At 56.7% G+C, this 232,490-nt stretch overlaps 24 protein-coding genes across 40 annotated transcripts; 14 read left to right on the top strand and 10 right to left on the bottom strand.

The window, feature by feature from the left end:
• Window positions 1–26,909: 26,909 nt before the first annotated feature.
• On the top strand, window positions 26,910–37,649 carry MAP1A (microtubule associated protein 1A). The gene is made up of 3 exons (XM_082290945.1): window positions 26,910–35,584; window positions 36,241–36,473; window positions 37,385–37,649. The coding sequence occupies exons 1-3, from the start codon at window positions 26,935–26,937 to the stop codon at window positions 37,538–37,540; spliced, it is 9,039 nt and encodes a 3,012-aa protein (XP_082147071.1). The 5' UTR covers window positions 26,910–26,934; the 3' UTR covers window positions 37,541–37,649.
• A 5,102-nt stretch (window positions 37,650–42,751) lies between these two features.
• On the bottom strand, window positions 42,752–87,563 carry PPIP5K1 (diphosphoinositol pentakisphosphate kinase 1). Of its 5 annotated transcripts, none has more exons than XM_082290368.1 (31): window positions 87,536–87,563; window positions 82,469–82,636; window positions 82,025–82,199; window positions 81,326–81,521; window positions 81,143–81,233; window positions 80,064–80,149; window positions 79,676–79,830; window positions 78,584–78,685; window positions 78,135–78,296; window positions 76,971–77,092; window positions 76,425–76,526; window positions 75,613–75,699; window positions 75,104–75,179; window positions 74,516–74,625; window positions 73,491–73,576; window positions 72,970–73,098; window positions 70,939–71,060; window positions 70,008–70,190; window positions 69,002–69,143; window positions 68,133–68,356; window positions 67,130–67,257; window positions 66,531–66,645; window positions 65,042–65,149; window positions 63,707–63,823; window positions 63,264–63,428; window positions 62,058–62,148; window positions 56,915–57,037; window positions 53,106–53,168; window positions 45,635–45,772; window positions 45,107–45,220; window positions 42,752–44,491 (listed from the first exon to the last, which is right to left on the bottom strand). In XM_082290368.1, the coding sequence occupies exons 3-31, from the start codon at window positions 82,169–82,171 to the stop codon at window positions 43,797–43,799; spliced, it is 4,179 nt and encodes a 1,392-aa protein (XP_082146494.1). In that variant the 5' UTR covers window positions 82,172–82,199; window positions 82,469–82,636; window positions 87,536–87,563; the 3' UTR covers window positions 42,752–43,796. The 5 variants fall into 5 exon arrangements, with proteins under 5 accessions (XP_082146494.1, XP_082146495.1, XP_082146496.1 ...); XM_082290369.1 differs by lacking the exon at window positions 87,536–87,563 and adding an exon at window positions 86,005–86,139; XM_082290370.1 differs by lacking the exon at window positions 87,536–87,563 and adding an exon at window positions 86,005–86,139 and having other exon boundaries at window positions 72,970–73,095.
• A 711-nt stretch (window positions 87,564–88,274) lies between these two features.
• On the top strand, window positions 88,275–97,354 carry CKMT1A (creatine kinase, mitochondrial 1A). Its single transcript, XM_082290417.1, has 9 exons — window positions 88,275–88,497; window positions 93,652–93,850; window positions 94,172–94,267; window positions 94,359–94,580; window positions 95,071–95,156; window positions 96,078–96,201; window positions 96,349–96,483; window positions 96,815–96,940; window positions 97,142–97,354. The coding sequence occupies exons 1-9, from the start codon at window positions 88,349–88,351 to the stop codon at window positions 97,256–97,258; spliced, it is 1,254 nt and encodes a 417-aa protein (XP_082146543.1). The 5' UTR covers window positions 88,275–88,348; the 3' UTR covers window positions 97,259–97,354.
• Window positions 97,355–102,346: 4,992 nt separating this feature from the next.
• On the top strand, window positions 102,347–110,203 carry PDIA3 (protein disulfide isomerase family A member 3). The gene is made up of 13 exons (XM_082290526.1): window positions 102,347–102,590; window positions 102,672–102,750; window positions 103,447–103,564; window positions 103,961–104,068; window positions 104,942–105,071; window positions 105,542–105,658; window positions 106,092–106,217; window positions 106,641–106,823; window positions 107,383–107,491; window positions 108,291–108,419; window positions 108,842–108,921; window positions 109,441–109,498; window positions 109,802–110,203. Exons 1-13 carry the CDS (start codon window positions 102,421–102,423, stop codon window positions 109,919–109,921), a joined length of 1,527 nt encoding a protein of 508 aa, XP_082146652.1. The 5' UTR covers window positions 102,347–102,420; the 3' UTR covers window positions 109,922–110,203.
• Window positions 110,204–113,746: 3,543 nt separating this feature from the next.
• Window positions 113,747–115,987, top strand: LOC309578213 (peptidyl-prolyl cis-trans isomerase FKBP8-like). The gene is made up of 8 exons (XM_082290636.1): window positions 113,747–114,085; window positions 114,221–114,387; window positions 114,478–114,562; window positions 114,597–114,911; window positions 114,982–115,154; window positions 115,232–115,309; window positions 115,444–115,547; window positions 115,637–115,987. The coding sequence occupies exons 1-8, from the start codon at window positions 113,851–113,853 to the stop codon at window positions 115,671–115,673; spliced, it is 1,194 nt and encodes a 397-aa protein (XP_082146762.1). The 5' UTR covers window positions 113,747–113,850; the 3' UTR covers window positions 115,674–115,987.
• A 129-nt stretch (window positions 115,988–116,116) lies between these two features.
• Window positions 116,117–116,853, top strand: SERF2 (small EDRK-rich factor 2). The gene is made up of 3 exons (XM_082290816.1): window positions 116,117–116,171; window positions 116,433–116,541; window positions 116,643–116,853. Exons 1-3 carry the CDS (start codon window positions 116,165–116,167, stop codon window positions 116,704–116,706), a joined length of 180 nt encoding a protein of 59 aa, XP_082146942.1. The 5' UTR covers window positions 116,117–116,164; the 3' UTR covers window positions 116,707–116,853.
• Window positions 116,854–120,971: 4,118 nt separating this feature from the next.
• Window positions 120,972–124,926, bottom strand: SERINC4 (serine incorporator 4; the record flags this gene model as incomplete). The annotated part of the gene is made up of 11 exons (XM_082290635.1): window positions 120,972–121,188; window positions 121,482–121,795; window positions 122,001–122,073; window positions 122,318–122,444; window positions 122,516–122,611; window positions 122,885–123,096; window positions 123,159–123,252; window positions 123,347–123,426; window positions 123,529–123,707; window positions 124,139–124,270; window positions 124,783–124,926. 11 exons carry the CDS (start codon window positions 124,924–124,926, stop codon window positions 120,972–120,974), a joined length of 1,668 nt encoding a protein of 555 aa, XP_082146761.1.
• Window positions 124,927–125,225: 299 nt separating this feature from the next.
• Window positions 125,226–126,738, top strand: HYPK (huntingtin interacting protein K). Its single transcript, XM_082290745.1, has 4 exons — window positions 125,226–125,828; window positions 126,038–126,093; window positions 126,331–126,382; window positions 126,580–126,738. The coding sequence occupies exons 1-4, from the start codon at window positions 125,643–125,645 to the stop codon at window positions 126,673–126,675; spliced, it is 390 nt and encodes a 129-aa protein (XP_082146871.1). The 5' UTR covers window positions 125,226–125,642; the 3' UTR covers window positions 126,676–126,738.
• A 362-nt stretch (window positions 126,739–127,100) lies between these two features.
• Window positions 127,101–131,347, bottom strand: MFAP1 (microfibril associated protein 1). The gene is made up of 9 exons (XM_082290565.1): window positions 131,216–131,347; window positions 130,881–131,100; window positions 130,142–130,274; window positions 129,655–129,842; window positions 129,118–129,226; window positions 128,887–129,047; window positions 128,482–128,641; window positions 127,920–128,009; window positions 127,101–127,798 (listed from the first exon to the last, which is right to left on the bottom strand). Exons 1-9 carry the CDS (start codon window positions 131,292–131,294, stop codon window positions 127,616–127,618), a joined length of 1,323 nt encoding a protein of 440 aa, XP_082146691.1. The 5' UTR covers window positions 131,295–131,347; the 3' UTR covers window positions 127,101–127,615.
• A 5,811-nt stretch (window positions 131,348–137,158) lies between these two features.
• FURIN (furin, paired basic amino acid cleaving enzyme) lies at window positions 137,159–151,238 on the top strand. Its single transcript, XM_082290937.1, has 16 exons — window positions 137,159–137,316; window positions 139,197–139,581; window positions 143,164–143,262; window positions 143,871–143,966; window positions 144,492–144,620; window positions 144,868–144,944; window positions 145,287–145,375; window positions 145,660–145,832; window positions 146,592–146,804; window positions 146,895–146,995; window positions 147,125–147,228; window positions 147,425–147,542; window positions 148,442–148,621; window positions 148,724–148,848; window positions 149,249–149,365; window positions 149,442–151,238. The coding sequence occupies exons 2-16, from the start codon at window positions 139,402–139,404 to the stop codon at window positions 150,008–150,010; spliced, it is 2,370 nt and encodes a 789-aa protein (XP_082147063.1). The 5' UTR covers window positions 137,159–137,316; window positions 139,197–139,401; the 3' UTR covers window positions 150,011–151,238.
• A 1,678-nt stretch (window positions 151,239–152,916) lies between these two features.
• FES (FES proto-oncogene, tyrosine kinase) lies at window positions 152,917–158,768 on the top strand. 3 transcript variants are annotated; one of them, XM_082290524.1, is made up of 19 exons: window positions 152,917–152,996; window positions 153,718–153,965; window positions 154,061–154,234; window positions 154,303–154,399; window positions 154,759–154,942; window positions 155,082–155,219; window positions 155,330–155,449; window positions 155,526–155,648; window positions 155,716–155,902; window positions 155,987–156,064; window positions 156,278–156,487; window positions 156,584–156,706; window positions 156,911–156,964; window positions 157,116–157,234; window positions 157,436–157,530; window positions 157,623–157,746; window positions 157,852–158,009; window positions 158,215–158,337; window positions 158,481–158,768. In XM_082290524.1, exons 2-19 carry the CDS (start codon window positions 153,744–153,746, stop codon window positions 158,621–158,623), a joined length of 2,472 nt encoding a protein of 823 aa, XP_082146650.1. In that variant the 5' UTR covers window positions 152,917–152,996; window positions 153,718–153,743; the 3' UTR covers window positions 158,624–158,768. The 3 variants fall into 3 exon arrangements, 2 of the variants coding, with proteins under 2 accessions (XP_082146650.1, XP_082146649.1); XR_014226813.1 differs by lacking the exon at window positions 158,481–158,768 and having other exon boundaries at window positions 157,884–158,009; window positions 158,215–158,318; XM_082290523.1 differs by having other exon boundaries at window positions 156,278–156,706.
• A 718-nt stretch (window positions 158,769–159,486) lies between these two features.
• MAN2A2 (mannosidase alpha class 2A member 2) lies at window positions 159,487–167,944 on the top strand. Of its 2 annotated transcripts, none has more exons than XM_082290517.1 (22): window positions 159,487–160,026; window positions 160,205–160,459; window positions 160,566–160,710; window positions 160,804–160,975; window positions 161,573–161,700; window positions 161,829–162,002; window positions 162,302–162,488; window positions 162,572–162,749; window positions 162,892–163,094; window positions 163,349–163,531; window positions 163,727–163,841; window positions 164,013–164,080; window positions 164,248–164,413; window positions 164,662–164,898; window positions 164,995–165,117; window positions 165,209–165,323; window positions 165,414–165,547; window positions 165,655–165,796; window positions 165,984–166,117; window positions 166,762–166,956; window positions 167,047–167,157; window positions 167,316–167,944. In XM_082290517.1, the coding sequence occupies exons 1-22, from the start codon at window positions 159,895–159,897 to the stop codon at window positions 167,466–167,468; spliced, it is 3,450 nt and encodes a 1,149-aa protein (XP_082146643.1). In that variant the 5' UTR covers window positions 159,487–159,894; the 3' UTR covers window positions 167,469–167,944. The 2 variants fall into 2 exon arrangements, with proteins under 2 accessions (XP_082146643.1, XP_082146642.1); XM_082290516.1 differs by having other exon boundaries at window positions 159,495–159,536; window positions 159,861–160,026; window positions 166,762–167,157.
• Window positions 167,945–168,877: 933 nt separating this feature from the next.
• Window positions 168,878–170,268, top strand: LOC309578211 (protein shisa-like-1; the record flags this gene model as incomplete). Its single annotated transcript, XM_082290634.1, has 3 exons — window positions 168,878–168,944; window positions 169,632–169,845; window positions 170,049–170,268. The coding sequence occupies 3 exons, from the start codon at window positions 168,878–168,880 to the stop codon at window positions 170,266–170,268; spliced, it is 501 nt and encodes a 166-aa protein (XP_082146760.1).
• Window positions 170,269–170,720: 452 nt separating this feature from the next.
• On the top strand, window positions 170,721–177,061 carry UNC45A (unc-45 myosin chaperone A). The gene is made up of 20 exons (XM_082290942.1): window positions 170,721–170,759; window positions 170,919–171,077; window positions 171,710–171,746; window positions 171,856–172,031; window positions 172,120–172,212; window positions 172,436–172,603; window positions 172,780–172,948; window positions 173,187–173,357; window positions 173,461–173,632; window positions 173,817–174,117; window positions 174,267–174,361; window positions 174,446–174,587; window positions 174,754–174,894; window positions 175,058–175,185; window positions 175,368–175,434; window positions 175,624–175,737; window positions 175,832–175,947; window positions 176,039–176,156; window positions 176,241–176,396; window positions 176,598–177,061. Exons 1-20 carry the CDS (start codon window positions 170,748–170,750, stop codon window positions 176,856–176,858), a joined length of 2,796 nt encoding a protein of 931 aa, XP_082147068.1. The 5' UTR covers window positions 170,721–170,747; the 3' UTR covers window positions 176,859–177,061.
• A 165-nt stretch (window positions 177,062–177,226) lies between these two features.
• On the top strand, window positions 177,227–182,122 carry RCCD1 (RCC1 domain containing 1). Of its 3 annotated transcripts, none has more exons than XM_082290725.1 (7): window positions 177,227–177,386; window positions 177,739–178,087; window positions 180,125–180,246; window positions 180,419–180,523; window positions 180,672–180,824; window positions 180,977–181,003; window positions 181,211–182,122. In XM_082290725.1, exons 1-7 carry the CDS (start codon window positions 177,230–177,232, stop codon window positions 181,351–181,353), a joined length of 1,056 nt encoding a protein of 351 aa, XP_082146851.1. In that variant the 5' UTR covers window positions 177,227–177,229; the 3' UTR covers window positions 181,354–182,122. The 3 variants fall into 3 exon arrangements, with proteins under 3 accessions (XP_082146851.1, XP_082146850.1, XP_082146852.1); XM_082290724.1 differs by having other exon boundaries at window positions 180,974–181,003; XM_082290726.1 differs by lacking the exon at window positions 180,977–181,003.
• Window positions 182,123–183,345: 1,223 nt separating this feature from the next.
• PRC1 (protein regulator of cytokinesis 1) lies at window positions 183,346–189,416 on the bottom strand. Of its 5 annotated transcripts, none has more exons than XM_082290686.1 (14): window positions 189,399–189,416; window positions 188,531–188,663; window positions 188,087–188,209; window positions 187,502–187,735; window positions 187,255–187,425; window positions 186,896–187,045; window positions 186,519–186,666; window positions 186,297–186,433; window positions 185,956–186,051; window positions 185,693–185,839; window positions 185,227–185,337; window positions 184,936–185,046; window positions 184,158–184,343; window positions 183,346–183,563 (listed from the first exon to the last, which is right to left on the bottom strand). In XM_082290686.1, the coding sequence occupies exons 2-14, from the start codon at window positions 188,618–188,620 to the stop codon at window positions 183,489–183,491; spliced, it is 1,779 nt and encodes a 592-aa protein (XP_082146812.1). In that variant the 5' UTR covers window positions 188,621–188,663; window positions 189,399–189,416; the 3' UTR covers window positions 183,346–183,488. The 5 variants fall into 5 exon arrangements, with proteins under 5 accessions (XP_082146812.1, XP_082146809.1, XP_082146813.1 ...); XM_082290683.1 differs by lacking the exon at window positions 189,399–189,416 and adding an exon at window positions 188,936–188,988; XM_082290687.1 differs by lacking the exon at window positions 189,399–189,416 and adding an exon at window positions 188,936–188,988 and having other exon boundaries at window positions 184,235–184,343.
• VPS33B (VPS33B late endosome and lysosome associated) lies at window positions 189,378–196,900 on the bottom strand. 2 transcript variants are annotated; one of them, XM_082290681.1, is made up of 23 exons: window positions 196,696–196,900; window positions 196,452–196,532; window positions 196,307–196,368; window positions 196,102–196,151; window positions 195,819–195,886; window positions 195,553–195,598; window positions 195,146–195,240; window positions 194,704–194,808; window positions 194,284–194,380; window positions 194,077–194,154; window positions 193,710–193,783; window positions 192,711–192,797; window positions 192,537–192,627; window positions 192,278–192,352; window positions 191,904–191,968; window positions 191,782–191,836; window positions 191,654–191,700; window positions 191,138–191,270; window positions 190,799–190,872; window positions 190,174–190,275; window positions 189,923–189,998; window positions 189,734–189,850; window positions 189,378–189,508 (listed from the first exon to the last, which is right to left on the bottom strand). In XM_082290681.1, the coding sequence occupies exons 1-23, from the start codon at window positions 196,789–196,791 to the stop codon at window positions 189,429–189,431; spliced, it is 1,854 nt and encodes a 617-aa protein (XP_082146807.1). In that variant the 5' UTR covers window positions 196,792–196,900; the 3' UTR covers window positions 189,378–189,428. The 2 variants fall into 2 exon arrangements, with proteins under 2 accessions (XP_082146807.1, XP_082146808.1); XM_082290682.1 differs by having other exon boundaries at window positions 196,307–196,365.
• A 94-nt stretch (window positions 196,901–196,994) lies between these two features.
• On the bottom strand, window positions 196,995–198,495 carry HDDC3 (HD domain containing 3; the record flags this gene model as incomplete). The annotated part of the gene is made up of 4 exons (XM_082290633.1): window positions 198,330–198,495; window positions 197,731–197,786; window positions 197,394–197,634; window positions 196,995–197,125 (listed from the first exon to the last, which is right to left on the bottom strand). Exons 1-4 carry the CDS (start codon window positions 198,460–198,462, stop codon window positions 196,995–196,997), a joined length of 561 nt encoding a protein of 186 aa, XP_082146759.1. The 5' UTR covers window positions 198,463–198,495.
• Window positions 198,496–198,636: 141 nt separating this feature from the next.
• On the bottom strand, window positions 198,637–199,428 carry NGRN (neugrin, neurite outgrowth associated; the record flags this gene model as incomplete). Its single annotated transcript, XM_082290632.1, has 3 exons — window positions 199,160–199,428; window positions 198,983–199,093; window positions 198,637–198,913 (listed from the first exon to the last, which is right to left on the bottom strand). The coding sequence occupies exons 1-3, from the start codon at window positions 199,282–199,284 to the stop codon at window positions 198,637–198,639; spliced, it is 513 nt and encodes a 170-aa protein (XP_082146758.1). The 5' UTR covers window positions 199,285–199,428.
• Window positions 199,429–199,622: 194 nt separating this feature from the next.
• On the bottom strand, window positions 199,623–207,895 carry TTLL13 (tubulin tyrosine ligase like 13; the record flags this gene model as incomplete). The annotated part of the gene is made up of 14 exons (XM_082290631.1): window positions 199,623–199,892; window positions 200,450–200,792; window positions 201,084–201,290; window positions 201,611–201,746; window positions 202,210–202,398; window positions 202,993–203,177; window positions 203,609–203,834; window positions 203,944–204,029; window positions 204,579–204,722; window positions 204,936–205,092; window positions 205,457–205,587; window positions 206,082–206,389; window positions 207,270–207,310; window positions 207,750–207,895. The coding sequence occupies 14 exons, from the start codon at window positions 207,893–207,895 to the stop codon at window positions 199,636–199,638; spliced, it is 2,556 nt and encodes an 851-aa protein (XP_082146757.1). The 3' UTR covers window positions 199,623–199,635.
• GDPGP1 (GDP-D-glucose phosphorylase 1) lies at window positions 206,281–209,243 on the bottom strand. The gene has a single exon (XM_082290614.1). The coding sequence runs from the start codon at window positions 209,169–209,171 to the stop codon at window positions 208,095–208,097; it is 1,077 nt and encodes a 358-aa protein (XP_082146740.1). The 5' UTR covers window positions 209,172–209,243; the 3' UTR covers window positions 206,281–208,094.
• On the top strand, window positions 209,208–212,339 carry CIB1 (calcium and integrin binding 1). Of its 2 annotated transcripts, none has more exons than XM_082290616.1 (7): window positions 209,208–209,374; window positions 209,561–209,595; window positions 210,139–210,241; window positions 210,631–210,784; window positions 211,034–211,102; window positions 211,226–211,314; window positions 211,587–212,339. In XM_082290616.1, the coding sequence occupies exons 1-6, from the start codon at window positions 209,324–209,326 to the stop codon at window positions 211,273–211,275; spliced, it is 462 nt and encodes a 153-aa protein (XP_082146742.1). In that variant the 5' UTR covers window positions 209,208–209,323; the 3' UTR covers window positions 211,276–211,314; window positions 211,587–212,339. The 2 variants fall into 2 exon arrangements, with proteins under 2 accessions (XP_082146742.1, XP_082146741.1); XM_082290615.1 differs by having other exon boundaries at window positions 209,215–209,374; window positions 211,034–211,152.
• Window positions 212,340–213,791: 1,452 nt separating this feature from the next.
• On the bottom strand, window positions 213,792–221,395 carry SEMA4B (semaphorin 4B). Of its 2 annotated transcripts, none has more exons than XM_082291084.1 (15): window positions 221,331–221,395; window positions 220,973–221,117; window positions 218,318–218,478; window positions 218,010–218,072; window positions 217,791–217,889; window positions 217,575–217,686; window positions 217,206–217,322; window positions 216,948–217,105; window positions 216,573–216,754; window positions 216,336–216,486; window positions 215,990–216,200; window positions 215,794–215,909; window positions 215,489–215,652; window positions 215,321–215,415; window positions 213,792–215,177 (listed from the first exon to the last, which is right to left on the bottom strand). In XM_082291084.1, the coding sequence occupies exons 2-15, from the start codon at window positions 221,058–221,060 to the stop codon at window positions 214,402–214,404; spliced, it is 2,493 nt and encodes an 830-aa protein (XP_082147210.1). In that variant the 5' UTR covers window positions 221,061–221,117; window positions 221,331–221,395; the 3' UTR covers window positions 213,792–214,401. The 2 variants fall into 2 exon arrangements, with proteins under 2 accessions (XP_082147210.1, XP_082147209.1); XM_082291083.1 differs by having other exon boundaries at window positions 221,311–221,392.
• Window positions 221,396–227,911: 6,516 nt separating this feature from the next.
• On the top strand, window positions 227,912–231,992 carry IDH2 (isocitrate dehydrogenase (NADP(+)) 2). Its single transcript, XM_082290432.1, has 11 exons — window positions 227,912–228,044; window positions 228,913–229,004; window positions 229,393–229,558; window positions 229,966–230,126; window positions 230,211–230,354; window positions 230,465–230,601; window positions 230,709–230,860; window positions 230,935–231,047; window positions 231,138–231,235; window positions 231,355–231,447; window positions 231,799–231,992. Exons 1-11 carry the CDS (start codon window positions 227,954–227,956, stop codon window positions 231,884–231,886), a joined length of 1,335 nt encoding a protein of 444 aa, XP_082146558.1. The 5' UTR covers window positions 227,912–227,953; the 3' UTR covers window positions 231,887–231,992.
• The last annotated feature ends 498 nt before the right edge of the window (window positions 231,993–232,490 follow it).

Here is a 232,490-nt window from a genome sequence, read left to right as displayed (position 1 = left end):
CACAATGCTGCTCTCCAGCCTCTCATTCCCCAGTCTGTCCATACATCCAGGGTCGCCCCATTCCAGGTTTAGAATCCAACACCTGTCCTCAAACTTCATACGGTTGGTGATTTCCCAACTCTCTGAATTGTCAAGGCCTCTCTGTAAGACTTGTCTGCCTTCTGCCTTTGAGGGAGGCAACAGCTGCTCTTAATGTAGTATAACTGGCAAACTTATTTGGTATCCCTTTGAGTCATATGTCCAAGTCATTTATGAAGAGAACTGGGCCTAAACAGAGGCACATGTGTTCATTAAGGGAAAGTAGTCAGCCCAGCCAAGAATTCCTTCTGTCATGGTGGTAAATAGTGGAGAATGCGTTATCTGCCATAGGTGTTGTGTGTGGGGCTCCTCTGCTGCAGGGGTGGTGGTGGGACACTGCTGGAAAGCCAAGCCAGTACAGGTCACTGCTGTGATCCACCTGCTTTTTCTCCTGTCATCGCTTAGGTCTGGTGTGTGTGGGAGCTGCTAGCAAAGCTGTCAGTAACATGCTAGTGGGGGAACTCCTGATGCAGGCATGCTTATTTGAGAGTAAGTCTTCACAAACCAGACTGTTCTGATATAATTATTCAACTAGAAATAAACCAATATAGTTATTTTCTACTCAGAATTAGTCCTTATACAAAACAGAGCAAAAAATAATGTTTGGTGAGGTTTTTCCTGTGTTTTTTTGCATTTGGTTTCCACAGATAATTAACTTGGCAATTTTGCGAGTTTCTTAGCTCAAAACTCCTAGAGTTGAAATCACCCCAGTTGTGAATTCACTGGTTGCATTTCTAAAGTTAGAACTTGCCTTACTAAATTGTTACTCTTGCTTCTAAAACCAGATGCTGTGATTAAATGTTGCTGGCAGTTAATGGAATTCAAAATCATGAAGTGTATATGGAGGCAAAGAATAACTGGGTTTATCCTGGAATAATCTTTCTTATCCTTCAAGGACAGAGGAGGGAGTGCATTGAGCTGAACCAGTCCTGCTGTACTGTTTGTCATATAGAATATTCAAGGGGTCAAGATCTGTTTGAATGGACCTTGAAGGAAGATTTACCCTTGAATTTGATAGAAAAGGAAAATAATGATAAGATCATTGGGGAATGGTTGAACCTTTCTTCAGGACACAATGTAAACCAAGAATATTTTGTTTTGTTTTCTTTAGTACTTTGTGTCCTTGTAGGTGTGAATGATTTTTTTTCTTTGTTACCTTTTAAAAAAGAAATACTAAGTCTGGGCTGTCCTTAAGGTAGTAGCTTGGGAATAACTCAGTGATTTTGATTTCTCAGGCCTTTGTTAAATGGCTTTGATGGAATACATTTTTGAATTGATTTTAAACAGTGGGGTTTGCTCCAGTGATGCTGGTCCTTATCTGTGGAACTTTTTAGGATGGTTGAGTTAGATGAGACTTAAATTTCTGATGCTTTAAAAAAAAAAGGAAAAAGATTTCTGAACAACACAATAGGACAAGGACATATATTTCTTTCAGATGACCTGATCTCAGTGTTTTATTCATTTTTGTACACTGAGGCCTATTCTGGATTTTGTCTGCCTTCACTTTGACAGTAGCTATTGCAGAAATTTGCAATGATTATTTACAATGTTATGTGCCTTCAGGTAAGTGAATGGTTTGGGTTTGACCTAATCCTACTTTGCCTCTGAAATTTTTGTGAGTACTAATGATTCTGTAGAAAAAACCTGCAGTAAACAGACTTCTATAAAGAAAATTCTCCCGGGATCACTGTTCTAAAGATGGCATTTGCTTGCATTCTTATTCCTATTTCATGGGGATGAATAATTCAAAGTGATTATTGATTTCTCTTCCTCCTCTCACCCCACCCCCACCCCTTTTTTGTTTTCCCTCTCTTGTTTCATCTGAGCAAGATCTTTGCAGGAAAGCATGTGCTGCAGTGCTGGTTTTATCATACAGGAGAGCATAAACCCAGGAGGGAATAGTGCCTGAAATGGATGTCCTGTTTGATCCATGTCTAAAGAACATTTGCATATTTCTCTTACTTTTTCTTTTTTGTGACTAAGCAGATCTTATAAGCAGAAAGTGTCTAGAAACCATGACATCCCAAACATGCACACAATTTACTAGAACTAGTTTGCAGGGACTAATGTTTTATCTCTTTAAATTTAAAATATGCCTGAAAGAGCAATTTCTGTTCTGTAATCATAGCGTATGGTTATTTCTGTGGTATCTTTGCATGTAGTAGTAACTAGATCATGTCACTGTTAGTTTTTCCTATAATTTTTAGTTTGTCTTCAAACCTGGATCCATTGTGAGAGAAGCCTCCAAACAATGCCTGTTAAATCTGCCTGAACCTGACAGGTAATGGGTTCTGCAGCCTCACAAAATGTGGCAGAGCTGTTTTGCATTGCTTACATAAAAGTGTCTGCACGTCAACATCTCGGTTTCCAATTCTATATGTTACACAAAAAACCGAAGCACCTCTGATGGTTTCATTAACCCCTGGTATGGGTTAATAAAAATGTACCTCTTTTTAAGCAAGTCATCTCCAGTCAATGTCACAGCCATATAAACATGGCAGTATATCCAGAGTGTTGTCAACCTTCCCAACTGTATGTTGTCTTGGCAATTTTACTTGTGCCACTGCCAGTTCTAAATTCTATTCTATCCTCTCTCCAACCTTCCTTTTGGTTTCTCTGCCAGGCTTAGCTCCTGCCTGCCATTTGCAACATCCTCATTTTTGCCACTGATGCCTGTTGTCTCTGTCTTAGGATCCTGCTGTGATTTTTGTCAGAGCTGTCCTACCAGCTCCCTGTCTGTAGAGCATCATGGCATTTGCTACCTGAATAACAGGCAGGGTACCTGCTGAATTGGTGCCTATGGACTGATGCTGTTCTCCATAAGGGTGTTAGCAGCCTTTGTGCCCCCTGTCCAGGCCTTGAAAACAGTTAAAAGAGCAGGTTCCCAGGAATCCATTTTTGGGGCAGCTGGTACCTTTTACAACAGGTTACTGTCTGGTTCAGAGAAAGAATGTGATCTGAGGCAGTTTGGAAGGAAAAAATCCCCTCTGCATGAAGAGGGATCTTGCACCAGGATTTGGCTCATGTAGCTTCTCTCACATTGCCTTGGTTGCATTTCTTCCTTACTTTCAGTGGCGGACCTGGCTTGTCCCTTCTCCTTTGCTCTCTTGTCTGATAGGAAATGTGGGAAGTTTTGCTGTGTCTATGGGTGCCTTCATGTGCTGGTGCTGGCCCAGCTGGCTGCTGAGAAGTACAGCCAACTCCAACACTGGCAGAAGGCATGGTAGATGTATCCTGCTTCTTGGAAATGCTTTTGGAGAAGTCTATCCTTGAACTCAGAGTAATTAGGAAAACACTAGGGTTTTGTCCCACTGTCACTAAGAAATCACTGGGATTTGATCCTGGTCCCCCTCCCTCTCTGCCATCCTTCTGGGTGCTAAGGAGCCGTGCTGCACTCATACAGGAGCACACTGCTGTTCTCACTGTGCTCCGGTATTTGCCTCAGTCCCTCTTTTCACATTCCTTCTGGCCTTTTAGTACTGCTTGTGTTTGCTCCAGTTTTACAGCCTTGATTTATAAACCTCTTTATCCTTTCCACCGAGAGTTCTAGACAGGTCATCTTCCATTGTTTTCCCTAAAGGTTTGCAGTTGCTGAGTTAAATTAGGATCACCATTTTTAAAACCTTCTTTTCTGGGGCAAGAAGGACCGGAATGTTGCTACTGAAAACTCAGAGGGTTCATGAATTTGTTTAAAGTAGGAATTGGAAAAGAGGCTGGTAGCAGGTGCTGACAGTCTCTCTGGGCCTGTACTAGGGATGCTATTACCACAAAAGTAAAACCTTACTTGGAGAAGAAAATGATATAAAACTAAACGGAATGGACGACTTGGACTCTCCACCTTTAAACTTGTAAAAATTCCACATTAGGGCCGCTAATTCTCAATAACTCAGATAATAATTACTCCTTAGGCCCAGAAGCATCAGAAAGGTGAAAACATCATTCTCAAATTAAGGAAGAGAAGCCTAAATATGTAACTGTATTGTTATAGATAATAATAATAATAATATATAACTGTGCCTGCAAAACTACATGAAAGAATTAAATACTTTAGGGCTCAAAGGTTCCTTTAAATAGAACTATACCAACAACCAAAGAGTTGTCCCTGCATTTCAGAAATGGTTATTTAAAAATAAGAAAACTTGAAAAAAGTGAGAAATACCTCTTTGGTCAGAATTTAAGCAGCCATACAGATTAAAGAGATATAAATACCTGTAAATAAGAAAGGAGATAGGAAGACTCATTAAACAGTTGCAGAGAAAGATGCAGTATTCAGCAAAAATGAGTATCTTTTAAATACATCCTAGTAAAGCCCATAGAAAAGAGTAAAAATTGCTGTACCTAGACAGAAATGAAGATAGTTAAGAGGATTTTAGAAGTGATTTGCCAAAGACTTGAAAAAGTCATCAGTTCATTTGTTTGAAAGCAGATAGCCTGCCAAAGTCAGTAACTGGATAGTCAAAGCAAAGAAATCTTCCAAGAGGACAAATGCAAACAAATCCTTGTGCTTCTTGGCAGTTTTTTTCTGTCCACTGTGCTGTGGGGAGAGTTTAATGCCTCTGCTCTTGCACATGCTGTGATAGCCTTGTGCAGTGAGAGCTTGGAAGCTGGGATGCAGAGCTAATGGAGAGGTCAGAGTTCTGTGCACTCAGAACTCTGCTTTTCACACAGAGGTGTGGGGAAATAAATATATTTTACTCAAATTAATAGCTGGGCTGTGTCTGGGTCAGGCCATGGTTATTCTTTGTCCCAAGGCTTTCAGAAAATAGTATATTCTTCATTAGAATCTCTTTTCTTATAAAGCCTTTGGCCTAGAGTTTTTAAGACAATCAGATGTTTTTGAGCTTAAGATGGTAGGCAGTTTGGAGTGTTTGTTCAGAGAAGCATGACCTTTAGACTCATTGTAAGTCTTATGCTTTAGCTGTAGTTTTTGAGATGTCATACTTCATAAAAACACACAGCCTTCACTTATATAAAACTGTTTTAAACACCATAGTAGAGAAAAAAATGGAGATGTGACCCTGGATCCACCCTAACATTTGAAAATAACAGGAAAACATTTTAAGAACTGACTTCTTATATTTATGCTGGCCTAGGGGAAGACCGTGTCTATAGCTTTTTACTATTTACGATCCAGAACATTCCTGTCAGTGTGATACTGGCTCAGGTGTGTAGTGATGAAATAAGTGTTCACATTTTTAACAGTTTAATTCCATGTTTAATTCCATATCTGAGTCAGAAAGGAATTACGCCTAACATCCCAGGAGGCTCTGTGGCCTTTTCAAAGCCCTGTGGACAGGGAATAGCCCAAAGACAGGATCTTTGTTTCAAATCATAGTTGTCAGTTTGACAAAATGGAAAAAAGTGGTTTGAGGTTTTTTTGGCGTAAGTAGGGAAAAGTTCCCTGTCTCTTTTCTAATTCAATACCTGAAATAAATCTATCCTTGCATCAGAGAATAATAGTGTTTTTAAACTTTCATGTGTGAGTGGTCCTTGGAATTGAACCTCAATGAGCCTCATCTCAGTACTGGTCTTGGTGCCTGGTCTGTGAGGTCCCATAACTGTCAGATGAATCTCCTGAAGGACTGAAGAAATGGAAGTATTCTTGATCGTAGCTCTGGGTCTTCCTGGTAGAAGCTCAGTGCCTTTTTTTAGGAACTGGAAGTGCCTTGAAGATCAGTGAGTGCTTTCCTTACTAGTTCCCTTTTGCTTTTGTCAACTATTTTTAGGCTTTGCTAAATGTTATTTTCTTTAAAAGCTAAAAAGAAAAGATTATCTGCAACTGTTACCTGATCACATGAAGGCAGGAGGGCTGCCTCAAAGAAGATGCATGCAAGAGGCTTCTTAGGCCACTTAAATAACAGGTGCATGGCAAAGGCAGCAGCTGCTTTAAGAACCTCTTCAGTTTTGAGAAGTGTCTTGCTGGTCAAGCAGTATACATATTCCAAGAACTGTGCTTTGTGAAAACCGCCATACCTCATAAATGACTTTTGCTTTGTAAAAAACCACTTGCAAAGTATAAAAATATGCATTCCAGTTTGCTGGGGTGTGAACACATAACTAAGAGCAGAAAGTGAGAGGGAAACTAGAGACAGTAGATGCACCAACCTTCAGACATTAATTTCATAGAGACAGCTATTTCTGATGTAAATTCTCAATAGCAGTTGGAAGATGCTGAATTTTTGTGACTTATAAAGAAGTATTCTGAGGCGAAAGAAAAGAGCATGATGTTGTTGAAACAATATTGTTTCCTTATAAAATAAGATCATGAATGGAAGATAACAAATTAGTCTGTTTATATATTAAAAAGGTTTTAATGCACTTAAGGACATCTGGCTCGTTCATGCTTTAAAATATACTTGCATGACTGTTAATAGGAAGGGATTTTGAAACAATTACTAATCAGGATATGTCCTGATTAGACAGAAAAATCTAATTTTGCTGCTTGAAATAGAATATATCAATATAAAAAAAATCAATACAGAAGGAGATCTTGCTGCTCTGAATATCCTGCTAGGGGCTAAATTTGATCACTGTTGTAGTGGGTGTAGAAAAGGAAAAGGCTTGCAGAGTTGTGTGTCCCTGTGTAAAATGGCCTGGGGTGTATGCCCTTCCTGTGTCTGCAGTCAGAGCTGCCGTTCTGGAGTGCTCTGAAAAATCGACTAATGGCAGTGCAATTTCCAGTGTGGGTCAGTTCTAGACTCAGATTATGTAACCCCTCCCTTCCCTCCTGCACCATTGGCACTGCTCTCTGAAGTGCCAGACATGTTTCAGTGTTGTGGGTTTATTAGGAAAGACCTGAAGAACTGCCCAAGGGATGAAATTGTCCCTGGGCTACCCAGCTGGGCAGTTCTTACAGTGGATGATGTTAACTTAAATATTAAGAAGCCTAGTTTATGTGAAGCAGTAATAGCAAATACATCCTCCTGCTTTGTCGTCAGCACTGCTGCAGAACAGCGCCTTTAAGGTGGTATCCTTTGCTCACCTTGTGCATCTTTAAGCTGTAAAAGTGGACTGCACGTTTGGTTTGCATCCCCTACCTGCTTACTTGGCTCTTTACTTCTAACTCCTTATGTTGACTATGCAAAACTCTCCAGCTTGTGTTTTATTGGTAATAGTGGGATGATAAGTACAATGGGTAGTGATAATGACCCCCTCTGTTTCAAAGAATATCCACTGTGGTGCACAGGGGACTCATAGCATGGAGCTATTTTTTCCATACTTTGTCCTTTGAGAATGTTTTAACCTTTGGTCTTTTAAAATAGGATGTTAAGATGCGGCTATGTTACCTGTCCAAAACATACAGAAATCTAAGATGTTTGATCTAGTGCATTGATTTTTTTTCTCAGATTCGCAGATATTTGCCAATGATTGACATCATCTGAAAGCTACAGAAGAGAAGGTTCTGGTTTAGGGTTTTTTTAACTTTTAAAACTTAAAATTCTGTGATATTTTTATTTCTGAGCATTCCATTGTGTCAGACAGTCCTAAAATCACTGAGAGGGAGACCTGCTGTGGGGCAGGCAGGACATCTCCAGCTTTCACAGTTAATTCTGGAATCTAGAGGTAAGCCAGCATCATGTGTAAGGCAAACAGGGCAGTGAGAGTGGTTTCAGTTCTTGCTGTGGGGGGAAAAAAAATCACTGCTTCCAACTAGCACACCATGGAGTAATCTCTGTATTCCAGTGCTGGACTGGGATGCTTGAGCCCAGCAGAGCAGAAACAAGGAGGCACAATTCTTTGCAAGTGCCTTGGAGCAGATGCTGATCATGAGACAAGTTGCAAGGTTCTCAGAAAACAGTGTTAACATTTATCCGAAAAATGCTGGAAATAGGTCTCCAGAGGTCGAATACCTGCCATTCTTGCCTCACTCATTCGCGTCCACTGTCTGTCCAGTGCGGTCCGAGCTCACCGCTGACCCGTCTCTGTGCGTGAGCTGGTGTGTGGTGCCAGGCACATCTGTCCCCGACTGGGTAGCTGGAGCTGCGTGGAGTGGTTCGTGTCGCTTGTCTTTAACTGGAGGAGCTGCTCTGCAGCTGGAGTCCGACGTGAGGTTTCAGTTTGAGACGCTTAAGCCGAAGGCGCCCACGGTGGGATGGAGAGCACTCCTCCGGGAGCCCGTGAGGAGTGGCCTGAGAGTGCTGGGGAAAGTGTTCAGCCAGCACCGGTACCCGTGCTGGCTGAGGTTTGACCTGTGTCAGGCATTTCGGAGCGCGGGCCGCGGTTTACCCGTGTCGGGTATTTCGCAGCGCGGGACAGGATCTCGGTGCTCGCCGTTGCCCGGAGATCGAGAGCCAGAGCCGCACCGGGCTGGCCGCGGAGCACCGGAGCAGGCAAAGCCGCCCGTGGGGATGCTCGGGGCCGCCGCCGCGGGCGCTGCGCGGTCCGCAGAGGGTTAAAGCGCCCTGCGCACGGGGGTGGGGGCGCGGCGGCTCCTCCCCGCCGCCGTGACACGGCAGCCGCTCGCCGCAGCCCGGGCCGTGCCGGCGCATCCTCCGCGCTCCGGGCAGCCGGTCGGCGTCGCTCCCCGGCCAGGATGGTAGGTGCATCTTCCTTCCCCACCGGCCTGGGGCGAGCAGCGAAGGGTGCCAGGGCGGTCGGGAGTGAGGAGCCCCGGTATCGTGGAGGTTGCGGGATGGAGGCGGCGGCGCTTTGTTCGCGCTCGGATGCTGCTCATTGCTTTGGAAGACGTTGCTCGGCCGGGGAGGACGGGCCCTTCTGGGGAGGTAACGGGGGATATCGGTGACGGCAAGCGGACCTGTCCGGGCTCTGCGCTCCTGTGCGCGGGCCCGGTGAGTTGCTGGGGCTGCGCAGCCCTGGCAGGGGCGCAGGTGAGGAAACGCACCTGCTCGCAGCGGTCATAGCGGGTGCGGGTTTGTTTCCTTGGAATTTGGGGGGGTTGAGGGGGATTAGTAACAAGAGGGGAAGGTGGCTGCGGATGGAGCTTGGGGTTTTTATGATCTGCGGACCTCGCCCCTCCTCAGCTGTTTGTATTCGAGTATAGGAACAAAACCCAAATTCCCCAGCTGCTCAGCTGTTTGCTGCACTTGTGTCCTTAGCTCAAACACAGAGAAGGATGTATGAAGATGGGTCTAGAGAAGAATCTGGAGAAAGTATTCCGCCTGACAGGAGCTTAAGGAGTCCTGCAGCATTATGTTTTATCCCAGTATGGTCTTCCCTGAAGATGGTGTGCTGCTGGAGAAGGGAGGAGGTGGTACGAGGCATCTCACAGATGCTGCCTTTGGGCAAGGCTTGGCGAAAGACAGTATTAGTGTCTGTATCATCGTTCAGCTCCGTGCCGATGGTGGAATGAGGCTAATGCCAGGCAGGAGGGGGGAGGGTTGTTAAGGTGGACTGTCATGCTATTGATTTGATGGAAGAGAGATAGAGGGCCAGTCTTCTTTTGCAATTTCTCTCTCCTTTGGTGCTGCACACTCGCATAGGAGTAGTCTTGAAGTAGCTGAAGTCTGACTTCAAGCTTCACAACACTACATTCTTCCACTACAGGAAACCAAAAAGCATCCAAATGCATCCAGCGAGTGGGGGAGTAAAAAGGGAAGGTTCCTGTAAAATGTGCATGATGCAGCCTTTCTGTGGCAGCAGAGAGAGGAGACGTGGCCAAGCTTGGAGCTGATTTTCATCCATGTAGGCTATAATCAGGCACTTTGTGCTTAAGAAATGAGAATAACAAAATGCTTTCTTTTTCCTAGCAGTAGTCCTTTGTCATCCCTGACCTTGCTGTATTGCCCATGTAACATGGAGGGATAAGGGGCCAGCTGTCTCTTTATCATTAGCTCTCCTGCATTGCCAGTGGTACTGTGTGATGATGACACCTTTGCAGTCACAGACACATGGGGTTCTATTTTAATAGGGTATCTCTGGTATTTGTTAGTGTCACCACCAGCAAGCTTCTTGTTAAAAGTGTTAAATTATCTGTATGCTGGAGCTGAAATGTGTTGAAGTATTTCAAAATACGGCCTTTTATCTCCAGGGTTCAGAGCTAGAGGAGCAAGAGCATGGTTTAGCACTTTGCACAGACCTGGGTATGTGACCATGAATATCTGTCAGACACTGTTGTTTTGGCTAAGAGGGAAAAAGAGAAGAAGCAAAACCCCATTGACCAGGGAGGGAGCAATGAAAAGAAGTCATTAGTGATGACTAATGATGACCAACAAAAGCTTTCTTAATATTAGAAGAGAGGGGCTGAGAGTGATCAGACTGGGACTGTCAGTGATGTAGGGAGGGGAAAAAGGAGGGAGCTGTAATCAATGTGTCATTGATCACACAGTGAGCTTGGAGGGGAGGAGCATGGCTGCTGCACACTCACACACGCAGAAACACACGCACACACACACTGCGGCAAATTCTGCAGCTGGTGCCTGCTGGCTTGTGACTGCAGAAAAAACAAGCTCCGGTTTAAACTCTCTGATCTCAGAGACGAGGCTGTTTCTATTCCAAGTCACTCTGGTTCTGCTGTGAAAAGCCCTGCAGGCTGGGCACTGTTCCAGAATGACAGGGATTCCTCTTTCTTCTGATGGGGTAGAGGCCCTTTTGCTGTGTAAGGTCAGTACCCTCTCTGTCTCCTTGATGGCTCCATACTGGTTGGCTGCATCCAGCCCCCGTGTCTGTCCTTACAATTTCTCCAGCAAGTAGTTATTGAATTGGGACACATTTTTTCCTCCCCTCCTTTCCTTTCCTGTGATCTGGCAAGGACAGGCTGTTAGATCTTCTGCCTTACTCCCATTCTGCAGACAGATAGATGTGTAGCTTTGCAGTAGTTTCTTTCCTGACAAAACAATCCACCTCCTGTCATGTCTTTTTGCCATTTTTCCTCTTGTCTATTGTGCTGGCATACCTTAGTCACATCCTCAGCAGGTGTGGTGGTAAATGGATGATACACTGGATCGCAGGAGCATGGTGAGCAATTGCCAGCACTTTGGTGAAAGCAGGGAAGCCACGTGTGTGAACAAGAGGTGCAATATGTCTCAGTCAAAGGGGCATGGCTGGACACCAGGGTAAGGGCAGAAGAGTGGTTCCTCAGCATGAGTTTCTATGGGATGTGGCTTGTGCTCTTTGTACATGTTCAGACGCAGACCTTCCTAGGTAACGCCTGGGATGCATCTTGCAAAGAAAGGAGAAACTCCGAAGCAGATAAAGATGCAGTAATACATCCTTGTGATAGGTGTCCGAGTATAGAGATCTTAGTGGGTGCTGCTTCTAGCACAGCCCAGGGTGCTTGCTACAGGCATTATCACAGACTTTCCACTGCTCCTTGATGGGCAGAAGAGAGAGACCTCCAGGTCCTTTAGAGGAGATGCAATGGGAGCCCAAAGCAGTTGAGATAGTCTGGTTAGCACACAGAGACCTGACAGTAGTAGCTACTTTAAAACGCAGAGAGTATCTTCCAGCCTTTGTAGTGTTAGTTGGGCAAAAGTACCTGGGGAAGAAAGGGAGGTGATAGAAGCTCTCCATCAACCCAGCAACTGTGTATGGGGGGAAAGAGAGCAAGCTATGTGTAAATGAATGCCTAAAAATTATTCTGGGGAGAATGTACTGAGATGGAAAAACAGGATTTATTTTTCTTTCCCCCCAAAAAGTAATGAACTTTCTGGACTCCAACACCAGCCTAGTAGCTGTTGACAGGAAAGATTGGAGACAGTATTGAGCTAGTTTGGTTCTAACTTCTTAGTTTGTATTATTTTTTTCTCCATCCCCTTAGAGGTGCTTGGGTGCACAGTATGAATTCCTGTTACAAATAAACCTTCTGTGTTTGCAGTAAATACTTTCCTTCTACTAAAGCATTGAAATTAACAAGCTTCTACCAGTTTTGTGAAAGGTGGTTGGGCAGGCAAGTGATCAGTCAGTGCCCTCATGGGAACAGTGCACATCTGTTTGTCCTGCACTCCCTGCTCGCACACCAGCTGTCAGCACGTGGCTGTCTCTGAGCATGCTGCCACTTGTACAGTTGGTAGTTTTGGCTCACAAGTGGAGCTGAGAGTATGGCAGTGGACAGCAGGGAATGTGGAGGAAGCTGGCATTACAGTGGTGGAACAGAGCAGAGTGGACACACAAAAAGCAGTCTTCATTAGTTCATGCCTTGCTGTGCCTAATCTCTATGGCTTGTTTTTACCTTGCTTCACATTAAGAAATGGAGATAAATTTCTACATGTGGTGGCTTTAGATCAGTGTCCTCTCACAGCTTCCTCTCCAGGATCTCAAAAGTTAGCACTAATGGCACAATTAGTTATGTATCCAGCTTTTCAGGAAATTTCTGTCCTTCTGATGCTTTATTCACAGATGAACATGAGCACTAATCTCCTTGGCCAGCAGATTCTTAGCTCTCCTGAGATGGGCCTTGAAGTCTTGCTGGATCGAGCTCTCAAATGTATAGAATAGTACTGGGTTGGCTTTTTTTTTTTTTTTTTTTTTTTTTTTTTTTTTTTTTTTTTTTAATGGGGAGTACAATTTTGATTCATTTCTGCCTTTCTGAAAAGCAGCATTATCCCAGTGTCAGTGTTTGGAAAGAAATTAGTGAGCCCTTTCTTTGCTTTTGAAAGTAAAGGCTTGAGTATTTCCTCCAAGAAGTTGAAGGCTGAGAATCGCCAACCGAAGGAGGCTTGCAAGTCACAGAGGGGCAGGACTCAATATGCATGTCTGTTATCAATACATGTGTGTCTCTTTGCACGTGGTACTGTCATTCATGCACCTTCTTGTGAAGCACTGAAGTCTTTGGCAATTTGCTAGAACCTACCTCAGGGCTGTAAAAGTTTGGTGCTGTGTTCCACAACATGCTGTAGCTACAAACAGACTGTGTTTAAAAAGCATGGCAGCATAACTGGCTTCCTCTATTGACTTTCACGTTGAGAAATTCAGTTAATTGCTTTTGCACTTTGCTAACCTTTTGTTTCACTGAGATCTCATCTGTCCATTCTCTATTAAGCTCTAGTGTCAAATTTTTAAGTATTTTAGGAAAAAAAAATAGCGGGAAGAAGCCATTAAAAAACCTCCCTTTTGAAAGTTATCTGAGGAATATGGGTCTGTCATCAGGCACTCCAGATGCTCTTAGAAGAGAAATGGGAAGGAGCCAGTGATTTACCTTCTGGGTGACTAGATATATGTTCTGAAAGGCTTGCTAAAACTGGATAAGGGTAAGTTAAGTTGTAGTTCTTAGACAGAAATGCAGACACTACCCAAGCCATGTAAGAAGTCAACGGCCTCAATCAAAAATAACTCCTTTGCACAACAGTAAAGCATTGCACAGGGTGGCTTTCTGTGCCTTTGACCCATGTGGCATCTTTCTGAAGGACCAGCTTGCAGGCTGATAGATATGAGCATAATGTGTGTTTTGGCTCAGTTCTTGGTTGCTAGATTTGCATGGGAGTTTTATTTGTTATGGCTTTTCCTTCTTGCTGTTGGTCCATATTCAAAGGCAAAGACCATTGTTAAGGAAGAGGGAGGCGTGGGAGCATGAAAGTGTCCTGTGCCTGCGTGGCTCCAAGGGAACTGAACAAGTGAGAGGCCCTGAGAGAAGTGTTTGTGGTGACGGAGGCCTCTCCTGCTCCTTTTTGTTCTCCCTGGTCAGTAAGTTCAGACCCTGATTCCACCGTGTAATCTGCAGTCTGAAAGGGACCTGACTAGATGGGGTGGCATTGGGAAGCAGGGGCTCCTGTGATGAAATAAGACTTGAGTGAGCTCGTTTCAAGCAGACTGATGGGAGGCAGTGGCTGAGTGGACATGTCACCAGTACCACGAGAGGAAGATGTCCCGGACTATTCTGCTAGAAACCTCCTTGGCTGCTTCCAAACCCCTCTCTCTTCAGTGCTAAAGGGACAGGCCCTGTGTTTGCTGGAAGAAGGGACAGGAGGCCTTGAAGTTTTCACTTTGAAATAACTTTTTGTATCACATTCATTATTGCTGTATTCCACACTGTAAACCAAATCCCAGGAACCTGGACCTGGGTTCTATCAAGGATCAACTAGATCCAAGAGTGCAAAGTCAAGATGCAACAAAGAAAGTTGTTGGCAGAGGAGAGCTGCTTTTTCCCAAGGGCTGGCAGAATACAGTCCTGTGCTTCACCAACCACCTCAGCCACTTGGAGTTCACAGCTGGTTTAATATCTGTATCTTCATGAAGGCTGACATTCAGCAGGTCATCCTCAAAACAAGCAAGGGAGAGAAGAAAAGCTGCTTGGAATGAGACTGTTAACAGTATGGAATAGGAACAAGGTTTGAAGAGTCCAAACAGTTGCTATCAATCAGAGGCAGGACCCTCTTGCCAGAAATTTGGCATCTCAATAGGCAAACAGGAGGAAATCTCAGAGTTAATTCCCTGTGTGTGCAGCCATCCCCTCTTTTATACAATTAAGTTCTCCCTGCCTCAGGCAGTTTATTTGTCATATTGATCAGTTGAGAAAGGAAACAAAAAAAAAAGAGAGAGACAGAGAAATGGAACAGATCATTAGCTGTACCTCCAAGTCTGTCAGAGTCAGCATTACCCAGATGCTCCTAAACTAGGAGAAACATGCAGTTTTCTTCAGTCTATGCTATGTTCTGGTTGTAAGAGCATGTGTTCTGGGATGCATATTCTTATTAAAATTAAGAGATAATAAGATGTCCAACTTTGGCTTACAGGAGTCTTCATCTCTGGAGCCTGAAACAGGGTATCTGCCTCAGTGCCAATGGGAGTGGTTTTGTGGAACCTCTGTTTCAGGGACTGGCAGCAACTCCCAGCTGAAGTCCAACTGACACAGAAAGGGGAAACATTAATTTGGTTTCCAAAGGGACCTGCTGTAATAAGTCTGCCAGGGGTTGGTGGAGTGAGGACACCAGATAAGAGAGTGTCTTAAGGTGTGTTTAGGTTTTCTTTCGTGGATTTAGCTGGAGACATTTAAGAAGTCACAGCTTCAGCTCCTCACAGCTGGAGGCCATGTCTCTGTGCAGGGCTGCATTCCTGATTCATGCGCATGCCGCACACTGTTCCTCAGCAGAATGATGCAAGGCCAGCATGAGTCAGCAAAGCTGCTGCAGGGAACAGAACATTTTTTTGTGGCCAATCTAGCACCTGGTCAGCTTGGTAGAAGTGGTCACCTTATCCATTATCTCAGTGGTGGTATAACTTCCAGTTGAGGGGCAGTAACTTCTGGAAATACATAAAACTGTTTCCAAAGTGAATATCTGCATCTTCAATTAGTGGTTCTAAAATGGCTGAGCTATCAAATTGCTCCTTAGCATAAAAGTGAGACAGTATGTGCAATTAGGGAGCAATGAGATGGTTGCTATGGTTGACATGATATAGAAATAGAGGTTGCCTGGGAGAGGAGCTGTAGATGGCATGAAAATATCACAGGGAGGAGGGAAGATGGCAAGAACAGGCAAGTGGTTAGCAGGAATATCTCTTGGGATGTGGCAGGTGCCCACAGCCTCCCACACCTTAAGGAATATTTCATCTCCTTCTCTTGCCCTGCTGCTGGTTTGCCTTTGTAGTAAATCCCCAGGAGGCAGTCAGTCATTTTGCAGAGCCTGCTCTTACCTTAAAGCATGATCAGTTCTCCTGGCATGCAGTAACAGTATGGTACGGTGAGTTATGAAATATGTCCAGCATTATACATAAAAGCTCTGCTCTGGCTCCCCTGGTGCTCTTGCATATGCTGTGTGCTTCTCTGCTCAGTCCTCTGTGTGCCACACTGCCAAGCTCCCTGCCAGGGCTGGGTGTAATCTGTCACCCTTTTCCTCAGGTACAGAGCCACACAGCAGGAGACTGTTAGCGCATGTGTGGTCGTATTCTGGAGAGGCTGCTCTTCTACCTTCTTCAATATAACTGGAATATGAGCAATAATGGTCAATATACCATGTGTACCCCAAATTCCCCTCAGTCTGCAACTGGGCTATTAGCTAAAACCAAAGCCAGTATCTGGAGATTTGCCCTTGTTAACAGGCAGAAGTTGGTGTGGGTGTGCTTTCAGTCTGTATAGAATGCTTTGCTTCATAAAGACGTTTGAATTATCTTCCCTCTCTCGGCACACTGCTTTGTGCTTTCCTGTGCTTTGTTTATTCAGTTCCTCCAGATAAGGCACATCTCCTGTTGCACATCCACAGGACTTTATTTCAGTAGTGCTGTGTTTTTAACTGTGTGACTCTGTATCTCAATATGAAAAATCATCAAACACTATTTTGAAATTTTCATAAAAAATAAAAACTGAAAACTCGTAATATTTTCCTGCTCAAACACCATTGACTTCCCCTTTTTTTTCTAGGTGCAGTTTAAAATCCCTCATTTTATGCCTTGGTGCATCTGTGACCTGTTGGGTGATGGTTTCCACTGCTCCACAGGCAGCACACAGCTCTGCCCTGGCCCTCCCTGACAGGGGCTCAGCACTTTGCTGCAGTTTCTTGCCTCTCGATTTTCAGATGATTTTCATATTTCCATTACAAGTGTGTTTCCCTTTACTGGAACACAATGAGTTTCTCTGAGAAAATCACTAAAGATCCCCTTAAAGGGGATAGATTTTTTCATTTAGCCATTGACAAATAAATATTTGTCTACTTCTTCAGAGTGTTTGAAGACCTAAATATAGAAAATGTATGAAATAAATCTTTACAGTAGACTTTTTCAGACCATGAGAGGCAGAACACTTGCTGCTGGACCACAAAGCATTGTCTGAAGCCAGTTCCTCATCATTCTCAGCTACTGAATCACACTAGCAAGCTAAAACTACAGCACTTTCCCAATAATCTTATGAAAATAAGTAGTTACTGCAGACATCACATGTTGTGTGAGGAGGGAAGGAGACTGTGGGACAGCCCTTTTCCTGTGATCCCCATTGATCTGGCTAAGCCCTTTGCTCTGCTCATCTCTGGAAAAGCAACGAAGAGCTGGATGTGCCCAGAATTTCTGGGACCCGCTGCATTTCCTTGGGCTCTGGAAGGCAGTGGTTAGGCACCAGTGTGCATGGCAGCCACCCACCTAGGACTCAGAATCTCTCTTCACCTTTTCTGGGGGATTTATGCCTGTACTCCTCACCTGGTGTCTCTCTACTTACCTTGCCTGAGAGTCTCCTCTCATCTGGCACGACGCTGCCATTAGATGGTAAGGAGGAACAGAGTGGGGCTTGTCCTGTCATTGTGATAAACACATCCAGGTGCATCCCTGGGGTGCGAGAAATCGTGTTTGAGTTCCTGAGCTGGAATCACCACATGAGGACCTGAGTGGTGAATCCACAGTTGTTGGCTGTGTACTGGCTGCCAAAGCAATCTCTGTGTTTATTTGTTAACTCCTGAGCCTACCTGACTAGCTGGCAGAGCTTCCAGGTGTCCATCAGCCAGAGCTGGTCCCATCTGCCAGCTGTACACTGTTCAGGTTGCCTGCTGGAGAAAGGAGCTGTGCGCTCTTCATGTGCTGGGAGTGTGACATTGCTTCCAACAAGGGCACATTCACTCCTTTCCCTCATGGCTGGACAACATGGGGTGGCCCTGGTCTGGCAGAGCAGTGGGTCCATAGTGTGGTTGGACACGGGACTGTGTATCTGCACAGACAGGATGAGAGGCAGGACCCTGCTCAGAGTTCAGTGCAGAACCTTTTCTCCTTTTCCTCTGGTCTTTACAATCTCCCTCCCAAGGAGCTGTGGCTTGCTGTACTTGGTACGGTCCTGGAGTGTTTGTGAATGACTGTGTTGTTTCATTCTCTGAATGGACACCATTTGGGCCTGGATCCTTTTTCTCCCATTGGCACTGAAGAAGCTGCAGTTGGAGACTTCACAGCCTCAGAATGAGAGAGTCAGTTACTATCTCAGTGTTGTTATGTAATTTCAGAGTGAAGGAAATGGCAGTCTTTCAGATTGCACTAGCTCATGTTAGTTATGCAAATATATGCACTCTAAGAACCCTATGCATGGTTTGACTGTCCTCAGAGGTAGACTTTGTTCAATAAATATCAGGAAGACCATGTGACCCCAGGCCCAGCTCTTTGCTGAAGTCTAGAAAAAGGTACTGAGCCATAGTGATATCTAGGATCTTCTTGTTAGAGTCTTTTTAACAGTGTCCCCTTGAAGAGAGATGTTCATAATGTCAGGTAAGACAGCCAGAAGTGAGGAAGAGTGGGTTTTTAATCAGCATGGCTTGTGTGCCTTGATAACATTTTCAGACTCTGAAACTTCTGTATTTTTTATCAATGTACTATTGGTGTTCACTTTACAGGTAGAACCTGGCCTGGTAAGCCTAAATAATTTTAGGGACCAAGGAGGGGAAGGGTGTGGGAAGGCCTAAGGGAGGTAATGAGGGATAAAGAATGCACTCTGGGTGGGAAAGGGCTGATTTCTATGTGGTCAGACAAGCAGTCTCCATCCTCTGGATGGCAAAGTCATGGGAGCTCTGCAGCCCAGATTTGCACCTGCCATCAGACAGGTACACAGACTGGTGAGTGAGATCCCTGCCCTGAGTTTTCTCTTTTACTGGCTAAACAGTCCCACCTGACTTCTCCTCTCATCAAGATGTGCCAGTCCTTTAGTCATCTTTTGGCCCTTACCTTCATTCTGATTTGTTGTACCAGTCAGAGTATCATGACTGATTTCAGCACAGTCACTTGAAAGATGACCCAGTGCTCTGGCCTAAGGCATCATTTCACAAAGGTGAGAAACTGGGTCCCGCTGCCCTGACACTTGGTCTCTGATTTCAGCATGCCAAGCTGTAACTGTGGTTCTTCCAGTCCTGATTAACAGAATAAGACCTCTGAGATTTGATGGTCTAAAAGGTTAAAGAAAATAACAAGCAGCATCTTGTGTAGCTATCCTATTTATTCTGCAGCTACAGGAGCTTTAGGTGCTTCCATTTAAAGTAGCAGAACACAGGGATCTGTGCTGTCAGCATGACCTCCTTTTCTGCCTCTACAGCCATCTGTCTGTTTGTAGGATCATCTCTCTCTCTGAGGCATCCTGTTTGTCACAGTTACCCCAGTGCACTGTCCTTTCTTTCAGCCTAGCCTGACCTCCACAGAAGAGCCCTCTCTACCTGATTGCTGAGCACTGAGCCCACAGCATCTGCTCCTCCGTTCTCTCTCCCTCTGTCTCTTTGCAGGTGCAGCCCTGAATGATTAGTTCATACCCACTCCAGAATCGGTGTGGCTTTACTCTTCACTTGCTATCCTCTACCATAACCAAAGTAATTCTACACTCAAGGGGCCACACAATCACAGAATATGTTAATTGGAAGGGACCTGTAGGGATCACCAAGTCCAACTCCCTGCTCCTCACAGGTCTAGCTAAAATTAAACCATATGACTAAAAGTACCATCCAAATACTCCTTGAACTCTGACAGGCTTGGTGCAATTCCCTAGGGAGCCTGTTCCTAAGGCTGCCCACCCTCTTGGTGAAGAACCCTTTCTAGTGTCCAATCTGAATTCTGATTCTGTCCAATCTGATGCAGTTTCATTCTATTTCCTCATATCCTAGTGCTGGTCACCAGAGAAAGGAGATCAGCAACTTCTCCTCCACTGCCCTTCTTGAAAATGCTGTGAACAGCAAAGAGGGTACCCTCAGCCCTTCTAGTATGTGAGCTATACATACTCTTAAAAAAAAAAAATCTGACTTTTCCTCCCATCCCACTAGTTCAGGAGTGCAGCTGCACATCCTGAAATGCCACTTCAATATTAGTAATGGAAATCTATCCTCTAGCCCAGAGTACCTGTTGCTCACCACCTCTGGGATGTTTTGTGTAGTGCCTCCATGGTCAGGAGGAGGCACCCATGGGTGGCTGCTCTGTAGGAAGGAGCTGTATATGTCTTCTGCGGGCCTTTGGGGTGAGGGTGCTGATACTTCTATACAATGGTAAGTAATGTGATCTGTGTGCAGAAGACGAATGCCATGTCTCTTTTCTGAAACCTTACTGTGGTTGTGAATGAGGTGTGTTTGTGTATTAAATCTTTCCATATGTTTAAATGTTTCAATATGTTATGCAGCAGGCACTTTGTGTGGGTAAAAGGCAAGTAATGCCATGAGTCAAAACTACTTAAAAGACAGAAAACAAGTTAGCAAACAAATATATGGTTTGTGCAGCATCCAGAGGTAAAGTACAAGGGCTTCATGATTTCCTACTAAATACGAAGTTGATCAGTACAGTAACGATGAAGAAACATGGAGGTGGCTAAATTTATAGATGACTCAGTTACTGAGATCTAGAAAAGTCTGTGAGGAACTTCAGCAACAAAATTGCACAGTCATGATGTCCATTAAATTCATTGTCACAAAAAGCAAAATCAAGCACACTAGAGAAATTAAACCTTCTAGACTCCCTGTAAGACCTTAATAGTTGGCAGGGTCAAATTTGGATGTCACTATGTACCCTAACTGAAAATCTTTATTTGGTGCAAGCTAATCTTAGGTTATATTATGATGCATAAAAAGATAGGGTGGAGAATAATACAGAAAAGACAATAATCTTCTGTACTTCAGTGAACCTTCTGTACTCCTCCTTGTATACTTCTTGCTCATCCCAGTGGCCATAGGGAGAGGTGACAGCAGTTCCAAGGGACTAAAGAAACTCTCCTCTGAAGGAACAAGTGGTAAAGACATGGGGCTTTCTGCCTTGGTGGGGACATGACGGATGGGAATGTTCCCTGGAAGTGCACATGCACAGGGATGATTGCAGAAATCAGAATGTTCCTGAACACACAGAGTGAGGATTCATACAAAATGAGAACTGCAGTGCTACTGAAGATAGGAGATTTATTTAATGTAGCAGCTTCTGAGAATAGTTGGAGAGGGCTGCACAGAGACAGGGATCTGTGTTCAGAATGCACCTGGAGATGAGCTGTGTCCAGGTATTTGTTCCAGGTAAGTTGAAGACGGCAGTTTTCAGGAGCCTGAGAAGGATATTCCTTATACTGGTCAATGGAACGGAGGGATTTTCTCATTTGCAATGCTATTTCCAGGAATGCATTTCAATGTGATAGAGCTCTAGTAAGGAGAAATGCCTGGAAGTGACCTGAACAGCATGCTTCCAGTCACCGTGTCTGCAATGTCAGTCACCCTGCTACGCGTTTCTGGTGCACATGGTTTTTGTTAGTGAGAGGAATGATGTGCCAGGCTGTGTGTTTAAATCTTCTGTCTGTGCAGCTGCTACTGCAGGCTATACAGAGAAAGTGGCCAGCAAAGGACTTCTCAGCCTCACGAGCACTTGGATTCACAGAGGCTTTGGGCAGGTGTGTTCCCTTAGCTGGGCACGGGGTGCTACTGCACTGGGCTGGGAAGGTCGCTGCCCCAGCTTGGGGTGAATAGGGGCTGGGGCATGGGCCGTGTTAGGGCACTGTGTTGCTGCCTCACTCACAGTTCGCAGTTCAGTCTGGAGTTCATGTGCTATTCTGCTTTATCTCTGAATTTCATTAAAAAACTGCTTGGGGTGTTGGTGTGCATGGGTGTGTGCAGTGAGTCCATGTTTCTGGAAATGGCCTAGCTGTACAGCTCTGCTCCTGTATCCTCCTGAGAATCAACTGCTGCAACTGAAGAGAGGGAATCTGCCCCACAGCACATCAGGAGCAAAGTTATGGAGGGCTGCAGTGCTTCACGTGGTCACAGAATTGGCAAACTGTAGGCTGGAAGGGACCTCTTGAAATTGTGTAGTCTAATCACACTTGTTCAAGAATGGTAAGCAAAAGCAGGTTTCCCAGGCCTGTATCCAGTTGTGTTTTTGAATATCTCTAAGGATGGATGCTCCACAACCTCTTTGTACAACCTATTCCAGTATTTGACCACCCTCACACTAAAAACAGTGTTTTCTTGTGTTCAGATGAAATTGCCTGCATCTTAATTTGTGCCTCACATCCTGTCACTGAGCACCTACTGACAGTGTCTGTCTGACTTCCTCTTCTTCATTCCCTCCCATCAGGTATTATACATATTGAAAATATCCTTCCCCCACACTCAGCCTCACCTTGTATGAAAACAATTTAGTCCCTTAATCATCCTCACAGCCCTTCACAAGACTCAGTCCTTCCCCATTCATCCCTCCCATCTGCCAGCACCTGCTGGCCCTGCAGCTTGAGCCTTCTCTTTCTTCCCCATGTGCAGGGGACATTCCCTGCGGGGTGAGGGGCTGCCAGCAGAATGCTAACAGCCAGGCTTTGTTCACAGCCTCAGCGGGGACAGCTCAGCTGCCTGGGCTCGGACTGCGGGATGGCAGCGAGAAGCAGTGTTTTCATGCCTGTTAGTGCTGCAGACGGGCCCCTTCCCTCTGCAGCTGGCACTGTCAGCAGTGCTGCCCGGCTGGCAACCCGCGGGCTGGCATTGCCCCTGCAGCGCCTGGGCACTTGGTGCCTGGAGAGATGCCCACAGACCGCCCTGTGCCCCAGGGCCCTCCCTGTCGCGTGGCATAAGGACGAGGCTGCTGGTGTTGGTGCTGTGCACCAGGCGGTGTTCCCCAAGTGATATGGGTAACCACTGCTAAAATGATGTCTGGGGTGTGCAGGCACCAAGGTGGCAGAGGCTGAAGCCTGGGGAATGGTGTGAGTGTCACTTTGTCCCAGTAGCAATGTTGAAAAACAGGAACAGATCACTTCTGTTCTGGATGCCCCAAGCAACAAGACTGGAGGTCCTGGTGTGGGGGAGCTGTGTGAATGCTGCACAATGGATCGGTGAGGAACAGGGTGCTCCTTGTGAGCACTTCTGGGATCACAGTTACCATTTCCTCGAGGATGAGTGGGGTTTTGTTTCTTCTGGCTGCACAGAATGCCCCAGAGCACCTCCTGGGCCCTCCTCACCTGTGCCTCCTCTCACCCTCCCATGCTGCTCCCCATGGCTCACTTGCAGCATCCCTTCGGTGCACATGGACTTGCTTCCCAGGGTCTCCAGCCATATACCTGTTCCATATCAAGGGGCAGAAATGCCGCTGAACTCAGTGCATTTTGCACAGTGATGGTTTGGTTTTAGTCTGGAGGGACCCTTTTTTAGCCAAACTGAAAGAAGACAAGTTCAGGAAGCAGCTAGAGATGCCAAGTACAAATAGTTCTGCTGAGAGCTTAGAGCCACTCTCACTTTGGGCTGAAAGCTACCTTCTGGGCTTATCTGTCTGGTTAATTGCTAACAGCTGAGTAAAACATTCCAGTAAAGTGGGTTTGATTTAAAGCCTTCCTTCCTTCCTTCCTTCCTTCCTTCCTTCCTTCCTTCCTTCCTTCCTTCCTTCCTTCCTTCCTTCCTTCCGAGCTATTTTAGAAGGACTGAAATCTGCCTAGAAAGAGCAGTGGGAGGTTGTGGAGGGTGGAAAGAACAACATTGTCAGAGAGCAACAGTTGTCTGAAAGATGTGAAATTAAAATAGGTGTTCATTTTCAGTGAAGATATATGGACCTCCAATCTATATGAGGGATTAAAACCTATGATAGTCTTAAACCCTATAAATTATATATTCCAATAATTAAGTTCTAAGTGCCTGGCTTGTTGAGTGGATGTAATGTCCAGAGGCAGGTATTTTCAAAGACTGTAATCAAAAAAGGTTCTGTGCTGTCTGCAGTGACCAGGGAAGTGCTGCAGGAAGGTGCCATACGTTGTCTTGCATCCCAGAGCCATCTGATGTGGGCATACAGCAGTGGCTCTGCTCCTGGCTGTCAGCATGGCAGACACTCACTACTCTTCTTTCTAATAAATTAATAGGGCCCTGGAATTATGGTAGCATTTTGCCAAATACCTGTACAATGCCCATGCCAAGGTGAGCACACAAACTGCTTTTTTCCTCTCCCAGCATCTTGCTTGCTCTTTGGCTTCTCCTTTTTTTCCCTAAATATATAGAGAGAGCAGAGTCCTGTCTTGGTTCCTATTTGTGCCTCTGACAGAAGAATGAGAATTCTTGTTGTCTAGGTATTTCCCGTAGCAGCGTCTTAGGAGTGCACATTTGGATTAAAGAAAAATGCTTTGTTAAAGAAAAAAACTGCTATGAATGAGTGGAGACTTGTTACCAGTGCTGCACCACTCCAGTGAAAGCTGAGTTGGCACCCAGTGACTGGCTCACAGAGCCTGAGGTGCCTGGGGTGTGGACAATGCCAGAGACACCTCTCTGTGGTAGCTGCGATGAGGCAAGGCACTTCTGTCTGGAAGGGGATAATTTGTCTGCACCAGTGTTTACAAACACAGCCATCTGGCACAGCTCAAAGCGCCTGGCTCTGTGGACTTCAGAATATGCTGGAGATGAGCATGCTGATCCAGAAGAAGGATTTCCTTCCTTGTTGTTGAAAAGAATTTGCTTTGTTCTATGAGACTTGGGTCTTGAATGCAAATTGAAGCCTTGCAATCAAACCCATGCTGAAGTGGAATTCTTGAGGCTAAAACATCAGTAGCTGGATGCTGTCTCATCAGCTGCTCTCATCCTGTCTAATCCCTTTTCTTTCCCCAGGCCAAAGAACTCTCCATCACCGGAGTGACACCTTGGATACGGTGATCCTGGTGAATCCTAATGTGGACAGCATTGTGTCTGAGGTAAGGACCAGATGTGCCATCAAGTTCTCTCCACATCAGCTCTCCTGCCCTTGCTTGACATGGAGGTCATGATGATCACAATTTGCACCTTTTGGAGAGTGCAAACCTGCTGCCAGTCTGCTGCAAGGTGTGGTGAAAAGGCCAGGTGTTCTGGTCTTGCCAGAACCAGGATATACGCAGTAACTCTGATGTGACATGGAGCTGTGTTGGGCAGACAGTAGCAGTGTCTTCCCTCTTCAATAAGCAACTTTCTTGTATGTAGAAAACCTAGGCTGGCTATTTGTGAATAACATGTGAGTTATCACCTGTCCATGGGATTGGGATCCTGGGTGCTGGTGTGGAGTACAGGTAACTTGTAACTGCAGCCCTCTGTCTCATGGGAACAGGTCCGCTCACTTGTGTGTGATTCATCAGCTCACAAACTACTGATCCTCTGTGGTCAGAGCTCAGATCAGGAGGGAGACTTGATCCTGCAGACCGGGACCTTCACTTACCAGAAGTTTGCTGAGATACTTTCAGACCCGGAGGTGAGTGTGAGCTGTAATCCAGTAACATCCCCTCCTGTTCAGAGTGCACGGTAGAGCAAAGCAGCCTGTGCCCTCCTTCAGGTGGCAGATTTGCAGACAGATGGGTTTGAAATCCAGCAAAAGTCTGCATTCCATAAATAATTCATGTTAATGTCTTGGGAATCTTGCTTTAACTCTCTGTCTTAAGTTTTCCAAGACCGAGGCATGGGTGATTCCTTTAAGTGTTCAGCTTGAAATAACCTTCCAGTCTAGCTCTGCAGGGGGCAAACACTCAAAATTTTTTAAAGCAGGTCTTAACATAACTGTGGGCAGCTTTCAAAAACAGCTAAGAGAGGCCATCATCACCCTAGAAAATGTGAGTATTTCTCTTCATGTCACAGTCAGTCCACCAAGCAAGTTCACAAGGTTCAGAATGTTCATTAGATGATGAGAGACTGAATAAATGCTGATTAAGTAACTACATGATGATGACATAACTACAAATGTTGCTATTTAATTGCAGAATTGTTGCATCATTCAGTTTGGAAGGGCACATGAGAGGTCTGTAATCCAGCGTCATGCACAGAGCAGAGTAAGCACTGTGCTTACAATTTAGACAAGTTTGTTCAGGGATTTGTCCAGCAAGGCCTGGAAAACCTTATAGGGTATCTCTGAACCTCTGCTCCAATGCTGATCATCTCAGGTAGATATATGATAGCTTTTCTGACAGACTTTACATTGTTGGCACTTGTTGCCAGTACAGATATGCTACTCTGGTTTTTGAGAAGCTCTGTTTCCACTGATTGTGTTGTTTAGAATGTCTCCATCTGATTGAATATATAGTTGCTGCAGGAATGGCTGGATGATACTTCAACAATTGATATTATTGCTGTAATTACATCAGCAAATATGCTTGCCTTCATTTATTTAAAGCTGATTGTTCTGATTTATCTCTGGTATCCATTTAAATGGACAGAAACTAATCAGTTAAGGGCTGTCTAAGCAAAAGAATACAGTGTAAAGATGTATGCAAATCTCATTTTGGATACTTAGGAAGTTGAGGTGTAATACTTCTTTGGTCAATATATGTTCAGCATAGCTGTAAGGCACCTTGGAAATTATATTGACCTTATTCTACTTACTAATCACATAGCATGTCCCCAACCCTGTATGTGTAGCAAAGATGGAGTCATGACTTTCAAAATAGGTCCCAGGAAAGAAAATTATTCTAAATAAAAAAGAAAATCCAATGTCACTAGAACTGCACAAAGTACTCTGTGGTGGTTGACTAGCCAGCGAGCGAGGCTAAGTTCAGACAATGATGCTTAGCATTGAAAAGGTTTTCTCAGGGTTAGAATTCACAAATCACAAAAAAACCCCCCCCAACCTGCTACTTTTGAGCCCAAGCCAGGGACTGATATCCCAGATTTAACAAGAAGAAGTAAGGAAAGAAAACAACAGTGGTCCTTTTTTATTTTCTTTCCTGAGATCTTGTCACAATACACACCCAGCAGTCAGAAGCCGTAGCAACCCCTCAACATTAAGAATTTCAAAACAGAGCATGGCTCTATGCATTGATTTTCCATGGGCTTTCAAACTATTTCATCTACCCCCTATGTTTCCTGTTGGTAAAGTGCTCATGTTGTCTTCAGTATGTCTGCATTAACTACCTTGCTTTTTTTTTTTTCCCCAAGTGCTGTATAGGTCTCAGAGCTGTATTTGACCTTTATTTGTCTGTGCTTATCTCATTAGGTCACCCAGATTCTCAGCAACACTGATTCAGATACCAAGGCCTCTCTTACCGTGTCGTGCCTGGGAGAAGGAGCCTGGAGCAACCTTGGGCATCCGAGATTTCAGGACATTATTAATCTGAAACTGAATCCTGATCCAGTTCTGCCAGAAATGGATGGGGTGTCTGAATTTGCAGAATATGTCTCTGAGACAGTTGACGTGCCGTCTCCATTTGATCTCCTGGAGCCACCCACCTCAGGGGGTTTTCTGAAGCTTTCTAAGCCCTGCTGCTACATATTCCCTGGGGGACGAGGTGATTCTGCTCTCTTTGCTGTCAATGGGTTTAACATCCTTGTGGATGGTGGCTCTGAGAGGAAATCCTGCTTCTGGAAGCTGGTAAGGCACCTGGATAGGATTGACTCAATCCTGCTCACCCACATTGGTGCAGACAACCTGCCCGGCATCAATGGGCTGCTGCAGAGGAAAGTTGCTGAGCAAGAGGAGGAACAATCCCAGGGCTCTACCAACTACAGTGACTGGATGAAGAACCTAATTTCTCCTGAGCTAGGGGTGGTTTTTTTTAATGTTCCTGAGAAGCTGAAGATGCCTGAAGCCTCCATGAAAGTAAAGAGGAGCATTGAAGAAGCGTGTATGACACTGCAGTATCTCAACAGACTGGGCATTAAATCAGAGCCTCTCTACAGGGTGGTGAGCAGCACCATCGAGCCCATCACGCTCTTCCACAAAATGGGAGTGGGTAAGCTGGACATGTATATACTAAACCCTGTCAAAGACAGTAAAGAAATGCAGTTTCTAATGCAGAAGTGGGCTGGTAATAGTAAAGCAAAGACTGGCATCATTCTTGCAAGTGGGAAAGAAGGTGAAATTTCTGTCCCCTATCTCACATCCATCACAGCCCTAGTGGTATGGCTTCCAGCCAGCCCAACAGAGAAAATTGTAAGGGTTTTGTTTCCTGGAAATGCTCCTCAAAATAAGATACTGGAAGGTCTTGAGAAACTCAAGCACCTGGATTTTCTGAGGTATCCAGTGGCTACTCAGAAAGATATCACTTCTGGAATACCTCCACCTGTGCTGAAGCAGACCAAAATTAAACAAAGAACTGACAGTAAAGAGAGTCTTAAATCTTCCCCCAAGCCATCTGTGACAAAGCAAGTCAAGAAAGAAGAAGCAGTTGAGGAGGGGATTAAGGAAGTAAAACCAGAAGTTGTAAAGGATGCTAAAATTGAGAAAAAGGTTAAAGAACACACAGAGAAAGTTCCTGAGAAACCTGTCAAACCTGAAAAGATAAAGACAGAAACAAGTGATGCTCTCAAAGCTGAGAAAAGAAAATTGGCAAAAGACAAGGTTGGAAAAAAGCATCTCAAAGAGAAAGTGTCCAAATTAGAGGAGAAGAAAGACAAAGAAAAGAAAGAGATTAAGAAGGAGAAAAAGGACTTAAAAAAAGATGACGGAAAGAAAGAAGAGAAAAAAGATTCAAAGAAAGATGATAAAAAGAAAGAAAACAAACCAGAGCTCAAAAAAATTTCTAAACCAGACTTGAAACCATTTACCCCAGAAGTAAGAAAAACATTGTACAAGGCAAAACTTCCAGGCAGACTCAAAACTGAGAAGATCAAATTAAAACCTGAAAAAGAATCTGAAAAGGTACCTGCTGACCTGAAGACATTACCAATGGAGAAGGCACCTGTAGAAGTGGATACAGGAGAGACATCCATAGTGGAACAGAGGTTAGTCCTGTCTTCACCAGAAGATCTTACAAAGGACTTTGAGGAACTGAAGCATGAGGAGAAAGGGGCCTTGCAGTTGACTCAAGAACTGTCTGATATGGAGGCTACTGATAAGATTATGAGAGCACCTGAAGCAGAGATAAAAGACACTGTTGATATGACTGGTCAGAGTTGCCTTGAAGTGGATCTGATTTTAAAAAGAAAGACTCCTGAGCAGAGAGTAACTACTACTGATATGGAAAAAGAACCATCAGCAGAGGAAATGGCAGTCCATCAGCTGGAGCTGAGGGAAGGTCATGCTGAAAAAATAGAGGATGAAAGAAAAACAATCGATGAAAACCATGACATAAGATACTGGGAGGGAGAAGCTGAGCAGGGCAAGGACATTCAGGTATTTCCTGACAAAGAACACCTGCCATCACATACAGACCTCTTGGCAAAGGGTGCTCAGCCACCAGCATTCAGAGAGGAAGAAAAGGAGGAAGAGGAGAAAATCTCTTTGGACAGAAAACAGAGAGAAGCAGAAACTTGTGGAAAGTATATTGAGGGGACTGAGGCACAGGAAGAGGATGAGAAGGAAAAGAGAGAAGATGTGATAGAAAAGGCAGAACTGGAAGAAAAGGAAGAACAGCACATGAAAGCAGAGGAGAAAGTGGAGAAGAATAGAGACTTCTATGGGCTGAATCAGGATGATAGGGAGGACAAACTGTTTACCATTACAGAGAAGGAAAGAGAATTTAGTTTCATGGATGAGAAAACCAAGTTACCTGGAAAGGACACAACAAAGGAGGAGTCATATCTGAGCAGCCTGCCAGTCCCACCAGGAGCAACAGCAGAACATGTTTCCTATATCCAAGATGAAACTATCCCTGGCTATTCAGAAACGGAGCAGACCATTTCTGATGAAGAAATACATGATGAACAGGAAGAAAGGATCCCACACTTGAAGTATGATGTCAGTGCCTATAACATTTCTGTTCCTGACCATCCTGGCTCTTTTGAAGCAGTACATGGAATACAGGCCATGCCTCCTGCTGACCTTTCAGCCAAGGGCTATGCTGGCCAGGAGTCTGAAATCCTGGCGTATCCTACAAACATTGTGGCAGCACCTCTAGCTGAGGAGGAACACATATCTTCTGCTACCTCCATTACTGAATGTGACAAGCTTTCATCTTTTGCAACATCAGTAGCAGAGGATCAATCTGTTGCATCCATAACAGCACCACAAACAGAAGAGACTGGGAAAAGCTCTTTACTTCTGGACACAGGAAACAGTATGCCCTCCTCTCGGACTGAAGCAACACAAGGTCTTGACTACGTTCCCTCTGCTGGCACAATTTCTCCCACGTCATCCTTGGAGGAAGACAAATGCTTTAAATCTCCACCCCCTGAAGATTTCCATGCATTAACAGAAGGAGAGAGGAAACTGGAAACTCAAAAAAAGGATCCTCATGAGGAGGCTGAAGATGAAGAAGATGAAGAAGATGGGACTCCAAATATTGAGATGCCTGAGAAACTCAGAGGGCATTACCCCCATGCCCCCATGTTTGCTCCTCAAGGATGCCCTGATAATGTGATAATCAGTGTTCCCACACAAGTGGTGCCTTTATCTACTGAAGAAGCACCATTTTCCCAGGCTGACTCTGCAGAGGCTGAAGAACGATGCATGAGTCCTGATGACAGCACAGTCAAAATGGCCTCTCCCACTCCATCTGGCCCCACCAGTGCAGGGCACACACCCTTCCACCAGTCTCCAGTGGAGGAAAAGCTGGAAACGGTAGATTCAGATCTGTTTGAAAAACAAACAGATGCTGCTGCCAAGAAACTGGAAGGCCAAACTTGTGTTGTGGTGAAGGGAGCCAAGGGTGAACCTCTCAGAGAAGACGAAGCATCTGTGGCTAAATCCAGACACAAAGGAGAAGTGCCTGGACCTGTGCAGCACGAACTGGTTTTGAGCAGTGATGTTCCAGTGTCTCCTGAGGAGGAGGTACAGGAAGAACCAGTGAGGAGGGAGGAGCTGCCCTGGCTTTCTTACCACAAGCAAGACACGGTCGTGATTGGGGAGGACGAGGAGCATCCCGAGATGCCCCGTGCCAGCACAAAACCAGAAAAAGAGCCAGGAACTAAAACCATGACAGAAAGTTTAACAGGATTTTCAAAACACTTGTCCTTTGAGCCATTTGCAACCACAGGAACTTCTCTAGGAAATGTGGATGTTCCACAGTTCACAAGCCAAAGCGAATCTAAAAATGACAGATCTTGGCAATTTTCACCAGATGGCATCAAATCACCTTCTTTTACAGAAGAAAGTATTGGTAAAGAAAAATCCTCAGATATTTCTAAAGGAGTTACTGCTGAAGAAGGGAAACTGCTGTATTTCACAGGAGACACCTCAGAAGAAGAGAAATCTTCTCATGTTTCAGTTGAAGACATTTCCCCAGAAGAGATCAAATCCATTTCTCTCACTGAGAGTTCCAGCAGGAAAATCTCTTCAGATGTTTTTATCAAAGGAATTTCCCCAGAAGACATCAAAGCTCTTAGTTTCACAGAAGAGATATCTGCAAAAGAAAAAACTATGTCCAAATGCACTGACAAATTCCCTTCAGAATCCATAGGTTTCACAGACCAGAGCCCAGCTACATATGAAAAATCACTGGAAATTTCTGCCAAAGAACTGAAAGAAGCATCAAAATCTTTTCCTTGCCCAGAAAGTAGTTCAGTTAAAGACATGTCACCCAGAGATTCTTCAACTGAAGAAATGTCTCCAGATGACAGCAGTTTATTTTCTGCATCAGAAAAGGGCCTGTTGAGGGGAAGAACTGTAGGCTTGGACTCTCAAGAAGTATCCCCAGATGCAAAGGGCTTCCATTTTACAGAGTCTAGCCCAAGTGAAGATAAAATATCTTCACACATTTCTACTGAAGATATAAAATCCTGCGGGTTCAAGGAAACTCAAGAAAAAAAATCTCCAGAAATGGATAAGTTTTGCATGAAAGATTTAAGTTCTGAGAAGAAAGTGTGGTTTCCAGAAGAGGTAGAAGAGGTCCCTGTTCAGGGAAGGAGGCAGATATATGACAAAGAGAGGGAGAGTACATTCTTGGATGAGGTACCAGAATTTGAAACAAAATCCCTTCCTAAAATGGGAAAGGAGGAGAACCTGTCTCCTGCAGTGCCTGGAAGCCACACCTGGAGAGGAGCAGAAAAGGAAGCATGGGGTTCTGCATTTGGGTATCTTCAGGAAGGGAGAGACAGTGGGAGAGGAGGGCAATTACCCAATGAGGAAGAAAAGGAGCTTCACCATGCTGAAGACAAACCCATGCTACTGCAAGCAGAAACTGAATGTTTAAAGATGGAGTCATTTGATTACAAAGAAGACACACAGAAGAGTGCCAAACCTACGTCAGAAACAAAGAAAGTGGATGTGGTTCCTGCTGACATCACTGTCCCAGAAAGAACACAAAGGGAAGATTCTCCTCTATCTCCTCAGTATGTCTCTGGTGAGGAAAATCAGGACAAAGCTTTAACTGGAAACAAAAAAGGGCAAGAATTGTTGTTGACCTCTAAACAAGATTGCTCCTGCTTAGATGATGAGAAAGCTGTCCTAGATAGCTATGCAAAGTCACTAGACGAAGTTCTGACGACATCTCCCCTGCCTGCAGCAGGAAAGGAGATTGAGGCACCACCAGGAGCAGAGAGACCTTGCAAGTTAGATCAGTGCAAGCCACCTTTGTGGGAGGATGTCCCATCAAAGACAGCTGAGAAGAAATCGGACGTCAGTGATTTGTATCAGGAGATAGATTACAAATACAAGTCAGATAGCAGGCAAGAGGATGACTGCAAATCCACTGAGGGTCTGTATGACTCAATGGGAATAAATGAGCAGACAGCAGCAGCATCTACTCTGTTGCAATCTACAAGACCAGCAGAATATATTGCAGAGTCCACAGAAGAGAGTGCTGAGGTGTCAGGTGCACACTCCCCTCCAGGACAAGGCCCATGTCAAAAAAGCAGTGATGCTGTGGACTGTGCTGGAGCTGTGGGTGCTACCATCCAAGAGGTGTATCCTCCAGAGACCTATTCCAGGAGCTCCCCTAAGCCTTATTCCTATGAGGAAGGGATCTGCACACAGAGAGATGATGACAGTTCCACAAGACAAGAGCCAGAAGAAAGAGAACCAACTCCATACCCTGATGAAAGAAGTTTCAAGTATGCTGACATCTATGAGAAGATAATTGTGTCTGGAGTGGGGCCCTCCCCCTTCACAGCCATGAGTGCACACAGCCCAGGTCACACTGACAAGGTGCCAGTGACAGCACTGAACTCTCAAAAAGGTCAAAATTTTCATGTGTCTGCAAAGGAAGAAGAGTCCTGCCTTTATACCTCTGCTGAGAAGGAGTTGTCATCTCCAGCATCCCCTAAAGATAAAGCAGATTCAGTCTTTGACTATAGAGACATCCATGAAAGATATTTGCCCTTGTCTGAAACAGGGAAGCCTAAGACATCAGAAGGACAGGAAAAACTGAATGTGTCTTCTGCTTTGCCAGGAGAACTGGACTCTGCACTGCACCCGTCATCTGCAAGTGCAGCATTTGCCTCTCCCACAGTCACAACTGACACCTTTTATCAAGGGAAATCATCCACCTATATGGATGCTGGTTGTCCAGATGAGAACATAATTTTGTCTAGCCAGGAGCAGGTATCTTTGTCCCTGAAATCTGAAATCCCAAATCCCAAAGATACATACTATGAGAAAGCAGGTCGAGGGGAAGAAAGTGCAAGTGACTCAGAGCTAGAAAAAGGTGCTAAGGAGAAGTCTGAAAAGGAGTCTAAACTGCACAGCCCTGCTGAAGCTGCAGGCACCATCTATGCACACATCTCAGCCATCAGCAAGTTCCCTGTCTCAGACCCCTTCCTGCAGAGCAAGTGTCAGGAGTCCCTTTCACCCAGCTCTACTGCTTCTTCTCCCTCTGGTCCAGGCTGGCAAGAGGAATATGGAAGTAGGACAACTGCATCAGCTGCTGTTGTGGAGACATATGTTGCTGGTTACAGTGACGTGCCAGACATGGACAGAGATGAGCAAGCTTCAGGAATGTGCCATGTAAGACAAGATTCTTCACAAAAGAGAGAGGTTGATGAAAAATCCACAAAGGAATCCCATTTCTGGGTAGCAGATTATCCAAGTGCAGCAGTGTCCTCTGAGTGCCAAGAGCAAGCCCTATACCTGAAATCTGCTTCCAGCAAACAAACAGAGGAATATGAACAGGGCCCAAGGGTAGAGAGCAGAGGGATGGATAGCTCTTCTGAATTTGAAAGCCCTCTGCTAGGAAAGAGTGAAACAGCCAGCATATTCAGACATAAGCAAACCTCAGCAAGCCATTTAGGGGATATTTCTCTTTCTTTAGAGTCTCCTTGTGCTTTGCTCTCAGACCAGGGAAACAAAGATGAGTACTTGGAGGTTTCTGAGAAAATCAGCAGCCTTGAGTCATCTTTTCCTAAATTCTCACCGCTGAGTCCATATGAAGAAGACAAGGTGTTCTCCAAAGGTGTGGAGAAAGAGTCTGTGCCCCAGCAACAGCTGAAAGATGACTCTTCCAGCCTGTCAGAGGAACCTTCCTCTGAAGCCACCACTCCTGTGATACTGACTACAGCAGAAAGTTTCTATTCCCATATGCTTTCCACACACACAGGTGCAGGAGTGGAAGCAGGTACCAGGAGTGCTTGGGATGTGTCTCCACAGGTTCCAGATAACGCTGTGAAAATACATACAGCTGAAACCAAAGACTTCATCTTTGCTGAAGAACGTGGTTCTCCATTTCCCTGTGGCACAGGTGACCACACCTTGCCACGCAGAAAAGAGTGCCAGGGCTCAGAGCCCACACTATTCTCTGCAGAGCAAGAGCAGCAGCCCTGTGGTAGCAGCCCAGAGCAGAAGGCACCATTTGCAGAAGAGCTGTTGCCACTGACATCTCTCCCTGATGTGTTGACATCATTTTCTCATCGTCAGCATGAAGATGAAACCACAGCCAATGGTCCAACAGAGGTGAGCACCAGTCTGCAAGCTTTCCAAAGCACATACCATGCAGCAGAGGCAAAAGATGAAAAAACATGTCCTGATTCTGACAGCAGTTTTTCTCCATGCGCAGGCAAAGAGGAAACAGAGAGGCAAAGCCGCCCTTCCTCTCTGATGTCCCCTGAAAACAGTTTCCAGCCCTTTTTCCCAGATGTGCAGAGGGGTGAAAAAACAGAGGACTGTGGAGATGCTTCCCATGACATGGAGACCCGTTTAGGAGGCAGTTCTGATTGTGGACAGAAATTTTCCTCATGTGAATACAAGCAGAGAAAGGGAGAACTCTCTCCCTCATTCATCAACCCGAGCCCCCATGAGCTCTCTGAAGACAGTGACCTGTCACAGGAGGAGGGTCACCCTTCAGTGCAGGGGAGACCACCCCACACTGGGAGCAGTCCCATGCAAAGTGCCACACTGGACGAAACCCCTCCAACATCAGTGAGTGATTCTGGAACCTCCCAGTCAGACTCAGATGTCCCACCTGAGACTGAAGAATGTCCATCTATCACAGCAGATGCCAACATGGACTCGGATGAAGATGCTGATTTCCTCCCAGTGGACAAAGCTGTGGGGAATGCTCATCATGCCAGTTCTAGGTCCAGCCATGATCCTCAGCCTGTTCCAATGGTAGATCCCCATCCCCACCCTCCTCACCCTGATGTCTGCATGGTAGACCCTGATATGTTGGTAAATGAGCAAAGCATGAACAGAACTGATAAAATTTCCAAGAAAGACATAAAAGAAAAGAACAAAGGTGTGAGGAAGCCTTTGAGCAAACCCAAATCTTCCTCACCTGCCCGGAAATTAGATGCAAAAGGGAAACGATCACCCACTCCTGTGAAACAGTCATCAGACAAATCTCCAAAATCTGTCACTGCCAAAAAAGAAAGAGATGGAGGAGAAAAGCCCAAGCCACGCAGTGTGCTGATGCCAGAGGATGAGTTATCCCGGAGTAGTCACAGCAACCCTGGCAAGAGCCTTGTTAATGGCATCAAAACAAATCCCGGTAAGAAATCCTTCCTGAAACATGCGTTGTCTCTATAGGTCCACCACAGAGAAAAGCACTGGGTTAAACACAGCAGAACAGAGAACAGGACTTCCCAGTCAGGCATAAAGGGTTATAAGCAGTGATAAGGTTGAGATGTATAAAAGGTTGATAGGAAAGAGCAATAGAGTCCTAGGAGTAACAGTGATTCACAGGGGTGGCAGGAAGCCGGGATGGACCTTCCAGAAAGACTACTGTTAATACCCTAGGATAGCATACAAAGGCCATCAGAATGGGGGGGGGGGGGGGGGGGGGGGAGAGTGGGGTGGTATTTTTAAGCAAATGTAGGTTATTAACAAAAATTAGGACTAAATATTAATTGGGATGACAGCTCTGCAAAAGGTAATAACGGAGATTTTTGATTCCCTTCCCCAGAAAAAGCTTCTGAGCCTAAAGCCTTCCAATCCTTCCCCAAAGAATAGCAGAACTCCCTTTCCCTCCCAAAACCTGTGACAGCACTGGCCCAGAAATGCACCCAGCAGCGGAGCTTGGATAAGTCTCAACTTCATTGCTGCAATGGAAAAGTCTTTCTGGAATCCAAGTCCTTCTGTGTTAATCTGAATGTTTGTCCCTTGCCAGAAGGGTTTTAATAACCTCTCGTTTCCTTTTTTCCAAAGCTTCCAATAGTCCTAAGAGCAGTTTGTCTGTGCCTTTGGGTCCACCCGTCTACGTGGACTTGGCCTACATCCCCAACCACTGCAGTGGGAAGAACACAGATCCAGAGTTCTTCAAGCGGGTTCGAGCATCTTATTATGTTGTGAGTGGGAATGATGCAGCCAACGGAGAGCCAAGCCGTGCAGTGCTGGATGCACTTCTGGAAGGGAAGTCTCAGTGGGGAGAGAACCTGCAGGTAGGTCATGGAAGTGCAAAGGGGTGTGTCATGCTCTTGATGTCACAAAGTGCTCAGAAGAATGTGGGTATCACAAACATACCTGTGGGAGTACACTGAGAGGAAGCAAATGGTACTGGGCATATCCTGTTTTGCAGTCTCAGCAGAGTAATTGCTTGTACTGATGAGGAGGAGGACACCTGCAAAACGGTATGGATGGAAGCAGATACGTCCTCTTTTCCACATCCTCCTGAGGGGAGGAAGCATTGAGAAATCATAGACTCCTCCTTAGCCACTGCAGGATGAGCCTATCCTCAAGCAAAATCAAGCTGAATTTTCATCAGCATCCCACACCCAGTGGCATCTGTTGCTAGCCTGGCTTGCTGAAGATTTTTCTGACAGCAACTTACTAACAGAGCTTTTAAACAACAGTGTTCTATAACACAGTTCTTGCTTGGCTGGGCTTGCAGGACACCCCAGGTGGGCACTCCTGAATGCATGTACACAAAGGTGTATATGTTCTTCCAGAAGAAGCAGCCTCATATTTCCAGGTCTCTGAGTTGCACACTGGGTCAATGGGCACAGTGTCCATTAACAGTGACACTGCCAGCATTGTTCCTTTTCACACTGAAGGATCTTTCTGAGGCTGTTTCTGGAGCTCCAAAGCATGATGTTCTCCCCTGCACTGCAGCCATTCTCATCATTATGGTGTCAGTGCTGCCAGTTTGCAGCCAGTGCAGAGCCCCATTGAGCTGGTACTGTATAAAATAAAGCTCTGCCTCAGAACCTGACATCTGAAAGACATTAAATAGAACAAGCAGTACCAAGGGCACAGTGTTCCAAAATGAACAAGAAATTTTAGCCTCAGCTCCTATGGGCATTGTTTGTCACTGCAGTTGTTCTCAATCATCCCTGCTGCTTTCTTTTCCCAGGTGACATTGATCCCAACACACGATACTGAGGTAACACGAGAATGGTATCAACAGACCCATGAGAAACAGCAGGAGCTAAACATCATGGTACTGGCAAGCAGCAGCACTGTTGTGATGCAGGACGAATCTTTTCCAGCCTGTAAGATTGAATTCTAAATCTCCCACACTTTGTGTTCATCCATTGACTCTTCAATCACCGATGCAACATGAGAGACACCATCTAATCACAGTCCAGTTCTTCTCTGGTTTAGTCCTCTACATGGTTCCCATTTGTCAGGCAATCGGGTATCCATCTTGCTCAGCACTGGATGCCATGAGGAAGAAGTGCAGGGCTCTGTAATTTTCTGGACTGAGCTAAGAGTTTGTGCAAGAGCAGTTGCAGGCCAGGGGCACTTTCACCTTCCCTGCTTTATTCTGCTGCCTGTACAGTTTCTGTAGACTATCTTGGCTGCCTTGCTGCTGTGAGAGCTTGTTCTACTCTCTTCCTGGCTGCCTTGCCATTTAACCTGTAGCACCATGAACCTCACCTTTCTGGTGAGGGCTGAAGTGCTGCTGCTGCATGCAGAGAGTGCATGGGAGGCAGGGGGCAGAGGCGAAATCTAACTTGCAAAGAAGTTGCACCAGGGAGATGAGGGAAGACAAAACCCTCTGTAATGTGACAGTGAAGGTCATTCTTCCATCTCCCCTCCTGCGCATACAGGAGATGTTCTGAGCAAGGGGACCTGTGCTCCAACTAGGCACGACCACCACATGCCAGCCTGGCAGATTTCTGTCCCAAGTGGTTTGCCTGTGGCATCCTGCAGCACCCGTTTGTTGTGCTCAGGGAGCTGGGATGAAGGACATGGCAGTGGGAGGGGAGGGTTCAGCACATTCCTAACCTGCTAACTTGAGCTTCGCACACACAGCAGCCAACTGACTCCTGCACACCAACTGTGTGGCAGGAGGAAGCACAGAGAGGCTGTGGCCTGAACAGTTACACAAAAAGAGCATCCAAACGCACAACTACAGCCCCCTCAACAGCAGAAGGGCTAAACAAACCTTGGCCACTGTTGGCCCAAAATGTACAAGAAACCTCCCTGTCCCTAAACCAAAGGCTCTGGAGGACTGTGGTGAGGCAGCTGAGGAGCACACAGGCCATGCTGGGGGAGGCTGGTGCCCGGCTAGTGTTGCTGCGGTGTGCCAGGTCTGCACGCAGCAGCCATCTCCTTGCTGCCTGTGTGCTGAGGTCCAAGCCTTACAGTTGTGTTCAAGCTTTCTGTTGTCCCCCCAAGTGTCCAGGATGTGGGGAATAGAGCTTGTGGTGTGAGGAAAGAGAAAGCCCTTCCCAAAATACTCGGGAAAAAGTAGTCTAGCAAGTGTAGTCATTCTCAGTTCCTCCACACTGTGGCAGGGATGTGTTGACAGTGCAGGTGAGGTGCTGCTCATCCACGTGGTGCCACCTTGCAGCTTGTTCCCTGGCCTACGCATCGCTGTGGGCATCTGTCCTTGCTCTCTGGACGTCCTGGCAGAAACACAGTTGTGTGCCATGAGTGCATTGTGGCTACTGAACAGCCACCCAGAACCTCCTTGGCACACAGATCTGTTTCAGCGTGGGAGACCCATTCTCCCAGCAGGAGTGTGGGTGTTCAGGTGCACTAAGCCTGCAGCATCCATGAGCCTTTGCCACGCCCAAGAGAATTGGCAGAGGGTCTTACCACAAAGACAGATTTTTGTAAGACAAAGAGAGGCAGCAGGCTGTGCTCTGGGGAAGAAGGAATGAGATGGAAAGCTGTGCTGCAATGGTTGACAGCACGAAGTATTTCCATCTGCTGTGACACCCACTGTGCTTGGCCATGAGCGGAGGGCTGACTCCACCATGAGCATCCTCGGACCCTGTGTTGCACTTGCCTGGGACACTTCAGTCTCAGTGCTGGTTTTCTGGCAGGTGACATGAAGAAAATGCTGCTTAGAAACCTGCTCCTAGCACTAAAATGGAGTTTCTAGGGAAATGGTTTATTTTGCATTTTAATTTATATATTTATTTTTTTTAATGTTAAGCTGCTTTTTGTGTTAATACTTTAATTTATATATGTAACATGATACCATGTGCTTTTAGTGTCAGTTCAGAGGTTTCTCAGTAAAAATATTAACATGCTGCAATTTAAACAATATGAAAAGACCACAGAGAACTTGCGGGCAGCAAAAACGTCTCTGAAGGCTGAGTCTAAAACCCAGCAGCTGTAGGACAAGGCCTGAGGCCAGCAGCCTCCCCAAGGCACAACCAGCCCTTTAGATATGGCCCTTGTTAGGAGCATGTGAGCTTACTCAGGGCTTTAGCAAATCTCTGCCCTGTGCTGTGTTCATTTTAACCATGGAATCACACTGTGTCTGCCAGCATAAAAAATGTCATTCTCTGTACCCCGATGGGGTCAGCATTCATGAATGTTGGTTCTGGCAATTGCAGGCACTAAAACAGCTGCCCCTACCCCTCCCCGGAATGCTGGGGGGCTTTGCCTCCAGTGCTTTGGGGAGACCCTGGCTCACCCACCATGGTGGCAGCTGCAGGATGCCAGACACCAGAGGCACAAGCGTGGCCCTCTCTGGTTCCCGGGATCCCTCTGCGTAGCTAGATGTAAAAGCTAATGCACTAACTTTAGATAGACCCACACATGAATGTTTTCTCAATTTTAAACTTGAAGCAATTCTGACTAAGCAGCAGTAATAGTGAGGCTTTGTGAGGTGCCTGCATCCTCCAGGCAGGAGTGTGGCCACTGGCGGATTCCAGGAGGAACGCTGCCCTCTGCGCTCTGCTCCTGCCCTCTGCAGCTCTGCTGCTTGGCTACCTTTATCCTACACCAATTTGCTTCCCTGTCCTCAAGGCTCCACATTTTTTTTCAGTCTTTTGTCACAGTCTGTTCTGCCTTGAGCTTCTCTCACTCCCTATCTCCCTCTCCCCTCCACCCCCTTCCATCTTAAAAAAACTACGGGGAAAAAGACTTATGAAAAAGCTGATTATTGTAGAGTCTGACCCTGCTCAGGCCACAGGAGCCAGCAGGACCCACCCGGAGCCAGAGGTAATACAACACTATAGAGAGAAACAGTTAAACTCTGCTTTTGCTTGTTTCTGCATGTGGGCAACAACGCGTAATCTTCCTGTATGTAATAGGTAAAAAATACTATTTTAAACCTATAATTAAAAAAGTGAACGTCTTAACTGTATTGAAATGGCATCTTGTGCTCCTAGCTTCTTCTATGCTAAATGTTTTAAGAACAGAGCCCTTATTCTTTTCTTCAGCATCACATTTCTATTTGAATTTAGTTCCTTGAGTTCTGTCCTTTTGCCCATTTCCACGTGAAACACTCTGTAACTAACTGCTGTCAAGAGAGGAGCCCAACACATTAATAATAAAGCCACATTAACTGCGAACGAGAACATCTCCAGTGGTTTCAAACTGTTCTTTCAGTGAGCCCACACTGTAGCCAGGAGCACATGGACATGGCTGCCATGCCACCCTCCCATGCCTCCAAAGCCCCACCTTCACCAGCAGCTGCTAAACTTTCCCTCAGGAAAGGGACGTGCACGTAAGGCCACAGAGCCTGCCTGGGACAGCCAACCCCCACCCCTGGCCCCAGCAGGGTGACTAGTGGGTCCCTCCTGGGGAACAGCTGGGGCTCTTGCACAGCTGGCTAAGGGCTGTAGGGGGGAAACCAGCTCCTGATAACCCAGTGAAGAGCCTGGCGTGGCCTGTCTGTCATGCAACAGCATCACTACTCACAGTCCCCAAATCATGTATTCCATTGCAGCCCTCTGCCTCTCCCTGCACTTCTTGGGAATGGCAACTCTGCCCAGCGCTGCTGGCACTCTGAGCTGGAAGGGTCTCTGGCCCTGTGGCAGGCAGCACACCTGCTGGCTTGGGACCTGGGCCCAAGCACAGCAGGGATTCCATGCCACCTGACCCCATTGCAGCAGTTGGGCTTTTGCACCTCTGCAGAACTCCAACATGACCTCCAACAAGGGAACTCTCTTTCAGCTCTTTCAGCTACTCATCAGAAAACTGGGACAGCTGCTGCTCTGCCTGTGCTGGAACAGAGTCAGGAGAGGCTGATGCCCAGTTAGTTCTGTTCCTGCCTGCCTGTCGTCAGAAGGAAACAGCAGCACAGGTGGATGCCAGGGAAAAGAAAGCAGGTTCTGTGCTACAGTCCTCAGGAGAGAGGCCATCGTTGCCACAGAGCACACCCCAGCTTGTGCAGTGCCCGCTGGAGAGCTCAGGGCAGCTGCCAAGCCTGGTGCTGATGGGAGGAACCACAAACTGTTACCATAAACCAGGAACTATTTCCACACACAGCTACTTTTCAGGTAAATGAGCATTGTCTCTGGCCATACTCCAGCTAACCAAGGTCCCACGACTGCAAGGCATTTCCCAAAGGTGTGCAGAGAAAGCATCAGGCTCTGTGGGGGTCAGCACCTGAGAGCCACTCCCCCACCCCACAGGGCCCTGCTCCATGCCCCTTGGCAATGTGTCTTGGTAATGACACCCTGCAGCAGGTGCTCTTGGGTCCATCATGGCAACCCTGCCCAGGCACTGTCCCCTGACAGAAACACACAGGTCTGGGCAGGAGATGTGGCTGGTGCTCAGCAGGGACTTGGCTACCGGAGCAGTGCTGGTGGCAGCAGGTGCCACAGGCCAGTGCCCACGCGAGGGTTCAGGGCAAGGGCCGTGAGCAGTGCCCGAGGGGAAATCTCATGCTGCTCAGTCACCTGTGGTCCTTCAGTGCTGGGGCCAGGGCTGGCTGCAACCCCACGGCCAAGGTCTCTGTTTGTGCAGATCTGTAATGCAGGGAGAGCAGGGCGCAGGGCAGGTACAGCCTGACTGGAGGGGGGCTGGGGTGCCCCCCACCCAGTGCTGCACTCTGGGCAGCTGCATGACTGCTCCATTTCCAGTGCAAGCAAATGTGACCTTTCTTACATGCTCAAACTGGCAGCTCTGGATAATTGGGCATGAGGAGAAGGACATGACACCCAGGATGTGCTTGACGTGACGGGAAGGTGTGGACCAAGTGAAAGGAGCTGAACACACCATCCCAGGGTCTTCATTCTACCACAAACCACCCTCTCACCTGGGAAGCCAGAAGCTCTTCCCCAGTATGACCATTTCTCCCATGTAGGAAAAAAGAGGGTTTTTCCTGGCCTTGAGCCTGTACACTTACTCCAGGTCTGACTCCAGCCACAGTTGCTCTTGCAGGACAACAAAGTGTGAGCAGGGCTTACTGTTCCAGGCACGTGCAAGCTCTGGCACATACACACTGCTGCCAAGTCAGCATCAGAGACAGAGAGACACTGGACCCACAGCATAGATTTACTGTGAACACACATCATCACAACACAGCATAGAGATCTTTGGGCACAGCTTCACAGAAACACAGATCCTAGCTACAGACGGACACGCAGACTTGTCCATAAATACAAGAGGAGTAGGAAGCACAGCCCTGGCCGGCACTCAGGATGCGGCAGGGACACCCGTATCAATCTTGCCCTCAGGCTTGTGCTCACAAGGCATTTACATAAATATGCATTAAATACTTTTCATTTTATATATAATAAAGATTTCTCCTTATTGGTTTCTAATAGTCCTGAATTGTTAAAATAGCAGTTTCTTTTACTCCCTGTCACCAAGACTTCAGAGCTGTACCCTGCCTGACCCTTGGGGACGAGAAAAAAAAAAAACTGTGTGTTCTCCCTGCACACCTCTCTCAGGCTGGATCCCCAGGCTCCTGCCTGCCCCAGCCCAGCAGGGAAACATCCAAGGCCATGCCAAAGGGATGTTTCCTTGCAAGTGGCAGTCAAACCTGATGCCCTCACTACCCTTCTTTTCCACACTCATTCAGAATACTTTCTGCTTCTGCTAGTCTTCCTGCCATGGACTCTCTGGACCTGATTTTGGTGGCCAGCAGTGGGAATTGAGAGAGGAACAAGGAAGGAACAGAGAGGAGGTTGGTGGTTGTGATGGATCTGATTAATTTGGGCCCAGAATGCCTTTCTCTGAAGGCTGTGGGACAAAAAGTCACAAGGGAGCATCCGTCCCCTTTGAACTTACCACCCTAAAAGCCTTGGCTGTACCACTCCTCTAATGCTGCTGTCCCAGTGAGCACAAAGCCCTTGAGACACCAGTGCAGCACCATGTCCCCGCTCCATGGAGGTGCCATGCCAGTACCAAGACTGCATTGTTGTTCATTTAACGAGGCAAACATTCTTGCTGAATGGCAAAGAGCTGGCTTGTGGAGGAACAAAGCAGTCTCTTCCACGCCACAGAGTCCTGTGGCCCTGGGACGTGGCTTCTTCTTTGCTACAGACTGCCAGCTGTGTGAGGTGCCATGCAGGAAGTTGGGCTGCGTTCAGGCTAGAAGTGCTTGCAGTGTGCTGTCCAGTGAGCCACTAATTTTGCTGATCCTTCTGACACAGAAGCTGCAGTTCCTCCATATTTTTCTCAGGAGGCAGTGGCTGCACCTGGCACATGTGACCAGAGAGAAGCTGGTCTGACAGAGCACTGTCCCCCAGCAGCTCCTTGCCTGTATGCTCTGGGTCCAACACCTCTCCCAGCAGCTCCTCTTCACAGGACACCAGGATCTCTTCGGACAGCCCAGACTGATCCACGCCACTCATTACCCTGATACACCCCTCACCTGGCTTTGATCTCTCCCCAACCAACCTCAGGTCAAACCCTTCACCACACTTTGGGTTTCCTGCGTTACTTGGCTCTAACATTTCCCCAGATGATTGTTCTTCATCCAGCTCCCCCATGCTCTCCTCTTCGGGGTTAGCATCCTCCCCTGCCAGCTCCTTCTTGCACAGCTCCAGGATCCTGCCTGGCTCTGGGCCCTTATTCCAGATCAGGGTCTCTGGGGCACTTGGCTCTCCTACTGACAGCCCAGACATGCCCCCCTCCACGTCAAGCCCTCTGCTTGGAGGCTGACTCTCTTCCGGCTCAGGGGACCGGCTAGTGAGTTGCTCTTCACTTTTTGGGGGGCTGATGGAAAGTTTCTCAGTGAAGCTGAAACGAGCACAGTTGTCCACAGAAGTTGGGGAGGACGGGCCTGCACTGGAGACGGTACTGGAGGGGCCACTGCTGTCTGCAAAGAAGAGGAAAAATCTTAAAGCAGGTAGCTGGTATTTCCCCACCTGAACTGTCACAGTCTACAGTGCAGTTCTACAACCGAGAGGTGAGAGCTGTCTACATGCCATATGACCTGTCAGGGGCTTGCAGCTGGTCTTGGGCATTTTTGGCAGTTCAGCTGATGAAAACCCAAGCACACAGAGCACAATTCCATCCTGTAATCCAGTGCTATGTTGGCATACAGCCAAGAGCGGATTCTGTTGTCACAGTGCAAAATGTGGAGTATGATGTTTGGCTTCAACATGAAAACCAATTTCTTTCATTCCCTTACTATTATGTAACAATCCAAGCTTCAGTTTGCTCCTCCTGGTTCCTGACACACACAGTCCCTGAGTGTTGAGTGAGAGTCAACACTAGAGAAAGAAATACTGATTGTCTACTAACGCTTATTCTTGCCTTATATTGCACAATGAGCAAAACTAGAGGACAGATCTAGATTGTATCTAATCCAATAAAGGAGGAGAATTAAACAACTGTTTTCAGCCAGACTGGTTTCCTGACCTTGCTGACTTCACAAACTTCCCTCCCTCCCCACCACATTCGCCCCCGACTGAGAAGGGAGCACACTCACACCAAGGGGGCTTATCTGAACGCTGGCGCAACGGCAGGGCGGATGATGACAGGATTCGCTGGGACATAAAGGGGTCTCCTGGTATCTGGCTGCCAATCATTGAATCAAACAAAGCTTCAAGAAAAAAAATACACAGATCAGTAATATTCCAACAGACATAAAGGAATAGCTCGTAGCCCAGCAGTCATGAGCAGGCGCTCTGGGAAGAGCTGAAGACCAGTGCCAATTCAGAGCCATGCCTGCCCATCAGCTCCTGGCAACCTGAGGCTAAGATTTCTGAAGCTGGAGTTTGTATCCACATCACTGTACTGATCAGCTACAGTCAGACCTGACTGATTACTTGTCAAGTGAGTGGCCTAGGATGGCTCTGAGCAGGGTCCCATGGCTCAGGGTCCTGGGCTAGAACACTCTGGGACAGGCTTCAGGGACTGTACTTATCTCCAGTCCTGTCAGGCTGATCTGTCCCGAGAATGTAAAAGACCAGGAGTGCTCCTTGCCTCGTCAGAGACAAGCCCACCTGACCGGTACCTGCGGTGGACTGGACGTGTGATTCGCTGCAACTCCTGCACACAGCTGTCAGGAACTCGTTGACCTGCCGCAAAGAGAGGGAGTTGTGCAGGGTCTCCAGGGGATAAATGGTGGGAACCATGGAACAGCCTTCAAAACCTGGAAAGAGACCCAATCAGAAAATGAATAGAGGAAACAGCAGGATAAATCCATGCAGGAGCACTCATGGCTGAAGGAGCTGGGCACTCTGGGAATCAAACAACAGGCACACTCAGGCCTCAGGTCATCTCTTCTAGCCCAAGAAAATCACCACGAAGCAATCCCATGCAAAAACAGATCTGAAAGCAAGCACCTGGGTACACATGGAGGGGAGAGGAGGAAAAGTATCTGGCAGCTGTCGTTTTTGCTGCTGAGCCTGGGACACTTAAAATACATAGCCATGACGGAGAGCTTGGCACAGTGCCCCCACTTACGGAAGCCAAACAGAATCGAAGTGGTGCCAACAGAATTTCCTTCAAAGAGGTCCCACCGCTGGTGACACCCTGCCTGGCACAGCCCCCTCTCCCCACAGCAGGGAGTACACACTGCAGCAGCCACAAGGAGCCACAGAACCTCCCTGTCACAGCAGCCCCCCTGTGCACCCCTGACAGGCTGTGCCCAAAGGAAGGGCTGGGTAATGATTTGAATTATTTGTCCCCTTAACTAGACTTCACTGCCAGCAAACCCAGAATGAGCAGAAATAGGCATCTCAGCACGTAACAGACGCTCAGAGCTAAGCTGCATCACAACCATTCAGAATAAATCCTTTGCTGCTCAAGCCAACAGAGTGTCATAGCAAAGTATCTTTCTCTTCATCCCAGCTTCCTGGAAATGCTTTGTGGAACCAAGCCAACCTGAACTGTCTGAGGAGCAAGGAAGAAACAGATGAGTCCCTGGGTGTATGGAAGGAGGCTGCCTCCTGCTCTGCACCTCTCAAGTTTAAAGGCCTCTCAACTCCTCAAGGTTCAGCTTCCCATTCTGTGACCCCCCAGTCTCCTCCAAAGACCTCAAAAAGACTCCGGAAAGGAACTGGGTTTGTTTCTACAGAGAAGGAAAAATACTCTGAAATGCAAAAAGTAAGAGAGCTCTTGATGCAATCTGTGGTGGGATGCCTGCCCAGCACACTGACAGGATAATACTGACCCCTGCAGCTTGGCAGCACCTCAGGGAAAGCCCTAGAGCACCTGTTTGTGAAGTGCAGACAGTTGTTCCAGTCACCTCCAGGACAGGCTCTGCTCCAATACCCCCACCTAACCCAGTTCTGCAAGAGGCAAGGAGCATGGGCCAGCAAAGGTGTTCACTACAGTAAGTAACAGCTGCTGGGGATAAAGAATCCTCCAGAGAGTTCACAAGGTTACCTGTGCCACAAAGGGCCTACAAACATAATTCAAGACAGGAAGGATAACAAATCCTTGGCTAGGATGAAGAAATGTAAGACACAGGAAAAAGAACACATTCTTCTGTCCGTTGCTGAGAAGTCCTGAGAGTGGAAGTGCTGAGTAAGGAAGAATGTACGTTCTTTATTTTCTCAGAGGCCTCCTGGGAGACAGAGCTAAAGGAAAAGGGTGAGGGCAAAGCTTAAAACAGTCATGGGAGATGGTTGTGGAGCAGCCCAGTATGAGGCTAATGTAATTTCACAACAGAATCTGGTTTGAGAGGGGCCAAAGTTGGCTCAGGTATTGGAGTCTCCAAAGAAAAAAATAAGTTTAAATATAAGATAGGGCAAAGCAATGTTGTTACAAGATACACTGGGGGCACCAATGGGGATCTGAGTGCTTGGGCTCCCCTCTAGTAAGATGAGGAAATCAAAGGTCCAGCATTAAAAGAAACATTAGACACTGACACACAGTCACACTGTTGTGAAATTATATACCTGTATCCCCACAGTGCCAGGTGCCTGCTCATTCAACTCTGCTCAGCACTGTGGCTCTGCACCACTCTCAAGCAAGCAGAGTAAAATGGCCAAAGTTTCCTCTTTCAAGGTGTAGGAGTACTGTGTTCAACGTATCCCTCTCATTTGTGCATGGGACCCCACTTCCCTGCATACCTCCCTAGACCTGCTGAGCTGCTGGGGAGAGGCCAACAGAGGCTTCATTCCACCACAGCACAGCCAAGGCAGCAGCTACCACTACAGATCACAATCCCTACGTGTCTCCAGTGAAGGCTCCAACCACTGCTGCACCACACACAGTTAACATAGAACCAACACCTTTGGGAAGGGGCAAGAAAAATAAAATGTGAGAGCAAGCCACAGGAACCATCCCAGACTGACAGTAACCCTGTGCTGACTGTGCAGCTACTGCTGATGCTCCCCCAAACTCTTTCCTGGGGCCTGAAGGGCAGGAGTCTGTGATGCAGACAATGGCACAAGAAACTGGACAGAATTCCATCCATTTTGTACCAACATCCAACAGTAGCCCACAGAGGAAGGTCTGTGTGCCAGCTCTTCTGGAGTGAAGAAGCACATGTCCAGTCTCAGCACAAACAAAAGCACTCACCAGGCTCCTCTCTGAGATGCATGATCAGTCCACCCCTATTTTTTTGGACAAACTCCAACATGCCACATGTATATTGTATATGAAGAGTTACAAGTCTGGACAGCACATGTGACTGTCTAGTCATGTGCCCCAAACATCAGGGACCCACAGCCCAGAATTGCTCTGGACATCGTGTGTCTCCTCCATATTCTCGTCTCCCCTTGAACTCAGTTAAGCTCCCAGCATCCCCAGGTACTGTGGTACAGAGCTTGGAAAAAAGACCACTTCTGTCCAAAGTGTCTCAGCTCACTCCATTAGAAACCTTCTCACTCCTGGAACTACACAGAACTGTGGATCCCCACCACTCCCCTCAGGCCACTCAGACCACTATTACAAACATCCTTCCCAGATTTCTAATTTTTTTCTACCTTTTCCACATTGTCCCAAGTGGTGATGGTCAGATCAGAGCCCACTATTTTATATGTAAGAGTTTGGGGCTGTTTCCCTTTGTCATTTAAATTTATTTACACTGGACATCACCTACTACTTTCCTGCTCACCATCACAGGGCCGCTCGCACTCTGTTTCTCCACAGCTGACCTTTGGCTTCAGTACCAGTGTGAATCATTACCAACATGAACTTACTTCACACTATTCTTTTTCCCAGCTATGACCACACAGGTTCCCAGACATTCCTTCAGGGCTGCACTGTTGATCTTTCCAACTAAGGATGCCAACTGCATACTTTTGACTCATTGATGCTATCTTCTAATTCATGTTTCCTTTGTGTGGATAGAAGTACAGTGGAAAGCCAAGAGAAGACAGAAGAATGCACTTTTCACAAGGAAGAAACCTGGGCTGTCAACTACATCTGCTCTGAGAAGAGCCTCAGCAGGAATCCCAAACACGTCAGTGAACTGTGGGCTTGCTGACGGACTGGGAAAACAGCATGAACTCGATGGCGGGGATTTGATTTCCAGCCAGGAGGGCTGCTGCACTGGTAAGGAGTTAGGTAAGGAGTACCTAACTCCTGTGTTTGGCTGTGTTAGGGCAGGATACACCTCCCAGCAGCCTGCTGCTGTCCAAAGCACTGAGCTCATTTTCTCTCCCCACCTGAGCTCATGCACAAGGCCAAGACCTGCAGCAGGGAAAGCTCAGCCCTGGCTCTGGAGCAGTCTGCTGTGATCCAGCATCTCTTCCCTTGAAGCAATTCTGCTCCTCTTTAGCATTTGTTGCAAGGAGACCAAGGAATTGTCCTAATTACATGTGAAAAGCAACTGCTGTCTCCAAATTGCCTGCTTGACAGAAAGGGCCGTGTCAAGGAAAAACAGACCATGTAAGAAAAATTCTCATCTTCCAGGCTCTGAAAATGCTCGGTCCTGCTGCTTCACTACACAGAAGGCTGTACTATCTGTGCCCCTTCCACCTGTGGGTCAGAATGGAAAAGGGGGTCCATGCATCACACCACACAGCTCAGCAAGCCACATGCTCGAGCAGCTTCTATGGTGCAGGTAAACCTCAGCAGCCAGCCCCAGCTCGCTGCCTCATTCAGGGAGCAGCAATCTTTCCGCCTGTGTGCGAAGCACCAAGGCTTCCATGCACCAGACCTCCTGTCCGTGGCAGAGGCTGAAAAACACCAGAGAAACAGCAGCAAGCCTTGATTTACAACATCTGGATTCAATGCTGAACTCGCCTACCTCTACCCACCAGAGACAGGACACGCTGAGAGGCCCTATCAGGCAGGACAGATGCCATGCAGTGCAGCCACACACAAGCTCAGCTCTACCCTGTCTTAACTCAGTCTCTCTAGATACAACACACCCACAAGCACTCACTTCCTCAAAATTTCCACAGCAAGTTCACTCAGCTTGTGACCAGCTGCAGCACCTCCTTAACCTCTTCTTCCCATACTCTCACTACTCACTTTGGTTCCTCCACTACTAAGGGGACACCCTGTGGCAGCTCACCAAGACCTGCACAGGGCATCCTGCCAGCAGGACACCCCATTGATAGGAGCTCAGGCCCTACCCTGAAGGGATCTTAAGGGCTTACCCTGGCTAAAGGAAAGAGGCAACAAACAATTGCCAAAGATGGAAAGAGCAGTTACAGCCACATGGGGAGCACAGGCTCCGTGTGGCCTAAGGCTCCAAAACTGCTGGTACAACAGCCCCCACAGCTTGCTGCAGCAGCAGCCCAGAGACCTTGGGGATTCGGTGACGGAAATACTTTCCTTTTTTTAGAAGCAAAGCATACTTTGCACTCTCAAGCAGACAGTGGTCCCTGCTCAGCTACAAGAGCACGGGACAGAGGCAGCTGCGGCGTGCAGTACCGTAAAGACACTCCAAGTCATCCTGCCCTGAGATCAGCCAGCTCCTGAAGAGGCGCAGGTGGTAGGAGCAGTGATGCAGGTGATGGGCTAGGGTGGCATCCAAGGAGATGGTCCGGCTCGTGGCACAGTCAGAGGAAAAACGGCGTAGCAACTGGGCAACGTGCTGGTGCTCCAACACATCTGGAGGAAAGCGGCCATAGAGAGTGAGAGGAGAGGGGCAGGTACAGCTGGGGACAGAGAAACTGTGGAGATGTGGGGATGGAGCTGCCAGCACCAGGGCCGCTGGGTGAGAAGGACCCACACCACACACTAAGCCAAATCCCTCCCACAGCGAGCAGGTCAGGAATGCCCTTAAGGGTTACGTCCCCCCAGTGACACCAGGGCAGACCAGACTCCCACCCAGCCCAGGCGCTGCCCAGCTCCAGCATAGGGCAGTACCTGAGCAGTGAGCGTTCATCTTTGCAAGTGAAAGTCTGACAAGTGAATAAATTTTAGGACACATTCCAAGTCCAATGCAGTTCGGGTTTGGCTAGATAAGAAAGATCAGGCTCAGGGCCAGACTCGCCCTCCCACAGCAGAGACAAGAAATCCAGACTGCCAACAGTGTGTTCTAGTCCTGCATCCAAGCACAGCCAGGCACATCAGCACGTAAAGAGAGCAAATGGCCCAGCATCAAACGAGCAGAGGCTGTGCAAGGGACCTGAGGGACAGCAGGGTCTGACTGAGAGCCGAGTGATGAGAGTGCAGAAGAACAGAGCGAGCACAGAAGCACTGACTTTCCCTCTCTTTGAGAACAGCCCCATGCAATCTTCTGTGATATCCTTGCATGGCAGACAAGACACCAGCATACAGGCATATATTCTCCCTATACACAGCCTCAGGACTCATGTCACCCAAGACTTGCGTGACCAGGGCATCTGGCCTGATGCTGTGCTTGACCACTACCCTGGTTCACCCATTCCATTTCACCACACAGAGGCAGCTCTCCAGAAACAAAATGCACTCAGAGCTGGGAACAGTTTTTGCATTCAATTTTTTGTAAGTGGTTCATGGGGTAAACATCCCTCCTGCTCAAAGCAGTGCCAATCCTAGACCAAATATCCCTGACTTTTGAGCTCTCACCTGCTGGACCCCTGTCTTTATTTTCTTGATTAAGAAGCACTTTGCCATTAGAAATATTAATCGGACTTTTGGGAGAAACATGATGCCCAGTTTCACCCTGTCATATTTGGAGCAGGGGCAACTGCTTTACAGCATGTCTTAGGAAAGGCTGGAACTTGGTACAACCTTTGCAGGCAAGATAGAACAACACACCCTGCTGACATACACCATGTGAGCTCAGATGGTGTCCAGACATACAGACAAACCAAGCAGCTGGCCACTCTGAGAAAAGCAAAACCAAGCAAACACAGAGAATAGGTTCCCTCTAGTTATTTGAAACAGTAAAGCCACAGTGAGCTGCCCTTTTCCATTTCATCCGTCCTAAAACTTTGATTTTCAGAACAGTCTTCTGAATTCCATTCATCTTCCAGATTACACACCAAGCAGGACGTCTTCATATTCGCAAGTTGCCTTGATCACGTAAGGCAGAAATATTTGGTAGTGTTCAGTGATCTCCTTTGGTTCCAACTTGTCTCAGCAGCAGGAGCCATGCAAGAGGAGGGGTGCTGTGAAACCTTTTTAAAAGTATCTGTGCAAGAGTTGGAGAGTAAAAACACTGGTTCAAGGCACCTGCTACAACAGAGCTAGTGGCCTATAACCTCACAGACTCACGCTTTGGTTGTCAGGTTAGTAGCAACATGGAGCAGAGATAGTGAATTAGCAGAAGCTCTGTCAGGTATCTGTCACCAAGCCTTTCCAGAGCTACAGGCAGGATGAGGTGAAGCAGGTGATGCCACCCACCCCAGGTAGCACAATGCCCATCCCCTCGCCCCCAAGCCAGCACTGTCCACCAACAGCAGACAAGTGAGAGGTCTGGAGAGACACAACTCACAGGGTAACATCTGCAGAAAAGGTGAGCCTACCTGTGCCAACGTCACCACGCCTGGAGGAACCAGAGGACCAGCCTAACAGACAGGTTTGACAACAGGAGGCCGTAAGGCTACCAGTACCCCTGACATGAAACACCATGTGCACTTCCTTCTTTCCTACCGTACACTAGGCCCTCCTAGGTGACACACAGCTGTCCTAGGGCTATTCTTGTTTTCATTCTGCAAATCTGCAGTGTAGAAACTGAGGATCTAAGCTGCTGATGCTTTATGATATGGAATGGGTATCAGCCCCCAATCCAGTGGTATTCTCACCCTGATCCCCACCCTCCCAAAACGGAGCATGACAGAAGGCCTTAATGCCACAGTGGAGTTAAAGGCTGCTTTAGCAGCGCACTCACAGAGCCATGGCTTTTACCTTTTCACCTGGGACAAAAACACCTCAGGGGAAAGCAGAGGCACCACTGAGCAGTAACAGGGTATGAGTGAGCACATTAGTCAAAAGGAGACAATGGAGGAAGGTGAAGCATGTTTGGACACCAGATACACAAACACAAAAAAACCACAAGAAGGCTGAGAGGAGAACATGTGCAAAGGAAACTGAACGTGAGCATAGGGTTAGAAGTGTGAAGGAACATCAAATCAAGAAAGCAAACATACCATTAGTCGGATGCTTTGCAAACGACACAGAAAATCGTTTTACGGCTGGCATAGACAAGAGCTCTGAGGAAATAAAAACAGATCATCTCAGTTAACAGCCTGCTTCAAAGGATCCCCCGACCTTCATACACTTGGTTACCCTTTCAGGTTCACCTTCCTGACCCCCACAACGGCTGCTCCCACGGGCACTGCTGTAGCACCCCACACTCTGCCTGTGGGTCTGACTGAACCATTCTGCATCTCCCCAGCCCTTGCACCGCCCTGCCATGGTCTCCCCGACACTACACACTCAGCCACACTCTCCATCACTCTCAGTCAGCAGCTCACACCTTCCCACCACACCAGGCTCAGACCAGTGCAGAATGCAGCCAGGCCATGCTCGCAGCCACCAGAGCACACGGCCCAGCAAGTAGCAGCACCACAGGAAGATTGTTCTCAGGATTCACCTCTGCCCAAGGAAAACAAACACTGTTCTGCAGAGGGACTACAGAGTTCCAGCACAGGTACAGCTCAAAACAACCTCTTAATGCAAGCTCTACAGAGCTATTTATGAATTTTGAGGTAAATCACCTGAGTAGGGAAGAAGCAAAAGACCCATGAAGACATGCCTCTACAGTTCTTTGCACAAAACATTTCAGTACAGGGCAAGGATACGCCTGTCAGAGTGGTCCTCAGGCTTCTCCTGGCCATGCCCCAGGCCAGGCCAAGCTCTCCCATACAAATCACACATCCGAAAGACAGTGCAAGGACAGACACTGTGCATCTCATGGGGTGCAAACAGATAGGCTTTAAAGGACATAGATTAAGCTCCATATGCACACACACACACCAAAAAAAAAAGCTGGAAAATTTTTTTTCCCACACACTGGAAATTCCTCAGCTATCATGAAAAACAATGGCCTGGATCAGACCATCTATATGTGGGATTTTATGTGAGATTCCAGCCAATCATACCTTTTGCTGCTATTTGGGACCTTTCAGGAAATAGTAGAAAACTCTTTTATTTCTCTTTCATGTTTCATGCATCCATTCTCCCTAGCCCAGAGTCTGTACACCTATCCCTCTCATCAGTGCACCAATGCATGCTCCACACCCCCAATGTGCTCCTATAGCTACATGCAGTGGCTTGGCCAAATAATGTATCTAAACCATCTCTCATTGAAATTTCCTCCACTAGTGTACCAGCCCTAGAAATTGTTTTTCTTTCTTTAAACTCAACAAGCAGCACGACAATCTTCCCTACATCCCTTAGAAGTGTCTAAGCCCTGGAGCTGCAGACAGTTGGTGACCATCTCCATCCCACCCACACCTCCCCCTGCCCTGAGGGCACATCAGCTGAAATGGAACTGACCCAGTGTACTGGATCCCTGGCTTCAGGTAAGCCAACTTGAAATCACAACCATCCATGGACTTTCCCTCAGCTTGAGGTTGAGAAAACTTTCTGCTGAAGTGTTCCTTAGCCCTCCTCCAGCTCCAAGCAAAAAGACTTCAGAAATAAGGGCCCTTGAAACTTCCCTGGAACAAGGCAAGTTAACATTGCTGAAGTGCTATATGCCACACACTGCACCTTGAAGCATCACAGCCATGAAAAACTGTTGAAGAGTACATGCAAAAATATGCTGCTTTTCAACAGCAGTTATTAGTTTAAAGAGTGTGAAAAAGGTTGTTCTCCAAGAGTCTGCTGTAGCTGCAGTGCCACTGACTGCAACCACTGTAGTGATGTTTGGTTTAAATTCCATTGCTCAGCATTTCAATAGTACTCATTTAAGCAGAAACATGGGCTCATTCCACATTCCAAACTACCTTCCCCAGAAGCTAAATGTCCTTCTGCCTGCTTGTTTTCCCAAGCCCCTGACTCCTTCCCCCCAAATGCCCTCATTGCAGCACGGTGCTGACAGCACAGGGTGCCAGGGCATGCCGAGGAACATGAAAACAGAGGTATAACATCAAGATTTATAATTCTGAGCTGTGTTGGACACATGCTAGTCAACCAAGTCTGCATTTTAGGCACTCGAGGGTACAACTGCATCTCAGCACACAGAGACCTTGTCACTGAATTTAGGCTTATGCAGCAGGAGTCCATGAGCTCAAATGCCTGTAGCCAGCTGCAGGCATGTCCTGCTACACAGCCTACAGAGACAGGCAGCCCAGCACCAGGACCGAGCAGGTCTTTTCCATGCCCAGCTGGGCACAGAGCAGTCTCTGATGCTTTTCCCTGAGAATCAGTGCTGTCTTGTGCTCCCACTCCTTGCAGAGTCAGGAAAGAACAGCAGTCAGGGCCCTTGCTGGCCTTTTCAGCGGCTCCACTGTGACTCACACCCTGGTCTTGTGCCAAACATCATGAGCTTATTCTGCAACCTGTGAGTAGCCAGTACTTGCTGCCTGGGGCAGCTCAGACTGGTACAGCGGGGTTGAGAACACTCCCACCTCACCCTCCCTGTCACTGTCATTCACAGCCCACTGTGTGCTAGGGAGTGCCCTGAGGTGAGAACCAGCTCAGTTTTCTCTTACACAAGAAAAGCAGCACAGGCAGCCAGTGTACATAATGGCACTTACAGGGTTCCAACAGGGCTGAGAACTGGTACAACGTCTTTCCATCCTGATTTGCTAGGCCATTTTCCTTACTTCAAAATTGGACAAAAATCCAAATGAACCAACCTCCTGTCTTCCCCAGATTACTGCCTTAATCCTCTTCCCACCTAGAAATCCAGCAGTGTTAGTGTTCCTTGTGATCCCAATAAGAAAGGCACTCAGATTCTGTATTGATTAAAATACCAAAAAGATAAGACATCCAAGACAGACAATCTGACATCTATCCACTCAAATGCTGGGAAACCTTAGGTGGATTTCCAACCTCGTCAGAGTATGCTGTGCAGACCCTGTCTATGGAGCTCCTCAAATCAGTGCCCCAACAAATGGCATGTGAATCAGTACCTAAGCAGTCTGAGCGAGTGTCTTTCCTGCTGGGACCACAATGGACACTTGCATTTATGCATTACACCCTCCAGCTGTTCCAGGACGGCTCAGTCTGTCCCTGTGCCCCAACTTCTTTGCAAATAACAACCCTCTGCTGCTCCCTGCACATGGCACCAAGTGCTGCTGGCAGGTCAGGGTGCAGCTGCAGCACCTGCACCCATGGGCATAGAGCAACGTTTGTAACCATGGCCCCAGTGCCTTCACCAGATTGTCTTGCTGACCCTCCTGGCAGTTTTTGCACAGAAACCAGACTTTTCAGTCCTTCTGCAGTACTTCATCCAAGCAACTCACTTATCTCAAGCCTTTCAGGCACATTGCCCTTGCTTCCTGAGAGCTACCTCAGACTCTGCTGCGTGCTCAGCCTTGCTCTAGTGCCCATTTTATCCACACCCAAGCATATCATTCTGCCTTTGGGATGGCTCCACCTTCCATAGGGTACTGTCCCAAAAAGAGCTTCATTTAGCATCAGCAAGATCACCAAGGTAAGCAAGATGATGTGATCTGCTGTGTTTCCATACCAGGACAAACCTATTTAATATCTGGACCAAAAAAATGCTCCTTCACAACAGCAAGTAGTATTAAAACATCAGACTAAAATCAGACCACAGCAATACCACACATCAGCCTAAAACTCCTCTCACAATGCCAGCTCCAACACACTGTCCTAGCAAGGATCACGATTTCTTGGGATTTGGCAAAATTTATCATTGTAGACGCGGTGAATACACACATTCAACTGTCACCGTTTTCAGCAGTGCCAGTCTGTGCTGCAGGCGCATCTTGAGACACCAATGTCCACAAAGTACCACCCTGCTGCCAGGGAACACACATACCGTCTTTGTACGTCAGGCTGCTGGCAAACTTTTTGCCATGGCTGCGTGCGTAGTCCTGGAGGTTGGGGGCACTGGAGGAGCCTCCCAGCACAGTGGTGCTAAACAGCCCGGTGCACTGTGACCCTGGAAAGGCAGGGAAGGTGTTAGTAACACATACCCACTGCATGCAACTACAGAAAAGCAGGGTTAGTCAAAGGATGAAGAATGAACTGGCCACTTCACAAGCAATCTCAGGAAAAAACACGATGCCTGGAAGCACAGGGAGGCCATGTTCTCCATTCTAAATTCCAGTGCCAAATGCAGAGCAGATAGCCCAAACCTGAGCACCAGGAAAGTTCCTAAAACTCCATCCATGGGTTTACTTCCATTGACTTTCCTGCCCTGACCTGGGAGAAACACCTTCACCCCCTTCAGGCAGCAAAGCTACACGCTCATGTCAGAACAGTCAGGATGCCAAACCACCCATGTTCATGTCACAGAGCTTCATTGCTCTGCTCTTCTGCCCCTTCTCTTTGGAAAGCTCCTTTTTGTGTAGGACACTGAGGAGAGTAAAGAACTGTCTGATCTATGGATCAGACAGTGTGGATTCATCTCCTGTCAAACAAGCAGGAAAAGTACTGTGACCAGAGGGCTTGTGTTCACAAGCTTGTACTTCACAGACATGCTTTACTCAGTCATGTCTCACTGCTCCAGCATAGGAGCAACTGGTCCATGAAAGAGCCTTGCAAAGCACCAGATGTGCACACAGCATGGAACTTTGCCTACCCACTGTCCAGGAACATGGCATGCAAAGTGGAAGGCAACCTCATTCCTGGGGCTTTGGCTTTGCTTCTCCAAGGCACAATGCTCTGAAGACTGACTTGACTTTGTGCGATATTTAGGGAACACCAGGCATTTGAAAGAAGATTCTTTCCACTGACTGAGGAAAGCAATTGTGAGTCAAGACAAAACCTTATTATGGGCCAGACACAGCCACTGATTGGCTGTAAATTCTCTGCTAAACTGTCTTGCTGCTGCATTCTGTGCCGAGAATACAGACTGCTCGACCCAACATTACTCCCACATACAAAAGGCTTCCAGAAACGAGCAGGTTGATCTGGCTCCACCTTGTCTGCCAAAAAGCCTGCAACACTGTATAATAGTATTTATCTGGAACAGTGCAACTGTTACTGCTGTGAAAGAGAAACTGCCTACATTGGAAGCAGCTCTTGATTCTACAATACTGCATCATAGCATGATTTAGGTTGGAAGGAGCCTGAAGCTTCTTTCCCAACACCCCAGCAGGACCAACTCGAATCAGCTTGCTAGGGTTTGTCAAGTTGTCAATACCTCCAAGAAAGGAAATTTCACAACCTCTCTGGGCCCCTGCTCTAACATCTGGCACATTCACGGTGGGTGAAAAATTTGTTCCTCCCAGCTAATTGGAATTTCTTATGCTGCAACTTGTGTTTGTTGGTTCTCAACCAACCAGCACAGGGCTTTGAGGACAATCTGTCTCCGTCCCCTCTGCAACCTCCCATTTAGATGGGGAAAGAGCATTAAGGTCTCCAGTCCCCACAAGTTCTAATCTGAACAAGCACGGCTCTCAGTTTCTCCTCCAACATCATGTGCTCCAGGCTTCCCATCTATTTCCAATGCCCCCCAGTAGGCTCACAATCCTGATACACACACCCTCCATGCCCCAGCGAGCCCAGGGCAGGACAGCAGAGCTCAGGCACTCACAAGAGGTGAAGAGACGGAAAGAGCCAAACCGCTCAGCGGGACAGCTGTACTGCAGCTGATGCAGCCTAGCACATTGTCAGCCTTCCCTGGTGTGAGGACACATTGCTGCCTCACATCCACTTGTTGCTCTTTGGGACACCAGCTCTGTGTCTGCAAAGATCCTTAAGCCAGAGCTTCTTTGGAGAAAACACAGAGATCCTGAGCATTGAACTGTTCATGTGTAAGCTCAGGCTGAGCTGAGGACATCTGCTCCTGGGGTGACCAAAAGGGTTCTTGCAGCACCGAACTGCCGCTGCTCCCCCACTGCGACACTGCTGGTGGCTTTCCGCAGCACAGACTAGCACATACGTGCCCTTGGACATAAAAGAAGTCTTGCCTGCAGGGTCACTGATACACAAGCCTTAGAAAATTTCCTCCCAATGCCTTAAATTGATGCTAAGTACGGACTCAGCATGAATTGGAATCTGTCAGAATACAAATGAAATTTTGTCATGCATCAGACAGGATGATGCTCCTACTTGCACTTCCATGGTTTAAAAACAAACAACAAAAACCACCCAACAGATTCATTTACTGGCAGATAAAAATGGAACATCAGAGTTTTAGGACTGTATATTTTGAGCAACCTTGTGCCGTTAATCATTAAGCTAAGGATACCCCAGTGTTTCTGCTGTCCTGCTGCAGACAGAGGCATTTTGCTAGTGCCCTTAAGCCAGAAGAGAATTTACAAAGACGACTCCATGGACAACAGCAATCATTAACAGTGAACTCCAGGAGACTGCTGTACCCAAACTAACCCCACACACACACACACACACACACATATCCTAAAGAACACAATGGCCATTTGGATTTAAATGTAGCAACACGTGCTAGAAATTCACTGTATGTGCTGGATATTTTCTGTGCATTTAATTTTCATATGTTCATTCAATGTGTCAGATGTTTAAAAATAGTCATTCTTGGTTTCTGTCTGGGAATCTCAGCACAAGGCTTCATGCCACGGGCAGTGCACCACCTCTACTGCTCGAATAGCCAGCAGTGATTTTACTCCATTTTGAAGGGTTCTTGTAAGCAAAGAAAGGTACTGAAACTTCTCTCGGCTTTTCAAGCTAGAAGCACACACACTATGGCAAACAATTCACAGCAATGCACTTGATGCTGCCCAGAAAAATGTGTCACACTCCAAAGCACAGACAAAGCAAGCTGCAGCCACCTATTTTCAAAATTACAGTGGAGGCACTGTTCTGGAATGTATGGCAGCAGGGCAGGGCTACTGCAGGAGCTCTCTCCTGCTCCCTGCTCCTGCATGCCTACACATATGAGGTTACACCTGGACAGACCTTCCATTTTCCAAAGATAATGACAACCAGGCACTGACTGACAAGGTCAGGCAACAGGGGGTATGCTCAGCTTCAGAAAACTCAGAAACAGCAAGTAGTGCCCGAATGAACCCCATCATAACACAGCTGCTGAGACAAGCATTAAAGCCAAAGTTCAAGCTTCCATGAGTTCTGTATTATCTCTTAGAGAGAGAACACGTTTCAACTCCTAAACGGGCAAGATTTTAGATTTCGATAAAACAATCAGGAAAGGAATCAGGAAGATTCCTTGAAGAGCTTGACTTGTACAGGTAAAGAGGCATTGTTCTTCATAGCAGGCCACAGGTGAAAAAAAACTCACAGAAACACAGATACCCTAATCACCAACTGTTGTGCAAGCTGGTGTGGTACAAGAGGTCTCTCCTGCTCAATCCTTCCATGCCTGCAAGACTCTACAGAGGAGAACGATGGCTCGGCTGGTGGTCTATGTCACAGATCAGATCTATCAGTTCCTACTCAAGGTTTTGTCTCTGCAGAGCTTCACAGCCGGGACAGTAATCAGCACAGGCTTCCCAGCAAGGCACATGAAGCAAGAGTCTGAAATTAAACCTGTCAGGATCATATTTCAGATTTTGTTGTCGAGGAAAAGTAGTACTGAACAAAGGTGCAGAAAAGCAGTGGTCTTCTCTATTGCCAAAACAGGCATTCCTCAAAAACTTGGAAAAGGCTGTAGTCCAAGGGCTGTAATATCTGCTTTCCAGGGCACAGGCCTTCTGGTAGTTGCACATCCAAACAGTAAAACCAGTCTGCAGTACCATTTGATGTATTCAGTAATTCTCCAAGCAGAAGCACCTCCTTGACTATGTGCCATTTCAGAAATTCCCATATTCATCCATATGGACTCACAAAATACCCACAAGTTTCTTCAAGTCTAAGCACAGCAGTTTGTCACAGCTCACTGAATCTTGCAGTGGCACTAGGAAAGGCAGAGATAAGTAAAATAACACATTCAAAAATTACCATGGCCAAGGCTACTGTCCCTTTATGAAAATAATATACATCAGACATTCCTATTTAGATTTTTCCAGCTGGCTGGAAGCATAGCTGGCAGACTCCAAGGATACTTTCAAACCACTCAGAAGAAAATTCCCTTTCCTTTGTAAGAATTAGGTTCCAAAGAAGCCGCTCATTCAAAAGTGGCAAACAAATGATCAGGCCTTTCAGAAGTCTCTTGGCTGCAGGTTGTCCATATAGAGCAGAGTGATGAGTCAGAACTGCTGCAAGTCTGCAGCCATGCCACAATGCTAAGATGGTTTAAAAGAAAAAGAAAGCGGGCATGACTTGGGCATTATCACCTCCTCTCTGCAAGACACAGGTTGCACAGCCATCTCTTAACCTCGTGATAGCAAAGACAGCTTTTCCAGTTTCAAAATAGATCTTGCTTTAGCAAAAATATTTCAGGAAGAATTTCAACTCTTCAGACATAGTTTAGGTTAGGATAATGTGGAATGGAACAATCAAGGACAGAGAATATCAAGTGCCCTGAATATTGTCTTCCACTGGCTACCATAAGAAGAATGGCTGACCAGAGACTTCAGCTCAATTAGAGAGCTATCAAACACTCCGTATGTAACACATTCGTTCCATACAACAGATCTTTATGAAGCAAAGGTAGAAACAGAGTAGTCTCACATGAAGAACAGCTTTGCATATAAATTGTTGTTTTGCAGAACAGAAAGCACACTAGTTCTCACCTAAAATCTTCTCTTCCTACTAAGTTCAGAAATGGTGTAACAAGTGAGAGCAACAGAGAAGCAGAAGGCCAGCCTGCAGGTAGGCAGTTTGCCCTGTTGCTCCTGTACTGGAAAGAATGAAAAGTGCATCTTCTGTTGCTAGCAGCTGAAGGAGAAGTTCGTTCACAAGAGGTACCGACTGAGACAGTCTCTACAGTGGTCTCAACAGTAACACTGAGAGAAGACACAAAACACATAGAGACATACAAGGAACCCAAGCCAGATCTGCATGTGGAGACACAGACAGATGCCCATGGAAATAGAGAGGTACAAGTGAGTAGGCTGGTTACAGGTCAGGTACAGTACCTAATCCACTTTGCTTCATCTCAGAAGACTGCCTGGAATAAGTGCTGAAGAGGCGATAACCTCCTGATTTAGAAGAAGATTCAGACAGCACCTGCAAAGACAGACTGTAATTAATCAGCAGCATGCTCCAAGACACCCACTGCTCTCAAAAGCCTTTATACATCAATTGAAGGTAAAGAAAGGTACATCTCTTCCTTAAAATCACCGTTTCCAAGATGCACAAAGGTAGTCATATGCTAAGACTGTGACAGTGAATGCTCAATTTTAATTTCAGTATTTTCACGGATTGTGGAACAGTGGAAATTTGAAAAGTGTGACAGGACTCATGTAGTGAGCATCTTGTCTCCCAAGACTCTTGCTGAGATCACTGGGACACAGACTTCCTTCTTTAGAAGCAGGAAATCATATCCCCTTTAACTTAGTATGTGCCTATCACAAGGAGCCTCCGAGTGCTGCATGCAAAGGTGACCTTGTGAGTAACACACAGCAATGGAAGACAGCTAACAAATACCTCAAACCTTAACTCTGCTGTTTTCTGGTTCAAAAAACTGATGGCAAAAATGCCTGTGAAATCCCTCTGAAAGGAGGGACAATTCCAGAGTACTTTAAAGGTAACAGTCACCTGCTGACTGTGACACTGGCCTTGTGACACAGAACAGCCTGGAAGGAAAGAGGTTAGAACAGTAAAATCAATTTTGTTACTTCACCAGATCAGTGAATGGGACAGTTCTAAACCCTGCCAGTTTAAACATCCTGGATGAATCCATCAGTTAGCAGGGACCCCCAATCAGCATGAGATCTTAGATGGGATGGAGGAATGAGAAACATGGAGCTGCCTTTATGAAAGGGAAAGGCTGGAGCCTAACAGAAGGCAAAGATGACACCATAGCTAGGTGGTGAGGTTGCATGTAATCTCATAGATGGCAACACCAGTACCTCTACAGAGCACGTAATCCAAATAATGCTTGTGTTCCTCAAGCATTTCATTACTTGCTCTTCCTCATCAGTTCCTCTGGCCTGTGTTCCTGTCCTTCCTCAATGAGGAAGAGTTTCGGAGGTCTGCCTTCCACAACATCCTCTTTACCTTCTGCAGATCCTTCCCCAGAAATCAACTCAGACTCTGGCACATTAAAAGAAATGCCAGGAAACCAAAAGCAAGCAAAAGGCCTTTGCAAGAACAAGGAAGGGCACCAATAGCATGGTTACCTCCATGGATCCCGTCTTCCGGTTCCTGATCAGTGGTGACCTTCGCTGGATGCTGACCGGCTCAGAGGGCTGTGGGGACTTCTGCCGAGCACAGTCTGGCTCATCGCTGCCCTTCTCGTTCGAGAGGTCCTCTAGGCTGCCTTGGTCTGCCTTCTTGTCCTCATTCTGCCGTAAAGAAACACTTCACTCATGTCTACAGGCATGTGGCCTTTGCCCATGCTGCCCCACATCAGCTCCAGGCTCAGATCTCCTGCTCTGCCAAGCTCAGGAGGCACCCACAGTCGCAGCAGCCACCCTGATGAACTCAGATGGGACAAGGACACAACCTGCCAGCTCCCTGTGGGCACCACCAGCGAGGAAGCTTCTGCAGCAGGGCCAGACAGCGCAGGACAGTGCCCAAGTGTCCCCTGGGGCTGGCAGCTCCTGTCCCGGTGTCTGCTTACCTCTGCTGAGGCCGGCCGAAAGCCAAACCCCGTGGGTATGTTCCTGTCCTCCTCGCAGCCTTTGACACCAGGGCTGAAATGCAGCTCCACATGGAAGCGCTCCTCTGAGGAGGGGTCCTGTGAACACATGTCACAGGCAATAGGTACAGAACCAAACACCAGCATAGGCCAAGGTCCCACCCCACCAGCATAGGCCAAGGCACGCATCCCAGGCACATTCTTCGAAGGGAAAGCAGGAGCAACAAGCATGAACAGAATGGCTCCAGGTTTGTCCCATCCAAAAGGACAGCCCTGATCAGCACACAGCTGAGGCATTCTGACTGTTGTTATTTTGGGACAACAGCCACAGAAGAGTATAACAGAATCAGGTTCTATGTGTATATATATATACACACACACCCCTAAACCCCAGCCCCTTCTCACCCACTCTTGCTGCAAACCCAGCATATGCCAGGACAGGGGAAGACTGGGTCCCTCCTGGACCTTCAGTCAGGCTGTTCCAAGATTTAAGTAACTGTCTCTAGTAGTAATTTTTCATTAAGCTTTTTTTAAGGAAGCCAGAGCTTTTACAGTATCTGGCACTAATGATATACATCCATATAAACCATCTTGACTGACTGACACATCCACACCACTCATGAGAGTTCTAGTCAGATGTTTTTTGACAAACATCACTCCTGCCATCAGAAGCTCACACCAACTCTGTGAATACAAGGCTCTAACTCTGTAAGGTGTGGGGTAAGGGGCTGCTCCCCTCACCACTACAACCTCCTGCAGCACAGACCCAAGTCACAAGGTCTGATGATGAGGACATGCAGTTTGGTGCCAAGCCGACTTACAGTCATCACCCTCAGCTCCCACATTCCAGCTGTTAACCCTAACCCTAACCCTTTACTTCCTGAAGATACCAGTATACACTTCTATAACTATATCAGCACACTTTCAGAATAAAAAATAGTTTATGGATGTGGAATTTCTGGATATTTTCTAGATATATTTCAAAAATACAGCCAAATATCACTCAGCTTTATTTATTTTTTTCCTACTGTTCACTTGCAATTAATACTTAAAAACAGCAAGTAATTTTGCACTAGGAAATGCTTTAAAATAGTCAGTATTAATTACGTAAGTTTGGTATTACTGCTCAGGTAACAAGCATTAACTGGGTCACTGCCTCCCACATAAACCAAAAATTAGCATTTGTGTTAATGATCTGAATGTCTTTGTTCACAAGCAGTGAGAGCTCAGGTTACAGACTTCCAACTGAATTCATCCCTGAGGACTGTGCCTTGCAACAGGGCAGGAAGCATGGTATCCTACTGCTCTATCCCTCACCTTGTTGTTGTCCTCGTAGAGCATGATAACAATCTGGGTCATGTAGTTCAGCTCTGAGATAGCACTCAAATAGTCCATGGCTCTCTTCCACTGCTGGTCTTTGTTTTCCTGATATATACACATAAACAGTCGCATGGGATAAGCAACAGCAGACACTTTGCAGCATTCAGTGAAATGGGACTGAGAGAGTTCCTCTCTCCACAAGGTAACATTGTCAGGACAAAAACACCTTGATTAACTTGCATGAAGAAATGACCTAGCAATGTGGTGGGGTGCCTGCAGTGAGGAGTAGCTGCACAGAGGGATGCTACAGCTGCCCACCCACCCATGTGCAGATCTGAGCTGCAAGCTGCTGTGCCATGCTGACTGGAGACAAGCAGAGCCCACAGCAGGTTCCCAAACACAGCCATTCTCAAACTACAGAATGGAGCACAAGGGATGAACCTGTGCTAAATAAGGGACCAGGTGAAATGCTTTTACCTGATGCTGAATGAAAAATCTGGAGACACGCTGAACCCTTGGGCTCTGCACAGCAGGGCAGCCCACCCTTCACTGCCCTCCCAGCACTGCCAGGAAATGGTCACACCTGAAGTGCCACTCATGATGCCGTGGAGTGTATCACCACAATGAGGGACATGAACAGAGCCCTCCATTACAAAGAACCCAGATGGAGCCCAATATCCCTGTGCTGGTAAACACGGCATCCTTGGGCACTTAAGTCAGGGAAAAAGGGAGCATCTTATTCAGTGAGTGATTTAGAGGTAGTTTTCTGATCACTGTCTGTAGATAGGCTAAGCTGCCACAGACACCAGAAGTCATGCCTGGTAAGCAAGCCCAAACTCTCAAGGCATTTTAGACCATGCTTAAAAACGGGAAGATAAATCAGAGAGCCTCTTGAGAAGAGTAAAGCAGAGCTTTTCTCAGGGTCTGCATGCCAATTCATTCAGGAAGCAGGTGAAGAGAGAACAAGTGAAGGGTGAGTTGGATTAATTAATCCCCTAAAAATGTGTCATCTGCCTCTCTGGTAGAGAGCATGTCCTGTGCATTTGCAACCTCAAACCACTTCCTCTGTAAGAGAACTGATTTTATTAACTTAGAATTAATGTAAGGACTATAAGTACAGGACCAAGCTCTTTAAATAAAGGGCTGGAGGAAGCAGGAAGTAAGAAATTCACTCATCCCCATTGCCTCATACTGCTATTCTCCTAGAAAGGTATGTGGTCTGCTCACCTGAAACTAGCAGGGCAGATCTTGGGGAAAACATGTCTCTGTGCAAGCAAGGAAGAACAATCCTCCCTCATGCCAGAAAGGCAGGAAGCTGCAGCATGCAAACACAGCAGAGATGGAGCTGGCCAGAGACCACTGATGCACAGCATTAGTGGGAGAGCTGGCTCAAGGGGCAACCTACAAACATACACTGTCCACCTTGGAAAAGACTCCTGGAAAAACATAGGGAGGCTTACTCCGTGAGCATTGCTGGGACACTTACATCCAGTAACCCCCCATAGCGGAAGATACTGAGCAGGGAGTGCACATGGCTCTCACTGGTGAAGTACAGCCGCGTTCGAACATGGCGACCCGGTGACAGAACTCCTCTTGAGTACCTAAACCAAAATCAGCCCACAGTTACTTGTGTGCCAATGAATTGCCATCTATCACACATTAGCATCTCCGTACACTTACTGGAATGACATAACCCCACACTGGGAAATGCCAAAGGCAGCAGGACAGAACAAACAGTGAGAGCACTCGGCACAGGAACAACAAATTTCGTGGAATCCTAATAGAGACACATAGTAGATGGCTCATAACTCTACACTGGCCCTGTGCAGGGAAAGGGATGAGGCACCACCACTCACTATGACAGGTACAAGTCTTTGTGGCCCTGTGCTTCTGGTCAGCAATCTCAATGTGCCTTCTCCATTTGCTTTCTAGTTCTACGAGCACCAACACACCTTCCTCCTGGAGGGTCCTTCAGTGTATGCTCAGTACCTCCTTTCACAACAGTACACTTTTCTGGCATGGGAACCACCCACTGCTCCATAGCTGCCCTCCCCACTGCCAGCAGCATGCAGCACAAAGCCTTACAACGGATGTAGTTTGTTGACAGACTCATCTTCATGAGTTCTCTGTAGGTCCAGCTGGATCTTTTTAATGAGAGGAAGACAAAAGCCAATAGCAATCTCCAGTTTCTCCTCCTTATTAATCCCATATTCCTGCAGGAACAAAACAACAGATACCCTGAGCCCTGGCTCTTTGCCACATCCTCACATGAAACGCCACTTGACTTCAACAGCCCAGTCTGCAGCACCACTGGTTAAGCAAGGACAGGAAGGGAAATGTCACTGAACACTTTCCACTTTTTTTTCCCACGTATTGCAGAGGGTAACAGAGGACTGAGACTTTTCCAAGAACCTCAGTTATGTCTGGACGTGACTGTCAGTATCCTTCCAACAGCTGAGAGGTGCAAGTACCACGAATGAATCTCCGATCTCATGACATGCAAACTTATACCCTGACCTAGCACGACCATTAAAGCAACAACTGCTATTGGCAAAGACAAAAACTGCAGTGCTATGCTGAAAACAGCCAGACTGCATCTCACCAGCAACACTGAAAAAGTTTAGACCACTTCTGCTCTACAGGGGCAGCTGACCTTGCTGGTAGAAGCTCATCCCATATAAATGAAACTTTGCCAGAAGCAACTCAACACTGCAAACTGAACAAGTGCTAGTTTGACAACAATAACAAACTTGTCAGAACTTTAACACAGAAATCCCCCTTCACTTCCACAACCCTCCATGTAGACGAGGATAGAATGTTGCTGTAGCTGATGCACTACAATGAACATGGAAAAGCTGCTGCATCAGCTGCTTATTACGCTGACCCTGCCAGAATCCTCAACAAGGAGCCCGGCCCTGCCACATTTTAAGTCATAAATGGTTTTGGCCTTATACAAACACTAAGACAGATCTGAGAAACACCTACTGTGATATGCTGCCTTGGGAGTTAATGTGCGAGAGAATCGAGACAAAACACAAAGGCAAAGGGTCAGAAATTGGTGCTGCAGGCACTGTCATACAGGCTATACCTGGGGTATGATCACATCTGCCAGGGCTTTGGAGAGCTTGAAGAGTTCAGTTGTGCCTTCCAGTTTCAGTGCACAGTTGTGCTGTACATCGTATTTGATGCAGTCATATATGTCAGGGATCTTGCTGATGTCGTAGCGCCCATTCTTCATGCGGAAATCTCGCTCCAGCTTACTCCAGCGTTGCAGCATCAGTTCCAGAGTCTCACTGTGGTACAGCTGCAGGTCTAAACAGCAGAGAACACCAAACCACATTCACATTCTAGAACCACAGAAACACAGAACCCTGGTTATTGCTGCAGAGATTTCAAGTGACAGCTACGACTGACTTCTCCCAGCACGAAAGGGCTCCAATTCTTGCGTCACCCACAGGAATCCTAGTCTGGAAAAGCCAGTGGACCTGTTGCAGGAGTTTTAACCTGCAGCAACAGGCTACTTCTGAAATGCTTGAGAAAAGTGAAACCATTTGCCTGCTTGCTTAGGTCTGCCATAAATCCCATGGCGGGTTCCCAAGATGCCTTTGTAAAACCTCTGCACTGTTATTAGGAAAGTTGAGATGAGCAAATTGTGACTGAAAAACTTGCTGTTTACAGTCTCCAGAAAAGGCCTCAAAAACTACAGGCATACCCCTCCAGGCTATACTGCTGCTGTTTACATTTACTCTAAACCAAGATGCACGTATAATTTCCTTTATATTACAGCTCTCTTTAACAGTAGTTGAAAGTAGAGCCTTCCACATCAATAGCACATACAAAATTACACTTTACAATTTCTTTGCTGCAGACAAACATAAGCCCTAGTGGTGTTTGGGAGCTCTGGAGATGTAATATTAAATTAATCTCTTCCAGACCCTTTTCAGCTCTGTTGCTCACCTGCAGATTTTGGATCTTCCAGACGTTTTCGTATCTGGGAGGTGAGATTCTCAATCAGGGTGAACACCTGGTTACAGACCTCAACTGGGTTCTGGATAAAGGTCATGGAGTTGAGCAGAGAAGCACTGCCTGTAGGTGCTAGCTGAAAGAAGATCCCAGCAGAGATTAGTTAGTCTTCACAAACTGGGAACGCCTTTTGCAGCTGTACTTCTTTCTGACTCGGGACAAAAGCTGTGCTCCCAGCTGAGCACAATAAGCTGGCCTATTCCGAGGAGTAGTCAGGCATCTCTTAAAAACTTCCTCAGGATCAAACTCAGAGGGAGCAAACAACTGCTCCTATCAGATAGGACCTCCCTCCACCTACAATATCCATTCCTGTCTCATTTTGCTTCTGTGTTTGAGTAGAAGGGCTTCATTTTAAGAAGTTCTTTGAGATGATAAATATGTTCCTTAAAGGATTTCAATCCAGTAATCACATTTCAGAGCCTGGGAAAAGCCCTATTTTAGGGACTTGCTGCAGAAGCAGCAGTAGTGCTTTCACTGGTTGCTGTGCTGGATGCAGCCCATGCTCTCTACTCTGCAGCTATCAGACCCTGACAGGACACACAAGGATTTGTAACCAAAAGGTCTGTTCACATGCACACAGAGCACAGATCTAGAATCCAGTGAGGCAGACTCCCTGCCCACAGCAGCTGGGATTGATCTGAGCAGCATGCAGGAGCTCTTTTAGCGTATTCACAAGAACAAAATGCACTGGGAATTCTGAAGGGAGAGGAAGGCACCATGTCTTGAAGAGGACAGCAGAGCAACACTGAGGACTGCCACTCGAAGAAGGGCAAGGGCTATTAACCTGCACACTTCCATACATATCCTGTCATTTTGGACAGAACTGATCTCAAAGTAACCAAACAACTGTTCACATACCACACACTTCACATCAAACCACTGTAGCAATGCTATTCTCCATCCAGATACAGGGAGCAATGAAGCTCCACTGGTGTTTTACCTTTTCATAATCCTCTTCACAGAACTCAGCATCCTTCTGCATGATTTCATGCAGTCGCGCCTTCACTCTGTGCTGACAGCTGCTAAGGGAATCACTGTCACTGTCCAGCAGACCATTCATGTTGGCACTTTTCACCATCTGCACCAGGATGGGGGTCAGCTCTCCTTCCAGGGCCAGCAGACCCTAAAGCCACACCACAGAAGGCAAGATTTCAAGTCTGTGCAAGCCAAGCAACAAAAATTCTGGTAGTTTCATGGCCAGAACTCAGCCAATTTAAGTGAAATCTCAACTGTCCTTGAAGGGCAGTTTTACAGCAACATCCCCTCCAGTCAGAGATGACTCCAGCATGCTCCTAGAGCTATTCAAGCAAAGCACAGCTCTGCCTGCAGCAGCCCCAGATTTGTCCAGGCAACTGTTGAGCAGGCAACTCAGTTTGCTTGAAAATGTTGATACCGAGAAGACTCCAAGACCAGCTAAGGCCACCACAGGATTCCCCTTGGCTTTAGCTGCAAATGAACCTGTCTTCTCCCCAGTCCCCACTCCACACTGCACCAAATGCACCACATTTCACTCCCCTTTTAAATCCAGCAGGCAAGGAATAACCCCTCTAGCTGGGCAGCCATCCCAGAAACATTCATTCTATAGGCAATTAATACTTAGCACATTTGGTGTGCTCTAACATCAAGCACCTTCTCCAGTCAGAGTCCTGTCCTGGACAGGACACTAAAGGTGACAGATGTGTGCAGATACACCAGATGTTCAGTACTTCACCATACACCTGCTATTAGCACAGTGTACCCCAGTTCATCCAACAGAGAGGGGGAAGATCCTAGGAAAACTCCTTCCTCATCACCAGAGGTTTTCCTTTAGAACTGGCATATTTTAAGACTAATGCAGCAGAACAAACGGATGCCCAAAAGAGAAAAAGGACCTTTGCAAAAGCTGCTGCTGTCATCTGAACTCTCCCCTCATCCGAGGCGTAGATCTTGAGATCATGGCGATAAGTGCTGTGCAGCCTGAGCAAGCCACAGCCAGGGAAACCAGCATAATCACCTGGAACAGAGGACAACTCAACATTCATATTCTCACACCTGAAAAATTATCAGCTCAATATACGGGTTTAGACAAACAAACTTTATTGTAGTAACAAAGTTATGTAGAGAATTAATCACTTGCATAGGCAGCATTTATGCTGCTCCAAAATAGATAGTTCTAGCTATATGCAGGGACTAGAAATGCAATAAAGGCTTTGCCTAACTTGGGAAAGTTCATTTTGAGGAAAAAAGTGAGCATTCACCAGTCAAGTCTGACACTGCCCAAATTCTGCAGCAAACTCCACTGAACAGCCTGTACTAGTTCTGCTAGTCTGAATATCCTTGTGCAGAATGAAGACACACAAAAATATCACTTCATTCTGCTTGTTTTCTGCATGAGAGCAGCTCCTGCAGCCCTCAGAAGTGCAGGGAGGGCTGTTCAGGGCACAAATTGCCAGTTTCTCATGGCTGAGTCAATCACAGGAGTCAGATCAGTAATGGAGGAAAGTAACTCATGCAGCTCTCGAGTCTGACTGCCAAAAACAGTGCAGTGGTCACTATTTGCTGCTACATGGAATCCCAGGGCAATTCTGCACAGCACCCAGTCACACTGCATGACAAGACAGGAACAGTACTCCCAGCTCTGAGCTCACAACTCAGAGAAACACCCTGACAGACAAGGACAGGCACCAGCCAGAAGTCAGATGTATGTCTTGGGAAAGCTGACAGGCACCAAATGCTGCCCTACCCAGGAACACAGCACTTCCCTGCAAAACAAGATCTCTCCCTCTCCATGAATGACCATATAGAGCAGAAGACTACAAAGCTGTTGTTCAGAATGACTCCCATCGAAGCACGGCAGTCAGTTCCCTGTAGGAGGTTATCAGGTTGGTTAAGTATGACTTCTCTTTGTGAATCCATGCTGACTACTCACAGTCACCTGCCTATCCTTCATGCACCAGGAATGCTCTCCAGGATTAGCTGCTCCATCACTGTCTCAGGGACTGTTCTGAGGCTGACCTGGCTGCAGTTCCCTGGGCCCTCCTTCTTGTCAGTTTTGAATCCAGGAGCGACACTTCCTCTCCTCCAGTCCTCAGGCACCTCCCCCAATCCCCAGAGCCTTTCAAAGAGAATCTCCAGTGGCCTTGCAGGGACACCTGCCTGCTCCCCTGGCACTGTGGATGCAGCCCATCAGGGCCCTTGGGTTCACGTATGTCCAGCTTGCTTAAGTGTCCCCTGACCTGATCCTCTTCCACCAAAGGTGAAGGAAATCTTCTCCAATCCAATTTAAATTTGCTTAGTTAATTTGAAATGTAATTAATTAAACTGAATTAATTAAACATACAAGTCAAAGACAAGCATATCCAATACTGGGCTCACTGGATCAATCCAGTGTATTACTCCTGACTCAAAGGCAATCTCAGCCTTTCTTTTTTCCCCCTTTCGGCTGATTTGTGTGCATATGAGATGCTTTTCAGCATCACAGAATTATGGTGGAGAAAAAAAGAGAAGTTACCTTCCTATTCTCCTGTCTTAGGACAGAATTATCTGTGTTCCAAGACACATCTCCTCTGTTCTCTACATTTGACCTAAATTCCTTGTTAAACATCCATAAATTTTGTATTTGCTGCATCAGAATGTATCTTATTAGAACCACCTGTCTTTTTTGAATCCTGGCACATTATGGTAGAAAGCTGTTGTGCTCCAAGACACACTGAAGTTTAACAACTGCAGCAGACCTCTCTGGTCAGCTTAGGGATTTTTGGGTGCAAAACCCACCTGAATTATTTATCCCTACCATACCAACTCAAAAGAACAAAAACTAATCCCAGAGGCCATATACAGTCACAGATGCCTGAGCAAGTCTCAGCTGGGCTGGGCAGCCTGGCAGCCATGGGGCAGGACTGGAGGTACCTGGACAAACTCACCTTGGCCTCCAGGATACATGCAGCGAAAGGCTCGCCCCAGCTCCTCAGCCTGGACTCTTCCTGCCGGGGTCAGCTCTCCACCCCACTTAAGCACCAGGAGAAGGGAGGGGGAGGACTCTCGACGAGCTTCTAGGAGACAAACAGGTATTCACTACATCAGATCTCATATCTGAGCTTGCAGAGGGAGAGGAGGGGTGGAAGAAGAGATTGGCATCAGCACCTTGCAGAGTGTTCTCAATACAAGCCTGACCCAAAATCCTCAGGAAGCAAACCAGCAAGGAGGAAATTCAGAGCCACTAGTTTTTGAAGGTATAGGCTGACATTCACAAAATTGGAAGTGCAAGCCCTGTAGGGCCAACCAGGGTGTGCTGGCATCACTCCAACCCTTCTATGATGTGAGCAAAGATAAGATATGGGTCATCAATTCTGCTTGCACATCCAGAGGCCTATACAGGTAGGGTAGCTGCACTCACACCTGAACTCTGGGCTTAAAGATCAGGGTAGAAATCAGGTTTCTTTACCTTCATCTTCACTTGCAGCTTTTGGATGTCCATGAGGCAGATAGGTCAACTGAACCTTACGGTTAATGCCAGAAAAATGTCCATACCTGTAACAAGGGAGGGAAAAAAAAAACCCTGAAACAAACCAACTCCACCCAGCCTTTGCCCAGAGGCCCCCAGGCAGTACACAGCAAAAGTAGAGCACAGGCAAAAGACTTTCTGCCACAACCCCCATAGCCACAAAACATTATTTTTGTCATCTCCCTGTGACCCAGCATACACCCCCACAAAAAACCAAACAGAGCCCTCAAACAAAATTCAAAGATCCATTCCCTTGCTCTTACACCAAGAGCACTCTGTGCTGTCATTCCTCACTAGGGCTTTAAACTCTATCTACATCTTTAACAAGTGAATGAATGAGATCACAGAAAAAACACTCTGACAGATGCTTTGAGGATAACCATGTTTCCAATGAGCAGAAAGAGCAGAGGAGGGAATCACAGCAAAAAGTCCTCCTCTGTGCTCCAGAGACACGACCTGAACATGGCTGCTGGCTGTGTGTGCCACAGTGAGCTGCAGTCCTGAGAGGAACCCTGGTTTTGTTTCAAAGATGTCAATACCACCATATTTTCATTTTGACTATACAGAACCTGAGAGGACACAAACATCTCTTCATGTTTGCCGAGCTCCTTTTTGCTAAACTTTTGGCACCAGGACAACCTTATTTAAAACAAGTTTTGTTCCAAATACATCAAAATGCTTCATATCAACGTGGTCCCTCCAGGACCCCAGTTCCTCTCCTGCAGCAAAGAACGCTCAGCGTTGTCGCAAGTTGTTTAGCCAAACACCAGACACACTTGGGACAAGGCTTTGATGTCAAGGAGAAAAGGTTAGGAGCATGGTGCTTTTCATGTACAGTTACTAACAGAGGACAGAGGAGACCCCAATCTCCAGGCACCAGCTGGCCAGGACACCAGCAGCACAGCTTGTTTCTGCAGCACATGCTCTGAGGCAAACCCACAGTGCCCCAAGATAGGAATGCTTACATCTCCAAGACACTCTTCAGCTGTTCCAGTTTGGATTTCCTCTCCTCGATTTCACAATCACTGTGGGTTCCCAGCTCCACCACAAGCTGCCGTGCAATGTCCAGCACTTCCTGTTGGAAAGAAGAGAGCAATTCTGCCTCAGACTCACCAGTGTACTCCTGCAAGGCCTCCTGGACAGCTTCACCCAGCATCAGGTCCATGCAGACACTCCTCAGAAGCATGCCATTTCGTAAGACACAGCTCAGGCAGGACAAACTTTCACACCGCAGTTTGCTTCATCCCCATGCTGTGCTACAGCCCTGTTGAGAATCAAGCAGGTACCTCCAATTTCCCCACTCCCTAGCATGGACCCATCTGTCACCAGAGGCAACCACAGCTGGTGGGCAAGCTGCATCAGGTCATCTCCATCCTAGAGTGTGCGCATCAGCCAGCAGATGTTTCTGTTCTGCTCTCCTGCTGTCACCCAGCTGAGTGTGCACAAAGACTGTTGCTTTTTTGGAGGTTTTCACCCTCCCAAAGAATTGCCTTGCAGCAAGATCTGTATTACCTGCATTTCCCACACAGTAATCCCAGAATGTACTTACTCACCTGTAGCTGCTCTGGTTTCTTCAGCTTCAACTTCCCTGTCTTGTAACCATCATATTTCTCAAATAATTCAAAGAACCTGAACAGACAACAAAGAATGCTGATCCATTTTCTGCTGTTTCAGTAATACAAGGAGGGTCATGAGCATTCAGACTCTGTTCTTCAGGGAGAACCAGCAGGCTGCTGGATCCTCCCTGTGCTTCAGAGATTCTGAAAAAACAAGTGTCTTTCTGTATACAACCAGGAAGCAGATACTAGCTTCCCAATTAGTGGGGCACTTCCCTTTTCAGCACCTAGCACACCTTCACTCTCCCTTCCAGAATTCACACAGAAGGTGTCAGGATCCTTGCAGGGAAAGGGGGATCTCTCAACCGGTCAGAAAGCATTTGCTTGGATGGGCCAGGAAAAAGTACTGCCTCCTATGCACTCAGCCCTCTGCTCCTGCTCCTGGTTTAGAGAAAAGGCCCTTGTCCCTTCCCAGCAGCACAGCACCTTCTTCCCTTGGCTCTTACCGGGGATGTTTCACTTCCATCTTCATCTTCTGCTTTGGGGTGCGATCTCCATGACGGATGACTGCAATAACACAGCGAAGCTCCATCCTGGGGAAACACAAGATAAGGATGACAAATGTGCCCCTACACTCCAGAACTGCCACCAGGAAGAAGCTTCCCCTTGGTCCTTCAGTTCCATTCTTCTGACAGCTGCTTTCCTCAGCAGGGGTAGAATTTCTCCCAGACTAAACCAGGCACGAGTGCCACAGCTGCAGAGAGAGTCAAAGCTCTGCAGACACTACCAAGTTGTCTGGTTTCATACCAGTGTACAAAGTATGCTGAAGATCACAAAGAAACTTTTGCCTTTGGTCTTTTAACCTTATGTGGTAGAAAACTACCAAGGCCAAAGGTATCAAATGCGGGGCTGCCAAGCATATGGGTAATATGAATATTTCAGCTAAGTGTTTCCACCCATTTCACTGGTAACTCAACAAGCACTTTCTCCATGCAACAGCCAGCTACAGCATCTGTCCTGATCTGTTTCCTGTCCTGACGAAGAATTTGGATCCTCTGCAAGCCATGTGAGCAGTTTCTGAAATTTCTTCAGTTACTGGTCATCTGCATTCATCAAACCTACAACTAATCTCCAACCTGTCAGGACTTCCATGTGCATAGCTAAGCATTTCCACAAACATTTAAGGGTTGCAAGCAGGACAGCAGCCGGAGGATGTCATGCTGCTTGTGGTATCAAGCCCTTGGAGACAGGGTTGCTCACACTTTGTCCCTCATGTAGCCATCACTGGCATCCTTTAGAGAAGACAGCAGGTACTCACATGGTGCCTGAAGTTGTGGGGACAATGGGGATGTCTTCTGCCTCTGTTGGGATGGACCAGGGGATATGAAACTGGGGAGCCAATTCCCGCATTATTATATTTCTGAAAGAAATCAAAATATAACACTCACAAGAAAATCCATTCCCTTGGTTCTCCACCTCCTCCGTAGCAGTCCTGCTGAAAGATGTGAGGAGAGCCACAGAATTTCCCCTCACTTTTATTGCAGAGACACCTATCACACTGTGGGCTAGTAAGGGCACCCCAAAGGGGTACCAGTTTCCCTCACATCACCAACACCACAACTGGGCTTAGCATGAAATGAAAAGTCCTGGAAGATACATTTAGCTGTAGACAAAGACAGCTAATGCCAATGCAGGCAGGAGCTCCAGGGGTTGAAAATAATCCATACCTCCAAGAGCTAAGCTGAAAAAATTACTCCCATGAACCACCTGCAGACTTCTCTGACATACTGACCGGGACTCCACATTTCATTTTACTTTGCCGTGAGTTATCTTACCACCTTATCAAAACTCGGATTGTTCATACCCAAGGATTTTGGCACAGTCATCATAATACTTCATGGAGTTCTTCACAAAGCTGAAGCCATTCACATCACAAACAAAAGAGTGGCCGTTGGCCCGCAGAAGGTCGAACCCGCACACAGTTTGCTGCAGGAGGAAGCAGAGGATATGGGACTTGGACACACAGTAAGGAGGCATGGGGGACAGCAGCCACCCTGCCAGCAGGGCATACACAGAGCCAGCCAACGCTGCTCAGCTCAGCCCCACTGATGCTACAGCCATCCTCCACTCCATGCCCACCTCACAAGCCTTGAACAAGTGTGAACACATGCCATTAGTCAGACCTTTACACTTTCACTGCTGTACCAAAGATCATACCCACAAGCCCCCAGATGAAGCCATCAGGGCCAAACCCCAACTTCCTAGAGCTCCAAAGGCCTAAAACAGAGCAGCTCCTGGATATCCTGCTCTTCCTTTCAAATCCAATCATTTTAAACCAGACTGACAAGCACGGACAAGAAGCGCTGCAGGCAAAGACACCCATTACTAAATGGAAAAAGCTACAAGGTAGAAAAGAGATCAAATCTGCATCAGCCCAACTGCATGGGGTGCCAGTTGCAGCAGGGCAGGAACAAGGAGCCCAGTGCTTCTTGCACTGACACTGCTGAGCATGCCATGAAACTATACCTAGACTCATACTCGCTCTACCCATCTGTAAAATAAAACATCAATTTGCACCAGAGCCATATTAAAACCAACCAACCAACCAAACCAAAACCAACCAAACAGAAAGCCCAAACAAACAAAAAAACCAAACACAAGTACCAAAATGCAAAAAGAAAAACAAGAAAATAAGACCAAATCTTCCACATAAACAAACACAGGAAACAGTCAAAACAGGATAAGCACAGATCAGATGGAGAGCAGCAGGCTCAGGACCCAGTATTAAATGCTCAGATGTATGTGGGACACCAGGCACCTGCCAGCACAGAGGGCAGTTGCTGCAGGCCCTCCTGCCTTCCCAGTCACCTCTGCCCAGCAAACTGCCACAGCCAGAAGGACCAACAACTGGCATCAGGCATGGAGGATTGCCACGCCTGAGACATGCCAGGATGACAAGTTTTAACACCAACCCTGACATGGATCAGACATTTGTGGAGTCCTGCTTGCACAGGAAGAAAATACAGACCTTAAAGGCTACACAGACTTTACGGGCAACAAGTTTCTCCATGGCAGTCAGCATGACTGGGTAACGAATTTCTTTCCCTTCACTGTCCCGTTCCACTTTCCCATCCAAAGCAGGGGATTTTCGAGCCTCTGCATGGGCATAGTCCGGCCCAACAGTGTACACCTGGAAATACAGTGAGTTACACCTGACATAGCCACCAAGACTAACTGCAGCTTCCAGAAGGTACTTCTGCTGCAGACACAGAAAAGGAGATGACATGGTCTCACGCATTCCTCCTGCTGTGATCTACAGAGCATCCACTCCCTGCTTTGGGGCTGAAACTGCACAGTCAGCACCACAAAGCTTAAACACACATTCCAGGCCCTAAGTAGGACTAAGCAGAACTGCTGAAACTTCAGCTCCTCCCCCAGGCCTGGCAAAGGAAGGCACCGCTCCAGGCTTTTCCTTACCTTTACGTCAGTACCATCCGTAGGCATGAATTCCTCATAAATGTAGGAGCCTGTCTTCCTCACACTGCTCTCTGGGGAGTACACACTGCTCCGGCTGCCAATCTGAGAGCACAGAATAAACACCTCAGGGAAGAGCATGGGGATCCTTTTCTTAGATGGAAGCAGAAAAGCAGAAGTTTCATCCCATATGTAGAGAATTTAGCAGACTTAATTGACTGGCATCTTAGGCCCCCCAGCTGTTACAGCACACGTATTTATGGAGGACAAAAGAGACTGTAAAATGCAGGCAGCAGGTATGTAATTTTCCAGGCTTTGAAGAGGAGAAAAGTTGTTATAGACCATTAATTTGTCTCAAATCACTTCAAGGATATGGAACAAAAAAAGTGAACGGAGACCTACAAAGTTAGGAGCCTAACTAATATGCAAATGAAAATTAACTATGACAGGTGATAATCCAACCAATTTAACTTCCTTCTAGGACCATGACTGATCTTATCAACATCGAGGATGACGTTGTTTTCATTTCTAGTAAGGCTTTGGATACATGCCTGTATCTTACCTAAAGGAACAATCATTTTAGGATTATTAATGGCAGATGTGTAACTGATTGGAAAAAAGGTGCATCACAGCTATAACTGTTCACTGGCAAAGTGGGGGAAGTGAGTAACGGCAGATTTCCTGTGGAATCTAGGAATAAATACTGCCTTTATCACATGTGCAGGCTACACTAAGATGGGAAGAGCAAGAATGATGTTAAAGGACAGGAACATAGGTTTTTTGAAAAATTCATCTTGATAAACCCAGGAGATGATCTGGAAAAAGCAGCATGCAATTCAGAAAGGGACACAGTGCTCCATAACTACAGGATACAGGTAACCAAGAGGATGGGGAAGGTGAAGCCAGCACTACCACTGAAATAAGTCCTCCTGTGGTTCCCAGGTAGATGGGGTTGAACTAAAAGTTCTGAGAAGGTCTAAACTTCCCCAAGACAAAACCTTCCCTTCCCCTTCACCTGCTGCAACACTCCTTCCTGAAGCCACATGGGTCTCAGATCTGTTGGTTCCAACACCAGCTCTGGAGACCCCTCCTCACCTTACGGAAGAGCCGCTGGCTGCCCCCACCTGCTGACGTCGGGTAGTAAATATACACATTGTGGTCTTCAGCACTGACTGGCTTCTCTACAAATGGCTTTGGGAAAACAGCTCCGTTTACCTCCACATGGTCCTCTCCTTCCACCAAGTTGCACTCTGAAGACAGAGCACAGCAGCAGCACATCAGGAAAGGTGAGGCAGTCCTAGTGCAGCCACAGCCCCTTCCAGGCCCATCAGATGGTTTTGCTCTTGGGACCTTTGCCCACAAAAAAACCCAACAGACTTATGAGTCAGGCCTCTTCGAGGTGCCTGCCAGTATCTGTTCTCTGCAGACTATCTTAAATAGCAGAGCCTGAGGAAATGGATTTCAGCAGAGTTTGGACACCGACCTTCTGGTCTGTCAGGATCTCGATTGAGCACAGCATAGCGGGGCAGGTCTATTCCTTCTTCTTGAAGGATCCGATACACTTCACGCCTGTAGAGGACAGAAGCAGTGTGAGAAGAGTCTAGAAGGTCCTCAGTACACGTCAAGGGAAAGACTTCACTCCCACTGATGAAGAACAGAGTCAAATGAACACAAAAAAGCATCAAGACAGACTGCAGGTACTTCTCAGCATATGCTCTCTGGACAAGTCCTACAGGCTATGGGATTTGCCTCAGTCCTGCTCCGGACACAAAAGCCCCAGAGTAAATCTCTACCTGGCCTAAACATGGACACTCAATTACTAGCACGTGCCCAAAGCACAGCAGCACACCCAGTACACACCACCTGCCCAGATCTGCCCTCTTGGAGAGCACCCTGTCATGCCAAGCTATCCAGTGCTCAGGCCAGGCAGAAGCAGCAGAGCCTTTTTTCATTTCGTGTCAAGGGACAAACCCCAGTTCTTTCACTACTTATACCTTGGGATGCCTGCCAGCACCCACATAACACTACTCACCACCCCAAAGACAGGGCAGGAGGTTTAGGATCTGTTAGGAGCCCTACTCACACACAGCCAAAGCAGCCTGGGCGTAAGAGCTGAAGTACGTGGCTGTTGGTGGCCTCTACCAACAGATGACTGAGAAACCTCACATGTCTGACCAACACACGTTCCACAGATTCTGACCCAGCCTTGCTCCCAGTTTCTGACCCAGAGCCCCAGCTCACCACTTGGCTCTCCTGCTTAGAGACTAGTCTTTTTGCTTTAGTCATGGCGGCCTTGTTCTGTGAGAGCTCTTCCACTACCTACATCCCAGCCACTCCTTACAAGACATTTACACCAGAAAACAAAACATGGTTTTACATAATCTCAATGGTTTTACCCTCAAAGCCATTCCCCTCCATGCTTTGGGGAAACCCCAAAAAGCCACTGCTAAGGTCCCCTTCCTCCTCATCTCACTTGTTTGTGACCAGAAAAATGAAGTTTGCACAGCATGCTGAGAAGAATCAGGAAGAGGGAAGGGTCTTTAGTGGCTCACAGACACCCACCTGTCCTGGATGTAATACTGCATATCAAGGTCGTTGATCAGAAATGGCTTGCACAGCTTGGCATAAGCAACTGCCTTATCCAGGGGGAATCCTGAAATACAGGGTGAGGACAGAGGGGAAGGCTGAAAGGAAACTCCCTTGCCCACAGCTTAAGCAGGCTAAGGCCTGCTACAGGTGCGTTACCTTTGGAGTGGAAGGATATCAGGCAGTCACAAGAGGGCCAGTTCTCCACCGGTTCATTCAGAATAACATCTTCCCCCATGATCACCACTGTGATGTACTCGAACTTGCACAGACGTTCCAGAATCTGTGTCATGGGCTTTGACTTGGACTTTTTGGTCATGGCACAGATTCCCACCACGATCTGCCGTTCTGGTGGCTGACAGAGGGGAAGACAAGAGATCACTTTAGTAGCATTTAATATAACACTGAATAGGGGCCAAAAGCAGCCAGGAGCTGGAGATCATTTTTTCTGCATACTGTTCCTGGAGGTTACAGAAAAAAATTAATGTTTTTTTTCTGCAGAGACACCTTTGCCCTTTTCACAGGTGCCAGAGTTTTCCTCAAAAATCTCCCTGATGAAACAGAAAGGTTTACAGGAGTGTCAGGTTAAGTTTCTAGAACAAAGAAATCGACTAGTTTTCCCAAATCAGGTCTGCAAGCAAAAACGCTGGATTTCCTGAAGCAGTGAGTACAGCAGCATGACGTAATGTGTCCTATCATAAATGCCACTGCTGTGTCCCACAGCTGTGCCACATAGCCAGGTGCTGTGTCCCCTGCAGTCCCAACTACCTGCAGCCTCAGCAGTAACCATGCAAAACCTGGCTGAGACACAGGGATTCTGCACAGGTGCTCCAGCCCAGAATGCTGGGACCTCCTTACCGACTCCTCCTCTTCATCATCTTCAAAGAAATCGGTCTCGTCTGTCTTCATGTTTGATCCCAGAAATTCTGTCTCATCATCTCTGGAACCGACAACAAACCTGGGAGTGGAGTTCTCTCCCTCACTGGAGGTCGTCGGGGACGACATTGCAGCTTCGGTGGCCAACCATCCCGCTCTGGAATTACAGTGTGCAAAAGGGGTCAGATGCAGGGCGATCCCCAGGGCCAGCTGCGTGATGGAAGCAAGTGATGGTGGGGAGCGCAGGGACTGATCTGGCATGAGGGATGGTGCTGCCCAGCACAAAAGGAGGAAATAGGAAGACACTCTCAGGGTGGGAGGGGATCTGGAATTCTGGAACATTTTAGAAAAGCAGCTCCATTTTCCAATTAACCCCCCTGCACTGGGACAGTGTCATCACCAGCACCGAAATAGTGTAACCCTTACAGTGATGCATGTCCAGCTGCTGCCTAAATCATGGACAGGCACAGGGGACACTCTTGCAGACTCATATGCCCAACAACATCAACAGGGACTCCAGAAGTCAGGATAAAGCTCAGGTCAGTGACAGTGACTTTCCAATTGCCAATTTTCATCCTTTCAGCTCAAGAAGACCTACAGTAACAGAGAGAACAGTTTGAGGGGTGCAGGAGTTTGCAGGGAGGAGGGAAAACAAGTGAAAACTCTGGCAGGAAAAGAGAACACAGGGAGCATCAGCAACAGTTTGGGTTGCAGCTCAGAGTGTCTGGGTTTGCAAGCTGGCATAGAAACACAGAAGGGATCCATCAAGATTGAGTCCAGCTCCTGGCCCTGTACAGACATCCCAAGAATCCCACCATGTGCCTGAGAGCATTGTCCATAGGCTTTTTGAACTTAGATAGGCTTAGTGCTGTGACCACTTCCCTGGGGAGCCTGTTCCAGTGCTCAAACCATCCTCTGGGGAAAAATCCCTTTTCCTGATACCCAACTTAAACCTCCCCCAACTCAGCACCAGCTGTTTCCTCAGGTCCTGCCACCAGTCACAAAGAGCAGAGATCGGAGCTGCTCCTTGGCTGCCTCTCGGGAGGATGTTGAAGATTGCAATGAGGTCTCCCCTCAGTCTCCTCCAGGCTGAGTGCCCTCAGTCACTCCTCATAAGGCCCCTCCAGACCCTTTCCCATCCTCGTGGCCCTCCTTTGGAAGCTCTCTAATGCTTAATGTGTTTTTTATATTGCAGTAACCAAAACTGCCCCAGAACTCAAGGTGAGGCTGCACCAGTGCAGAGTAGAGTGGAACAATCACTTCCTTTGACCAGCTGCTGAATATATGCTGCAAGCTAAAAGTTCCAGGAAAGGAGCATGTCCTCCACTGTCACCTACAAGAGCAGCACTGCCTGCCCCAGAAGGGACAGAGTCTGAACACACCATTCAACTGACCTGTACATGCCAAGGACACAGCTGGTCACTGTTGACCTAAGCCGCACCCACACAAGTGTCAAGCAGGTGTCTTTCACTGTGCTTTTCCTAATTATAAAGTGGCCAAAAGCATTCCTCCTGTGTAAGTGAGGGCAACGTTGAGGAGAGGACATTGTGAATACCTCATGTTATAAAATACTTTCTAAAACTGGACATGACACACTCTCTGCTGTTGCTTCTCACATTCTCACATGATTTCCAGCATTCCCTAGATTAAGCATTACTGAATTTCCTCGTCTTTAGTGATGCCTTCCCTTACAGCCAGGACGCAGCACGAGACTGCACTGCCACATACAGCTGTCAGTTCCCAGTCCTCCAGCAGCAATAGGAGGCACACCCCAAAGTCAGCAGCCTGCTGCCAGCACGGCATCAGGGCACTCAAGAACCCCCTCACTGGGAACAACAACAGAAGATTGCCTCAATTCATCTGAGCAGGGTGGGAAATGCAAAAGACACAGAGCAATCCAGCTGCTTGTGAAATCCACTTGGAAATAAGAGTAGAATAATGCAGGCCTCCAGGCAGAAAGGCAGCGCGGTCCCAGAAAGGGCAGGAAATGTAACAGGTAAGTGTTCAGAGAAAGTGCTGGAGCCGAAGTGCATCAGACAAGGACCCGCAGCCACAGTACCTGGCACTGGTTGTACACAAGCCCATCAGCTGTCACGCTGGATCTACTGGGGGAGCGGACACCGACCCAACAGAAACCACACAGGGGACACAGCAAGCCTGGACTTCTTACATACCACACCAAGGATGATCTCCTCCACCTTACTCCCATGCACCAAGCCCAGTGCTGCTGCTCCCACAAAATCCTCAAAGCACAGCACACAACTGGCACTGAAATGTCTCGATCAGCAACAGTCAGAGCCGTAACTCACCATCAGTGCTCGCTGCTAGTGGGAGGAACAGCGTTGGCAGACCAGGCTATAGAGGCATTCACTGTGCACTCCACACAGCCCTGCTACCTCCAGAGGAGGACAAGAGTAGGATTCCCAACATACTCAGGAACCATTTTCATGCCTGTGTCCTCTGCCTCAGCACACCAGTGCAGAATGAGCCCTTAGCAGGTACACTATCAGCTTGATGGCTGATGATTTAATGAAGTGAAGCAAACCATGCAAAAGGAGGAGGAGGGTTACTTTCTCCAATCCCTTACTCTCCCCTCCCTCCTGTAAAAAAAAGATCAAGCAGCAGGAAAACCTTTGCCCTAAGAACTCAGAAAGCACCAACTTCTCTACATTCCTGCTCCTATCCCAGAGAAAAATTCTCTTCCCTGCTCTATAGCTCTGTCTCAAGGCCATGATACCATACTCAAATCAGGTAAAAACTCAGAGCCTCACTGAAGCTGACAGCCGCTGATAGATCAGGCATAAATTCAGTGTTGAGTTTATGCTGCTGACTGTGTCATCCAAGGGAGACAAGAGCATTAATGCAGCTCTGGCACATGCACACAAAAGGTAAAGATGATTCTGGTTCTGATGTCAGGAAGGAAAGCCTCATGATTTCAGGTGTGGGGAGAGCATTAACCAGAACCTTCTTCTAGTTTTTCATAAAAGCAGATTCCTTACCGTAGACTTACACCAAGCAACTACAACCTCTTAATGAAACAAAACTTTCAGCTACAGGCATAACTAAGGCATCAAAAACTCAGACTGTTGCTCTTAAATGGACACAGGCAAGTGGAGCTCTATTCTGGTATCTAAGGACAGTGACAGGAGGTTTACCCACCACACCTGAGCCAGCTCTAGTGCTGAACTGTCACAGGGCTCATATGCCAGGAGGGTGGCAATTGCCATTATGGAACCCTTACAGGTTCCTGCACGGAACACAGCTCGAACCTCTTCACACCAACCACAGCATGACGATGGCTCTGTCCCTGTTGACATGAGCTAACTGCTCATGGAAGCCACAGATTTTGCTCAGTTCCCAGTTGCTGAGAGTGCTATGGGCCTCACCTCTCACTAATCACAGCAAGAAAATTCAGTGTTGAGTTCATGCTGCTGACTGTGTCATCCAAGGGAGACAGCATTAATGCAGCTCCAGCACATGCACACAAAAGGTAAAGATGATTCTGGCTTTGAGTCAGAATATTCAGGCTTGGTAGTCCTGTCACAGACACAGGAGGAAGCACATGCCAGCCGCTGCAGCTAAAGACTTTCCTGCTGCACTTCCAAGAAGGGCAGCTGTGATCTGCTGCACAGTCATACCAAAGGTTACCATAATAACCCAATCAGCAATCCAAACCTGCTGACACACAACCCTAAATGGAGCCATAGACCTTGCCTCCGATGTCCTTGGACTGATTCAGCTCCCTAGATTGCCCTGTATTAGTGATAAGAAATGAGACAGTAAATTGTTTTCCAGTTCCCCAGCAGGTCATTCAGGTGCTGTTCGGATAAGGGTGCTCACAAAGTAAAGAGATTCTTTGTGCCCTGCTTCTGAGGTACCAGACATTTAAGAGAGAAGGTATGATTAGGTCTTGTATTAAGTTTGTGCTCAGTGGGCATTAACCAACCAAAGAGTGGGTTTACCTGTCAGGGTTTTGTTTCATTTTGGTTTTTAAACAAAAGGTGCAGATGCAGGTGCAGTCTCTGTAGTGCCAGGCTGACGGACAGGAACGTGGCTCATCATATTGCCGGTGGCAGGAATTTGGGTTACCCCGGCAGCCAGAAAGTCTGCAAGGATGATCCAGCTTAGAGACTCACAGCCTAGCCAAGCCAGGTCAGGTACATGTAGGATCATGACTTCTAAGAATACATGTAGCTGGCATTTTAAAACACTAATGCTGGCAATGTTTTGTAGAACTACCTGAAACTACTGACATCCCTACAACCAACCAACCAACCAGTCCAAAAAACCCAACTCTGAAAGGTTAGGCCCTGAGCAGCAAAGCAACTTTGCATGATCAGTGATAGACAGAGAGTTACTGTCACAAGGGCTTTTGCATTAAGGTTAATTCCATACTTAAAAATGGTGAAAGCTGTACTCTTATCATGGGCACTCAATTGCTTCAGAACAGGAAGAACACCTATTCTAGGGTTAATAATTAAAACTATTTTAACACGGTGTATCAGAGAAATCCCTCTGTTCCGGTAACACAGGCGTACAAGGTGTTCACAGCCAAGAAGCTGAAGTCAAGTTCAGTCTATTCACGCAGCACTTTCAGTGAGGCCGGATACAACAGCTGCAAACAGGGCGAGCGGAGCAGAGGGGAACACTGAGTATTGTGGGGCACTGCACAGCTCCTGCTCACCTCCTCCTAAAGATCTGCTGCAGAATCTTGGTTTATCCCGCACACTGAGCAGTGCTGTACCGCGCAGAGCGGCGAGACCCGTCCGTGTCTTACATTGTTCATAACTAAATATTTAATGCGTTTCCTGAGTCTGTAAGGCGTGAAACTCCTCAGCAGCGGAATTCCCCCGACACGGTCTCTGTCACTGAGGGTTTATTGCAGGGGGGGCCGCTGCCGCTCTACCCCGCGCACACCGTGGGGGCTTCACAAACGCCAGCCCACCAGGCTCGGGGGAGAGAGCGGCCCCGGAGAGCGGGGCAGGGGCCGGGGCGGGGACCGGGACCGGGCCCGGGCCGGGAGAGCGGCGCGACCGCAAGCAGCCACGGATACGGCGAGCCGCCGCTGCTCCGAGAGCGGGCAGGCACCAGCACCACGCCGGCACGTACAGGCCGAGCGCGGCGGCCCCGAGCGGCCTGGAGGAGCCGCGCCCGCCGCTGCGCCCGCGTCGGGCGGAGCTCCCTCGCCGTGGGGGGCCGGACCCCGGGCCCGGCAGGCACAGGCGAGTGGCGGCGGCGGGCCGCGGGGGCGGCAGGGGATCGGGCCGCGCCTCCCCGTGGCTCCGCCGCTGCCGCCCACCCGGCGCTCCCCGACAGCCGCCCACAGACAGGGCCCAGCAGCGGCGCGACCCACCGCCGTACCCCTCCCCGCCTTTCGCTTCGCTTCGCTTCCCGCCCCGGCCCCGGCCCTGTCCCCGGCCCCTAGGCCGCCCCTGCCCCCGCCGGCGGCAGCAGGGGGCGCCACGCCAGGCGCCGCCATTTCCCTCCGCTCACCTGCGGCCTCCGAGCGCACCCTGCGCTGCGGGCGCTGCCGCCAGCCAATCACCGCCTGCTGACGGCCGCAGGCAGCCAATCGGCGCGGAGCAGGCGGGCCGGCCGGGACGCGAGCGGGCACAGCGTGGCGGCCCCTGGCGGCGGCGGCGGGACCTGCTGCAAGGCCAGGCGCGCCGCGCGCACGTGGGCGCGAGCCCCGCGCCGGGTCCGTGCTGCAACGGCGAGCGCGCGGCTGCACCGGGCGGGACACGCGGCCGTAGCGGCCCTACCGGGCTGGGCGCGCGGTTCTACCGGGCGGCCGCTTCCCGTGTGCCGGAGCAGCCCAGCGGTGCGCCAGCAGCTCCCGTCCCGCGGGGGTCTGCGGGTGTGGCGAGCACGGAGCACTGCAGGAGGGCTGGTGACCGCCGAGAACCGGCCCCCGACCCCGCGACCCATCACGGGTCGTATTCCGTCGAGGAGCCGCGGTCGCCGCTCCCGGCTTCAGGTGGACGAACTTTGACTCGGCCGCTCCCCCTCGCCCCGAGGCGCGGCGAGGGGCTCCGAGGCGTGGGTCCCGGTGCGGAGCCGGCCCGTCTCGGCACAGCCGCCCCTCCGGCGCTGTCCGGCGAGCGGTGCTGAAAGCGGCGGCGGCCTCGGTGGGGCGGGGCGTGGCGGGGCGGGGCAGCCAAGCAGGTGGCGGTGCCGCCAGGCCCCCCCCGTGCCCCGCCGGCTCCCCGCCCCCCGCGCGCCCCGCCGCCGTTCCCGTTCCCATTCCCGTTCCCATTCCCCTCACGTCCGCTGCCCGCCCCGGCGCGCTTGCTCCGCCGCTCCGCCATGGCCAGCACCTTCGCCCGCGCTCTCTCCGCTCGCCGCTCCGCCGGCCTCCTGGCCATGGTGGGCGCCGGCTCTCTCGCCGCCGGCTTCCTACTCGCCCGGGACTCGGTCAGCGCGGGCGACCGTCAGCGTCGGCGATACCCGCCCAGGTAATGTGCGTGGGCGGCGGGGGCGCACGGGCGGGGGGCGGCGGGCGGGGAACGATCCATGCGGCACCGGCACCGGGGGAGGGCGCGGGGGCCGCCCCCGGCTCGAGCCTGGCGGCGGGTCCCGGAGCGGTTATGGGGGCGGCGCGATGGACGCTGCTCGTCCATGGCGGGAAGGACCGGGAGGCCCGTGAACCAAGCCCCGTCGGCCCCGGGGCCCCGGGCGACGAGGGGGACGGGGCGGCCGCAGGGTCTCAGCCGTGTTGGCCTCGGGCTGCTGGTCACCGGCTTCGTGGGCCCCGCCGTCCCCGCGCACAAGGACACCGGCACAGCTGCGCCCCGGGCGCGGTCCCGCGGGGACCAGAGAGCGCGGGTCCCGGCATTCCGGGGTTTGTCGGGGTTGCCGCGGGCCCCCTTCACGGGACCCGCGCTGACAGGGACTGTGAGGGCTGCGGGGGCCGCCCCGGGCACATTCCCGTGTCCGGGGGTTGGCTCTGGGTGCTGCGGTCCAGGCAGGGCGCCCCAGAGCTGCCAGCTGCCCCGGGTGGTCCCAGAGTACCAGGACAAGCCGCTGTAGCCGGGGGCATGCGAGAGCGGGAGGAGACAAATGCTTAGCAGTTGGACTGGGGTCCCGGGGGACTTCCCGGGATGACCAGGAAGGGCAGAGATGGGGTTTGTTTGGGAGACGGGCCAGCCTGGGAGGCAGCAGTGCTGGGACCCCCTGTGCCAGTGGGGACATACCCCAGGCTCGGCCCAACAGAAGCCAGGGAGACTTTGCCAATGTCCTGGTAGGAACAGGATGGAGCAAAGGGTCCATTTTGTCCTGCTGGCAGAACACCCAGGATCTCTGACTGTGGGAGCTGGTGTCAGAGCAGCCCCTGGCCCGACCTCATCTGGCTGTACCAGCCTTCCCACGCGCCTGCCTTTGGGACAGGGACTCCTCTATTGAAAAGAAAAGCTTTGCTGGCAGGTCCTGGCTCTTCCCTCTCTGGGCCAGTTTTTAAAGGGAGAACTGGAGGGATCCATGGGTGCTGAGCAAGCAGCCCCATGGGTAGATTTTGGACAACAATGAGGTGTGCAATCAGGACTTCTGGGAGGTAGGCACAGAGTTGAGCTGGGCCAAGTGGACGCATACATGGCCACAGTCTGGCTTAGGAGTGCTTTTGAGGTAATGCTGGCTCTGAAAGAGCCCTGGCCCTATTTGCACACCCGGTGCCTGATCCCTTAAGCCAGATAAGTGTCACAGCTGCAGCACAATGCTAAGGTTCAAGATCTAGACCAGAAGCTCACACGTCACTCCCCTCCAAACTGCTCTTTGTTGTCCCTGGGAGCCCAGCCGGGCTGGGAGGGCCAGGTGCCTCACATTCCCATAGTTCTGCTCACCATCGCTTGCCATGGCAAGTGGGGCTGGAGGAGATGGAGGCTGGTCCTGCCCAGTGTTTGTGCTGCCAGCCCTGAGGAGCATAGAGGGGCACGGCACCAGACAGGACTGGACACAGTAACTGCCTGTGTCTCACAAGGCCTAGGCAGAGTAGGAATGGGGCCAGGGCCAGAAGGGGAGAGGGACATGGTGGCCACCAGCCAGTCCTTATGCTGGCAACAGCTGCTTGGCTTAGCACAGCCTAGAGGCGGCCAGGAAAATGAGGACTGAGTTTTCCTGCCCATCCCAATGCCAGCAGAGACTGTGCACAGGGGAGGAGCAGGGTGGGAAGGAGGCAGCACGTTGCTGCTCCGAACACCGGCAGCTGCTGCCATCTCTGCACCAAATGCCGACAGTCAGAGCAGTGTGTTGTGGTGCTGCATTGCAGGCTGGGAGCCCTGTGCATGTGGAGGGCTGGCAAGGAGCTGGCATTGGCGCTCTGGCAAGCTGCGTTGGACTACAGAAAGCTGGGGACAGAAACTGATTTCATAGAATGACAAAGGCCGGATGGTATTGATTATTTACCTCCCAAGAGGTGGGATGTTTTCCAGCTTTCTGAACAACTGCAGAGATACAGACATCAGATCAGGAGGGGATGAAATCAAGGTGGGGCTGTGGTAAAATGAGCCTCCTGGGGGGTTCTGTTCAGATGGGAATGTTTTTGTGACAGTGCTGACACTTGAAAAGAGCCTAAACAGAGCCCTAGGGGTGAGCTGCAATCCCTCACTCTGCAGCCGACTTGCTTGAGGATTCTGCCCCTCTAGTCTTTAAGTTAAAAAATGAGAGACATTGACAGCAGCCCTGAGGGTTCTGAGCAACACTACGCAGCCTCCTGTCAGAAGTACTGTAGTATAAATGGCCATGCTGGGAGGACACAGGCATTCCCACCTCAAGGAGAAATGGGCCCCGTGTGCCTTCTGCCAGGTGGGTTCTACAACAGGCATGGCACCGCATTTGGGCCACCACATTGGGGCTCCCTGCCAAAGCATCTCCAGACAAAGCCCAAGTCCCCTCCCCCCTGCATAAGCAAGCCTCATGCTTGGCTGCCTGCAGCAACCTGCCAGCTCCCAGTTCCATGCTGCCACACAGGGTCTGCTGCTCACCCCACACACCCCCATGCCTCTCCAGAGGCATGTGCAGCTGGGACTGCCTGGGCACCGCAAGCCAGTGGTGCCAGGAAGGGCACTGGAGGCTACCAGATTAGAGGTGAAGAGCTGTGGGGAGGTGCAGGTGGCTGTCACTTCCAGAGAAGCTGCCTAGTCAATAGACGGCGGGCTAATAATCCCTCCTGGGTGCTGAGCAGGTCTGCTCTGGGGTGAGGCACCTGCTTGCACAAGGGCAGAGAGGGCAGCTGCTGCAGGCAGCTGCACCCCGAGGTCATGGGCAGGACAGCAGGCTGAGGTGAGCACAGGACAGTGTAGGCGGCAGTGCTGAGTTGCACTCCTGGCAGACATCCATTCTGCCAGCCTCTGCAGCCAGGCAGGAGCCCACAATACCACAGAACTGTGGAATCATGGAATCATTGAGGCTGGAAAAGACCTTTAAGATATCAGTCAGTGCTGTGGCACAAAACAAAAATTTTGTTTGTGGGAACAAAATATATGGTGCTGAAAGGGTCATAATTTTAAAACCAGCCTTGGGGACCAAAACCAAGGGGTCAAAGTAGCCCAAGTGCAGTATCATCTTGACATTATGACAGAAGACCCCTGGACACCCTGAGCACATGGCAGGAGTGTGGTGCCATTGCCAGAGCCCTCCAGTCCCAGCCTGGACACAGCCTCCCTCACTGGCTCTGTGGCATCTCGGTGAGCACAGCGCCAGGTGCTCAGGACCTTCACCCTGGCATTACCCTGGTGGTCCTGGCAGCATCCAGCTGAGTTCAGGTGCTCTAGAAACGCTGAAGAGATTTGCCCTGATTTGCTGGCTGTGGTCTGGGGCTGTTCAGGGAAGGGTGCATTCCAGCCAGTGTGGTCAGGACTGCAGCAGGCACAGCACCTGCAGGCAGAGCCTGGAGTCTCAGGTTTTGGATGCTGAACACCTCAGGATGCTGAACACCTCAGGGAAGGTGTAGACAGCTGTGGCAGACAGCATGCTTCAACCCATAGCAGTCTCCTGCCTGCTGGGAATAAGCTGGCTTTCCTTAGGAACCTCTACTGCTCCAGGGCATCCTCTGTCATGTAGAAAGCACAGCAAGTGGTCCTGGCATGCCCAGCAGCATGACCCATGGTGGAGCAATGGAGCAACCTATCCAAGTGTCCCATTCTGATCAGCAAATGCTTTTTACAAGTGTGTCACCCTGGGGAGAGAGTGGCCAGCAGATGACAGGGGCAGAAGCAGTGAGGGAGGTCAGGACAGGCTGCGTCCCATGCATGCCACATCAGCCTCTTAGCTGGATCATCTTATCAGGGCACAGGTCTGTGTGTGGGTTGGGAGAAGCCCTCAGCCCTGGGACAAGTGCTTGTCTGGAGCAAATGCCTCCTTGTGCTGGTCCGGGCAGGAGCTGCTCTTGCTTCCCCACATGATGCAATGGCAGCCCTACCTCCCTTTGTTTCTGCACAGTACAGGAAGCCATGAGCAGTAGCCAAGCTGTGGGCGAAGGGCCACATTCCTTGGCCTGCAGACACAGGGGAGGAGGCAGTGGCAGCCACAGGGCTCTGCATTGCAGCACAGGATTGGTGCTGGCAGCCATACCAATGCCCAGCATGAGCACTCAGCCCAAGAGCAGGAACTGAGCACAGGCAGGCGCCAGGACTTGCTGCTAGTGCTGATGTCCAACTGTTGCTCCCAACAGCCAGACCTGCGCTAGTCCAGGCACCTTTTCTCCCACATGGATCCCCCCCAAGCTATGTCACCCCCAAAACAGGCCTTTCTCAGAAGGGGAGACAGGTGTCCCCAGGGATGCAGGACCCCCTCCAGCCACCAGCCAGGTCTCCTGGGCTGACAAGGGCCAGTCCTGTCCCACTAAGGTGAGTGGAGGCATCCTCGAGAGAGATTTGGCCAAGGCAAGCGCTGGCAGGGTCCTGCCCTGCCAATCTCCTGGTAAGCACAGAACAAGTACAAAGCCTGTCTAAAGTGGGAATGAGGTCAAGGGACAGCCTCCCACTAAGCTGATTAGAGGAAAGCATCCCCCTAATACAATAAACTGCACTGGGACTGTGTGGTTCCCACTGGCTGCAGATCAGGGTCAGCCAATCTCCTGCCCCACAGCATTCGGGGGGGCAGAGGCACGGGGGTCCAGGGGTCAAGCAAGCCCGACTACATGCCCTGCCTCCCCTACCCAGTGCATCAGCAGACAGGGAGCAGCCCCCTTCCGTTTGAGCTGGCATCAGGGCAGCCCCAGGGAGGATAAGGGGAGTGGGACCCCCCCTCTGCAGCCCAGCTGCCTTGGCAGCTCAGTGTGGCAATGGGCTCACATGGCCCCACTGCTCGCCTGGCAGGTTCTCCCACACTGGGGCCCTGCTGTGTGTCTGATAAGGAGCCACTCCCTAAGGACTGGCCCAGATTTGCTTGTGGACTCTTGTCTTGGTTCAGTGCCAGCCCTTGGCTTGGGCTGCTCCCTGCCCTTGCCCTACAACACCTGTAACTGCCTCCCTGCTCCCAGCTGTTGTGGATAAGCAGAGAATTTGACCCCTCCCTGAGTTCCCCTGCCCATACCTGCACCAAGAGTCTCTGTGGAGCACAGGCACAAGTGCTAGGGTCCCCTGGCCCCAAAGGACTCATTGATGTCCCTCCCACAGTGCTGAGTACCCCGACCTGCGGAAGCACAACAACTGCATGGCCAGCAACCTGACGCCAGGCATCTACGCCAGGCTCTGTGACAAGGCAACCCCAAATGGCTGGACCTTGGACCAGTGCATTCAGACTGGCGTTGACAACCCTGGCCACCCCTTCATCAAGACTGTGGGCATTGTAGCTGGTGATGAAGAGACCTATGAGGTGAGTGGCAGCCAGAGCCTTGTCTGCAGCAGCCAGAGGAGTCCCAGTACCCATGGTACAACCAGCAGCCTGGGGCATTACTGCCCACCTCCTCTTGCCCTGAGCAGCTGGAGAGGCCCCTGGGAAGTCTCCATGTGCTCCTGCAGGACACAGGGCTCCTTTGGAGAAGCTGTTCCTGGAGTCCTGCAGCCTCCTGCTCCACTTGCCCTGTGGATTGCTGTTGCACTGCAGGACACACTGTCCCCAACACTGGCAGTGTGGCCCTGCCGGGTTTGTGGCACAGGCTTCATGAAGCACTGGGTCTGCTGTACTTGCTTTCAGGTGTTTGCCGACCTGTTTGACCCTGTGATTCAGGAGCGGCACAATGGATACAACCCCCGCACCATGAAGCACTCCACAGACCTGGATGCCACAAAGGTGCAGAAGCTGGGCAGTGGGGCCTTTGGGGTAGGGCCCTGCCAGCACCAGAGCCACCCCATAAACCCCCTGTGGATCCTGTCTGTTCCAGATAAAGTTTGGCCAGTTTGATGAGCGCTATGTGCTCTCGTCCCGGGTCCGGACTGGGCGCAGCATCCGTGGCCTGAGCCTGCCGCCAGCCTGCACCCGCGCCGAGCGACGAGAGGTGGAGAAAGTGACTGTGGAAGCATTGAGCGGGCTCACCGGGGACCTGGCGGGCCGGTACTACCGTCTCAGTGAGATGACTGAGAAGGAGCAACAGCAGCTCATTGATGTGAGTCAGTGCAGCTCCTGGCCAGCCCTCCCCCCCGGGTGCATGCAGAGCAGGACCCCTTCCTGGCACTGCCTCTCTGGGAGGTTCTATCGTCCTTTTGCTGTCTTGTGCAACCAGGACCCCTGGCCTAGCAAGGCAGCCCAACAGCACGGTGCTGCTCAGTCCTCATGAGGCAGGAGCTCTCTGAAGTCAGCCCCAGCAGCTCATGGCCACCCCTGACTCTTGCCCCCATGTCCCTGCCCATGCCCAGAGGAAGGTGGGCTTGTGGCACTCAGCTCGTGCCCCACCAGCCCCTGGCACAGGGTGGGCTGTGCACCAGCAACCTTCTGCCTCCCAGGCCAGGAAGGCAAGGGCTCCTGCCTGGGAGAGCTGTGGTGAATCTCCTGCATGGCAGGTGGGACCAGTGAGACAGGGAGTACTGGAACCAGTGAGGGTGCCCTGGCTCCAGCCATGCAGCCTGGGTGAGCCCACGAACTCTATCTCCCTCCAGGACCACTTCCTCTTTGACAAGCCGGTGTCCCCGCTCCTGACAGCAGCAGGAATGGCTCGGGACTGGCCTGACGCCCGAGGGATCTGGTGAGGATCTGCCCTGGCACCAGGCAGCAGGGCAGAGATGGGGGATGATGCTACTGCTCCATCCATCTCACCCTTGCCACCCACATTTTCCATGTTTGCCACACCACAGACCCTGGCACGTGGCACCAGTGTCCCTGGGCTGTGCTCACCATGGGTTCTGTGGCCTCATCTGGGAGTTCCTTGTGCACCACTGTCAGCAATCTACTGTTCCCTACACAAACCACAGCATGGTACTGGGAAGGGGGACTGTGGAGCCAGTCCCAGCTGTCAATCCTGCCTGCTCTCCCCATCCTGCAGCACCTTGCACTCTAAGGCTGCCAAAAACCTGCAATTGCCTTCTGCTCCCTGGGCAATCCCCAGCACTCCTGGCTTCTGCACACTCTGTGTGACACCAAACCTACCCTGCCACGGTCACATCTTACTGCTCCTCCCCAGCATCTTTGCAAAGCCATGCAACATCCCACACTCCCCCAGAGCAACAGCCGGCACATGTCTGCCCATGCCACCCTCGCTGACACTGTGCCTTTATATGGAAAACACCTCCAGAGTACACACGGTCCCCAGCTCCAGCTGCACCTAATCCAGCCCTCCAGCACACACCCCATGCCTCACAGCCCCCTCCCACTGCCTGCATGGTGCAGGAGCCATGCTGCTGTCCCCAGTCCAGGCTGGGTCACCACCACGCTGGCGCCCGCCTGTGCCCAAGGCACTGGAGACAGCTCCCATTGCCAGCAGTGATGCATGTGGATGGGCACTGGCCCATCTCCAAGAGCATCTCCTGCCTGCCCACCCTGGTGCAGTCAGCACACTGGAACCAAGGGCAGCACTGGCACCATGGTGGCAGGGGCACAAGGGGCACAGTTGAGAGGGCACGGGGTCTCTGCGAGCTGCCAGCACAGCCAAACACTGCCCTGTCCCTAGGCACAACCACCAGAAGACCTTCTTGATCTGGATCAATGAGGAGGACCACACACGTGTCATCTCCATGGAGAAGGGGGGCAACATGAAGCGTGTTTTTGAGCGGTTCTGCCGGGGCCTAAAGGAGGTGAGTGTCCAACAGCTTCTGCTGTGCCAGCCCCATGAACAGGCAGAGAGGGGCAGGCAGGGCTCCTGTGGTGCTGGCCCTCTGCACACAGCCAGGGCTGGGTGCTCCATGGCCAGGGCCGAATGACTGCTTGTGCCTCTAATTCAGGTGGAGCGGCTAATCCAGGAGCGAGGCTGGGAGTTCATGTGGAATGAGCGGCTGGGTTACATCCTGACCTGCCCCTCTAACCTGGGCACAGGGCTGCGAGCAGGTGTCCACATCAAGCTGCCACTGCTCAGCAAGGTATTACCATGGCTAGTTTTGGGGGGAGCCAGGCAAGGACTGTGGGGAGCTCAGCCATGAAGGTGCAGGACAGCATGGGACCCAGCCCTGGACCACGCTCCGGTTCCCCCAGGAGGCATAAGGTCCAGCCCTGCCTGCATTCCTGGCTGGAGAGGCCTGGGTCCCAAGCATCAGCCTGTCTCTGCTTAGGGCAGGACTCTGGGTGGGGTTGGTGACCCACTGACAGGATCCTGTGAGCAGCAGGGTGCTGCCCCAGGGAGCATCCAGCTGCAGAGCCCTGACTCCCTTGTTGCTGGTCCTGCTGAGCACTGACACTTTCTCTGGGCACCAGGACAGCCGCTTCCCTAAGATCCTAGAGAACCTCCGACTACAGAAGCGTGGGACGGGTGGTGTGGACACTGCAGCCAAAGGTAGCATCTTTGACATCTCCAACCTGGACCGTCTGGGGAAGTCAGAGGTGGGTGCCAGACAGAGCTGGGGAGGGAGGTTCTGGAATGTGTCTGCATGACAGGCCCATGCAGACACATGGGCCTGGGGCCAGCATGTGGGTGCTGGGAGTGGCAGTGCCTACCCTGCATGCAGCAGGACTGGCCAAATGCCTTACTGGGGTGGTTCCCAGGACAGTCCCTCAATCACCACATCTGTGCTCCTGGTGCAGGTGGAATTGGTGCAGCTGGTGATAGATGGTGTGAACTACCTGATCGACTGTGAGCGGCGGCTGGAGAAGGGGCAGGATATCCGCATCCCCTCGCCGCTGCCACAGTTCCGGCACTGAGTGGGACTGTGGCAGCGCCAGCGCTGTGGGACCCAGGTCCCCCTGTAGCTTGTGCAATCTCTGTGCCCAGCATGTTGCTGCATCCTGTTACCCACAATGCGTCAGGTCAGACCCCATAAACATGCGCTGCTGTAGCCATGGCTCAGGCTTCTTCTTACCCCAGAACTCACCACCCCACTGACCTCCCAGCGCCCTGTCCCCCTGCAGAGGCACCACTCGGATTTGCCCCCAATCACAAGGCTTCACAACCACCACACATGGGCTCTGCACCCCCTGCCCCATCCCAATCACCCTGGCCACCTCCCCGTGCAGCTGGTACCAGGAGCGGTGCAGCAGGGCCAGGAAGTGCTGCATGGCTTCAGGTCCCACACTGAGCAGTAGACCCTGGAAGGTCTCTGGCATCTGAAGGTGCTCCTGTGGGAAATGTGTCTGAGCACCCAGGCAGTGGGAGAGCAGGAGCCAGTGGGCCCCATGCTCCTCAGGATCCTGGATGGGTTGTAGCCAGCCTATCCAGGATGGGCAGTGCCTGCACCAAGATCTCAAAGGCAGGAGCATCCTCGCTGTCCTGGAGCAGGTCCCAGAGCACAGGCTGCAGGAGAGAGCAAGATTGCACTGCCTGTGCAATCCACACCTTCCCTCAGAGCTCCTGGCTCAGTGTCCCACAGTGAGTCTGTGGCACCCTTGCTACAAGGATAAAGATGCAGGGACAAAGGGGAGTCTTCACCCTGAGCCAGAGGTCTGACCCCCAGCCTGGGGCTGGCTGCTCCCAACCACTGGTGGCTGAGCAGAGCACATGCACCGTCCAGCTCCCACCATGGCTGCCAGTGCACAAGAACTGTGGCCTGCACCCTGGCCCAAGCCTGCAGCCAGTGGGAGGGCTCCCTGGGTCTGTCACCCCAACTGCTGTCCTGCACCCAGGGAGACCCTTGCTTGCTGCCCCAGCACTGCCCCACTCAATGGGGGGAGCTCAGCAGCTCCCTCTTGGCCAAGGCCCTGTGCTCCCATCCTAGGTACCAGCCCACAGCTCACCAGATGCCTGTGGATGAGCAGCAAGTCCCACAAGGAGGTGTTATCCAGGAGGCTGGAGAGGAGGATGGCCTCGCTCAGCTGCTCCCCGGCCACCTGTTCAGCCTCCTCTTGTTTAGACAGGACCAGGCTGCGGTCAAGCAGGCACAGGAGGTACCTTGGGTTGGGGGGGATCAGCCTAGAGCCCTCCCCCTGGCACCGTGAGAACTGCGGAGACAGCCCCAGCAGGTAGGCAGCCAGGGCTGGCCAGAGCTCCAGTGTCCAGCCTGAGGGACAACGCAGGATGCTGCAGCAGGCAGCATCTCCCAGGCAGGGCACCCTGGGAATGTGCCCTGGTCACGGGCTGAGGGTATCCCAGCAGCTGGAGGAGGGAGGCATTGGTGCACACCAGCTCCTGGAAGCAGCTGGGACACACAGTCCTGCACGGCTGCCAGAAATCAGCGTTCCCCCACACCCACAGGCTCCAGCCCTCAGAGGAGCAGGGCTCTGCTCCCAAGCTCTAAGGCACTGGGCGTCTGCGCCCGGGACTGGAGACCGCCACACAGCTGAGAGTGCCACACCCGGAGGTTGGTGAGCAGAATCTCACGGCTTCCACTGCCCCGGAGTTGGATGCCCCAGAGCACGCGGCTTCCTAGGAAGCAGCTCCAGGCGCCCTCCAGCATGTACCCAGTGGGGAGGTGCTCGGCCCCTAGCAGACCCCGAGCCGAGTGGGCAAAGAGCCGCTCCAGTATGGCTTGCTGGGGCCCGGCGTTCTCCCTCAGGAAGGTGTTGCTGCAGACCGTGGCACTGAACTGGGCAGGGTCGCGCTCCCGGCAGACCCACGCCGAGCGCCCGTCACCCGCAGATAGGTACCAGGCTGCGTTGACGCAGGCGGCCCCTGGGTCCCCCGGGCGCTGGCCGAAGCCCCGGACGCTGCTGAAGAGGTTGCAGGAGAGGTAGACGATGAAGCTGGAGATGGCCGGCAGCCCGGGGACGCTATCGTTGCACACAGCCTCCAGTGCAGGCGGCAGGAGCGAGGTCTGGCCCCAGGGCACAGCCGCTGCTTCCCGGGGAACGGGGCTGGAGGCAGCCGGGGAAAGGCGGCAGGGCAGGGAACACCCCGGCCGCGAAACCCGGGCGTCCCAGCTGCGATTGTGGCGAAGCTCCTGAAAGACAGCACCTGGCCAACAGCCAGCGATCAGGATCAGCGATCCGGTGCGGCCCAGAGGAGCCGGTGTCTGCGGACCGGGGCCCGCTGCCCATGGCCGGGGCATCCGGCATGGGTCATTGCCTGTCCCGTCCTGACAGGGAACCCAGCAGGGCTCACGTCCGATCCCAATCCGCCCCCGGGAGCGGCCGCTTCCTCCGCGCTGCCGGAGCCGCCCCGCCGCAGCAGCTCCGCGCTCACCAGGCTCCCGGTGAACGACGTGGTCGTGCGGCGGTCCGACTCACCAGAGCAGCAGCCGTGGCAGCGTCCCTGCGGGAAGAGCGCGGCCGTCAGGCGGCACTGGACACCGGGAGCGAGCGCGGGGCCCGTCGCTAGCGGGGCGTGGGGCCCCCAGTGCCAGCGCCGCCGTCCGCAGCAGGGCCTCCCGCAGCCCCGGGACGCCGCCCCGAGGGGACCCGCATGGTCCGGGTCCGGGACTCGTGTCCCGCATCCCAGCCTGCCCAGCTCGAAGCTCCCCGGTGCGACCGGGGCGCCGGGTGAGACCGCCCGTGGGAGAAGCCGAGGAATGGGACCGGTAGCCGCACCGGGCCCGCTGTTCGTTCGCCGGCCCCTAACTGGGTGAAGGGCCGGGAAAGCTGTTCCGCTGCCCCCCGTGCGGCCCTCGAAGTCAAGGCAGCCCTCCTTGCCGGCGGGCACCCCGCAGGATCCAGCTCCTTAGGCGGCCTATGCCTGGGGGCCGCATCGTTGGGCCCGGGCCTATGTCACAGCCGGAACGTCGCTGCTCAGTAGCGGTCAGGCTTGGGACGCGGGGACGGGCGCGAGGTGTCGGAGTGCAGCAGCGGTCTGTCCCGAGTCAGTTCCTGCGGGAAGAGCCCAGCTTATCGGGAGTGCAGAGCAGTCCCCCCGGGAGCGGGTGTCTGCCCTGGGAGTCGTTCCCTGGGCCCGCGCAGTAGAGGGGAACGGCTCTAGAGTAGGCAAGGGATGAGGGAGCAGAACCGGCCCTCGAGCACGCATCTATCCACGGTATCTGCACTCCCGGAGGGCCGTTCTCACTCGCCGGGGTTGGGTCCTGCAGCACCAGCAGAAGCAGCATCCCCAGGTTGGGAAGGGAAGAAGCTATTTCTGCGTCCTGCGGGCAGCAGGAGCGAGTGACGGGGAGACAGACGAGGTCCCGCAGGTCCCGGAGCCCGGCTCCAGCCCTCACCACTCCCGCATTCGCTACGGCTCCCAGCCTTTCTCCGACACTGGTAGCCCCAGAGACCCCTGTCCCACAGACCGCCGAGACGTACTTTTGACACACCTGATACTTCCCCCCGGCATGGGACCCTGCCCGGTCCCTGCCTGCTCACGCCGCTCGACGCAGCCACGCGACGGAGCTGACTCCCGCTGGCCAGCCCCACCACCGCAAACGGTGCCGCGCTTGTGCATTATTGATTACGGGAACCCGGCAGGGGCGGAAGCAGCCGGGCGGCAGGGCACTGCCCAGGGCTGTGGACACTGCCCGGCCCGGGGGCCCTGCCTGCCCCACGCCGGCCGGGAAGGAACGGCCCGGCCCGGCCCGGCCCGGCCCCGGCAGCGCTGGCGGGGCGGTGGGCAGCGCCCCCTGCCGGCCCCGGGGCGCGCAGCATCGGGGCGAGTGGCGAGGGGACCCCGGGCCGGCGGGGCCTGTTTGACGGGAGTCGGCGGCCGCACGGCGCTTCCCGGGAGGCGGTCCCGGTCCAGGGCTCTTTGCCGCAATGGCGACGATGAAGTCAGAGATGTCGCACGAGTTCTTCCCGCAGCCCTGGGGCCGACCGCCTGGTCGGCTGGCGCAGCTCAATATTGGTGACAAAAATACCAGAAACAGCCCAGCCGGCTCCCCCCGTGCCGGAGGTGAGCACCTGATGACGGCTGGCCCCAATCATCAGCTCTGGGGATACGGGGAGCAGTTGCTAAAACTCAGTGGTGAGCGGAAGGGACCTGATGACAAGGCCAGGGTAGGAGCACGTGGGTTCTAATGCGAAACGGGGTGATGGTGGAAAAGGTGGATGGATGATGGAAAAGATGGTGAGGTGGAAACGGGGGTACCGAAAACGTTTCCCCGCTTGATGCATTATCCCCCAAGCTCCACCTGAGCTGCCCGGCCCCCTGCTAAAGGAGGTGGCGCTGGGAGGGTGAGAATCGGGGTTTTGCGCGGGGACAGCCCCAGGCCCTGGCGGTGCCAGGGCAAGGTGGCACGAGTTGGGAGCAGGCTGTGCCTGGTCAAAGCTGGGGGCGAGCCGAGCACCCCGGCAGGGATGGCACAGCCGAGGGTCCTTCAGACCGCAGACCCCAGCAGAAGCGCAAATGCCGACGGATGGGGTTACAGGGAAAAGACCCGCTCCCGGGCTTGGCTCGGGGCCAGGGGAACACCGGACTGCCTCAGAGCCGGAGCGTGAGGGGCAGTGAGCGAAAATGCGGGGTTGCGGTGAGTCCAGCAGGCGAGCCTGCAGCGAGCCGAGCGCTGTCGTGCGGAATGTGCTGGGCACGTGTCACCGCTGGGCCGGCACGGCGCGATACAGACACGGTGGCCACGGCGGGGTTAATGCAAACGCATCAGGTCAGCGAAGCCCCCGGAGACCGACAGCGGACTCGGCAGCGCGCGGCCCCGCGGAGCCCCCGCGACACTCGGTCCCGGCCGGGGCAAGGGCAGACGCTGTGTTCGGCGGGACACAGCAGGCCGGGGCCGTGGGAGGGGACTGCACCGTGCATCGAGGACGGGCCCCGCCCCCGCCGAGGCCCGAGCAGCGTCGAGAACCGGGGCGATGAGGCGGAGGGGCGGGCCCGGCTGCGGAGACCCCGCCCCCGCCGCCGGCAGCCCATTGGCCGGCGCCCGCGTAACGCAGCGCCCAATCAGGAGCTGCCACACGGCAGATCCGGATGCGGGGGCGGGACTTCCGGCTGCGGCCCCGGCGCTTCTTCAGCCGCCGCTCCCGGACCTGCCGGACCCGGACCCGCCGCTCCCGCCGTCATGATCGCGCCCCGGGCCCTGCTGCGGGCCCTGCCTGCCTCACTGCTGCCGTTCCTGCTGCTCGCCCTCGGCGCTCGCGCCTCCGACGTGGTGGAGCTCAGCGATGCCGATTTCGAGAGTGGCCTGGCGGAGCGCCCGGGGCTGGTGCTCGTGGAGTTCTTCGCGCCCTGGTGAGGGGCTGCTGGGGGCGGGGGGCCGGGGGCGGGCCGAGACGGGTACTCGGCCGGTCTGACTCCCTTCCGTGCCCCTAGGTGCGGGCACTGCAAGCGGTTGGCGCCGGAATACGAGTCGGCCGCGACCCGGCTGAAGGGAATCGTGCCTCTCGTGAAGGTGAGCACAGGCTCCTGCGTTGGGGCCGACCCGGAGGCGGCCAGCGACCGCACTTCTGCTCCGCAGATCCGACGGGCGTCGTTTCTTTGATGCCTTGGAGCCCTAAAATAATCTGGAAGCCGATCCTTGCAGGGCTGCAGCCGCGCAGCTGGTGTGCAGAGGGTGTGTGAGCGCTCGCCCCAGCCGGGGAAATAGGCTTGCTCTGAGCTGTGTGATGAGGCTGTGAGTGAGCACCGTGCTTCACATACCCATTGAGGCTTGCTGACCAGAGGAAGCTACAATCTTTCTGCCACAAAACTTGTAGGGTTTTCTCAAATCAGAATCTCTCTCTTTCTTTATGGGAAGTGGCATGGAGTCTTGGCACCATGCCGTCCTGGTCAGGTCAGCCTGTTTTCTTCAGGTGTTATATGAACTTCAGGATTGATGAGGTGCTGAGAAATTCCTTGTCATTGATTGCAAGAAGCTATCCTTTCTAGTATTTTTTTGATGTGTAGTCTGGTGAAACTTGAAACTATTTAGTCTTTCCAGTATTTTCTCAAATATTTTTCTGGGCCTCTCACTATACCTGTGCTACCTCTTTCCCAGTCTGCACTGTACAGCAGCAGGCAGTGTGTGACAGATCCCTCTAGTCCCTTGGGTGGGTTGGGTGTGTTAGGGCTGATCTCAGGCTGAGTAGCAAGATTTCTTTTCCTTTAGGTTGACTGTACAGCAAACTCCAACACCTGTAACAAGTATGGAGTCAGTGGATATCCCACATTAAAGATTTTTCGAGATGGAGAAGAGGCAGGGACCTATGATGGGCCCAGAACAGCAGGTAAGAGCTGCTTGGCAGCATCTGGCTTGCTGAGCTGCTGCAGGAGGCAGGCCCACATGTAACAGCCTAGTGTCCCGGGATGCAGAGAAGGTTCCCACCTACCCATACATCCCCCAACCCCTTACTGTTTCCAGAACTCTGTGCTGGCAAAGCCTGGGATGTTTATTTTCCCTTAAAGCTCTCCTTTAAAGGTGAAGGTTTCCACGTTAGCTCCTAGCTCCCAGGATGCTAGAAAGTTCCTCTGTGAAGCTGATGGGAGCAATCCTTCAGTTCACATATGTGTTGTATGGGAGATGTGTATGGATTCTGCAGAGACAATTTTTGGTTTAGGAAGCTTGAAAAATGTGTTGTGGAACTTGGTATTGATCCCTTTAATTATTTTGCTAATCTTTCAAGATGGGATTGTCAGCCATCTCAAGAAACAGGCGGGACCTGCTTCGGTGGCTCTCAGTTCTGTGGCTGAGTTTGAGAAGTTCATTGGCGATAAAGATGCTTCTGTCGTGGGTGAGTAGAGGTAGTGCATCGTGAAATGAGTGGGCGCTGGGCTCCGGGAGCTTGTGTGGAAAGATCAGAGGCAGTACCACAGGCTGTAGCAAAAGAAATTCCAGATGGACATGAACAAAAGCACTGCTGGTAATGAGAACAATAAAGCCCTAGAACATGTATCCAGAGGGATTTTAAAACATCCAACCTGAAAGATTTTCACAACTTAGTTGGACAAAGCTTTCAGCAACCTAGTCTGACTGGGGCTGGTTGTACTTCAAGTGGGAGATTGGACTTCAGGACCTCTGGGTATTCCTTCCAAACTTTTTTATTTTTTTCCTGGCCATCTGGCTTTGTTGGCTCCCCTGGTACCATAGTATATATTTTCCAAAAGTTGTTGCTTTCTTTGCTGGCTGACAACAGGTAGCTTTGGGTGTTGGAAGGTGCATTTGTTGGTCTGGTGTCATCAGAGGACTGTTGGCATCTGGTGATGTGTCTGTGGTTACATGTGGCTACAGCAGATGGTGCAGCTCAGGTGCCATCTTGTAGGTATAACCACATGAGTATTAATCAGCATTCCTAAACTTACTGTTATTAAGTGCCAGTGGCTGTTGTTACACAGTCACCAGTGGATGTCTGGGTGTTCAGGGGACAGTTGTCCTTGGCTAAATGCCCAAGTTGGGCTTCTCCTGAGTACCATCCTGCTGCTGGAAAGGAGGGGGTGCAAGGAGGTTCCAAAACATGGGAGAGAAGCTGTCGAAGGTAAAGGCCTCAACATGCATTGAAGGACTGGATTCAGGACTGATCCCAGTGCATTGTAGAGAAAAATGCTGAGAGCTGCAGAGGGTCCGCAGCTGGGTTGGTTTGAGGTCACAGTCTCCCCTTCTGCTGCAGGCTTCTTTGGTGATGCATCTGGGGATGCTTACTCGGAGTTCATGAAAGCAGCCAACAGCCTCAGGGATAACTACCGCTTTGCTCACACCACCGAGGAGCAGCTGGTGCAGAAGTACAGGGAAGATGGAGAGTAAGTTACTTAATACAAAGATTCCTTGTTATTGAGGCATTTGGAACAAATTCATGGATGCCAGTTGTTAACTGGTTTCACTTTCTAAACATAGCTTAAGGTCTGGTTTCTTCCCCAGCTGACAGTGGTGTTTCTTTTGAATTGAGATAGAAAGGTGTAAATGGGTAGAGGCTCTGAAGCATTCGTGTCTGCCTCTGGGTGGAAAGTATCTCAACAGAGACCTTTTACTTCCATATTCCTTGTTATGGTGGGAGTTTTGTTTCTCATTGTGGCCTGTGTCTGAATCATGGAGAAGGCTCTGACAGGTACACCTAATGCACTAGTGGCACCAAGAAGCTAGACAGTGTTGTCTGAGCTATGAACGATGAGCGGGGATTGTCACTGGAGATTGGGTTCTTGCCTCATCTGGCTGCTGTCCTTGGAGTCCCAGGGACATTTTGGACTAATTCACAATACCTGCTTCCCTGCAGAGGTATTGTCTTATTCCGTCCTCCACGGCTGACCAACAAGTTTGAGGAGAGCTCTATCAAGTATCCAGAAGACAAAATCACCAGTGGAAAGATTAAGAAATTCATCCAAGAGAACATGTGAGTGATTCTTCACCCGCAAATGTGACAGACTGGCTCCAGTTGGCTTTGTCCCTGTCAGAGCTTGTTTTCCCAGCTGGCATTGCTGCCACTCCCTGCTGCGTGTCTTGGCACTGCTTCACTTTGGGGACACCTTCTTGAAATCCTGGCCTGGCTGTTGGCATGCACTCTCCAGATTCTAACCACGATTCTGTTTAAAAACGGAACCTGTGAGAACTGTGCTAACTTTGGCCTTACTTGGGTCAGCTCTAGCCACTGATGTGGCTGGAGAGGGAGATTTGACTCAGAATAACCTGGTACAGGAATGAGCAAAGTGTTTCTTCTTGAGGCCTGATCAATCACGGCATTTAACACTCCCGGGTGGGAAGCAAGTGTGCTGTGTCAAGCTTGTTCTGGGGTCATGGACTCTGCTAATAACCTCTCTCGTTGACAGCTTTGGTATCTGCCCACACATGACTGAAGACAACAAAGACTTGATCCAGGGCAAGGACCTGCTGGTGGCATACTACGACGTTGACTATGAGAAGAATGCAAAGGGATCCAACTACTGGCGCAACAGGTGGGAGTGGTGGGGAGTAAATCAGCCTCGGACTGTTCCTGCCTTGCTGCAGTTCCATAGCTTGGGTGACAGTCCTCTGAAACCCTGCATGATTGCTCTTGCATCCCTGGTCCTTAGGGACTTAGACCTTACCCACAAACTGCCTCAGTGCTGTGGTGTACAATTCTGCCCTTCATGCCTGAGGCCCTGGGGTCACGCAGGTGGAGGACGGAAACACACAACACTTGCCTCAGTCACCACAGACACAAGCTTACTGGTCTGCTTCTCAGCACCATTTCTACAGGACTTGGCTCTGAAGAGCACTTTGTGCCGCTGAATTCATAGCCCGATGTGCACGTCATCCTGAAGGGTGTTACATCATGTGGAAGAAAATGTTCCAAGAAATAATGCTTTGTGGTTTTGTTTGTTATTTTTTCCCCTCAGAGTTATGATGATTGCAAAGAAGTTCTTGGATGCTGGCCACAAGCTGTCTTATGCTGTTGCTAGTCGGAAAACCTTTGGCCATGAGCTTTCTGAGTTTGGTCTGGACAGCAGCGTGGGCGAGGCCCCTGTCGTTGCCATCAGAACTGCCAAAGGAGATAAATATGTCATGCAAGAAGAGTTCTCGTGAGTTCTTGAACTTGGTGGTAGTGGGTGTCACTTGATGGACTTTGGTCTAGAGGTCTCTGACCAGATGATTTAACAAAGCTTTCCTCCAAGCTTTGTTAGCTTGGAGGAAACAGGAAAGCTCAATGTTCCAGCTGGAAGATGTCAGTGCTGGGTCAAAATGGCTCCTGCTCATGTGTTTTCCTGCTCTCTAGAAAGCTTGCAGCCCCTCCTGTTATACAAAGGGAGAGAATTTAATTCAAGATACTGAAATGTCTGGTTAGGAATTAGGGTGCAATAAAGGGCAGAAGGAATAGTTGTACCTTTCATTTTGAAAAAAAACCTGAAGGATACTGGAAGGCCTAAAACCTTGAATGGGATGTGCACCCAGCCTCCTGTCAGAGCCCTTAAGGACATCCTTGCACTTGTTCTGGGGTCTGCTAAGCCAGCCCCAGACTGGTGCTGTCAGAGATACAGGTGGCATCTGTTGTGTGGGTGGAAGGAGCTTAAATAAGCCTTGAAAGTTTCCCCCTCTCATGCTGTGTGTGTGATGATGGCTGTAACATCACTTTTCTTTTAGCCGTGACGGAAAGGCTCTGGAGAGATTCCTGCAAGATTACTTTGATGGAAACTTAAAAAAGTACCTGAAATCAGAGCCTGTCCCTGAAAGCAACGATGGCCCCGTAAAGGTGAGTGGTGCTTATGGCTGCAGAGACACTGCTCAGCAGCAGCTTCCTGTGCCTATGTGAAGTGCTGGTAGTGTGGCACAGTGGCAACTCAAGAGGCCTCTGTGGTGATAGAGGAATTACTCACTCCCTTGTTCCACTGCAGCTTTCTGAGGCAAGGGAGACATGCAGCTTGGGTTCTGTTTTTTTCTCTCAGCATAGTAGCTGCTGCTTGGCCACAACAGTTACATGTTTCATGAGTGCAGCAGCATCCAGATTTCCGGGGATTACACAAAGGCCTGCCCTCTTGGCTTGTGCTCCCTCATGGCATGGTCTTCCTATTGGTTGTGACTGCACTATTTTACTGGTTGTGACTCCATATTCATCTCATCATTGGGATCTGGTATAATTCCTGCCTTTCATCCTCCCAGGCAATTCTGCCCTGAGTAAGAGCATTCCCTGGCCTGGCTTTTTGATGAGTGCCTTATACAGGAGTGTGAGTCACAGGATTCACAGATGTTTTTGGAGGGATGGGGATGGTCTCATCCAGTCCTGCTAGGCTGATTGCTTGCTGGGATTAAAAAGACATGGCTTTTATCTTCCTGCAAGGAGACCATATGCAGACCTCACTCAGAGGTAGTGCTGGTAACTTATGGCAGGTTTTTACCTGCATGGTGAAGATGAGGAGTGCTATGTTTGGTTGTTGTGCTGCTCGCTGTGCAGGTGTGGGAGAACCAGGCTTGAGTGGAGTGTGTGGAGCATGTCATATCACAGCCTCATCTCTGACTTGGAAGGAACTAACTGGTTGGATCAAACCTTACAGGTGGTGGTGGCTGAGAACTTTGATGAAATTGTTAATGCACAAGACAAAGATGTCCTGATAGAGTTCTATGCACCATGGTGCGGCCACTGCAAGAATCTGGAGCCCAAATACAAAGAACTGGGGGAGAAGGTAAGTCTGAGACTCTTGCAAATGTGAACTAGAATTTTGCAGCAGTAAATGATCCTGCAGGTTGTTTTTAGCCTCTGTGAAAATGGGGCATAACTGTGCCTTCCTGAGGACTGCAAGTTTTGGTCTCTCTGGGGGGGGGGGCAAATATCTCACAGCAGGATCTGTGGTAGCAACCACACTGGTATATTTGGTGTGTGTTCTTGGCTAGGGCACAGGATTATTCCCTGATTCAGTGACTGGCCTCAACCGCCCAAGTTTCTTTTTGGGTCTTTTCCCTCTGCATGATGATAGTCTCCCATAGTGAGGGTTGGTGAAATGGCATTCCCTGTGCACTGTCCTCTGACACCACTGTCCCAGATTGTGCTGACTGCTGGGTTCCTGGATTTTGGAATTGGTTACTGATGGGTTCTTTCTACCCACAGCTCAGCAAAGATCCCAATATCATCATTGCCAAAATGGACGCTACAGCCAATGATGTGCCTTCTCCCTATGAAGTCCGAGGGTAGGTCTGACTGCTGTGTCACCACATGTCAGTGCGTGAGTCCATCTCTGTCTGACCTCGGCCACAGCACTGAAGAGCTGAAAGAGCCTCACGGGGAAGGGTGTGGGGGTTGCCAGGCAGTAGCTAGGTGACTGCTGGGCAATGGCTTGATGTGGAAAAATCAAGAGTGAAAACAAAATAGACTGATCTGCCTGGCTTCTCCAGGATTCTGGTGTCCTGGCTCTGCCTGGAGGTCTGTCCTGCTGCTTTGGAATCTTCTGTGATTCTGTTCCTGGCAATGTGAAAACAAATCCAGGCTTGCTGTTCCAAAAGCAGTTCAGCTAGCAAACTTGACCCTGTGAGCTCAGCCAGATCTGCGGGTGTGGCCCAGCTCTTGGAGGCCATACCTGGTGCCTCAGAGCCACTGAAGCACTGCCATGTTAAACCAGGGCAGTGTGGGATGTGAGTCCCTTCAGCTGGGGCTGGTCTTACAGAAATCAGAGCATGTCAGGAGCTCATGTGTTTCTTTCCTCTCTCCAGTTTCCCCACCATCTATTTTGCTCCAGCTGGCAAGAAGCAGAGTCCAAAGAAATATGAGGTGAGTGTTTTGCTGTTCTTGATGCTTTGTAAAGAAGTGAAGAGCATTCAGGTGTTCAAATCATACTCAGGCCTCTTTAGAGTTGGGGGTGGCACCGTGTCCTGTTACCCTGGGAACACACCTGATGGTACCTGATGGTGATGAATGCTCCTGCTGGGAGTGTTGTACTTTGTGCTGTAGGTCCTGGGGAGAAGTCTGCTTGCAGTCACCTGGGTCTCCTGCCTTGGCACCTGAATCCCCCTGAGGAGAGGGGAAGCCCGTGGCAGGTAGAGGTCTTACCTGACTGTTGTTTGCTTTCTGCAGGGGGGCAGAGAAGTGAGTGACTTCATCAGCTACCTGAAGCGGGAGGCAACCAACACTCCCGTGCTGCAGGAGGAAGAGAAATCCAAGAAATCCAAGAAGAAGGTGAAGGAGGATTTGTAAAGTACCTACTTGCCACCTTGTCAGGATGAGCTCTGTGAATTGGGGAAGCACTGGTCAGACTGGGGCCAGTTCTGGGCTGTGGAGAGCCAGTGGCCGTGTGGGCCGAGGGGCCCCAGCTGCTGTATCTAGTAATGTTTAATTTCCTGCCGTCTCTTAGCTGCACTGTTGTGGGGCTCCCCAGGCTGGTTTGTTTTGTGGTTTGGGAGGGGGTGGGGGTACAGTTATTTTCTAATTTTTTTTGTACATTTGGAGAAGTGAAACAATAAAATGACCCCCTTAAGAGCAAGTGTCCCTGTCTTGGGGCAACCCATCAGACCTAACAGTGGGATCCTGCTCTTTGTAGGCAGCAGCTTCCTGCTGCAAGTTGTTCCCTGCAGTGAGCCCTCCTAGCCATTGAGTACAGCCTTTAGTCCATTCTCCTCTTTGCTCAGCTGCCAGAGCCCCTCCAGAATGTAGCAGCAGCAGCTGTCCCAATGTGTTGGGCTTTGGGTGCTGCATTTGCACATGTTTTGGACTGGGGGACTCCACTCACAAGTGCCTTTGCTGTCTGTGTGCTGCCCTAGCAAGCTCAGAGGTACTGTGACTGTTAGATCAGAGCAGTGCAGGCACATGGAGCAGGCTGGCAAGGGCTTCCCTCAGCAGCAGCAATAAATCAGCTTTGAAGCTGGTGCAGGAGTAGTCAGGTGTAGAGGGAGGAGTGTTAGTACCTACAGCCTCTATCCGAACACAAGTAGGGCCAGGGCCAAGGGTGTTTGTCACAGACCGGTGCTTGGCTGTGGTGAGGGAAGATAAGACCAGTTAATTATTCCTTCTCGTGCTAAGAAACAGGCTGGTAGCTGTGAGTCTCTCTTAAGCAGGGGGAGGAGTAGACCGTGTGGTATGGCCTGTGACTGACCCTCTGAGGGTGTTCTGCTGCCCTTTGGAAAGGGCAGGAAAGAGATGGGCTGACCAGGTAGGGGCTGTTGCCCTGGCTCTGGGTTCCTGGACTGCATGCAAGTTGAAGTGAAGCTCAGCATACTCAAAGTATTGTTGCATGGCAGCAGTTACCATGGCAAGAGCCAGAGCTTGCTTTCTCTGTGGATTCCTCCCCCACAACTCAAGGCCTGGGTATCTTATGTTTTGCTGCTGGAATACTCCAGGTACAGTAGCTCATACAAGGTTTATGGTGTACTTCTTTGATTACAGTAGCTGTGCAGTACAACAGTTTCTTTCTCAGCTACATTAGTATCGCAAACCACATCTACCTTCTTGTGCTCTGCTGCTGTGGCAGGTGCTCTGTCCTCTAATGCATGCAGGTGTCGAGGCACCTTTGGAGGAGCATGTGATGTCCAGTGGCTTCTGCACAGACTGGCAGGAGCCCTGCACCTGGCTGTGGGCTCCAGGCACTGCTGCAAGGAAAAGGAATACAACAGGCTCCACTGACAGCTGACAGTTGCCCATGGAACACCAAACTGGAGTTCTGCTTCCTTCATGGGCAGGGCGGTGCCCTCCATCAAGCCAAGGAGAGCCAGGGAAGTGGTTCTGATCCTGGCTTTGCTCCCTGGTTTGTGACTGTTCACCTGGTGGCAGCTGGGGCACTGAACACAGGTAAAACTCTTCAGCATGTTTGCCCCAGAGCATCACTGCTGGTGCTCAGAGCAGCCTGGGTGAAGTTAGCACAGGCCTGGGGAAGCTTTCTGGCAGGAGAGACAGAGGATGAGGAAGGGCTGTGCTGGTGGCTACCCAGATGTCCCTCACTGAGCTTCAACTGAGGAGGAACAGGCATTTGAGGAAGGATCTGTAGATTGTTGCCTGGAATACTTGGCAAACAGGATGGCTACAGACCTTGCTTTCAGTGAGACCTGCATGGAGAGCTGGTCCTGTGTAAAGAGCAAAGCCACCACCCAAAGTAACACATTCCCCCAAGCTGGCTCAGGCTTTAGCAAAAGATCTCCAAGTGCTTGGTTCTGCCTCTCCCCCTGCAGGGAGCAGGGAATGAGCTGGCCCCAGGTGCTTCAGGGCAGCTGGAGCAGCCGGCACTGCTTCAGACACAGGTCCAGATGAGCAAAAAAAAACTGCAGCAGTGATTTGCCTAGGAGGTCCTGCTTCTTTCAAACTGCAACATCAGGCTTTTGATGTGAGACAGCTTTCGGTGGAGATATTCACAGTGATTCTTCTGCTGCTAGCTGGGATAAGTCTGGAGGTGGAAAAAAAATGTATGGATCATGTCCTGGAAGAAACCTGGAGCTGCCCTGCATCCAGCCTCACCTTGAGGTAGTGGTACTAGTGCACAATTGTAGCTTCAAGTGCCTGAAACCCAAAACCCGGGTGGGCAGGACCAGAGCACGGCTCTATGATGCCATCATGCCCAGGTCTGCTGCTTGCCTTGTGTTCCTCTGTTCCTTGCATGAGCCTCTTCATCTTGGCTCCCAGTTGCACCACTCTCCAGTTCCTGCTGCTGCTGAGAGCATGCACGTCGTGGTACTCAGTGCAGTACTGCCTGCCCCAGCTGGGAAACCCTGGGCCTGCAAGACCCATGTGGCAGAACAGGGCCCGTGTTCCTGCCAAGACCCGAGGCCTGAGGGGCAGTGAGCAGGCAGGGCTGTGCCATGGCTGTGCCCAGACCTAGTGCAGCTGTGGGCGATGAGGGAGGAGCTCATCTCAGCCCCTCAGGGTTGTGGGGCTGGGCCAAATTACACTAAGCAACAGGGAGCCTTGTGGCAATGGATGCCAAGCTCTCTTACTGTAAGTAATACGGGATTTCTGCTGAGAAGAAGCTGCTCGCCTGGAACCTGGCATGTGGCAAGGACCAGATCATCATGTGGATAAAAGCTCTTTGGAGCCACTCTCCTCCACCGTGGCAAGGTTCTCCAAAGGGCCTTTTGGGGAGCCTCTGGGGCTGGGATACAGGGCACAGGGGCTGCCTTGCTCGGCCACACAACTGTGCTAGAGATGGACTGAGGCTTTGAGACGGTGGGCTTCATCCAAGTTTCCACTGTCCATGTGTTTGCCCTGGCCTCCTGGCCAAAGCCTCTCTGCTTGCCATGAGTCCTGTTTTGGGACACCTGTCTCCTCACAGGGCACCCTAGGGACTGTTCTGGACTCTGCTGCATGAGCTGGCAGGGCCATATGCCCCGTGCTGTGCCTCCAACTGGCTGCTGGCCGGAGCACGGACGACACTGGCCCGCAGGAACCAAGACATTCCTCCGATTTCCCCGGTCCCCCAATGCATTCACCCCCACCCTGGCTTTCCCTGCTGTCCCTTCGATTCCCCAACCCCTGGTTGCCCAGGGGACCCTGATCCCCTCGGTTCCCCCTGGCTCCCTGACACCGTGGCCGCCCTGGGCCCTGCGGTTCCCTCATTCACTCCCCAGGTGCCTTGGAAGGCGATCATGGGCCTCGGTGCCCCCTGCAACAATAGCGGCCGCCGGTGAGTCCCGCCGGTGAGTCCCGCCGGCGCCCGATTCCCCCCCGCCAGGCCCGGTCCCCCTGCCGCCGCCTGCAGCCCTGCACCGCCCGCGCCGCCGAGAGCCACAGTGCAGAAGGCTGAGCCGGAGACCCGGCCCGCAACTTCGGCACCGGAGACGCTCACACAGCTCTGCCTGCAGCCACGGCATTGCCCGGAACGCGCGACGGCGGCGGGCGGTGGGGCAGCAGCGGGCCGGCCGGGCGGCGGGAGCCCCGCGGCGGGGCTCGCCTTGAGCCAGCTATTTTTGCCGCCGGCCCGGACTAATCCCCTGAGCCGCTTCCCGGCATTAGGTAACGGCGCGGCGGCATGCGCTCCGCGGCGTCCCCGGCCCGGGCGACCCCCGGCAGTTGCGGCGCGGCGGGACCGCTGGCGACACGCTCGGTGCGGGCTGGGGGCCGTGGGCACCCGCCGACGAGCCCCGGGTGGGCCCGGACCGAGGCTAGCAGGTAGCGGCGGGCGGCGAGGAGGGCCGGGGGCGGACATGCCGGGCCCGTCGCCCGGCGGGTCCCCGGAGAGGGAGACAGGGGCCGGCGGGCGGCCGCGGGGACCCGGCCGAGACCGGAGGGTGCGGTTTCGGCTGCCTCACACCGCCATCGCGGTGCCGTCGGTGCGCGAGGAGGAGCGGCTCTTCTACCGGCGGCTGGAGGCACTGGCGGTGCCGGGGCCCGGCGGCTTCGGGCCGCTCTTCGCTTCCGACGGCTGGAGCGACTTGACGGGTGAGCGCCGGCGGGCGGCCTCAGGGAGAGCCGGGCCGGGGATCCAGGCTAGGATGGCCGGTACCGGGGAGAGTCGGGCAAGGGGTGCCGGCTTCGGGGCTCCCAGCTGGGCTCTCAGCACCTCCTCCCCCGCAGAGGACAGGCTGCTGCGGAAGCGCGTGGTGCGGGCCGGGCCGGGCGGGCCGCGGCCATTGCCGGGCCAGGAGGTGTCGGTGAAGGTGCTGGGCGCTCTGGAGGACGGCGGGCTGGTGGAGCGGGACCCGCGGCTCATCTTCGTGCCGGGTCACGGGGACGTCGTGCAGGTGAGCCCGAACCGGTGCGCGGTTCAGTGCCGTGCGGGCTCAGCGTCGCCCGGGGCTGCGACCCGCCAACCCCGCCCTGCCCATCCACAGGCACTGGAGCTGGGCGTTCCCACCATGCAGCCCGGGGAGGTTTCCTTCTTCCTCGCCGCTTTCCCCTACGCCTACGGCCGCCCGGGCAGGTAGGGCGGGCGAGCAGAGGGACCGGGCAGGCGGGTACTGGAGCAGGCACGGCGCGGGAGGGCAGACGGACCGGGGCGGGCAGGGCACACGGGCAGGGGTCGGGGGCAGCCGGCGCTGTACCAGCAGGGAGCCCGACGTGCCGCCCGAGGCGCCGCTGCTGTTCGAGGTTACGCTGCTAGAGGTGCGGGACGGCCCCGACCCGCAGCCGCTGCCGCCCGCTGTCCGCCTGCGCCTGGGCTCGCAGCGCCGGGAGCGGGGCAACTTCCACTTCGCGCGGAGTGACTTCGCCGCGGCGCTGCGTTCGTACCGGCTGTCACTACGCGCCCTGGACGGCCCCATCACCGGTGAGACCGGACGGGAAGGAGGGCCCGGGGCTGCGGGGCTGGGGTGCTGAGGTCGCCACTCGCCCTGCAGCTCCGCCCGGGCCCGAGGAGGAAGAGGAGCTGCGGGAGCAGCGCGTGAAGTGCCTCAACAACTGCGCGGCCGCCGAGCTGAAGCTGGGGCGGGCGGAGGAGGCGCTGGTGGCCTGCGAGGCGGCCCTGCGGATCAGCCCCGACAACGGTCGGGCGTTACTCCGGCGCGGGCAGGTGGGACTCGCATCGCCCCACACCGCCCCGCTCCCCTCGGCCCGGCCGTTCGCTACCCTCCGCTCCTCTCTCCGCAGCTGCTGGCAGAGCAGGGCCGGGACGCAGAGGCGGCGCTCGTCCTGAGGAGAGCCCTGGAGCTGGACCCGGCCAACAAGGTGTGGGAGGCGGGGGTCCCACAGGACATGGTGCCAGGAGTGATGGGGAGGGAGAGGATCCCGCAGGAGTCGGTACTGGGTTCGTCGGGTGTCCCACCGGAGCCCTGCCCGCCGCAGCTGCTCCTCGCCTGCAGGTGATCCACACCGAGCTTTCACGGCTGGCGAAGCGCCAGAGCCGCCCATCCAGCACCGCCCCGCAGAATCCCCACCGCGACCCGATGCCGCCACCGAGCCCCGAGTGCGTAGCCGAATCAGGCTGTGCAGGGACGGATGCCCGTCCCGCACCCTCTTGGCGCGGACGGCGCCCATAGCCGTCGCCTCCCGTAGATCCCCCGCACCGCCCGCGGCGGAAGGAGCGGTCTGAGCGGCCCCGCAGCGCCCCAGAGCCTGACCGAGGAGATGGAAGAGCTCTCATACCGTCCTCCTCGCATCGCCCCACACTCCCTGAGGCGGAGAAGAACGCTGCGGGGGGAAGGGCTGAGGAAGGGGCGGGACAGCGCCCCGCCCCCGTCCCGCACCTTCCGCATGGCTCTCCCCGCTCCGCAGCGCTGCCCGCACGGCGCGTGACGTCACGATGGGGGTGGTCCCCCACGGCACGCATCCTGACGCGCGGGGGCGGCTGCGGCGCTTGCGCTCAATCTTCCGGCTTTTTCGCCCCCGCCGGCAGAAGAGCGGCCGTAGCCCGCGGCCAATCAGGCGGGGTCTTGCCGGAGAGACGCGCCAATGGGAGTGCAGCGGGGGGTGGGTCGGCGCGATGATTGGCTGTGGCTCCCCTTAAAGCATGGCGTGGGGCGGAGCGTGGGGGGGGTCAGTGCGGGACGTGGCGGTGGAGTGGAGGTGGGAGGGAGCGGCGCCATGACCCGTGAGTTGGGGTGGGGGGGGGAAAGGAAGGAAAGAAAGAAAGGGCGTTTGTGCTGGGGCTGACGAGTGTGGTGGGCCGGGGTGGGGGAGGCTGTTCTGGGACTCAGGAGTGCGGTGGGGCCGGGGTCAGGGGCCATGCCCCGATCCGCCGGTGAGCCGCGACCCGCCCTGCGGGCAGTGGTCGGGCCGGGGTGTGGGGGGCGGGTTGCGCCGCGGCCCGTAAGCGGGGCCGGGCTGCGCTGAGACGGGCGCGCCGTGGCAGGCGGGAACCAGCGCGAACTGGCGCGGCAGAAGAACCTGAAGAAGCAGAGCGACTCGGGCAAGGGCAAGCGGCGGGACGACGGGCTCTCGGCTGCCGCCCGCAAGCAGAGGTGAGCGCCGGGCCGGCCCCGCCGGCTTCCCCCGCCCCGCTCCCCGCTCCCGCCCCGCGGCGGTGCCGGCCCCGCCGCCAGCCCCGCCGCGCTCCCTGCAGGGACTCGGAGATCATGCAGCAGAAGCAGAAGAAGGCCGATGAGAAGAAGGAGGGCAACAAGTAGCGGGCGGCCTCGCCGGGCCGCCGCCCCAGGGCCGGTCCCGCCGGCAGGATGCCCCGCGCCGCCCCAGGCCGGGTCCCGCCGGGACCCCCGGCATCGCCCCGCGCCCTGCGGCGCCGTCCCCTATTAAAGTAGCTGTGGAGCCCTGCACGCTGCGTCTGCTCGTCCGTGCGCCGGGCGGGGGGTGGGCGAGCATGGGTGCTGCCGACGGAGCAATCGCGTCCGCGGAGAGAAGGACCGAGCGCGGCCGTCGCAGAGTCAAGCGGCGGCATCTTGATGGTGAGGAACAAAGGTGGGGTCGGGCCTGGGCGGTCCTTGGGGCAGCAGCCGGGGATCAGCGTGGGGGCTGAGGGCCGAACGCCCCGGGGCGGGTGGGAGAGCCGGCAGCCTCCAGGAACGAAGCTGGAGAGTATGGCGCTGGAGCGGGCCGGGGCGCAGCGAGGGCTCAGGGCCGGTCGGAGGGCGGCGGTGGAGAGATGGCGGCCGGGCCTGCGCACCGGGGGAGAACCGCGCTGCGGCACGGCCGGGGCGGGCCCAGCTGTAGCTGCCCGTGCGCCGCGCTGTGTCCGGCAGCAGCGCGGAGCCGTCGGCGTGGTGGTGCTGAGGTCCAGCCCAGTGCGGAGACCGGTGCCGATAGTCCTCTTCATCTCCCTGCAGGGCCAGAATCGTGGCGTCAGCCTGATCCGGCAGCACGGGGACAGGTCTTGGGGTCGGGTCCCGCGGCAGCCTGCATTCCTCACCGAGCCAGTTGCAGCACCGCTTCCACCATGCTGGTGCTGTCCTTGGCGCTGGTCTTGCAGAACAGGCAGCCGTGGGCCTGGGGGTGGCAGTGGGGCCCTGGTTACCCTGGGGGCCCTGAGAAGCTGCTGCTCACTATGGCCAGTTGCTGCCTGTGGCCTGTGTGGACCCCCTCTGCCTGGCCAGGCTGCAGGTCCGTCTTGTTCCCCACCAACATCAATGGCTGTGACTGCTTGGTGTCCTGCAGGATGGAAGGGTGGCATGGGGCTCTTTGGGGCTGGCAGCCTACAGCCACATTGGCTGGCTCCCATCATGCCTCTGCTGAGCCTGGGAGCCAAATGCAGTTCCAGGCCTGATACAAACACTAGGAAGAGGGAAAACGTTGGGGGAAGCACTCCCACTTTCCTGGGGGGTCCCCATTGCCTGGCAGTAGCCCAGCTCCTGCCTGTCTCATTCCTATTCCCCAGGACAGGTTGGGGCACAGCACATCCTACCCTCCTGAAGCCTCAAGGCTCCTGCCCCTCTCTTGGGGGCTGTTGTCTTGGACCCTTCCCACCTTGATGTCCTCAGTCCACTGGCGGATGCTGAGGAAGCTGCTCGGGGAGCTGATTTTGTAGAGGAGCAGCACGCCATGGGCTTTGTGGAATTAGGATTGGGTGATACTCCGGTACCTAAGGCTGGGGGTGTCACTGCTGCTGGTGCAGTGACTGGCTGCTGTGGGGCTGCTGCTGGAACCCTGGCACAGCCCCAGGCCTCCTGGCCCTGTGCTCTCACCTCTCCTGCCCAGCTGTGTCCCAGATCTGTAATGTGGCTTGTTCCCCATCCACCGGCAGCTGCTTGATCTAGAAGTCCACCCTTGCTAGGAGGAACACTCAGGCCCTTCTCTTGTGCATCTGCCCTGGCTGTGGGGTCAGGGGTGCTGGGGACTCATGCCAAGGGTGCTGGGGATGTCCCCTCACCATGCATTTATGCAGAGGTACAGTAGGAAGCTGGACTTCCCTGTGTCCCCATCCCCAGCCAGCACCAGCTGGTACATGGTGCAGGTCCCTCCCCTCACGCCCCTGTTGTGACAAGGGAGGTGGGTGCCAACACAGGGGTGTGCTCAGCTCCTCCATCCTGGCCCTTCACACCACATGGGGCAGTCTGGTTACCTCTAGGGTAAAGGCAGGAGGCTTCCTCTTGCCAAAGCACTGCAGGGTCCCTCTGCCTCACCCCTCTGAGGGCCAGGGGCCTGCTGGGTGACAGGAGTCATGGTGAGGGGCCCAAGCCTAGGAGCTGCAGGTGAGCAGACCTGTGCCCCTCTTTGGGCCAGGGGAAGGCCCCTCGCCTCAATGTCCCGATGGGAGCTGGGGGAAGGCATGTCCACTGAGCTGTGGCTGTTCATGCTGCTGCGTGTGGACGCTGTGTCCATGCTGGAGGTGGAACTCTGCGGCTGCCCAAGGCCAGTTCTGCTGCAAGCCAGCTCCCTGTCTGCTTGGGAGGCTGCAGTAGTGATGTGGGGAGCTGTTCCCCCAGGTCCTGTGTGAAAGGCAGTGCTCAGGGAGGGGGCCACATGCTGTCCCTCTGCTGGTGGGGTGAGTGATGGCAGCTGAGCGAGCCTGCCTGCACCTCATGGGGGCCATCCATGGCAGCACAAAGCACCCTGCCTGCCCCTGCTCCCATGGTGGGTGCTGGTCCCTGTCTTCCATCCTCTCCTGCATGGATGACAGCTCCAGTATCCCAGGGCTGCAGGGCTTGCTGCCGGCAGGCCGGGGGGTGGGGTGAGCTGAGCTGCGGGGCTGAGCCGTGGCTGCTGCTCTCCCAGAGGCTCCTGCTCACCATCCTGGTGTGAGGGAGCAGCTGGGCTTGGCCCAGGGACCCCTGGGCAGGTGCACATTCCTGGTTGTCCCAGTGGCTGCTCCCCTGCTGCTGCGTGGCCGTGCTGCACCCCCCTGATGTACCTTGTGAATGTCTCATTCTCTGCCATCTGCAGGTCTCCAGTAGGAAGCTGGCATCCTTCTAGCAGGGCCTCGCGGGTCCTGCCTGAGGCTGGCACAGGGACTGTGTGAGGCTGGGACATCTGGGGAGCCCCAAGGACACATGGTGTTGCAGCAGTTGCCAGTGAAGGGCCCGGAGACACATGCCAGTGGCTGTGGGCAGGCTGCCCAGTGGCCTGTGCTTGCAGCAGGCATGAGCAAAGCATTGTTTCCCCAGAGGACATCCCGCAGTGCGTGCAGCACAGGGGTCTGGCAGAACCCCCGCGCCGGGCTCTGCGGGGACCTGCAGCAGTGCTGCTGACTCGGGATGTTTCACAGGGCTGGGCCAACCCCACCATTCCCTCCCCACAGTGCCACCTCTTGTGCTGCTGGACCTGCTCAAAATTCCCTCCCCTGCCGTTCCAGCCCTGTGGGAGATGCACTCGGCCCAGTCTTCTGGGTGGGGTGAGGCAGGTCCCCACTGGGGCACAGCCCAGGACACTGGGGAGCCCTCAGGTGATGGGGGCTGCAGGGAACCCCCACTCCAGTGTTACCTGGCTGATGCCTCCAAGATGGTGCCACAGCTGCCCTTCCCCCCAAGCCCCCCATGTGTCCCTGCATCTCCTGGGCAGGAGAGGTGTGAGGGGCAGCCCCAGGGCACTGGGCACTGCAGTCCCTCATCTCTGCTGCTGCCATCAGAACCCCCACAGTTGCCTTGCTGCCACACTGGGACCAGTTGGGCCCTAATGGCACTCACCCTGCAGTGCCGCCCTTACCTCACCTCCTGCCGCCCTGTATCCCCAGGCTGTGCCAGCCTAGTGGGTGCCCTGGTGATGTGTGTCAGTCCTTGTCCTGCACCTGCTGCCACCACCAAAGTGTGGGCCCCCTTGGACACAGCCCGTGCTGCAGCCCCGTGGTGCTGTGGGCCCCAGGGAGCTACCCTGCCATGTTTGCTCTGTGGGTGGGGGCCCAGGGCTGCTATGATCCTACAGCCACACTGGCACTGTCCCCTCCCTGGGGGCAGCAGCCATAGGCTGCACAGCCTCCTGCACCCCAGGGCCCTGTTCCCTGCTCTGCATCCCCTGCTTGTCCTCCCTCTTCAGCAGAGCCACCCTGAAGGTGTCCTCAGCTGTAGCTGTTGTGTGGCCAGTGCTTGGGCACTGCAGGCACCCCCTTCCCTCTTCCCCATTGCAGCGGCGTGCATGGGGCAATAGCACAGGCTCAGTTCAGAATTTTATATAAAAATGTATTGAAGCAGGTATTTACAGTGAATGCACCACGGCATGGCAGCCGGGACAGAGCCCTGCTCCCCCAGTGCACCCCATGGAACCAGGGCAACCAGGCTGTGGGCTAAGCACCTGCCACCAGCTTGCTCTGGCTCTTTGGGTGGCCCTGGCTCAGCACAGGGCCAGTATCCCTGGCAGCATCCACCTCCCAGGGTTCCCCTCAGGCTCTCAGATGCTGCTTTCTCCTGGGATGGGGTCTCAGGGGAGGCCAGGAGGACCAAACAGGGCCAGGGCACAGGCACAGGGCACGGCAGGGACCAGCCCCAGGCAGAGTTTGTCCTGGCAGGGACTATGTGGAGACGTTGATGCGCTGTGGAGCACGTCGGCGCCGCACGATGCGCGACCCTGTACTGCCGCACCGGTGCTGTGGGGAGCCATGGAGGCAGAAGGGGCTCAGCAGCAGCCACAGGTAGAGCAGGATACAAACCCAGCACGAGGACACCTTCACCCAGAAGGTTGACCAGCTGCCATGCGTGAAGGTGGTCTCCAGCACCACATTCTCGTAGCTGGTGGGAGAGGGCAGACACTGGATGCACCAGGGATGCCAACACAGGGGGTTCCAGTGCCAGCTGCAGCCACCAGGCCACCCTGTGTCCCAATGGCCATGTGTCCCTGGGCATGTCATTTTGCCATGGGCCCTCCAGCCCTTTTTGCTGCACTGCACTGGAGCGGTGCAGGTCTGCGGGCACAGAGCCCTGAGCATCCCCAGCAGGCGCTATCTCGGTCATACCATCACCTGGCCTGGCACAGGGGTTTGGAGTGAGAGCAGGGAGGGCTGGGCAGCAGCACAGGGCCCTACCTGAACCAGTTGGTGAGTGTCATCATAACGTAGAGCGAGGCAAGGAAGAAGACAAAGTGGAAAGCTGAGTAGCTGTAAACCACCCGGTCCTGCTCATCCTGGATGATGAACTGTCCCCTGGCACTCTCCTCCACTTGCTCACATGTATGGTTGGTGTCTGGGAGAGTGTGGGGGCATGACAGCTCCTGCATCCCTCCCTTGCCAGCACTCCCAGGCTGGGACACAGGCTCTGCCCACTCTCCCACACGGACACTGCAGTCACCTTTCAGCTCCTCCTCCATATTCTCAGGGCAGCAGAAGCAACAGGAAGGTTTCTGCAGGGAGAGCAGAGTGGTGACAGCCCTGTGGCCACTGTGGCTGGGCTGAGCCCTGCCTAACACCAGGGCAGGTGGTGTGGGCAGCTCTCTGTGCTTGGCTAAACAGACCTGCTCCTCTCTGGGGCTGGGACAGGGCCTTTAGGTGGTGGGTCTGGAGTGCCCATAGCAGGATAACATGGAGCACAACTGCATCCATACTCACTTTAAACTCAAAGCTGTAGACTTTGACCATCCAGAGGGGCCCAAAGACCTCAGCAAGGTAGGAGGCTTCATTGCTGTGCCCAGGAGAGAGGCAGAAATCATAACACAGGCACCCATCACCCTGTGCCAGGCTCCCAGCTTGCCCCATGGATTCCCCACAGCCACAGGAGGTCTGCTGTGCTGCCCCTGGCCGCCCACCAATGCCCCACTTGCTCCTGTCCTGCCACCCCTTGGGACTCCCTGGCTCTGCTGGCCATGGGGATGGGGTTCCCACGTGGTGCTGGTTGGGCTGGCTGTGCCCAGGCAGGCTACACGCACCATGCAAAGAGCACGCAGGCATACATGATAGCAGCACCCAGCACGGCAACGGTGGTGTCCTCTGTCTGCAGCTCATCCTGCTGGACCGCCGGGAAGCACACGGTGAGGTTCTGCCCCTTGTAGAGCACTGCGGGGAGGCGGAGGTGAGAAGGGCATGCATCATGGTGGGGACTGCTGGTGGTGGACAGGGACACCCACCTCTCTCTGGGGGACGGCTGGACAGTGCAGAGAAGGTGAGGTACATCACATAGCAGCTGATGATCGAGGACTGCAGCAGCCCTGACCGCGGCTGCTCTGCAAGAGTGGGGACAGAGGTGTTACTGGAGTTCCTGGAGTGCCATGAGCTGGCAGGTGGGCTCTGACTGGGCCCTGGGCCCTCCTGACACTCCCCTGGCCAATGCCTTGCACCAAGGTAAAGGAGGGGCCAGCAGGAACCCTGGGGAGCTGGGTTCTCCTCCAGAGCCCAAGTGCTGGCCCTGAGCTGGGGCCCACAGTCATCTGCAGCCCAGGACATAGCTGGCCATGCAGCATGGCAGCCTCTGCCATGCTGTGCTGTCTGATACTCACTGAGCCGCACGCATGGTGTAATGGAGATGAAGGACATGATGCCACAGAGGCTGCCATTGATGGCAAGCAGCGCTTTGTTGAGGTGGCAGGCAGCTGGGTGGGTGTAGAACTTGTAGAGGAAGGAGAAGGCGGCAGAGGCAAGGGTGTAGAAGGTGGCTGTGGCCAGCAGCACAGCCAGATACCAGCGCTTGTCCTGGGCAGCGCCTGTCAGCCTGCGGAAGAGTGGGTGAGCGGTGGCAGTGGGCAAGTACCCACCCAGCACCCCAGCACTCACCAGTTCTTGTTCCAGGTGTGTGCAAAGGCTGTGATCAGCACCAGCTGGATGAGGATGAAGGTGAAGCCCCCACAGACACCTATGTAGTGCCAGGCTGGGGGAAGAGGGCAGAGGTGGAGATGGCACAGGGCAGATGGGGGCCAAAAGGGGCGCCCAAGGTGCCAGCTCAGGCAGGGTGGGGGACACACCTTGGATGAAATTGTCCTCAGGGATGAAGAAACTGGCAGCCCAGAGGCCCACCAGCACCAGCAGCTTCAGGAGCCAGAACCTGCAGGGCAGTTAGCGTCAGTAGGACAGAACCCCTGACAGCCCCACCCCAGGGCAGTCCCATCCCAGGACACCCTGTCCCAGCCCCGTGGCCCATCCCTACCCATTGTGGAGCTGCGCACGGCAGTCAGAGCTGGAGCGCACGTTGAGCAGCAGGGCAGCCTGTGCCAGGTGGAAGCAGGCAGTGCCAAAACAGACCCGGTACACAGCCGAGGAGCCCACCAGCCACTCGCAGTCTGTGCCCCCGGGCAGGTGTTGGCACAGCACCACCGAGAAGGGCACCTGCAGGCACGGTGGTTAATGGGACAGGGCTGCTGGTGTGTCCACCCAGCACCCCCCAGTGCCCACGGCATCCAGCACATCCAAATATTCCATATTCCCACCATTCCCAATACCTTCCCCAGTACCCTGGGACCCCCAGCACGCCAGGCAAATGCTGCAACTTTGGTCCCCCTGGCACCCCGTCCCCCTTGGCACCTCCAGCACCCTTGGCACTCCCAGCAGCCCTGTTACTATCCCAGCATGCCAATATCCCCAGAATCCCAGTGCTCCTGACGCCCCTGGCAATTCTGGCATACCCAGTGCTCCCCTGCATACCCCTGGGTGCCTCGAGGTGCCTGGCACCCCAGTATCCCCAGAACTCATGGTACCCTTGAGATCCCCAGCACCCCTGGGACCCCCAGTACCCTGGGTGTCCCAGCTCCCTCTGTCACCTTTTCCGTGATAGCCTGGGCCACAGTGCGGGACAGCATGAGGCAGCACACAGCAGAGGCCAGGACATGCAGGAGCGTGTAGAGGATACGTGTGCTCGTGGACACACGGAGCCCGTGACAACCACAGCAGAGCTGGGAAGGGGCAGGGTCAGTGAGGATCCCAAGGGGCCAGCACACTCTCCCCACCCAGCCTCGCTCCCAGCCATGCTCCCAGTCCCGCCAGACCCCAAGTCCCACCTGGAAGAGCAGCGGGTGCAGGAGGTGCCCGCGTGCCCGTGTGCCCGCCATGGCCCAGCTCGGCTCTGCTCAGCGCCTGCGGCATTGATGGGATTAGGGGATTGTCAGCTCGGCCCGCCCTGCCATCTGCTCACTGCTCGCTCCAGGCAGCCACCCCTGGGGTGCTCCATGGGCACTGCCCGGTGACTCCTGGCCATGGGCAACCCTGCCCAGACCCCGGCCCCTCATTGGGCACGGCGAGGCCATGGCAGGTGGCCTGGATATGAGCTTGCATGAGGGGCATGTGGGGTCTGCACACGATGTCTTCCTGATCCCATAGCAGTGCCATATAGCTGTATGGAGGATATAGGTTTTACTGAAGGGCTGGAGCAGCCCCGGACACAGAAGCCCCCAAGGGACACAGGTACCTCACTGGGTAGTGGGACGGCATGAAGCACATCCAGCGAGTAGCAGGATGCCCCAGGGTCGGCAGGAGCTGGGGACGAGCAAGGATATACAGGGGGCACTGTGCTGGGGCTGGCGTCACCTTTCTTCAGCTGCTCTACAGCCATTCGGGCTTTGTGCTGGCAGAGGCCTGACACGGCGGATGCCGGGGTCGCGGCTGCAGCGGCGGTGACACAGATCCCCCGTGTCCCCGGTACCACACACAGCGTGGGGCACAGCCCGGCCCGAGGGACGCGCTGTCCCCATCGCGTGGGTGGGTGACATCTGACACGCGTGCGCGAAGGGAGCGGCGGGGGCGGACCCGCCTGTGCCCGGGGCAGCCGAGGCCGCGCGGCGGCACGGCCTCCGACGGCCCAGCACCAGGGCTCGGGGGAGCACAGGCACAGCCCAGCTGCCTCTCGCCCCCGGCTGCGCCCGGGGACCCGGCCAGGGCCCCGCTGTGGCCTGGCTCGTCCGACCACCCGTGTGGCAGCGGTGGGAGCCATATCGGAGTCGCTGGCACGGCAACCCCCGTTTTCCAGCAGCGGGCACTCGCGGGCAGCGGCGGGGCTGCGCCCGCCCGGTCTGGCTCCGCGCCTCGGCACCGCCGGGTTCCCGCCGCTGTCGAGCTGCCCGAAAGCCCGGGAGTGCCGCCCCTGCTAGCTCCAACGTGCCCGGAGCCCCGAGAGCGCTGAATGTGACGGCTCGGCGGGGCCAGGCCCGGGGGCGGGCCCGGGCTGCGGGGCGGACCCGGCCCGGCCCCCGCTCGCTTGTGGCGGCGCGCGCCGCTCGCTGGCTCGGCCGGCGGCGCACGTGACCGGAAGCGGGCCGCGGCGGCGGCGGGATGGCGGCGGAGGGCGATGTGGAGCTGGAGCTGGAGACGGAGCCGAACGGCTCCGGCGGCGGCAGCGATGGGGCGGGCGGCCGCGCGGCCGAGAAGCCGCGGAAGCACGATAGCGGCGCGGCGGACCTGGAGCGCGTCACGGACTACGCGGAGGAGAAGGAGATCCAGAGCTCCAACCTGGAGACGGTGCGGCGGCGGGACGGGACCGGGCCAGGGTGGGAGGCCGGGCGCTGCCTGCAGCGGGGCCGAGCCGGACGCTGCCTGCAGCGGGGCCGAGCCGGGCGCTGATCGCCGCGCCTGCACGCCCGTCCCGGTGCCGGTGCCCGTGCCGCGGCGTGGCGTGGCGCTGACCCGCCCGGTGCCGCGCAGCGGGGTGACCGCGCTCGTTCTGGCAGGCTATGTCGGTGATCGGAGACCGGAGGTCCCGGGAGCAGAAAGCGAAGCAGGAGAGGTAACTGTCCGCGCTCGCTCCGGGGCGGTGCCTATCTTGCAACTTGTCACCACTCGGGACGCGACCCGGGCGTCTGCTCAGCGGTCTGACATCCCGGCCCTTCCCCGGCCCCCTCCCAGCACACATTCCACACTGCTGCGAGGGGTCGCTCCTGCCCACCGCACGGCCGAGGGAGCACCGGGACAGTGGCCAGCGGGGAATGTTGGTCACCGGAGGTTTGTCCGTCTCTTGTTGTAGGGAGAAAGAACTGGCAAAAGTGACCATCAAGAAGGAGGACCTAGAGCTGATTGTGAGTAGGGGCGGGAGCCCAGGCAGGCTGTGACGTGTCCCAAATCTTGGGTGCGTAACTGCACCCATGGAGGAGGCCAGTGCATGCCTGCCCTGAGGCCGGTCAGGTGTCCCCACGGGTGGGTGTCCCCCACTGCACCCCGCCCGGCCCGTGGGGCCCTGCGGCTGCTGTACGGGGCTGGGGCTGTTTTTCTGCAGATGACGGAGATGGAAATATCACGGGCCGCAGCAGAGCGCAGCCTGCGCGAGCACATGGGCAACGTGGTGGAGGCTCTTATCACCCTCACCAACTGAACTGGGTGGCCACGGGCTGCCAGGCGTGGGCCTCTTGCCATACCAATAAAGGCACTGGTGGGACTGGGCTGTCTTTGTGGTCTACACAGGGCTGAGCACATGCCCCTGGCCCTGGGTGCATGGTACCCACAAGTGGAACCCAGCCATGTGGTATTGTGTTGGCAGTGCCAGCTGGGCACCCCTGTGACTGGAGCAGGACAGTGACCTGCCTGAGCACTGAGACATACCGCTCTGTCCTCTTTTGATCTCTGCCCCCGGGGCAGCACAGGCTGGACAGGCCCAGGCACAGGCCTGAGGCAGTGATGATGGCTGCTCATGCGTGCCCTGCCCACGCTGGTGCCTCCTGTCCTGCCCCAGCTCACCATGGCTCACAAGGAAGACACAGAACAGATGGCCACATCTGTGAGAAGAATGGGCCCAGAGTGTGTAAGAAAATCAAATCTTTAATCAAACCCTCCCACCCCACACAGGTAGAAAAGCTAAGCCCTGCAGGAACAGGGTGAGGAGATGGGGTCACCACTGACCAGCCCAAAACAGGGCCCAGACTGACACCAGGGACAGTACAAGCAAGGGATTGTAGACCAGATGGGTGCAAAAGTCCTGTAATTCCTCCAGAAGTGGATGTGCTGGAGCCAGGGGTGCTGCTGCAATGTGCTGGGCACTGCCAAGGTTCCAGGGTGGCCATTGCTGGGACATAGTGTGGCCACCAGCCTGGCCAGCACCACAGGCCATCATTCTCCACAGTGCATGGGCAAGGAGCCCATCGGGTCTGCTCAGCACGAGGAGTGGGACACTGCTTCAGGGTAGGCATGGTACAGGCAGGAGAAGGGCTTGCCACCACAGGAGTCCTGGAACATGTCCCTTCTGGCCCTGCCCAGGCTTTGGCAGAGCAGTGCCCTCCTGCCAGCATCAGCCACACCAGACCCTCCTGCCCATGCCCTTAGGTCGTTTTTCGTTTCTTGGCTGAGGGTCTCTCAAAGACATCTCGCACACCCGCTGCCTTCTGCTTAAAGAACTTGGTGTTCTGCGCGCTCTCCTGGCCCCAGGCTGAGTCAAAGGAGGTGGTGTCCTGGTCCACCAAGTGCGTGTACTTTGTCCGCCCTGAGCGCCCAAAGTTCTTGACCTGGGGAGCAGAAGAACTTGTGAGCAGCTGTTCAGGAGGGATGCAGGACCTGCTGCTCCCCCCCGCCCAGAACTCCCACCCCTTGGCACATGAGCTGGGCACCTTCTGCCAGCACACCCACCTGCATGACTTTGGGCAGGATGGTCTTGTTGAAGTGGTCCTCAAGGGTTGGAGCACTGAAGTCCCTCTTGTACACCTCCTCATCCTCATCCTGCAGGAGAAGGACACACCTGCTCAATCTAAAAGGTTCCAGCAAGTCTTGGCAGCAGTGGGGGAAAGCTTCCTGAAGGTCATATTGCTGCTCTGCCAGAGCTGCCACAGTACTTGCAGCCCTATTAACTCCTGCTGGAGTGGAGGACGTGAGCATTGTTCCCTAGGCTGCTTCTCCAGTGGCCCATGCAGACCTGACTTGGTTCTGGCTGGGTCTGTCAGCCCAAACAGCAGCACAGGGACAGCTCTGCAGCTTCAGCTCCATTTCAACTGGGAAGCCCCAATGTGACATGCTCTGGTGAGGTCACTCTGGGTCAGCTTCTGAAGCTGCCTCTGAAGGTTGACTCTTGTCCCAGGGGCACCCCCAGCCCCAGGGCACTGTGGGAGAGGGGAGGCTCCCCACAGAGGAAGGGTGCCCCTGTGGTCTCACACCTGCAGCCAGTGCAGCCATGCATGGCCCTCAGCACACTCACCATGAAGAAGGCACCGCGGTGGTAGTACTTCTGCAGGAATTTGTATTTGCCCTTCACAGCCTTGTTGGTGATGACTTTGCCATTGGCCCGGAGCTCAGCCCGGCGCTCCTCCTCTGTCAGGTTCCGCATACGCTCGATCTCTGCCTTCTCCTTCTCCATGCTGGGTGGGAGAGAAGCCCCTGAGACCCTGTGTTCCCACAGCACCTCCTGGGAGAGAGGCTGTCACCAGCCAGCGCCTGAGAGTTTACACATTTACTGCTGGGGAGCAAAGGCACCCCAAGGGCGAGCAGGAGGGGCTCTGGGTATTCGGTCCAGCTAGGACTCTGCTGCCGAAGGGCAGCCTGAGGAAAAGGTGCTTCACCTGCCTGTGGGCTCTCAGCCTCACGTCTACCAGACAATACTCACGCTTCTCGTTCTTCGCGGTCTCGTTTGATACGCTTCAGCTCACGGACTTTCCAGGCCTCGTACTCCTCCTCATCATTCTCATCATCTGTATCAAGTGCATCCAGTGCTGCCAGTGAGCGCTTGTTCTCCTCCAGCTCCTTCTTCGCTTCCTCTTCTACAATCTGCAGTGAGGTCCAAGCTAAGCTTGCTGCAGTGACTGCCCCCCCCAGCCTCCAGCCCACCCCTACATACCTTAAGTGTGTACTTGCGCCTCTCCTCTGCCATCCTCTTTGCCTCCTGCTCCAGCTCCTTCTGCTTCAGAGCTTCTGCTTCTCTCTCTTGAACTGTGATCCGGTCCTTCCTGAGAGCAGGGCCACAAGAGCCTTCAGCCTTTCCATGAGCCAGTGCAGCCACTCAGCCTCTCACTGGCTCCCACACTGCAGCTGCTTTCAGCCATTGCCCTCTCCAAGGACAGGTCAAGTCCCAGGGCTCTCCCCTTTCTGGGGGCTAGCACATCCCTTTGTCACCATATGGCCCTTGCCCAAGGGCTCCAGTCACACTCCACAGCCTGATCACACAGCAACCCAATGCAACTGATACAGGGCTGTGGGTGCAGGGATTGCCCCTTGCTCCCTAGCTGTGCCCTGCCAGGCTGTCATCATCCTGCCCCACCCCAAGGAGGTGAATGGCTTCCTCACAGTGAGAAGAGACCATGGCAGCAGGGTCTGCTTGGCCCCCAGCTTCTGACTCCCGCATCCCAGGGCCAGCCCGCGCAGTTCCATCACCTACTTGCGGATAAAGACCGGTTTGAGACGTGGCTCCATTTCATCTTCGCTGTCCGTGTACTCCTCATACTCAGACTCTGACTCAGACTCTTCTCCAGACCGACCCTCATCTTCCAATTCCATCACTTCCATCTCTTCAGTTTTCCTCTCCTGTGCTCGCTGACGCATCATCCCACGCCGACGCTCAATCTCCTAATGGGGACAAGCACAGAGCAGTCGGAGGCCAGCCTTGCCACCATTTCTCTCTCCTGTCAAACACATGTGATGTCTGAAGTGTTAGCTTTTTGAAGATACACCTGCCTCTCTGGATGTGGGGTGGCCTCCCCCAGTGTCCTGTCCCATGCCAGAGGACGGTGACCCACCAGTTAAGTCATGGCCAGGTGTGACACTTGTCCAGATACATCAGACAGCCCACATATCCATGCAAAGGACAGTTCCAGCGTGTGCACTTCCAGCTTTCCTAGGCCCATTATCTGGCTCTGCAAACGCACCTCATCATCAATCTCTTCCTCTTCCTCTTCACTGGTGTCCTCCCGTTCCAGGCGCCAAGCTTCTCCCCCCTCCACTTCTGAATCGCTTTCTCCAACCACTTCAGGTTCCACGATTTTGCGGTGTCTTGCCAGCCTGTGAGAGACCCCAGCTAACCCATGGCACTTGGAATGTAAGGAGGCTACAGGAAGGTGACTGTTCACAAATTGTTTCTAGCAAGGCCATGGTAAGCACTGGGACTGACAAACAGAGCTAGAACTGCTATGTTCTCTCCCAGGAGGGTGCAGTGGCTGGGCACTGGCAGCTCTTCCCTGTCCATGCTCCAAGTAAGAATGGAGTTCTCAGTGAGAAGACTCCTTGTTACTGGAAACAAAACCACCAGCAGCTCCACAGGAGGCAAACAGCACTCAGTGGTCCCTGCCCAGAGTACATTTCGTGAGACACCATCCCTCCTTCACTACCCTGAGCCTCAGCAGGCTGCACTAATTTCAATTTTGGAGCGTGTTTTTGTTACCATCCATCCAAATGCACCCGGACATGGGCTGCACTGGCTGGCTCCTGGTTGGAAAGCAGCCCAAGGCACACTGCAGTGTGGACATGAGAAGACATAGACTCTCCCGCACTGCCTGGACAATGTTCCCAGCTCCCGCCCTGTGCAGTTTCTCCCTGCAGCACAGCAGAGCAGAGTCCCAGCCCCAGACAGGCGAAGGGGGCTCAGCTCTTGCCTGACCCAGCACTCACCGCTCCTCCACGTCCTCGGCGATGCGGTTCTGGAGGCGCCGGAGCCGGGGGTCGTTGGCCAGTTCCTCCTCCTGCTCCTCGGGCTCGACCTCTTGTTCCTTCGCCTTCTTGATGAACTGGAACTCCTCGTCCTCCTCCTCCGAGGACTCCATGGGTGCGTAGTCAGGCCGCTTGCCCGACACGTACCGCTTCACCTTCACCTTCTCCATGGACAGCTCGCCTGCGGGCGCCGTGCCGTCACCGGGGGTCTCGGCCCCGCGCCCCCGCCGCCCCGGGCCCAGCCCCGGCCCTGCGCCCCTCCGGCCACCCCGCTGAGCCCCGGCCCCCCAGCTCACCCTTCTCGTTGCGGACGGGCACGGCGCCCGCCGTGGACTGGATCGGCGGCTGCTTCATGAGGGCGCTGGGGACCGACATGGTGGCGGCGGGCGGAGGCCGGGGCGAGTCGAGTTGAGCGGTGCCGCTGACAACGGCGCCTCGAGCGCTCACCCGGAACCGGAACCTCTGTCGCTTCCGCCGCGGCCGGGACCGTGCCGGGGGCCGGAAGTGACGTTCGGCCCGGGGTCACTCCGAGGGGACCGGGACTCTGGCTCTGCCTCTGTGCCTGCGTTTCGGCCCGGCCCGGGGTGCGCCGGACGCTGGGGCTGGGTGGCAGGGAGAGTCCCCGGTCGTTTCGGCATCCGCCTTGGGCCGGCAGAGGTTCCGTTCCGTCCCGCACGGTGCGGATTTTCCGCCATCCACGGGGAGTCAGGGCGAGGCACCGGCCGAGCGGCCGTCGGACGGCGGGGGCACCGGGCAGCGCCGCGACGGGGCTCTACTGCTCGCCTGGCGCCTCGGGCCGTGTCTGAGCGGCGCTGGGACTCTGCGGGCCCGGCCGTCCCCGCTGCCGCCCACCCGCTCGGGCAGGAGTGTTCCGTGCGGGGCTGGATCTGAGCCGGCCACTGCTGCAACACCGAGGGCTCAGGGTCAACTCGCTGAGCCGTGGGAAACGTCCGGCGTCTGGCAAATTCCTGTGCCGAATTTCCTCGGCAAAGCCTGGGAAAACCGCTGCTCGCTTGGTGCACAGTAGGGCTGGTGTGTCTGTGCTGTGCCCGGGGCAGAGCGGGGGTTAGGTGGCCGTGGCTGCTGCCGAAGCCGTGCAGTTCCTCCCTGCAGCGCGGCACAACGGGCCGTCCCACTTGCTCCCGACAGCCGGAGCCAGCCCTGGCCCCAGTCTTCCTGCTCTGCTCGCTGCCAGCCAGCCCCACCAAGCCCCGGTGCTGGTGCGTGGCTCCCCGCCTCCCGGGCAGCAAGGACAAATAGCTCCCGCTCAGCCACGTGTCCCCCATAGCCCTCGGCCTGGCCAGCGCCAGGAGGCGTAGCTGCTGCCGGTGAGGCAGGACCCTCCGCCGTGCTGCAGAGCGGGGCTGGGGGAGCTCCTGGGAACCCCGGTGGCACGGGTGTGGTGACATGTCTGTGGGGAAAGGCTGCGGCCACCGCTGCTTCGTAGGGGGGTTTCCGTAAGCAGCCCGGTGCTGCCTGTGTCAGCATGTCTGGGCTTCCGCGAAGTGCAAGGCTTCACAGTGTCAGAGTGGCTGGTGTGGGATGTCCCTGTGTGCGCATCCTGCCGCAGAAGAGAATCGTTTCTCTTAAGTTGGGTAAAACTGCATCACAAGCCACTATGGCCACATCTGCCGCCTTCTACCTGCTGCCTTCTGCCGGCTTCTACGAAGAAAGGAAGAGGTTTTAAGGAAGAGGTTTTATCTCCCATGAAATCTGCTTGCTGGCAGGGAAATTTAGGAAGCGAAGGGGCAGAGCTATGCTTTAACAGTGCACAGGCAATACTGGAGTGGGTGCTCTGGTGCTTGTGTGGCAGAGGCCATGTAGGGTGAGGCCAGCACTGACAGCCAGGAAAGCCCAATGCACATGTGCTTTTCCAGTTGGTGGGTCAGCACTGGAGCACAATCCCTAAGGGAGTACAGGGAAGTGTTTTAGTGTCCTTGGTCTGGGCTGGGAGATGTCCATCTGGCAGCATCTCCTGCAGCCAGTCTAGGGGAGAGCAGACACAATTCTTGGTAGCAGTACCACCCTGGTCTGGTCCCAGAAGTGGCTGCAGAGGTTCCAAGGCCACCACGGATGTTGGCTCTCTCCTGGGGGACTCTCCTTTGCCTATAGAAATGCCAGGGCTGGGCAGATCCAGTTGGGTGACCACGTTCCAGCCAGGCTGCAGGCAGGGGAGGCTGCCCCAGGTGTGGTGGCAGGTGGGCCCAGCCCCTTGCAGCACCAGCTGGCTGTGCCTGGCATCCCAACTCAGTCCCTGCTCTAGTTCTGGGGAAGGGTCTCCCTGCAGCGCCCTCCATACAGACCTATTTCTGCCTGCGGCAGAAATGGGGGCTCTGTCCAGGGCTCTCCTGCTTCAGTGTGTCCCTTCATGGGACAGGGTTTGCAGGGCTCCCTTGATGCCCTGAAGCTGGTGTTTGCCTGAGCAACTGAGGCATCCGTGCCTTTATAATCCTACAGCACCTACAGCCTCTGCCAGGAATGAGCAAGAGTGGATCTGTGAGCTTGTTGGTGTGCTTCTGGCCTTTGAGTCCAGATGACAACCAGAGCACTCACTCTGTGTTTATGTTGTTAATGTTGAGGGTTGTCACAGTGTGTTCCCACCTGGTGAGTCCTGTGCCATGTGGCAAGGAGTAAGCTTTAACAGGACTTGGAGAAACAGTTGGCCAAGTAGGTAAGAGGAAGCTTGGGGATTGCACACAAAGGAGATACTGTCCCATTCAGGTGAAGCAAAACTAAAGACCTGGACAAACAGGGAAATGCCTTCATTTCTGTGGCTGCAGGTGCTGGAGGCCATGGCAGGAAGACGCCCTTCACTGTGATGTCTCTTTGCCCCATGTTCCCTTTCCCCAGTGCAGTGGCTGCTGACATCTTGGCTCTGCAGCACTTGGCAGTTGGCAGCTAGGCTGTGGTGGGAGGGGAGGCACTTCGTGGGGCTGAGTCCCCCTTCCTGGGGGCCATGGAAGGCTGGCAGCCACTCCATGAGTAAGCCTGGAGCATGGGCGAGTCTGCCCCTCAGTGCTGTGCCAGCCGCACCTGCTCGTCTTTGGGCTGGGTTTGTGTGTCCGTGCCTGCAAGCACCCCCTCCCCAGCCCACCGAAGCCCATGGGCACACGGCATTCATACTGCTGGGCTGCAGGTGGGCTCCCAGCCTGGTGTCCCCTGCACGTGTGTGCTTGTGTTCCTGTGCGTGTCACTTGTGTGGAACCCCCCAAGTGCCACAGGCACCTTATGGATTTGGGCTGGGCAAGGATATGCCTGCACCTGCACAGCAGGTGATGACAGGGTGCTGTCACAGGACAGGTGATGGAAGGGCACATCCTGCAGCCCAGAGCAGGGGCAGAGCCAGATTAGGCTGTGGATCTATACCTTGGCAGCATTAGGACTGCTGCTGACAAAGCCTAAGGCAGATAGTTACAGAACCCACCTTGAGCAGCTGCTGTTTGTATCTGCAGCTGCAAGCCAAGGTCGGGGTGTTTGGGCTGGGCTCACATCCCTGCATGTGGCTACAGTGAGATGTTGTGTCTGGGAGCCAGAGATTAATAGAGGCGCTGGAGCCAGCAGGACCCTGTGGAGCACAGATCCTGCCTGGGCCATGGCAGTCCCATCTCCCTGGGCACCAAAGGGCCTGCTGGTAGTATCCAATGTGGAGGGGAGGAGGTGGACTGGAGAGACTGCAGGGAAAGGGACTGCAGCCTCAGCTGCGGGAGAGTGTGAGGATGTGTGCAGGGAGAGGGCTGGACAACACAGCAGAGGGGCTGTGGGCTCACCTCTGCCAGCATGGGGGCAGGCTGCTCTGTGCTGGGTAAACCTTCAGGTATTGATTTGGTCTGTCCAGATATTTCTGCCTGCTGTTGCTGCCTGTTACTTGTTTTTCTCTGCTGGTTTCTCTGGGTGGGCTCTCTGCCCTTCCTCTGCTGTTGCCCACTCACTGGCTGCTTTCACCTGCAATCCTGCAGGTCCCCCAGGCTGGGGTGCCTGCAGGCAGGGGTGCAGCTCCGTGCTGCTCTGCCTCCCAGGGAGCTTGGGCAGATAGGCAGTTGTATCACTGTTGGGCTTGTGCAATCTCTGCAACCTGAAAGCTAAAAATGGACATGATTTTTCCATGAAGTGGGTTTCTATTGATCGTGTGTGCAGCCAAGCCACACCACAGAGTGTGCTCGGTGAAGGGCAGTGTGGGGGGCTCTCTCCCAGCCCCGGTGAGCAGTTTGGCCCCTGTGGCTGTAGTGAGAGCCCCAGGGGATCCTGGTAGAGCAGACCTTGCAGGATGGGACAGTATGGCTGGCTGGCAGTAGTGCTGCCAGTTTGCTGGGCACTGCCACAAGGAGCAGCTGCTCCTGCTGTCTCGTGGGGTGTGCTGGTGCCTCTGAGCCATGGTTCCCAAGTCTGAGAGGAGGGTCCATGATCCTGGCAGATGAGCTGCAGTAGCTGCTTCACCCCCTTGCTGCATTGTGGCTGGGGGTAGAGAGGGGTGCCTGGCAGCCCTGTGAGGTGAGTGGGGCACAGCAGCTGCTCAGATCCATGCTGGTGCCCTCACTCTGCCTCTTTCTGCAGCTGGGCCCCAGGGGGCTGCTAGGACAGCAGGTCTCTTCCCCGTCCGTGGCGTTGTGCCACCTGCAGCCCGGTGCTTCCCGACGCAGGCGTTTTCTTTGGCCGAGCTGTGGGGTCAGCGCGGGTCCCAGGCCAGTGGTTTACGTAAGAGCGCGGTATTTCCTGCCTGCCTGCCCCGCAGCACCGCGATAAGCCCGTGGTGACAAGGGCCCTTTGTCAGCTCCTCTCCTCAGCACCGCAGCTCCTCACCTGCCTAGGCACGGCTGCCAGCGCCCAAAGGAGGCATCCAGAGATAAGGTGCATGGGTGGGGCAGGCAGCCCACCTCCCATCCTCCCTCCCACCACCCGTCTGGACTCTAGCTCCGGACCTGCCCCTGTCCGTGTATCGTCCATATAACGCCACGGGGCACAGCCGGTTCCCTGTGCCCCCAAGGGCCGGCCTGGGCTTGCCAGCTGCAGGGACGACTCCTGAGCATGCTGCAGTGACACTGGGGTGAGTGCTGCCTGTCTGGTAGGTGCCTTCTCCCCCCTGGCAGGACTGTGGCCCTGAAGGTGGGCCTGGGGCACCACAGCCCCAGGGTGCCAGGGGCGGCCCAGTCTGAATACCTGTGGCCAGGGTGCTGCCCTGCAGAACTAACCCAATTTAGCACAGCAACCTGCCCTGTGCTAGATTTTCTGGGCTGTTCTCAGCATCTCGGTTACCACGGTGACTGTTTCCTGTGTGATTGCTAATGCTTCACGATCTCGATCATGGTATCCGAGGGACTTCCTTTTCTCTGTAAGGAGCACTAGGACCTGCTCCTGCCCGGGGCTGCCAGACCCGTCACAGGTGTGGAGAATTCAGGTCAGTTTGGGTTCAGGTCACTTTGGGTTCTGCTGCATTTGTGTTGCTAATGACACGGTCCCGTGCCCACAGCGGGTTGTTCTTTACAAATGACTGAAGCTGTGTTTCACTTCTCACCTTTTCTCCTTGGTGGAAATCTCTCTCCTGAAACGGGGCTGAGAGATTTTCCTTCTGTTGCTCCTTTCCAGACAGTTTCTCTGTCAGGCTGCTGCACACCGACCTGGGGTTGCAGCCCCACGAGATGGACCTCATGGGAAGTGCCATTCCCGCAGCCTGGCTGGGGAGCTCTCGGCTCCGGGGTCTGCCAGGGCTGGAACAGGCTAATCTGGCGGGGCTCGTGTCCTGCCAGCTGCATGTCGCAGCATAACGCACCACTTGCTGCACCAGGTGGGAGACGGGGCGTCTTCTGCGTGCCCTTCACTGCAGGCACCCTTATACCCCTGGTCAGTGCCGCGGACCCATGGTGGGGGCTCACGGCTCTCACAGGACAGATCCGGGTTTCCCGCCTGGGCTGGCACAGGTAGCCCCCGGGTGGCAAGGACAGCCCCATGCTCGGCTGCAGGAGAGGCCGCGCAGAGCCCCGGGCCGTGCCCGGTACTGGCGAGAGGGAACGGCCCCGATTCTGGCGGAGCCCCGGGAAGGCGGCGCGGAGGGGTTGCCGGGGGTCCGTGCGGGACCCGGCGCCGCAGCACGGGACGGGAGGGGCGGGCGGCGGTGACGGCATCCGGCGGCGCCCGGCAGAGCGGCGGCCGGGCCGGGCCGGGCCGGGCCGGGCCGTGCCGAGGGAGCCGCGCGGGGCCGGTGGCTCGGCCGTCGGGGCGGGGCCGGGCGGCGCTGACAGCTGCGCGGCGTAAACAAGCGGCCCCGCCGGCCGCCCCGGCCGCCCCTGCCTGGGCCGGGCCCGGCTCCGGGGCGGGCGCTCCGGGCGCCCCGCGGCGTGACGCGGCGCCGCCGACAGACGGGCCCGGCTGCCGACGGGACGGAGCGGAGCGGGCAGGCCGCGCGGTAAGGGTGCGGGACCGGCATCGGCCTGGGATGGCTCGACCTGCTGGCGACCGCGGTTTGACAGCTGGGGCGGCCCTGCCGGACGGGACCCGGGCGGCGGCGGGGCTGGGGCCGGGGCGACCGGCGGGGCCGCGGCCGCTGGGCAACCCCAGGCTTAGGGCGCTGCCGGCGGGGATGTGCGGGCCCGGCGGTCCACGGGAGCGAGTGGGGGGCCGGGCGGCCGCTCTCGGGGCTGCGGCGGGGGCAGCCGGAGCCGCCGCTGCGGGAGGCCGAGAGGGAGCCAGGCCGCGTCCCGCCCCAGCCCGGCCGCCGCCGTCCGGAGCTCCGCCGCTGGAGCCGCCCCGCGGGTGCAGGCCCGGGCCCGCCGCTCAGCCCGGGACCACTGGGTTGCTGCTGTGCGGGGCTGGGTCCTTGGGCAGCGGGCACCGGCCGGGCCGCGGTGCGGAGCCGGGAGCGCGGCTCCGGGCTGGGTGCGGCGGCCGGGCTGTCCCAGCACGCGGTGGTTCGCTGGCGGCGGGTCTGGCGGGGAGGCGCCGCGGGATCTGGGCTCTCCCTCGGCGGCCGGACTGTCCCCACGTGCGGCGGTCACCGCCGGAGCGGGACGGCTGCTGGCTCCGGGACTAGCGAGGTGTGGGAACTGCCCGGCCCGGGGGCCAGGTATTGGCATGGACACTGGTAGACCATGGCAGATAGTGTTCCATTGTGCCGTGCTCTGGGCCTCAGCAGTCTGGCACCCGGGGCTCCGGTACAGCCTCCGGCGGGTACGCACGGCTCTGGGCTCTTGGACGGGGCGGTCCGGCCCGCGGCTGGCCGAGGTGTGGTCGCTGATGGGGAAACCCCGTTGTGCCAGAGTCGCTGCACTGTCTGTGCCGGAGCCTACGGCGAGGTCTCTGGCGGCTCCTAGGAGCTCTCGCCTCTGGCAGCACCGCAGGCTGCCAGCTCGCTGTGGTCGCTTCTGGACGGAGGGGGATGTGGCTCCTCTGGGCACTGCCGGCTCTCACCTTTCCAGCTGTCTCTGAAGCATGACCAGATATTCCAGGGTCCCTCTGGAGCTCCCGGTGTGGAGCTCAACCTGGCACCATCATGTCGTGGGCTCCCTTACACTGGGTGGGTCGCTCCCTGTTCTTTCCCTACAAGCTTCCTGCGTTTGGCCTCCCACAAGGTGTGAGCTGTTCCCGGGCATCCCTGGGTTCATGCTGGAGGTGACAGTGTGCCCCTTTTCCTGGTCCTGGTTTCCACCCGGTTGCGGGGATGAGTCACACCGGTGTCACCATGTTGTGCTCCAGAGGAAGGGCAGAGCTGAGCTGCTGCTGGTGACAAGCAGCACAGCATTTGCCACGGCTGCCAAGCACTGCCTGGTCAATGGCTGTAGAGATGTGAGTCTGGGGCTGTGCTAGCTGGAGATCAGGAGCTCTCCTTGACTTTCTTTCTTCCAGTCTCTCATTTTGCTGGGATTCCTCGCACAGCACCTGGGGGCATGTCCTTTGGTCTCCCCTTGGGACTGGAGAGGCAGGCCTCCCATGCCAGTTTCTCCCAGCTCTGTACCCAGATAGTTCCATCCCAGTTGGAGCAGGGGTAGTGGCAGCAAGAGGAACAGTGTCCCTTGCCGTGCCCTCCCTTCCTGGTTGGTTCCCTATGTTTATAAGCAAACATTGGGCAACAGGCAAGGTAAACAGCATCTCCATGCAGGAGCAGACATGTGGGCACACTGCCAAGCCAGGCAGCTCCTTGGCTGTCAGTGTGCCATTGTGGCCAGCAGATGCTGTGTGCCAGGGCCCCCTTGCCCAATGCCTGACCCATGTCTCAGCATGGTGCAGCCTGCCCTCCCTAGGTCTGTGGAAAGGTGCCCTGGGCCTGACCACTGTCCTGTCTCTCTGCAGATTGTGCTTCTGTCCTGGACGGTCTGTTCCTGTGCTTTTGTGGGCTTGGCCCCATGTGGGCTTGGGCTGAGCTGGGACCAGCAGGGCAGAGAGGCCGGTGTGCCTCAGGGTGCTGACGCTGGGAGGCTGCTGGACCTGCTGCTCCCGGGACCCTCCTGCTCCTGGGACCCTCCTGTTCCCCAGCTCGAGGAACCCCGATACTCTGATGGATCTGAGGCCCTGCTCGCTGCTGTTGCTCTGGACTTTGGTGGTTGCCCTCACTCTCCTGGCCCAGGAGGTGCTGGCCCAGCATATTTACACCAACACCTGGGCTGTGCTCGTCCCTGCAGGACCCCAGGAGGCTGACAGGCTGGCCAGGAAGCATGGATTCCTCAACCTGGGCCCGGTAAGTCTCCTGCTTCCCTCTTCTCATGGAACTAGTGTTCTCTGCCACGGTCTGGGCAGGTGCTGAGTTTAGTCCCGGAGCTGCTGTAGGGGCTGCTCTTTATGGCAGCAGGGCCACTGTGTTTGTGCCCGTTTGCTGTGGCCTTCCAGCATCTGCTGCCTTAACTCGATGGTGGCAATTAACTGTATGGACTTCCAGGGCCTCCCCTTGTCACTGGGACTTTCTGGTGACATAGCATGGCACAACATGGCACAGCACACTGCCTGTTGGATGGGGAAGGAGGAAAAGCCCATCCTAGTGTGAAGGAACTGGACTGGGAGTGCTGTGTGATGATGGATGGGAAAGTTTGCAGTTTCCACTGTTGCTTCCCACAGCAAGCTGCCCAGTGCAGCGTGGCCTCAGCTCAGCGGGACGGCAGAGGAGCCTCTGAGCTATCTCCAGAGGGGATCTGACAGCAGCTGTATCCTTACCCCTAAAGTGTCCTTGACAGAGGGTGTGTCAGCAGGTTCCCACCACACTCAGCTTTCCCTGCCGTCAGCCAGGGACTAGGCAGTGCGCCTGGCTGTACTGGGAGTGAGCTGTCTCTCTGGGAAGGAAGTGCAGGGTAAAATCCCAGAGGAAATTGCACAGCTGGTGGCTGTGGTGTCAGGACCTCGCTGTGAGCAGCTGCTGGGAGCGGTGGCAGTGGGAAGGTGGCTGCTGCAGAAGCCAGCAGGACCTTGTCCTGCCACCCAAAAGGAGCCCTGCATCTGAACTGGGTACTCAGGGCTCTCTGGGTCAGGGAGCCCCAAGTCCTCTGGGACTTGTGCCAGAGGAGGGAACTGTGGGGGTTGTGGCTAGGCCCCACTGAGGGTGTCTGTGCTGTGGTGGGCCATGGCATGGCCTTACACAGGTGCTGTCAGCATGAAAGTGGCTCAGAACAGATCTCGGGGGAAAGAACTTGTCAGGCCAGGGCAGCTGCCATGCATAGGGGACTAAGAGAGTGGCATGTCCCACCAGACTGGATCTCTGATGAAACCCCTCTGAGTGGGGATGGGGCTGAGGTGCCATCAGCCTGCTCCTGGCAGTGCTTCCCATCATGCTGTGGTGCCAGGTCAGGCCTGGCTGCCAGGGCCAAGGGGCACTGGTTCTGTGGCGTCGTCTCCACAGTGCAGGGCCATGTGCTTCAGCTGAGAGCCCAGGCCTGTCATGAGTTCCATCCCTGTGGAGCCACAGAGGCTCTGTGCCAGCTCTGCCCTTGTCTTCTCCCCACGCTGTGGTTCTGTGGCTGGAGGCTGGCACCTCTTCTCGGCTCTCTGTCACCTCGCAGCAGTGAGCCTGCCCTTGCAAGCAGAGCCCCACGTGCTGCAGCAGCCCAGGCTGTGGAAGGAGTTTCTGGTCTGGGCATGTTTTCTCCTGTTCTGGAGCCTGTCCCAGTGTCTGTGCTGCGGGACAGGGTTTGGCTGGTCAGGGCTTTGCAGAGTGGTCATGGCGGTCCAGTGGGAAGAGTGTGGCTGGAAAGAGCCTGGCTTTCCCTCCCAGGTTTCTGGACTGCTGCTCCTGGGGGTATGTGCCAGTGGGACAGGATGTGCAGCCAGGCTGGGAGTGGGGGGACTGGGTGCATCTGGCAGTGCCCCAGTGAGAGGGCCCCTGGGTCCTTATCTGAGAGGATCCTGGTCTCAGCCTGGGGTCTGGGCACTGTCCCCAAAGCTGTGCTGTCCTGGCATACTCCTGGATCCCCTGCTGCCTGTGGGGTGGGAGCCAGTGGCACCTGGGGCAGGAGGTCCATGACTGGTGCCAGTGGCCTTGAGGAGGGCTTGAGGGAGGACACAGGGGACAGTGGGTGGTTGTGGGTCAGAGGTGGGGGCTGGGTGTGGCAGTGAGGGGAGTGTGTGGGGGTTTGCACTGCTGGGATTATGTAGAGAAGGAGGTACAGGCATTGTCCCCTGCTGCTGGGGTTGGGATCACTGGGGAAGGGCACTGCAGGTGCCATCCCTGGGCTGTGCTGGCAGGACAGTGCCATCCTGGCAGAGCGTGCTCCTGCCTCCCACACTGCTGGGCTGCAGGTCCAGCATGTTGCTCCACTCCTGGAGCAGTGGTCAGGCATACAGGCAGCCTTCTAGCCATGGGACTGGCCAGGATAGTTGCGAGCTGCAGCCAGGGGTTGGGCAGCAGCACTGAACTGGCACCTGGGACACGTGGTGCTGGGGGTTGCTTTGCCCTTGCTGAGGACAGGGACAGTGGGGATTAGGGTGGAAGTGTGTGGGCTGGCCAGCTCCTGGCTGCCACCACAGTGTCAGTGCAGACCTAATCCATTTGGATGACCAGTCAGAGCTGCGATCTGTGTGCAGGAACAATCTGGGCTCTGTCTATATCCCTGGAGTGGGTGAGGGATGCTGGGGGAGGGCAACCATCCTGCAGCTGCATTCCCCCACCAGCCCTGTGCAGAGGCTTTGTACCTTGACGCCTCCTCAAGGGCTCTGAACTGACAGGCATCCTGGGCTGTCCTGGGAGAACATAGTGTGCCAGAGGAACAGGTCTGGGGTTTCTGGTGAAGTGCCTACCTGGGAGAGCCAGCTGCTGCCCCGGGCCTGAGGCTGCTGCTCAGCTGGGTGCACCTTGCTCAGCCCAGTCTGTCCAGATGGGCAGCACATCTGCAGAGCTCTAATAAGCTGGGGAGCTTTGTTAGCCCCAAACAGACTGTTTTGGGGCAGCCTGAGATGGAGGAGGATGAGATCCTCATATTCTTACAGCCCTTGCGGGCCAGCCCCACCAGCTCTGGCACAGCCTGGGCAGCTGGATCTTGCCTGTGGCTGCTGCCTGGGCTCTGTGACTCCCAGGGGGCTGGGTGGGTGCTTGGCCCCTTCTCCCCAGTTAGGGCAAGCTGCTGGGCTGGGAGGCCCAGAGCAGCCAGGGTGGGGCCATTGTGTCCGTCAGCCCCAGGATGTGCGGGAGGGGATACGGAAATGACAGCACTGGAGAGGGTTTGGGGTTTAAAAATAACCATCTGGGTGGCGGCATGGTGTCCTGGCCCCACCAGCTGTGCTGGGCTCCCATCCTGCCCCAGCTGGGCTGTGCTGGAGTCCCAGGCCAGGCTGTCCCCACATGGGAGCGGAGCTGGGGTGAGCACAGCACGGCTGGTTGGTGGTGGAAGTTGGACCCTGCTGGGGTTGGATGCCTGCATGCCCCCTGCTCTGCCCCACTCAAACTGGCTGTGCCCCTGATAGAGGCTGGCACTGGGTGGGTGTTCCAGTGGGGCACTTGGGGAGAAGACAGCAGCCTGTCTTCTCTGTCCAGAGGTGCAGAGGCTGATGCAGACCCTGCTCTGGCTGGGACCACCTGGGGTGTGGCGCCTGGAGCCTCTGGGACCTTCCTCCAGGAGGAGCTGGTTGGCATCGGGAGGGAAGTTGTCACCAGGTGCCACAGCCTCTCACAGGAAGTCCTGCCCAGTGTACTGAACATCAGCCTCACCAGCCACTCTGGAGTGGGGGGCCCAGCCTGTGCGTGGCAGCCCTGGAGCTCAGGATTGCAGATGTGGGATGTAGAGAATCGGGGCAACCAGGGTCTCATGTCTGTCCCATGAGCAGCATTTCTCTGTTGCAGATCTTTGGCGACTATTACCACTTCCGGCACCGTGGTGTGGTGAAGCGTTCCCTCTCGCCCCACCAGCCCTGGCACAGCCGCTTGGCCAGGGAACCGCAGGTATGAGTGAGGAGGGCCTGGCTTTGGTCCCGGGCACTTTGCAAGGGCTCATGAGCCAGTGCTGGGCACAAGACAGGGCTGAGCTGCCTTAACCATTCCTTGGTAGAAGCAGGTGGGAGCCCACTGCGTGTCTGCCAAGGGCGGGGGGTTGGTGGAGCCAGCGTTGTTGGCCTGTGGGTTGTTGCAGTCCCAGGGCCCAGGAGACCTCTGTGTCCTTGTACGCAGGACAAGGCGTGCAGGGCAATAAACAGATCCCAGAGCAGTGGTGTGGGGGGGCTGCTATTTTCCCCATCCTTGGGCTTCAGCCCAGGCCCTGGAAGGCATGTGGTGCGGTGTGGCAGCTCTCGGCAGCCTGTGTCTCAGTGGAGCTTGGCACTCTGACCGTCCTGCTCCACTGAAGCACAGCTTTTGCAGGGCACAGCCAGGCAGGGGGCCTGGAGGGTCGGGCTGAGGGTGGCGGTAGCTCTGACAGGTCCAATACTCTGCTAGGCCAGAGCTGACTGTGAGCTTCCCAGGGAGAGCCCCTCCAGGCAGGCTGAGGACTGGGGTCATGGGGAGCTGTTGGCATAAGGGGTCAGTGGGGGACCCCATGCCTTCTCTGCCCTCAGGTGCAGTGGCTGGAGCAACAGGTGGCAAAGCGTAGGACCAAGCGAGACGTCTTCATGGAGCCCACAGACCCTAAGTTCCCACAGCAATGGTACCTGGTGAGTGTCGGGTGAGGAAGGGCATGTGCTCATGATTGCGGGTGCGAGTTTGGGGACGCAGACATGGCAACCTAGGAACTGCTGTTATGCAGTGGCTGCTATGCTGTCAGGAGGGAGAAGGAGAGGAGGGGGAAGGCCTGGGGTAGCCACCTGGTGCTATGTGATGGGAACACCCCAGGGAGGAGGCTCTGCTTGCAGAGCTGTGGCTCCTGGCTGGAGTGCTGGGAGGGCTGGGGGGAGCCCAGGGTTGGACTAAGGGGTACAGCCCTTTGCCTGGCCCAGGAATGAGTCTATGCCTCTTTCTGCTTCCTGGAGCTTGGGCAAAGGGTGCCATGTCTGTGGGACTCAAGCACAGTCTGGGGCTCAGTCTCGCTTTCAGAGCAGCCCTTCTCAGCTAGTTGTGCCTAACCCTGTGCCCGGGTTCCTTGTCGCAACCCACAGAAGAGCGGGATGGGTTTTGGGCACACACCCATCACAGTGCCCATGGCTGGGTGCATCTCCTAGTGCCAAGGCTTCTCTTGACAGTACAACACAAACCAGCGGGATCTGAATGTGCGTCAGGCCTGGGAACAGGGATACACGGGCAAGGGCATCGTGGTGTCCATCCTGGATGATGGCATTGAGAAGAACCACCCTGACCTGGAGGCCAACTATGTGAGTTTGGGTGATGGTGCAGGGCAGAGTGCCGTGGGAGCTGGTCTGGGCAGCTATGTCCATGCAGGGCAACTCAGAGCTGCAAGGTACAGGGCTGATGCCCACCATGGTGGGACATGGAGGTGGGATTGGAGCCTGCTCACCCTGCTCAGATCAGCCTCAGGCTGTGGAGCACAGGCATGAAGTAAGAGCAGTGGGGCTTGGTGGCTAAGGTAGACAGTCTCCAAGTGCCCAATGTGTCTTCCAGGACCCAGGGGCAAGTTTTGATGTCAATGACCAGGACCCAGACCCGCAGCCCCGCTACACGCAGATGAATGACAACAGGTGAGGCAGGAGGGAGGGTTGAAGATACAGAGCCTAAGTATGGCAGGGACTTAGTGCATGGCCTGCTGGAAGCTGTGAGGCTGGCAGCATACTTCTGCCCCATGGGGAACCCTTCACCTCCTTTTTTTGACACGAGCAGCATCCTTTTTCTGCCCAGAGCCAGTGTGGGCTGTTCAGTGCCCTGGCTCTGGAGCAGGAGGGCAGATGGAGGAGCCTTCATTGGCTACCTGGTTTGAGGGGACAGGAGGGAGCCCAGGTCGGGGTTGCTGGGGCTGTAGCCACTACCCACCCCTGTGCTCCTCGCACCCTATATGAGCATGCTTCATCCTATTTCGGTTGCAGACATGGCACACGCTGTGCTGGGGAAGTGGCTGCTGTGGCAAACAACGGGATCTGTGGTGTTGGTGTGGCGTACAATGCCAGGATCGGAGGTGGGTGCTGCCCTGCCCTGTGCCGGGTCCTGTGGGCGTTGGGTGGCCGCAGGAGCAGCTGAGCTGTGGAGCGTGGGCGTGAAGTAAGGGCAGTGGGGCTCGGTGGCTAAGGTAGACAGTCTCCAAGTGCCCAATTTGCCCACTTCCCCTCAGCACTGTTGACTGGAGCAGCCTTGTGACAGCCTGTGACACAGGTGGCAGCAGGGGTTGGAGGGTTCTCACCAGAGGCACCGTGGCCACTCTGCCCCAGCTGGTTGCCAGTGACATTTGCTCTCTGGCCCTAGGTGTGCGCATGCTGGATGGGGAGGTGACCGATGCTGTGGAGGCCCATTCCCTGGGCCTCAACCCCAACCACATCCACATCTACAGTGCCAGCTGGGGCCCTGAGGACGATGGCAAGACTGTGGATGGCCCGGCCCGGCTGGCAGAGGAGGCTTTCTTCCGTGGGGTCAGTCAGGTGAGAAGGCGGGTTTGCTGGGAGAGCGCTGGCCTGACTCCTGCCGTTTCCCCAGGTCTCCCTTCCTCTGCCTGCCCTGGTTGTTACCCTGGCCCTCCCAGGATGAGCCATATGCCGGCCCATCTCTGGGATCAGGCTCTGTTAGTTTTTCTTGTTCTTCCTGTGCGATGGCTCTGAATCAGGACTCCTCCCATGTGTTATCTCACTGCCGTGAGGGCTCCTGCGTGGGATGGTGTCTCCTTCCTCTCCCAAGCCGTCTCCTGGCTCTTGTCTGGTTTTGTGCCAGCTGCTCACCCTCGCTTCCTCCACCCATCCTTCCCCACTGTCCCTTTGTGCTGGCAGTGTCACCTGCCTGGGGAGCTGTGTCAGCATTCCCTACAGAGAGATGCGTGTGGTGCCACGCTGGCTCTGTTGTGTCCTCTGTGAGGTTAGCTGCCACATTTGGGTGCCGAGGCATGGCCAGGACTGTGTTGTGGGCTCCTGCAGCTCTGCCAGGCACTGCAATCCCATGCAGACAGAGTCAGGCCAGGTGACTTCTGAGCAGAAAAAGACTTTGGCTCTTGGAAGCCTCACATTGTCTGGGCCTCCTGCTGCCTGGTGTGTCACCCACTGGGGTGTCATGTTGTTCCCTGTGTCCCAGCTGCATCTGCTCTGTCTGTCCAGCTCAGGCTGGCACCATCTGCTTGTCCCCAGCTCCAGCCTGGGGCTTCCTGTGTGTGGCAGTGTTGGTGCTTGCCCTCATCTTGCTTCTGTTGCTAGGGCCGAGGCGGGCTGGGCTCCATCTTCGTCTGGGCATCTGGGAATGGGGGCCGCGAGCATGACAGCTGCAACTGTGACGGTTACACCAACAGCATCTACACGCTGTCCATCAGCAGCACCACACAGTACGGCAATGTGCCCTGGTACAGCGAGGCCTGCTCCTCCACCCTCGCCACCACGTACAGCAGTGGCAACCAGAATGAGAAGCAGATTGTGAGTGGGGGCTGCTGCTGTCTACAGGCCAGGGGCTCAGGGGGTGGGATGTGCCTGCAGCATTTCCTGCCCTGGCACTCCTCCTCACAGGTGACGACTGACCTCAGACAGAAGTGCACCGAGTTGCACACCGGGACGTCAGCCTCGGCACCCCTGGCCGCTGGTATCATCGCCCTCGCCCTGGAAGCCAAGTAAGGGCAGGACAGAGGGGGCTGGACAGGGGTGGCTGCACCAGCCCCATGCAGCAGTGGCACTTGGACATGGACCTGCCTGGGGCCAGCAGGAACTAGCACTGACCTGAGCCCCATGTCTCCCTGTAGCAAGAACCTGACCTGGCGGGACATGCAGCACCTGGTGGTGCAGACCTCCAAGCCAGCTCACCTGAATGCCAATGACTGGGTCACCAATGGTGTCGGCCGCAAAGGTACTGGGGTGCTGGGGTGGGACCAGGGTCTCCCAGTCCTACTCATACCACTAGCCTTGGGGTGCTGAGGCAGAGTGCCCTGGCAGCCCTGTGGGGTGAAGGAGGCAGAAGGGCTCAGTGAGCATGCCGCGTGGCCAGGCAAACATCCCCCACCGGGTACCCCCAGGAGCAGCGCTGACCCCCTCTTTGTCCACAGTCAGCCACTCGTATGGCTACGGCCTGCTGGATGCTGGGGCCATGGTGAGCCTGGCCAAGAACTGGACCACGGTGGGACCTCAGAGGAAGTGTGTCATTGACATCCTTGCAGAGCCCAGGTATGGGCTGGTGAGCCCAGGAGAGGATCACTCGGCATCTGTTCTGCACAGGAGCTTGAGAGCCTCTGGGCCCAGAGCAGGGAGTGGGGAGAATCTCGGAGACTGAACTGCTGCTGAGACCCTTGGAGCATCCTCTTGCGAGAGCCTGGGGAGAGCTGGGAAAGGCACCTCCAGCCATCCAGCACTGATGTCACTGATGAGCCTCCCTGCTGTGGGGCTGGGCCAGTGGATGTGGGCAGACTGGGGCACTGCGGTTGGGGTGCAGCCAGCACGAGGCATCCCTGGACAGAGGGGCTTTTCAGGGGGCAGACAGAAGCTCCTTTGACTCCTGCTTGGCCGCTGCTGCCACAGTGCAGCATGTGCAGTCTTGTCTGTGGCCAGGGCACTCCCTAGGGGCTCCTGGGTGGGGGGGATCATGTTCCTGTGCATGAAGGGAGCTAGGGCTGAGCCCCTGGGGAACCAGCCCTGTGTGGGGCAGGCACATCCTGTGCTGGCAGCAGGGCCAGCATCGTGGTGGGGAGTGGCCACGCACCAGCAGCGGGATGGGGATGACTCTGCCCGTCCCATCCCTGGCTGAGCCATGCAGGGTGTAGCTGGCCTGCAGTGTGTGAATAAAGGGCCTATTCAGGGCTAGCATGGAGTGGCGGCTGGAGAGGCAGCACTGGGCAGCCCAGTTCCCCCCGCCATGCCCAAGAGCTGAGGCACCCCTTCTGTTTCCTGTACCCATCTGGGAATGGCATGGAGGTGGTGCCACTCTGACCCCCTGTGGGTTTGATTCCTGCTCTAGCTGCCCTGGTGCCCAGTCCCCAGGACAGCCGCAGAGCCCCACAGCAAGGAATGGGGACTGTGGCATGTCCCCCTGGTCTGGGACTGGCCTCACTCATGCCTGTCCTCGGCAGGGACATTGGGAAACGTCTCGAGGTACGGCGGAAAGTGGATGCCTGCCTAGGGAAAGCCAACTACATCAGCCGGCTGGAGCATGCGCAGGCCAGGCTGACACTGTCCTACAACCGGCGGGGGGACCTGGCCATCCACCTGGTCAGCCCCATGGGCACCCGCTCCACCCTTCTGGCTGCCAGGTAGGTGCTGGGCTGTGGGGTGCCCCAGGCTAGCCCCTGGCCTAGGCTGGCACGGGTGAGTTTGGGATGTGTTGACACCCACATCTTGCCTCTGTTGCTCAGGCCCCACGACTTCTCGGCTGATGGCTTCAATGACTGGGCCTTCATGACGACGCACTCGTGGGATGAGGACCCCTCTGGGGAGTGGGTGCTGGAGATAGAGAACACCAGTGATGCCAACAACTACGGTAGGGGTGTGCTTCCCCATCCACTGCCTCTCTCCAAGTCTGGGATACGAGCTGTGTGGTCACCCAGCTTCCCCTCCTGTTCCTGAGCTGAGGGGCCGGTAACACCTTGGGTGTTTTGAGTGATCTGGCTGGGGAGAGGCTGGACTTGGGCAGGTGGGATGGTGCTGCAGCCCCTCTGGGTCAGCAGGAATCCAGGCAGCAGGAGACTCCATTCCAGCTCACCTGACCCCCTGCCCCTCTGCATGGCCCCACAACAGGCACTCTCCCAGGTGGTGGGCACAGCCCTGCTGTCCCCTGGCAGCCAGGATGGGGGACCAGCGTGAGCCCCCCTCCCTGTGCCTGTCCTGAGCATGGGTGGTCTTGTGGGCACCTCTGAAGTCTTCACCCTGCATTGTTGCAGGCACGCTTACGAAGTTCACGCTTGTGCTGTATGGGACGGCCACCGACTCCCCCAGCCTCTCCAACCAGCTGGAGAGCAGCGGCTGCAAGACCCTGACCCCCAGCCAGACCTGTGTTGGTGAGTGTGGGGATGGCAGGGAGGGAATAGGGGCACAGGCAGCTTCCAGCCCATGCTGACCCTGTCTGTCTCACAGTCTGCGAGGAGGGGTACTACCTGCATCAGAAGAGCTGCCTGAAGCACTGCCCTCCTGGCTTTGCGCCTGGTGTCCAGAGCACGCACTACAACCTGGAGAACAGCGTGGAGCCCATTGCGCCCCACCTCTGCCTGCCCTGCCACCCCTCCTGTGCCACCTGTGCGGGACCTGGCCCCAACCAGTGCCTCACCTGTCCCGCACACTCCCACTTCAGCAGCCTGGACCTCTCCTGCTCTCACCAGACACAGAGCAGCCGTGCGTCCCCTGCCCTGGCAGATGGCGAGGGACCAGCTGAGGCCCCCCCTCCAGTCAACTTGCCTGTCCTCATCGCCAGCCTCAGCTGCATCCTCATCGTCATCATCTTTGTCACCATCTTCTTGGTGCTGCAAGCACGCTCAGGCTTCAGCCTGCGGGGTGTGAAGGTGTATGCCCTGGACAGCGGGATCATCTCCTACAAGGGGCTCCCCTCTGACATCTGGCAGGAGGAGGGTCCCTCCGAGTCGGACGGTGAGGATTATGAGGCCCACAGCGAGAGGACTGCCTTCATCAGAGACCAAAGTGCCCTTTGATGAGCCCTCCTGCCCCTCCCTCCTCCCTGCCCAGCACCGCAGGGCTGGGGCAGGTGAGGCTGAGGGGCCCTGGACTCTGCCCCTGTCCCCTTCCTGCACTGCAGCAGCCGGGGGCTCCCACCCACTGGCACCGTCCCTCAGCCCCAGTCTGGGCAGCCAGGCATGGCCCTGCAGGCACCATCCCCAGTCTTGCACCATCTCTCCTGGCCCTGCGTCCATCCTGTTCCCCGTGCCGGGGTGTTTGGTGGCAGTGGGGTCCTTGACACTTCCTGGCCCTGTACAGGTAGCAGTGTCTTCCACTCTGGGTACAGGGCTGCTGCTTGGGGTCCTGTGAGTTCTCCAGGGTGGGCAGTGTGTGAGGTCCCTGGGTTGCCATGGCTCAAGGTGGGCTGGCTGGGGCAGGGGTGGCTCTGCCCACCAGGGCTGAGCCCAACCTGTGCCACAGCATCCCCCTGCCACCCTTGGCCCTTGTGGAGCTGTGTCCCAGGCTCAGTTCATTGTGTCCCAGCTCCCTGCCACCTCCCCTGGGCCTATCTGCCCGTGCCCTTCAACAGCAATAATGGCCAGGCCTCGGCTGCTGCTGCTCACTGCCTGCCCATCCCACTGCGGCTGCCTGCAGCAGGTAGGAGCCCTGGCACTGGGGAGCGTCGGGCTGGGCACTGCCTGCCCCTGTGCCCGTGGCACAGCCCACAGCCTGGGCAGGGACTCCATCCACAGTCCCTGCTTTGGGGGGCTGCCTTGGGCCCCTTGTGTTCTGCCCCTGGGCAGGGCTGTAGGTGCTGCTGGCTGGGACTGTCAGGTAGCGCCAGTGCCAGCACTGCCCCAGCTCTGCCTGCGTCCTGCCTGTGCTGGGCAGCGCCCAGCATTCCTGCAGCCCTAGCCCCCCAACGTGCCTTGCCCCCACTTGGTGACAATCCGTTCTGCTCCCCGCTGGAGCCCTTTCCCTTGCTGCCCCTTCCCCGCGGGCTGGGGGCCAGTGCCACGAGCCCCTTTGCCGTCCACCGCCGCACACCAGGGCCATGGTGCAGGCTCCCACCTGCACCAGCCATGGACGGAGCCACTGGCCGGGGGCCACAGGACTATTTTTCTATAACAACTTTTTGGTGCACAGTAATTTTTTCTTGTAATTTAATCAGCCGGGAGCTGCCTCCTGAGCCTGTTTTTAATTTAATGGATGTGGATATAACGCTAGAGAGACTGAGTTATTAAATGTTCAGAACTATGCAAACCAGCTCCGCTGCCTGTGCTCTGTATGCTGTGGGTGCCCCAGCCGGGGCAGCAGCCTGGCCGCGGACACTGTGGGCCTCAGGGGCAGCCAGATCTGCTCTGCAGGGGCTGGGCTGGTGGAGCCCTGCCTGCAGACTTTACCCCAGAGCCCGGGCCTGCCCTTCCCTGGCTGTGGGCAGCAGCCGGTGCTGGGCAGGAGCTGCGGTGTGTGAGAAAGGCCTGGGGACCTTGCACCCATCTCACAGCATGTAGGCGCAGCCCCTTCACCACAGCCTGGGGTCCGGCTGCAGTCTCTGCGTCTAGCACCACCTTGCAGCCCGAACACGATGCCCCTGGTGCAGGAATGGCCAGGCTGGGCCCGGGACCCACTCATGCTGTGGCCAAGCTGCAGACACAGCCCACCCCAGCCTCACCGAGCCCCCGCGGGGTCCCGGCCCCCGCAAGGGAGCCTGTTGGGGCTGCGCTCCATCGCAGAGGCAGCTCCTCTGTGCGGAGTCCCTCAGCTGCGCTGTGTCTGGGGCCGCAGCGGCTTCCTGTGGTCAGGAGCGAGTTCCCCGCGGCATGCACGGGCTGCGGCTCTCACCCTGCTCTTCTTCTCACGAGGCGGGGCTGGGGGCGGGCAGCAATCGGGGCTTCCAGAGAAAGGAGCTGCTTGCACTTGCGGTCAGATGCAGAGCCGCCCAGCCCTGAGGCCCGCAGCAGCCTGGCGCGGGCGGGGGGGACCCACGCTGCCTGAGGGGATGCGGAAGGGATCTTGGTGGTGGGAGAAGCAGTACGGTGGCAGCTCCTGCCCATGCCGTGCCTTGGAGCTGCTCCGGGGCGTGACCCCCCCACATTGCTCTGCTATAGGAAGGCGAGTCAGCAAAGCTCCCGCCTGACACGCTTTTCCCCTGGCTTCCTCTAAAAGTGGAATCGGCTCGGCAGTGTCCTGCAGGTGACCTTGAAACTCCTCTGGAGCCGGGGCCTCCCTGGCAGTCACAGGAGAGGGCTCAGGCCAAAACAGCCAGGCGGTGGCTAGGCTGAGCTGAGTGGAGCTGACCTGGGCTGTGCCACTGGGCAGTGGCAGTGGTGGTGGCAGCTGCCCCTGTGTGATGCAGCTGCCAGGGCTGAGCAGTGCCACCGTGGCACCAGTGAAGCTCTTTGAAGGGGAGGTGCCCAGGGCTGCCACAGGGAGTTGTGGTCCTAGCTATGTGGATGCAGGCTGCCAGCAAGGGCTGGGGCATGGCACTGTGGGTGTCCGTGAGTGGGTGCTCTGTCCTGCAGCCTTTCACAGTCACAAGGGCCAGGCTCGGGAATGGTGACAAGGTGGCCACCCTTTAGTGGGACTGCACCCTCAGGTCCTGCAGTCTCTTGGAGACACAGGAGCATGGAGTGGGGCGAAGAGTTAGGCAGAACCTGGCATGGCTGAGGGGGCTTTGCTGGGTGGGACTGGTGCTGAGTGAAGACTCCAGAGGAGCAGTGGAGCCCTAGGTATACAGGACTAGTCCTGGTGGTGTCAGACCCTGGTCGGAGACAGCTGAGAGGGGTGGTGGGGCTGGGAGCTGCCCAGCTGCAGCAGAGCTGTGTGCCGGCGTCAGCTGCTGGCGCGGGGACTGGCAGGGAGGGGAGGAAGTGCAGGAAATCTCGCAATGGCTGTATGGTCAGCACTGGGTTTCCTGTTCCTCCCCAGGAGCCAGAGCTGCACCAGGTCCAGAGCGCGCCAGTCCCGGCCCCAGCAGGACGCCAGCAGCAGCCTCACAACGAAGACCTTGCAACAGACGTAGGTTGGAAGGACTGTGCCCTGGTGGGGTACTAGCAGGGACAGGGGACTCCTTTGTAGGGCTGGGGGGGCGGTCTTGGTGAGGTCAAGGGCTGTGCCAGGGGACATCCTGCACTGCACAGGGAGGTGCCCCAGCACTCTCCTGCTTCTGCTGCACTCTTGCTTCAGGGCATGGCACCCTGGGACTGCCTCTGCGATCAGTTTGGCTCCCAGTGGCCTTACTGGAGTCGTGTGTGCTGGGATGTATCCAGGTTCAGCACCTCTTTCTGGGGCTCAGCACCCTCTTCTGCTCCTGCTGGCTTCCCACCAGTGTCCCAGCCCCTGGGACCTCCCACACTGTGGGCACAGAGGTGACAGTGCCAATGGACAGGACAGGGCTGGAGCTGCCAGAGAGGAGGGGCTGGTGCTGGGTGGGAGGCACAGCTGCGCTGCCCTTGGGGAGCAGCCATGTGCATGGCAGAGGTGACACTGCTGGGTATGACCCCACACTTCCTCCTTCCCAGCACCATCCCCACAGGCCCCAGCTCCCACAGGGCTTGGAGCACTCATCCTTCTGCTTTGAAAATGCTTTGCAAGGCTGTTTGCAGGGGGCGGGGAGGGTCATCTCTGCTGCACAGACCGGATGATGGGGCAGGAGGGTGTGAAATGCAAAGGGCCCCGGCCACTGGTGCAGGCAGTGCAGGGCAGCAGCTGTGGCTCAGGCTGTCCTGGTGTCCTGCAGACTTCCCCTGGCCGGACAGTGGTGCCATGGGCTTTGGGCCGGAGCTGTGGTGCCCACAGGGGCACAGTGCACTGCTGCGGCTGCAGGATGGGGAGCTGCGCCTCCTGGAGCTGATGAGGAAGTGGATGTCACATCGAGCCAAGAGTGACCGGGAGTATGCAGGAATGCTGCACCACATGTTCTCCCAGCTGGAAAAGCAGGAGGGCACTTGGCAGCTCCATGGTGATCGTGGTGGTCAGATTGAGAAGGTAGGGATGCCCCAGAGTAGGACTGTGTCCTGCAGAGCCCAGTGTGGTGCTGGAGGATGCCATCTCTGTGCTATCCCTGACTCCCTTTCTTGCAGTCCTGGTGGGTGCTAGTGAGCCGGACAGAGACGCTGAGCCAGATCCTGCGGCGGCATGCGGAGGAGCTGGCGGCGGGGCCACTGGCCAGGCTGAGCCTGCTCATCCGCGACAAGCAGCAGCTGCGCAAGGCCTTCAGCGAGCAGTGGCAACAGCTCAGCCAGGAGTATAGCCGGGTATGTTGGAGCCAGCAGGGGAACAAGAGAATGTGCTGGACCCACTCCCTGACTGTGTCCCTCTCCAGACGACGCAGCAGGAGATGGAGAAGCTGAAGGCACAGTACCGCAGCCTGGCACGTGACAGCGCCCAGGCCAAGCGCAAGTACCAGGAGGCCAGCAAAGGTGCCAGCCTGGCCCCTGTCCCCTGTGTGACCTCCCAGCTTCCTTCATGTGTCAAGGATGGCTGGAGCACCCCACACTCTGTGGAAACTACAGCCCAGCCTGGAGCGGGTGGGGGTTCTGGGGGTGGGCAGCATAGAGGAGGGCCCAGCCTGGTCCCCAAGAAGCCAGGCAAAAGTCTGGGGGCCTTGGGACACCATGCTGTGGGTCAGGAGCATCTCTGTGTCACAGTGTAACCGCTCCAGGCTTGGTTCCCCTGCCTGCCCTGGGACCCTCTCCCAGCCTTCACCTCTGACCCCTGCCCCAGTGCTGGGACAGGTGATGTGCTGGCAGTTGGGGTTTTCCACAGCCTCTCTCCACAGACAAGGAGCGGGACAAGGCGAAGGAGAAGTATGTGCGTAGCCTCTGGAAGCTCTATGCCCTGCACAACCAGTATGTGCTGGCTGTGCAGGCGGCTGCATTGCACCACCAGCACCACTACCAGCGGGCACTGCCCAGCCTGCATCAGTCCCTCTACAGTCTGCAGCAGGAGATGGTCCTCGTCCTGTAAGAGCCCTGCCTGCCCCCCTGCCCATCCCGTGCCCCACTGCCCTTCCCATGCTCCACTGCCCATCCTGTGCCCTGCACCCCACTTCCAACCCCTGGGCACCCCCATGGCCCTCCAGAACCAGCAGTGATCCCACAGAAAGGAGATCCTCAGGGAGTACTGCAGCATCAGCAGCCTGGTACAGGAGGATATGTTGGCCATGCACCAGGAGATTGCCAGTGCCATCCAGGCCATCGACCCTGCCACTGAGTACAGCAGCTTCATCCAGAGCCACCAGTATGGCTCCATGCAGTCGCAGCCTCTCTGCCGGGTACGGCCCTGCTGCCATTGGGTGGCAGTGGCCGGCAAGGGGCAAGTGGAGGCAGAGCTGTGCTGGGTGCCCACAGGTACGAATCTGAGGTGCCACCAACTGTGTCCTTTGATGAGAGCCTGTTGGAGGACACAGAGAACCTGGTGCCTGGGGAGCTGCAGCTGAATGAGCTGACCCTTGAGAGTGTCCAGCACTGGTGAGTGGGACCAGCCATGGGCAGGGGCAGGTGAGGGGCAGGGGCTCAGCCTCATGCTGGCACATGTCTCTTGCAGCCTGACGTCGGTTGAGGAGGAGTTGGTGGCCGCCACAGAGGCTGTGAGTATCAAGGAGCAGCAGACGCGGGAGCTGAAGGCGGAGATCCGTGATGAGGAGCAGGGCCGGAGCCCCAGCGAGCGGTGAGTTGCAGCAGAGGGGGGTGAGGGGCCAGGGCAGCGGGTGCTGACTGCCCTGTCCCCTCCCCAGGGTGCACTTGTTGGGCAGGCGGCAGGGGCTGCATGAGGCACAGCAGCAACTCGAGGGCTGCCTCTGTGCCCAGGCCAAGCTGCAGGTGCAGCGGGACCTGCTGGCCAGGAAGCTGGCGGAGCTGGGCGTCAGGGACCCCCTTCCTGCCCTGCCTCTGCCAGAGGATCAGCAGTCCATCTCCTCCACGGTGAGTCAGTCTCACTTCCCATGCTCTGGAAGCTGCAGGGATGGGGTCCCCCCCAGCTGGTGCACAGCCCATGCCTCCTTCCAGGAGCAGGAGCGGAGTGGGGCCAGTGCACTAGAGACCCTCAAGAACCACATCACGGGCATCTTCAGCCCAAAGTACTCGGTGAGTTCCTGGGTGCCTCCAGCCACGCTGCCCTCCACCCAGCTGCCTTGCTGAGCCTGCCCTTTCCTTTCTGGCTACACAGCCCCGCCCTGCTTCCTCACCTCCAGATTCTGCTCCCACCTGCCCTGGGCACAGCTTCCAGACACCACTGTTGCCCCACCTCCAGCACAACTAAGGAGTGTGCATGGCTGGGCTCACCTTGTCTCCTTCCAGCTGCCACCCCCTGTGCCCCTAATCCCAGATGTGCAGAAGCCGCTGTGCCAGCAGGTCTGGTACCACGGGGCCATCCCACGTTCGGAGGTACAGGAGCTGCTGACCTGCAGTGGGGATTTCCTGGTGCGGGAGAGCCAGGGCAAGCAGGAGTACGTGCTCAGCGTGCTGTGGGATGGGCAGCCTCGGCACTTCATCATCCAGTCTGTCAATGTGAGTGACCACAAGCAGGGGACATGGCTGGGGTGGCCTTGCATGGGCAGGCACAGGTTCCTGCCCATCACAATGCCTCGGCCTCCCTCTCTGCAGAACATGTTTCGGCTGGAGGGTGACAGCTTCCCCACCATTCCACTGCTCATCCAGCACCTCCTGCAGAGCCAGCAGCCCATCACCCGCAAGAGTGGCATTATCCTGGCCAGGGCTGTGCCCAAGGTGATATAGGCAGTGGGGAGGAGGATGGGGCCCCCTGCACAGGGGCAGCTCTGCCCGGCCCTTTCTCCTGTTGACAGCTGGGCTGAGATCCACAGACATGCTTCTCCAGCTAGACAGGGGGACTTGGACTTGGGGCTCTGCCTGAGAGGGGGCTGTGGGGATATGTGGGCCAGGGGACAGCTCACTGGTGTCTGCTTGCTGCAGGACAAATGGGTGCTCAACCACGAGGACGTGCTGCTGGGGGAACGCATTGGCCGGGTGAGATGGGGTGCTGTGGGGTCTGCGGGAGGGCAGGGCTGTACCAGGGTATCTGCGGGCAGCCAGGACTGTCCCACAGGAGGGCAGGGGAGGACAGGGGTTGCCTTGGGCCACATGGTGAGCTGAGCCCGGTGTTCCTGTGTCTCGGAAGGGTAATTTTGGGGAGGTGTTCAGTGGACGCCTACGTGCTGACAACACCCCTGTTGCTGTGAAGTCCTGCCGGGAAACCCTTCCGCCTGAGCTCAAGGCCAGGTTCCTGCAGGAAGCCAGGTCTGTGTGGGTGTTGTATTTGTCCTGTCACGTCTGTCCATTCTTGGAGCAGTTTGACCCTGCTGGGACTGCAGCACCCTCATGCTGAGGGCTGTGTCCCGGGGCTGGCTGGGCAGAGTGCCCTGGGGATGGCATCGGGTGGCTTGTGCCCAGGGCAGCCAGGCCCCCCTACACTCACAGTGCCCATCCTTGTCCCCACAGGATTCTCAAGCAGTATAGGCATCCGAACATTGTGCGGCTCATCGGTGTCTGCACACAGAAGCAGCCCATTTACATTGTCATGGAGCTGGTGCAGGGTGAGTGGCCCCATTCCCGCAGTCGCCACGCACGCATGGGTGAGCTTGTCAGGTGTGTCTGGGCACCCACCAGCTCTGCAATCTGGGCACAGGGGGGGACTTCCTGACCTTCCTGCGCACTGAGGGTCCCCACCTCCGGGTGAAGGAGCTGGTCAAGATGACGGAGAATGCTGCTGCCGGCATGGAGTACCTGGAGAGCAAGCACTGCATCCACAGGTGGGCCCTGGCAAGACAGGGGGAGCCCTGGAACCCTCACCGCCCCATCCCATGCCAGGTGGAGCCCCAGGGATGGTTGGGCACACGGCTGACTGCTTGTCTCAGGGACCTGGCTGCTCGCAACTGCCTGGTGACAGAGAGGAACACTCTGAAGATCAGTGATTTTGGGATGTCACGGGAGGAGGAGGATGGCATCTATGCCTCCACAGGAGGGATGAAGCAAATCCCTGTCAAGTGGACGGCTCCTGAAGCACTCAATTATGGTACAGGATGGAGTTGGGCATGGCCTGGCACCTGGCAGCCTATCTGGAAGCCAGGAGTCTGGCACTATCCCACTCCCATGCGCCTGGTCCTGGGGAGGGAAGCAGAGACCCAGAGCACCTCAGCCCTCAGGAGCATGGGCACAGCTGGGCAGTGGTGACATGGGTGTCCCCTGCCAACAGCATCCGTCCTGCCCCATGTCCCCAGGCCGATACAGCTCAGAGAGTGATGTCTGGAGCTTTGGGATCCTGCTGTGGGAAGCCTTCAGCCTGGGTGCTGTCCCCTATGCCAACCTCAGCAACCAGCAGACACGGGAGGCAGTGGAGAATGGTAGGGGACACGGCTGGGTGTGGCTCCTGAGGGCCACCATGAGCTGTGGGTCCAGCACTGTGGAGCTGTGCCTCTAGGATGGACCAGATGGGGTTGTGGGGATGAGGGGCTGGTGATCCATGTCCCCATCCCTGTTGCCCCAGGTACGCGGCTGGACCCTCCTGAGCAGTGCCCTGAGGAAGTGTACCAGCTGATGCAGCGCTGCTGGGAGTATGACCCCCGCAAGCGGCCCAGCTTCAGCACCATCCACCAGGATCTCATTGCCATCCGCAAGAAGCACCGGTGACAGGGAGCACCAGGGGCCCTGCATCCATCCCACGACAGTGCCTGGGGGCACAGCAGAGCCCTGTCTAGGCAGCGGGTGCTGCGGGGTGGCTGTGTGATGCTTGAGCCCCAGGGGAGGGGCTCCTGCATGGCCCAGGGTGGGACATGGCACCCACAGTTCCTCCCCGCCTTCATCTTGTACAATAAACACACAAGCTCTGCAGCTGTGCATCTAGGAGCTGCGAGGGGACATGCACTGCACTGGGATGGAGCGTTGGGACATGGCACTGGGATGGGACACTGGGATGGGGCACTGTAGTGATGCACCAGTACAGGACACTGTGACAGGGCACACGGTGTACCGGGATAGGGTACCAAGATAAAGCACCAGGATGGGGCACCAAGACAGGGAGCAGTTAGGGAACTGGCATGCGGAGTACTGAGTCTTCTGCACTGGGACAGAGGACTGGGACGGGACCCTGGGACAGGGCACCGCGACAGGGATCAAGGACAGGGTACCGGGATGGGGCACACTGGGACAGGGTATCGGGATGGGGCACCGGCATCTCGACTCGGCTCCGGTGTTGGCGGGGTGGCTGATCCCCTTCCCGGGGATGTGGGGGTGTCCCGGCCGGGCCCATCCCCGACCTACGGGGTGCCCAGCCCGGTCCCGGAGCGGGCTGTCCCGGAGCGGGCTGTCCCGGAGCGGGCTGTCCCGGCCCTCGGCGCGGGGGGCCGCGGTCCCGGAGCGGGCTGTCCCGGCCCTCGGCGCGGGGGGCCGCGGTCCCGGAGCGGGCTGTCCCGGCCGGTTCGGTGCCGCCTCCTCGGGGCCTCGCCCGGGCGGGCGGAGCGGTGGGCGGGGCCTGGCCTGGGCCATCCCGGCGGGCCCAGGCGGGCGATGTGAGGACCTGGGTCGGGCTGCGGAGCCGCCCGGGGTAAGAGCGGAGTGGCTGCGGTGTCACCGTCGGTGCTGGCCCGGCTTCCCCGCCCCTCCCCATCACGGCCCCGGCTCCGTCCCCGTCCCGCCACCGCGGGGCCTCAGCGCGGCGGCCCCGGGCGCTCTGCGGGGCCGCGCGGCCTGTCCGGCCCCGGCCCCGGCCCCGGCCCCGGCCCCGGCCCCGGCCCCGGCCCCGGCCCCATCAGCAGATATAAATATCCAGCACCGGATTAAGCTAAGTAGGACGCGGTGAGGGTTCTTGGAGGAGGAGGCAGGAGGCCGCGGTGAGGGGCTGCGCTGTCCGACCTGGCTCCCCCTCCAGTCCCGGCGCAGGTGAGTCCCTGCATCCCTTCGGGATGAAGCTGAAGAAGCAGGTGACAGTGTGTGGAGCTGCCATCTTCTGCGTGGCCGTCTTCTCCCTCTACTTGATGCTGGACCGGGTACAGCATGACCCCACACGACACCAGAGCGGGGGCAACTTCCCCAGGGTGAGTTTGGAGGGTTTGGGATGAGTGAGAGGGGTCCCGGGAGGGCAAACAGGGACATTCAGCCAGGGGAATTCATGGGGAATCAGCCCTGGCCTCTGGCCATTAAGCTGCCAGGGCCAAGGCTGGCTCCCCACAGCTGTGGGTGACCTGCCCCTCGCTGCGGCCTCTGTGCTCCCAGAGCCAGATCTCGGTGCTACAGAACCGGATCGAACAGCTGGAGCAGCTGCTGGAGGAGAACCATGAGATCATCAGCCACATTAAGGATTCGGTGCTGGAGCTGACAGCCCATGCGGAGGGGCAGCCGGCATTGCCCCATCACCCCCCAAATGGCTCCTGGGTGCTGCCCCCTGAGAGTCGCCCAAGTTTCCTGTCCGTGTCCCCGCAAGACTGCCAGTTTGCTCTAGGGGGCAAGGGACAGAGCCCAGACCTGCAGGTGAGGGACTGGTGGCTCTGGTAGTGTGAGGGGTTCATACCTGGGCATCCATGGGGTCTTGGCTCTACTCTTCTGGGGGTCTCTCAGGCCTGTCTTCTACCCACAGATGCTGGCTGTCTACTCCCTGCTGCCGTTTGACAACCAGGATGGTGGTGTCTGGAAGCAGGGCTTCGATATCACCTACGAGCCCAACGAGTGGGACACAGAGCCTCTGCAGGTGTTTGTGGTGCCACACTCCCACAATGACCCAGGTGAGAAGCAGGGATTGGCCCAGCCCTTGCTACCTTGGAGTGCTGGCAGGGAAGGGCTGGGGCCCCCACAGTGACCCCCACCTGTGCTGCCAGGCTGGATCAAGACTTTCGACAAGTACTACTACGACCAGACGCAGCACATCCTCAACAGCATGGTGCTGAAGATGCAGGAGGACCCGCGCCGGCGCTTCATTTGGTCCGAGATCTCCTTCTTTTCCAAGTGGTGGGACAATATCAGTGCCCAGAAGAGGGCTGCTGTGCGCAGGTAGGGCTGACCACCTTACCCCACTGCCCTCGTAGCTTCCAGGCAGGCTGAGAGCTTAGGGTGTGTGAGGGAAGGGCTGTGGGGACTGGAAGGCTGCCTGGGCTGCAGTGCAGTGGCCATGGGCCCTGCACTGCTCGGCATGGGGTGCCCTGGAACTGCCAGCAGCCTCCCAGTGCCATAAAATGTCAGAGCCACTGCCATGTGGGGTGAGAGGTGGGGGAGACAGATCTTGATCTGGGCCACTGCCTGTGCTGATTGGGGCTGGGGAACTTGTGTGCAAGGCCCAGGGCACCCATGGAAGGGTGGGAGACCTGGAGAGCAGGATTGTGTGGTGGGACAGGGCCCCCTTGTCTGCCCCCTGCCTCAAGAGCATTGGGGATGGGAGGACACAGTGGAGGGTGTGTGGGAATGGGCTCTGACTGGCATTGTGCTGTGGAGAGATGACTCTCTGTGGGGGGACAGCATGACAAGGGGGGAATGGCAGTGGCAGCTGTGGGGGCAGCAGGTAGGCTGTAGGTAGCTCAGGACAGGGGGACTCTGCCATGGACATGTGGCTCATGCAGGGCTCTGGTCACATCTTGGGTGTCCCCCTTACAGGCTGGTGGGCAATGGGCAGCTGGAGATGGTGACGGGTGGCTGGGTGATGCCTGATGAGGCTAATTCCCACTATTTTGCCATGATTGACCAGCTGATTGAGGGGCACCAGTGGCTGGAGAAGAACATTGGTGAGAGCTCGGCAGATGCTGGCTGGGGGACTGCCTAATGCACTGCAGGCCTGCAGGTCCTGACAGGACCCTCCTCACAGGAGGTGCTGCTGGCCCAGCATGGGGCTGACAGGTCTCTGTGCCCACAGGTGTGACACCACGGTCGGGCTGGGCCGTAGACCCCTTCGGGTACAGCTCCACCATGCCCTACCTGCTGAAGCGCTCCAACCTGACGGCCATGCTCATCCAGCGCGTGCACTATGCCATCAAGAAGCACTTTGCTGCCACCCAGAACCTGGAGTTCATGTGGAGACAGACGTGGGGTGAGGGGCTGCTGGGAGGGGACTGCACAGGGGGCCCTCTGGGGCAGGTGGCAGCAGAGAATGGCTATTGCTGCTTTTCTGTGCAGATGAGCTGAGCACTGGGAGGCGATGTCTCTGCCCTGTGGGACAGCCCCAGGATGACTTCCCACCTGCCCCCATGACCAGCAACACGCTGGGGGAGGCTGCTGTGCCCTCTGAGCTCCTAGCTCTGCTCTGTTGGACAGCTGTCCTTGGGCCCCCTGCTCAGGGACAGGCAAGGGAGAGCCATTGCTGGTGCTCACCTGTCCTTGGTCCCACAGATCCAGACACCAGCACCGACATCTTCTGCCACATGATGCCCTTCTACAGCTATGATGTGCCCCACACCTGTGGCCCAGACCCCAAGATTTGCTGCCAGTTTGACTTCAAACGCTTACCTGGAGGCCGGATAAACTGTCCCTGGAAGGTGCCTCCCCGCGCCATCACTGATGCAAACGTGGCAGAGCGGTGAGTGCGGCAGGGGCAGGGGCATGCGACTCCCGGCCTTGTGGCCCATCAGGGGCCAGCCTCATGCCCCGGCCTCCACACAGAGCCCAGCTACTGCTGGACCAGTACCGCAAGAAGTCCAAGCTGTACCGCAGCAAGGTGCTGCTGGTGCCCCTGGGAGATGACTTCCGCTATGACAAGCCACAGGAGTGGGATGCCCAGTTCCTCAACTACCAGCGCATCTTTGACTTTCTCAACTCCCGGCCTGACCTTCATGTCCAGGTATGTGTGGAGAGCTGTGTGGGGCTGAGGGCAGCAGGAGGCCACTACAGAGCACAGTGGGAGGGGTGAACAGTCCTGGGAGGGGTGATAGGAGCCCCCACTGCAGGAGCCCTGTCTCAGGGCTGCATGTGCTGTCTTGCAGGCACAGTTTGGCACGCTCTCTGACTACTTTGATGCCCTGTACAAGAAAGTGGGCATCGTGCCAGGGATGAGGCCACCTGGGTTTCCAGTTCTGACTGGGGATTTCTTCTCCTATGCGGACCGGGAGGATCACTACTGGACAGGATACTACACCTCCCGGCCGTTCTACAAGAGCCTGGACCGCGTGCTGGAGGCCCACCTCCGGTGAGGGGCAGTGGGCTGGTCCATGGGGCATGGGAGATGGGGGGGGGGGGGCATGAGTGAGGAGTGGGCAGGCAGTATCTGGGAGCTCAACAGCCCCCAGTCTACAGCTGCCAACACACCGGGCTGGTGCACACAGTGCCAAACCCTCACCTAGCCCCAGGGCAGTGTATGCCTTTGCCACCTCCATCCCAGGCCAGCTCCCCCAGTACTCTAGCACCAGGGGAGGGACCCTCAGTGACTCTGTCCCTGTGCAGGGGGGCAGAGATCCTGTATAGCCTGGCACTCGCCCACGCCCGCCGTGCCAGTGCCGATGGCAGGTACCCACTCTCTGACTACGCCCTGCTGAGCAACGCTCGCCGCAACCTGGGCCTCTTCCAGCACCATGATGCCATCACCGGCACCGCCAAGGAGGCTGTGGCTGTGGACTACGGAGTCCGGTGCGTGTGGGGGCCAGGACGCCCTCAGAGCCTGTCTCAGAGTGGGGCTGGTGGGCTCAGGGCTGGGAGAATGGCTAGGTATGGGGATCCTGTGGGGAGGTCCTTCCTCTTATGGGGAGCTGTGGAGGGTGTTGGGGCAGTGCTGTGACAGATGGGGGTGATGGTCCCAAGGTGCTCACTCTGCCTCTGCCCCAGGTTGCTCCACTCGCTCACCAACCTCAAGCGTGTCATCGGCAATGCTGCGCACTACCTTGTGCTGGGGGACAAGGACACATACCGCCACGACCCGGCTGCACCATTCCTTGGCATGGTGAGCAGCACCAGCCCCTGGCTCCCTGCACTCTAGCACGCTGTCCCCATTCCCCCAGGAGCAACTCTGTGCTGCAGAGGCCAGGAAAAGGGCCCCAGCTTGTGCCTATGTCCCTGGGCACATTTGGCAGGGGGATGGGGCACACCCCAACTCTTTACAACTCCTCCCCAGGATGAGACACGCTCCAGCCAGGACTCTCTTCCAGAGAGGACAGTGGTCAAACTGGACACCTCACCTCGGTAGGGCCTCCTGCCTTGCTCTGGGGACTTATGGGACTGTGGGAAGGCAGTGAGGGAGTTACCTGTGAAGCTGTGGGTAGGTGCAGTGGATCTGTAGATAGTGTGGGGTGTGAGACATCTGGGATGCTGTGAGGCAGGGATGGCTTCCCTGTGTTACTCCCCCACAGGTTCCTGGTGGTGTTCAACCCGCTGGAGCAGGAGCGCCTGAGTGTGGTGCCGGTGCTGGTGGACTCCCCGCACGTGCATGTGCTCTCTGAGGAGGGGCAGCCCCTGCCCTCCCAGCTCAGTGCAACGTGGAGCTCTGCCACTGATGTGGTGCCTGATGTCTACCAGGTATGGGGTGCCCCACACCCACAGCCCATGAGTGCCAGCTTGCCATCCTGCACACTCCCAGGACACACCGGCAGCCCTGCTCTGTCCCTGCCCCGCAACACAAGATCCCACAGCTGTCAGACCCCCAGGTCCCCGTGCATGGCCCTCCTCAGCAGAGGCCCCGCGGTGCCGAGCAGGGTCTTTTCCTACTGACCCCCAGCCATTCCCCAGACGCGGGGGCCTGGCTCAGGTCCCCACACTGCCTGCAGGTGTCTGTCCTGGCTCGCCTGCCCGCACTGGGGCTGCGCGTGCTGCAGCTGCACAAGTCGTTGGATGGCCATGCCACGCCGAGGTCCTCCACACGCCTGTACCTACATGGCCGGAACCTGCCTGTGCACAAGCCCGAGGCTGTGCCCCTGCACATCTTCCCAGCTGCTCCTGATGACTTCTGCCTGGAGAACCAGCACCTGCAGGCCTGCTTCTTGGGGCGCACGGGCCTCCTGCAGGTGAGTGCGAGGCTCTGACAGGGCGTGGGGTGGAGGAGGGGAGGGGTACATCCTGGTGCTTCATGTTCTTGCTGCTGTGCCGGTCCACACCCACAGAGCCTGCGCCAAGCCGGGGAGGAGCAGGGGCACAGGGTGAACAGCGAATTTCTCGTCTACGGCACCAGGACCTCCAAGGACAAAAGTGGGGCCTATCTCTTCCTGCCTGACGGCGAGGCCAAGGTACAGGGTCCACCCCTGGAAGCCAGCTGGCAGCTGTGCCTGCAAGACTGTCCTCGGGCAGCAGCCTCAGTGCAGCTATCCCTCCCCTCAGCCCTATGCTCCCAAGGACCCCCCAGTGGTGCGGGTGATGGAGGGACCCCTCTTCTCAGAGGTTGCCAGCTACTACCAGCATGTCCAGACCGTGGTGCGGCTGTACAATGTGCCAGGTGAGATCTTGAGGCTGTGCCAGGTGTTGCTGGCCCAGGGAACTGGGCGATGCTGCCCATGGGGCTCAGCTCCTCGCTGCCTACACACAGGGGTGGAGGGCTTGTCCCTGGATGTGTCCTGCCTGGTGGACATCCGTGACCACATTAACAAGGAGCTGGCCCTGCGCTTCAGCACTGACATCGAGAGCGATGACACCTTCTTCACGGACCTCAATGGTTTTCAGGTAGACAGCAGCCTGAGGAGGCACAGCAGCTGCCCACAAGGGGACAGTGTGCTGGCACTGGGCACTGTGGGAGCCACCTCTGGTCACTGATCTCTGTCCCGTGGCAGATCCAGCCCCGCAGGTACCAGCAGAAGCTGCCACTGCAGGCCAACTTCTACCCAATGCCTGCCATGGCCTACATCCAGGACATGCAGAGCCGCCTGACACTGCTCACAGCCCAGGCCCTGGGGGTCTCCAGCCTCCACAGCGGTGAGCCGAGGGGCTGTGCCCTGGGAACCTGCTGTGGAGCTGGGGCTGTCCTCCCCAGGGAAAGCAGGGGAGGAGGGTGCTGCAGGCTGGGCAGGGTGCCCTGGTCCTGCTGGTTCTGGGGGCTCTGTCCTGTGGGGCATGGCTGGTGCCTGGTAAAGCCTGGGCTGCAGGGACTTGCTCTCCACAGGCCAGCTGGAAGTGATCCTGGACCGGCGCCTCATGCAAGATGACAACCGGGGCTTGGGCCAGGGGCTGAAGGACAACAAGCGTACCTGCAACCGGTTCCGGCTCCTCCTGGAGCGCCGCAGCACCGCCAACAAGGTGCTGGCTGTGAGGCGGCAGGACGGGAGAGCCCAGCCCTGCCTTGGGATGGAGCAGGGTGGAGGCATCTGCAGAAAGCCACACATGTGATGGGATGCAGTGTCCTCTCCCCTCTTGTCCCATTGCTCTGGCACTGGGCAAGGATTGGTCTGGAGTGGGGGGCCGGGGGGAGAGTGGGATGTGCAGTGGGGTCTGTCCCTGTGGAGCTGTGTTGCCCTCATAATCACAGTGTTCTTGTCCCATCCCCTCGCTGCCCTCTGTGCATGTGCTGTGCCACCCATTCAGAGCTCCAGCTTCTTTTCCAAACTGGTCTCCATGTTTAAAGCCTTGAGCTTCCCTGGCACCAGGACTGGCAGCCCTGAGGTAATGGCCGGCCTGGCCCTGCTGTCTCTCCCTGTCTTGTGCACTAGCTGCTAGCCACTAGTCTAGCCAGGCTTGTAGCAGGCCTGTAGCCTGACCATCAGCTAAGTGGGGTCCTGTTTGGGTGCTGGGGAGGGGGGACCTGCCTGGGCAGGGGCAGCTCAGTGTGCCCTGTGCTGGCAGCTGCCTGCTCTCGGGGCACTGCTGGAATGGGGGTTCTGTGGGCCTTGCCCAGGCTCTGCCTGGCTTCCTGGGCTCACACTGACCCATGTGCTCCTTGGCAGGTACAGGACGAGCGCCCCATCAGCTTCCCCTCCCTGCTGAGCCACCTCACCTCTGTGCACCTCAATGCTGAGGCCTTGGTCATGCCAGTGGCGCTGGAGAAGCCAGCCCTGCCAGTCCTGCGCTCCTTTGTGCCCCTCGCCACCACCCTTCCTTGTGACTTCCACATCCTCAACCTGCGGATGCTGCAGGCAGAGGTGAGCTACGGCCCAGGGGAGGTGGGACTCTGGTGGGAGTCTTGCCCCTGCTGTCCCCAGTGTTGTGCCTCACGCTCCCACTCCCTGCAGGATGACTCACTACCATCAGCTGAGGCGGCACTGATCCTGCACCGCAAAGGCTTTGACTGCAGCCTAGAGGCAAAGAACCTGGGTTTCAACTGCACCACCAGCCAGGGCAAGGTAGGGCCAGGCTGCCCCCACACCTCCACTGGGTCAGAGTTGGGCTGAGACCTCGGTATGGCAGGCATGGCACGTGTCACGCTGTCCTGGGCACAGTGTTTTCCCCAGGCATCACATCCTCACCTGGGTCTCCCCACTTCTTCCTCCTCTCTCCCCAGCTGGCTCTGGGAGGCCTGTTCCAGGGGCTGGAGCTGGGGTCCCTGCAGCCCACCTCACTGACGCTGATGTACCCGCTGGGCACAGCCTCCAACAGCACCAACATCCACCTGGACCCCATGGAAATCGCCACGTTCCGCGTCCGCCTGGGGTAGTGTCAAGCAGGAGAGGAGTGGAGTGGCTGGACAGCACAGGAGCAGCACCAGTACAGCAGTAGAGCGGGGCCAGCAGTACTGTGGTGGACACGGGCAGGAGGGGCCAGACTGGCAGAGGCTGCTGTTGCCACTTTCTAATTTATTAGTTCCATGTTCTCAGATAGATTTTGGAATGAACTGCTGTAGCAGGGCTCAACCAGAGGCTGCTGGACACGGTGCCGGATGGGGGGGCAGCAGGCTGGGTTCTGCCGCTGCTGGTGGGACAGACACTGCTGCCCTTTCACATTCACAGGCTGCCGGGAGTGTGGCCACCCTGATGGCTGGAGCAGGGGCCCATGCAGGGCTCCCCCTGACTGGCGGGGCAGCAAGGGGAGGCCAGGAGCACTGGTGGTGTTGGGCAGCTGCCTGAGGAGGTGCTGTGGACTTGGGACTGAGCTCTCCTGGAGTTCATAGGAAACACAAGGCTGTTTCCAAGGGCCCTGGTCTGTGTGTGGTTTGTGGCTCTCACTCAGGGGAGTGGGAATGGTGTGCTGTGGGGAGACAGGGCAGCTTGAAGATCTGGCCAGGGGCCCCAGGCACCTGTGAGAGGCTGGTGGCATGGCCAGGCCCAGCTGTGCTCAGGGGCGGGCAGTGTCCGGTGCTGGGCAGGAGCCAGGGGGATGGGAGTCAGTTCCTTGTGCGGGCAGCAATGCCTGGGTGAAGCATGGGAGTGCCTCCCACAACTCCAGAGCTTTTAGCCCTGTTTCAGAGTGAGCGTGGCAGTCTGGTCTGCTGGAGCTGCAGTGGGTGAGTTGCAGCTAATTACACTATGTCACCAGAGCATCCTCCTGGTTGCTGTGGGAACCACAATGTCATGATTTCCTGGCCCCCTGGGGCTACTTACTGCCAATGGGTACCAGCAGGGAGGGCATTGGGAAGGACTGGGTGAGGTGGGGAACTGCCTCAGCTCTGGCTTGCCTGGGTTGGACTGGATGAGCTTAGAGGTCTTTTCCAACCTAAATGATTCTGTGATTCCACGATTCTTGGACAACCCCCACCACACCAACATCCCATGGGCTTGGCTCCTGGAAGCTCAGCAACTTGCGGTGCTCACCCTGTGCTCTGGCCTGGTCCACTGCCCTTGCAGGGACTCCCAGGATGGGCCCAGGTGCCCAATTGGGGCCCTGGACCTGGCAGCTGGTGCCTTGCATCCAGCTGGGAAAGGAGGCTGCAGTCCTACTCCTGGCCCCAGAACCTCATTACTGATGCTCCCGCCTCCACCCTGGTCCCTGTGGACAGAGTGAGTGCAGGAGGCTCTAATGGCTCTGAGTGGCTCTTGGTGGAGGCTGCGATGGAGGCGGGAGCAGGAGGGGCTGTGGTTTCTGCCTCCACTGGAGCCAGAACTGCCTCTGCCCAGGGTTGCCGGGAGGATGTTGGATGGGCTCCTGCTCCAGCTGCTCCTTACCACGGCTCTGTTCCCCAGCATCCCTGGGACAGGTACAGCCCCAATTCTGCCCCTTCTGTTCCCTGAACCTGTCCCTGATGGGGCCTTGTCCCTTGAGGGTTGCTCCTCAAGAGCCCAGAATGGAGGCTGGGGGGGTCTGTGCTGGGAGGCAGTGGTCTGCAGTGAGAGGTGATGGTCCATACTGTGGATGGTGGCCCGGGTGTGGTGGTGCTGGGGTTACTCCCACTGCAGCACATCTGTGGGGTGTAAGTGCTGTTCCTGTGGGGTGATGGGGAATAGGGAGGGGGTTCAGCATGGGGGATGGGGGCTGATCGGATGTTCCGGAGGCTTTCCCTTCCTCTCTGCCACCGTCACTGTCCTTGCCCGTGTTTGCCCTTGCCGAGGCCATGGAGGTCACGGCATACACGGGGCCATGGCCGCCAGAAGGCAGTGCTGGGGGAGCTCTGCTCATCCAGTGCTGCCTCATGGGGTGTAGCCCACTCTGAGGGCTGAGCTAGGGGCCCCCTGTGCCATGTTCGCCGGTCTCCCTGGGGGTGGTGAGCTCTCAGCCCAGGCCAGCCCAGCCCTGCTGGGACTGGGAGGGCTCTGCTCTGCTGGATCACAGCAAAGACCATCTCGCTGGAGCTGGCAGCCTGTCCTACAGGCACTGCACAGGTTCTCTCGTCCCCGCAGTGGGGACTCATTCCCAGCCCTCTCTAAGCCACTGCTCCCTGCTGCAGTTTTGGTGCAGAACCTGCACCTCTGCGAGGGCTACGTGGGCCCTGATGGCCATTCCCACCCCGGCTTCTACTGCCCGCGGCTGACAGATCCCCCCGGCCACCGCTACTGTTGCCAGCCCAGCGTGGATGCTCTCAAGTCCTGCTGCTCTCAACTGGCCCTGGAAGCCCTCACTGGAGTGAACCTCTCCAGCCTGGCACGCCCTGGTCTACTCCGGTGAGCAGGGCCGCAACCGGGTCTGCTGCTGAGGATGGGGGGCCCCTGGGCACCTGGCACATCCTCAGGGGCTTCTCGTGGTTGCTGGGGCAGGGGCTGTGGTGCCCTTTGGAGCCCACAGTGGGCCCTAGCTGGCCCTCCCCAGTACCACTGCGTCATGGGAGGGTCATGGTTGCCCTCTCCTGAGGTGCCCCACCCCACAGGAACCCGCTGGCCCTGCCCTTCGTGGGGCTCTATGGGCTCCTTGTCCTCCTGCTGATGGCCATCGACCTCTGCCACTTCTACTGGACCCGACGCTGCCACCTCGGCCGCCTGCTGCCCTGTGCCTGTCGCGTGCCCTGTGCACCCCCGGGGGGGCACCTGGCCGGCACCCGGCCTTGCCACCGCGCCGCCACACTGACACGCCCCAGCCGGGGCTGCTGAGGGGCGGCCACGGGCAGGGCGGGGGGGGCACACAGCGGGGCACTCGCACCCCGGCGTGCAGCGGGACATGGTGGGGGGGGGGCGTCACTCTCATCCCGGGGTGCAGCACGGAGGGGGTGTACGGGGGGGAAACACGCACCCCGGCGGGGGTAGTACCGGGGGGGGACGCTCGCACTCCGGGGTGCCGCGGGGTGCGGGGGGGCGGGCGTACGGGGGGGGACACTCGCAGCCCGGGGTGAAGTACGGGGGGGGGACACTCGCAGCCCGGGGTGAAGTACGGGGGGGGACACTCGCACTCCGGGGTGGAGCGGGGCAGGGTGTACCGGGACCCGCGGGGACACACACGAGGCCGCCCCCGGCCCGCGGGGCGGCGCTGCAGGCCCGGCCCCGCCCGCCTCCGCTCTCGCCCCGTCACGTGACAGGGGCGGTGGCGTCCGGGTTCCCCAGGCGATCGGCGGTGACGTCACGGGTGCGGCGCGATGGAGGAGCCGGTGAGCGGAGACGGGCGGGACCGGGACGGGCGGGTCCCTGTCCCGGGGGGTCCCTGTCCCGGGGGGTCCCTGTCCCCAGGGGCCCCTGTCCTGGGTCCATCCCTGGGCAGCCGCCCGTGCGGGGCCCGGGGCCGCGTCCCAGCCGGTGTCCGTCGGCAGGTGACGGCGGAGCAGCTTCGGGCGCGGGGTAACGCGCTGTTCCAGGCGGGGGATCACGGCGCCGCCCTCGCTGCCTACACCGAAGCTTTGAGCCTGAGCGACGCCGCGTCGGAGCGCGCCGTGCTGCACCGCAACCGGGCCGCGTGTTACCTGAAGCTGGTGAGCGCTGGGCGGGTGCGTCGGCGCGGCGCTGCAGGAACCTGCCCGGCTGGCTGGGGCTGCGCTGCTGCCGCCCGCCCTGGCCTGTCTGCCTTGGCCAGGTCATCTCTGCGGCGGAGGCTCTGACGGTCCCTGCGCAGAATGCTCCTGATGGCAGCTGTTGTCTCTGCTCACCTTTTCCCCTGTCCCTGCCCGCTGCCTCCTGCTGCCCCTGTCCACCTTCTGGGTGGGCTGTGTGGGACAGGGCATCCCTCCTCAGTTGCCTGGGCTGTGAGTGTGCCCTGGGGCTGTTCCCACGCAGTCACAGTGTCTCTGATCTCCTGCAGGTGATCTGTGTCTGGGGCAAGGCGTGAACACAAAGAATTTTAGGGGCTTGAGTAGACCAGAAGTGCCTGAAAAGCACTGGGGCTTGTAGGGCTCCCAGGGGGTTGTAGGGCTCCCAGGACACCCTCTGAAGATGTCCTGGACAACTTCTGAGGGTTGTGTTCTGGGAAAAACAGGGTGTCCCAGTGATGCACTGTCTCCCGTGATGCTGTTCCCATCCTGTCCCCAGTCCCCGAAGTTAGGGATGTAGGCTGTATGAGGCTTGTGCCGGCAGTGCTCAGGCATTTTGCTCTCCTGTCTCTCCACAGGAGGATTACACCAAGGCAGAGGCTGATGCGACTAAAGGTACTGTCAGTGGGGGCTGGGGGGGACCAGCCTCTGCGCTGCCCATTGGGGCAGGTGGGGGCAGGCTGGGGCAGGCCACGGGCTCTGCGATAGACCCCCTTGTGTGCAGCCATCGAGGCTGACGGCCGGGATGTGAAGGCGCTGTTCCGCCGCAGCCAGGCGCTGCAGCAGCTGGGCCGCCTGGACCAGGCTGTCAGTGACCTGCAGCGGTGCGTGAGCCTGGAGCCCAGGAACAAGGCCTTCCAGGAGGCCCTGCGTGCCTTGGGCAGCAGCATGCACGAGAAGGTCAGTACGGGGGCAGCAAGGGGCTGCCGGGCCCCCTGTGGCTGGGGAAGGTGGGGAGGACTGAGCCACTTTTTCTGCTCTGTTGCAGATGAAGACCATGTCCTGCACGGACTCAAAGGTAGAGCAGATGTTCCGGATCTTGCTGGATCTTGATGAAAAGGATGAAGACAAGAAGCAGAAGGTCTGAGCTCATGGAGCGGGATGCAGTGCTGTGGCTGGGAGGAGAGGAGGGGAGGATTGGTGCTGCCAGGCCAGTGGTGGCTGAGTGGTGCTGCCTGGACAGGTGGGCTTGCTCCCTGCAGAATGGTCCCCAAGACAGGGGCGGAGGGTGGGTGCCTGCAGCTGCCAGGAGTTCCTTGTGCACAGTGTGCTGCTGTGACCTAGACAGAACTCTCCTTCCCCAGGCTGCGCAGAACCTGATCGTGCTGGCACGAGAAGAGGCAGGAGCAGAGAAGATCTTCCAGAGTGACGGTGTGCGGCTGCTGATGCAGCTGCTCGACACGGCCAAGGCTGACCTGATGCTGGCAGCCCTGCGCACACTGGTGGGGCTGTGCTCTGGCCACCGTTCTCGGGTAGGTCCCACCATACCCTACGGCTGGGCCCAGGGGAAAGCTGTGCTGGGGAAACTGCAAAGTGTCTTTGCAGTGAGCTGTTACCTGCCAGGCCTGAACTTGTGAGAGGGAACCATCCTGATAAGGGGCTGAGAAATGCCAAGGCCTCCAGAAGACAGGTCTGCTTGTACCTGCAGACCATGGCCGTCTTGGCAGAACTGGGGGCCCCCCGTCTCTCAGCGGTGCTGGGCGTGGAGCATGAGCAGGTGTCCCTGGCTGCTTGCAACCTGCTGCATGTGATGTTCGATTCCCTGAAGGAGGGGCTGCAGAAGGACTTCCGTGGGAAGGAGGACGCAGTGGTGCTGGGTGAGTGTGGGCTGCCCTGGCTGGCTGTTGAAGGGGGAGAGCCCCAGGTAGGTGCAGACATGCCATGGGTTCTTTTGCTGCTGCCCTGTCTCTGCTCCCTGCGGCAAAGCCGGGCTCTGAGCCTGGGTTAACAGGAGGCGGAAGGCCCTGGTCATGGCAGCATCTCTGCCAGCTGTACCACAATGGGGGTGAAGCCGTGCCCAGGGCTCTGACTGCTGGGCACTGTCTTTCTTGGAAGATTCCTCCAGGGACCTGAAACAGCTGATCAAGCACCTCCTGGAGCTGCTGGTGCTAGAAGGGGCCTCAGCCCATGGCCGTGATAATGCCCTCAACCTGCTCATCAAGGTGGTACCCAGGAAATCTCCAAAGGAGACCAACAACAGCCTGAGCCTCTGGGTGATCGACCAGGGTTAGTGGAATGGCTAGCAATGTCCTGCTGGGGCATCGTGCTCCTCTGCCCCAGCTCTGCACATGCCACTGTGCCCCTCACTGGGGTGTCTGACCTTTCCCAGGCCTGAAGAAAATCCTGGAGGTGGGCAGCACGGTGTGCGGCAGCTTGGGCAGCCTGCCCGTGACAGAGAACAGCCGGATGAGCACCTCTGTTCTGCTGAGCAAACTGTATGAGGACCTGAAGTGTGATGCTGAGAGGGAAAACTTCCACCATCTGTGTGAGGACTATGTGAGGTGAGCCAGGGTGAACTGGGGGTGATGGGGGTTTTGTCACCTGTAGCCTGGCAGCACCTGTCACCTTCAGTACTAAAGCTGACTGCAGACCCACTGGGAACCTGCTGGGGGGGAGGTTCAGCAGGTGGTGCAGGAAGAGGCAGGTGGGATCAGCCTGACCCTTTCTGGTGGTCTTTCCCTGAAGGAGCTGGTTCGAGGGGCACGAGCTGCTGGGAAAGCTGCGGGCCATTCAGACAGTGTCGTGCCTGCTGCAGGGTCCCTCAGAAGCAGGGAACAGGGTGCTAGAGCTGGAGGGGATCATGGACAGTGTGCTGTCCCTCTGTGCCTCTGTCTGTGAGGCCCACCAGCTGGTAGCGGTGGAGGCGCTGATCCACGCAGTCGACAAGGCCAAGCGCGCCTCCTTCATCACGGCCAACGGCGTCAACCTGCTCAAGGAGATCTACAAGCACAGCGAGAGGGACAGCATCCGCATCCGTGCGCTTGTGGTGAGCATGGTGGGATGGGGTGTGGCGGGGCTGAGCCTTGGGGTGGGCTGTGGGTGCGTGACAGCATTGCCCCTCCCTGCTGGGGGTCCAGGAGGCACATCAGGGTGCCTACATCCATTCCTGCTCCCACACTCTGTTCCCGGCTGCAGGGGCTCTGCAAGCTGGGATCTGCTGGAGGCACGGACTTCAGCATGAAGCAGTTTGCCGAGGGATCCACCATGAAGCTGGCCAAGCAGTGCCGCAAGTGAGTGGGGCCAGGTGCGGGGGGGTGGGCAAGGCGCCCTGCAGCTGGGCTGTCCACAGCCAGGCTCAGGGACCGCTCTCCCAGGTGGCTCTGCAACGAGGCGATCGATGCGGGCACGCGGCGCTGGGCTGTAGAGGGCCTGGCCTACCTTACCTTCGACGCAGATGTCAAGGAGGAGTTTGTGGAGGACAAGGCAGCAATGCAGGCCATGTTTCAGCTGGCCAAGGTGCATACCAAGAGCTGCGGGGTGGGCACCCTGGCACCAGGGAAATGTGCTGGAGCAGGTGTGGAGCTCATGCTGTGGGGTGGGATGTGTGGAAGATGCTGGGTGGGCTCCAGTCCTGGCCGCTCCTCCCTGCTGTGAGTGTGACGGGTGCCCATTGCTGCCACAGTCAGAGGACAGGAGTGTGCTCTATGCCGTTGCCTCCACGCTGGTGAACTGCACCAATAGCTATGACCATGAGGAACCAGACCCACAGATGCTGGAGCTGGCCAAGTATGCCAAGCAGCACATCCCGGAGCAGCACCCCAAGGTGAGCAGGGCATGGCTGTGCTTGGGAGGAGAGTGGGTGGGTGGGACAGAGCCTGGGGTCCCAGGTGTGGACAGGGTGTCCTTGAGGCCCAGAGGGGTGGGGTCAGGCACTTCACCAGCCAGCTGGTGCTCCTGAGCCGAGTGTGACCCTGCCTGTGGGACAGGACAAGCCAGCCTTTGTGAAGCGGCGGGTGCGGAAGCTGCTGATGGCTGGAGTGGTGTCGGCTCTGGCCTGCATGGTGAAGAGCGAGAACCCGGCGCTCACCAACTCCTGTCGGGAGCTGATCTCCAGGTGCGGCTGTGTCGGGGACAGGAGGGAGCTGGGTTCTCAGGGTGCCGGCATCTTGCTGGTGAACTTACGTGCCTGTGGTGAAGGCCGGTTCCTGGACAGCAGCGGGGATGTCCAGGAGTCTGGTGCAGCCTGGGCCCACTGTGACTATGCAAGTGCTCCAACTAGTCCTGCTTGATCCCTAGAGTGCTCCTGGCGCTAGTGGAGGAGGCAGAAGACCGGGGTAGTGTGGTTGCACAGGGAGGAGGCAAGGTGAGGGCATGGATCCCACTGTGCTGCTGCCCTGCACTGCTCTGGGGGGTGCTGGGGCTTGGGGGAGCTGGGGCTCTGTGGTTTAGCAGGAGCTGCACTGGTTCCCTTGTACACGAGGCTGGGGGAAGCTGTGGCTGCCCTGGGTGGTGTGGCCTTGGCTGCAGGACGAGCTGCTGTTTCTGTCCCCAGGCTCTGATCCCACTGTCCCTGGAGGGCACTGAGGTGGGGCAGACCAAAGCAGCGCAGGCGCTAGCAAAGATCACCATCACCTCCAACCCGGAGATGGCATTCCCTGGGGAGCGGGTGAGTGCTGGGGCTGGGGGTTGGGTCTGCCAAGCAGGCTCATGTGGGAGCAGCAGTGGGCACTGACTTGGTCCCATGTGTTCTGTCTCCACAGATCTACGAGGTGGTGCGGCCCCTGGTCAGCCTCCTGCACCTGCAGCGCACGGGCCTGCAGAACTTTGAGGGGCTGATGGCCTTGACCAACCTGGCTGGCATCAGCGAGAGGCTGCGGTAGGGATGGGGGAAGAGGGGGTCTGGCTGTCCCCTTGGGCCTGGCGGGCTGCCCTGGGCAGGGAGTGCTCACTGCCCCCCTGCCCCCCAGGCAGAAGATCCTGAAAGAGCGGGCTGTGCCCATGATTGAGGGGTACATGTTTGAGGAGCACGAGCTGATCCGGCTAGCTGCAACTGAGTGCATGTGCAACATGGCCATGAGCAAGGAGGTGAAGGCCGGGATGGGCTGGGGTCTCTGCTGGGCTGCCGGACCACCACACCCCCACCCATTCCCTCCTCTTTCCCCTGTGCAGGTGCAGGAGCTGTTCTTGGCTGAGGGCAGCGACCGGCTGAAGCTGATGGTCCTGTACAGTGGGGAGGAGGATGAAAAGCTGCGGCGGGCAGCCTCAGGGACCCTGGCCATGCTGACTGCCCTGCATCCCCCCATCTGCAAGCGGATTCCCCAGGTGGTGAGTGCTCAGGGTGGGCTGGGGGCACCTGGGACCCTGGGACAGCACCCTGTGTCCCATGCTCCCTCCCCACAGTGGCCTGGAGCTCCAGCCCCAGAAACAGGGCAACCTGTCCTGACTTTGGCCTGACCCTGAAATGGGGCTGGTGGGAGGGAGCTGGGTCCCTTCTCTTGGGGTCCGTGATGATGTTGATCCCCGCAGACGGTGCACTGGCTGGAGATCCTGCAGGCCCTGCTGCTGAGCCCCAGTGCTGAGCTGCAGCACCGTGGCGCCGTGGTGGTGATGAACATGATGGCGGCTGCGCGGGAGGTGGCCGAGCAGCTCATCGCCAGCGAGATGCTGGAGATCCTCTCCGTGCTTGCCAAGGACAAGGACAAGCCGCGGGTGGCCCAGGCGGCCCAGGAGAGCCTGGCACACGCAGTGGCTTATGGCCTCATCAAGCCCAACCCTGGGCACGCCTGAGGGCCCACGGGGCTCCCACACACGCTCCACACGCTGCCGAGGCCGGTGTGCACACGCTGTTCTCAGGGCGGCCCTGGCGGGGTCTGACTGCACGCGGAGCTGGCTCAGCACTGCCCGGGGCCGGGGCCACGCTGCCCCCGCCGGCGCCCGCCCGGTGCCCCGGGGCGAGGGGAAGATAGGGCTTGCCGCTGCCTTTGCCACCGTCTGCCTTAGCCGGGAGGGCCGGCCCGGGGCGGGACCGGCGCGGTGGGGCCGGGCCCACCCGCTGACACTAAAGCTACTCCTGGACCACGGCCCGGCGTCTGTCCGTCTGTCCGTCCGCCCCTTCTCCGTCACCTCCGGTCCCTCCTTTCCCGGTGCCCGCCCCAACCATGGCGGCGCCCGCTCGCTCTTGGCTCGTGTTCGGGTTCAGCCCCGAAGAGGCGGCCGGGGAGCCGGGCCCGGGCCCGGGGCCGTGGCGGCTGGAGGCGGGCCCCGAGGGGATCTTCCGCGTGTGGCCCGCCTGGAGCTACGTGGTCGTGGAGACCGGTGAGCGGCCCCGGCCCGCCTGGAGCCTCGGTCCCAGTCCCTCCCGCGGGGCCAGTGCGGCCCTTCGCCGGCCTGTGCCCGCTTCCCCTTGCCGCTCCCCGGGATGGCGGGTCCCGTTCCCACCCTGCGCTGCCGCGCCGGTCGCCCCGGTTCGTCCTGTCCGTCCCTTCCACTGACGCCCCTTCCCCCGGGATGGGACCCTCCCCAGCCCCTCCCACCGCGCCGGTTCCCCCGGGATGCTCCCCGCTGGTCCCCCGGTGACGTTCCCGTCCCGTGCCCCCAGGCCCCCGGGCTGTCCCCGTCCCGCCCTCCGGGCTGTCCCCAGTCGGTCTCTGAGATGCCGCCGCGGCAGGCGCGGGGCTGGAGGTGCGGAGCGCGGGGCTGCGGCGGCGGCTGCCGGGCTGGGCCGAGGCGCTGCCCTCCGAGACGCACCTGGTGCTGCGGGGCCCGGCGGGGGCCCGCGCCTGGCGGCGGGAGGCGGCGGTGAGGGGAGCGCTGCAGGACGAGCCCGCCTGGAGCCGGGCGCTGCCGCCGGAGCCCCGCCAGCCGCTGCCGCTCCTGCCCGGCGGCTTCGCCACGCCGCGGCCGCCGTTCTTCACCGCACTGCCGGCGGGCGTGCGGGCCCGGCGGCTGGTTCTAGGCACGGAGCACGCCCTACTACTGGGCGCCGCCGGGGAGGTCTTTAGCTGGGGCGGTGGCAGGTGAGCAGGGGCTGTGGGTGCACAGGGGTGCAGGAGAGGGATGGCATTGGTCGGGGTTCAGGAACTCCAGGACAAGCACTGCGCTGGTGGGATGCAGAGAGAATGATGGGGATGCAGAACGGGCATGAGAGTGCAGAAGGGATATGCGGGAGCCTTTGGGGGGAGTGTGGGTGAGAGGATGTCAGAATGGGGGTCACCTCAGGGGCTGAGCCCCCCTTAGCCTGCACACACTGCCTGGGGCCAGGATATGCGTCCTGACTTTCCCGTGGGGGTGGACTTGGGAATGATAGGAGATTACAGCTAAGACAAAAGTATTGGGGTACCAAGTGCAGCTTGGTATGCTCACCCCCATGCTGATGGGATCTGCCCCTCACCTGAACTAGGTCCCCCCCGGCATGGGCATCCCAGCTCACGGCTTCTCCTGCCTTGGCCATGCCCCTTTTCCCACTGAGTCTACCCTTGCTGGCCCCATGAGCAGCCCTGTCTCCTCTCTAGGTGCTGGGTTTCTGGCTACAGTGGGGCCTCTGCTCTGACTTTTGGCTCTCTCAGGGCAGTCTTTGGGGACACTTGGGTCTCTGTATGACCATCAAGGTCCCTGCTCTGTCCCTGCTTCTCTGTAACTTGTCACACAAGCACCAACTGGCAGCAAAGCTCTTGTGTTTCTAAACTGGAAATTGATTCCATCAGTCTATGACAATTCAGTGCCAGGTCCCTCTGGTAAAGCCTGTGGGAGAGGAGTGAACCTTGGGAAAACCTTCCAGCCCCAGCACCCTGTGTCACCTGCCAGGAGCTGAACTTGAGTGCATTTAACAGCTGGTGGCACCGCTCAGTTTATTCTCACAAAGGCGTTTGTTGTTCTTAAGGGAGTTGTTTGTGCATTTGCTGCCCCAATCAAGTTTTCCCAAAAGGTGCTGGAGACCCCAGCCACAGGTCCCCCTGCCCTGGATCCCTGAGTTCTGCAGGTGCATGATGAGGCCTGGCAACAAGAACTAGTTGTTCTCATCTATGGAGTGGAAGGATTGCTGCGTTCCTCTTTGCTACTTATGGAAGACAAACCCAGCACTGATTATCAGTCACTGTCACAGAGCTGCGTGCCCTGGCACAGTGCCCTCCCTGTTCCTCATCGCTCAGAAGTGTTTCACTCCCCAGTCCCTGCTCCTCAGTCGCTGGCTCTGGGCTAGCTGGTAGCAAAAAGCTCATGGCAAATGCAACACTCAGTTCACATCAGCAGTTGTTGCATTGCAGATGCTACATTATTTGGTCCTTCTTGCCTTCCCTTCAGAGGAAAGGTTTCTACATGTGGGGATGTGTACTTGAGGATTAACTTTTTTGTGATTTGGTTATTCAATACAGCTGAGAATCCTCTCACCCATGCCTGTGCCAGCTGTGTCTCATACTGTGACAGCTGTGCTGTGTGATAGCCATGTGCTGGCCCAGCTCACCCCTTTGTAGCCCTTCTCTTGCTGCTAGCTGTGGTCAGTCACCATTGCCCTCTTGTGAGGGAGTGCCTGGAGCCACTTTCCTATTGCAGCATGCCCTTCCCTGCCCCTCAGCTCTCAGTGTTTCTTTGCCTCAGTCCTCTGCAGATTTCCCGTATGGAATGTGAAGAGCCTTTCCAGTGGCATGCATCAGCCCAGCTGTTGACATCCTGAGCTGTCACACTGAAGCTCCCCAGACCAAACAGGCACCACTCTGCTGCCAAACTGCTCCTCTCACCCCTACAGCTCCTGGCAGCTCCTCCTGCTTCTGCCGCATCTCTGACAACCAAAGCCCCTGACGCTGCCCACCGACCCCTGGCTGTAACTGTGGTGGTCTGGTGCTGGGCATCACTGTCCCACCAGTGCTTGGCTTTTCCCTGTTCCTGAAGTCGATTCTTCTGCTCAGCTGTGGTTGTTCCCTGAGCTGCTCAGGCTCTGCCAGCCTGGGGCTGGGTTGATGGCAGCAGGAAGGGCTTGGTGGGTACTGTGGGCACGGAGGAGGCACGGGAGCTGGAGGCTGTGGTCTATGGGCGTGTCTGTCTGTCCTGTGTCCCTGCAGGCATGGGCAGCTGGGCCACGGGCTCCTGGAGTCAGAGCTGCAGCCGCGGCTGGTGGAGGCGCTGGCTGGGGTGCCCATGCAGGCGGTGGCGGCCGGCGGGTGGCATTCAGCCAGCGTTAGCGGTAAGGAGCTGGGCTGGGCGTGGGAGGTTGAGATGCTGGTGGCAGCCTATGGGCCCGGTGGGACCTGGCTTGGGGAATATGCGGTGTCGGTGTCCCTGGAGCACGCAGTGCTGCCACCGAGTGGAGCTCAAGGGTAAGCTCTGCCTGATGCGTTCTTCTCCTCGCCCCCCAGAGGCAGGAGACCTGTACATGTGGGGCTGGAACGAGTCGGGGCAGCTGGCTCTGCCCTCCAAAGCGCTGGCACAGGAGCGAGCGCAAGATGAGGACATGGGCTCAGGTGAGTGCTGCTGGCCAGGCTGAGGGCAGGGTGGGCTGGGTTCCTGCACAGCCCCAGCAGCTCAGTGCAGGGCCAATGTGGTTTGAGCCTGCGAGGAATGCTGGTGTTACCAGTCACTCCTGGGAGCTGAGAGTTGACTGTTCTGCAGGGAACACCAAGCTGATGCCCTGCCGGGAGCAGTCAGCTGCCAAGGATGCTGCATTCATCTCCATCCAGGCGTTCCCGGCACTGCTGGATCTGCCACAGGACCTGGAGGTCAGCGCGGTCAGCTGTGGGTCCCGACACACAGCGGTCATCACACGTGAGTGACCAGTGGGGCAGGTGGCAGTGCCTCTGCGGGCAAGGGTGCTGAGAGGTGCCAGGGCTCACCAGGACCCAGTGGGCAGCGCCCCTGGGAGCAGGGGGACAGATCTCACCGGGTGCTGGCTGATGGTGCTGTCCCTGTTGCAGGAGGTGGGGAGCTCTACACCTGGGGCTGGGGTAAGTGACACCTCTGCTTTGGGACTGTACAGCCTCCCCAGGAGCAGCTTCTCATTCCTGTTCTCTCACCCTTGGCTCTTTTGTCACTGTACGAGTTCCATCTGTACTGGAGGCTCTTGTGTTCCCTCCCTCCCTCCCCACAAACACCAGGAGCAATTGCCCTGTGAGGCCCCAGGGCCACATTATGGCATGGCTGTGTGTCTGCAGGTAAATACGGACAGCTGGGACATGGGAACAACATCAGCTCTGACCAGGCACGCCGTGTCGAGCACCTGGTGACCCAGGGGTTGCGGGCAGAGCAGGTGGTGTGTGGGCCCTGGACCACCTATATATGTGTGCTGGAGCCGTGAGGGCCCCAAAACCCGCAATCCATGGCTGCTGCCAGACAAAGGATGAGGGCGAGCTCTGATCTGCAGGACCAGCTCCAGGACCACTCTGTCCTCAGGGCTAGGGCAGTCAGCCCCCCCCCCCCACGGCACAGGATGGGGCTGAGTTTAGCCCACAGTGACCTGACTTCACACCCTGGAGTGGAGCTGCAGCTGCACCAGGGCCAGGGACACCCTGGGACGGGCTGGATGTGTTTATTAAATTAACTTTTCCATAAGGTCTGCAGTGTTGGTGTGTGCAAGACATGTTCCAGCATATCCAATGAAGCTATCCTGGCAAGGGACTGCTCGGGGCTGTGGCTGGGGTTTGTGTGAGCATGGTGGTAATTCAGGGATGTTCTGGCTGAGCAGCACTGGCACAGAGCTGAGGCCGATTCTGCTCCTCTGGGGGTTGCAGAGGAAATTGTGACAGGTGGGACACACAGCTGGACCAGGGGATGCCCAGCTGACCCCAGAGGTATCCCAGACCATGTGGCATCATGACCAGTGTGGAAAGTTGGGAAGAAGGAATGGGGGGGATGCTCAGAGCAGTAGTGGCTTTGTGCCCAAGTTACCATTACGCTGGTGGGGCCCTGCTGGCCTGGGCGGGGTGAGCACCAGTTGGAAGGAGGGAATGAATTCTTGGTTTTGCTTTGTTCTGGGTGGCTTTTGCTTCCCATGTTGAACTGTTGTCTCATATCACAAGTTTTCCAGCTTTCATGTGGTGGTTGCGTCCACAGTCCTGCTGGGGAGTTCAGAGAGGCAGGTGGGGAGAGCAAGCAGCTGAGAGGGGCTGAGGGTGGTTTGGGGAGTGGGAATGCAGCCTTTTGGTCAGCATGGTCATGGATTGAAGCTGCAGCTTTTTCAGCCACTCCAGATGTGGATAGGAGCTTCACCTTTTCTGGCCTGGCAGGGTGAGGATTGCAGCTCCTGCTTTTTCAGCCAATCAGGACACGGGTTGGGGCTGTGGCTTTTTCAGCCAATCAGGATGTGGCTCAGAGCTCCAGCTTTTACAGCCAATCAGGACACAGGTTGAAGCTGCAGATTTTTCAGCCAATGAGGACACAGGCTGGAGCTCCAGCTTCTTTGGCCAGTCAGGACAAGGATGAGCGTTCCAGCTTATTCAGCCAATCAGGATGTGGATCAGAGCTGCATCTTTTTCAGCCAATCAGAACACAGATTGACGCTCCAGCTTATTCAGCCAATCAGGATGTGGATGGGAGCTGCTGCTTTTTCAGACAGTCAGGGTGCAGATTGAAAGTGTTGCCTTTTTCAGCCAATCAGAACACGTATTGGAGCTCCAGTTTCTTCGGCCAATCAGGACATGGATTGGACCTGCTGCTTTTTCAGCCAATCACGATACGGATCGAAGCATCACCTTATTTGCCCACTCAGGGCATGGATTGGCATTCCAGCTTTTTCAGCCAATGGGAGTGCGGATTGGAGCTGATGCTTTTTCAGCCAATCAGGACACGGATCAGAGCTCCAGCTTATTGGCCAATCAGGATGCATCTTGAAGCAGCAGCATTTTCAGCCAATCACGACACAGATTGAGGATGCTGCCTTTTCAGTAAATCAGGATGTGGTGGAAGGTCCAGCTTTTTTAGCAAATCAGGATGGAGCTTGAAGCTCCAGTTTTTTCAGCCAATCAGGATGTGGATTGAAGCACCAGCTTTTTCAGCCAGTCACAATGTGGGTTGGAGTTCCAATCAGGATGGATTGGATGCTTATTCATCCAATCAGGATGCTGATTGGAGCTGCTGTTTTCTTCAGCCAATCAGGATGTGGATCAGTACTCCAGCTTACTTGGCCAATCAGGATGCAGATTGGAGCTCCTGGACTTGATTGGCCAAAGAAGCTGCAGCTCTGTTCCTGATTGGCTGGGACTCCCCAGAGCCACGCCCAGAGATTCGGGGTTGCCCCAGCCCTTCCATTGCCTTCCCCCCCTCCAGGGACCCCAGCAAATCCACTCAGAGGTGGGGGCTGTACAGGGACTTTATTCACATCATCTAGAAAAATTTTTTAAATAAAAGCACATTTCTAAAGCGGCAACCAAGGGGAGGGTTATCCTGGAGCGGGAGATGCTGCAGGCCGTGCAGAGCTGCCAGCACAGGGATTCATCACGCGACATTGTTGGTGGTGGAGTTGAGGACATGAGAGGTGCTTTCAAAGTTGGAAGCCTTTGAAAGTTCGCGCTGTGGAAACAAGAAGTGGGAGAGGGGGCTGAGGGAAGGGAGGGGACTGCTGTTGCACAGTTCAGGGGGGACAGAGAAAGGGCAAGCCAGGCTGCCAAAAGGAGATGAAATGCAAATTAATGTGAACTATGTAACTTGTACCCAATGAACATAAATGCCTTTGTTTACTAAAATGTATAAAAAGTTTTTGGTAGTGTCACAGAGTGGTAAATCTCAGGCTCAGCCCAGCATGATGGGAGGACAGAGGCTGTCCAAGGCCCCACAGGGTCCCCCCCAAGAGAGGAAAGCCCCATCCACTGGCAGCCTCTGCTCACTCCCTCCTCCGGGGCTCTGCCTTGGGTCTGTCCCTGCACAGGTGTGTCCCTGACTGCAGCCTGTCCTCTGGGCTGGTGCTCAGGGCCCTCCGCCTCCAACTCTGAAGTTCTCCATGGGGAGTCACAGGCAGGGGCAGGAGCAGCCACCCTGTGAGAGGACACGGGGTGCTGTGCAGGGACACAGCGGGGGGACACAGCCCCCGGGGGTGCTTGGACAGGAGGGAGCAAAGGTCTTGTGCTGTGCAGTGAGGGGAGGGTGGGGTTAGAAGAGGTGAATTACCGCAAACTCAGAATAGGTGCTGGCAACAGAACTAACGCTGTGGTTACGCTGGGCAGGGGCTGTGGGGGTGCACCCACCACTCAGGGTGGTTCCATCCAGCTGGGACATGTTTTCCTTGTTCCGCTCCCTCAGCCTGGGTCGGGGGGGCTTCGCTGCTGCGCGGCTGGGGGTCCGAGCCCGGCCGAACTGTGGGCAGAGGTGACAGTTATGGGATGCAGGAATTGAGCAGAGGCAGGAGAGCTGCAGCAGCTTCACTACCCATTGCTGTGTGGAGCCAGAGCAGTGTCAGGCTCCAGGAGCTCTCCAGACTCCAGGGTCCAATTCTGGCCCCTGAAACATATGGCATAGAATCACAGAATCCTGGAATGATTTGGGTAGGAAGGGACTTTAAAGCCCATCTTGTTCCACCCCCGTGCCATGGGCGGGGATGCCACTCACTAGACCAGGATGCTCAGGCCCTGTCCAGCAGCACACACACATTTTGAAGGTCTCCCAAGCTGCAGGCTCAGCACTAAGGAACAGGAGTACACTAGAAATCTGGGCTGGAGGAAGATTTTCTGGCACCCTCCTCCCCCCTCGGGTCAGCGGTCAGCAACACCCCAGCAGGATGGCAGTAGCCCCACAGAGCAGACTGTGGACAAACAGGGGCTTCTGTCCCGCACAAGCTCAGCAGGGGAGGCAGCGAACCATGGGGTGACAGCAAGAACAGCTGCACCATCTCAGCTCACCCATCCCTTCCAGCCCAGCCCCAGGCAGGGACTCCCCCACGGCCCCTCACCTTCTTCCCAGAGGGTGGCAGCCGAGATGTGGGCGAGTGGGAGATGGTACCCCCAAAGGCTGAGCGAACAGTGCTGTTGGGGGTGGCACTGGCGATGGAGGTGCCGTGGAGCTGAGGAGACAGCAGAGCACACATCACACAGGACATCCTCCCATGGGGTTGCAGCACCCTGATCTCTCCCCACACATCCCCACGAGGCCGAGGCCAGCACAAGGCCATGCTCCAGCCCAGGGAGAGCTCAGCTCCAGGCAGGACCCCAGGCCACCACACTGCTCTGCAGGGACATTTTACCTTGCTTACTTTGGCAGGTGTGTGGGGGCTGAGCATGCGCCGCTTAATGGGTGTCCGTGGGGTGCTGCCATACAGCATCTCCGTCTCCATTTGCCGGCTCTTCTTCAGGTGCTGTGGGAGACACCTGCACTTACACACCTGAGCACCACGAAGCTGGTGCATCTGTGTGACACTGGCAGTGGGCACTGCCCTGCTGACAGCCTGGCACAGCCACATGGCAGGAATTTCATCAGATTTACAGGCATCCAGAGCCAAGTGTCACCTCTGGCACTTTTCTGGGCCACAAAGGGGCTCGGCCCACATGGGTGTGACAGCAATGGGCACCAGCCCCACTGCCTGCCACTTCCAGGCTGGGAATGAGCATGCAGAGCCCGGGGCCCAGCAGGGACATCCCTAGGCTCACATTCTTAGGTAGGAGCCAGGGACACTCCCAGGCAGAAGCCAACATGCTCAGCTCTGTACTCACCCGCTCCTGCTTCTCCTTCTCCTTCTCTAGACGGTACAGCTGCCACTGCTCTGACACATACTCCATGAACTGCTGCCCCTTCACCAGGAAAGCTCCCTTGAACTCCTGCTCCCAGGTCTGGACCTTTCTCTCCAGCTCCTCCTGCAGCTGATCAGGACATGAGAGCAGTGTAGGGGCTGCGCTGAATGCAGGTGTCCCCACACCCAAGGATCCCTTTTCCTCTGTCAGTGGGACCACAGGTCCTTCCCCAAAGCTGGACCTACTCTAGACAGCGTCTTCTGCAGCTTTGCTCGCTGCTTCTCCTCCTTCAGCAGGTTTCCTCCGCGATTGTTGAAGCGACCGGGGTCAGTTGCTTTGCTCTGGTAGAGAAAGGGGGTCATGAGAGACACGAACACACCACCCAATGCCCTCAGCCTCACATGGTGAAGGCCCCAGAGGAGCCAGCCCTGCACCAACACCCCAATACTCAAAACACAGCACCCCATCCCTGCACTGGCCCACCATGACTTCCCAGCGCCCCCCTGCTCCTTCCCAGAGCACTCTGCCCATGGGAGCAGAGGTGTACACTGATCCATGACCTGGCATGCTCCTGCCTGGACAATACCTCCAGCTCCAGGAACAGCTTCCAGTTCTCCTCCCACTTCTGAACAGCCTCAAACAGATCTTTGTGTGTTTCATAGTAGATCTTCATCTTGCCCACCTCAGCATCATGCAGCTCAAGCAGCGTCTCTGTGTAATCCTCTGGAAGGGCACAACAGCTAGGTCAGGGGGGTGCTGGAACCCCTGGGATTCCTCCCCCAAAACTGCCTGGCCAGCCAGCACCCACCATCGTAGAAGGGGCTGAAGCCTTCCCTCTGCTCCTGGCTGTAGAAGCATTTGTCCCAGTAACGAGCCAGCTCTGCCCGGATTGCATGGATCACGGATTTCATGTTCTGCAGCTTCAGCTCCTCCAGACGGTCCACTTCCAGCTGCAACTGTCCCCAGGACCAGAGCACAGGTCAGGGAGGAAGAGGGGGGAGAACGGGATTCATCTTCTGCATGAGCCGCTCTCTAGAATGAGGCAGCTGCCAGCACCAGCCTCCAGGCAGGTGTTTGGCAGAATTTGGCCTGCTCGCCTCACCCCTTACTGAACAAACAGGAGCATGAGATCCCCAGGAGCTGCTGCCCCCAGCCCTCCCATCACGAGCGCAACAGGGCTCTTACAGCTCTCCTAGTTTTGACTCTGGAGCCAGCCAGGTGCACGGCTGAGGACTCTCTCTCCTCCTCCGGGATCTGCAGCCTCTCCCAGAGCGCGATGATCCTGGCGCGCAGCTCCGTGCACACAGCCTCGTTGAGGGCCCGCCGGGCTTCCAGCTGGAGGGAGGGGGAGCAGGGGGTCAGCGCAGCCTTTGGCTCTGCTGCACCCGCAAAGCCGCACGCTTGGCACACGAGATCTCAGCCCCTTGAAAAGGGTGTTCTAACACGCAGCCTTGCTCAAAACCTAGCAGTTGCTCTGACATCGTGGTGGCAGCTGCTGCCAGCACACACAGCAGCCCCCAGCACTGCCTCAGAGCATGACATACCTGCTGCAGCAGGTTCTGGAGGGCCACGATGTTGTCCTTGGACAGGCAGAATGCCTCCTCATCCTCACACACCACGTCCCGCTCGAAGCTAGTGTCCGGGGTGTGGTCCAGCTCCTCCATGAGCAGAATGATCTGACGCTTGTTGCTGACAAATTCTTCCCGCCTTTGCTCCTGGGGGTGAGGGCAGTGTCAGGAACCAGGGGCCCCTTGCGGGCCTCTCAGCGACCCCCTCACCCTCCACGCTCACCTTCAGGGTGTTGAGGGAGGCCACATGGCGCCGGTAGCGGTCCAAGTCCTCCAGGCTGGGCACACTCCCAGTGTCGATGCTGAACAGAGTTGTGCACAGGATGTCACACAGGTCTCGGTCCTGTTCCTGCAGGGCCTTCAGCTCCTGCTTCCGGTCCCGCTTCTGCTTCTGTAGCACCTCCACACGCGTGCGCAGGTTCTTCTCCATCTGTAGGATGGTACTTTCCTCCTCTGTCTGCAAGAGGCCAGAAATCAGCTCTGTTCCACGCTTCTCCCACACCTGACTCATGCTTTAGGCTTTTTATACAAACACTGCGGGCACCAGGCCTGGGTCTGAGCAAGATGTTCCCCAGGAAGGTGCAAGAACACCAGCAACACACAAAACAAGGTGCTAGAGAACACCACACAACCACCTACCAGTGCCTGGCCTGTAAGAAGCCACAAATCCCTTGGCTCTACCAAGCACCCAAAAAAGCAGTTTTGGATAGAGTTTTGGAGCCTTGTGAGCTCTGGCCTCTTGAGACACCGAGGCAGAGGCCAGGCAGCAGCACTGCTGCCAGCAGGATCCCAGGATTCCACACCTCACCTCAAAGGGGCCCAGCTGGAGCTCCCTGCACAGGGTGTCCAGCTCCTTCCGACACAGGGCGATGCTCTTCAGGAGACGTTCCTTCAGGCTTTCCTCCTCTGCCACCATCATGTCCAGGAGACTCTGCAGCACAAGTGTAGTTAGAGGCAGGGTGTGGGAATGGAGAGTGAGCAGGGGACGTGCAGGGAGAGTGGGCAGGGCAGCAGGACCACCGCTTGAGACCACGGCTGGGCCCGAGTGAGGTGTGGGCAGCGTGGGGAGCCCAGTGAGACGAGGCTGCACAGGGCGAGGGCAGAGGCGTGGTAACAGCTGGGCAGGGCTCCCGGCAGACCCGAGAGAGCAGTCCTGGGTGAGCTCACTCCGAGCTGCTCGGGTCGCGGGCTCCCGCTGCAGCAGGTACGCGGCTCAACAGAAGATCCGGTGACTCCCCGCCCCGCCCCTCACCTTGATGTGCTTCTTGACGACGTCAGTGCGCTCCAGGCGCTGCTCCTCGGGAATACCGATCTCCTCCCAGATGTCCCGCAGCGCCGCCATGGCCCGATTCAGGCAGGACGCGGCCTCGGCCGCCAGCACCTCGCTGAGGGCACCGCGGGCCGTCAGCGGCCAACGACAGTCTCGGGGCCCGAGAGCCCCCCCAGCCGCCGCCCGTCCCACCGTGACCTCCTGCCCCGGTTCCTAGCAGTCCCGGCACTTTCGGCCAGCCGTGCCCCCCAGCCCCGGTTCCCAGCAGTCCCGGCACTTTCGGCCAGCCGTGCCCCCCAGCCCCGGTTCCCAGCAGTCCCGGCACTTTCGGCCAGCCGTGCCCCCAGCCTCGGTTCCCGGTTCCCCCCGGTTCCCCCGTTCCCGCACCTTTTCCTCATCGCCCCGCGCTGCGCTGCCGCCGCTCCGCCGATTCGAACTCCCCTCCCGGCCGCGCTGATTGGCTGCCGCGTCACCGCGGCCCCGCCCACAACCGCCACCAGGGCTGCACCCCCTCGCCCGCCCGCGCCTCCGCCCCGCCCCAAGCCGCCCCCCAGCCAATGGCAGTGGAGAGCCTTCGGCGCTTCCAACCAATCCGGAGCGAGACCGCCACCGCCCTGCCGCGTCTAACGGCGCCGCCGCGCACTCCCGAGCCGCCAGCGGCCCCGTGACCCCGCCCCGGGCGGTGCCTGCGCGTCCCCGCGCATGCGCTGAGGGCTGCACCGGGATCCCGCCCGGCCCGCAGCGTCCGCCGCCTCAACGCTGGGCCGCTGTCCCCGGGGTAGCGCTCCCGCCAGCGCCCACCCTCGCACACACAGCCCTAGGCCGGGTCGTTGTAAGCAGAGATGTTTACTGGCAGGGTTCCCTCGACCCGCTCCGGGGCTCAAGCCTTGGCCTCAATCATGGACTCCATCATACGGGCGCTGTTGGTGATGGCCGTGGTCAGGAAGATGAACTTGCACCCTGTAGGAAAGGCCCGTCAGTGCCCCAGCCGTGCTGTGGGGCAGCACTGACACTCCCAGCCCTGTCCGCGCCCATTTTCCAGGAGAGCTGTGTACCTCACCACCCCCTGCCCCAGGGGCTTCAGCCAGTGCTGGTTCCTGAGCACAGGCCCTGCTTGGCTGCATGCTGCAATGGCAGGATCCCCAGGCTCCTGCCTGCTCCCTACCCTCCCCAAGCCACTCCTACCTCTCTCCTTCCCCAGGAAGCGGAGTGCAGCAATTTCAGAGAAGGTGCAGCCCCCCAGGAAGACAGCAAGAACAACACGTTGGGACTCCCAGGCAGGGTTGTCCTCCACAGCGCTGTCTGGATAGGGAAGAGTGCTGTAGGATATGCCCGCTGCCAGCCCCACTGCCCCCAGCCTGCCCCTACCACCACCTGAGACAGAGAACTCGTTGCCATTGAGCAGTCGCACGACCTCCTCCAGGCCTTGCCAGCCCCGGCGCTCCAGCACCTAAGAGACAGGTGGGGTGTCCGGCTGGGTGCTGGGCACTGCTCAGGAGGCTCAGAGCAGTAGATGAACACCATCAGCCCTTGCCCTGGGCAGAGGAACCCCTGCTGGACTCCCCAAAAGGAGGCAGGGGCTTGAGGGGATGTGCCCAGTTCTCTCCAGCAGCAGATGAGCTCACCTGCTCGATGATCTTGCAGCTCAGGGGCACATAGGCCCCACCAAAAACATACGCCATGTCCCGAGGCATTTTGAGGTCATACTCGCCATCCAGCCGAGGAATCTGCAGTGACAGGTGACACCAGAGGTACAGGACCAGGCTGCCTGGGGCCTCACCCCCACTCAGAGGTGCAGAGGTGAGGAGGGACAGATGCTTGGAGCATGGCTCTGTCCCCACCTCCTGCCCCACCACACCAGAGCTAGCATCCCATGGCCTGGGTGGGCTGTGCAGTGAGGGCCAGGGGAAGAAAGGTCACCTTGCCAGCACCCTGGGACCTCTCATTGCCTCAGGATGGAAGGCACAGGGCTGCCTGCCCAGTGCCACTGCTGTGTCTGAAGGGGACAAGGAGAGCCCCAGCCCCGCACCACACTCACAGGGCACATGGAAGCTGGGCAGAGTGGGAAGCTGGCAATGGCCCCCAGCCCTGGGGAGAAGCCTGCAGGCTGCCTGGAGCAGCTGCAGCAGCTCTGGCCCTGAGCTGTGTCCCCCTCAAGTGCTGAGCCTACAGCCTGGGCACAGGCACAGGCTAAGCAGAGCACTCTGCTCTGTAGGCACTGCAGCCAGCCAGCACCCCTCGAGGACGTACCAACCCCAGCTTCTTGCTTATGGCTCGGAAATTACTCTTCCTGGCCAAAGAATTAAACGCATCTGTGATCTTTCCTGGAAAACATGACAAGGAGAAACATCTTAAAAGGTTCTGTCTGGATCCCAAACACAGGCTGGCAGAGATGTGCAGAGCTGTGTGCTCTGGAGAATGGCTGTGGTGGCTGCTAGCCCTGGTGTCCCCACAGCAGAGCCCACTGCACTGCCTGCAGCACCACTGCTGGAGACACACTTGGTGCTTGCAGCCCACACGTTTGCCATGTGCTTTCAGCCAGATCTCAGGCAGCAGCTCCCAGGGACATAGGGCAGTGGGCTGGCTCACCTGCAGCACGGTCTGTGACCAGCTTGCTAACTTTGCTCTCCACAGCTGTCAGGGTCTCCCCAGCTGACTGCTCCGTCAGCAGCCCGATGCGCTTGAGGTTGTGGAAGGTCAGCAAGTGCTCGGGCCCGTAGCTCTGTGAACAGGGCAGCCAGATCAGTGTGGAGCCCCACATGCGAGCATGGAAAGCAGACAGGGTGTCCCCTCTGCAGCGAGGCACAGGTTGCTCAGAGCCCCCTGGCAAGCACAGGCAGGGGCAGGTAGAGGGGCTCAAGTGGAGCCTGTAGAGGGGCTCAAGTGGGGCTCAAGTGGAGCCTGTAGAGGGGCTCAAGTGGAGCCTGTGGAGGCAGGTCTATCCTGCAGAGACAGCCTGGGTGTGCTGTCACTGATGAAGAGTCTGTGGAGGCAGGGCCCATCCCCAGGAGTGCTGCTGCCCAGCGCCTCGTGGCCAGAACCACAGGGAGGGGAACCCCTATGTGACACAGCTCTTGCCCTGCAGTGACTCCCTGGGCCCCTCACCTGCAGGTACTGGGTTTTCAGGGAGCGGTAGTCCTTAGGGATGAGACCTGTGGGGAGCACCAGGTGAGCTCTGTGCCACGGCTGGGGCTCAGTGCCACTGCTCTGGCCCAGCACAGCTGGGCACTCACCATTTTCTGTGATGGACAGGAGGCACATGAGGCGCAGGCTCTCGATGGGGGACACCTGTGGGGAGCAGGGGCTTAGCTGGGGCAGGACGGGGCAGCCGGAGCAGGCATCCCCATGGTCTCACCTGCCGGTCAATGTGCTCTTCGATGAAGCTGGTGCTCTCACGGACATCAAAGCCCTCCAGCAGTGCTGTGACAGGGGCACAGGCAGCATCACCCCAGGGCTCTTGCTAGCCCACTGAGCTGGGGTCTGGCCTCTGGGCTCAGCTGCCCGTCCAAAGCCCCAGGGAATGGGCCCCCACCCCAGCAGACATTCCCCCTCAGAGGGTGCGACCTGACCCTTCTCAGGATCTTGAGACACCCCCAAAACAAGGGACTGGGAGGATGGTGGCCACACAGGGAACATCCAGGTGTGAGGCTGCCTGGGCCTGGGGCAAGCGAGGCCATGGGTCAGACTGAGACAGGGGCAGGCACACACAGGGCATGGAGCAGCACTCACAGTGCTCAGCCTTGATGGTCTCTTGGAAGTCCTGCTTGGTTTTCTTTTTCATGATAGACTCACAGGCACCAATATCTACACAACCAAGAGACACAGCAGCTTTGGAGGGGAAAGGGCTCTGCAGGCACTGTTGGCACACACCAACAGCCCCTGCCCTGCCCCTCCTGGGCACATCCAGGGCCCCCCAGCCCCCTGCTTTCCCCGGTGCTCCAGCACTTGCAGTACACTCGAGGGCCCCTCCCTCCCCTCAGGCTCCTACGCAGGCTCAGCAGGCGATGCTCCTGCTTCAGTCCCTTCAGCTCCTGGGACACAAAGTCCTTCATCTGCTTGATGTCCATGCCCCGGCGCCGCTGTGGGAGGGAGAGCACGGGGGTGGCGGCCCAGCTGCGAGGGACAGTGCTGCAGGCATCCCGCACGCCAGGGTGACACTCACGTCGTACTGCGCCTGCAGGTTCCGTGACTTCTGGCTCAGGAAGCCAAACACGCTGGAGAAGTGCTCATTCCGAATCTGGCTGAACACCTGTGGAAGCACCACAGCTACCAGGGCCCAGCCAGCTGCAGCCCTGGAGACACAGACCCCAGGGCCAATGCTCCCCAGTAACCTGCACAGCACTTTGGCCACACACCCCAAAACACTGCCTGATGGCACAGCAACCTGTGTTGGTGCATCCCTCTGACCCAGGCCACACCATGACCTGAGAAATGCTCCTCAGGGATCAGCCTTGATGAGTAGCACCTGGGCTGAGCTCCTCCCCAGCTTAGCAGAAACACTCTTTCTTCCCAGGAACTAGTACTGTCTAACGAGCTCCTGGTTTTTAATGAACAGCCTGGGAAACTTATTTTTGTAACCTGAATAAAAACCCAAGTGGAATAATATTTTCATTATCAAATTCCATAGTTAGATATCAACCTGAGTTGTGGCCAGGATGGAAAATTACTATGAACCTTGTGACTCAACAAGAGGGTCTTCCGTATTACTTTCTATCCTTACCCTTTCCTATCCTTTTGATTCCCCCCATATTCCCCACCTCCACCTCCACATAGATATTTTTGGGTTGATTTTGGTTTGTATTGACTGATTTGTAATTTTTGTTTGCTTTTCATCTGTGTGCTTTAACCATTTAAAACTTTGCCAACGAATTTTGTCATGCTGCAGCTTTTATATTAAACCTGTTTCTGCAGATACCTTTGCTGGTGATTCCTTAAGCGACCTTACAATGCTCATTTGGGACACAGTCCTGCATGCAGGGACTCTGACAGGTTCAGAAATGGAGCTGCACCTGCAGAGCAGGTTTCTCTGGTCTCTGTGCCTAAACCCATGCTCTGGGGGCCTAGCAGTCCCCAGCCACTCCTGCTCAAGCTTAGGGGAAGGGAATGGTCCACTCTGCCTCCTCCCACCAAGGGGAATCCCCCGAGGCTTGTGAGGACTCACTTTGTCCTGGGAATTGAGCAGCACCTTAATACTCTTGTCAGAAGAGGTGACATCTGGCCCAAAATCCACACTGCCTGCAGGGAAAAGTGAAGAGCTGCTTTGTCCCAGACACAGCAACATTCCCACATGCACAAGCCTCTCTGTAAGAGGCAGGAGAGACAGGGGATGCCAGCCCAGTGTCTTGATCAGAGTGAGGACTGTCCCTGTGGATGACCTCCAGCAGCACCCCACACTGGGACTGTTCCTGTGGGAACAGCACTGTGCCTGACAATGCCAGGCACAAACCCTGCAGGTGCTGGCCAGGTGTGTGCAGAGCCCCATTCTGCCCCGCTGTGAGTGCAGAGCCCTGTGCTGCCCTGTCGCCTACCACACTTGATGCGGAAGGTGTCGTCCACGAGCCCCTCGTAGACCACTTGGGAGCAGAGTGCTGTCACATAGTCTGTGTCTGCCAAGAGAGACAGAGCCAGGCTGCCCTCACAGTCCTCCAGCCACCCCACACAGGCTTTCCCTGCCCCTCTGGGAGACCTGCTGCCCAAACCGCTCCCCTCCAGCCGCTGCCCTTGCCTCAGCCCACCTCTGTCCATGAGGAAGACGTGTCCAATCTCAGGCTTCCTGCCCTGGCCTTCACTCTCACTCTCTTCCTCCAAGTCCCGCCACAGCTCGTAGCTCATCTGTGAGGGGCAGAGGCTGCCAGGGTGGGGGAGCAGCCCCAGGCTCCCACCAAGGGCCCTGGCATGCTGTGGGGCTCACAACCAAGGCCAGGCACAAATCCTCCCCCCTGCAGGGCAGAGGGGGCTCCACCACACCCCAGCGAGCAGCAGCTGCCCCTCTGCTGCCCACTTTGGCATATGGGACCCCCTGAAAACCTGCCCAGGAGGAGGCATAGCGCAGTGACACCTCTGTGGTGACGTGCTGTCACATGGCTGATGGGGTCCAGGTCCCTGCAAGCCACACCCCTGATGGGGACCCAAGGGAGCCCCAGTGCCAGCCATACCTTAGCACAGCGGCCAATGCCGTAAGTTTTTCCAAAAGGGCCATAAAGAGAGTTCAGCAACTGCAGGGCTCTGGCAACGGGGTTGATCCAGCGGTGATCTCCCTCCTGCAGGATGAGGGAGTGAGTGTGGACAGCTGGCTGAGAAGGTCTGCCACGGCAGGGGATTGGGCTGGGGACGGAGTGGGCCCTGTGCTGGGAGCTCCTAGGAGGAACACAATGGGATGCCCCAAAGCTGCTCAGCCAGGAGCAGAGGCACCAGCTCGGGGGCAAGCTGCCACTCCCCAACAGGAACTGCCCCTGGGGAGCAGATGGTGCCTGCAGTGCAGGCTGAGGGGCTGAGCACGATGTCACACACCTCCTCTCCGAACAGCACCTTGTCCCCAGCCCCAGTGAGGCACAGGGGACAGGATGGGCTGTCACCCCCCTGCAGTGTCCCACTGACCAGAAAGTAGTCGCGGAAGAACTCGGGCAGCTCCATGCTGATGATGTCTTCATCCAGGGGCAGCAGGTAGAAGGACCACTCATCGCAGGTGACATCTGTGTTTGGGACAGGGACAGGAGACAGTTATGCAGCCCTGGGCAGGAAGAGCCCCAAGAAACACAGCAGCCCCAAAACAGGGCTTGTGGAGCTCCAGACAGGATGGGTGGCAGGACCCTCTCTCCTCTCCTCAGGCAGAAGAGAGGGGCCAATACTGTGACAGGCACACATCTGCCCACAAGCCAGCCTCGAGAGAACCCGTGTCCCCTGCCCACCTTCCTGTCCCTGCCCACACAGGGATCCCAGCACTGGGATTTAAATGGGATCATGCAGTGTCAGCTACGCTGAGCCAGCAGTGCAGCTCCACTCACCACCAAAGACCCCCTCTTCCTCCAGCACCATCTCGCAAGCATAGAACTGGAAGGGAAGGGGAGACCCTCAGGGCCAGGCAAGCTCTTAGCAGGAAAAGCTCTGGAGGGGCCCAGCTCCTTCCCAGGTGTCACAACACTTGGGTTTATTTAAACATTTCTGGATTAGAAACAAAGAATTTTCAGTGCCTATAGAAAAGGTGGAGGGTGCAAAGGCTGGGCAGGCACAGAATGACAAGGGAACGGGCAGCACCATGGGTTCCACTGACCTTCTGGGGGCTGAAGATGATCTTGTATTTCCTGCTCCTTCCTGACATCTTGTCAGCGTTGACAATATCTGTGAACACCCCGCACAAACCCTGCACAGCTGCCCACCCTGCCAGGCACGGCTCCCTCGGCCCATGGTCCCTCGGCTCACAGAGCCCGATCACCCCAGGCACAAGTGAAACGCCGGGAGTGGGACTCGCCGGGAGCCCCTCTCGGGCCTACGCACAGCGGTGCCCAGAGCACCGCACCCAGGTGAGGGGCACCTGCCCCTGGGGCCGCACTCACCGGCAATGAACCTCATCGTCCTCACTCGTGGCCTCACCAGGAAGCAGAACCTGCACCACAGAGGGGAGAGAGGGGCTCCTCGTACCCGTCTCTGCCTGCCCCGGACCCTTCTGTCCAAAGCTGTGCTCTGGCACCAGCAGGTCCCGCACAGACGCGTTCTGAGCCGGGAGAGGCACGCAGGCAGCCTCGGCGCCGGGGCACTCACTGGTCGCTGGCGCCGGGGGCCGGCCGGGTCTCCACCTTGTACAGCTTGTCCACGTCGTGCTGCTGCGGGGACAGGGCGCGGGTTCGGCGCGGGCGGTGGCGGCGGGCAGGGGCGGCCGGGGCCGCCCGACCGGACCCCGCGGTACCTTCAGGATGGACACGTTCGCGATGCGGTCCAGGGGGCTCATCAGGTCGGCCTCGATGAACAGGTCCTTCTTCCCGGGGAGCTGCGGGCAGGAGGGCGTGAGCCGGCACCCAGCGGCTGCTCCGTGCCAGGCCCCTCCCGGGCCGGCCCCGATTCCCGACCCCCAACCCCAGAGCCGATACCGATCCCACCGATTCCCCATGCCCCCCTCCGTGCAGGACGCCTGTCCCGGGTGGCCCCCGGACCTGCTCCAGCAGGTAGACGAGCTGGTCTCGCGCCAGCCGCTTCAGGATCCCGAAGTCCGGCGGTTCGGGCGCGTCGCGTCGCCCGGCGAGGGCCATGGCGGGGGCCGGGCCGGCACCAGGAACGCCCGAGCGCGGAACCGCGGCGCGGCCGGAACCCCGCGGCGGCGGACGCGCGCGGAACTACGGCGAGGCAGGGACGCGGAGCTGTGCTCACGTTTATTGGCCGAGGCGGCCCCGGCCCGGCCCGCCCCGCCCCGCCCCGGCCCGCCCCGCCCCGCCCGGCCGGCCCGCCCCGGCGGTCACGCGGCCACGCCGCGCTGCTCGAACAGGCGCTGCAGCGCCCCCTCCAGGGCCGCGCTGGTCCCGCGCAGCCCGGACACCACGCGCGCCGCCCACCGGAAGTACTCCTGCACGCGCTCCGCCGACCACCCTGCGGGGACATGTGTAACGTCACTTCCGGTCCCGCCGCACCGGGCGCGCCCCGGCCCCGAGTTCCCGGACACGGCGACACACACGCAGAGACACGGGGACACTCCCCCCACCACCTCCCGCCACCACCTCCCGCCACTGCCGCCCCCGGCCCAGGGCAGCCTCGGCGCGGACGGGGTACAGCCAACAGGACCAGCCGTGCTGCTGGCTGGGATCAGCCGGGCTGTCCCCCGTCCCCGCCGTGCCGGTGCCGCCGGCGCGGGCGGTACCTTGCGGCGTGCAGCGGTTCAGGTCCCGCAGGTTGTACAGCTTGTCCGCCAGCTTGACCAGCTTGGCCCGGCGGCTGCAAAGGGGTGCGCGCTCCACCTGCAGCCGCTTCCGCTCGGTCTTGGGCAGCGTCTTGTCGTCCGTCACCTCCTCCACCACGCGCCGCACCTCTGCGCCGAACCACTCCTCGATCTCGGAGAACGTGGTGTCCGTGTCCTCCACGGTGTCATGCAGGAGGGCGGCCTGCAGCGGGGAGGGGACGAGGGGGACTGCAGGGGTCCGGGCCAACCAAAGGGAACGGGCAGGGGTGGGCAGGGGCAGGGGAGGGCAGGGCGTTACCTGCAGCACCACTATGTCCGTCACGCCGGCCTCATGCGCCAGGATCCTGGCGACGCCTGCAGCGAGAGCGGAAAAGTGGATGGCACCGGGAACAGGCAGCTCCTGGGAACCGGGACAGTGGCTCCCGTGGGTGACACGGGGGCTGTGCTGCACGGTGGGCAGTGAGGTTTTCCCGAGATCAACCCTGGGCAGGGGAAACCCCACAGGCACATCCTGCGCAGTGAATCCTTTGGCTGGGCAGGCAGGAAGGTCCCAGGGGCTAGCACTGCCCCCAGGCCTGGCAGGTGCGATTGTGTCACAGGGGCCCCTCAGCAACTCCTGTGGGCACCGTCCACAGCAGGGCAACAGTGTGGTGGGAGCCACAGCCATACACGGGGCTGGGGCGAGGGCTGCAGTGCTTCGGGGGCTCTGCCCCTATCGGGCTGAAGGACACGGTACGGGAGAAGAGACACGGTTCTCTCTAGGGGCCAGGGTGGGGGCTCCCGGGGGTTGGCGGCGCTCCGGGGCAGGGAGGGTCGCAGGGGTGAGCGGTGCTCTGCGAGAGAGGGGCCGCGGGGGATCTCCCGGGAGCGGGACGCGGTGCCGGGGGGTTTCCGCACCGATGGGATGGTTGATGTAGGGGGTGCCCTCGGGATCCTTCCGCCGCTGCGCCTTGTGTTTCCTGGCTGCAAAGTCCACCGCCTCCAGCAGCCGCGCCATCTCAGAACCCATCCCCGCCGCCGCGGAGCCCATCCCCGCCGCCGCGGAGCCCAGGGCCGGCGCCTCGGAGCCCATCCCCGCCGCCGCGGAGCCCAGGACCGGCGCCTCGGAGCCCATCCCCGCCGCCTCGGAGTCCATTCCCGCGGCCTCGGAGCCCCCACCCGGCGCGACGGAAGCAACACAGCCGGAGGCGGGTCCCAACACCATTTATTGCGTGCTGGGCCCCGGCCCGCCCCAGCCCCGCGGCAGCCGGTACAACAGCGTCCCGTCGGGCGCGTGCACCTCGTGTCCGTCCCCCGCTCCCCGTCCCCGTCCCGGTGCCGTCGCGGCGGCGCTCAGTGCCCGCTGGTCCTGCCGCAGGCGGCGGCGTGGTGAGGGGCAGCCGCGGCTCCGCAGCACCCGCCGCACCACGTCGGTGCTGACGCCAAAGCCCTGGGCCAGGCGCTCCAACGGCCACTCCTCGGGCAGCTCCTGCCGCAGGAACCTGCGGGCACGGGCACGGTCACCGGAGCGGTCACTGGGCGCGGCGCGGCCCGCCCGGTCTCTCGCTCACCGCAGCTGCTCCATCGCCTGCCAGGTCAGGGCGCGATCGGGGACTCTGCGCCCCCCGCCCAGCTCCCGCCGCAGCCGCTCCATCCGCGCCGCCGCCCGCCGCCGCCGCGCCCTGCGGGTGACACGCGTGAGCGCCCGGGCCGGCACAGGCCCCGAACACCGGCCGACCGCTCCGCACCTCTCCGTCTCCTCCAGCGCCGGGTCCGGCGGCTCCAGGTCCCCGGCCCACGCCGCCGCCGCCCGCCGCGGGGCCCTGGCGAAGAGCGGGACCGCCCGCAGCCCGCGCTGGAGCAGCACCGCCATGGCCAGGAACAGGCCCAGGAACGGGCGGGGCCGGCGGGGGGGAGCGGCCCCGGCGGGGGAAGCGAGGTTCCGACGTGTCCAGAGCGAGGTGGCCTCTGGAGGGCTTCGCTGCAGGCGGCTGGAGGTCACAGACACGAGTGCGGGCAGGGCACGGACAGGGGCACAAGCACCAGCCTCCGGTCTTGGCAGAGGTGAAGCTAGCTGGGGCGGGTAGCCGGAGCGATGCTGGGCCCAGGCTCTGGCCAGGGGGCTCAGCAGCCGATCCCAGCGTTGGTGGAGGTAGCCAACCTATCCAGCAGTCCTGGTTCGCATGCAAGCACACATGGGAGGAAGGCTGAGCCCTCGGCCATGCTACCTGTGCTTTTCATGCTGTGAATGTGTGAGGCACTGGCATGGTGCAAGGTGCTGGCATGGTGTGACACACTGGCACGACGAGGCTCTGCCATGGTGTGAGGCATGTGTGTGCTGCACGTGAACGGCAGTGGTGATGGGAAGCTCCTGGACCACAGCACAGCTGAAGATGCCATCACCTGTGGCCTGCCCTGGGCTGGCGGGGGAAGCCGGGGGACAGCTGCCTCCATGGGAAGATGACAGACTACCAGCATCACCTAGAACAGTGCAGACAGATGTGGGGCTGTGCAGAGCCAGCAGCTCTGCAGGTCAGCAGTCCCCCCACTGCCCTTCCTGGTGGGGCTTGGTCCTGGCAACCCCTCCTCTGCTCCTGCTCCCCTCATCCTAAGGCTGCAAAGTGGACGAAGCAGACACCAGGGAGCCAGGCAGGGCTGGGTGAGGATGGAGGGTAAGAGCACGGGCAAAGAGCACTGTGGTGGGAGTGAGGCCTGGGAAGAGGCTGGGGACTGCGCTGTGTCACCATGTCTCCTCTGACCCCCAGGAGCCAATGCACCCCTTTGACTTTCCTGGTTTCTCATATGCCCCCCTGCACATCAACCCTTGATCCTGGGAAACCACCCATGGTTCTTCCCTGTCCCTGCAAATGGGATGCTCCAAGCCTCAGACAGAGACTTCCAGCAGTTACCAGTGCACCAAGCAGAGCATGGTGACCCTTCTGCCGTGTCCCAGCATCCCTGAGAACTCCATCCAGCCCACCCATTCCTCCTACCCTGGCAAGGCCAGGAGCATCCACAGGAAGGTGATGCATACTTACAGCCTTCTGCCTGGGTTCCGATGCCAGGGAGCTGCTGGTCTCTCAGCTGCAACCCCTTAGGTTGGGCGCAGGGCTGGGTGGCCGCTGCCCGGCCCCGAAGCCAGCCCCCGCCCAGCGCCCGGGGGCCCTCGTGCCGCACGTGGTACGGGACACTCCGGCCTCGAACACAGAGGGTGTGCATGTCGTTGGGATCTGGGCCTGGGATGTGCGGCAGCAGGGCCTCGCCTCTAGGGCTGTGTGTGATCCTGTCCCCCAAGGGCTGAGCTGGGACTCCCAGGAATGAGAGAAGCATCATTAAATCGCGGGTGTTGTGGTCCCCGAGGGCATCCCAGGGAAACTGCAGCTGGAAGGAGGGAAGCAAAATGGCCATGGCTTAGTTCCATAGGCCTTGGCAGGAGATGGGAAGGAAAAGTCTTGTCTAGTCATGCACAGGTGCTCACTAAAGCATTGCCCCACACTTTGTCCCCAGGTATGCTCCTACCACCACTCCAGCCTCACTTCATCCTGAAGGCACAGCAACTGATCTGTCTGCAGTGGACCCCCATCCTGCCCCACCAGAGATGCTCAGTGCCCAATTCACTTCTCACCATCCTTCTGCCTTGGTTGTGTGGGGTGGCTCTGGCAATCCCATTACCTGGCTCTGGAGGGTGCAGGATCCCTGGGTGTGGGGGATCCTCAGCTGTGGGGAGGATCCTCCCTCAGCTGTGGGGAGCAGCCGGGAAAGCTGATCAGTGATGCCCAGGTCTCGGATCAGCTTCTCACGCTGCAGCAGAGCATTCACTCTCCTCTTCTCTTCATGTTCCACAATGTCCTGGGGCTGCATGGAGTTGTACTGCATGCGCTGCACCTCGGCAGAGAAACACCTGAGCTATAGCAAAGCTGAAGCTGGGATAATGCACAGGTGAGACAAAGCCATGAGCTGCTCCAACCCTGGGGACAGTTACAGTCTCAGGGTGGGACAGAGATCCCAGTGAGAGCCAAAGTGGAAAGGCACAACACTGGTGCTTGCAAGTACTGCCAACACAAGCTGTCGACTTTGAACTTCAGGCAAGGAGTCAAACCTGGAATTTCAGCTCCATGAATGCACCAATGGCCCAGCATAGCTCCCAGAGCCATGTCATTGACTTGGAGAGCCCACGGACAATGCTGACACTCAGGTACCTTTCTATCCCATGTCTTGGTGCTTCTGAGGTGGATTGTAGGAGCTGTATTTTTATTCTGGATCCTCTCAGTTTTCTTCTTCCTGATGGCAGCTTCCAGCTTTTCATTTTTCAGGCGCATCTCCTCCAGCTGCTGCCTGCCACAGAACAGCAGAGTCACTCACCGGCTCAGAGCCACAACAGCAAAAGACTATGGGACAGTCTTCAACCTGAGGACATTTACTGCAGGCCAAAGTTCTGTATGGATAGCCCATAATAGAAATGTGCGAAGAGATGGGACAGGGATGCTTGTAAAGAGACTTTTAAAAAGAGAAATGCCCTTGGATTAGGCTGTGCCTGCCAAAAGGGAGGGGGACATTTGGGAAATGGCATCTCCAGGGTCCAAAAGTCAATAGAATACTGCCCTTGCCTCTCTGGGGTCCATCTTAAAAGGAGCTACTTTGCTGTGGTGCCACAGCACATGCAGGCTCCTTCCTTTCCCCTCCCATTCTCCCCACTTTCTTACACTTGCCAAGCAGCTGAGTTGCTCCCCAGGAGGGATCAGGAGCACGTGGTCTCCATGCCACCTGTGAGAAGTGGGTTTCCACAGGAGCAGCATACCTGGCATGCTCTTCTCGTGCCTTGGATGCTGCTGTTTCCTGGAAGAGGGACCTGCCCTGCTGGAAGAATGGCTCGTACTTCTCTGTCCCAGGTGCTGGGTAGATGCGTCGGAACCCCCCCAGGTGTTCATTCTCGTAGGTTTCAGCCTGTGCCAGCCAAGCAGCCTGGCTGCTCTCCTGCTCTCTGCGCCTGCAGCAGGAGAAAGGACAGGGAACTGTGGAGGGAGGCTCTGAGGCAGGCAGAGCACAGGGCTGACATGCTCAGCATGTCACAGGATTATCCCAGGACTCCTGATAGAAACAGTAGCTGGAGAGAGCCGTGCCTTCCCTGCAAGGCAGCAGGCTCACTGAACACGAGCTTGTGAAAGGACATGCAGACAGAGGAAGGGGAAACCCTCAGCCTTGGAAAGGACCCCTGCCCTGGAGAAGGGCCCATGCCCAGGCTACTCCCAGTTCCTGAGGCAGGGCTGTGGTTCCTCATGTGAGCATCCCTGCCAGCCTGGGATGCTGGCACTGCCCATCCCCAGCGAAAGAGATAACAAGCAGGTGCAGCTTGAGGATAGCTCTGTCAGGGCCCAGAGCACCAGGTGTCACAGATCTCCTGGCACCCAGAGAGGAGCCCTGGCTCCTCCTTGCAGGATGCAGATGGCTTGGTAGAACTCAGAGGCTGCAGAATGCTGTGGGCTCTGGGAACTTCCACCAGCCAACCCTGGTGTTGTCCTGCCCTGTCATGCCCTGTCTTTGCTCACTAGGGACCTGCAGCACTGTGGGAGAACAGCAATACCTGGACTCACGGGGAGTCTGGTTGGCCTGAAGGAGCCGTTCCTTTACCCGCCGCTTGTCTTCCTCCAGCACCTTCTTTCTGTCACAGGCGTGCACATTGATCAGGTTGAAGGTGTCACACAGAAGGGCATCCTTCACCTCATGGTCTAGCTGAGAATCTGTGTTGAAGCTGGGAGAGTGGTTCACCTGCCAAGACAAGCAAGTAACCTAACCTGGCACCCCAGCTTCCAGCCCATGGCCCCAGCCACGCCCCACACCGTCCCATGGATGCTCTTCCCCGTATCAGAGACAGGAAGCAGGAAGCCACATGCAGCACTCTCTCCTGCAGTGTGTTACCTACTTGTGCCACAGGTCACCTGGATCCCACCCCACAGGGTGCAGACAGAGGGCAACTGTTACAAATTCAGGGTGCTCACAGGACAAGGGGTCTGAAGGCTTGGGAAACTCCCTGTTGTTAGATGGTGTGCAGGAAATGGATCCTGCTCACAGCAGGTTGTTTGGCTTCACAGCCTGGTTAATTCTGTGAGCAAGGAGGCCCTTTCGAATCAAACAAACCATGTTCACCTCAGCCCCCCTGTCCTAGTCCCTCAGCTCTGAGCTCTCCACTCCTTCCTCACCTCCAGCAGCCATGGCCTCAGCCTTCTATCCAGCAAAATGTCAAAGCCCAGAATTTCAAAGCAGGCACAGCCAGTAGTGTGGTTGGGGAAGCAGCTCTGGTAGTGGTGTTTCAGCACAGGGTGAGCTGAAATCAGCGTTTTTATAACAATGTCATCAATATCTGCCCAGAGCTTTGTTGTGTCATAGCTGTGCTCTGCCATCCAGGCATTCAGGGTGGACAGCTTCCTGTGTGGGGAACAGGAGGTGGTAAGGGCTCAGCTGTGTCACCCCAGGAAAGCTGAGGTAAACCAGTGTCCCCAGGCAGTGTTCTTGCAATGCTCAGACATGCCAGTACCTCTTGCTGCCCATCGTGTCATCCTGGACAAAGTTCTCATTGCGTTTGTTGATTGCATAATTGGTCAGGTGCATGCAGATGTCACCCTGGTAGGGAACCACAAGAGACATTTGTTCACTCTGAACCACTGAGCAAGAACAGAAACAGCCCCACCAGATACTCCCGTGTTCTTTTCTGTGTGAAGCACAGGCAGAGTAGGAATGGTGTGGAATTGAGCATGCTTATCAGGGCCAGAAGCAGAACATGCTGCCCAGAGACACCAGGGGGTCTTCATTCTGCAGGTTTTCAAAACCTGATGGGGTGAGACCCCAAGAAACCAGATATGAATTTATTGTTGACCAAGTTTTGAGCATGATGTTGGAGACCTTCCAAGGTTCCATCCAAGCAAACAACTCCATGATTCTGTGGTAATTCCAGTAAACAGCCCAAATGTGGGGCCTTGGGGTAGATCTCCTATCCCTCCTGAAATACCTCCTGTGAGGAGGACGGGGTATAGAGGAAGAACAGAAAAGGATCAAGCTGGAACTCCTGCAACCCCCAGTACCTGCCTTTTCAAGGCCTGGAATGCCCCCAGGACAAGTTAAGAACTGACACCTACAGATACTATATGAGTGGTTTTGAAACTTCCTTTTTACCAGGTTTCTGCTGCTGCAATCGATGTACCTCATGGTGGCAAACCGGGCCAGGCCCTCCTTGTAGAGAAAAATCCTGAGTGGGTCACAGGATGTGACCAGCACATAGATGCGCATGTCAAACTTGAATCCATCAATGAGGAAAGGCTGTGAGGAAAGAGGCAGGAGCAAGGGTGAGGTGAGGATTTGCTCCATCTGCCTGTGCTGCTCAGCAGAGGGGCGAGCATTGTCTGTGCCCTCGATGTGCTGCAGCCACACCCACACCTCCAGCAGACCTGAGGAGACCCGGGGAGCATGGGGCATGCTGGCAGAGTGAGGAGGCTGGAATCCCACCCCGGTGTTCTGGGACTGTCCCAGTACCTCAGAGATGTACTGCTGACAGATCATGCGTTCCCCATGCTTGATCTCCTCCAGGTGGTGGGTTATGAAGATCCCTCTTCCCTGGCAGCTGTTGTCAGGCTTGCAGATGAATGTTCTTGTTTTCCTTGTGGATCTGTAGGCCTGGAAATCTCCGTAGCTGTGCAAGGAAGGGGTGACTATCACCAGCTGCAAAAAACGCCCCTCTAAACTCTCTTCTAACAGCTGGGTACTGAAACCGTAGCGCTGCAGGCCAGCACACACTGAACTTCTGCAGGGGAGGAGTCAAAACCCCCATTCCCCATCAAGTCACAGATTGATCCCTGCGTGACCTGACCCAGCTGTCTGCATCCCACCTTTTCCTTGCCCTCATCTCTACCTGTACTGGAAGGTCTGCAGAAGAGCTCACCATGGTGCATGCCGTGGCAAGTTAAGGTTTGGACTCTGGTGCCCAGAAAGAGCAGGCGAGCAGCCTCCCCCCGCCGTGTCACCCTGTCCCCGCAGCACTGTCCCATGCCACTCACTCGGCTGGCAGGCACCACGTGCGGGGGAAGATGTTGTACTCCGTGGGGAAGAGCCGGAGCATGCGGTTCAGGTTGCGAGCCAGCAGGTCCTTACGGCACAGCTCGATCATGCCTGGGAAGTGGTTGATTTTCTGAAAGTGGAGCAGAAAAACCCAGATCAGTGGAGACCCTGCGGGGATGGATTCTCCCAGCCCTGAGGAGAGCCTGTGCATGGAGAAGCAGCAGTGAGTGGGAAGCCAGGCTTGTGGCTGCCTTGAACTATTACTGAGGGGTGAGACTTGCTAGAGCTGCTGTATCTGAGCTTTACTAGTGATTTATCTGCCCATTCCATCTTAGCCCTGGAGCGCTGTAAGAGCCATTTATTATCGACAATTGTTTATTTCACAGCACATTGCAGGGCTGGAACGCTCCTGCTCCCACCATAGCTGCTAAATGCTGCTGGTGATACCAACCAGGGACATGGCACAAGCAAAGGTATCTGACCCTGCGCCCTGGAGCCGAGGCACAGATGGCACGTGGCACTGTTTTGGATGCTTCTGTTTCACTCTGCCACATGCTGTTCCATAGACAACCTTGTGTCACCCTCATCCCTGAGTAATTCCTGCTGGGCAGCCATTTTGTTTACCTGGAACCGCTTCATTTCCATGAGTCGCTCCAAAGAGACCGCGCCGTCCGTCCAGTACACCGTCCACTCCTCGTTTTCTCCCGCTTCCTTCAGCCCGCAGTGCTGCGCTGCCCGCCGCACTGTGCCAAGGCAAGCAGTGACAGGGGCCAGGCAGGGGAGCCATGTAGAGGGACTGATAAACCCCCAAAATAACCAGGGATGGAATGTGAAATGAATCTCTGGCTGAGAAGCCACATACAGGGACTGACACTCCCCCAAAATAACAAGGGATGGAGTATGGACTAGCCTCTCCAGGCTGCAGTTCCCCTCTCAGAGGTATAAGGTATTGGCATGACCCCTTGGGAGGTGTCAGGGACACCAGTTTTGTCTGGCCAACCCACCAAGCCTCTGGTTGCAAGTGTTCTGGGAGCTCTTAACCCTCTAATTCCACCTGTCTTGAGATGCCAGGGCCCCTCAACAGCAGGGTTGAACTTCCCATGGGTCTTACGCCTCACAGGCAGATACAAATTGCGAAGGTGTGAATTTAATCGCCCAAATCAAAGGTCTTTCAGCAGCAGAAGACAGCTCTGCAGGAAAAGCTCTCTGCTGGGATGGTTCATGCTAGTGCGAAGTATGAATGTGGCAGGGGTTGGGAGGTGATGGGGGTCCGTGCACACCAAGATCCCTTAGCAAAGTAGATTAATAACACCCCTCCAGGGCCAGGAGTTTGTTCTTTCAAGATGCAGCTTGTGGAAGGAAAGAAGAGTGAGAGAGGAGAGTGGACCAGCTCCCTGGAGTTACCAGGGATGGACAGCACAGGGAGAGGTTCCAGGTACAGATCCTGCCTGTTCACTACCAACTTTACCTTAAACAGTTGGCAACCCTCAGGTCCTGTCTCCAAGCCCAGGTATTCCCTTGCACTGTACCTGATGGAACCGTTCTTGCCCATTTTAGCAGACAGCTGGCAAATGCAAGTGTGGGGGATGTTGAGGGCTCGCGCTGCTGTTGCACATTTTAAATCAGGAGAAATCTCAATCCAAAGCGTGACAAACTCCCCACTAACAGGGGGGCCCTGTGCCAGTCACTGGCAGCAGTAAATAAACCAGTGGGAACTGGGTTCCAGCACCACTCCTGGCTGTGCAGGCACCTGCAGAGCCTGCGGGTGTGGGCTGGAAGCCTGCAGGGACCCCCCCAGCCCCTCTGACTTACCACTCTCGTACTTGCAGCCGCTCAGGTTGATGGAGGGGACACTGGAATAGAGATGAGATTACAGTAGCTCAGCGAGGCACCAGGCGTAGGACAGAGTGGGGACACAGCCCCGATCCCTCACACACACGCACAGAGCACACCGGGCAGTCTGACCAAGCCAGCCCGGATTCGGTACAGCCCTAAGGAGAAGGGCAGGCTGGTCCGGGCACGGAGCCGTGGCCGGGTGTGTCACATAGGGGATCGCTAGGGCAATTTCAGGGGAACACTATTTATTTCGGGTCAGCGGGGCCCTGGCCCGGCTCCCGGGAGCTGGGCAGCGCCGGGCACCAGCTGGGCACTGTCCCACAGGGAGCAGCGGGACCGGGGCACGGCTGGGCTGGGGTTAGGACTGAGCGCGAGTGAGGCAGCGGGAGGCGCCTCCGGGAGCGGCTGGATGGGCTCCATCCGGACCCTGCCGGGGGGCTGTGGCCCCACACTCGCCTGCGCTTCCTCCGCGGCTCGGGTCCGGCGGGGGCAGTGGGACGGTCCGGGGGGGCCGCGGCGACGGCCGCCTCCTCGCCCAGAGGAGTTCCCGGGCGTGGGCCCGGGCCCATGCTCCCCCCGCCGCCGCCGCCGGCCGCCGCCATCGCACCGCTCCCGGGTCCGCCGCGTTCCCATGGCGACCGGACCATAGAGACGTCGGCATTGCCGGGCGGAGCGGCCCCCTGGGGCCACGTGACAGTCAGTTCCGCATCCTCCGCCGCGCAGCGGCCCCTGCCGCGCGGAGGCCTCACCGCCGGTCCCGGTGCCGTCAGCTTTGCAGCAGCCCCGCCGGTTCCCGTACCATCAGCTCTCCAGCAGCCGCGCCAGCTCCCCACCGAGGTGCAGCAGTTCGGGCTCGGGCAGCAGGTGCTGGCGGATGGCGCTCAGGGCCTGCACCTCGGTGATGTCCCGGTAGAGCGGCTCGGCGGGCAGCGGCAGCAGCCCCGCCAGCTCGCACAACGCCACGGCGAAGGGCTCACCCGCCTTGGGGCCAAAGAGGGGCCGGCGCGCCCACAGCACCACCCGCAGCCCGCGGCCACCTCCGGCCCCGGGCCCCGCCGGCGGGTCGCCCCGCGTGGCCAGCACATTGCAGGCCAGCCCAGCACCGGCCAGGTGCTCCGCCGCCCGGCACACGGCCCGCGACACCGGCTCCAGCGCCGCAGGGCCGGGGGCGAAGAAGAGGAAGGCGGGGGCCGGTCCAGCGCGGAGCAGCCCCAGGCGCGGCCCCAGCGGCTCGGCCGGCGCCTCCTCCAGCGGCAGCGGGCGGCCCAGGTAGAGCCCGTGCAGGTGCAGGTGGTTCACCGAGGCGCCGCCGCCTAGCCCGTTGAAGCCCACGCAGAATCCGGGGTGGGCGCTGAGCAGCGCCGCCTCCAGCGCCCCGCGCAGCGCCGGGGCCGTCAGCACCTGCGGCAGCCGCCGCGCCGGTTCGGGCAGCAGCAGGACGTGTCCCCGCTCCAAGGGGCTGGCGTTGATGGCCACCAGCAGCGGGTCGGGTGGCGGCCCCGGGCCTCCGGTGCGGCGCAGGCGGAACAGCAGCTCGGCGGGGCGCAGACGGGTGAAGTTGAAGGCGCCGGGGTCGAAGGGATCCCGGAGGCTGCGGACGGGCTGCGGCGGGCGGCGCTCCGCGCTGCGCTGCTCGTTCAGCTGCGCCACGAGGCGCACGGAGCCGGGCAGGACGCGGGTGGGCAGCGGCCCCAGCCGGTACCGGAACAGTCCCCGCTCCATACGGTCGCTCCACCCCGCCAGCAGCACCCGGTCGAACCGGGAGGGCGCGGAGTCTGGGTCACCCCAGCCGGCTGCCTGTAGCACGAAGTCCTCCTCGCCGTACATGAACTCCTCGGGGTTTGGCTCGCTCAGCTCCCCTCCCGCCATCGCCGTCATCTCCGCCACTACTGGCCCCGCGGACCCGGGAATCCGCCGTGTGTGCGGGCGGGCGGGCGGAGCTGCGTTGTACGTGTGGGCGCGTTTGTCCCGCCCCGGGGCGGGCAGTTGCCGTGGCAGCAGGTGAGTGACGTGCGTAGGGAAGCGGCGCCATGGGCGGCTCGGCTAGTCTGATACCGCGGGACCTGCTGGGCGAGTACCAGGTACCGACACCGGCCCCGGGGGAGAGGGGCGGCTGCGGGGGGGGGGGGCACGGGAGGGCGGCGCGGTCCCGAGGCGGAAGGCGCCCAGAGGCCAAGGATCCTATGGCTGGGGTGCCCTGGGTCAGGCCTTGGCCCCCGTACCGGTGCTGACCCCGGTGTCGGTGCTGATCCGTGCTCTCCCCGCAGGAGCTGACGTTCCTGAGCAAGCAGGAGATCTTGCTGTAAGTACCACCGGGCGGAATACCGTAAGTGGGGCGGGATGGAGGCGCGAACCCTGGCGCCCCGTGCCCCCGGCGCCAGCCAGGTCCCGCGGGTCCTCAGCCTCTGCCGCGGGGTACGGAGAGCTCTGGCCCTGCCCCGGGGCTCCCGTTCCGCCGAGACGCCCAGCTGAGCAGGGCGGTGCCGGTGGCACTCCCTAGCAGCCGGCGGGCGAAGGTCCGCAGGTGCTGCTGGCGGCGCGGGCCGGGCCGGGCCGGGCCGGGCCGGTGACGCCCTGGCCCGCGGCGTAGGGGCTGGAGGGCCGGCCCGAACCCACGGTGACCCCTCTGAAGCCCCGGACCTCGGGGTGGGCAGCAGACAGACCGGCTCCTCTCCCTGGTCCCGGGAGCAGCTGTGGGACCCCCGGCCGACACGCTCCCGCCTGGCAAAGTTGGCAGGAGCTGTGGGAACGGGCCGCACGGCCCTGGGAAGCGCGGCCGGTGCCCAGACGGGCTACTGCCTTCCCGCTCGCACCACAGAGCCGCTCTTTTTCTTGCCTCTTTAAGTGCCTACAAGAGGTTCAGTGAACTGCTGCCAAAGGAGGAGAGGGAGAGCGCCATCTCCGCGCGGGTTCCCAAGAGCCACATCCTGACGCTGCCTGAGCTTCGGGTATGGTGCCTGGCAGGCACGGGACACTGCTGCTCCTGGGTTAAGGGCGTGTTTTGGCAGGGCCCCATGTATCCACCACGGCCTCGCTGTGCCAACGCTCTGTCCTCAGCTGTGCCAACAAAGAGCTTCCTTATCCCCACCGAGCAACCGAGGATCCCAGGGATCCCTGCTGTGGAGGATCCTGGGGATTCCCGCTCTGCCACAAAGGATCCTGCTTATCCCTGCTGCACGGGGCTGCATCCTGGGAGGCAGGTTTGACCGTGCCATGGGTGACAGAGCAGTGGCAGAGTGGGACACCTGCTCACCTGCCAGAACAGTAGCCACAGCCAGTGTGTGCCTGATGAAGCCAGAATGGCCCAGCCCTGCCTGAGCCATTCCCATGTCTACAGGCAAACCCCTTCCAGCACCGGATCTGCCATGTGTTCTCAACCTCAGAGACTGGGGATGACAGCATGTCGTTTGAAGACTTCCTCGATATGCTGAGTGTCTTCAGCGATTCCGCCACCTCTGACATCAAATCCCACTATGCCTTCCGCATCTTTGGTAAGGCTGGAGACAGGTGCAGTGTTCTGGGATCCCTGCATCTTGGGGAAGCAGGAGCAGGGTGATGAATCAATGTTCAGAAGGGCTGGCAGTGCCCTTGGAGCACCCACCTGGATGGTGGCTTTAGGAACTCCCTGTGGGAATGGGTGGTTTGGCACAGTGAAGTGCATGGAGCAGTGCAGTGCCGGTGCTTGTGACTCTCTGGGGTCACTGTGGCCCTGCTAAAACCTACCTTTTCCCTCCCCACAGACTTCGATGAAGATGGGATTCTAGACAGGAAGGACCTGGAGCAACTGGTGAACTGCTTGACAGGGCAGGGTGAGGAGTCCCGGCTGAGCAGCGCAGAGATGGAGCAGCTCATCCAAAATGTGAGGCCAGTTGGCCAGGGCACGGGCACTGCATGGCCCCAGGCACAGAGCTCACCGCTCGCCTTCCCCACAGATCCTGGAGGAGTCCGACATCGACAAGGACGGCACCATCAACCTCTCTGAATTCCAGCACGTTGTGTCCCGCTCCCCGGACTTTGCCAGGTGCGGTGGTCTCCAGAGGCTCGCTGGGGGTTTATCACCCTGATTGCTGAGCTGGCACTGGGGCAGAGTTAGTGGTGGCAGGAGGGCAGGGCTGCCCTGTGCCAAGTCAGCCATAATGGCAGAGGGAACTGCATCCCATGCTGGCTCTGCATCCCAGGCTGGCTCTACACAGCCTCTCCTGCACGGGGATTCTGGTTCCTGCAGCGCTGGGTGCTTGTAAACCCTTTGTGTGACCTAGCAAGCAGGTGCAGAACCTGTCATGTCTCTTGCAGCTCCTTCAAGATTGTCCTGTGAGCCTTGTGGCTGTCCAGCAGCACTCCTCCAGTTCCTCCAGCACTCCTCCAGTTCCTGCAGCTCTTTGTGGGCTCAGCCATTTCCTCTTTCAGGGAGCACAGGCCTGGCCCCTCAATGGCCTGGCTGTGCTGAAATGCCTTGGGCAGGAACCCTCCTGCTCCCCTCTCAGGTGCTTGCTTGGCAGCAGGGGGTCCCAGGAATCTGCCTCTCCTGCAGCCCCTCTGCACTCCTAGCACTGGAATTTGAATCCCTATGCATTCCAAGGGCAGCTCTGCAAGTGAGGGAGGAAGAGCTGCTCTTGCCTGCACCAGCACCGCCCCTCTCTGCCCTCAGGACCAATTCCTATGTTGTGCCTTCCAGCAGCAGGCAGGGAGCTGCCTCCCCTGCCAGCCTCTTCCTGCCTCTCCTGTGTTTCTGGGAGCCTCCCTGCTGCCACACGGATCCATTTCTCTGAGCAATAACGTGAACATGGATCCTCTGAGCAATAACCAAAATGTGGATCATTTTTCATGACCAATAACCCAAACGGGGGTGCTTTCTCTGAGCAGTCACTCAAGTGTCACTGTACAGGTGCCACCCCACAGCAAAGTTGTTCCCCACGGCTGTGCTCAGAGCCTGCTCTCCTCCTCCTCCTCACTTTCTCTCTCCGCCCCTCTTCTGGCTCCAGCCCAGCAGCTGCTCTGCTGCCCTGGCCTCTTCCTCCCCCAGTCCTTGTGAGGACACAATTAAAGGGCTCCAGTTTCACCCTTGCTCTTTGCTGCCTTTGTCCAGCTGTGGGACGGGTGCCACGAGGGTGTTGGGGACATGGGCTCCTGCCAGGCCCCTCTGCTTGTGTGCCAGCCACCACTCTAGGGGATAGGTTCCATGTCCAGCTCCACGACAGCCCTTTCTGTGGACCACCTCCTTCCCTCCGTCCTCCACACTGGGATCCTGGGCAGCACAAAGAGCTCAGCGCTGGAGGCACCAAGGGAAATCCTGGGCAGGCGAGTGGTACCATCATTGCGGGCAGCACCAGGGTCCTTTGTCCTTGTTCAGGCATCGTCTCTGCCCTGGCCTGCAGCCAGTGGCCCTGCCAGGACTAATGTGGGGCCTGGGGCCCCCTGAGCCCCCATGCTGGGGCAAAGCAGCTGATGGCTCTCAGGGCTCTGGCATGGCTGTTTCTCACACAGTGGCTCCTGCTCCTGGCGCTGCCAGCCCTTCCAGCTCACTGCCCCACGGTGCTGACGGTATCTGCCCGCTGAGGCCTGTGCCCCTGCAGCCCCAGGGCCATGTCTGCTGGCAGCTCACCAGCCAACGCCTCCAGTGGCTTTTTTGATGTCCCAGAACAGGCTGTGCAGGAAGTTCAGTGCATGGGTCCAGCTGGGAGCAAGGCAGTGCTGGTCCCTCGGGGGAATCCTGCCTGGACACGCCAGCTCTGTGCGGAGCTCACCACTTCCCCCAGCCCTGACCTGGCACTGCTGGTGCTTCCCAGTTGTGTGAGGGCTCAAAACCAGCACTGCACTGCAATCCCAGTCCTGGCCCTCAGCCACCATGGAGTCAGGTCCTGCTGGCAAAGCGTCCAGGGTCTGCCCACAGCAAAGTGGGATGGGGACAAGGACCTAGTGCTCCCTGGGCAGGCAGTGGGTCCCACATGTAGCACAACACTGTAGTCCTGGGAAGGGGGCTCTCACAGCCTCTCTCCTGCTGGGGGCTGTCCTCCTCCCAGCCGCAGGCACCAAATTTTCTTACTCCTGGTCACCTCTGCCTTCTCCTGTTTCTTATGATACCAGGATGGCATCACCCCAGTGCTCTGTGCTCCCCCACCACAGGGACTCCCTGCTCTGCCTGCACCACTGCCACAGCACAGGCCTCCAGGCACAGCCCCAGGACATCCGAGGGCTGCCCAAGTGACAGCCTGCCAGCAGGTCACAGGGACTGTCAGCACAACCCCAGGCAGTGTCCCTCCACAGGCACACAGCCACTGTCTCTGCAGCGTGCCCTGGCCCAATGCTCAGCCAAGCACATGAGGAGGGAACTCCACAGATCTGATGGCCAGCACAGTCCTCTGGCTCCCTCTGAAGCCATGGGCAGATCTTCCTCCAACTGCAGTGAGAGCCAGACATGGCTCCTCTCCATGGAGTTAACTGGGATGGTTCTGGCCTAGGAAGGCACTCAGCCCTGCCGCACACACACGTGTCTGAAGGACTTTATATAAAAACAACAGACGTTTCTGCACACGCACATGGGGCCGCGGGGGTGTCCCTGCCCACCCAGCGTGGGGGAAGCTGCTCCCAGCTACCCTTCCCTGGACACAATTCACATTTTCCACATATTAAAAACGAACCAAGCACAGACACACAGCACATGCCATGGGGCTGGCACTGCCCAGCCGCATGTGTGGCCCTGGGTCCCACAGCGGGACGTCACAGTGAGTTGGGGCACGAGGGGTCTGCGGCTGCCCCCTCCTGCCCTCTGCATAGAGGGGGTCAGGGCCCAGGAGAGCTGGGGCCGCACCAGCAGCCTGAGCCAGGAACCGTGTCTATCCCTGCAGCAGGGACACTGGGCTGGAACCGTCCTGCAGGTCCCTGGAAGGCATGTGGCACCCCTCACACCCACAGCCACCAGTACCAAGATGATGCCCAGGGAGCCCGCAAGGGTTTAGACCCCACTGGCTGGTGGGTGCTGCTGCAGAGTGTGGGTGCCAGGCTCTGGGCATGCACACACAGACAACATGGACCCCAGCTGTGGCTCACGGTCCGGCGAGGCTCAGCAGAGCAGAGGAGGTCGTGGGTAAGGGCTTGGCTCTCATCCCCCTCACACCACTGAGTCCTGGATCTCGGAGCCCAGGCGCACCCGGGGTCTTTGGCAGGCGGGAGACACCTCCACGAAGCTGTCCCGGACATGGAGAGGTCTCTTCTCTGACTCAGAGAAGGTGCGTGGGGGTCCTGGGGGCTCATGCACAGGGGTACTGACAATGTAGTTGTCCTGCAGGGCCTGGTAGCCCTTGTGCTCAGGAGCCGCGCTAGGCAGGCTGCTGCCATTCAGGGGCAGGCTCTCCACTGGCTTGCGGGGCGGCTTCTGGTGCCTGCCAGGGTCACTGGGCTCCAGCAAGGCCTTCATGCCGTCACGATGCCGGTGCAGGACAAAGAAGGCCAGCACGAGGACGGCAGCAGCAAAGAGCACACACATCACCAGGAACTCGGTCCAGTAGGTCTTGCCGTCCAGCCGTGCTGCAGCACTTCCCACCGCTGATGTGCTCCGGGATGTGCTGACTGTCTCCAGGGTGTCGCGGCCAGCAGCCACCTTCCTGCCAGAGTCTGGTGGCCCAAGGGCTGGCTCTTGCACGCCCACGCAGTAGCTGGCCATCAGCTTGCGGAATCCCTCCTCCAGTGACCAGCACTCATAGGTGCCTGCACGCTCTGGACTGCCCACCAGAATGAGGGCCCCGTCGGGCAGCACCAGGTAGGAGGCGTTGACAGGTGCCCCGTCATGCAGCCAGCGCCGTGAGGCCAGGTTGGAGAGCAGCCGGCATGGCAGCGGCCGCACCGCATTGGGAGGCAGCTGGATCTGCTGGCACGGTGCACCTGAGGCTGCGGATAGAACCCATGGGGACATCAGGGAGGGGACCCCAGCTGTGGGCAGGGGGCTGATGGGAGTGTGGTGGAGCAGGAGTCTGGGGTGTGTGGGAGCCCCCGGGACACGTGCTCACACAGCAGCACCAGTGGGAGCTCACCTGGGGGCAGGAGGATGCGAGGACGGGGCTGGGAGGCATTGGCCAGCTGGCAGAGCCGCTCCGTGTCAGCATCCTCGATGTCCTGTGCCCAGAGCCTGGGAAAGGAGTGAGGGCAGGGCAGTAGGGTGCCGTGGGGTGCAGGGGGATGGAAGAGGGTGCAGCACTTACTGTGGATGTGCCGGGGGATGTGGGGTGACCCTGCGGCAGGCACCCCGGCTCCAGGCGCAGAAGGGGTCCCGTGCCAGCACACATTCCCCACAGCTGCGGTACAGGCTGCAGTTGGCAAAGGGCACCTGGGCCACTGCTGTGTAGGTGGCTGCATAGACAAGGCCCTGTGGGAGGGGACATGCTGGGGTCAGCAGGGTGGGCTTCTGCACACCCCTGACTTCCCAGGTCTCTGTCCCCCAGCCCACAAACAGGACCTGCCCCAAGCAGGCTGAGCCCCCAGTGCCCCCCCTTGCCCTGGCTCCTGCCTTGTCCTGGTCCAGCAGCAGCTGGAGAATGGGCTGCCCAGCAGGGAAGAGGCGGATCTCCTCAATGATGTGCACTCCGTGGTTCACCCGCACAGCTTTGTGCAGCCGCCCATCATCTGCAAACAGAGGGGCTGTGCTGAACAGGGCTGGGGTGCACGGTACACACCCTGCCCCACCAGAGCCCGCCTGCACCCACCCGTGCCCAGGAAGAGGACATCATAGGTGCTGTGCAGGCCCTGTGCACGGTGCACGCCGATCTGCTGGTAGCGCCGGTGGCTCTGCAGCAGCAGGGGCTGGCTGCGCACGGGGCTGTCCATCAGGAAGTGGTCCTTGATAAAGTTCAGCACCCGATCTGGCATCTGCAGTGATGAATTGATCTTCAGGTGCCGTGTGTGGCTGGTGATGCACTGCAGGGAAAGGAAGGGGCTCAGCAGGGCCTGGGGAAGTGGGTGGGTACCATGCTGTGGCAGCCACTGGGACCAGGAGAGCAACGGGGGCAGTGCTGCACCCTGTGCTTAGGCAGGTGCCAAGCGGCCACCTACCATGCCTGGCCGGGGCTCTGGCACAGGGCCGGTGTCCGTGTACCACTGCTGCGTTTCGCGGTTCACCTCCTTGTAGAGCCCACCAAAGGCGCGCTGCACACTGCGCATGGGGAAGGCGCAGACGGCTGAGCTGCCCAGTCCACCCTTGTTCCTGGTGGGGAGAGGCAGAGCCCATGGCAAGATCAGGCCCTGGCTCTGACAAGCCCCACCATGCTGCCCTGGGTCCCCACCACTCACCACTGCGAGGTGAAGACACCGTAGAAGAGTGTCTCCCTCCAGTGCAGCTCGCCCGGGGTGAGCACAAAGATGTCCTGCAGCACGTTGAAGGGGAACCCGTCCTCAGGGTGTGAGCAGAGCAGCTGTGCCTTCAGGAAGGTTGTCCACCGCCGCTGCAGCACGCGCTCCCCGCCCTGGTCCCCCTGCACAGCACAGTAGGTCAGGCTGCGATGCCATGGCCATAGCCGCAGGGAACCCCACGGGCTGAGTGAACGGAGCAGGGGTCCAGGCACCAAGGGCTGGAGATATGCAGGATGGTACCACATCCCCCCCCACCCCAGAAGTGAGTCACACCCCAGGCACAGCCCCCACACAGCCCTGCTGCCTTATGCCTACCTTGCATACACGTGCAATGCGGGAGACGATGGTGTTCTCAAAATAGTCAAACTCCTTCCCAGTCTCACTGAAGAAGAAGTAGACCTTGTCGTCGTCGCCCTCGGGGTTGCCAGCAGGGAGGCTCTCCCGCAGGTAGGCTGAGCCCACAAACGCTGGGTCTGGGGGCACAAGGACCCTCAGCACCACTGGCCCCATCCCTCACCTCCCACCCCTTGGGGGAGAGGGACCCCGACCAGCCGTGCCAGCCCCGGCACCCACCTTGCAGCCAATTGAGAGAGTTCTCGGTTTTGAGGGCGATGCGACTCTCCTGGCTGCGGGAGATGGTCGGCTCATTGCCCTGGAAGTTGCTGACGGTCCCGGCGTAGAGCTCGCCGTCTGCCAAAGACATATTCCCGCTGGGACCTGCCACGCGCCACCAGCACGGGCCTGCTTCCTGCTGGGGTCTGTGATAGCCTGGCCTTGGCTCAGCTTGGCCGGGCAGATGCAGGGAGGGGGAGACACAGGAAGGGGGGCAAAGGTCCCAGGGCACTGCAGGGAGGGTGAGGGTTCCAGGGTGGCACAGGGAGGCCAAGGGTCCTGAGGCAGTGCAAGGAGGAAGGGCAAGGGTCCCAGGGTGTTGTGCCTTACCGACCATGACAGCTGTGGAGCGGTACTCAGGGTCAAAGGGGCAGCGTCCCTTCCCGTCCTCCAATACCACCTTCCCCGACGCGTCCCGCTCCAGGCTGAAGTGCTGCACGTTCTGCAGCAGGATGAGGCTGTAGCACTTGTCCCAGTGCCAAGGACCCCACTGAAGGATCCTGATGGCATAGGGGGACCTGCGGGGGATCCTGTTCCTGTACTCACAATGTAGGCGCAGGCCGGGCTAAAGGCGCAGGTCCCACAGGTGTACAGGTGAGTGCTGTTCAGCTGCAGCAGCAGCTTGATGTAGTTGTGACAGTCCCTCTGTGGGGGTCAGAGGACCCAACTCAGCCCTTGGCTCAGCTGTCTCACCCACACCCATCCCACACAGGGCACTGCCCACTCCCACCACAGCCCCCGATGCCTGCTGGCAATGGAGCTCACCTGGGGGTCCTTGCCTTTGAACACACACTGCCTCTTCTTCTCCTCATCTGCACTCCACAGCAGCTGTGGAGAAGCGACAGTCACTGGGAGCCCCCCCATCCCTGGCTGGTCCACGGACACACTCCTTGGGCTCGTTCATAGCAACCACATCCTCCCCACCTCAAACATCCTGCTCTGGGGCAGTTGCTCCTGAATGCGTGATGGCTCACACAGACCCGAAATGCTGATGGGGAGGGCATCCCCTGCACTCCAGCTAGTTGGGTGCCCCCTCCCTCCCCAAGGGCAGCCCAGCCCATCCCTGGGCTCACCCTACGAACTGGGGAGCTGGGCTGAAAGTTGCTGGTGTTGAGGGTGAGGAGCAGTTCCCGTGCCCCCAGGTAGAGGGTCCCACCGTCCGGGCTCAGCAGGAGGGCCGTGTAGTTGGACACACCACGTGCCTCAAAGCGCCGCACTACTCTCTCGGCTGAGTCTGTGGGGCAAGAGCGACAGGCATCAGCCTCGTGCTGGCGCCTGACCCCCAGGACCCTGCACCATGGCTGCTCCTTGCCCCTCTGCCCAGCACCTTGGCCATGCCACCCACCCGGAGCAGCCAGGGCCAGATCCAGCTCTGCCCACACTGCCAGACACGTGTGTCACCACACACTGCAGTGAACTGCACAGGGCCGCGATAGTGCCCAAGGGCACCCACGAGGCACAGCTGTGTCCAGGCCCTGAGGACACCACAACAGCCTTGCCTAGCACCGGGGCAGCTGCCCAGCCACGTCCAGCCCTAGAGCTCAACCCTGCAGCATGGGAAGCTCAGCCCAGCCTAGGCCCACAGGGACCCCCACCTCACCGCAGGGGGAGGTGAGTGCAGGGAGTATCTTCCTGCCCCAGCCCGAAGGGCTCAGCCTCTGCCAGAGACAGGGCTCAGCCCAGTGCTGCAGGTGCTGGATGCGGGGCTCAGCCTGGTGCTGTCCACACCGGCCCGCGGGGCTCAGCCCATGCTGGACACGGGGCAGCGGCCATGCTGAGTCAGGGAGCGCCTGTCCTGTCCCATCCCATCCCGTCCTGTCCCGCGTGGGTGGCCTGGCCCCGGAAGCCCTTCCTCTCCTCCCGCCGCTCTGAATCAGATGGGCCTGGCTGAGTGAATGGGACACGTAGGGCTGACTCACACTGCCAACTCCCTGACCCCTGATACTCTGGGGACTCCCTGACCTCCCCCAACCCCCTGCTTGCTCCCAGAGTCCTGCCAGGATAACCCCGGAGCTCCTGCCAGGCCATGACTGGTGAGAGTCAATGTGAGGGCTCAAGGAGCTGTGGGGCAATGGTGCTGTGGGGTGGGACCCCGTGGCTCTCACCTCCCATCGCTCCACAAACACCAGATGCCTCTAGATGGGCAGCATCTCCCCCACTCCGAGGGGCTCAGGTGGCCCAAGCACCACCCCAGCTCTCCCACAGTGGTGCAGAAAGGAAGAAGCCAACAGCCCAGGGCATCCTTCTGTGAGGGGTCCTGCATGCCAGTGGCAGGGTAATGCCGCCTGTGGTGGGCATGGCAGCGGAGGGGCAGTGGGGCCCCTGTGCCTTGCAGTGCTGTGCCAGCATGGGGAGCTAGCTGCTGGTGTGGCTGCCAAGGGACCTGTCAGGACAAGACCTGCTTCTTCCAGACAAACCTGCTGCAGGCACATCCAGTGCTCCCAGGGGAGCAGCTCCCAGCTCCTCCCTCCCACCAACCGCAGCCCCACAAGGCCGCACTCCACGGGAGCCACCACCGGGCACACACTGGCCACTGGCCCATGCTCCCTGCCCAGCTCCTCCCGCATCGCTGGGGTCCAGGCTGGGATCCCCAGGGACTGCCCGTGGCTGCAGCCCCACAGCTCCCACAGCTTTACAGGTGTGCAGAGTGTGGGGCAGAACCGGTCTGTGCAGGCAGGGCCAGGCAGCGTGGCTCAACACGGCACAGCACAGCATGGCATGATGCCGAGCTGGTTGTCTCACTGGATCCCAGCCTCCTGTCCAGCTCAGCAGGTCCCACATCTGCTGGTGCCACCACGGCCGTGGCCAGCGGTCATGGGAGCATGTGGTGGGGCCACATCTATACCAGTGAGCTGCAGCATGCTGAGCCAGGGAGCGCTCCCAGCTGCCCAAACCATGGCACTCTCCCAGGCCACCCAGCACAGGATGGGATGGGCTTTGCTGGCCAGCAGCAGCTGGATCCAGCCACCTTCTGGCAGCACAGCCGTGGCTAGCTCCCCCACATGGCACAGCTGCCAGGGCTGAGGCCAAGCAGCACGCCCCACTGCTCGCTTACCCTGTGCCAGCTGCTGGGGGGATCTGCAGGGCAGGAGGGGGCTGCAACCAGGCCCCCCCCTCGTTACAGCTCTGTCCTGGCCCAGCACCCTCCTAGATGCCCTTCCCTGGCTCCTGCCCAGTGCAGCCCCCAGCACTTTGGGGCCATGCGGCTGACAAGTGGTTGCAGTGGGGCTCAGAGCTGTCCAGAGCCGAGCACTGCACCATAAGCGGCTGTGGCGTGTCCCCCACCCCAGGGACATACTGAGCAGGGAGGGAGCCCACGGGGAGAGTCCCCCGGCCGGCTCAGCCCACCCCATCTTGTACCGAACACGGCTGCCACCACTGCCCTGCTTGAGGAGGCACAAGTACCCCTGAGTGCCCCAGACACACCCACCCTCGGTGTCGGTCTGGACACAGGGTGCGTGTCCCTACACCCCGCAGCATCCCCGAGGCTCTGCCTCAGCCCTTGCTCCATGTCCCGCGGACAGAGGGTTCCCCGTGTCCTGGGGAGCTGGCGGGGCTGTGCAGCCTCGGCAGTGTCACACGGCGTTTCCACGCGGCGTAGAGAGCCCGGGGGGACGCGGGACGCTCCGCCGCCCCGGGGGAGACGCCAGCCGGAGCCCTCGGCGGGGGTTGACTCCCTTCCCCGGTGCCAGGGGACCCTCACCCACCGAAGGTCGGCGGACACTCACCGTAGGGCAGGCTGACACGCGGGACAGGCTCCGGAGCCGCCGAGAGCAGCAGCGCCGCCAGGACCGGCAGCACTGGCCGCGCCGCCATCCCGGACCGAGCCGCGGGGCTCCGCCGCGGCCGCGAAGCCGCCCGGGCGCTGCAGACCTGCGGGGAGAGAAGGGGCTCAGCGGCTTGGTACGGCACGGCCCGGCCCCGCCGCCCGCCCAGCGCCGCCCCGCCCGCCCCGGGGCTGCCCGCCCGCCGCTCGGCACCGGGCGTAGCAGCCACGGTCGGAGCCCCGCCCGGCCGGACCGAACCGAACCGGACCGAGCCTTACTGATCTGTCCCCGAGCCGTACCCAATCGTTCCCGGCCGTACCGATCCGCTCCAGCTGCCCCAGCCCCGCCGGTGCCCCGGGCGGGGTGGGCCGCTCGGAAGAGGAGGCGGACGGTTCCCCGCCGGTACCGCCCCCACCCCGCCCCAGCGGGACCCGGCCTCAGCCCCCGCCCAGCGGCCGTCACGGTCCGGAGGGGACGGGGCTTTGTCCCCGGCAGCCGGGGACTCCCTGCAACCTCCTCCATCCCCGCGGCAGGGATCCCGTGGAGGGGGGGCCGGGGGGTTCCAGGAGGGGCTGGCTGGGAGTATATCATGCTGTCGCCGGAAAGACTGTCCCGGGTGTGTCTTACTGTCCTGGGAACAGCTCGGCCCCATGGCTGCTACCAGAGCCACCCCCTAGCCCCTCAGCGGTGCCCCATGGGCACTCTGCTGGGGCTGGGGGCTCTGGCCAGCACAGCCCAGCGCTCCCTGCCCTCCCCTCGGGAGCGATGGGGTACCACGGGGTGCCTGTGCCTGTCCCACCACGGGCAGACCTGGCTGGCACCGGTGTCCCCACAGGTAGCACTCGGCACAGGCAACACATCCCTGCCAGCCCCTGTGCCCGTCCCAGGGGTCCCGGTGTGGCCATGCTGCCGAGCAAGTAGTGCTGGGCAAGATCCTCTGCCTGGCCTTTGGTGGCCTCTGTCCCTGGCCAGGGTGTGGGGAGGGCTCACAGCCCCCACAGCCCTCAGAACACTGCCCACCCGGCCAGCAGCTCCCACGCAACTGTTATTAATGACAACTCCTTATATCACCATGGCAACGGGGACAGGGGGGACAGAGGGATGGGGTCCAGGGATTCCCCTGCAGTAGGCAGCTCTCCTGGGGCCAGGGTACCCAGTGCTGCCCTCCCAGTGTGGGGCAGAGCTTCCCATGTCCTTCTTGGTCAGTCCCAGCCCTGGACCCCAATGGTGGGACCCACTGAGAAGACCCTACCCAGGAGAAATGTTCCCCACACTCCCGGGACAACTGTATCCACACTCTTCAGATGTCTGTGCCCACACTCTTGGGACAGCTGTGCCCATACTCCCCCACTCTTCCCGCTTGGCACTGCTGGATGGTGCCCGCTCACAGGCCATACCTGATGTCCAGGGGCTGGGGCTCTGGGGTGCCCCTCTGCCCCAACTCGACCTTGCTCCCTTCCTGTGCCCACAGCTCCCGCTGCTCTTGACGGAGCCCGACGTTCCTTCCCAGGCCTGGGACAGTCCCACAGCTCCACCCCAGCCTTATCAGCACCCTTTGCCCGGGAAGTGGCACAGGACAGGACAGGACTCCACGTCACCCTGAATGGGGTGGGAGCAGACACTCACCTTGCAGCCATAGCTCCCTGTCCCATGCCACCTCATGGCATCTTGGGGGGCTCCAGGGACCTGGTTGTCACCTGTGCATGGCCATGGCAGTGTTGTGTCAGCACCCTGGTGTGATGGCATGCAGTGAGGACAAGAGCCCCTGTGGGGAGGGCAGCTTCTCTGGGGTGAGCAGGGAGGGCAGGAGCAGGAGGGAAGGGACAGGCGGGGAGGAAAAGAAGGGCAGGAGCAGGCAGGGAGGAAGGCCAGGAACCAGCAGCAGAACCAGGCCGGAGCCTGTGCCTTTAAGCACTACTCCAGTGCTGCTGGCAGCCAGGGCTGTTTACGCCAAACTCCCATTTATCTCCCGTCCTGCCCACGCAGCTGCCAGCGGGGCAGCGCCGAGGGCACCCGCAGCACCCTGCCCCGCTCTGCACTCGCGCAGGCCTGTGCGTGCCCCACGCCCTGCTGCAGGCATTGGCACGCACCAGTGCGGCGGCCGTGCCACCCTCCCCGCCCGCTGCCGGCAATGGGGAAACCTCTCTGGGTGTCTGGGCAGCACGAAAACCTGTGGCCTGGGGTCAGCAGGCAGGCAGGGAAGTGGTTTCTGCACCAAATTCCCGCGCCAGTGCCCGCCACCCTGTTCCCACTGGCAGTGGGTGCCTGGGAAGGTGGTGATGGAACGGTGCTGCTGCTGTCTGCAGAGCGGGGACAGGGCTGCGTGTGCCTCGACGCTGCTGCTACTGCTGCCCACGAGCTCCCACGTTCCTCTGCAGCCAGCCCCAGCATGGCTGGCAGCACGGGAATGGCCCCTGCTCAGAGACCTGCAACCGGCTTGCACACAGCCCACACACCCGGGCTCTCCCCACCTTCCAGGGCTCACACGCACGCCCCCGGCTCGGCTGGCTGCTGGGAGCTGCCAGACAGCAGCCGGCAGTGCCTCCTCTCAGCCGTGCACACGCACGGTGTGTGAGCACGCATGCACGCACACCTGCAGAGCGCGGCTGCGGGCCCTGCACAGTCACACAGATGCTCCAGCCCCAGCTGCTCAGCGCCGGCTGCTCGGAGATTGCGGGTCTCACCGGAGCAGGGATACCCAGCCGCATGGCCGCAGCTGGAGCACACGGCTCCGCTTTGCTGCGTCCTGACAGCCTCCTGGGAGGGGCCTCAAGCAGGACGAGGGGCTGGGGGAGCCTCTGGCCTGACAGGGCTCCCCACGGGGCCCCGGAGCATCCCCCATTCCATGTACACCGGCTGTAACACCCTGCCTGAGCCAAGGGCCTCCCACGGGGCCAAGCTGGGCTGTCCCCCTACCTCTCTGGCCCGCCGTGAGCTCAGACCCTACTGCCAGAACCTCCTGGCTGGGGTGCCGGTGCTGTCTGATGGTGGCACACAGCCAGCTCCCCACTGCCCCAGAGCATCCCCTTTGCCCTGGCAGGACGCTGCGGGGGACCTGCACCCAGGGCACTGGGTACCCCACAACACATGCCTGTCTCATTGCTCCCGTCACTCCTGCATGATGGCAGACTCAGTTCTGAGGACCACAGGGTATTCCTACAGTCCACGTGTCCCCTGGGATGCCAGCACCTGCCTGCACCCCACACTGCTCACACCCCCACACTGCCTGCCTGGGGGGCTACAGGATACACGGGGCGCTGCCCTGGGCCCCCACTCCTTGTTTGGCAGCCCTAGAACAGGGCAGGGAAGAGCCAGCAGAAACCCCAGCTAGTGAGCACCATTGGGGGGCAGTGAGGTGGTGGGCTCCCAAGCACAGGCATGTCAGCTCCCTGGAGTGCAGGAATGAGGGGGTCCAGGCTCAGGGATGGGTGCCCCCTTCCCAGCCAGTCCTGACTCTGCAGAGCCCAAACCAGCACTGGTCTCCTCAGCCCCATGGCACTCTCACTACCCTTGCCCCAGTGCTCCTTGGGGTCAGAGGGGGTGCCAGCCCCCTAAGCAGCTGCAGTCCCAGCCAGAGCAGGCACTGGGGCCCAAGGGGTGACCCAAAAGCCCATGGGACCCCAACCCTCCCTGCACCCCAAGACCAGGGGCTGCCTGGGCATCAACACCTCCTCAGGTGCTGTGGCCACATGTCTGGGACACACAGCACATGTGCACCCCCCAGGTGTCCAGGGCACATCACACACGTGGGACACACCACACACACGCATGTCCGAGTCCTGAGCGTGCATCAGCATGCCTCCCCGTGAGCAGCCTGTGACGCCTGTCTTGAGCACCATGTGTGCGCTTCCGCACCCTCGGCCGAGCCCTGGCGTACGCACAGCCAGCACATGTAAACACACGCAGAGAGGTCACGGGGTGTTCACGCCCTGGGCGGCAAACACAGGTCTGGGAACAGGCTGTGGGAATGGCCCCCGGTGTGCCTGCAGCCTGCACACGCACACAGAGCTCACACGCTTGCACACGCACACACACGCGTACACAGGCACACGCAAACTCTCGCAGGCACACCCAGGTGCACACACACACGGCCACGCACCGATGCACACACGCTGTCACACACAAGCACGTTCCCACATCCACCCGCACCCCCAGCCCCTCCGCAAAGCCCCGCGCACGCGTCCCTCGGGGACCTCCGTGCACGTGCACACGCCTCCCCTCGCACAGCTCTGTGCACGCACCCCGCGCACGCCCCTTGCACACGCACGCCCCTTGCACGCTCACTCCTCTCACACGCATCCCGTGCCCGGTGCCCCCCCGCTGCTCACCCGCTCGGCGACTCCGAGGCGCGGCAGGAGCCGCCGGCAGCGGGGGCGGCTCCGGGGTGTTTCCCCCCCCCCGCCGGCGTTGCGGGGCGGCGCGGGGGCGGCTCCGGGGGGCTCCGCCCGCAGCACAACAAAGGGCCGGCCCGCCCCTCCCGGCCCCGCCCCGGCCCGCCCCGGCCCCGCCACCGCGCCGGGGGCCCCGGGGGAGCGAGGGCTGGGGGCGGCTGCTCCTGGCTGGGGAGTCATCCCCACTGCTGGGGGCGGGAACTGGAGGCGCCTGTCTCTGCCCCGCCGTGGTTTCTGCGATAGTACCGGCCGTGATGGGGTCATGCTGGTGTGCCCAGGACTGCGTGTTTCAGCCCCAGCACACTGAGGGGCTTCCGACACCGGGAGGCTATTGGGGAGCATGGTTTGGGGGGCAGCACCCACGGGGGGTCCCTGGTAGCAGGGGTGACCATGGGGGCACCTGATGCGCACGGCCCCAGGCATCATGGTGAGATCCTTGTGGTGATAACCAGCTTAGGGAGTTTTGGGGTAATTCAGGGGTCTGGGTACCTCACAGTGACATGTGGCTCTGTGGGGTTCAGGGATACCACGGCCATGGGCGTCCCCACAGTGGCACACTCGGAGCTGGTGGCTGGCAGCTGGGCGTCAGCAGTACCCAGAGCTGCTGGGATCATGGGTACTGAAACACCGCTGTGCTGGGCAGGCAGGAGTCTCCAGAGGGGTCCCAGGCAGGGTCATGCTGGCAGCCCCAGGAGGTCGGACGGTTGCCGAAGGGGAGACACAGCCCCCCCTCCAGCCTGCAGGCCAGCAGCTCTGGGCGGTGCTGCGGCTTCTTGCATTTGAGGGCAGCACAATGAAACACGGCCCCTGTCAGCCCTTTGGTGCCCCCTCCACGGGCAGACCCAGGGCTGCCTGTGGGCAGCAGGGAACACATGGAGCCCCCCCGCCATGTCCTTGTTCATGCACTGGCTGGGTCCCAAACCTGCGGGACTCATCACTCCCTGAGGTCCCGGCCTCACAGCCAGCCCTGCCAGCACTCTGGTCTCCCCAGGACGGCCACGCTGGGGACGCTGGAGTGGCACAGCAGGGAGGGTGGCTGGGCTGCGGCCAGGGATGAACGGGCGGTGCCTTTGTTTGGGCCCTTCCCTGGGCCTCTGCCACATGGCCACTCTTGTCCTCTCCTCGTGGGGGGACTGCCGCCGCGCTGGCCTAACCTCGTCCTGCCAGCGCTGCGGTCACTGGGCGGCTCCAACCGCGGGGCCAGGGCAAGGGCAGCCAGGGGGGCAGCTGGGGCGGCAGCCAGGCAGCCCCTGAGCAGTGCTGGCATACGGCTGCAGGGCTACTGGCAGGACGGGGTGCCACGGGGTGGGCGGTGGGAGCAGGGACACCCAGGACCCCGGACCACTGCTGACCCCCCCGCCACTGCGGTCCTGCGGCTCCTGCTCTGGTTAATGTTAAAGCCAGGCAGACGTCAACGGCTGCCGCAGCTCCCCCAGCCCCTTCGCCAGGGACTGCCAGCTTCAGGGCTGTTTTTCCTCCTGGAGCAGGATCTGCCCGTCTCATGTGGCTAAAAAAAGCCATCGGCTTGGCTGGGACAGCAGGACAACAAATTCCCAGCCTGAGCAGCCTCCTGGCACCCCTGGCACACTCCATGCACCTTCTCGGGGTGCCCCTGGTGTGCATCACCCCCATTGTCGCCGTCGTTCTCCTCCTTCTCCTCCTCCCCACACGGGGGCCAGGCGAGGTGAAGGTCCCTGGTGAAACAGTGGCAGTTGCCCTTGTCCTGCTGGATCCAGCTGCCGAGTCACGCGCCAGCCATGAGCAGGGACGCCGGCTTCCATGTAGGGACAGGCTATGTCTGCATTCCCCAGCCCCAGTGTACCCCCCAATTTCACACGGGGTTTTGCAGTTGGGTTTGGTCCCAGTTCTACGAGGGTTTTTACAGCTGGGTTTGATCCTGAGGAAGTGTGATGCTGGTTTCACCAGGGATTTTGCAAATGGGTCTGGTCCCAGGGGGTGGGGCCATTCCCAGTTCCACGAGGGATTTTAAACGTGGGTCTGATCCCCAGGTTTCATTCCCGGTCCCATGCAGGGTTTTGCAGCTGGATCTGGTCCCAGGGGGCTTTGTTCCCTGTTCCACGAGGGGATTTACAACCGGATCAGGTCCTGGGGGAGTTTGGTCCCTGATCCCTGTGGGGTTTGGCAACCGAGTCAGGTTCCGTGGGGGGTTGGTCCCGATCCCACGCAGAGTTTTACAGCTAGATCTGGTCCTGGGGGGCCCGGTCCCGATTCCACACGCGATTTTACAGCCGGGTTTGATCCCGGGTGGGTTTGGTCCTGGTTCCACGTGGGGTTTGACCGCCTATCCGCAACCCCGATGTACCCAGGGATGCAACATCCCTTTGATGGGAATGGGGACCGCAGCGGATCGCGGCCACTCTGTGCTTTGGCGTTGGGGCGGGATGCAGCAATGGCCCGAGCCCCACCGCGGGACCCCGCGCGGGCCCCTCCAGAGCCCTCGCGAGGCCCCACGGGGGGGCCGGGGCTCTGTCCCGCCCCGGGGCGGAGAGAACCGCGCCCCCGTGTCCGCCCCGTCGTGTCCGCCCACGCCATGGCCGCCCGTTACCTCCGCGCTGCCCCGGCGCTCAGCCGCCTGTCCCGCTGCCCGCTCCCCGCCGCCGGCGTGGAGCAGCGCCGGCACTGTGAGTGGGGGACCTTGGGGGGCTCTGGGGGGAGACCCCCGTGTCCTCGGGGCTGCGCACGCCACGAGGCGGGTGTGCTCCAGACCCACGGGGGGGGGGGCGGCTCGGATTCTTTTCGGGGGCGGTGTCTGAAATTGGATCCGGACTCACTCTTACTGACGGTCCGCGGGGATTTGCGGACCCACGCCGCGTTTTATAGCTAGGTCTGATCCTGGGGCGTTTGGTCCCGGTTCCACGTGGCGTTTTGCATTCCAGCTTGTACCTGCTCTGAACCTAGTGGGGGGGTTCGTTCAAGGTCCCGGACCAACGCGAGATTTTGCTCCCCAGGAGGGTTCACTCCTGCTCCCAGTGCCATGCAGAGTTTTGCTGCCTGGCAGTGCTCCGGTCCCACTCAGAAGGGGTCACCTCTGCTCTGGGTACCACGTGGGGTTTTACAGCCTGATCCACAGACAAGTTTGGCACCCAGGTTTAGTCCTGGTCCAGGATCCACACAGGGATTTGCACCCTGGTTTGTGCTTGGGTCTCGCCCCAGGGGACTGCACCTGCTCCTTGTCCTGGTCCCGTTCTTGATCTGACTGAGGCATTGCAGCCTGGCTTGCATGCAGGTCCCGCTCTGAGAGAAATGTGTCTCTATTCTTGTCCCCCTCACATAGCAGATTTTACACTCTGACCCCCACTCCAGCAGTATTGGCCCCAGTAACTGGCCCAGACCCCAGCAGGGGGCTTGCACCTGACCTGTACTTGTCCCTGAGCCAGGGTGGCACCACACCTGGCAGGACAGAGCCCACAGGATGTCCTGGCCTCATACAAGGGTGTGGATCTGTGGGACGGGGGGTGCACCCCAACATGCCCCTACACTGCTCTCCAGATGCCGACAAGCGGATCAAGGTGGCAAACCCGGTGGTGGAGATGGACGGAGATGAGATGACACGAATCATCTGGGCCTTCATTAAGGAGAAGGTGATGGGGTCCTGCCCCAGGAATGGGCGGGTGTGCCACAAGTGGAGCTGGGGGGTTGTACACAGGGAACAGGTGATCCCTACGCTGCTCTCTGTCTGTCCCTCCCACCTCTGTCCCTCTGTCTGCAGGAAGCAGGTGCTAAAATCGGCACAACTACCAGAAGGACCTTTAAGTGAGGTGGTCCTGGGCAGCGGGAGCTGTCCCACACAGGGAGGCCTGTTCAAGGCGGGGGGGATCATCCTGGCCAGCAGGAACATCTTGGCCAGGGGGACCATCTTGGGCAGGCAGCCAGGCTGGGCCGGGCTGGGTGCCAGGGCTGGCCATGCCATGGTGCTGGTCCCAAGACCCTGCACTGTCCCCCCACTCTGACACTCTCCTGGCCCCTCAGCTCATCCTGCCCAACGTGGATGTCCAGCTAAAATACTTTGACCTGGGGCTGCCACACCGGGACAAGACAGATGACCAGGTCACCATTGACTCAGCGCTGGCCACCCAGAAGTACAGCGTGGCTGTCAAGTGTGCCACCATCACGCCCGATGAAGCCAGGGTGGAAGGTGGGCAGGGGCAAGGGGCCGAGCTCCCACTGCAGCGGGGGATGCTGGCAGCTCCATGGGGTGCTGAGCCTCCTGTCTGTGCACAGCCCCTTGGGGTCAGCAGTACCTTCCCACTGCCAGCTCAGGTTTCCGGTGGGTTGGGGACTGTACCATTCCCAGTGTTGTGCCCCTCTCCCCACCCTGGGGGGGCTCATGGGTGCTGTGGGGACCCCATGGGGGACTGGGGACACACTGACCTCTGCCCCGTGCCAGTCATGATCTCATGCTGGCTGTCCCTCCCCTTGACCAGCCTTGCAGCAGGGTCTGGCAGCAGCCTGTGGCACAGTGGAGCTGGGTGCTGGCAGGGGCCATGTACTCCAGGGGGGCTGGGGGGTCATTCAGGAGTCCCACCTCTGCATGCCCCACAGAGTTCAAGCTGAAGAAGATGTGGAAGAGCCCCAATGGCACCATCCGAAACATCCTGGGGGGGACGGTGTTCCGGGAGCCCATCATCTGCAAGAACATTCCTCGTCTGGTGCCCGGCTGGACTAAGCCCATCACCATTGGCCGCCACGCCCACGGTGACCAGGTGAGCCAGTGCAGGGACCAGTAGCGTGTGGCTGGCCAGCAGCTCCCTCAGTCCCTGCCTGACGCTCTGCCTGGCCCCCCACAGTACAAAGCCACCGACTTTGTCGTGAGCAAGTCTGGGACGTTCAAGATGGTTTTCACGCCGAAGGACGGCAGCGGGTCCAAGGAGTGGGAGGTGTTCAACTTCCCTGGCGGCGGCGTGGGCATGGGCATGTACAACACGGATGAGGTACTGGTGGGGCTCAAGGGGTCCCTGCAGGGCAGTGTGCCTTGCCACCCTGGGGGAGATGCCAGGCTGAGGGACAGGGGCCCATAAGGTTCACATGCTTCTCTTTGCAGTCCATCTCTGGCTTTGCGCACAGCTGCTTCCAGTACGCTGTCCAGAAGAAGTGGCCGCTCTACATGAGCACTAAGAACACCATCCTCAAGGCCTACGACGGGCGCTTCAAGGACATCTTCCAGGAGATCTTCGATAAGTATGGACCTGGGGGGAAATCTGGGCTGTTGAGGGGGCTGTCCTGGGGGCGCTGGCAGTGAGACCCACCTGGGGTGAGCATGGCTGACCCCTGGCCTGGGCTCCCAGGCACTACAAGACGGAGTTTGACAAGCTAAAGATCTGGTACGAGCACCGGCTCATCGACGACATGGTTGCCCAGATGTTGAAATCCTCCGGCGGCTTTGTCTGGGCCTGCAAGAACTACGACGGGGATGTCCAGTCCGACATCCTGGCCCAAGGTGGGGCAGCATAGGGTGCAGTGCACTCCGCATCATCACCCCTGGGAGCTGTCCTGACCCCTATCCCACCGCAGGGTTCGGCTCCCTGGGGTTGATGACCTCTGTCCTGGTGTGTCCGGATGGGAAGACCATCGAGGCTGAGGCTGCCCATGGCACTGTCACCCGCCACTACCGGGAGCACCAGAAGGTGGGCGCGCTCTTCCAGTGTGAGCTGCCTGTGCTGGGTTGCCCACAGCACGGTGCCCACACCAGACAGCTGACCACACTCTCTGTGCAGGGACGACCCACCAGCACCAACCCCATTGCCAGCATCTTCGCCTGGACGCGTGGCCTGGAGCACCGGGGCAAGCTGGACAGTAACCCTGACCTCATCAAGTGAGTAGGGTGGGGTGGGGATCCCCAGGTGAGGGTCCCTGCCAGCAGCTGCTCTGGTCGCAGTTGTGGCAGGGCCCGTGGCGGCAGCCGTGCTGGAGCCACAGTGCTGCCGTCCCCAGGTTTGCGCAGACACTGGAGAAGGTTTGTGTGGACACAGTGGAGAGCGGGACGATGACAAAAGACCTTGCTGGCTGCATCCACGGCCTTGCCAAGTAAGGGTGGCTCTCAGGGCAGAGCACAGGGGCAGCCACCTGCACCAGGGCAACGTGGCTGCATGGGTGACCATGAGGGTGGAATAACCCTGTGGCGTGGCCACAAGAACAGCATAGTGACCACAAGGAAGGGCTGGTCCTGCAGGGCAGCCACAAGGGTAGGAAAGTGACCAGGAGCTGGCTGTGCACAGTGGCCACAGGCAGCTACTGGGCTCTGGACAGTCCCTAGGGACGCGGGGTGGCTATTCACAGCTGATAGATTGGGCAGGGGCCACATCCTGGACTCATCCCGGATGTGGTGCCTGTGGGAGGTGGGCAGGGACCCCCACCAATCCTCCTCTGTCTCCCCAGTGTGAAGCTGAATGAGCACTTTGTGAACACCACTGACTTCCTCGATGCCATCAAGAACAACCTAGACAAGGCTCTGGGCAAGAAATAGGGGACGGCCTCCCTGTCTCTGGGATGGATGAGGCTGGGAGGGGCCCAGTGCCCCCCCAGCTCCCCAACACAGCTCAGGAACAGTTGAATAATTTTTCTAAAGTTTTCTTAGGAGTGTTTTTCAAGCCTTTGTAGCAGGGGTGTGTAGGGCTGGGGGTGGGGGGGGGTGCGTTTGTCCTGATTCATGTACCCCATAACCGTGTGGTGCCATTAAATGTCTCCCCAGCCACAGCACATCATACGGCACAGCTTTACAATGCAGGCACGAGGGGCAGCCAGACCCCTCAGCTCAGCCTTGCCAGCCTGGGGGGGCCGTGCACTCCAGCATTTTGACATTGGCCTGAAGGTAGCATATGGGGGTCCACAGCCCTGCCATGCTGAGGAGGGGTTGGGGCTGCCCAAGGCTGTGGCCATCTCCATCCTGCCCCAAGGCTGGATGACAGTGGGGGGAAAAAGGTGGGTGCAGGGGTAGTAGGCACACTGCCTTGTGGGGGAATGAGTGGTGCCACACCCAGAGCCACCCCAGGGCTTTTGGGGATGGGGCAGATGGTGCTCAGCCTCAGGGAACACAGCGACTGACAGAAAGTGTAGGGTGTGTGTGGGGT

This window comes from Coloeus monedula (assembly GCF_965178545.1).
Source record: "Coloeus monedula genome assembly, chromosome: 14".
Taxonomy (NCBI): Eukaryota; Metazoa; Chordata; class Aves; order Passeriformes; family Corvidae; genus Coloeus; species Coloeus monedula.
Note: the sequence above shows the minus strand (reverse complement) of the source record. Positions and strands in the feature narration are given on the sequence as shown.

Bases quoted from the DNA above. Each gene is read 5' to 3' on its own strand.
- MAP1A (XM_082290945.1), top strand. From the start codon at position 26,935: ATGGATGGGGTGTCTGAATTTGCAGAATATGTCTCTGAGACAGTTGAC. The intron at 35,585-36,240 runs GTAAGAAATCCT...TTTTTTCCAAAG, and splicing joins TGGCATCAAAACAAATCCCG to CTTCCAATAGTCCTAAGAGC. The intron at 36,474-37,384 runs GTAGGTCATGGA...TTCTTTTCCCAG, and splicing joins AGTGGGGAGAGAACCTGCAG to GTGACATTGATCCCAACACA.
- PPIP5K1 (XM_082290368.1), bottom strand. From the start codon at position 82,171: ATGTCGTCCCCGACGACCTCCAGTGAGGGAGAGAACTCCACTCCCAGG. The intron at 75,180-75,612 runs GTAAGAGCCAAG...TTGTCTGTTCAG, and splicing joins ATGGAAGTGAAACATCCCCG to GTTCTTTGAATTATTTGAGA. The intron at 65,150-66,530 runs GTAAGTGTCCCA...TGTATATATCAG, and splicing joins GCTATGGGGGGTTACTGGAT to GAAAACAAAGACCAGCAGTG.
- CKMT1A (XM_082290417.1), top strand. From the start codon at position 88,349: ATGGCCAGCACCTTCGCCCGCGCTCTCTCCGCTCGCCGCTCCGCCGGC. The intron at 93,851-94,171 runs GTGAGTGGCAGC...ACTTGCTTTCAG, and splicing joins GTGATGAAGAGACCTATGAG to GTGTTTGCCGACCTGTTTGA. The intron at 94,581-95,070 runs GTGAGTCAGTGC...ATCTCCCTCCAG, and splicing joins AGCAACAGCAGCTCATTGAT to GACCACTTCCTCTTTGACAA.
- PDIA3 (XM_082290526.1), top strand. From the start codon at position 102,421: ATGATCGCGCCCCGGGCCCTGCTGCGGGCCCTGCCTGCCTCACTGCTG. The intron at 104,069-104,941 runs GTGAGTAGAGGT...CTTCTGCTGCAG, and splicing joins TAAAGATGCTTCTGTCGTGG to GCTTCTTTGGTGATGCATCT. The intron at 107,492-108,290 runs GTGAGTGGTGCT...CAAACCTTACAG, and splicing joins GCAACGATGGCCCCGTAAAG to GTGGTGGTGGCTGAGAACTT.
- LOC309578213 (XM_082290636.1), top strand. From the start codon at position 113,851: ATGCCGGGCCCGTCGCCCGGCGGGTCCCCGGAGAGGGAGACAGGGGCC. The intron at 114,388-114,477 runs GTGAGCCCGAAC...GCCCATCCACAG, and splicing joins GTCACGGGGACGTCGTGCAG to GCACTGGAGCTGGGCGTTCC. The intron at 114,563-114,596 runs GCAGGTAGGGCG...GGGACCGGGCAG, and splicing joins CTACGCCTACGGCCGCCCGG to GCGGGTACTGGAGCAGGCAC.
- SERF2 (XM_082290816.1), top strand. The intron at 116,542-116,642 runs GTGAGCGCCGGG...CGCTCCCTGCAG, and splicing joins GCTGCCGCCCGCAAGCAGAG to GGACTCGGAGATCATGCAGC.
- HYPK (XM_082290745.1), top strand. From the start codon at position 125,643: ATGGCGGCGGAGGGCGATGTGGAGCTGGAGCTGGAGACGGAGCCGAAC. The intron at 125,829-126,037 runs GTGCGGCGGCGG...TCGTTCTGGCAG, and splicing joins AGAGCTCCAACCTGGAGACG to GCTATGTCGGTGATCGGAGA. The intron at 126,094-126,330 runs GTAACTGTCCGC...CTCTTGTTGTAG, and splicing joins CAGAAAGCGAAGCAGGAGAG to GGAGAAAGAACTGGCAAAAG.
- MFAP1 (XM_082290565.1), bottom strand. From the start codon at position 131,294: ATGTCGGTCCCCAGCGCCCTCATGAAGCAGCCGCCGATCCAGTCCACG. The intron at 129,227-129,654 runs GTAGGTGATGGA...CCCTGCTCTCAG, and splicing joins AAACCGGTCTTTATCCGCAA to GAAGGACCGGATCACAGTTC. The intron at 129,048-129,117 runs GTATGTAGGGGT...ACCTCACTGCAG, and splicing joins GGCGCAAGTACACACTTAAG to ATTGTAGAAGAGGAAGCGAA.
- FURIN (XM_082290937.1), top strand. From the start codon at position 139,402: ATGGATCTGAGGCCCTGCTCGCTGCTGTTGCTCTGGACTTTGGTGGTT. The intron at 139,582-143,163 runs GTAAGTCTCCTG...TCTCTGTTGCAG, and splicing joins GATTCCTCAACCTGGGCCCG to ATCTTTGGCGACTATTACCA. The intron at 149,366-149,441 runs GTGAGTGTGGGG...TCTGTCTCACAG, and splicing joins CCCCAGCCAGACCTGTGTTG to TCTGCGAGGAGGGGTACTAC.
- FES (XM_082290523.1), top strand. From the start codon at position 153,744: ATGGGCTTTGGGCCGGAGCTGTGGTGCCCACAGGGGCACAGTGCACTG. The intron at 154,943-155,081 runs GTAAGAGCCCTG...GTGATCCCACAG, and splicing joins CAGGAGATGGTCCTCGTCCT to AAAGGAGATCCTCAGGGAGT. The intron at 158,010-158,214 runs GTACAGGATGGA...CCATGTCCCCAG, and splicing joins TCCTGAAGCACTCAATTATG to GCCGATACAGCTCAGAGAGT.
- MAN2A2 (XM_082290516.1), top strand. From the start codon at position 159,895: ATGAAGCTGAAGAAGCAGGTGACAGTGTGTGGAGCTGCCATCTTCTGC. The intron at 163,842-164,012 runs GTGAGCAGCACC...ACTCCTCCCCAG, and splicing joins CTGCACCATTCCTTGGCATG to GATGAGACACGCTCCAGCCA. The intron at 165,118-165,208 runs GTACAGGGTCCA...CCCTCCCCTCAG, and splicing joins TGCCTGACGGCGAGGCCAAG to CCCTATGCTCCCAAGGACCC.
- UNC45A (XM_082290942.1), top strand. The intron at 174,118-174,266 runs GTGAGCATGGTG...TCCCGGCTGCAG, and splicing joins TCCGCATCCGTGCGCTTGTG to GGGCTCTGCAAGCTGGGATC. The intron at 176,397-176,597 runs GTGAGTGCTCAG...TGATCCCCGCAG, and splicing joins GCAAGCGGATTCCCCAGGTG to ACGGTGCACTGGCTGGAGAT.
- RCCD1 (XM_082290724.1), top strand. From the start codon at position 177,230: ATGGCGGCGCCCGCTCGCTCTTGGCTCGTGTTCGGGTTCAGCCCCGAA. The intron at 180,247-180,418 runs GTAAGGAGCTGG...CTCGCCCCCCAG, and splicing joins GCATTCAGCCAGCGTTAGCG to AGGCAGGAGACCTGTACATG. The intron at 181,004-181,210 runs GTAAGTGACACC...GTGTGTCTGCAG, and splicing joins GCTCTACACCTGGGGCTGGG to GTAAATACGGACAGCTGGGA.
- PRC1 (XM_082290683.1), bottom strand. The intron at 187,426-187,501 runs GTGAGCGTGGAG...CCTCACCCCCAG, and splicing joins CCTCCCTCAACACCCTGAAG to GAGCAAAGGCGGGAAGAATT. The intron at 185,840-185,955 runs GTAGGTCCAGCT...TGTCCTGATCAG, and splicing joins TGCAGAAGACGCTGTCTAGA to CTGCAGGAGGAGCTGGAGAG.
- VPS33B (XM_082290681.1), bottom strand. From the start codon at position 196,791: ATGGCCCTCGCCGGGCGACGCGACGCGCCCGAACCGCCGGACTTCGGG. The intron at 195,887-196,101 runs GTGAGTGCGGCC...GGGTGTTCACAG, and splicing joins GACGATGAGGTTCATTGCCG to ATATTGTCAACGCTGACAAG. The intron at 191,271-191,653 runs GTGAGGGGCCCA...CCCTGTTCACAG, and splicing joins TGAAAACCCAGTACCTGCAG to AGCTACGGGCCCGAGCACTT.
- GDPGP1 (XM_082290614.1), bottom strand. From the start codon at position 209,171: ATGACGGCGATGGCGGGAGGGGAGCTGAGCGAGCCAAACCCCGAGGAG.
- CIB1 (XM_082290615.1), top strand. From the start codon at position 209,324: ATGGGCGGCTCGGCTAGTCTGATACCGCGGGACCTGCTGGGCGAGTAC. The intron at 209,596-210,138 runs GTAAGTACCACC...TGCCTCTTTAAG, and splicing joins AGCAAGCAGGAGATCTTGCT to TGCCTACAAGAGGTTCAGTG. The intron at 210,242-210,630 runs GTATGGTGCCTG...CCATGTCTACAG, and splicing joins TGACGCTGCCTGAGCTTCGG to GCAAACCCCTTCCAGCACCG.
- SEMA4B (XM_082291084.1), bottom strand. From the start codon at position 221,060: ATGGCGGCGCGGCCAGTGCTGCCGGTCCTGGCGGCGCTGCTGCTCTCG. The intron at 216,755-216,947 runs GTAGGCATAAGG...TGTGCTGTGCAG, and splicing joins GCATTGCACGTGTATGCAAG to GGGGACCAGGGCGGGGAGCG. The intron at 216,487-216,572 runs GTGAGTGGTGGG...TCTCCCCACCAG, and splicing joins GGTGTCTTCACCTCGCAGTG to GAACAAGGGTGGACTGGGCA.
- IDH2 (XM_082290432.1), top strand. From the start codon at position 227,954: ATGGCCGCCCGTTACCTCCGCGCTGCCCCGGCGCTCAGCCGCCTGTCC. The intron at 230,602-230,708 runs GTATGGACCTGG...CTGGGCTCCCAG, and splicing joins TTCCAGGAGATCTTCGATAA to GCACTACAAGACGGAGTTTG. The intron at 231,236-231,354 runs GTGAGTAGGGTG...TGCCGTCCCCAG, and splicing joins AGTAACCCTGACCTCATCAA to GTTTGCGCAGACACTGGAGA.